This window comes from Erpetoichthys calabaricus, chromosome 7, assembly GCF_900747795.2.
Source record: "Erpetoichthys calabaricus chromosome 7, fErpCal1.3, whole genome shotgun sequence".
Taxonomy (NCBI): Eukaryota; Metazoa; Chordata; class Cladistia; order Polypteriformes; family Polypteridae; genus Erpetoichthys; species Erpetoichthys calabaricus.
Window position 1 is genome coordinate 152,070,999 of NC_041400.2, and position 288,358 is coordinate 152,359,356.

The 288,358-nt window shown below is 38.0% G+C and overlaps 1 protein-coding gene across 1 annotated transcript; it reads right to left on the reverse strand.

The window, feature by feature from the left end:
* Positions 1–35,366: 35,366 nt before the first annotated feature.
* On the reverse strand, positions 35,367–215,843 carry npffr2a (neuropeptide FF receptor 2a). Its single transcript, XM_028805561.2, has 5 exons — positions 215,512–215,843; positions 65,777–65,919; positions 64,767–65,101; positions 37,787–37,886; positions 35,367–36,868 (listed from the first exon to the last, which is right to left on the reverse strand). The coding sequence occupies exons 3-5, from the start codon at positions 65,092–65,094 to the stop codon at positions 36,019–36,021; spliced, it is 1,278 nt and encodes a 425-aa protein (XP_028661394.1). The 5' UTR covers positions 65,095–65,101; positions 65,777–65,919; positions 215,512–215,843; the 3' UTR covers positions 35,367–36,018.
* Between the last annotated feature and the right edge of the window lie 72,515 nt (positions 215,844–288,358).

The window sequence follows — 288,358 nt, forward strand, 5'->3', positions numbered from 1 at the left end:
CCGAGCACTTCTCCTTAGCATGTGTTCAGTCCTCACACAACCCCCCACTCCTTCTCCTTCAGAACACGCAGAGCGACAAACAGAACAGGCATCTTGGCAGAAGCAGCACAAAGCCATTAGCTGATCTGTCCACTTCTGCTTAGCGTGCGTTCAGCTTCCCCCTTCATAAAGTGAGTGGCAGAGATGCGAAGTGGCAAAAAGACAGCTGCTGTACAGGCTTTTAAATGATTGATGCAAAGCGGTAGCAGCTAGCCACCGGCTGAACCAATCACATCTCTTTAGAATGCGTTCAGACCCCCCCTTCACAACACAAGCAGCGTTATAAGTGCCGTGAGAAACTGATTTAACCACGCCCGGGGCAGGAAATAAAGGACAAATATTGTTTTTACAAAAGTTTTAAAGTAAAAATGAAAATAATGCATATGTAACAATTCCCATGAAAATAACAATCTCTTTAAATTGTTTATCCAGTAAACCAAACCCGGGGGTGGGCAAGTGAAGCAAGCAGGGGTCAGAGCCCCCTAGTAATAATAATAGTATTAATAAATCCGTGATGTAGCGGGGGCGCGATAGCTGAACTGCGATATAGCGGGGGATCACTGTATATATATATGTGTATGTGTATACAAACACATATGTAAACCCTACCAGTATATACAGCAGTCAGCCACAACATTAAAAACACAGACAGACAAAGTGAAATACATTATCTCATTACATTGGCACCCATCAAGGCATGGATTATATTAGGCAGCAAGTGAACAGTCAATGCTTGATTATGATATGTTGGAAGCAGAAAAAATGGGCAAGTGTAAAGATCTGAGCAACTTTAACAAGGACCCAATTGTAATGGCTAGACGACTGGGCCAAAGCATCTCAAAAGATAACATTTGGTTAGTACCTACCAAACATTTTCTTTTAGATCATGTGGATTGCTAGGTGCACCTTTTACCTGGGGAAAACATGGCAATAGCTGCGGTGGGTTGGCACCCTGCCCGGGATTGGTTCCTGCCTTGTGCCCTGTGTTGGCTGGGATTGGCTTCAGCAGATCCCCGTGACCCTGTGTTCGGATTCAGCGGGTTAGAAAATGGATGGAAACATGGCAATAGAAAGCACCATGGGAAGAAGGCAAGCCGGTGGAGGCAATGTGGTGGTCTTGCCAATGTTCTGCTTGAAACATTGAGTCCGGGCATTCATGTGAATGTTATTTTGACACTTACCACCTACCTAAAGATTGTCGCAGACCATGCATATCCCTTCATGGTAACAGTATTTTCTGAAAGCAGTGGCGTCTCTCAGCAGGACAATGTACCTTGCCACACTGCAAAAATGTTTGGAATGGTTTGAGCAACATGACAAAGATTTCAGGGTGTTGACTTTGGCCTCCAAATTCCCTAGATCTCAGTCTGGCCAAATCTATGGAATGTTCTTGAAAAACAAGTATAATCCATGGAAGCCCCACTTTGCAACTTATAGAACTTAAAGGATCCGCTGCTAAGCTGTTGGAGCTAGATACCACTGGTCACCTTCAGAAGTCTTTTGGTGTGCATGTCTTGGTAGGTCAGAGCTGCTGAGGCAGAAAGAGGCAGCATCACAAGAGAAACCTATGTAACATTAGGCAAGTGATTTTAATATTGTGACTGATTGGCATGATTGTGTATATATATATATATATATATATGAAAAAGACCCACAAATGAAAAGACATTACATTGTGGATGCAGAAACCTATTTACAAAAAAAGAAGCAATCAAAGCAAACCTGTGAGACTGTTGATGGACAAGAGGTTTTATATCTGAGTGCTGATTGTTGTCCTGCGCTCTCGATTTCATGCAATTGAATGGTAAACCACAGGAAAAAATGTGCGAATGAAATCACCACAATTTAATGGGTGCAACATTATGCAGAGCAGCAACCAATGAAGCACTATAAACACTTACCGCCTGACTCATTTTGCAATACATGTTGGAGATAATAATAAATTAGACTCTTCCTGCTGAAAAATAGATGGCTTTATATGACTTTTAGATTTCTGAAAGTAATATAACGTGTGCATCTGAATTTAGCCACAAACAGAGAAAGTGTGAACAATACTGTTGTGTTATCTGTAACTAAGGATAATAATAAAAAATGCAGTAGAATTCACATGCTTACCCAGAGTGACATCAAAGAGGACAAAACATACCAAAATACTGAATTATTTAAACAAACATATGGCCAGGATGAATAAAGGAGGGTCAGGTATTCCTAGCAACTTTTGTGTCACCTGAGAATATTACATGTTTTTTCCCACTGTTTAGCTTTCTGCTACCCTCTAGGTCCAGAGGTACCCAGTACACAATTATGGTATACCATCCCAGTAATGCCATTTTTTCTGCATCATGCCTGCCAGTGCACATTTCTATTTCTTTCTAAGGGCACTGCTAAACAATACTCCTGCAATGCTGCCACTTTATTCCTATCACATGTAAAATAAATTAGTTTGAGCTTAGTCTTTGTAATAAAAACAATTATTGGTATTTGTTAAGTCTTTTACATTCATATGTTTATAAGAATCTTAAACAATTTGTGAGTGAAAATAAAAGACAATAAATTGCATTAAATCATAGATTTGATATCATTTAAATTAAAAGATGTCAGCTGGGTGCATATAATTTCCAGCGTGCCATCAAATGCTCACAGGAAAAAATGGGCACAGCTACAAATGTGCCCAATAATGTTTAAACATTCAAAGTAAGGAAAACCAGACCTTGGCAAAAATGTTTCCATTACAAATACAGTATACATATAAATAGAATTTCAGTTATGATATGCAAGCATTTTGTGAATCATGATTTTACCACTGAAGAGATGATTTTATTTACTTGAAATATATTATTTTATAAAAATGATAAAAATACAAAAAAACAAAATGTGGCAAAAAAAGTATAACCTGAAGAGAAGCACTATACGAAAATTGAAAGAAAACACATAAATACATAAATAATTACAGTAAATAAAAGGGTAACTATTCTGTGCAATGTACAGCAGTACATTATGTGCAGCCCCTCACAAACAGTCTAAAGCAGCAGCTGTCCATCTGTCAATATTAACTTTTGCGGGCAACAATTGAACAGAACATGTCTTGATTTGGACACCTCTAGCTCTGAAGTGAATGTATCTACAAGCACAAAAGATAATAACATTTTAACATGCAAACAAACCCTTTTGTTAGTGCCTGCTAATTTAAATGTTTGCTCTTTTTTTCCAAAGTGACTATCTGAGGTAGAAAAAGCAACGCATTAGCTGGGTGCCTTTTTCCTGCACACATTTTACCTACACATTTTTCTCATAGTTTACACACACAGCCACAAAAATAAATAAATAAACAAGGGTTTGCTTCATTAATTGCCTCCAAACACTGAGAATTAATGATAAGCACAACAGACCCCAGGATGAAAACAAAAAAATGGCAAAGGACAGCAATTTCTGTGTTATCTACATCTGCCCTTGTTATAAACAGTGGCTTAAATAACTAGAATATTAAAAAGAACAAAATGTATCAAAGCAAAAAAATATTTTTTATGTGTCTAACACACAATTTCTACCTACATTCAGTAAAATCATTTCTATAACAAGCTTGTAATTTCTGGATTGATACCAAAAAAGGGAGAAACTTGGAAATAACCACAAGTTTTGAAACAGTTAAAGAAGCTGTTTAGGAGGAAATCCTGCAGCCACTGGGATCCTCTGGTTTGGAAGACTCACTGTCACGAAAGCACAGGCTGTGTGGAAACCACTCTCTCTTTCTGCTTCTCTGATACTCCTGCACCTGCTTTGTCCACTTGGCCATTCACTAGTTCTGCTCTGCTCCTTGCAAACTAACTCCACTCCATGTAAGTGTTAGGAAGTTGGCGTCCTTGTAAAATAAAACAGTTTAGATACACGAGAGAATTTATAATCAAAGGGAAATTGTCTATGATGATTATCTTTAACAATGGATATACTGTACATAATTTTTCAACGTACTCTTAATAACTAAGGTCGCTGATTAACATATTATTTTTATTTTCTGTTACAAATATTGCAACATTACAAATACTACCTGGATATTGTTAAACAGATATGCTATGAGTTTGTCTGTATTGATATATTTACCTGCTGTTCTGAAGAGACATGCAAGTACAAATTTCATGTTGCTGATTACTTTTATGTGATGATCCTGCTGCAGTTCCTGGTGTTTAATTTGCTAATCTTTACATATAATATGCTACCATGGCTGTTTGTCTGTCTGTCCAGGATTTTAAATCATCTGTAGCTTGCAAAACATTTGACTTATTGTCCTGACATTTAGTACACATATACAACGTGACATCTACTATCCGCTTTCAGGGTGATGATTGACCTCCAAGGTTATTCCTCTTTTTATTTTTATTTTATTGTAGAATCAACTCTTAGCAGCAGCCAGCAGGGTGGCCGTGCAGTGCATGTGTACAGGCGCCGTTCTCATCGCTACCACCTTCTCCGTCACTTCCCCCACCTCTTCATATCTTAAATCATTCTTGTGGCAATTTGAAGACTTAATTGACTTAAGTGAAAAATTAAGGAAAACATACTAAGTAAGTGCAACACAAACACTGACTTAATCAGTTTAACGCGAAAAGATTCCGATGAAAGAAGAGAAGTGGGCCGCCAGGGTGGAGAAAAGAAGAGATGCTCAGGAAAGCAGCAAGAGCATCAACTTCTGAGCAAACGAATGCTAAATGTACAGAGAAAGAGTATGAAAACTATGAATGCTCAAGTCAAGTGTATTCACTGCACATTATTGTGCAGTGCACTGTTACTGGTCTGTTTATAAAGCAATATTTAAAAAACCAGTCCTGTGATTGCATACTAGCTCCTTCTTACAGTTTGTGGCTCAATAGCACAGGTGACACAGCCCAGAAAGAGAGCACACTGGGAGCACAATGGTCAGTCTAACCCTGCAGGTAATGTAAAGTACATCCGTAAAGTAACAATATTTTATTTTTCCTTAGAAGTGATAGAAATCTAATTAAAGAAACTATATCCAATGACTTCTATTTTTAAGTGTGACCTACAGTCAGTCAGGACTTCTGGTGCCGCCTAGGGTAGCCTATTCATAAACCGGCACCTGACTATATGGATTGTTGTTGGGTAATCAGGATTATGCAGTCATCCCTGCAGTCTTAAAACAGATGATGTAGTTAGAGTAGTGTCAGAGTAGGATGGAAGTCCCTAAAAGGGTGCTGGGGGTGACACCCAAATGATTGTCAAAAATGTATGTGTAGTGTTTCTGGCTAAAATCGCCAAGGGGAACCCCTTCTCTCACCCAAACCACTGCTTGATGAAACAATCGAGTTTCCTCAGGCTGAAATCACCATGGGGTACCCTAACACTACTCGATAAAACAATTAAGTGTCCGCAATCAACTGTCTGTTAAGGAGCTCTATTCATCACGTCACGCAGGGGCCCGTCGGGGGGTCTTACTTTGGCCTTCAGTTATTGCATTGAGTGACACAAACAGTAATGACGCAACTCTGTCCAAGTGAACAACAAAGTAAAACTAAACATAATAGTTTAAGGTGAAAAAAATGTATACAAAAAATAAACAGATTTTTTTTCACATTCCTTTTGTAAACTGTATAACTTTATTAAATAATCCAAACATTTTGTACAATCATAGTATTTAATCATTTTGACAATTCACAATATACATTACACTTACATTATATAGTCTATTCCATTTAATGTTTATTTTCAAATATCTCTGCTGTTGGATTTTACATAATATATTAAATTGTTAACATGATTAAATACATTTTTGAATTTGACATGCCATTTTAAGATTCAAATCTCTGAATGGTTTTCTAGTAGATAATTCAATTGTTCTATTGATCAGCCTTTATTTTATTTAGTGTCTTTCAAGGAAAACATTAACAAAGCATCTAAATGAGCTATCTGAAAAGCTTAACAAAGTTTAGGGATCAGAAAATAGTGGCTTGGGTTAGGCTAATTAGATCTTGAGGTGATGGACTGAAGGATAAAAGTAGTCATTAATGCCCTCGATAGCATTTCATATCAACTCAATGTAGCCCAAAAGGTCTGGCTTGGTATGATGCCACATTATTTATATCTGAAGACTTAGAATGTAGTGAACAGGGGAAGCTTTATATTTTGCCAATCCTCTTCTGCACCGCCTCATGTTTGTGTGGAGCGTGAACTCTTTTCTCTGGTAGATGAGGGTGTCTACATAGACAGATAATGGAGCAGACAACATAACCTAAACCATGTCTTCCTGGACTTTTATGTTTAGTATGTGGGAGTACCAGAAGTGGTAGTCCCAAAAACCTTTCAAAAGTAGCAATTTTGGGCAGAATTTTTTAATATGTCTTTATCACAGAAGGATCTATGAAGATCCAACTACTATTATCAAATCTTGTCAGCTGGATCAGAACGGAAATGTAGAAATTTTTTGTGGGGAGTTAGGAAGAGATTTTTAGGCATGAGGAAAATAAAGACTGAAAATGGAGAAAAGTGGAAACCAGATCAATTACTATTAGGATACTAAATCCAAATCAAGGCCACAAAGATCATTCAGGTGCTTTGGTATTTTGTTGTAGCTCATGTGGTAATAAGCACAATATTATTATTATCAGAGCTAAAGTCTCTATGTCTAGGGACTGAACAGGCCTAATAATTGTTCTCATTTAATTACTCTTAAATTATAAACCTTACATTGGCATACAGTATGTTCATGATATGTTTTTTTACCACCATTGATTTGCACACTATTCTAAAGGTAATTGTGCCTTTTATTAAATTTCCAATAAAACGTAAAGGTTCTTTTTATCACATCAAATGCACAGATAATTACTACTTTTCAAACAGGCAATCCACCACGGCTGACATGACTGTACTGGTTGTACTACTGTGTAAGACAGCTGCCACAATTATGTAAATGTAGAAAAACAACTAACTTTGTCATTGACACAATAAATAACTACACATGAATTAAATTAGGATGATTAATGTTAATTTCATGTTAATTTATTGCAAAACATGTTTTTAATAGACACGCTTGTAAAGTATAAATAATAATAAGAATAAAGTCACTAAAAAGTTTACCATTCCCTAATATAAAATGTATTTGCCATTAGAATAAACAATAATAAAATAAAGGAATGCTCTATAGGAAAAAGAAAACTATATATATGTATATATATATATATATATATATATATATATATATATATATATATATATATGTATATATATATATATATATATATATATATATATATATATATATATATATATATATGGTTGAAATAGTTTACTGTCAAAATAAATGCAAGGAGTACGCGACACGTGTTTCGCCCTCATTCTGGGCTCATCAGGCGTACACACTCCACTGCACTCCCTCTCGGGAATCGAACCTCGGACGTCAGCGCCAGAGGCGATGCCCCTAAAAAGGAGAAACCCTCATTTATAAAGGTTTGCTGCAGATGACTTAACTGAAAATAAATTAATAGTTCCTATGTGTATAATACATATTTATCTATTTTACTTATGCCTTTATTCCAGCAACTTGCAACATCTGAGGTACAATTTGTTACATTACATTTTGTTTTTTGCAGCACAGGCAGGTGAAGTGACTTCCTCAGGGTCACACAGTGGTGTCAGTACCAGGATTTGAACTGACAAGCTCCGGGTTTGCTGAAATATTACTGAAGAAAAAAAACGAAAACGGGCAAATAGGGCTATGCATACAAATGTCCATCCATCCATTATCCAACCCGCTATATCCTAAATACAGGAGCCAATCCCTGCCAACACAGGGCACAAGGCAGGAAACAAACCCCGGGCAAGGTGCCAGCCCACCGCAGGGCGCACACACCCACACACCACGGACAATTTAGAATCGCCAATGCACCTAACCTGCATGTCTTTGGACTGTGGGAGGAAACCGGAGTGCCCGGAGGAAACCCAGACAGACACGGGGAGAACATTCAAACTCCATGCAGGGAAGCGAACCCGGGTCTCCTAACTGGCACCTTTCACTGCGCCACCATGCCGCCCGCATACAGACTTAAAAGGTTTAAATAAAACAGAAATATATACCTTTATTTTTACTTCCTTAACTTGTGGAGGGTGTATCCTGTAGCAAAGCCCTAAGTTTTTTCATGAAAGCCCCTTTCAGTCAATAAGCCTTAAAAACAGGTGTAAAGCTAAACTTGCAGCACCGCTATTCAATTACACTTGCCTAACGCCACTCCTAAGGGGAGATACTGTGGGATCTAGGCATCCGTCAAAGCACCAATCACAGGTCCGATTAGAAAGCGGGAAGCTCTGATTTGTCGTCTCCCTCCCATGTAACAATCACAGCCCGTGTTACAACGCACTATGTATATATGTACAGTATATATGAAGAGGATGGATGGATGTATATGTGTGTATATGTATGTGTATATATATATGTTGATATGTGTATATATATATATATATGTATATATATGTGGATGTGTATATGTATATACTGTATATATATATATATATATATGTGTATATATGTATATATATGTATATGTAGATATGTGTATATATGTATATATGTTTATGTATATATATGTTTACATAACCTTTTTAACACACTACTTCTCCGCTGCGAAGCGCGGGTATTTTCCTATATATATATATATGTCAATGTATGTATGTATATATGTATGGCTATGTTTATATATATATATATATATATATATATATATATATATATATATATATATGTGCATATGTATATATATGTGTATATATATGTACATATGTATATATATATATATATGTAGATGTGTAAATTTGTATTTGTATATATATGTATATGTGGATGTGTATATGTATGTATATATATGTATATGTAGATATGTGTATATGTAGATATGTACTGTATATGTATATATATGTTTACATAACCTCTTTAACACACTACTTCTCCGCTGCGAAGCGCGGGTATTTTGCTAGTATATATATATATATATATATATAGAGAGAGAGAGAGAGAGAGAGATAGAGAGAGTGCATATTTTTTAAAATGAGAACTGAATAAAACAAAATATCGTGTATACATTATCATTATTTTCGGGGGAAAAAATCTGAATGGTGGTTTAGTTTCTAAAATGTAAGAATTGGTTTCTTCCTATTCCATTTGACCACAGCTTGTATCAAAAAAAGATCTAATATTAACAATCCTTTCCTTATGTCATGTTCTGAACTCCCAATTTTTGTGTCAGCTTATTATTATTATTAATTCTCTTATATACTGTACTAACATTTCCTACTTCACCAAGGTCCAAAAATGTGTTTGCTGGTTTTTGTTTTAGCCTGGTTGTCACACAGGAAGTAATTCTTTGAGCAATGAACAGTTTTTACATGAAAAGAAGTAAATCATAACCTGTGTGTTGCTAAAATTTAACGAAACAAGCAATTCAAATATGGAAAGTCCAGCGGGAAATGTGATGTTTGATGATCCAGCAAAGTGACCGAGCTGCCAAGTGTGTTTCATTTACATTCATAAACATAACTGATTTTCTCAAATTCTCTGCGTGGATTCTAGTTCTGTTCTGCGCAGATTTATATATCCTTCTTATAGAAAGCTTCTCTCTTCTTCTCTTACATGTATTGCCAAACTTTATTAGCTTGCACTGATGGCTTCTTCTGGGCTATCATGTCTAATCACAATTACCACAAATTAATGTAATTCAGTGTATGATCTACTGTTTGACTCAGTGCAAATAGAGGGAGCAGACACTTAAATAAATGACTGGTGAACTTACATGTAGTAATTTGCAGTTAGATCACATCAATTTATTTCTCAAGAATAGTTTAACAACTTTAACGTAGTTAACAATGTAAGTTAATAGGGAGATAAGGCTTAATTAAACTACTATGTAAGTAGATATTAGGTATTAATATAAGATATTAATATAAGATATTAATACATTTACTGCCATGTAAAATGACTAGCAAATGTAGTCTGCAAAAAAGTTACTTTGTTATCTGTATCAGATTTACAGGTCACAGGGCATTATGTGCAGACCTTGCTGGGACCCTCTTCTTTCTAACACACTTGATAAAGGCACTGTAACCAAACAATATTATATTACATTTTGAATGCAATATGAAGCACATTACTACAGTAAAAAAAAAAGTACCCTAATTTAATGCTTAACTGACTGGCAGCTGGGCTGTCAAACATGAAACAATCAAGTAATGGTCAAAAATAGATAACAGTATGGTTGATATTAGCAAAATTAATTAAGTAAACAATTCAAATTCTATCATTATTATCATTTCAATTAAAGACCAGTACTTGGCTAAGTTGGCTCTTTTGACATAGTTTAGCCATTAAATTTAATTAAATGTAAAACATCAAGAAACAATTTATCAAACTGATCCTTTATGTGTAGACTGCTTCATTAAAATACTGTATAATAATGTGTTTACTATTAAAATATAGTATTTTTTATTATAATACAATAAAAAACTAAATGATTTGGATCAGAAAATTCAGACAAAAATTGGTGCTATATTTTATATGACATACAATATTTTTAGTATTTTAATACAGAATTATTTTGAGTTGATGGCAATGCAACAAGTATCCATAAAGTATTCTTTCTCATTGAAACAGTTTATTTTTTATTGATATCTAAAACACTGCTTAAACTATATATGCATATGCATTTATCTGTTTAAAAAACATTTTTAAATGTGAATCTATGCAACAGTCTTTGTCTGTTACAATATGCACTGAATATGACATACTTTAAGGAGAGTTTTTTACACTGTAATAACCTGTCATTCCTAACACTAGAGAAACTTTTAATTATAAACATAAATTAAAACTAATTTTCATTATGCATTGCTTGTTGTTTTACCAGTCTTAAACTCTGCAATACCCTCAGAGTAATAATAAACAACAGTACATACCAGCTTCATTTCTTTTGCACAAAACTGTCCACTGCTTAGATAAAACCTTAATTTTACAGGGCAGAGTCCTCATTTGTTAGAATCGATGCACTTGATAAATGTTGGTGACCTACAGAGGAGCAGAAGTAGTTTTTGATTATTTTACTGTGCTGAACGACTTTTCACGAGTTCCTTTTGATAACAGTAGTGGGCTGTCTTATGTAAACTGCTCAAAAAAATTAAAGGAACACTTTTTAATCAGAGTATAGCATCATATCAATGAAACTTCTGGGCTATTGATCTGGTCAGTTAAGTGCCAGATGGGGTTGTTAATCAGTTTCAGCTGCTTTGGTGTTAATGAAATTAACAACGGGTGCACTAGAGGGGCAACAATGAGACGACCCCCAAAACAGGAATGGTTTAACAGGTGGAGGCCATTGACATTTTTCAGTTTTTTCACTAGTTTTGCATTTGGCTACAGTCAGTGTCACTACTTGTAGCATAAGACGATACCTGGACCCTACAGAGACTGCACAGGTAGTCCAACTTCTCCAGGTTGGCACATCAATACATACCATTGCCAGAAGGTTTGCTGTGTCTCCCAGCACAGTCTCAAGGGCATGCAGGAGATTCCAGGAGACAGACAGTCACTCTAGGAGAGCTTGACAGGGTCGTAGAAGGTCCTTAACCCATCAGCAGGACCAGTATCTGCTCCTTTGAGCAAAGAAGAACAGAATGAGCACTGCCAGAGCCCTACAAAATGACCTCCAGAAGGCCACTGGTGTGAATGTCTCTGACCAAACAATCAGAAACAGACTTCATGAGGGTGGCCTGCGGGCATGACGTCCTCAAGTGGGCCCTGTGCTCACTGCCTGGCACAGTGGAGCTTGATTGGTATTTGCCATAGAATACCAGAATTGGCAGGTCCACCACTGGTGCCCTGTGCATTTCACAGATGAGAGTAGGTTCACCCTGAGCACATGTGACAGACGTGAAAGGGTCTGGAGAAGCCGTGGAGAATGTTATGCTACCTGTAACATCGTTCAGCATGACCATTTTGGTGGTGGGTCAGTGATGGTCTTGGGAGGCATATCCATGGAGGGATGCACAGACCTCTACAGGCTAGACAACGGCACCTTGACTGCCATTAGGTATTGAGATGAAATCCTTGGACCCATTGTCAGACCCTACAGTATATGCTGGTGCAGTGGATCCTGGGTTCCTCCTGGTGCATGACAATGACCAGTCTCATGTGGCAAGAGTATGCAGGCAGTTCCTGGAGGATGAAGGAATTGATACCATTGACTGGCCCCTACGCTCGCCTGATCTAAATCCAATAGAACACCTCTGTTACATTATGTTTCGGTCCATCAGACGCCGCCAGGTTGCACCTCAGACTGTCCAGGAGCTCAGTGATACCCTGGTGCAGATCTGTGAGGAGATCCCCCAGGACACCAATCGTCATCTCATTAGGAGCATACCTGACGTTGTCAGGCATGCATACAAGCACGTGGGGGCCATACAAACTACTGAGTATGATTTTGAGTTACAGCAAGGAAATTTCAGCAAAATGGACTAGCCTGCCACATCATTTTTTCACTTTGATTTTCCGGTTGTCTTCAGCCCTCTGTAGGTTGATAATTTTCATTTCCATCAAACGATGTGGCATCCTTTCATTCCTAACACATTACCTAGTCCATATCAGTATAGATATCCAGCAGGATTTTTTTCCCATTGAGATCTGATGTGTTTTCAAAGCATTCACTTAATTTTTCTGAGCAGTGTATTTTATATCACCACTACTATAAAGAACATATGCAGCTTTTGTTTCCCTATGTGCTTCTGACACACTGTTTTTTCCCCTATGCACTTAACCTTTACTCTCCTCTATCATTTTGCAGTTTATTCTAATGGATATTATTGTTACACATTCTGCAAAAGGTGTTAATAACATTTGTGAACAACACAAATGCACTGCAGAGAAAACAGTCAGTTCCATTCACATCACAATATATTTGTGTTGCTGAGCCATCGTGAGCTGACCTCACATTTCCCAGGGAAAAATAACTTTCTTCCATTGTGAAACGAAATGACACCAGCACAAGAATTACCAGTCATAATGACAGAAATCTTTAATTTTTTTTCAAAATCACAGATAGTACAGACTTGTCAGTGACTAAAATCTACAAATAGATATTTCATATATTTCATTTAAATTCTTTTTGCTATGGTAGGCTATTATTGGCAGAACTCAGTGTGGTTGGAGAGACTGTTTGTACTAGGAAATGGTCACATAGATTAGTACAATCTCAGATGAAGGGCAAGAAGCATCTTTGAATGTCTATATCAAAACAAGGCAGAGATAAAGTTAACAAATTTAAAGCTTAGTTACAGCTTCACCATGTAGAAAACCAGCAAGATAAAAACCTAAGTTATGTGGAAATTTAATTAGCTGAAGGTTGTCATGCATGCAAGTTGGAGGAGCACCTTCCAGGCTCATCAGAGGTAGGTCATACCACCCTGGATTGTGAGGGGATGCTGTCACTAACTGTATCACTTATCTTTTCCACCACAGCTCCAAGAAGATAATCCATGAGGCCAACTGTCTCTGCTCCTTCTAAACAAAGTGGGATAAAAGCCAGACTACATGGAAGTGTGTCTAGTTTTGCTGAGCTGACTGCTGGACAGAGCTTCCTCCTGATCAAGAAGACCCCCTGAAAGAATGGCTATCATTTGCCTACTTAGGCTATTTTATTTTCTTTTGAACCCTAGTACAGGAATCATGCCATTGCAGTTCTGTGTAATTCATTTAATGATAATCATCTTGGAAATTAAGACATTGGAGATCAGAATGTTAAAACTGTTGGTCATACAGTATATTTGTCTGTGATAAAAAAAGCACTGTTTTATAGGAAAATAAAGTATCCTTAGAGACCTGTCCCACTGGGACAGACTACTGTTGAAACACTAACATATTGTAAAGGTCTATAAACATGTTAAATGAGAACTGTTCAAAGAAGAAAAATGGGGAGCAGAGAGTTTGGTATAAGCCAATTTTAATAAATACACACAATAATATTAATACTAAAGATAAAATCCACTTGGAGATCACTTAATAGCAAAACATACTGTAAGAAATCACATAAATGAAAATAATGAAAAAATTGGTTGTAATATTGGTAGACATGTCAGTAATAAGATAAACTAAATAGACTTATAGAGAGTGGCATATAAATTCAATATTTTTGGAGATGAAAATGAGTATAATATAAACATACACGCAGCAAATAGGAAATGAGTTAGAGATGCAGTAATTTAGCTGAGGAAGGGATCAAACGTGCAGTGTGCAGATTGGTACAGATTTGAGTAAGAAAAGAAAACAAAAACTCAGACAACCCAACATAAATGAAATTTGGAGAGCTTAGCTATTAACTAACCAAATAAGACTGATGGACCATATGATCTTCTCTTGTTTGCCAAATGTTTAATGTTCTGTTAAGTAGAGAAGGCTGTATGTGGACATAAACCAAGTCTAGGAAATTCACAAAGGCATGGAAAAAGCTTATCCATTGGAAATATTTTAGTTAAATAGCAAAATGAATTCTCAAGGAAAGTGATGTACACCAATTGGAAACAGATACAAGGAAGGGATACACACAATTCATACCCAGTGTTGTGCACATCTGGGACAAACTATATAGTTTTAAATGTGACTTTGTCATACATTCATCCATCAAATCACTGAACTTGCCTAATTCAGTGCAATGTAGTGAAAAGGTAGTGCCTAGTCCATATTGGGGGCAAGGTGGAGACCAACTCTGGATGGTGTAATTAAACTGACATTTAATTATTAGACATATGGTGTTAAACCAGAGAGAAAACCACACAGGCACGGTGGCTGAGCCAGGATTTGAACCCAGTTGTCTACAGCTATGACACTGAAGTACTAACCCCTGTTCCACCTTCAAGATTGTAAAACCATTTTTTTTTTAAATTGTCTGATTAAAACTGTTTCTCATGTTTCTCTCTCTTAGAAAAGTTTTAGATACAATTTAAGTAATATGCTCTTAAATTTGTAGACAGATTAGTAGACATTCCTCATTTCACATAAGAATTGAACTGCAAAAAATACATTTGGACAGATGTATGGCAATTAAGTTTAAAAATGAAAGTATTACACCTAGAAAGCAAAAATATGCTACTGTATATACTCACACTTTGGGAGTTAAACCTATGCCAAACCTGTGCTTAATGAGAATGGCTTAGAACGGGGGTTGGCAAACTTTCAGCGGTGTTGTGCCGAACCTATGTTACAATGTTATTCCGCGTGCCGACATTGTACCAATTTTGTTACACATAGTATCAAAATTGGTCCAGTTACTGTATAATGGGCTTTAAAAGTATATATTATTGTATTATATAATTTTGAAGCCCATTATAACCGGATCTTATATTATTGGTCATTCAATATTTTAAAATACATAGGATTATATGTGAAAAGAATGTTTTGTCAATTTTTTTATAACTACATTCGGTGGCTTTGTTTTTGGTTCCAATTATTTAATGTAAATAAGTAGTTTGTTTCTTGAAGCCAGAATCAGCCCTTTTTATAGCTTCACGTTTCTCATCAGAGGTTTTAAACATGGACTGAAGTTTAGTCTGATAATGTCTTTGTACACTTGATGTACGACACACAACACTTTTACAGCTTAACGCACACATTTTAATGTACCACGGTCTGCATTGAACACATAGTTTCCCTTTACACGTGAGTCGCATCTGCAAAACGTAGGTAGGGATGTGGAGTGCGAACGCGTACGCTATAATTAAAATATAATAACAAGAGTTTGTTTTAACGTATCATGGCCTGCACTGAACACATGGTTTCCCTTTACATGTGAGTTGCATGCGCAAAACGTAGGTGGGGACACGGACCGCAAATGCATGCGTTGTTTAATTAAAATATAATTTTTTACTATATTTCATTTCAATCAGAGTGCCATTGAAAATCGTTCTGCATACCACATTTGGCACGCGTACTGTAGGTTGCCGACCCCTGGCTTAGAAGTTTCACTAAACTTATCACTTTTGATACCTGGACAATATACAGAAACATTTAAAAATACAAAATGAATAAAAGATAAAGGTACATTGATTGGTGTACGGAGCGGGGCCAGCTCTACGCTGGGGCAAGAGGGGGCAACGTCCTCTTAAACAAACGTCCTGCCCCCTTAAATCAAACTTTTAGAAGTTGAGAAAGAAAATAATAGATTACCCACAAACTGAATATGGACAAGATTTACTACAGTAGCTGAAAAATCCACTGGAAAAGGCACAAATGAGATAATAGGTTTCAACTCTTGTTCGCTCTTTCCCTCCTTGCTCTGTTTGTGCACAGGCTCACACAGCACTCAGCAGAGATCCCCCACTCACCCTCCCCCCAGCTAAACATCCAATCACTGTTAGTATGCAAATGACCTGGTTTCAGGTTTCTCAGTAGGCAGGGTAGAGCAAAATGAGCTGCGCAACAGCGGGAGGCTTTGAGGAAGCAGCAAATCTCTGTCATGAAAATCATAGCGACTCGTGAGATAATTAACAACAACTAAAAAATACATATATATTTGTACAGTCAATGGGAGACTAGTCCATTGTTCTTCTCACAGTTTCAGTCTGGTAGAGAAGTGTTTCTTTCTCGATCCCACAAGCACCACTGTGAGCCTGTGTGCTGCATAGAGCCTACTGGAGGATCTGTGTCTGTCAGGCCCCGACACAAAGCCCCGCCCCAGCTTTCAACTCTGCACTCAACAGTTTTCTCGTTTCATATACTGATGTAATCACATCAATTTTAGTAAAGCTTATTCACTTTCCACCCCAGCTTCCAGCAGCTCACAAAGGGAAAGTTAATGCTGTGAGATGCATCCTTTTTTCCAAGCTTTTAAAACATGTGGTGCTGTTCCTGCCTGTACCAATAGCAGTAGCAATGATGCTGCTGGTGGTACATCAGAGACAGCAGCTAGCATGTCTACTCCTGTGGCATCAACAGGCACTGCTTCTCCTGTACCTCTGCCAACAATTGCTGCCCCAAAGCAACCCGCTCAGCTACCCAGTGACTTAAATGGCAATACACCATTCCAGCCAATACTGGGTAGTTACCTCAAACATGTATTTGGTGGTAGAACATTAAGATCATTCAATCCTGCCTGGTACTGCACACGACCATGGCTGGAGTACTCTGTTGTGCGGGACGCATGCTTCTCTTTCCCCCTGTTGGAAATATGGCAGCACTGTTAAGGAGAGGGATGTAGTTTTTACCTTAACTGGTTTTAACAACTGGAAAGCAGCACTTGATCGAGACAAGGGGCTACAGAGGCATGTGTCCAGCCACAACCATGTGCATGCTTCAACCATCTGTACTGAGCAGAAAAGCAGAGAGGCCACAGGGTGGACTGTGGATTCAATGTTGGTTGGTAAAACACAACTTGAAAAAAAACATTACTGTGTCAAGAGTATTGGTAGTGCTATAAGGTAGTGCTGTGTAAATGAGTTCTCTGTGGGACTGCAGAAACCTTGAGACATGATGCAACAGGTAAGATGATGACATTGCTTCAGGTATTTTTCTAAAACTGATGGAATATACCTTAGAGAAGGATAAGAAGCTAGCAAGCATTGCTAAGGATATCCCAAAAAATGCAAAATATACATCGTCCTCACAGGTGGCGCAGTGGTAGTGCTGCTGCTTTGCAGTAAGGAGACTGTGGAAGATTGTGGGTTCCCTTCCCGGTTCCTCCCTCTGTGGATAGCGCTTTGAGTACTGAGAAAAGCGCTATATAAATGTAATAAATTATTATTATTATTATCTAAGGATATCCAAAATGAAATTATCCAAAAACTGGCTGACATGGTGCTTGGAGAGGTCAGGAAAAAATATGAAAGTGCTGATTCTGCAGGGTTTTGCCTCAGAAGTGATGGGACCAGGGATAGGTGCAATGTGGAAAATTTGTCTGTGATAATACGATTTGTCAGAAATTCCATGCCAGAGGAGCATCTTATTGGGTTGCCTGACTTGCAACAACTTGATGCAGAGTACATCACCTCTGTGATACTGTTACACCTTTCTGATGCTGGCTACAGTGCTGACAGTATACTTAGCCAGTGTTATGATGGGGCTTCTGTGATGAGTGGGGTTAGAGGTGGTGTACAAGTTCTGCTCCAAAATAGGCTTGGCAGATATGTCCCATACATCCACTGCTACAACCACCAATTGCACTTAGTGGTTGTGCATGCCATGCAGAGTGAGCCGTGTGCAAAAAGATTTTTTAGCCTATCTAGTTCACTCTACAACTTTTTTCACCACCACTATGTGCTCAATAAACATGATGCACCTTGTCTAAAAAGGCTGCTTGAGATCAGATGGACATGCCACTATGAGGTGACAAGGTGCACTGCGGACAATCAAGAACAAATCCTTAGTATCCTATCTGAGATGACAGAGGATGATGATGCTTCAGTTGACCTGTGCACTGAGGCATCAGGCCTGCTATGCCAAATTAAGAGGCATCACTTCTTTGAGATTGGAAAGTTCCTGGTGCGGGTGCTTGGTGTCTTGAAACCAGCAAATGCTATTCTACAGTCTCAGTCAGTTGATCTGTGCAGTGCTTCTGAGGTTGTTAGTGCAGCACTGGACTCCTTAAAAAACATCCATGAGGATGACTGTTGGGGAGTGTCATCTCCTGCTGAGGATGAGTCACATCCAACAAAGAGAAGGAGAACAATGAGCAAACACCTGGGTCAAAGTGTTGTGCTCTCAACTTTGGGCCATACAGACTCTGGTGACCCTACCATTTCCCCCCATCAGTCTCTGAAGAGATCCCTGCTCAACATCCTTGACAGGGCCATTTCAGAAATGGAAACTAGATTTTCACACAAGAATATTGACCAGATGAGAGCCATATCTAGTCTTGCACCCAAATCTAGCGCATTTCTAGATCCCACCCTCTGGCTGTGATGGCTGGCACTGTAGCAAATGTTGTAAGTCTGAAAAATGAAGTTCTTGTGGCAAAACAGATGCTGTTCAAAAAATGTTAAAAGGAAACAGACCTGTCCACTGTGTGTAAACTCTTGCAGGAGTACAAGGAAGCCTTTCCTGAGTTGCATAAATTGTATGTAACAGCTCTGGTAATTGGTGTGTCTTCAGCATTGTGTGAGAGTTCCTTCTCCACTTTGTCACGGGTCCTAACCCTCTATCATCGCACCATGTTACATAAAAGAAAGAGGAATTTGGTGATCTTGGCCCATGAGAAGTCCATAACAAATAACTTTGTTTGGACGAGTTTTGGAAGAGTTTTTGCAAAGGGAAACAGGAGACTGTTGTTGTAGAGTGGATTGAGGAGAAAGGAGAGTGGAGCTGTTCAGTTGCAAACAGAGAGTTCAGTTGCTTGCAAAACAAACAAGCTTAAAACAAGACAAAAAGACAAAAAAAGAAGAAAAAAGTTCAAATGTTCTGTTCTAAATCTGTTGTGTTCTACAAATTAGTTTGAGAATTGTAGGAAAAGACATGGTGAATTGTTGTTGTTGCTTTTTTAATTACTATGCCAACCCTTTTTAGTTTTGTAAATATTGGCTATATTGAGAGGTCTTATTTTATTCTTACTTTATTTTGCAAATTTATTTGAGAATTAGGCCATCCAATTAAGATAAATTTTATGTTGTTGGTTGTAAAGATCTGGATGGATATTTTATTTTATTCTTTATTTCATTTTTTTTTTTTGTTATACTGTTTTTCAGTTTTATTTTTCAAGACTTGGTGAATTGATTTTTTTTTTATAACTTGGCCTACCCTTTTCAGTTTTGTTAATATTGGCAATAGTGAGAAGTGTTATTGTTGGGTTTGAATATATTTGATATAGGCCATCCAATTAAGGTAAATGTCATATTTTTAGTTGTTATAATCTGATGAGGAATATTTTATTTTATTTTTTGTTGTTTTATTTTGTCAGTTTTCCTCCTGAGGGATTGCCACCTTATTGTGGTCAGGGGGTTTGCATGCCTCAGTGACCCTAAGAGCTACACCAGCAGAAGCTTAGCCTTCAGGTGGGACACCCAAGTTGGACAGGTCTTAGGGTAGACGCCTGACAAAGTGCAATCCAATTAAATGACAAAGACAGTTATCCAGAGCCCCCCCCCCCCCCACCACCACCCCACCCCATTTCCGCCTCCGTCACCACCATGTGCCCCCTTCACATTTCCATCTGCCCCCTCATATATGCCTGTCTAGAACAGACCCAGGTATGGAGTCCAAGCCAAGAGATGTTATGCTTAAACCAAAGCTCAAACATGTTTATTCTGCATATTAGAAGGAGCTAAAAAGAACATATCTAGAGAATGGATATAATTAAAGCAAGGAGAGGGAAGATTTACAGTACTAAACTATTACAATTGTTGAGAGTTTTGTTTTATCTTATAACAAAGAAAGCAGGAGTTAAGCAAATAGTAATTAAGATAGGGCATGATAAAAGAATGCCTTCTTTAAACTGTAAAATAACCCCCTTTAAAATATAAAGGTAGTATGGTGTATTCTAACCTTAATATTCAATTCCTGAACAAGATTTGGTTAAGGAGAAAGTTCACAAAAAAATTAGAATAAATTTATGGGCAACAACTTGTCATAAACACTTTTGGAACAGGGACAAATAATCATAGGCTGCACGATAAATAATAATAATTATATTTCACTACTTCAGTTACTCTACCTTTGACAACACTTATTGCTTTAGTTCAGAAATAGGTCATTGAAATAAAAAGATTGAGCAGTAGAGAACTGAAGAAATGTTGTTATTTAAATGAAGCATTAAAACTCAGATGCATTTGAAGAACCTGGTCTTTAAGGCATAATAAAGTAAAGGTTTTGAATATTTGCTGAAAGACATTACATTTGTTTTTTTTTTCATCTTCTGTTTATAAGCAATATTTGTGCTCTTTGAAATAATGAAAGGTCAATATAAATTATTTGTTTGAAATTTCTGTTTGTGGTACTTTATTTTTCATTAAAAACAACAATCACAACAATAATAATAATAATCCTCCATAGGACAGGAGCATAGGAGAGACAAGAGTGGCAAAATGAAAATGAGCATAACTGTAACTCTAGACTTAAAGTCTGATTTAATTAAAAGTCAAAATACGAAAGTCTCCCAAATGAGTGGGTGTTGATATTGCATTCTCTAAATACATTGGTGTCGACACAGTAAACTGGAACCATGGATATTGGTTTAAACTTACATACTTCTTTTTTTTAAGTCTGCAATTATACTGGGTTTGTTTATTTCAGAGATGTAAATTCAGATGTTTATGAGTTATTAGGATTCTTTGGTAAGATTGTGGTTTTGCTGTCACCATCACTGTTGGCCAACTATTAGGCTGAGGGGTTATGCAGAGAGCTGCCATTTTACAGCTACATTGACACTGCAGTTCAACTCAATTTTTTTCACTCATACTGTATGGGACACAGATCATATCTTTTAAGAGGGCTGTGAACTTCAATAAATGCAGAAAATTGCAGTTTTTCAGATCAGATTTAGACCATATTTATATGTGATACTAAATCTGTTACATGCACATGCAACTTGGATGTGACTTACATTTGATTATTTAAGCTGGAATTGTGTGGGCATCTAAACTATCCAACTTAACATCCTGAAGGTTACATTTTTAGGGCAGCCTAAAGTAGTCCAGCATTCCAAAACTGGTCTGCATGCATCACTGTGTTCTTGTTGCAAGCTGATACAACCTAATTGCTATACATTTCCTGATGGAAATGGCAGATTGACATAAGTATTTGAACATTCCACTTGACATTCTGAAGTTGTGGAACCACTGCTTTGTGTTCAAAACTCTTCCCATCTTGTGCTCTAGTCTTGTGTCCACAAGTTTACACATTTAGATATGGCAGTTATGACTGCACTATTAGCAACCCTACAATCTTTCCATTTCTGTTTCTCTTTCTTGGCATCAACAGCAGACAAATTTGCAGTCATCCTTCACTGTAAACAGCATTAAGTAATTTAGCACCCAACCTGCTGTTGGTGTTCATAATGGTTTATTACAGGGGTGGGCAAAGTCAGTCCTGGAGGGCTGCAGGTTTTTGATCCAACCCAGTTGCTCAATTAGAAAACAATCCTTGCCAATAATTACATTTCATGACTTGTTAGTGCTTTAACTATGCCATGTCTGTTCATTCTCATATCCTACATTTTTTTTCCTTTCTAAGGATATCATCCAAATAATTTGAAGTCTAAAATGGAGGAGTAATTCTCAGCCCTTCACTTTTTTCTCTTTACTTTTCTTCCAAGTATTTAATTAAACCAAATAGTGCATGATACATACACGCAGGTGTAAATGGTAACAAGCTAAATGGAGAACTGCTGCTTTCCTTTGTTATTTGCATCTTACTGATAATAAAGAGCCATTAAAAACCGGAAATACAGCTGTTTACGACTAAAATTAGCAATAAGGGTTCAAAATCTTAACAAGTGAGGCAACTAAAATGAAGCAGAAGTGTTACTTGAGCAATAAGAGCTTTTTCTTAGGCCACTGGGTTGGAACAAAAACCTGCAGCCACTGCGTCCCTCCAGGAACGACTTTGCCCACCCCTGGTCTATTAGGTTGCATCTGTCTGGCGAAATGGTTTTTATCACTTTAGCATATGTGACGCACATTCAGATATCTGTTCACATACATATAGGATTTGAATCTCTTGGAACATTAATTTGAATTGTCAAACAAAAAATCAGATATAAGCCAAAAATTGTAATTGAGTATCTTTTAGCTGTTGTCTGAATGTAGATGTAGTAACTGTAGTAACATATAGACTCAAACGTTTTTTCGAATAGGGTTTTCAACTGAATTTTATTACTACAGTTTTTCTCCAGCATTATTCTGAAGTCAAATAATGTATCTGTGAAATATGGAAAGAGGATAGTGATACCCCAATCTATGCTACTGCCTCGCAGCTCTAGTAACCTGCGATCATGTCCCACTCTGTGCAGAAAATGCACACATTTCCCATATCCAAGTGTTTTTTAACAAATATTCTCAAGTCAATGACAAACATGTAAACATTTTTGATATCAACTTTCTATAGTTAAAACCATCTGATGCATTTTACAATTAGAGATACTGTACAGTACAACTATTTTATTTATTTATTTATTACAACTGGTGCACAGGCAGATTAAGTAATTTGTACAAGATCACACAGTGAGTCAGTCATTAGGATTAAATCAACAAAGACTGAGTAAAAAGTGAAGTGTTTAACAAATGAACCACACTGTTTGTATGACATGCAAAGACATAATTGCTCGGGTAATTGTCATCTCTAAACTTGGCTGACAGGAATGAGGGTGAATGTGCACCTGACTGCATTCTGTGATGGAAATAAGTCCTCTGAAGTGATAGTTCCTGCCTTCTGTTATACTCTCGAACTGTGCAAACTAGATAATAAAAATCAGAATTGTAAAGCAGATTGGTAGAATCTGCTTAATACATTTCTGGAGTGCCTACAAGGGCTATGGGATATTTAGAAATTGAAGTTACATATGCAGGCATATTTTGTCTTGCATTTTTATGAATAAACAGACTACAGCTGTAAATGACAAGTTTTCTCCTGAAGGTGAAAAGTACTTAAACTATAGCTGTGCCTTGTAGGAGAACCCCAGGCACCTCTGTTATGATATTAAATTGATCTCCAGAGTTTGAAATTTTATTCATTCACATCACTGAAAACTGACAAATGATGATCACTTGACAGATGATTATGCACTTAAAATACATTGTAAAATGCACCATGCAAACTACTTTGATTGTTTCATTATTTCATGTTTAATGTTTCAATGCATCATTTGAAGCATATGCAAGAAATCCACATTCCACTTCACAAGTGTGACAGACTTGACACTAGCAATTCTTAAACTAAATTTTTATCTTCTTTATAAAGGAGTTGTGTATCTTGAAAAGGAGAACTTAATGAACCACTGCAATGAAAAGAAATAGCAGTAACTTCAGACAAAGGCCTACTGTTTCATTATCTTAACACTTCTGTTTATCACGTATGGGTACAGCTGAAGGTCCATTTAATTCCTGGAGCTAAATTCGGCTCAGTAGGAATTTTCATTCCTTTGGGACTCATTGCTAGTCTCTCTGGTTTCTGGGGTGCTCTTTCTTTACACACATAACCCACTCTGAAAAACAATTTCAAGCCCCCCTGCTGTATATTCTGAGTTTTTATATGTATAATTTTCGTTCAAGAATATTTTTTTAGATTGATGATTCTAAGGTAATGATTTTTTTTTGCAATCAAATTTTTATTAAACATCTTTAATTGATACATAACAAAACATGAAAATATTTTTTTTAAAATCTTAATAACAACAGTGAAAAACAAATACACCAGAAATACCTCCCATCCATCCCAGTCTCCCTTCCAGTCTTGAGAAGTGTTGAATGTTATTTAAAGGAGACAAAAAATATAAAGGACATTAGTACAACAGTTGGCCAGCAAGTAGAGGAGACTGAAGCACAATGAAAAGAATTAGAAAACTACACTATGGGGCAACACCCCCCACCCCAAATCCCAATCACCTGAACCGCAGTAACCCGTCTCTGAATTTTAGATGTGGATGAGTTGTTGATCCACAAAGCTGAAAGTTCCAAGAGGACTAAGTTAAAGAACAATGCCTTCCAGTGAGACGAAGTGACAGAGTCAGGTGATCTCCAGTGGGAGACCAGCAAAAATTTTGTAGATATAGTAGCTAGAAAGATTACTACAGAAAGAGAGGGAATAGAGACATCCAAGAGAAAGACAATCTGAGGTGACAAGTGAACATGCACAGAAAGACATAAGATTTGGCTGCATAGGGTAAAAGAGAAACAGCTCAGATACACTGCCAGAACATTTAGAAGGAAGTGTCAGGAGATGACAAAGTAGATCTGGAGCCAAGCCCATTAAATGGTACTTGTGTGTGGTTACAGATACTCTATATATGACATTGAAATGAGTGTACTGATGATTGGGGTCTTAGGATGAATTTTAAACAAAAAAATGTCAGCAATACAAAATGTCAGCAAACTGTTGCATGAGAAGGAAGATCACAAGACCATACAGTGGAAGGTGATAGGGATTTATAGGAAGCTTTGAGCAGCATGGAATATAAAGAGGCTACAAGATTTTATGATTTTTTTGTTTTGATTTGATTTGAAAAAGTTTGATTTTTTGAACTTCTTTCCAGTATTTATGTGACATTCTGTGTGTTACACTTGTAATGTCACATAATGCAACTATACAAATCACTTCTCTTGCTGGACATACAGTACATAATGAATATCTGAAATCTTTAGCATTAGTTAGTTTTCCATTCAAGTAGGCCCTAGTGTCAGGTTTTTGAACTTCTTTTGTCTCTGAGTTTTTCAGTATTCTTTGGTTTTGGTATCTTTATCGTTTTGTCTTGCAGGTTTCAATTAATGTCCTGTTTTTTTGACCATGAATGGTGCATTTTTCCATGTCCTGTTCTATTTTTAACTCACAATCATTTATTTATTTATTTTTTGTTCCAAAGAACCACGGAACTCACAAGAGGTTTATTTTCTCCAGAAATATTCTTAACTAGAGCTTTTCTTTTTACCTTCTTTGCTTTTGTATAGATATTTCTTTTGTTAGCTAGAACTGTTTTTAGTGTGACTTCCATTACATTTTAAGTAAAGACATCAACAGTGTTTTTAATTATTGAGATATTTGTATTTACTGTTGCTGTATTATTTCTATAAATTTGTGCAAGTCTAACAAATTGTACTTGGTGAAGACTACTAAATATACCACTACACTAAACTGAATGACAAACACGATACTTAATACAATATAGTACATGTAACTTACGGGTTTTTCACTTTCACTTCAATATTCAGTACCTAATCATCTTAAAGAGTGGTAAGATGGCAAAGTGGTAATCACCACTACATCACAACAACACAGTTTTTGGTTTAAATCTCTTCCTCTTCCACTTTGTATGAAGGTTTTTTTTTGCTCTCACTTTATCTGTATAGGTTTTCATTGACACTTCACTTTTCTATTATATTCTAAAGATGTGCAGGACATGTTGATAGTTGACTGCATATTAACGAATGTTAAGCGAGTGATAGAATTTTTAGACAAAGTGGGCATTGCCCTATTTTGCTTTCAGGAGCACAAAAGGCCTGTTAAATGAGCAGACTTAACAGGGCTACAGAAAGCCAGTTACACAAACTCATATTTTCATTTCTAGAGTGAACACTGAAATGAATGTCTATACTACTGCTCTGCTAACATTTGGTCTGCTTGCTTTCTGAGTCTCAACTGATAACAAGATGTGTTAATCAAGGATGAGCTAACACTCCTACAAACCTAAAGGCCATTCATTTAAAGCTAGTATTCACAAGCTGAATTATGGTGTGACTTGCTGAACGAAATAATGGACATGTAAGTGGGCATCTTAATTGGAAAGGAACCTTGATCCAATCAACAGATGCTATATCTATCCTTAAGTGTAGCACCTTGTATGTCTTCTGTGTCTTTGGAGAAGGGAAGTGACTTACTCTCCTGGAAGCAAAAAGGTACCTGTCTTGGGGCTTGGAATCTTCTCTTCATGGAGTATTCAGGGCTGTATGCCCTGCAGTAGCTCTAAGATTCATACCTCCAAGGTTAAGGTCTGTACCAGTGATTGAGCCAAGTTAGAACACACAGAGAAGTAGCATTGCTACAAGGAGGAAGCCAAAGAACTTAAACTGCCATGTCAGAAACAGTCATATCCCTATGAAGGTAAAGCGGACACATCAAAGTGACAGTGAGCTATGAGAGACAACACCAAAACATAGATGAAGGACTATGTGGCAAAGATAAGTGTGCACTCGATGGCAAGCAGAATTCTTTGTTTGAACAAAGAGCATCCTTGACGGCTTATATAGATAAATTTGAACTGCAAGTAGTTAATAAACAGACCTGTTTATCATATATGATTGTCAGTACAACATTATGATTATCTGTCAGCTACAAATCTAGCTTTTACAAGATTTTCAATACATTTCAGACAAAAAGTCATGAATTATGATTCAGTGGGTTAGCTTTTCATCACCAACATTTTTTATGCACCCATCCAAAGCTGGTTCCAACACTGCAACTAATGTTGCCAAGATAGCTTTCAACCCCTGAGATCCTGTATTCGAATCAGTAGGGTTGGAAACCAAATTAATCAATATTTAAGAACAATAAAAGGAAGTGTGGGTGTTTAACAACAAAGTGAAAAACTGCATTGATTGTGGTTACAATATTTTTGAAAAGGTTTACATACAAGTGTGATGCTTCCTTATTGAAAATAACATTTGAAATGACAATGTTATTTAAAATTACTCAGATGTAATTGCCACAATGTATACAGTACACATAAGTTTAATATAATTTAACAGAAAACGGTATATTGACTTCAATGGTATGGAAAACAAGTTTAATTTCTTTTTGGTTTTTTTTATATATGTTACTTAGCAGGAATATGTTAAAACCATGACTACAAAATAGTAAAGCAATGTAATATTTCTGCTATCAAACTTTAAAAAGTGAAGGAATGTCAGAAGAAATGTATAGGAGAGAAAAAAATAAATGTAATTGTGTCTTTTTGGTGTTAGGAAATGTAAACAAATATAACTTCATAAACCTCTATGTATCAACATACTAATGCCTTTTGTACCAGATAATAACAATTTGGTTAAAAGTGCATTTGCATCTTTATTGCAGTCAAACGAAAGCAAGTAGAATTACTTTGGTAGATGTGAATACTCATTCATCCAAAAAGATGGATGGATGTAAAGCAGGAACACACAAGGCATAGCACATGCAAACAAAGTAAACCAGTGACAAATAGTAATTAATAATAGTTAATAATAATATTTTATTTGTAGGGCTCCCTGACTGCTTAAAGTTTCCTGTGGAAAGAAATCAGACTGTTTAGGAGGCCGATCTGAGCATATGTAGAAAAATTTGAATGCCCTAAGGCAGCAGATGTATCCATTGCACCTTTCCAACTTCCATGTTACTTCATGATTTTATTTTGCTGTCAGTAATGTTGCTTGGCCTATTTACTTGATGATTACTTGGTAGGTCCCTGCCATCCCAATGTTCAGTCCACAATATTTTAAAGAGGAGGAGTAGGGGGCAATTTATTTTTACTGCTGTTTTATTCATTTTGAGTTATTATTACTGGCTTTATTTCACAGTAATAGTTTGCATTTTCAGCAGTCAAAAGGCTTTCATGGGAAACGGATGAAGCTTTAAAATCAAATCAAAATTAATCAAGAGATATCCAGCTGCCTAGACATTCAAAAGCCATAAATCTAAAGTGAATTCAGAAAGTATTCAGATCCATTTCACTTTCTGCATGCTTTATTGCTTTGCAGATTTAATTTAAAATGGATAAATGTGCCATTTTTGCTCATCAGTCTACACTCAGTAACCCACCATGACAAAGTGAAAAAATGTTTTCAGAAAGGTTTGCAAATTTGTTTAAAATCAAAAACTGAAACCTCTCATATATACGTATTCAAACCCTCAGTATGGTAGTTTGTAGAAGCCCCTTTGACAGCAATTACAGCTTTGAATGTTCTTTGGTAAGCCTCTTTATTAATTTTGCACACCCGGATTTGTTCAGTTTATCACATTGAACCTGACAGATCCTCTTAAGCTCCATTATGTTGGATGGGAAGCATCTGTAAACTACCATCTTTAGGTCTCTTCATAGAAGTTCCATGAGGTTTAAGTCTGGTTTTTCCCTGGGTCACGTAAGTACAGTCAGAGACTTCTCTCAAAGCTACTCTGGTATTGTTCTGGCTGTATCTTTTATGTCTTTGTCATGTTGAAAGGTTAGTTGTCACCCTAGTGTTATGTTGTGTAGCATTCAGGAGCAGGCTTTTTTAAGTAATCTCTGTTTTTGGCTGCATTCAACCTTCTGTCAATTGTGACCAGTCTTCCTGTCCCTGAGAAGTACTCCATAGAATAATGCTGCCACCCCCATAAGTCACTGTAGGGATAGTATTGGGCAGATGATGAACAGTTCCTGGTCTTTGCCAGACATAGGGTTTGGAGTGCTGTCCAAGGAGTTCAATGAATGTATCAATCGACCAAAGAATCTTTTTCCCAGTGCTCACAATTTTTTAAATGCCATCATATAATTTTTACTCAATGGTGGCTTCTGTCTTTCCTTTATACCATAAACACCTAATTGATGGACTGCTGCTTTAGACAGCCACCCTTCCCAGCACAGGACTTCTGAAACTCTGTGACTATTGGGTTTTTGCTCACCTCCCAGCCTAAGGCACTTCATACTCGTTTACTTGGTCAAACATCTTCCATTTCACATTTATTGAGGCCATTGTGCTCCTGGAAATATTCAAAGCTTTAGAAATGGTGTTATACCCTTGCTCTGATATACTGTATGCCTCACTACAATTTTATGACAGAGGTCTACAGAAACTTCCTTGGACTTCATTGATTGGGTTTTGTTTTGTGGGACCTCATATACACAGGTGTCTCCTTTTCTAAAATAAGTCTTAACAATTCAGATTGCCACAGGTAGACTCAATTTCTAGAGACATCTCAAGGATAATTAAAGCAAATAGAGTGCACCTGACCACAACATAGAGTACAACAGCAAAGGGTCTCAATACTTATATAAATAAAATTGAGTTGTTGATTTTTAATAAATTTGCTAAACTTCCTGTAAACATGTTTTCACTTAGTCAATATGGCTACTGGGTATACCCATTCTTCCATTTAACATCATATCTACAACACAGTTAAGTATGCAGAAAGTGAAGGGGTCTGAAAACTTTCTTAATCTGTTGTAAGCTCAACATACATTGAGTCTGTCAAAATTGACATGCACAAACCCTGATTGAAAAGTTATTGTATCTTTTAAGTTCTTTCCAAAAATATCTATAAAGAATACAAGAATTTGCTTAGTTACAAATGATGCACAATAAGGACTGTGCCATTTCTGTTCAAATTTAGCATATATGACAGAGAATGAGAAAAGGAAATTATTTGAAGGGGACAGTGCTGTTGGGTGGCTTCATATGTAAGATGAATCCATTTGGCAGAGAACAGGCAAAAATCAGTACCAAACAATGCAGGCCTTCTGTAATAGTGTGTTTAGAAAAAAACAATAAAAAAGTAAAAAAAAAAAGTCAGTTTTAATTAGTGAAAGTTTGATTTTGCACCAAATCTACCAAATCTAGTTGTAATTTGTAAATCAAATGTAGTGATTGAGGAATCATTTAGAACTTTACATGATTGCTGATACATTACAAAATATGCACAGTCATGGTTCTAGTTTAACCTATATTATTAGTATTTACACAAGTTAACACAGTTGTACCATTTAGTTTATCTTTAAAACTATAAATTATATACCTTTATTAATATACTGTATCTATTTATATTGTCTAACAATATTTGCCTTGAAATATTCATAGTTTAAAATAGAGGGGATGGGGTATGTTTCAGTTCAAGTATACCAAGGTTCTCAAACTCTGGTCCTTGAGGGCTAAAATGGCTGCAGATTTTCATTCTAACCCTTTTCTTAATTAGTGACCTGTTTTTGCTGCTAATTCTTTTGAATTAATTGTAATTGACTTGTTCTTGAAGACTCAGACCCCTTACTTAATTGTTTCTTTTTCCTTAATTAGCTGCCAAACAATAGTGAGATACAAAATGAGCCAAAACATGACCAGCAAACTGTGTTGATTATACAGTATCTGAAAATAAAGAAAGGTGAAGGTCTCAGGAATGTTGATCTGCTCAGGTCCACAAAACATTTTAACACTGCTCTTAGAAACAGAAAATCAACAATATCAGAAAGATATGCTATTGCACAATGAGAGCAGCAACAAGCCACAGAATTAAAGAACAGGTTTAATTAACAACAACAATTAGAGACTAAAAAGGCAACTGCTTGGAGTGAAATTGGTTGGAGTTTGAGGCCCTGACTTAGTTGGTCTTCTGTTGGCTCACTCACTTTGTATTTCATTTCTGTTTGGGTGTCATGTAAGGAAAGAAATGAAACAATTCAGAAGAATGTTGAAGAAATTCAGGGAAACAAATCCTAAAAAACAAATCAATTAAAATTAATTCAAAAGAAGTTAATTAGCAGCAAAAACAGGTCACTAATTAAGGATTAGAATGAAAATCTGCAGCCACTGCGGCCCTCCAGGACTGGAGTTTGAGAACCCTGGAGTATACAGTATATGGGTTTAAGTTTGTTTCCTGATTTCATAAACCTTCATGTGATTGCTAAAGATATTTCCTTGTATTCCTTGTATTAATCAGATTACAAGGGCAACATTTTTTCACTTAAGAAATATAGCAAAAGTTAGACCTCTTATAACTTTGTAAGATGCTGAGAAATTAGTTCACGCTTTTGTTTTCAGTCGGCTAGATTACTGTAACACACTCCTCTCAGGACTACCCAAAAAATACATCAATCGGTTGCAACTAGTGCAGAATGTAGCTGGTAGAATCTTAACTAGGAAAAGAAAATATGAGCACATCTCTCCAGTTCTGATGTCACTACATTGGTTACCTGTGTCATTCAGAATTGACTTTAAAATACTGCTTATGGTTTACAAAGCTTTAAATAATCTCACTCCATCCTATATTTCAGAATGCCTCTCACCTTACACTCCTAATCGTAACCTTAGATCTTCAAATGAGTGTCTGCTTAGAATTCCAAGAGCTAAAATTAAATGAAGTGGTAAGGCAGCTTTCTGCTGTTATGCACCTAAAATATGGAATAGCTTGCCAATAGGAATTCGGCAGGCTAATACAGTGGAGCACTTAAAAAAACTGCAGAAAACACATTACTTTAACATGGCTTTCTCATAGCTTCATTTTAGCTTAATCCTGATACAATGTATATGCATTTAATTATCATTATCATTCATGGTGGCTCCGAAATCCATACTAACCCCTACTTTCTCTGCTGTTCAATTTCCAGTTTTCTGTGGTGGCGATCTGCGCCACCACCACCTAATCAAATCACCGTGCTATCCCTACATTGATGGATTAAAGGCCAGAAGTCCACATGACCGTCATCATCAAGTTCTTCCATGTGAACCCGTGAATACTATGAGGACTGACTGAGGTCATTTATGTTAGGTAGAATGCCTAGAGGGGGCTGGGTGGTCTCGTGGCCTCGGAATCCCTGCAGATTTTTTTTTTTTCTCCAGCTGTCTGAAGTTTTTGTTTTTTGTGTCCTGCCTGGCCATCGGACCTTAGTTTTATTCTATGTTAATTAATTTTGCCTAATTGTACCTTTTTTTCTCTTTCTTCATCCTGTAAAGCACTTTGAGCTACATCATTTGTATGAAAATGTGATATATAAATAAATATTGTTGTATTCATTGGTGGTGGTTTTGTCTCTTGTGTTTATATGTCCTCCGCAAACATTAATACTTTGGCATTATTTCACACAATACTCTTCTTGCTGCAAGGTTAGGAACTAGCACATACAAAAATAATAAGTGAGAAATTTATGTAACAATGTTTCTAATAATTTTAGTTGCGTTATTTATTTCAATGTATGGTTCTTGCCGAATTTGGGTGTTTGTTGTCCAGATGCCTTTGAGATCAATTTCCCTTTGGCACATTAACATTTCAGATTATTTTTAATGGTGTGTCGTTATTAGCCAATCTGTGTTAGCATTATATTGGCAGACTGTGCTACTGAAATCAGATAGGTAGATGTCAGTGGATTGTGTATGTCTGTGTGTAATTGAAATGGAGAACAGCCGAGACTACAGATTTGATTAGCTTTGAGCACAAAATGGTATTTGGTACCATGGAAAATAAATATCAGGGTGTCACATATGCACGTCAAAGGGTCACCTTCTAGGCTCAACAGAGGTAAGCAATACCATGCCGGGATGAGAGGGGGCACTGTCGTTAACTGTATTGCCTATTTCTGTTCCTGCAGTTCCGTGAAGATGCCCAATGAGGGCAACTGACCGCATCCTTTATAAATCTGAAGCGCTTCTGTATGGTGGCAGCTTATCTGTATGTAGACTCAGCACAGGACAGAGCTCTACCCCATACGTGACCAATTAACATAGGCACTGTAGCCTTTGTTTGTTTTGCACCAACGAGCAGTATTTCTGTTTCGTCAGGCACCATTATTAAACAGGGCAACCCAGTTGGCACCCCAACATTTATTTTGAATCTCATGTCATACCTCACCCCACCACAAGGGATTGTGATCTTGTTCTGATTTTCAGTTGTGGCAGTAACACAGATTACTTCCAAAAATAAATTACCTAATAGTGGTCCTGTAGAGATAAACATATTGTACATGAATAGTGTAAATGGAGGGTTTACAAGGATTCTGTCAACAAAGTAACAGCTTAATGCAATGTTAGTTACAACAAAGTAACAGTTGAAAGTACAACATGTCACACCCTGTCATAAATTAAGACCTAACAAAGTTTCCCTCTTAATGGCTTTAAAAGGAAGTAAGACATTGTGGCTGCTGTAGGATAAAAGACACAAAATGCAAAAACTGTAAGACAAGAAAAGCATGCTTTTGAATGATGGTTACTGTGAGCAAAAATCCTAAGAGTCCATGGACCCATCTTATCAAGTGTTCATGTCATAGGCTGTTGGAAGCAGTGCAAGGATGTGGAATGTGTTGTTAGCACGCACCGAGTCTCATGATACAAAATTTCAGTACCAGTAGGTGTTATACCATTGTTGATCAGGTGCACCCCTTTATGGAAACAGTTTATCAATTGGAGAATGGGCTTCTTCAAAGGAATAATATTCCAATATATAAAGCAAGGAATGTTCTTGCAGCATTCTATGAATATGACATTTAATCTGACTTAATGCTTTGGCTTTTCTAGTCATTGATCGGATCTTAAGGTAATCTATCTTTGATGAAATGAAATGAGCTATTTGGAGTCAACATTAATCAAATGTTATTATTCAAGAACTATCCAACACATTAGAGTTGACACTGGCCACCATGCCATATTTGTTGAATCCATGTTGAAATGGGGGACCATCTCACCATTAGATAGATTTATCTAATATAAGGTTTCAGTAATCTTTTTAAGGCATATGAAAATGAATTAATTATACCACAAAAACAAACATGATTGAGTGTACATTTTACATTAATTAATTTTACACAAATTATTTTATCAATATAATTAATAAATTTACATTAGGAGAATTAATTGCCTTGCTGTATTGGAACACTTGATATGGGTTTACTTGGAGACATGTCATTCTTATAAGTGGAAACATGAAGCACAATTCAAGCTACATTTCAAAACACTGTTTTTCTGTGGAAATGTACTTAATATGAAAATGGTTAATTCAATTATAATGGAGAGCAGAATTCACAAAAGATGTTTTCCATTTCGCATCATTTGTTTTTGGAAATTTAGAAATTGGGTTAGAACAGGCCTATCAGTAAATGTTTGTGAAAGATACAGATGTCTTTATAAGGAGATATTTATTTTTTTAATTTTCTTCAGCTGCTAGTGACAAACATTAAAGATTTACAGATGTGATGAATGGTGGCACTGTAGTATGCTGGTACATTGTCAGTACACTACAGTACAGTAAAGTACAGTACAGGGTTCCTGTTCCTTCCTCACATCCAATGCTGCCATGATATGCTCTTGCCTGTTTGAAAATGCTGTGTTTAAAATTGCTGTTATGTATAAAAAGGTTATGAATATAGATAATGGGAGTTTTAGCAGATGCTGCTATGACTGAAGTTGTGTGGTGATGAAGTTAAAAGAGATGCAATGGACTGCAGAAGATGTCGACTGCAGGTGGAAAAGATTAGCTGGCAGCTTGAAAAGCACCAGCAGTTACACATACCAGTTGTCTTCTGGCAGCATGCACTGTTGGAACTATAGCTTCTAGATAGTCTAGTTTCATACCCAATTTGTCGTCTTTTGTAGCTTACTGTATCTGAAGTTTATTTTTTCAAGCAAAAATGATGTGCTAATTTAATGCAAGCTAGATTAAACTAGAATAACATTCATGTTTCACCTTCCAAATGTCATTAAGAAGACAAATGTTACAAGAATAGAGAGATAGCTTATTCAGGTTTAACTCAACTTTACTTTATACTTTTGTTTATATGAAATAGGCAGTAAGCATAGCCTACTGTTCTTTGTGAAAACTTGTGGTAAAGGTAAAAGGTAAAACATACAAGTCTGAAGTAGCTCAGTGTTACAACATTACTTTTAATATAGCAGAATAATAGTTTCTTAAGGGGAAATTCAAATGCTTAAAATCATTAATGACAAATGGAGAGCTTTTATTTAGATTTTCACATTTTACTCTAAACACAAGTAGAGCTAACTGTTCTTTTAAGGAAACATATTGCATTTTTGCGATCTATTAATTAACTTAGAAAGATTTGCTCTAGATGTCTATAGCATTTCGAGCATTAAATAATTACAAGAATAAATACCTGTATTATTAATTTCAGATCTCATTAGTTTCTGTTTGTATCAAGTGGTAGCTTCTGTATGTTTTGGGATCCGTTGACCTGCTGTGTAACACTGGGAGACCACAACTTATTCAGTTCCAAAACTGAAGATATCTTTTAACTTCATATTATTATTGCACATTACTCAAAAGAACATATGGTGCTTATCATAATTGACTGATAGCAGTATTGTTTGACCATTTGAAAACTATTAACTTTTTGCTGATTTCTTTACATGACTAAAATAAGATGAAAATTCTATTTTAGGCATAGCAACTGAAAGAATTTGTGTTAAGTGAAATTTTGCTGCCATTAGCCTTTACAATACAAACATTATTTATATATATATCAATGATTATGATACAGAGACACTTTTCATATTCTCATAATCGTTCATAATTTCCTCATAAAATAATAACATTTAATGAAATTAACTCCTTTTTTTTTACAATACATTCATGTTTGTGTAATTCAGCTGCATTCAGTAAGATTCTTTCTGAATCCCATTGTTATTGGAAATCTTTTCAAGGTCTTCCATAATCAGATCTTGTTCATTTGCATTACTGTTTGTTTGAGAACAATTTCCTTCAGCTCGATTATGTCGAGATGGCAGTTCTCGGACAACTTGTATCCCTGCTGGTAAAACTGCATTGCCTTGCACCCTGTGAGAATAGGCCTCTCTACGAACCATTTCAGCTGAGCACAACTGGAACTTGAAAGCTGCCTGAAATCCCCTGCGAAAGTTTTCATTAAAATAGCCATAGATGATGGGATTAACACTGCTGTTGAAGAAGGCAAGCCAGTGGGCAAAAGGATATATATAAATATTGATCACCCTGTACTGATGCTCGCTAAGATTGGCATAGTCACTAAGCATCATCAATGTCCACAGGGGAAGCCAGGAAAGAATAAATAACAATGCAACAATCAGCAGCATCTTGATTACTTTTTGCTTTTTCTTTGACACAGTTTGCTGGTTTTCATGGCCGGTTTTTCCACCAATTGGCATGCTTGTTTTAAATAAGGTTATGCCAATTCTAGCATACATAATCACAATAAGTGAAAGAGGAGCAAGATATATATTTGCAAATAAAACAGTGGTGTAGATTTTTCTCATTTCCTGATTTGGCCAATTTTCTCTGCACCAAAAGAATGGATTTGTTTTATTGTCATCTCCCAAAATGACCCTTAGACTTTTCTCTTCAGTTACTTGCAGCATAACTCCAGATGGACACATTATTGAGATTGCCAAAACCCAGATGACCACTATGATCAAGACAGCAGTTGAAATAGTGAGTTTTTGCTTGAAAGGGTACACAATACATCTGAATCTGGAATGAAGAAAATCAAAACATATTAGTTATAATCACAATGTGAAACTAGCAACAAGCCAACCCTAATCAAGTTCAAGAACAAAGAGAGAAGAAAACAAATGAAGCTCTAAACTTTGCACATTAAGTTAGTGTAGCTGAGGCTCAGAGACATGTATTTAGGTGTTTCAGCAAGTGCCTGGGGAGAAACATAAAAGCATTATCTTCTAAAGCCTCTTATCACTAAAGATGTACTTCCTGCTTTTATTTATGAACAGTTTTTTTTTCTCCAAAGTTAGCTTTATTGCTTTGTTTCACTTCAAGAACCATTTTAATCCACCCTTTACATTTAATATATTCATTTTACAAATATAAAGCAATAATTATAATGAATAATTACAGCTAAATATTGAGGTGTGCAAATTTTAGTCACAATTAATGGATTTGAAACTCAGATATATTATTAATGTAAACACATTTATAATTAGGTACTATGTATTACATTTATTCTGCAATTTAATGAAACAAATCCAGTCATACAATCATAGTAGAGTGATATTACATAAAGTAACATTCTCAAAGCTCTTTGATTTTACTTCCTGGTGGGTGTAAAGGCTGTTTAAGCTGAAGTGGGCTCAAGGTAGAAACCAATCTTGAATGGAATGGCAGTCGTTTGCAGTGCCCCCCACATCCACAAGTTCAAAGGGCCAATTTAGCTTAATACCTGTTCTATGTGTGGTTAAGAGAGAGAAAACCCATACGGATATCTACCCAGGCAATAACCAGGCAGAATATTTAACCGCAGGACCCTGGAACAATGAAACAGAAGTACTAATCACACACCACACAAGATCACATTATTACATTGCTATTTACAAAATTACAGACTTTATTTTATGTCAAATTGTTGGATAGAATGAATGTTTACTTAAAAAGTACCTGTCAACGGCAATTGCAACCAGAGTAAATACTGAGGCAGATACTGATATTCCTTGGACCATTCCACTCATTTTGCAAACCATGCTTCCAAATGGCCAGCCTATTGAGAAAATATATATATATTCATATTTAGTTTTGTGGAACTTAAGGTTAAAACTGAAATTAATCAGGGAACTAAAACAATGGAGACTAATTAGGGTAGATCCTACAAAAAATATCCTACAATTAAGTTGAAAGTAAGTATGGTATTTATTTAAAACATTCATTCTTTGGTGCCATTTACACTATAAGTTATAAAGAAATAATCATTTCATGAGTAACTGTAATGCACTGATGAGAAGAAGGACTATGCTCTTGAGTTTGGATTTAAAAATATCCATCGGTCTTATAAGATATGATCCATTATAAACTGTGTAATTATTTTTGCAGTGTTAAATATTATAACAACTGTAGTTGAAAACCTATACAGTTCTACATTTGAAAAACACAATCAAAGTCTCCAGCCATTATAATTTTATGAGTGTTCAAATTAGGAATAGATGTAAATTACATTTTGGATGAAATCCCTATCATCCACATTAGGTGCACAGATATTTATCAACATTATTTTACATTTAATAAATTACCCATCACCATGACACAACACTATTTAGGATCAGATACTAAAAATTAGATTTTTTGTGTATTAAGATTCCCACACCTCTAGTTTTCTGTGTATAGCTGGAGTGAAAAATTTGGCTAATCCAATCTCTTTGCAACTGAAACTGGTCCTAGTATATTAAGTGAGTCTCCTGTAAAAATACTGTCATGGCATTTAGACCTGTTAGGTTAGAAAATACTTTTTTTCTCTTTAGATTAAATCTTAGACGTGTTAGGTGAGAAAATACTTTTTTTCTCTCTAGATTAAATCTAGATAATTACTTCCCAAAGAAAAATAAGGACTTATTACAATGTGCATTATACAGACTAATTTCACTTCTAAATAATGATATTAAGATACTCTCTAAAGTTCTAGATAGAAGGATTGAGAAAATGCTTCCTTCTTTAATATTACAAGACCAAACTGGATTTATTAAAGGCAGACACTTAGCTTCTAATCTTCAGTGTTTGTTTAATGTAATATACTCGCCCACAAAATCTAACACACCAGAGATCTTATTATCTTTGGATGCAAAAAAGCATAGACAAGGTTGCATTGGACTACATATTCACCACATTGTACAAATTTGGCTTTTGCCCAAACATATGTGCATGGCTCAAACTACTCTATATCAGTCCAGAAGCCTCTGTTAGTATTAACAACATTATCTCAAACTACTTCAAACTAGAACATGGTATTCAACAAGGATGCCCCTTATTACCATTGCTCTTTGCAAACTCCATTGAGCCATTGGCTGTTTACTTTTGAAATGCATCAGAGATAAATAATAATAATAATAATAATTCTTTGCATTTATATAGCACTTTTCTCACTACTCAAAGCACTCAGCAATTGCAGGTTAAGGGCCTTGCTCAAGGGCCCAACAGAGCAGAGTTCCTATTGGGATTTATGGGACCTATTGGGATTTATGGGATTCAAACCGGCAACCTTCCAATTGCCAGTGCAGATCCCTAGCCTCAGAACCGCCACTCCGCCTGAAGGGGATTACCAGAGAAGGTCTTGAAGAGAAAATATCACTATATATAAATGAGAAGGTACTGTATATATCAGACCCACAAAGTTCTGTGCCAAACGTCCTCAATGAGCTAGTGGAATTTTAAAAGAAATCTGCACTCAAAATTAATTTGATTAAAAGTATGCTTTTTCAAGTGAACTCTCTAGCACACAATATTAGACTGTACAAATTCCCTATTATTTTAGCAGATCAGTTTAAATATGTAGGGGTAAACATCACAAGTAAATATAAAAACCTTTTTCAACAAAATGTTGCTATCTGCATGGAAAAAATTAAACAAGATCTGAACTGATGGTCTGCCTCCGTCACGCATTAGTATGGAGAATCAATACGGTCAAGATGAACATCCTTCCCAAGCTTCTTTCTCTATTTCAGAGCATCCCCATATATATTAATAAATTATTCTTCATGAAATTAGATTCAATTATAACCTCATTTATTTGAAATTCGAAACATCCATGCATCTACAGTGTGACTCTACAAAGACCTAAAACAGAAATGGGCATGGCACTACTTAATTTTCAATTTTATTACTGGGTAGCAAATATACATGCTATAAAGACCTGGGGCCTCATGTATAAATGGTGCGTATGCACAAAAATGCTGCATACTCCCATTTCCATGCTCAAATCGCGATGTATAAAACCTAAACTTGGTGTAAAGCCACGCACATTTTCACACTAGCGCAATCCTCAAGCTCGGTTTTGCAAACTGGCAGCACCCAGCGTCAAAGCAGTGCTTTTGTTCCAGTGTGGTTTCCCTTTCTTTTTTAGATCCACATCCCTGACGCGGCTTTATCATATACACTGAAATTAACCGCATATTGTTTATTAGTTTAAGGCATCTGATTTTAATTAACCTGTAACAATATAATGGTCCACGGAATGGCCAAACTATTCCAAATACCATAACTGCTTTAGCGTTGTTACTCTCACTGCTCCTTCTTCTTTCAGCTGCTCCCGTTTGGGGTTGCCACAGCGGATCATCTTTTTCCATATTACTTTCACTGCACCACATGGAGTATTTATATCACTGTATCTGAGTGGGGAATCATAGCTCTACAGCAGCTGATTGGAAAGAGAATTATCAGTATACAGCATCAAGCACACGCTGCCTCAGCCATGCTGCCTATTTGAACTGCTCTCATAATGCAAACGCTTCAGAGCCTTTCCTATAAGGACCTCGTGGTTCAGAAACAGTTTCATCCCAAGAACTATAAACGCAATCAATCAGTCCATCAAGTGCTCCTTGTAGAACTGTTTGTATTTATAAGTACAATTACCTCACTGTAAACTTGTGATACAGTTCTAATATTGCACAACCTGTGCCACTTTATAAAGCGTGTATTTACATATGATGATGATATCATTTTTAAGATAAAATACAGCAAAATATGTTTATTACATTATACACATAAAATGTTAACATAATTTAAATAATCTATACTTTTAATAATTAAACATGTAAGGACATGGTGTTGCAGCGCTATCAGGGATTGTTCCTGCCTCGCACTGTATTCTTGCTGTGGCTGGCGCAACACTATAAGGACAGATGGATAGAATCATTAAACATGTACTTTGAAGATATTTCAATGTTCCTTAAAAGTTTTGAAGAATTGGAGTTCTAAGCTTACAGATGGCTTAACGTCTATTACAGAGCTGATTGTGTGGCGATTGGATATTTGGAGAAAGAAAAGAAGGGACAGGAATTGGGAGTTAGTACATTTGAAAGAGACAGTACTGCTACAATAAATTATTTCATCGAAGGTCACGCACGGTGCAGCAAGCATCTTGTGGGAGGCAGGAACAATCTCTGGATGGGATGATATCAAGTATACATCTTAGTATTTAAATTATTCAGAGAACTGTAATATCACAAATGTAATGGATTCTGTGTCGTGTCGGAGGAAGAGAAAGCCCGTTTAAGAAGCACGTAGTGATTCACACACATAGAGCAAAATAAAGTACATGATTAAAGTGGAAATTTCGAGATTAAAATTGACATTTCGAGCTTTTTTCCCCACTGTTTCCCTATTTTTTTTTTCTTTTCTCTGTATCCTAATAAGCTTTCATATGACACTCAGACGGTGGGCTACGACTTGCCTTTTCACAGTGACTTTGATATCTGACAACTTCTTTTTTATTTCGGCACTGTGCGACTTTGTGAACTTGAGCTTTCCAGTTTCTCCGACACTCTATGTCACTCAGTCAACTTCCTTTTGTTGTTTATACCACTGTTAAACCAACAAATAGTATGTTTTTCCTTGCCTCCACTTGTATTTGCTGAAATTCTTCTATTTTCTCCCATGCTTTGGCCATTGCCTTTTCACAGAACGATGAGCTTAAGGGCTATTTATATTGATTTACATATTTAAAGAGGCGTAATTCTGGGAGGAGTTGTGGAGTGGCATTTATTTAGCGGAAGAACATGGAAGTTGGCGTACGAACAGATTTATGCATCTGGATTTTTTTGTGCGTACTAACATTTCTGCTTTTGTCTGTATGCCATGTTTTGGTATGAATTCTACGCATGATGTTATGCATGAGGCCCCTGGACATTGACACATATCGATGAATATACACAAACCTGGTTTGTAATATAAATAAAATTTTGCTGTACTTCTTTATATGCCCTGCTTTTTGCCCCAGTAAATGCAAAGTATCGTCAATGTACTAATAATCCAATTGTCCATCGGTCACTCAGAATATGGAACCAATGCAGGAAGCACTTTAAGTCAGAGAGGTTTTTATCTGTTGCAACTCTACATGATAATCATCTTTTGCTACTCTCTTAAACAAGCAGTGTTTAATGTTTAGAAAATGTCTGTAATTAATCAATTTAGGGAACTGTATATAGATAATGTCTTTGAATCTTATGAACAACCATGCTTCAAATTTAATTTCCCATCAACCCAATTTTTCCACTACTTTCAAATCAGAAACTTTTCAAAAAGGAACCTGCCCAATTTTCCTCACATCTCACTCGTTTCTATTCCAAAGGCAATACTGATCAGTCTTGAAGACACAGACAGCATCTCAATAATATTTTAAAACATTTTAAAGTCTTTTCCTTTCAGGGTATGGCGGGGAAAGGACCTTTCACTTAACATTTCAGAAAATGAGTGGAAGTCAGCTGTGCAAAGAATACACTCCAACTCCATATGCGCAAAGCATACAGTCATTCAACTTAAAATCTTTTATCTAGCATGTTTATCTCATTTTACCTCTGAACATTGCAATCTAGCTCCAGACTCATTAGGCCACACATTTTGGCCATGCTTCAAATTAACATCATTCTGGACAAAAATCTTTGAATGCCTACCAGACAGCCATTGTGTCACAATAACTCCTAACCCATTATCAGCTATGCTTGGTGCACTCCCAGATGCACTTAAACTGGAGAAGGAGAAATTGATAATAATTGCCTTTACCAATTATACTACTAGCACATAGATTTATCTTGCTCATCTGGAAGAATCCCAGACAACCTGTTATACGTCAGTGGGTAACTGATGTTTTGTACTATTTGAAACTGAAAATTAATTCTCACTTACAGGATTTCTTTCAAAACATTTTTTAAAATATGGCAAGATCTAATTAATCAAGCATTTATATAGGAGAAAAGGACATTCTCCTTTCTTTGTTGTTTTTAAAGATTTTCTCATGCTGTTGTCGCCCCTCTCTTTCACTCGGATGGGGGATGAATTCTGGTTTGTTAAGTTTGACTTGATTGTATGGAATGTTGTTTTCTTCAAATAAAACTAATCAAAAATCTATAAGTAATTAAGAGCAGAAAGAAGTGGTATTTTTGTAGCTCAAAGAAGAAAAAAAATAATTTATTGAAAAAGTTACTCTCACTTGATTACATCACAAATAAAAAATCAAACTAAAAATGTGTATAATTTGTAGTGTGCATATCAAGTGGTAACGCACTAAAAATGTTTCAAAATATGAATTGAAATTAATCAGTTATATTCATAAAAGCCTATGATGCTACTCTTTAGTTGCTACTAACAGGTCTATACATCAGAAATATAATATTCAACATTAAATGCAGACACAAAATAAAAATTAACTGAATATGTTTTATTTTTTTTAATTACACCTGCACTGGTTTGAAAAGTAATTAGTTATCCAAAATTCTACTTGAAAGTTAATCACTTCTTAATCTAAAGGCATATATTTTAGTTTTGTTTCCTGTGAAAGAACTCACTGAACACAATAAAAGTAATTTTACTTAATGATGTATGGAAACCTGAATAGCTATGACAGTTTTTTTCCCATCAGTAAATAAGTCAATTTTTTTTAAACTGTGACAGACGTTTGAAACAATTTCCTTTAGTAAAAATCAAAACATGTGAAAAGCACTAAATAACACTGCATTATCCTTTGAGACGAGTCGTGTTCTTCCATAACTGGAATCAATCATTTTCTATAAATCATAATTAACTATTCCTCTTTTATTTTACATTCCTTTTCTCTCTATTTTTGAAGCACTTAAACACTTACAGTGCAAGAAATTGTGAATATACTCTTGGCAGTTTGCTGTAACAGGATAAAAACTAAGGAGCTCAGTACTCTGGAAAGCTCAGAAATGGATCAGCTTGTCATAAGAAGGCTGCTTACAATGTTCCATTCTGAGGTTTAACAGTAAATGTCAAGAGGGATGATACCTAGAATAAATTGAAATGGTCATACTGTCTGCTGCATAAAACTAAATAGTAAATACTCTACAGTACATTAACCTGCTTTTTTCATTTAATATTTTTTTAAATAGTCCTAAAACAACTATCTTAGACACATGTCAAGCTTTTTCTAATGAAGATCTGGTGAATGGGAGGTTCGTGTTAGATACCTGTTATGACCATTTGGCACATGAAAAATAATTATGCTTTACAATGGTCTTTTAAAGGAATACTACACAGATCAAGTCAGTGTGGATTGTCTTCTAAGCCAATTGCGTTATCTGTGTATCTATTGCTGGAACCCCAATGCAAAGTTATTAGACCCTTAATAGTAGTGCCAAGATATTTAAATGTGTTCAGCAAATTTTGGAGAACCAGTTATATGATGCAAAAGTATTTTCTTTCTTGTGTTTTAAAGCTAAGACTGTAAATGTATCACATATAATATTCTTTTGATGAAGAACTGTTTGGGCTGTAGAGTGATCAGTTTTCATATCATAACTGGGATATATGAGTACAATTTGGGACCTGGTATCACAAAAAATCAAAAATCAATGTTGTGACAGTCTGTGGATTTCAGAGAGGACACATTAGCTATCTCTGAACACAGTAATAAACCATTCTTTGCATGGAAGCACATCTAGCCCAATTAGAAGGTACAATACTTTCTGAAATAAAAGTGTTGACTGAAACACTGTTCTCCTGATTTATACACCTTCAGACAGGCAGGGAACGTTGCACTGTACTCTCCAAATAACAGGGAAATATAGCTAGTAATATTTTAGATTTATTAACATTTCCACTATTAACTCAAATTAATATTGATTGTAGAAAAAACTGCTGACATACTTTATATGCGATATGTCAGAATCGTGTAACTTCATGTAAAGTTGTGTAGTTCAATGGTATCAGGTACAAGTATTAGGATTTATAGTAAATAGTCCTACTAGGAACAGTTTCTTCTTATCAACAATTTTACTTAAGAAGGATAACCCAATCCATATCACAAACATTTTTAATGTATTTATTCTAAAAAGTGACATAACAGTACTATACTCATCATTATTCTTTATTTTTCAAGTGCCCATTTGTTGCAGTTTCTTTACACAGTTATAAATATAGCTTCAATTGTGTAGTGACAATTAAGGCAAACGTTCCATGGTAGCGTTCTTAAGAATCATCACAGGGATTCTTTTGCTAGGGGATGCTAATCAAGTACACTTGATTTACTGATAATTACATGCATAAAATTAGAACATACAACAATATGGCCTGGGTGTATTTGGGTTTGTAGTAACACTTTACTAAGGACAAGGGCCATCTACAGAGATCTCAGAGAAGCAATTGTTGTTGGTCATTAGTCTAAGGAGGGTTATAATTAGAAGCCTACCATTCAACAGAGAGGATTATCTACAAATAAAGAATATTCAAAACAGAGGCCAGTCTCAGTAAATTCACTCAAAGATCAGAGTAAATGATATTCCAAAAAAGAGTAGGTGAACATTTACACCTTAACCCAAATTAAATGCTGTGCCAGGTCCTTAAGAGTTCAGTACATAGACAAATGCCCTCAAACATGACCTGAAGCAGGGCTGAGGGAACCATTGGTTCATAGAGAAGAATACATCCTTTACAGTGCAAAACGTGCAGAAAACAAGTACTGTGAATTACTGCAGGTAAAGTTGGTTCTACAAGCTACAGGAATCATAGCGTTTACTTATTTTTCCATCCATGGCTTATACAAGTTCTATCATTTTATTATTTTATAAAAATAACAAATATCTTGGGTTATCATTTTAGATTAGATTTACATACAGTATTTATACAACTTGGTGAAGACTACATGGTTGCTAGTTATGTACTAGTATGTAAAATTATAGAATTGAAAAATAGTACATTTTTTTACCACATAACTGCCCATCGTCAGACGTTTGCTACTGCTTTCGATTCTAGGATTGTCTTAAACTCCCTCGACCAGAGCACAGGATTCTCCTCTGCTGTTAGTTGTAGAGCTTTACTTAATTTCAGCTTCAGTACACAGCATTCTGCCAGTGACTCAAGTGTAGCTCCTCTGTCCATTAACTGTGATGCTGCAGGTGGGGACTTCAAGAACATGACTTTAACTGCTGTTCTACACATTCATTCTGTAAGGCTCTTACCATAGGGAAGGTTCTTCCCAACCTTTCTTTTTAATCTTAGTGCAGTCTGTTCCCAAGTATAATAACTTATGTTTTTCAAAAGGGACTGTTCCTTTTTTTGAAAAAAAAATCTGTAAAGCTATCATCTAAACCTACTGTTAGGAAAAACTCCATCTCTATTTTTGACCTTTTTGTTACATTATTTGACCACTTTGAAAATTTCCCAATTGCACATGTTCTAGCACAATGGGAACTATAATGTTGACTATGTCCTTGTAGGTATGAATTTATGTGACATGATCTGTGGGACTGCATCAATGATGTAAGAAATATATTTAAACCTGGATTTACATGAAGCTAGTGTTCTTTTCTGGGTGAGCACTTCATACATCTTTTGCTTATGGGTATGAAAACAGATGCCCTGTAATCTTCAATGGAATACAAGAGGTTTTATAAAAAAAGCTGGATCTATGAATTACAGCAAATCATAAAAAAATGCTTTCCCTTGACTTTACTGTGATAAGATAAGATGCATTTGAGTCCATGGTGATGCATGATTGTTTAAAAGAAATGCAGAGCCCAGAGGGATACAGGTGCTAAAGGTTGCATGATGGAGCAGCTCTGAGGTGTTGATGAGCATTTGGCTAACCAGGTATTCAAGTGTGAAAATGCATGGCATCCAGCTGCCTTGTTAAGATTCTGGAGTCTGTATTGCTATCAGCTTAAAAGGAGCCTGAGCAGGGAGATCAAAAGGAAGAAAAGAGAAGCATGGAGGTTAAATGGAAAGAAATAAGACAAGACGCATTATGACAGTAGGGCAAGTGCTACAGGATGGAGACAGGCGATTGGGCTTGGCCAAGAGGAGTGTTTGGCCAATGCTTGTGGGGCAGGGTCACACCTGCTGAGCAACTAGGGAGTGGGAGGAACCCATCGCTCCAAGGGACTTCCTGCCTTAAGACTGTGTGGTGGCAGCAGATGGGAGACAGAGCAGGGCTTGTGGGGTCCCAACAGGCAGCAAGAAACATGAGTTACTCAAAGTCAACACAATAACGGAACAAGTTGGCTGTGGTGCACCTGTTGGTGGATGTCTCCTTGGGCTGAGAAGACGTCAGGGCAAGACAGCACCGAGGAAAACAAGGGTTTTAGAGAATGACATATCCTGTGTGTTTCAACCTCATTTTTAAGGATTATTTATGGATTTTTATTGATGACTTTTAACTTTCATATATCACCTTTTTTTTTTATTCAATTTATTTAATACATTGAACTTTAGGAATTTGAACCTCTGTTTGAATTTTAAAAATAAAAGCATTTGCACTGATTTACATCTATCCATGGCATCCGTGCTTTATATTAACTCTAAAACAAAAAAAACAATCGAGGTCCTTTTTTCTGGTGCCTTCCTTATGACATAGGTGCCTAAACAATGCCTGGTAATAATACATTTCAATGACATATCTTAAAACAAAACTGCACATATATATACAGTGGTGTGAAAAACTATTTGCCCCCTTCCTGATTTCTTATTCTTTTGCATGTTTGTCACACAAAATGTTTCTGATCATCAAACACATTTAACCATTAGTCAAATATAACACAAGTAAACACAAAATGCAGTTTGTAAATGGTGGTTTTTATTATTTAGGGAGAAAAAAAAATCCAAACCTACATGGCCCTGTGTGAAAAAGTAATTGCCCCCTGAACCTAATAACTGGTTGGGCCACCCTTAGCAGCAATAACTGCAATCAAGCGTTTGCGATAACTTGCAATGAGTCTTTTACAGCGCTCTGGAGGAAATTTGGCCCACTCATCTTTGCAAAATTGTTGTAATTCAGCTTTATTTGAGGGTTTTCTAGCATGAACCGCCTTTTTAAGGTCATGCCATAGCATCTCAATTGGATTCAGGTCAGGACTTTGACTAGGCCACTCCAAAGTCTTCATTTTGTTTTTCTTCAGCCATTCAGAGGTGGATTTGCTGGTGTGTTTTGGGTCATTGTCCTGTTGCAGCACCCAAGATCGCTTCAGCTTGAGTTGACGAACAGATGGCCGGACATTCTCCTTCAGGATTTTTTGGTAGACAGTAGAATTCATGGTTCCATCTATCACAGCAAGCCTTCCAGGTCCTGAAGCAGCAAAACAACCCCAGACCATCACACTACCACCACCATATTTTACTGTTGGTATGATGTTCTTTTTCTGAAATGCTGTGTTCCTTTTACGCCAGATGTAACGGGACATTTGCCTTCCAAAAAGTTCAACTTTTGACTCATCAGTCCACAAGGTATTTTCCCAAAAGTCTTGGCAATCATTGAGATGTTTCTTAGCAAAATTGAGCCGAGCCCTAATGTTCTTTTTGCTTAACAGTGGTTTGCGTCTTGGAAATCTGCCATGCAGGCCGTTTTTGCCCAGTCTCTTTCTTATGGTGGAGTCGTGAACACTGACCTTAATTGAGGCAAGTGAGGCCTGCAGTTCTTTAGAGGTTGTCCTGGGGTCTTTTGTGACCTCTCGGATGAGTCGCCTCTGCGCTCTTGGGGTAATTTTGGTCGGCCGGCCACTCCTGGGAAGGTTCACCACTGTTCCATGTTTTTGCCATTTGTGGATAATGGCTCTCACTGTGGTTCACTGGAGTCCCAAAGCTTTAGAAATGGCTTTATAACCTTTACCAGACTGATAGATCTCAATTACTTCTGTTCTCATTTGTTCCTGAATTTCTTTGGATCTTGGCATGATGTCTAGCTTTTGAGGTGCTTTTGGTCTACTTCTCTGTGTCAGGCAGCTCCTATTTAAGTGATTTCTTGATTGAAACAGGTGTGGCAGTAATCAGGCCTGGGGGTGGCTACGGAAATTGAACTCAGGTGTGATACACCACAGTTAGGTTATTTTTTAACAAGGGGCAATTACTTTTTCACACAGGGCCATGTAGGTTTGGATTTTTTTTCTCCCTAAATAATAAACACCATCATTTAAAAACTGCATTTTGTGTTTACTTGTGTTATATTTGACTAATGGTTAAATGTGTTTGATGATCAGAAACATTTTGTGTGACAAACATGCAAAAGAATAAGAAATCAGGAAGGGGGCAAATAGTTTTTCACACCACTGTATATTAATATTTTGTTTACACATACAGTGCATCTGGAAAGTATTCACAGTGCATCACTTTTTCCACATTTTGTTATGTTACAGCCTTATTCCAAAATGGATTAAATTAATTTTTTTCCTCAGAATTCTACACACAACACCCCATAATGACAATGTGAAAAAAGTTTACTTGAGATTTTTGCAAATTTATTAAAAATAAAAAAATTGAGAAAGAACATGTACATAAGTATTCACAGCCTTTGCCATGAAGCTCAAAATTAAGCTCAGGTGCATCCTGTTTCCCCTGATCATCCTTGAGATGTTTCTCCAGCTTAATTGGAGTCCACCTGTGGTAAATTCAGTTGATTGGACATGATTTGGAAAGGCACACACCTGTCTATATAAGGTACCACAGTTGACAGTTCATGTCAGAGCACAAATTAGGCATGAAGACAAAGGAATTGTCTCGAGGCACAAATCTGGGGAAGGTTACAGAAAAATTTCTGCTGCTTTGAAGGTCCCAATGAGCACAGTGGCCTCCATCATCCGTAAGTGGAAGAAGTTCGAAACCACCAGGACTCTTCCTAGAGCTGGCCGGCCATCTAAACTGAGCAATCGGGGGAGAAGGGCCTTAGTCAGGGAGGTGACCAAGAACCTGATGGCCACTCTGTCAGAGCTCCAGAGGTCCTTTGTGGAGAGAGGAGAACCTTCCAGAAGGACAACCATTTCTGCAGCAATCCACCAATCAGGCCTGTATGGTAGAGTGGCCAGATGGAAGCCACTCCTTAGTAAAAGGCACATGGCAGCCCGCCTGGAGTTTGCCAAAAGCCACCTGTAGGACTCTCAGACCATGAGAAAGAAAATTCTCTGGTCTGATGAGACAAAGATTGAACTCTTTGGTGTGAATGCCAGGCGTCACGTTTGGAGGAAACCTGGCACCGCTCATCACCAGGCCAATACCATCCCTACAGTGAAGCATGGTGGTGGCAGCATCATGCTGTGGGGATGTTTTTCAGCGGCAGGAACTGGGAGACTAGTCAGGATAAAGGGAAAGATTACCGCAGTAATATACAGAGACATCCTGGATGAAAACCTGCTCCAGAGCACTCTTGACCTCAGACTGGGGCGACGGTTCATCTTTCAGCAGGACAACAACCCTAAACACACAGCCAAAATATCAAAGGAGTGGCTTCAGGACAACTCTGTGAATGTCCTTGAGTGGCCCAGCCAGAGCCCAGACTTGAATCCGATTGAACATCTCTGGAGAGATCTTAAAATGGCTGTGCACCGACGCTTCCCATCCAACCTGATGGAGCTTGAGAGGTGCTGCAAAGAGGAATGGGCAAAACTGTCCAAGGATAGGTGTGCCAAGCTTGTGGCATCATATTCAAAAAGACTTGAGGCTGTAATTGCTGCCAAAGGTGCATCGACAAAGTATTGAGCAAAGGCTGTGAATATTTATGTGCATGTGCTTTCTCAATTTTTTTATTTTTAATAAATTTACAAAAACCTCAAGTAAACTTTTTTCACATTGTCATTATGGGGTGTTTTGTGTAGAATTCTGAGGAAAAAAATGAATTTAATCCATTTTGGAATAAGGCTGTAATGTAACAAAATGTGGAAAAAGTGATGCGCTGTGAATACTTTCCGGATGCACTGTAAATATTACAATGGAGGTGGAAAAAGGACAAACTGCAGGTCTCTTTTGAAATTCTTAGAACTCACTGGAAGTCCTATCAAGAGGCTATGAGATCAGCAAAATCACATTTTTTATCATGTTTAATTGCGAATGCTGCCTTGAGACCTAGCGTGCTGTTTAGCACCATAAACACTCTTTTAAACCCACCTGTCCGCAGCTTCCCTGAGAGTACGCCTGAGACCTGTGAGCTTTTTCTTAATTATTTTATAAATAAAATTCAAGCCATTTGTTCCAGCATTACTCTTCCAAGTGTTGATTATTGTGGGAAGACACCAGTCACTCTAAGGCCAGTGCACAGCCAGTTTTCTTCCTTTCAGCATATTGACTCTTCTCAGCTAGCTGATATAATCCTGCATATGAAACCTTCCAATTATCCGCTAGATATCTTACCTGCACGCCTATTTAAAGATACTTTTAGAGCGTTTAGTCCAATTGTGTTGACTATTATTAACAACTGTCTAAAATCTGGTATAATGCCAGACAACTTTAAACATGCAATTGTTCAGCCTTTGCTGAAGAAGCCCACACTTGATCCTACAGCTCTGTCAAACTTTAGGCCTATTTCTAAGCTCCCATTTCTGTCCAAAATTATGGAGAATGTGGTTTCTTTGCAGTTAATTTCATATCTAAGGATAACAATGTATGTGATGTGTTTCAGTCAGGTTTTAAAAAACTTCATAGTACTGAATCGGCTCTGCTGAAGGTAACAAATGATATTCTATTAACTTTGGACTCTGGCTCTTCTGCAATCTTGGTCTTGCTGGATCTCAGTGCGGCATTTGACAAAGTGGACCATGGAGTTCTGTTAAAATGGTTTGAGGATGAAGTAGGCTTTCAAGGCTGTGCACTGAAATGGTTTGTGTCCTACCTGAAAGGCAGATCTATGTCTGTTAACATAGATGGGAATTTCTCTCAGCCAGCTCTTCTCACACAAGGCGTCCATCAAGGTTCTATCCTGGCTCCTCTTCTATTTTCCCTTTATCTGCTCCCTTTGAGGGCCATCTTTTACAAACATGATGTTGTGTATCATTTTTATGCTGATGATACGCAGCTGTACCTCAAAGTTAGTTCTGACATCACTTCATCTGTAAAAATGCTGTTAAAATGCTTTGAGGTTATTAAATATTGGATGGCACAACATTTCTTGCAATTAAACGAAAATAAAACAGAAGTCATTATTTTTGGTCCTACCACATCTCCAGTTGAAACCAGCAAGCACTTAGGACCTTTGGCAGCAATGATTCATAATGATGTCAGAAACCTAGGTATCATCTTTGAGTCGTCACTAAGTTTTGAAAAACAAATCTCCATGGTAGTAAAGTCCAGTTTTTACCAACTGAGGCAAATTTCTAAACTAAAATCCTTTCTATCACAGAAGGACTTGGAAATAGTCATTCATGCCTTTATTACATCGCGACTAGATTATTATAATTTCTTATATGTAGGTTTGCCAAAATCTGCTCTGTCACGCCTTCAGCTGGTTCAGAACGCGGCAGCTAGATTTTTGATTGGGTCGAGAAAAACAGATCACATCTCCCCCATTTTAGCCACTCTCCACTGGCTGCCGGTGAGGTGTTGCATTAATTTTGAAATCTTGTTGTTTGTTTTTAAAGCCTTGCATGGTCTCGCTCCAAAATATGTCTGTGACCTCCTTCACCCCAATGTGCCACCAAGAGCACTGAGGCCATCTGGACGACTGCTGCTTGTAGTGCCAAAATCTCAGCTGAAGTCTTGGGGAGACCGAGCATTTTCAGTTGTTGCTCCTAGGCTTTGGAATGACTTGCCGCTGCACATCAGGTTTTCGTCCTCGATGGAGGTTTTTAAAAGTCATCTTAAGACCTACTTGTTTTCTTCTGTCTTTCATTGTGTATGATGGGATTGTGGTGGATGTTACAATTGGTTGTTTTATTAATCTGTTTCTGCCTGATTGTTTGTATTGTGTTTATTTGTATGTTCTTTTTTGTACAGCACTTTGGCGCAACCTCTGTTGTTTTAAATGTGCTTTTATAAATAAATAATCTAATATAATCTAATCTACCTTTTGCTTGTTTACATCCTAATTTTCCCTGCTTATCCTGGTCATGTTATTGACAGTTCCAAGTTTAAGTTGTGACAGGCTGCTGAAAAAAACCTGGACTGTCACATTTACCTAAATTATATTTATTTCTTTTGATTTGTGATTTTTGTATTTATCTGCCCATTTTTCCTAGCCTCACTATTAATATTTGGGCAACATAACCTCTGATGAAATCCAGAGTTCCAAGAGAAATAATAATAATATGCAATATTACAACAAAGAGGAGCAGCATTATGTTTTTTCTCCAGACATGCAATGACAATGCTTTACAGTGAAATATTTGGACTACAACTGGAAAAAAAAGATTAATGTGGCCTGTTTAATGAATTAAAAAATATTGTTGCATCCAGGGCCAGCAACGAGGCAATTGTGTCAGGCAGTGCTTTGATCAGGGTGACATTGTTCTGATTTTTTTGTTTTACATTACAAAACAATAATACAAAAAGTTGAACCTTAAGAATTATATACACATCCAGTACTGTATTTATATATTACCTTTAAAATTTCTGAGAAACAGAATTTTAAACTTTCATATTATACGTTTCGCAACGCCTTGCCACATGTCAGTATGAGAAACTAGTATTCAATTCATTGACTTATACATACTGACATAGGTCCAAGGGTGTGGGAGGAAGCAGGGTTTATGGCAGTCCTGGATCAAAACTAAAGAAAAGTAGCAAAAGTTATGCTCTCTCTTATGTTTTTTCATGTCATGTTTCTGTAAGAAAATCTTACCAATGTCATAAGAGCAAAGGTGCAGTTGCAACAGTGTTTTCCAACTGTTTTTCTGTGATGACATACTTTTTGTAACCCAAAACAATTCCAAGGCAAGCCACTATTCTGCCAACTACAAAATCATTAAACCTCTTAGACATGCTTAAATTGTCCGAAGGGGCAGGACTATCAGAGGCACCAATAAAAAAAAAAAAAAAAAAAAAAAAGCAGCTTGGAGGTTGGCATTTTCAGACACAGCACTTAGCACTTCGGACTCATTTTCCCAGGTGCTTTGTCCCTTTGCCCACTAATACAGGTATGGCACACCTGGGTAGCACTCATTGTGCACCAGTTGAAAAAGACCTGTTTAGAGTATAATTATAAAGTCGTTGATGGTGATGAACAATTGAGGATGGCATTTGTGGAGTTTTAACACAAGTTTTAATGTATGCCCATTTAAGAGATGCTTATTTCAGTTAAGTCAGTCTTTAGCAGTTAATTCGAACTCTACAGTTGTTTTGAATGTTTAATTTTACTTTGACATATCTGTATCTCATATTCCATACCTACATATTGCTTTTAGGAAGGCATTCAAATTCAGGTTGTACTTACTCAAGTAGTATTTTGTTAAAAGGTCAGGTTTCAGGTCATTGAATTTCTAACATTCCTTTGTGATGATTCTACATTAATTTTGTGAATCAGAGTATACTGTATTTACTTCATGATTTATGTATTTATTTTATGATTACATGTTTTAATGTTAGATACAATATATATGTTATGTTTGATTAGTGCTTAATGCTGAAAAGAGCTTAAATGAACAGTATTTTTACAAGGTTTCACATTGGTCATCCGAACGTTAATATTACAAACTGTAATGGGGCTTGGTTTAGGATTTGAAAAGTGGTGGGCACAGAAAAGGAAAAGAAAGTAAGCAAATGCCAAAGAGCAAAAAATTGTACATAATACTGTTTTTAAGAGTTATTCAACAATAGATTTATAGAGAAAAAGCTGTGAACACTCCATTAAATAAAACTGCATAGCATTTTTTTATGTTTCTTTAGTTTCTCAGTGATTCCTCCTGGGGTCTTTTAATTAATATGTGTGTTGTGTCCAAATGGAGAAATACAGTTCTCTGTTTCCCAAAACCAACAGATGCCTACTGTCAGTTAAGTGGGATAACTCATAATTGAAATCTTAAAAATACTCCATAGACTATACAATACAAGTATTGTACTGTATATGTTAATGGATTTCAGCATTATATATAAATCTAATGGCTAGAATAACCTTTGTTGTGCTCATCTCTTCTCAGGCTAATACCTGTGTGATTTATTACATCAATATGGCTCTTATTGTATCACAAGCACATCTTAATGCACTTTATAGAAATTAATCTCCACAGTATGACTTAATACTTTGGTAAAATGTTTATTAACATTTAACCTCTATTGTCAAATCTAAACAACATGAAATAAAGAGACCATTGCTATTCCGGAGATGAATATTAAGATGAAAAAAGTCAAATCCTGCTCTCAAATATTTTATAAAATGCAATATTCCAGTTTATGTTACACATTTTAAAGGCTAAAACTCTTTCTGCTTTGGACAACTGTGAAACTAAAGTCATCTATTATTTTAACATTCATAGTACAACCCCAAACCAGAAAAAGTTGAGACGGTCTGAAAAATGCAAATAAAATAACACAGTGATTCTTAAATTTACTTTGATTTTTATTTCATTTTAGGCAATATGAACCCATGATATTTCATATTTTGTCTGGCCTGCTTCATTTCATTTGTTATTATACATTCATTCCTGCATTTCAGGCCTACAACACATTCCAAAAAAAGTTGGGACAGTAAAGCATTCACCAGTTTGTAATGTTGTCATTCCTCCTTGAAACACTCTAAAGACGTTTTGGCACTGAGGATACCAAACAATGAAGTGTTTCAGGTTATATTGTCATTTTGTCCCATTCTTCCTGCATACACGTCTTAAGTTCTTCAACTCTTCAATTCCACTCAGGGGGGTTCAAACGTTAACACTATACAAGATTATTGTCTATTATACCTGCCTTGCACTCTCCCTTGGGGATTAATAAAGTATCTATCTATCTATCTATCTATCTATCTATCTATCTATCTATCTATCTATCTATCTATCTATCTATCTATCTATCTATCTATCTAACAGTTGAGGGTCATTGTCGCATTTTTCATTTCAAATTTCTCCACACATCTTCTATTGGGGGTAGATTAGGACTGCATGCAGCCCAGGCCAGTAACCATAACCTCTTCTTCTGCAGCCATTCCTATGTAATGTGTGAATGATGTAGTTTTGCAATTCTTGTTGAAAAATGCATGTATCTTCCTAGAAAAGATATCGTGTTGAGGGCAGCGTGTGCTTATCTTAAATCTCAATGTACTTTTCTGCATTAATGCTGCCATCAAGATGAAGATCTATGTAAGTGAAGGATGACAAAAAATGTAAGAAATGTTGAACACATACCTAAATGATAAACTTAATATAATGCACACATTTAGAGACTACTATAAATCCTTATATTCTACTCAGTTTAAGGAAGACAAGACACAATCTAATGCATTTCTGGATGCATTACAGATACCACAAATATATACTCTTAGTGCAGAAGAATTGGATAAACCTCTGGCACTATCAAAATCACTAGATGCTATAAACTCGCTTCAGAGTGTGAAATCATACAGACCAATTTCACTTCTAAATACAGTAATGATATTATGATAATCTCCAAAGTCCTAGCTAGAAGGATGGAGAAAGTGCTGCCTTTGGTAATATCACAACATTAAACTGGATTTATTAAAGGCAGACAGTTAGCTTCCAATCTTTGACGCCTGTTTAATGTAATATATTCACCCACAAAGTCAAACACCCCATAGATATTTTTATCGTTGGATGCAGAAAAAGCATTTGATATAGTCAAATGGAACTACCTTTTCACTAAATTGGAGAAATGTGGGTTTGGCCCGAACATTTGTACATGGATCAAACTAATGTATACCAATCCAGAAGCTTCAGTTTGTATGATATGGTACTATATATATCAGATCCACAAAATACTGTGCCTGCAGTCTTAACAGCACTAATAGAATTTCAAAAAATTTCTGGTCTCAGAATCAGTTTGAATAAAAGTGTGCTCTTCCCAGTGAATTCTCAAGCATACAATATTATATTGGACGCCTTCCCTTTTATCTTTGCAGATTAGTTTAAATACCTAGGGGTAAATATCACAAGTAAACATAAAGCTCCTTATCAAAAAAACTTTGCCGTCTGTATGGAAAAAATTAAGCAAGACTTGCATAGATGGTCAACCCTTCATCTCACCTTAGCTGAAAGAATTAACATCTATCTATTATATAAAACAATTTTGGGTAAAGATGTGATCATCTCAGAGAGACACTTTGAAGTCCCGCGAGACTTCTTGTACGTCACGCCCTACTTACAAACATTTTCTCAGAAACACTTTAACTTCCCACGAAACAAGTAAGTGAGACAAAAGGACTGCTGCTGTACAGGCTTTTAAATGATCGTCGCGCAGCGCAACATGCAGATCATGCAGCAAGGCAGCAGCAGCTACTGTACAGGCTTCTAAATGATCGACGCGGAGCGTGACATACATATCATGCAGCTCGGTAGCAGCAGCTGCTGTACAGGCTTCTAAATGATCAATGCGCAGCGCGACATGCAGGTCACGCAGCCCAGTAGCAGCTAGCAGCAAGCCAGCAGCTAATCCGTCTTTAGCGTGTGCTCAGCCCTACCCTTTTCACAATGCAAACGGCAGACACACAGAGTGGCTAGTGTGAAGCGTGCCTCCGGGGGTGGGGGTTGTGAGGTAGGCGAGCGAAGCGATTAGGTGGCACAGCCCCCTAGTTGCTAAGATGAATATCCTTCCTAAGCTTCTCATTTTATTTCAAAACATTCCAATATACATCAATAGATCTTTTTTTAAGAAATTAGATTCAACCATAACCTCATTTATTTGGAATTCAAAACATCCACATATCCAAAGGGCGACCCTACAAAGACTTAAGGCGGAAGTCGGCATGGTTCTACCTAACTTTCAATTTTATTACTGGGCAGCAAATATACACGCTATAAAAACATGGACATGGACACAAATAGATGAACATACACAGGCTTGGTCCGCAATAGAAATAAAATCCTGCAGTACTTCTTTATATTCTTGGCTTTGCACCCTAATAAATACAAGTTATCAGCAATATATTAACAATGTGCTTCACTCACTCAGAATATGGAATCAATGTAGGAAGTATTTTAAGATAGTGAAGCTTTTATCTGTGGCACCTCTGCACAAGAACCACCTTTTTCCACCCTCTGAAAAGTATGCAGTTTTTAATGTCTGGAAATCATTCTGGATGAAATCACTTAGAGATCTGCACATAGACAACATCTTTGCATCCTACAAACAATTACACTCCAAATTTAACTTTCCAGCAACACATTTCTTTCACTACCTTCAAATTAGAAACTTTGTTAAACAAAACCTGCCCAATTTTCTTCACCTTCTACCTACCTCTATGCCAGAAAAAATATTGATCAGTCTCGAGGACTCAGACAGCATTTCCGTAAAAATATAAAACCATTTTATAGTCCCTCCCTTTCAAAGATCCAAGAGTACAGTGGGAAAAGGATCTCTCACTCAACATCTCAGAAATGGAATGGAAAGTAGCAATGCACAGAATTCACTTGAGCTCCATATGAGCAAAGCATACTGTAGAATTATTCAGCTCAAAATTATATATTGAGCGCATCTCTCTTGTTTAAAATTGTCCAAAATGTTTACAGGGCAAGATCCAACCTGTGAATGCTGCAATCAAGTTCCGGCCTCACTGGGCCATATGTTTTGGGCCATAACCAAATTAACATAATTCTAGACCAAAATCTTTAAATGCCTTTCAGACAGCCTTGGTGTCACAATCCCTCCTAATCCACTAACAGCTGTGTTTGGGGTACTCCCAGATGGGCTTAAAGTGGAGAAGGACAAACAAATTGTAATTGCCTTTACTACACTATAGGCACCTAGACTTTTCTTGGTCAACTGGAAGAATCCTAACTCTCCTATTCTAAGTCAGTGGGTAACTGATATTATATACTATTTGAAACTGGAAAAAATCAAATTCGCACTTAGAGGATCTGTACAAAACCTTTTCAAAACCTGGCAGGATCTAATCAATAACATTTTACAATAAGCATTTAAAGTGAGGAAGCAGGTTTTCTCCCCTCTTTTACTCCATTTATCTTTATTTATTTATTAATTTATCTATTTACTTATTTTTACTAGCTTTAAGTTTTACTCTGCTGGCATAGCTGTCTTTCTCAGGGGTGGGGCTGATTTGTTTCAAACCTTTTTTTGTAAAACTTGAGGAGTTATTTTTATGGAATGCTATGTGATTTTAATAAAATCAATAAAATCAAAAAAATAAGACAACCATTTTTTCATGTTTTAGTACTAACGACAACATTTTGATATGAAGTGTATAATGTGTGAAGACTGAGGTCCAAATATCAAATAAGCACTTTCACAAAAGGTACAAAAATAACCGAACAAGTGCGCTTTTATTCAAGACTATACATTTCTTGCATTTCCTGTCATCCTACACTTACATAGATCTTTGTAGACACTGAACACTCATGAAATGCATGTGTTCCAAATAACAATATATTATTTACCCTATGCAACTCAAGGACCTCACTCCCAGATAAACAAGGCTTGAGCTGGGAGAGCTTTTTGCCCTTCCTGCAGTGGTGGGAGGATGGGATAGCAGGCTTCTTGCTGCTTGTGCTTATCAACACATTTACAACACAAAAGACGCTGATGGAGAGGTGTGAACAGATTTAAGGTGGGCCGGGATTATGAGTTTTTTCGTAGGCTTTGGTACTTCTAGTGTTAAATGAGCTATTATCAGTGTCTGAATGTGGCCAACAGCAAGAAGACCATATATGGCCTTTTGTGTTAAGTTATCTTCAAAGACTATAATTTTTGACAGTTTTATGTTTCCAAAGCTCAATATAGCTTCGTCAGTGTGAAAGGGTCAGGTTTATCTTTTCATAAAGTAATAAAAAAACAAACACAATATTATAGAAATAAGGTCCATTTTATATCCAGATGAAAGGTTAAAAATGCTTTACAGATTTTTTACATCCTCCCATCAAAGCCCTCTTAGAGCTCATTAATGAGGTGGGAACACCCATCTGCAGCTCCATATTCCAAGAGCTAATGACAAAATATTAGAATAATGAAATGATTCATTATCGACATAGTAGGCAATTATCATATTTTCCTAATGTGATGAGATGATCATGACGTGAGTGTATAGCTTGACATTTTGAATTGTCAAGCATATTTTTTCATTGGTTTAATTAGTTTCCTTTAGGGTTAATTTTAGAAATTAAACTCTTCATTTTTCTGAACATGAAATTATTTAAAAGAGTACAATTAATATTTTTTGTCATTGACTGGCTCGTTTTGTCTTTAATTTGTAAAATTAATGATGACTAATAATTTCCATCTATTTTTGAAGAATACATTTACAATATTAAAAGTGACTCAAAGAAGTCTGGATGCCTTATTTACCTAGTTAGCTCAAGCCTGTCTTTTATTTATCTACTATATAATAAAACACTAATGTCTGTGTGTGTGCATGTGTGTGTGTTTCTAGTCCCTCAGAGCAATGTGCTTGGTCAGTTTGGCTTTCATGACTCAATCGAAAGAGGAAGCATGAGTGTAAGACACATTAGGAGGAGTAAAGGTGTAGGAGGCACGCTGAGAGTCACAATCAAAGACAGGAAGTATAAAAGTGAACAGGAGGCAAGCAAGGCACCTCAAAATGACACAGTCTGAGCAGCAGGCTTTATGGGAATGTACTGGAGAGAGGGAGCGCCAGGCAAAAGAGGTACATACACACAGGAATACCAAGGAAAGGTACTGAAGATTTACGAAGAGCGAGATTTTTATAAATATGTTTTAATTTATTCTGTTAACTGTGCAGTTTAATATAATTCCGTGTAAAGGAATGAACATAATGTGTAGGAAAATATGATGTGAAAGAAATAAAAAACAGCAGTATTAATGAAACAATTACATTTTTTTCACATTCTTAAAATTTTTCTAAAAGTGTTAGGTACCATAAAGCGAAATCTGGCAGTCTTTCAGAAACATAATATTTAAATGATAACTTGCAAACTTGACCGATAGTGATTAATGTACTTTCATGATAATTATTGGTAAAAGTTCATCAAAAACCTTTTGCACTTTTACTATTGGGTGAATCCAATAACAAATTTATACAGTATTTTCATAGTGATCAAATAACAGAAAAGGCCCATGATGTTGGTATCACTGACCTAAATGCTGACACATTTCTTGGAACCATCTCATGATATAAACTGACACTTTATGCAAGATTTAAAGGAAGTTATTGGCTGATAATTTTCTAAAATGTAAGAGTGTCCAATTAAAAATACATTTCCTTTGAGATTAAATTTAGAATAATCCATGTGTCCCATGGGCTTTTAAGTGAATTTTCTGCAGCAGGAGTTTTAAGTTAATGGTTGTGAACATAATATTTGGCAGCTCTTAGCAATCAGCCCCTCACAATGTTAACATCTGTTTCATTAAGTATTTGTAGTTCATCAAGTAAGCACTTATCCTGACAAGTATCTGAACAATAGTAGATACAGTACACCTGCAGTGCTCAAAAAAGTTTCATTATTTGAATGAACAATATGTACTTTAATAAAGAAAATTCTTTTTTTAGTTTTTCAAGAACCTACCATGCAGCCTTTAAACTAAAATACAGAGGATATCTTAATACATAATTTGCCTGCCTCCTCACTCACTCACTCACTCACGTCCGTCCGAAGCCGAATGCGCAGTTGCTTTCTGCGCAGCTGCCCGAAAAACCTTATGAGACCGACATCCAACCCCAACATCGCGGCAGGCAGCAGATTTACGGCCGCAAAAATTCAAAGAAAAAGGTGACTTCAATTAAAGCTCTAGAGGCCTGAAAGGCGATTTTGACTACAGCTCGAGGCCTAATTACGCATTCTGATTCAATTACGCATTCATTCAATACACCTGTATCAGGTTTGTGGTGCTTATACTTATTACTATTCCATATTGTACTGGAACATTCATCATTCAATAATTATACTATAGGCCCGGAAAATTCATCAACTAACAGTACAAGCCTGTACAGTAATGAGTAAAGCGGACTACAATCATTACAAAACAATTTCTTCGTTTTTTTTCATTTGTTCTTCATACACTGCTGACACAAACTCGTGCCCATTTCATCTTACGTTGTCGAAACGGGCTCTTTGTCTAGTAAGTAAATAATAGCTTCTTTTTGTGTCTGTGTGTGTGTGCATGCTGAACAATGCAAAGACATTTTTTTCTACTGCAAATGGAGCTATATAAATAAAATGTATTATTCCTATTATTATTGTTATTATTAATAGGCCAGAAATAGAACACAGGTTTACACTTGTTCTAGAAAACGGGTTACACTTTTAAAGATGTGGGTAAGTGAAATGATAGGAACGGATAGGGAAGATTTATTGTATTTACTATGTTTGCTACTACTGGTTTTACTGTGATTTAGTAATTTTACTTTATGGTGGTATTGATTTATATTATTTGGTAGGACAAAGGTATAGTATAATGAGCACTTAGTGTGGGTGATTGCCATTTTCAAATGTAGCAGCATGGTAAGCGGACACCTGCTTTGGTGACTTGCACAGGTGTAGCTCAGCTCTAAAGACAACAATTTGGTCTGCTTATTCCTAGCTAGTAAGTCTCTTCGCTTAAAACAGTTGTCCATGAGCACCTCTCCATCAGCATTTTTGTTTTGCAAATGTGTCAATCAGCACAAGCAGCAAGCAGCCTCATATCCTATCACCCACCAACACAGCTGAAGTTCTCCGAGCTCAAGTTTGTTTATCTGGGTGTGAGGTGCCTGGAGTTGTATAGGGTAAATAATATATCGTTATTTGGAATACATACATTTCATTTGTGTTCCGTGTCTACAACGATCTGGGTAAATGTATGATGACAGGAAATGCATGGCAAGAAATGTTGAACACATAACTAAAACAGAAACTTTTTCCATGTTATAGTAAAAATTAATAAAATGTTGACGTGAAATGTATAATATATCACTCCTGTCTTGCAGCAGCTTCACTGGCTTCCAGTTAAGTCAGTCAGCCAGTCATTTTCCAACCCGCTATACACAGGGTCATGGGAGCCAATCCCAGCCAACACAGGGCGCAAGGCAGGAACAAATCCTGGGCAGGGCGCCAGCCCACCGCAGGACACACACACACACACACACTAAGAACACACTAGGGACAATTTAGGATCGCCAATGCACCTAACCTGCATGTCTTTGGACTGTGGGAGGAAACCGGAGCACCCGGAGGAAACCCACGCAGACACGGGGAGAACATGCGAACCCAGGTCTCCTAACTGCAAGGCAGCAGCGCTACCATTGTGGCACCGTGCCGCCCGCTTCCAGTTAAGTTCCGCATTCAATTCAAAATTCTTCTGTTAACTTTTAAGGCTATCCTCAACCTTGCCCCTCCATACAGTATCTGCCTGACCTCCTCCATGTTGCCATTCCCTCCCGCACCCTTAGATCCTCTTCCTCCATGCACTTGACTGTCCCCTTCGTTCGTCTTACCACTAATTGAATGCTCTGCTCCCTAGCTCTGGAACTCACTACCATCTGAGCTTAGAAAGATTGAATCATTCTCACTTTTCAAATCCAAACTTAAAGCTCATCTGTTTAAGACTGCTTTTTCTCTTTGACTACAATTCCTCTGTCTGATTTTAAATTTTGTATTTGTTTATAATGTGTGTCTATTGTTCGGTGTCCTTGAGTGTTTAGAAAGGTGCCTAGGAATAAATAAAATGTATTATTATTATTATAATGTGTGAAGGCTAAAGTTCAAATATCAAATACTTTCACAAAACTTATAACAAAACAAGTGTGCCTTTATTCAAGAATATAACCAAAGAAAAAGAAATTGAAGCCCATTTATTATTTGCATGTGTTAGAGGTAGGAACGCCTGCTTCTAAATCAAGAGGATGCTTGAAATTGACAAAGTTGATGGCCAGTGGGTGCCAATACTTGATGCACTGTTCTATGATGTTTTGTAAGGTGAAGATTTGCTGACTGATGAGTGATGTGGCTAGCATAACTAAATGTTTGATTATCTGAAAATAAAATGTTTTCAACTTTTTTGTAAATCATAACTAGGGCTTGGTTTAAAATTGATACACATGGTAGAGGTGAAAGCAGAGAAACAAAGAGAAAAATTAAATCAAAAATTTAAAAAATCCATAATTTTTAAGTGATCACATACATATCATGTCACCATAGTTGGGTTGCTACCTGATTTATCTGCTCTTACTTTCAAACATTTTTGTACAAGTTTCTCCCAGTACCATTACTCATATCATACAAAGTGGTCAACAACAACAATTTCATTGTTTTTTATACATAGAATATGTAAATTCCTAATTGGCCACATAATGCTGAATTGCAGTTCCAAGTTTTGCAGTTGTAGACTTTCTGGAATTGGTGGAGTCTAAATAAGTAGTTAAAGAACAAAAATGCAAACTTAAACAATTCTGTCTTTAAAGACAGATCCCTTACACACATGGCATCTGTATCTTAAACACTAATATTTATTCAAATGTTTGCCTTAGATTCTTGTTCAAAAATAATGTTTAAACCAACATTTTGTTTCCTTTGTCAAGATGATGAACACTGTTATCAGATGAGAATATTATTTTTATTAAAAAAATGTTAAACATGATTAAAATACAATTAGATCATCTTACCTGTTATTATATTATCCAGTAGCGTGGTTGGCATGCAAAATATGCCAACAAGAAGGTCACTGACAGCAAGGTTCAGGATAAAAAGATTTGTAACTGTGCGCATGTATTTGCTTCTTAGTACAATAAAACACACTACTCCATTTCCAACCATGCACATCAGGAATATGAGAAGGTAAGAGATAATAAAAACAGCTGCCACCGGAGGCTGATGTAGATAAAATCCGACATAACTTATGTTGTACTGGTGGTAAGGATTTTCCTGTGATTGGTTCTGAAACCAGTTAGGTTTGTTGATAGATGTTGAGTTGGAATCCAGATTGGCATCCATTCTGTACCTGACAAATACAAAAATAAAAGACTTTACAGATATGTTCAAAAAATAGAAACAACTATGACATAATTTGTATTTTGTGGCAAAAATAAATGTTTTTAATGTAGATAGTTACTGATTTACACATAATTTCCACATATTGCGTCAAAGAAGTCGAACTGTACCTGATTACATACGTGTATATGCAAAATAAGAAACTACAACACTCTTATCTTAGATGGTACATCTCTCACTCTGTACTATTTTGTTCTTCTTCACTAATGTACCTTTTAGTCCAGAATTACAATTACAATAGAAAGGTCTTGAATCTGCAATTTGTTTTCAAATGTATCCTGATATGCTTTGAAATAGGTCTAATCAGGGTGTATTCTATGAATGGTGCTGAATAAAATAAACATTGATTTACTGATTGATAAGAACATTCTTCTCAACATATTGTAGTATGTGTGAAATTTAGTCTCATATTGTGTCCTTTTGTAATTCTTAACCCTTATTGTTTTTTACACTAATACAATTCAGCTACAGTATGTTACTGCATACTAATAAGCTTTGCACTTCAGTACTGGAATACGTATGTTAGCTGTTCGTACAATACAGTCACTGTGTTAATATGTTAAAATGAATATGTTTTGCACCTTGTTATGTTTGTGCACAGTGACATTACTATGAATCTTCTCACCTGTTGGCCGAAGGATTAGTCTGGAAACTCCAAGACTGCAGGCTTACTCCTCAGTACTGACTCATTGGTTGAGAGAATGCTTTTGATACCAGGCTGCCACTTCTTTCCAGCTTTGTTTGCGTTGCTGTTTTTCTTGTTCTCTTCTGAAACAGAAAAAACAGAATTGTAATTGTTTCACCATTTATGTGCACATTGCCTATTTAGTTGGACTAGTTCAAGTTGTCGCTGTAGTGTAAACTGTCCATTGAACTTTGAATGGACTTTATGAGGAATGGATTTTATTAGATCTGATTGCATTAGGCTGTGCCTGGATCATTGCCAGGTTGCCTTCTAGTTTTAGGCATGCCTCAAGATTGCTATCCTTCATCGACTTTAGTTTCATACAAAACTGATGAGATGATATGTTTTCATTTTCTGCACTATAACTTGTTTTTGGTGTAATTTATCTTCCTGTATATAAAATGCTTAAGAAATCTTTGCCCTATGTACAGTATTCTTGACTGCATAATTATTGGGGACTACTGGTTAGCTCCCAGGGCATTCTTCTTAGGTCATACTAAAGTCATCATGGCCCCTAACAACACAGGACAATTTAATATTACACCACTGGCTGTAATATTAGCTCTAGTGACTCAAATGAATCAAATTCTCATTTGGATTCTCACCTCACCATACAATATTTGGTTAATCTCACTTCCTTTCTCTTGCAAGAGCTGTTTAATGCTGAATTTTTAAAATTACCTTTAAAGTAATTTAGTTTAATGTTTAATCTCTTTATAATGAAGCTTTGCTTATCTGTGAATTCATTAATGAAAAGAACCTTGACAAACTACTGTATATTTGACCTGACTAGGACAGCACTTCAATATGTACTTTTGTGTGTTTTTGTTGGTGTTGTATCACTGTCACTATTCTGTGAAGTAAGAATTTCCACAACTCAGGAGGGTTAATCTGCCCCTGGAACACCAATGCCTACACTCCATTGCAGGGCATCCCCAACTGCTTTACCTTTTCCATCGCACTGTCACAAGCTCCCGATTCTGCTCTCTCCATCTTTTTCTCAATTTTTACCCTCCATTTTCTTTCCACTCGGACTTTTACATAGCCCTGTGAGGTGCTTCCTCAGCGATCCACAGAACGCTAATGAAGGTTGGCCATTCATGCACATAGATAATTATCCAGCCAATTCCCCCATTAAACACTCTGTGGCAACATGTCTCTCCTGCAAACAAGCACACATATGTCTGGGCTGCAATATTTATAAAACAAAATCTTGCATCTGCTCAGTTCCACCATGAACACCTCATACACTGTACCACAGTTTTTATTTACCAACTTGATTGCCATATGAGAAGTAATAAAGAGTTATGAACAATTTCAATCAGGTATTCTGTAAAAAATACTTCTGGGACAGTTTTGGCAAAATTCACAAATGATTTGCTTTGTGCTGTTGAGTTCAAAGTAGCTCTTTGACACCATTTCTCATCCACTACTTTGAGAGCATCTGTCTTGTTTTAAGTATTAACTGCTCATTCATCAATTCAGTTTATTCAACTGAAAAATGGAGCTTTCAATATTTGTTTGTTATCCATGATTTGCCTCAGGGATCATTACAAGGCCTTTACTCTTTACCACTTAGCTTTTCCTTCATGGTTCAATTATGCATTGTTATGGTGTTTGTTGTGATTGATATGATGACCACATTCAGCTTTATAGTTCCTGCCCGCTTTCCTCTCTGACAAGTTATATTATATGTTATTATATATTATATAAGTTACATTAAATTATATTATTATACTAAAATCTGGACAGCAAATCATCTTTTGAATCTCAATAGTAGGAAATGTAAAATTCTTCTATGATTTAATGCCTTCCTTTCAAAATATTGGAACTTAAATATTTGCATTGTTGGTACTTCTGTTTCTAAATATGAAAAGTTTGGTGTTTATTTTGACAACACTCTGTCCTTTGCATGAGATATTATTTGTATAATATTTCAATAGATTGTCCCTCACCTGTTCCACACTAATTCATCAACTTAACAAAACAATACAAAAATAAACTCAACTTGGATTTAGGGGGAGGTAATGCTGTTTCACTAATAAGTTATAATTTAAAAAAGCAAGCAACAAAAGAATTTTGGTAAAAATTTGTACAGATATGATTCATTACATTTTTTCAGTGTGCTTGGTAAGTGCTTGAATCAATGTCTTTACCTGGAATATCAGAATTTTGCTACTTAGCATGCCAGTCTGGAATTATTAATTCATTGTTTTTATTTATATACTTACTCAAAAGAATCAAAAATTAAAAGTGTATGCATCTAAATGACAGCTTCAAAATTTGTACATCTCTCTATACATGACTTATTCACAGATGCGCAAGTTACTCATCCCATGGACACTGTGCCACTGACACACCCCCATACCAAGACAGATGCCGGTAACAGCTTGGATGGTCCTTTTCCTCTTTGACTGTCTTTTAAAAAAACTATTTGAAATGTTGATTCGGTGGACCACAAACAATGATATTCTTCTCAGATGAGACCAAACCCAGAGAAGTCAGTAGCGCTTCAGGACAGTTTTGATGTATGGGTTCTGCTTTGTATAGTAAAGCCTTATCTTGCATCTGTGGATGCAGCAGCAAATGGTGTTGACTGATCAGGGTTTACCAAAGTATTCCTGAACCCATGTCATGACATGCATTACATATGAATGCTTTTTAAGACAGTGACATCTTGAGGGATTGGAGATCACATGCATTCATGGTTTTTGCCCTTGTCCTTTACATAACCGAGAATAGACAGGTTCCCTTGAATCGTTTAAAATATCATGCACTGTAGAAGAGATAATGTCAAAAATTCTGCTGATTTGTATTTGGGAAACGTTGCTCTCAAAGTGCTAGATTATTTGCTGATGCATCTGTTGGCAAATTGTGAGTCTCGACTCATCCTTGCTCTTGAAGAAATAGGCTTTTTTTGGGGGCTCCACATATACCAGAACACGATTGCATCATCTGTTTCACATCACCTTGTTGTTTCAACTTGTCATATTGTTGTTAGTCAAACTACCCCAGTTCAAACTTTTCATGGAACGTGTTGCAGGCATCAATGTCAAAAATAAACATGTATATTCAAAAAACAATGCAGGTAATAAGACAAAACATAAAATATTTTGCTCTTATATTATTTTTGTTTAAATATAAGTCAAAGTAATTTCCATACTGTCCCAACTTTTTTGTAATTAGGTTTGTGTTTGGGGCTTGAGTCTTTAATGACAGCAAAGAAGTAATGTACATTGGCAATTACTGAATAAGTCTTTGTAAATACACTTCAGATCAGACCTTTACATTTGAAGTATGTATGTAATGGATTTTGTAATCATCTCAAGTAGTACAATGGAATGCACTGTTACAAAGAGTATGATGGTGTTTCAGTAGTCTATCATCATAATCTAACACTAAACGAAAGTTGGACTGAACAAGTTTTACTGTACTGTCCTCTACAAAGTATGGCCTGTAGTAGGGAAATGTAAATGTATTTCTTAGTGACTTAATTCCTCAGTATGCAATTTAGAACAATGTCTATCATCTATCCAAATACCAAATTACTTAAAAGAACTTACTTGCTCAGTTTAAGCTCTGAACATAATTAGCATGGTGTGCAAAATAAAAAGTAGTGCAATTAGCTTTCCTTATATTTAAAACTAATTCTAAGTTTATAAATTATTTCTGAACACTATTTACTGCAAGTGTAAATCATAAATGGCCTGATTTATAGTTGGAGCAGACACAATAAAAAATCATTTTACAGGTACATTTGTATATAATGTGCGAAGCACTTATTGTGATAGCCTATGTCTCTCTGTCTGTTTATCTGCATGAAACAACCCGGCCCCTCATTGACTAATTTTGTTGAAATGTGGCACACTTACTTTTTAAGGAAATTTGTCAAGACAGTTTAATTAACGCATTGGCGAATTTGCAAGCTCATCAATCTTAAAACAGGAAAAGAAATGTTCTGCATGGCTTCAACTACAAATTCATTTGTAGTTAATTGATTAATTTTACCTTAACAGCAGTTACACCAACTTGTAAATTTTGTACATTTTACTCCTTTTCACCTCTGATAGCCTCTATTGATGGAAATCAGATCCACAATACAAGTTAATGAAACACCAGCAGACTGCGTGCATGAGTAGGAAGTTGCTGTCACTTGCTGCTTGCGTGTGTGGTGGACAGCAATGCTACTCAGCAAGATGAGATGGCCAAGCATTTGGAAGCCTATACATCAGCAAGCTATTTGTACTTTATCAAGTCTTCCCAGCGGCTTTTAGTGCAAACAGAAGAGAAGTGGTGCATCAGCATCTCACGCCACCGGATGCTTTAAGTCATAACAGGTAAGTTAAATGATTTTCCTAGCCGTAAAAGTATAAAATGCAAGCATAGAAAATGAAGGGTTATCTAGATATGAATTAAGTACCCTGTGGTGTGTAAGCTGCTGTGCACAAAAGAAATACACATTTGCTCAGTATATACCTAACACTAAACCAATCAAAATGCTCCATTGTCTCAATTATTTCAGTGACAGTGTAATTTACTAGGGTGACCAAACGTCCCTGTGACAGTGACAGATTATACATCCCAATAAATAACTGAAGAATATTAAAATGTCCCAGTTTTAACAGCTGCTCACCTAAAAACAAACATTGCGCTGCCGAAACAAGCATCCTCACATTATATTTAGAAGTGCACATATGAAACTTTAAGGGGCACAATACCCTATAACCCCCAACCCCAAATGTAATATACAAATAATAATGCTATCAAAACTCCAATGGAAAAAGCTTGATTAAGAACTTGTGTTGAATTTTAACAGCACCATGAGTGTGACTAAGAAGCAAACAAAAACAGACAACACAGCCATTTATTTGTCTTCACTTCAAGTGTTTTTTTTTCCCTGTGCCTTGATCCCTGTCTGATGATAATGAGATAAAGCAGGCATTAAACAAATGAGGATGAGCTTCATGCAAGGGCATACATGCTATACAAGTGTCCTGGTTTGGACTTTGAAAAAAACAATAAATTACCATCAAAGTGTCACATTCATCTCATATCCGGAGTGGTCACTTGCTGTAATAAAGTTTGCCTTTCACTTTTGTTAGTCCCTAACATTTGTCAAAACTGAATAGCTTTGCATTTCCCATTTTATAAAATTACAACATCCAGACATGCTCAAGCCAGGAAGGAATTAATTATAAAAGGTTTTTTTTTTTTATGTTACTTTAGTCAGTCAGTCAGTCCTTTTCCAACCCGCTATATCCTAACACAGGGTCACGGGAGTCTGCTGGAGCCAATCCCAGCCAACACAGGGCACAAGGCAGGAACAAATCCCAGATAGGACGCCAGCCGACCACAAGGCACGCACACACACACACCAAGCACATTGTTACTTTAGTGCTTATTGCAAATTGTCACTGTGTGTGAATATTGTTGTGCATGGGTGTGTGTGAGTGAATAAGAGTGGTCCTTGTGATGGACTATAGTCCTGCCCAGGCCTGTTTTCATCCTTTTCCCAATCCAGGTGAGACTGCTGAGAAAGTTCTAGAACCGACCTACTGAAATCAGTCCATTGATATCTACAGTGCTTGTACAGCCCTTGAACACACTTTTTAGAACATTAGAAAAATCTAGATGAAAAAGAGGCCATTTAACCCAACAAAGCTTGCCACTCTTATTCACTTTTAATTATTCCAAAATAACATTAAGTCAAGTTTTGAAAGTCCCTAAAGTCCTACAGCACTACTTGGTAGCTTATTCCATGTGCCTACAGTTCTCTGTGCAATGAAAAACTTTCTAATGTTTATGCAGGAGAAAGTAGGGTGAATTGACACTTTTTATTGCTAATGTTTATGCAAAATTTACCCTTAATAGGTTTCCACATGCATCCCTGTGTTCTTGATCAACTCATTTTAAAGTAACAGTCTCTATTCACTGTACTAATTTCCTTCAAAATTTTAAACACTTCAATCATGTATACTCTTAAACTGAAAAGGCTCAACTCTTAATCTTTCTTCATAATTCATCCCCTTTTTTCCTGGAATCAACCTAGTTGCTCTTCTCTTGATTTTTTTTCTAGTGCTGCTATGTCCTTTTTGTAGCCAGGAGACCAAAACTGCACACAGTACTCCATATGAGGACTTACCAGTGCGTTATAAAGCTCAATGCATACCCTTCTTTGGCTCTACACGCTGTGTTATATAATTGAACATTCAATTAGCCTTGTTTAATGGCTTCTAAACACTGTCTGGCAGTTGATAGTATTGAGTCCACTAAGATTCCTAAATCCTTCTTACAAGGTGTACTTTCGATTTTCAGACCTCCAGTTGTGTATTCAAATCTAGCATTTTTACTTTTGTAAGTGTAATACTTTACATTAACAGACATTAAATTTCATCTGCCACAAACTGCCCAAGACTGTATGCTTCAACTCTCTCTGTGATGATTCAACAGATTCTACATTATCTGCCTGTCCACCTATCTTGGTATCATCTGCAAACATAACCAGCTTGTTACTTATAATCCAATCCAGATCATTTATATATATTAAAACTAGCAGCAGCCCTAGCACCATCTCCAAATGTTATGTCGTGTGTGCATTTTCTAACCTGTTCTACTTGCTGGCAATATAATTATATTTAACATAAAAAGAATTGACCTCAGATTTGAGGCTTGAGAGAAATCTTTTTTGTGTAGATAAACTTAGATTTAATATTTTTTAAGACAACATATTGACTTATATCACTAAGATAACCGCAAACCCAGTTATTGGTGTTCTCATCAAGACCAGTGGCTGCCAATCATTCTAACAGACGGTTATAGTCAACTGAATCAAAAGCTTTTTGTTATTCAATAAAAAGAACAAACCATTGTTTTTAATTTCTTATAAAGTAGCCCATGTAACTTATAATCAGACGAGACACTCAGATGTTACTGTAATCAGATATAAATCCTACCTGATGTATTTAAATTAACAATGGCTTTTAAAATATGAATGCAATCAAATATTCAATTGCAGGTATGGACAATGAGTTTTGCATGAAATAAACATGTAATTAAAGACTACAGAGTATTGGGACTATGACTGACTACTTAAAATGTTTATAAGGAGCCTAATATTGTGTTACTAAACAGTCCAAGGACAGCACACCATTTAGCACTGCCGCTTTACCTATCCAGCTTCCTGGGTTTGAATCCTTTGCTTTGTCATTATCTGCGTGGAGTTCTCCCCAAGAGGGCTTTTCTCCAGGTAGTTTTTTCTCATTTCCACAAAGAAATGCTGCTTAGGTTAATTAACAACTCTAATTTGGTTGTGAGTTTGTGCATGAGCGTTGCATGCAATGGACTGGTTCCTTGTCAGGGGTTGGTTCCTTCTTTGCTCTCCTGCAACTCTTAAAATGCATTTACAAATTATTACATGTGAAGTTGTGGTAATGAATTAATTAAAACATAAGGAAAGGGACTGAACTAGGTAACTAAAAAGGTTAACCAAATATGGCTTAAGGCTTGAGCATGTGAGGCTTTTGCTTCATTTTAGAAGAGTCGCCAAAGTAGTTGCCAAGGTTAAAATGAAGTACTGAAGCAGTGATAAGATCAATAGAAAAACCAGTAAGACACTCCTATTAACGAAGTGATGTTTAGAAAAATGGTAGTTGATCAGTTAAAATGATGGAATTCTGCATATTAAGAGTCAGATGACATGATGTATTAGATGAGGTAATGGTAGTGGCAAAGCCTAAAAGCAAATAAATTGCATTATGGATTGCTCACTCCATGGACTGAGATATTCGTGCATATCTGTGTGCAAATAAAGAATTGTTCTGCATTCTCATCTGACTCTATGACTGACTTCTTTGAAAACAGAGAGGTTTTTCCACAACACTGTATGTTCTTAACTCTTGTGTTTTCAATACATTACATATGATTGATAGGCTAGAGTTTGTTAGTCTTGGCAACAGCAGATCCAGCTCAGCGCAAGTCACACAAGGAGTTCCTCAGGGCTGTGTCCTTGGCCCTCTTCTCATCTGTATTTACATGCTTCCCCTTGGCCATATTATACGTAGCTATGGACTGGGTTATCATTTTTATGCAGATGATACTCAGCTCTACTTCAATGTTAAAAGTGGAACTTCATCAGAGCTTTCTCAGCTCACAACCTGCCTTAGTGAAATTAAAACCTGGATGGAGCAGAACTCTTTAAAATTAAATTGCAACAAAACTGAACTCACACAAATTGGAACTAAAATGCAACTTAATAAAATGAGCTCTTTCCCAGTCTATCTTGGCAGTGATCTCATCAGACCTGCGTCTACTGTAAAGAATCTTGGTGTCATTTTTGATTCCTCCCTCTCTTATTCCGCCCACATAAATCACATTAAGAAACTTTCTTACTTTCACCTCCATAACATATCCCGTGTTCGCTCCTTCCTCTCCTTCTCTAATGCTGAGAAACTTGTCCATGCTTTTATCACATCCCGCATCTATTATTGTAATTCCCTACTGGCAGGTGCCCCTTCTAATCTTATATCACAGCTCCAGCTTATTCAAAACTTGGCTGCAAGAGTCCTTACTCGAACCAGCAGCAGCGAACACATCACACCCATCCTGCTCCGTCTTCAATGGCTCCCTGTGTCTTACAGAATCGAATATAAAATCCTACTAATAACCTACAAAGCCTTAAATAACCTTGCGCCAAACTACATCAGTGACCTTAGTTAATTAATTAATTAATTAATTAGTTATTTAATTAATTAATTAGTTAATTAGTGAATTTCCCCTTGGGATTAATAAAGTATCTATCTATCTATCTATCTTCTCCATCACTATGTACCTGTCCGCACACCAAGGTCCTTGGATTCTGGCAATCTTGTTGTACCCCACACTAATCTTCACTCCATGGGTGACAGGGCCTTCAGCTGTATAGCACCCAGACTCTGGACTGACCTACCGAAATTAATCAGGTCAGCTGACTCCATGAATTCTTTTAAAAAACAACTCAAAACTCATCTGTTCAGGAAGGCTTATAGCTCTACTTGACTTTATTACCCTTCTCTCAGTTTACCTCTCTGCCAAGATGCTCATGTAACCTGTATGTGTGTGTGCGAGACCATCAATTATGTTACTGTTAGGTTTTTTTTTTTCTCTCTCTGAATTCACTGTCGTAATCTTCTTTATTTATTTATCTGGTTAGCACAATGCTGTATACTGTATACTCTGCCGTTCTTTCCTATATTCTGTAAGTGCCTTGAGCATGGGAAAGGCGCTATATAAATAAAATGTATTATTATTATTATTATTTTAGCCAGAGAAGGGAATTGAAGAGAGGAAAAAAGTGCAATCTACCTATTTTATAATGTGAGCAATGTGATCTGCTGCTTTGAACTGCTCTATAATTTCAGATTTTTATAGTTTCTTTATTGCGTGATTAACTGTAAAATAAGTGAAAGTATTTTATAGTGAGTTCCTTGCACAGTACACAACAAAGAATAAAAGAAGGAACAGCTTTCTACCCAAATTTATGCACTAAAGCACTGTTTTTACATGCATCAAAAAAAATTTCTTTATTTATCATTTTTTTCTGTACATCCAGTCTCATTTCTATACAATGGTCCATGGGGGTTGGTGGAGTGAAGGCAGTTCATGCTTAACTTTACTATTATATAATTGCTTTCTTTAACATTCCATAATGCACACTGCAAACAAGGTGTTGAAAAAGCTTTGTTGTTTTTAATTTAGACACTGTTTGAACTAAGTATCTCAAATACATAATATCCCTGGTTAAGTATTGGGAATTGGACTTTATCAGATAAGAAGAGGATAAGGAGAGCAGTGGAGAGGATATCTAAAAGTTTTCTCACACCTGTGTATTAGTTATATGCATAGATGTTTTTATAGTAGAAAAAGCATGTAAAGTGCGTGTATATGTATAACGTGCTCATTATGCCGTACTTTTCCCTGCATGTTTATGGGCATCATGCAAAGCACTCCTCTTATGTAAAATGTAAAACTTGTTGCCTTTTGACTATAATTCTGAAAGATAGATAGATAGATAGATAGATACTTTATTAATCCCAAGGGGAAATTCACATACTCCAGCAGCAGCATACTGATACAAAAACAATATTAAATTAAAGATTGATAACAATGCAGGAAAAAACAGACAATAACTTTGTATAATGTTAACGTTTACATTCCCCCCCGGGTGGAATTGAAGAGTAGCATAGTGTAGGGGAGGAACGATCTTCTCAGTCTGTCAGTGGAGCAGGACAGTGACAGCAGTCTGTCGCTGAAGCTGCTCTTCTGTCTGGATGAAGATACAAGTATACAGAGTATAGAGTGTGTATATATATTTATAATGAGGTGCGAAACAGGCAAATACAATGATTTTTTGAATATATAAAGTCAGTGTCGGAATATATAAAGTCAAAACTTGAATATATAAAGTCAGCATTGGAATATATAAAGTTATTCCCAAATATATAAAGTCAAAACTTGAATATATAAAGTCAGCATCAGAATATATAAAGTCTTTCCCAATATATATAGTCTCAGAGTAAGAATATATAAAGTCATTCTCGAATATATAAAGTCAGTGTTGGAATATACTGTATAAAGTCATTCCTGATTATATAAACTCAGCATCAGAATATATAAACTCATTCCTGAATATATAAATTTAAAGTCAGATTATATTGATATTGATTGAAACGACTCAGGCACATTTTTAGTAAACTCAATGAGTTCCTAATACAACGTAATGAAATAAGTTAACAGAAATTTCTTCAGAAAAAAAAAAAAAAAAAAAAAAATATATATATATATATATATAATAAACACTATTCAGTTAATTCATTCAAAATGATGTATGTGCCTGGCATTTTGAACACTACATTATATTTATTCTTTTTGTATGGGCGCATTTTTGGACGAACCTCACAAGCCCAATCAAATGGCTTCTGTCGAAGTTTACCTTTCACTAGTATGAGTGAAATGACAAGCACGGAAATTAGAGAATATTTGATGGAACTAGACCATTTTATTTGTGAATTGTCCTAATTTTATATATTCAGGAATGATTTTATATATTCCAACGCTGACTTTATAGATTCAAAAATGACTTTATATATTCCGACGTTGACTTTATATAATCAGGCTTTGATATTATATATAATCAGGAATGACTTTATATATTCTGACACTGACTTTATATATTCAGAAAATGCCTTTATATATTCCAACGCTGACTTTATATATTCAGGAATGACTTTATATATTCCGACGCTGACTTTATATATTCAGGAATGACTTTATATAAAGTCAGCGTCGGAATATATAATCAGGCTTTGACTTTATATATTCGGGAATGACTTTATATATTCCCCCACTGACTTTATGTAATCAGGCTTTGACATTATATATAATCAGGAATGACTTTATATATTCTGACACTGACTTTATATATTCAAGTTTTGACTTTATATATTCCGATGCTGACTTTATATATTCTGTCGCTGACTTTATATATTCAGGAATGACTTTATATATTCCGACGCTGACTTTATATAATCAGGCTTTGGTGTTATATAGTCAGAACATTGACTTTATATATTCAGAAAATCATTATAGTTGCTTGTTTATTATGGTACCCCATAATATATATATATATATATATATATATATATATATATACTGTATATATATATCTATATATATAATATACCGTATATACTAAGGGGTTCACTCCCTGCTCGCTTCACTTGCCAACCCCCCCCCCCCCCCCCGGCCTGCGCTACGCGCCAGCCATATCGTGTCTAATCGATCTGTCTAATTTGACAGATCCAGGATCATGCCAAATCGTCAACAATTACATCCGGCTAAACGAGTAATCCACGTATGAAAAATACCCCCCAGGTCCGTGGTGATTATTTTCCCTTTTTCGAGTAATAATTTCTGTTTGTTTGCGCTACTGCGATCTTTACTTTCTTTTTTTGACACTTTCTAATTTTCCTGCTTTCATATATTCTTTCTCTGCATTTGTATCGTGCCGTTTTTTTTGAGCCTTTCCAATTCCACTGCTTTCATAATCTCTAACCTGCTCTGTATGTGTATAGCACCAACGTTTTTGAACGTCTTTATCAAGTTCTAGTTTGTCTTTTACTCATTGTCCTTTAATTCTGAGCCCGATTGGACATGCTTTTTTTCAATTCCACTTGTTTTGGGCTGATTATTACTTTCCTTATTTTCTGAATTTGCACCTAGATTATTCTTTTTCTTTTTTGCATTTTTTTCTCTCCAGTGCTTTTTAGTCTCTTTTCTCCGTGCTGCTCTTTCATCTATAACGTATTGTTCTTATACACTTTATATACACTGACAGCCCTGGATCTGTGTGTATTCAAAGCCTTTACACGACTGAGTGTTTTGCTGCCCATTGTCTTATTTGATATTGGTTGTAAGTAGGGCGTGTCTTGCAAGAATCTCATGTTCTATGTCCCCGCAAGACGGTCCTGGGTCAATCTCTTGGCACAAAGTCTCATTTAAAGGTCCCAGTGAGACTCTCTGTGGCCAATCTCTTTCATCTCGTGGGTCTTTTAAGTGTCGTCCGTGATCTTCACGTGAAGATCACGTCTCGTCTCCCTAGACTTTCCCTCCCAGGATTTGTTTTTATAATACAGAGATAGAGTAGATATATTTATTGTAGACACACACACACATAAATTATAAACTATCTATATGTTTAATTCCAATGACCACTCTGGACCTCCTTAAACAAGTCTTGAATACTGTTGATAGGTAAAATTTGCCAAAGTGTTTATTGCAGCAAATATGGAGTGTTCACCGAATATCTTCCTGGAAAAATTGCCTTCTTAGGTGAACATTTTTTTACATTTGCCTCATGATGCTTTCAGAGGCCTCATTGTAGCAGCCATGCGCTGAATTGTCATGCATGCCTACTATAAATTTATTGCCAACTTGGCCATCACTGTGTCACAAGCACACAAGGAAAAACAAATATTGTTTCAGCTACTGAGATGCGCTGAAGCTACCCCATCCCACCCCATCCTCAGAGCAGTGCTGTATAATGTATTTCCCCGTGTCTAAAGGCGCTTGTTTCTTTCACTCATGGTTGTTTCAACCTTCCAGGCTTTTCGATTGCCTTATGCAAATCAGCAGTGAAATTAAAAAGGTAAAAATGTTTCCCAAAGCCACAAAGGTTGAGCAACACTGCCAGATTTCCATTCTGTATGTGTTTAAAAAACAAAACAAAGAACTTCAGTATTAATAGTACTGCTAATAGATATAAAGCACAGATCAGGCTGGCAACACAGCAGCACATGGCTAATTATGAATGCAAATGAGCAATGTGTTCAGCTACAACTTTAAACAAGCCTGAAAGGAGCCCTGTTCCCTCGTGCTCTTCATCAGAAATCAGTCTGTGCTCTAGCTGGGCCACTCAATAGTATTCAGAGAGCTGACTCTAAGCCACTACTCTGTAGGGTCATTGCTGTTGGAAAGTGAACCTTTGGTTCATTCTGAGGTCCAGAGTACTCTGAGACAGCTTTACATTAAGGATATCTGTGTTTTTTTCTTCCATTCAGTTTTTCCTCAACCCTGTCTAGTCCCTGCCTCTGAAAAACAACCTGACGTTTTGATACTTCCATCACCACATTTCACTTTTGGAACAGTATTGCACAGGTGATGTGCAGTGCATGGTGTCCTTCAGATGTGATAAACAGTTCAGTCTTGGTTTCATCAGACCAGAGAATTTTATTTTCTCATAGTCTGAGAATTCTTTAGATGCCTTTTTGAAAACTTGAAGTGGGCTTTCATGTGTTATCTGTTTGAAAGTATTACATTTTTAGTTGTCCTTCTGAAAGTTTCTCTTATCTCCATGGAGGTTCTGTGGTGCTTAGCCAGATTGACCATTAGGTTCTCTGTCACTTTGCCTACTAAAGCCTTTCCCCTGCAATTGCTCAGTTTGGCCAGATGTCCAGGTATAAGATGAGTCATGGTTGTTCTCAAGTTATTGCATTTATGAATTATAGAGGCCAAGATGCTTTTGTCAACCTTCAATGCTGTAGAATTATTTTTGTAGTTTTCCTCAAATCAGTGCCTTGACACAATCCTGTCTTGAAGCACTGTATGAAATTCCTTTGGACTCATGGATTGTTTTTTTTCTCTGATACACATTATAAGCCAAATTTCAAGCATCATAACAAATGATCTGAATACTTGTGACAATATGATTTTTTAGTTTTTTATTTTTGATAAATTTTCAAAAAATTCCTAAAATCCATCCATCCATTTTCCAACCCGCTGAATCCGAACACAGGGTCACGGGGGTCTGCTGGAGCCAATCCCAGCCAACACAGGGCACAAGGCAGGAAACAATCTTGGGCAGGGTGCCAACCCACCGCAGGACACACACACACACACCCACACACCAAGCACACACTAGGGCCAATTTAGAATTGCCAATCCACCTAACCTGCATGTCTTTGGACTGTGGGAGGAAACTGGAGCTCCCGGAGGAAACCCACGCAGACACAGGGAGAACATGCAAACTCCACGCAGGGAGGACCCGGGAAGTGAACCCAGGTCCCCAGATCACCCAACTGCGAGGCAGCAGCGCTACCCTCTGCACCACCGTGCCGCCCTCCTAAAATCCTTATCATGTTATTGTGTTCAGCATTGTTTAATGAGGGAAAAAAATTATTTAAACTATTTTAACATAAGTGGCAGTGCCAGTTTGTGTTTCTGCCTTTCACTCTGTACAAGGCATTCAAAATTATTCTCCTCAAAGCAACTGGAAAAGCATCTTGGTGTCAGTTCAATTTCTGCAAAAATGGGGCTTCAGAATCAGACAGGTCAAATAGTTTTGAGACCATAAAGCAGCTCCTCATGAAGAACTTAAATGTTTAAGCACAGTAATGCTGAAAATTAAAACATGCACACAGGGACCAGCCTTTCTTCAAAACATGTCCCCTAATTTCTGTACAGATCAGTGCTGTTAGTTTTTAATTTCTCTGTTGTGCAGAATATGAACCATAACCATACAGAGATGAACAGTAAGGCATGTGTGTCTTTTCAGCTCCTTGGTAATACAGTACCCCAGCAGCTGGCTACTATGCCTATGTTGTGCCCTGGCAAGAAAAGTAACCTGGAACTACTAATGAACAACTAATCAGAAGCTATAATCAGGATAAGCTAGCCTAAAGTAGTGTCTTCACCCTGGATTTAAAAGCAGACACATCATTGCACAGCTTTGGTTTCCAGTAACTAAAGGCTGAAACTCTCACTGGTATATTATTAATTATTGGAGTGTTTCTTAGGCTTCATCTTCAGATATTAATATACCTTCTGGTTTGTATGTAATCATAAGTTAAAATAGGTAAGCAGGGCCTAGGTAAATTAAAGTTTTCTATATAAAAATGTGGATTTTGAAATTAACCCTTAGATTAACTTAAAGCCAACATAAAGACTTTAGAACAGAATTTTTGTGGTTGTACCTTTTAGTTTTGAATTAACTGAAAAAAACTGCACATAGAAGACTTTTGTTGTCCTATGAATAATGCATTGCAATAGTCAACCCTAGAAGAAATAAGTGCATGCAATGATTTCTCAGTATACTGTAATATTTGGAAAGAATCTTAACTTTCCAGTATTTTTAAGCTGGAAAAAAGGTTTTAGATAGTGTAGTAACTTTTGTTTAAAAAAAACAAAGCCTAGCCTTAAAGATAACACCTAAGTTGTATGACATTTCAGTAAGACTAATGTTGAAGCCTAATAACTTAAAAAGTGACATTATATTCTTGTGGCCTTTGTCATTTCCTTAATTTCTGTTTTTCATTCATAAAATCTTTTAATTCACTGATACAAATAATAAAATACACTACAGGATAAATGTCATTTGGTCTAGAAAAAAGGTTTAATTAAGTATCATCTGCACCCAAATTAAAGTGAGTGTTTTTTTTTCTAGTGATACTGTATTTCCAGGAGGAAGCATGTAAAGTCAAAACAATAAAAGTTGAAGAACTAAGCCCTGCAGGACACCATATTTAACTTCTGAATAGAATGATGGAGTACTATGAACACATTTTTGCAAATACTTAAATCAGTTTGAAAAATAAGGATTAAACCAAGCATGAATCGTACTTGAGAGCCCAAAGTATTTTTCCAGCCTTTGTAACAAAATAGATTGGTTAATTGTGTCAAAGGATGGATGTACTGTTATTTAACATCATAATTACTGTAGCATTTGTTTCATCAAAATATATTAAAATGTCTTTCACAACCTGAGTTATCACTAGAATTCCTGAAGCCCACGAAAAAACTTGTAATCCCAGTCCACCGTAAATCCCTTCACACCTCTACCATCAGCGTCTTTTGTTTTGTAAATGCGTCGATCACCACAAGCAGCAAGCAGCCTGCTGTCCCATCCCCTGCCCTGACAGTGCTCGATCGCAGGCAAAAACTTCTCCCAGCTCAAGCCAAGGCTCCTTATGTGCTTGTGATGTGCCTGGAGTTGTATAGGGTAAATAATACAGTATATCGTTATTTGGAACACATGCATTTCATGTGTGTTCCATGTCTACAAAGATCTGGGTAAGTGTAGGATGAGAGGAAATGCAAGAAATGCTGAACACACATACCTAAAGCAGAAACTTTTTCCATGTTATACTAATAATGACAAGAAGTGTATAATGTGTGAAGACTTTAGTTCAAATATCAAATAAATGTGCGCTTTTATTCAAGAATATAACCAAAGATAAAAAAAGCATTCGATTTACATGTGGGTGTCAATTAGTTAAAAACTCAATCTCAAATGTCAATCGACAGGGAATTTACACGCAGTCTTGAATGGTACAGAAGTAAGAACTGCTGCCTTATAACTCGTAAGTCCCGGGTTCAAATAGCGAGCTGCTGTTATTATTATTACTGTATTTCTGCAATACAATAAAAACATACATTTGATTTGAGTCTGTAACGCCTGGTGAAAATTTTGGCTACTTGTAAAAGTTAGTGCTTGTTTTTTTATTATTCACTTTTATTCTCTCTGTGACGTTCACGTGGTATAACAAACTTGCCTCTTCCTCTTTGAGTTGATGGCATTTATCTCCATTCTTTTCACAAGAGCAGTGCTGTGGCTGATGCCTGCTCATAAATGTTTGTTGTACCGGCAATCAAAGATACAATGTCCTGGGACCGCTATCAGACTGGACAAAGGCAGGACCGTAGCAACAGACAGCTTCTTCACAGCGTTTTCACCTGCTAATAGACTGCTGAGTTTTTTCGTAGGCTTCATGAATTCTAGTGTTAATAGTGTTTCCAGTGTTTGAAATTTTAATTTAAGCTTTCCACCACTTTTTTCTTACTCTCATTGGTACTCTATGAGATGTATTTTCTGCAAAAATGAAAATGAAAATTATAATATGAAAATTCAATCTCTCCTTTTCATTTCATTTTCAAAGTCTTAAAGCAAAAATACTGTAAAAATGAAAATAAAATAACCCCATTTGCAATTTCATTTTCAAAGACTGTGCACAAGAATGCTACAAAAATTAAAATTAAAATGAAATAACCTCATTTGCAATTTCATTTTCAGCCTGAACTGCAATGAAGCTGCAAAAATGAAAAGTAAAAAGCATTTCCACTTTGCATTTTCATATTCAAGTTCTCAACATGCAAACAGCACGGGTCAATGAACGGGACTTTGTACCTCGATTCTTTGTCCTTTGTAGCTGTAGAGCCACTTTGATCAATAGAATACTTCTCACTTCGACTGTATTTAATTCAAGTGGTTTTGATCTTTTCACCTCTATACTGTAAGCTTCACAGCAAAGACATTTCACAAAATTTGAAAACCATGCATAATTATGGCTCTAAAGTAATTAATGTGAAATTTAATTTCAATATTTAACATGACAGAAATTAGCCTTTATTATGTCATAATTTACATTTACTTACACTGTGGAAACGGGACGCTTTGTATTTTTGTAGTATTATAGTGTAGCATCAGCACAGAGTACCGCAATGGCTAGATTCCCTGCTCTTTACATGGCTCTTTGAGATGGCTTGGTATCCTTAAAAGGACTGCTTGCCTTTTGCTGCACTAGTGTGAAAAGCCCATGCGACTGTGTAGAGTTGGCACAAACCTGCAGTTATAAAATGTGGTGACTTCAGCCTTTGGAAGTAATGATTTCAAATTTCTATCAGTTTGTGACAGATTCCACTTGAGGAAATAGCAAGCTGGACATGCTGTATTCAAATATTAAAGACGCCTTTATGTGTATTCTACTGGCTCCTTTAGGCAAATCTGACCACAACCTGATTCATCTTCCAGTTACCACCAGAATAGTGAGGAAATGGAGCTTGAATAACTGCTTTCAAATGACAGACTGTGAAGTAAGGTGTGAGTCACATGGAGACAATATTGAGGGACTCTGTCACTGCAACCCAGATTATATTAACTTCTGTTTCAGAACAGTGATACCCACAAAGAAAGTGCGTTTCTTTCCAAACAACAAGCCATGTGTTGCAAAAGAGCTAAAAGGTAACCTGAATGTGAAAAAGACAGCATTTAAAGCGGGGACAAAGAGGCTCTGAAGGATGTATGTGTTTTAAAGAAAAAACTGAGTGAAGGAAAGGAAGCTTACAAAGCTAAAATAGAAACAGGCTCACTCAGAATAATATCAAGCATGTCTGGAATGGACTGGGTATAATTATTGAATTCAGGCAATCCAGGGCTCAGAAAGTGATGTGGAAAAAATTTTTAATAGATTTTCCCTCCCACTGCCACCTTCTTCCAATGACCAGTCTCTTCACACCATACCTACTGCATCAACCACTCCTACCATATCAACTGAAATGGCCAGTGATAAGTCCACCTCTGACCATCAGTCTGGACTGTCCATAACTGAAGACCAAGTAAGGAGACAACTGAGGAAGCTACACACAGGAAAAGCTGTGGGACCAGATGGAGTCAGTCGTTGAGTTCTTAAGGTCTGTGGTGATCATATTTGTGGTGTCCTCTATCACCTGTTCAGTTTTGAGGCTTCAAAAAGTGCCACTGCTGTGGAAAATATCTTGCATTCTTCCTGTTCCAAAAAAAGACAGGCACTTTTTCAACTAATGAACTACAGACCAGTGGCACTTACATCTCACCACATGAAAACCTTTGAGAGGCTGATCCTGAGCTATATGGGCCCTCCTGTAGTAGACCACCTGGACCCACTGCCTATCAGTCAAAGATTGGAGTGGAGGATGCAATTATCTATCTACTCCACAAGACTTATTCTCACCTGGACAAAGCTGGCAGTACTGTAAGGATTATTATTTTTTTATTTCTCCAGCACCTTCAATACCATCCAGTCATCCCTATTAAACAGTAAGCTCAGAGATATGCGAGTGGATGGCCCTATGATGTCCTGGATAATAATCCACTGAGTACATGCAATTTGTGAGACTCAAGGACTGTGTTTCTGATAAGGATGTGAGCAGCACTGGATCACCACAAGGAACAGTCCTCTCTCCTTTGATCTTTACTCTTTATACCTTGAACTATAAATATAATACCAGGTCATGTTTTTACAGAAATTCTCAGGTAATTCTGCAGTTATGGGATGCATTGATAAAGGGGATAAGGCAGAGTATTGGAGTCAGGCGGAAACATTTGTTTCTTGGTGCAAAGAGAATGGACAAAACCAAGGAAATTGGTTATTGACTTTCACCGCACCAAACAGCCTCTTTGTCCAGTCACTATTCAAGGAGTGGATGTAGAGGCAGTCCACTCCTACAAGTACTTGGGGTCCACATTAATTACAGGTTGAACTGGTCTCAGAAGACAGAGGCGCTATATAAGAAAGGGTAGAGCAAGCTCTTTTTCCTTAGGAGACTGTTCCTTTAATGTGGGAGGGGACATCCTTCACATCTTCTATAACTCTGTGATGGTCAGTGCAATTTGATACGCTGTGGTGTGCTTGGCTGGGCTGGTAACATCACTTCAAGAGAGGCCCACTGAATCGACAGGCTAAATAAAAGGAAAGCTCAGTTATGGACACACTCTGGACCCCCTGGAGGCAGTAGCGAAGGAGAGAATTAAAGCAGACCCAAGTGCCATATTATGAACAATGATGTACATCCTCTCTCTGAAACAGTAACATTGAGTGTTTTCAGCCAACAAATTATTAAGCAGAAGTGTGCCAAGAAACACTACTGGGGCTTCTTTATACCAAAACCAATATGTGTGCATAAAGCCTCACTGTGACTGTGACAGCCAAGTCAGCAATTTTGTTTTCTTCCTTTTTAATTTCCTTGATTTATAGTCATTCTGGGGTGTGTTCAGACCAATGTGTGTGTATATATATTTATTTATTTACTTACTTATCTACCCATTTATTACTTATTTATTTAAAGAACTTCTGTAAAAAGCCAAAATCCCCTGAGGGGACAAATACACATCTATCTATCTATCTATCTATCTATCTATCTATCTATCTATCTCTCTCTCTCTCTCTCTCTCTCTCTCTCTCTCTCTCTCTCTCTCTCTCTCTCTCTCTCTATCTCTCTCTCTCCCCAGAGGGGTATGTCATTCCCTTTCTCTGTTCATCACACGGACACAGAAAATCCTGAAATCCACAATAAAGCAGACAATGCATCTGAGCTTCTACTGTACTTCGTTGGGCCCTTGAGCAAGGCCCTTACCCTGCAATTGCTCCGTTGTGTTGGGACCAAGTCTAATGGATAGGTAGGTTTTATTTCTGTTATGTTAAAATTATTAAGGTTTTGTGCACAAGAAGAGACAGGGTTTGACGCTGTAATATATAGTTTCAAATCTGGGGTCTTATATTATGAATGTCTTTTAAAATAAATTGATACATTTGTACTTCTAATGTTTGTAGGTATTTGCAGTGCAGTTCAGTTTTACCAACTGTTCTATAATAGTACATATTAATTATTTCTATTATCAACTAATAATTTGGTGTAATAATCAGAGTGGGCCAGAAAGAAAAAGTGTCTTTTTATACATTTTAACACTATGTCTTCTTGTAGTTTGGAAGACCTACAACTGTCTTTCTTTCCACCTATGCCGTAGTTCTTGGCATATATAGAATATAGAAAAAGTTCTATATTAAAAACTTGAGTACTCTCAGTTACTACTCTAGTCACTTTTGCTTTGAGGGCGGCTACTATAATATCTAAGGCTTTTTGCTGAGATACGTTGTAAATATATATCTGTTGATATATACTGTTCTCATAATTAAGTCCTCAGAATATCCACATATTTTTATTCAGATGTACAATCTAGATGTTGTACTGTTTATAATTTAATCTGCAATTGTAATTTTAAGGCGAGGAACAAGTCAAATATAACTAAGTAGTAATCAGAGATAATTTAATTTAATGAATCTTAGTTGCACAACTAATAATTGGATTTAATATGAGATTATGACAAGTGTTGGGACAGTAACAATCTGGTAAACTCTTCCCAATTTAGCAGGTGATTAAACAATTACTAAAACTGTCATTGTCTATATTAAAGGTAATATTAAAATTCTGATTCAATACTACATATCATAATTTATAGCTAAGTCAGAGAAAACTATCAAATTCAGTCATAAGCAACAAATGTGGTCCAGGTGGAATTTAAATAGTACTACCATTATGGTCCAGGTCAACTATAAATAGTGTTACAATAGTGCTAAATTCTGTTTAAATACCTAATATGCATACCCCAAAGATGTAAATTCAACTGAATTTTCAGAAGAGATATACAGCTCATCACAAAAAAGAGTGTAAAACCATTTGGTGCTGCTGTAACAATGTGATTATTTGACTCATGTTGTAGCACGGACTTTTTAGTAGGTGGCACTGTTCAAGGGGGATATAGTCTGTTCAGTAAACAGAGAGTTACGAAACATAATGGTAGTGGTCTGAGTTATTTATATACTCACTCTAGAGAATGGACAAGAGTGAAACAGCTGCCTTAAACAAGGAAACAATGTCAGATTTACAAGCCATGTTTCAGTGAGAAGACAGTAAATCAAATTTTGCATCACTATTCTTGGTGAATGTTGCTTGTCCCCAGCTTTCCAGCTACATGATGGCAAAGAAGTCTTGTAGCTTTTTGCCCCACCTACACATTATCATGCACATTACTGTGAGGAAAACTCAATATATGAAAAGCCAATTGCCCCTCCTTTTACTTAAACAACTACCCTTTCCTGTTTCTATGCCATAATTAGCCTAATCATTCTTTTCTGTACATACACATTACTCCAGACGAGCCCTCACTAGTGCATTATGCAGCTTAAGCATAACCTCTCTTGACTTATATTCTACTCCACGTGATAATTAACCTCTATATACTGTTTGTTTTCTAATTGTAACAAAGCATGTAAATAGCTGTACTATGTATCTGTACTTATACAATGCTACTTCAAAGTCAAAGCGAACTTTATTGTCATCTCAACCATATACAAGTATACAAATAGACGAAATTGCGAAGCTTAGGGTGTACAGTATAACAACATGAAGTGCAAATAATTAATAAAAAATAGAATTAAATTTAAAATTTACAATTAAAACACAAACCAGACAAGACATTGTGTAAAGACAAGACAAAGAAGTAGCAGCAATATTGATGTGTAGTAAGCAATATGAACATTGATGCAATGTATGGTATTTGCAATCTAGATACATAAATATAGTCAATAGATATGTAATATAATAAATAAATAATAGATATAGATAATACAGAATTTATCAGTGTATGATAATAGTTGTTTAAGACATGTATAAACAATGACAGGTCAGAATGTTTCACAGCAGAAGGATATCAAGAATGTGAAAATATTTAAAGGTCAGTATGAGATTTTCAGTTCTTTTTTTACATGCACACTCTAGTCTTTACAGGAAAGTGGCTTGCATATATAAAAGTTCTGTTTTTAGAGTTCTGTTTTTGTTGGTTGAGGCAGTGTGGAAGATCCCGGGGGAAGCATGGTGTTAAGGAGTCTGACGGCTTGCAGGTAAAAACTATCCTGCAGCCTGGCAGATCTGGCTCTGATGCTGCAATACTGCAGGCCTTACGGACATTGTATTTGTAAAATATGTCCTGTAGTCAAGGGAGAGGCACCTTAATAATGTTCTCTGCTGTCTTCACTATCCTTTGCAGGCGCTTGCGCTCATATTTGTTGCATTGCCATACCATACAGTGATGCAGCTGGTCAGAACACTCTTAATGGTGCCTCTGTAGAACATGGTGAGGATGGAAGGGGGAATACTTGCTCGCTTCAGCTGCCTCAGGAAGTGTAGTCTCTGCTGAGCTTTCTTGATTAGTGATGAGGTATTATGCATCCACGTAAGTACCTCAGTTATGTGCACACTGAGGAACTTTGTACTCCTAACAGTCTCCACATCTAAACCGTTGATGCTGAGTGGGATGTGGGCAGGATGAGAAGATGTCTTTTATAGAAATGTGTCTTGCACCATTTTGTAATTGCCAGTTAACCTAATGTGCACATTTGAGATGTAAATGTACAATGCACATAAACCCAGGGAGTCTTCATAAAGACATTAGCCAGGCTATGATTTGAATCTAGGTCTATGGAGCTGAAAGGCAGTATCCCTAATCATTACACCACGATACTGCTTTCAAATTTTGGTTACCTCTTACTTTCTCTGTTCATATCTGGTCCAGTCCACCTAATTTTCATGCCAGTAGTTTACAGAAGAAAAGAATATTTCTTATAAGTTTTTATTCTTCAACTCATTTTAAGGGAGAAATGACATCTAAATCCACCAAGGCAAATGGCAGCAGGTCCCTGACCAACACGGGATACCTTTTCTGCACAAAATGTGTTTTTGCTTTTATACAGCTGTTGACATATCTCTAATGACAGTTTCCCTGAGACTTTTGTTCTCACTTCTCTCCCTGCAAAATCCTTGAAAAATCATTTAATTTAGAGTCTGGTTCTGAAAAAGTCTATACAGTTACAGTATTCTGATATTTTTAATGTTTTTATTTGTTCTTTACTTTAGCACTCATGTCCCTTTATTGCTGCCATTTGTAGCATTTTTCTGTCAGCTTGACCTTTTGCTTATGCCATTGGTCTGAGAATGATATTTTTATTTTGAAATATCGAGTGATTCTGTAAGTATACATTCAAAGATCAATGCTTTTATTGTTGTGCCTTCTCCTCTGCTGTACATTTACACTCAATTTTACAGAATCATTGTGTTGAGTTATAAACTCTTTCCACATCCATTATTTCTGTCTAGTACAAGCAAGAGATTAGTCTCTTCTGTTTACTTTTGTATCTGAGATTTTCCTTTGCAGTCCAGTTGCTTTCTGAGGCAGCTGTTCCATCCAATGACCTATAATGTTTCAAAAAAGCAACACAACAGGTCTGCCATCTGACCTATTCAGTCTTTTCTTCATATTTTGTTTTTATGATAAATCTATAACTTTACTGAAACTTGTTTCTTCTTTGAATTCATTTTGCAGCAGAGCTTACCTTTTCATATAATAATTCTTTACTTTATTCCCCCCAAAACCTGTATTACAATAGTTTAAAACCTGCTGCTGAAAAAAGAACATGGGAAGTGAATAAGCTCAAGCTTCCATGAGTATGGCAAGTGTCCATTAGATTGCCTTTTCTGTATTCCACTTCTCCATGACTTTGATTATTGTAATTTGGTAAATATTTGAATATTTGGTGAATTGATTCCACCTGTGATTGTAAACTGATTGAGATATACAGTCACTGTGCAAATTATTATGAACACTTGTGTATCTGCTTATCTATGCAATTACCTAATTAGCCAATCATGTGGATGTAGCACAATGCCTAAAATCAAGCAGATACAGGTCAGAAGCTTTACTTAATCTTCACATCATACACAAGAATTGGAGATAAATTTGAGGTCAGTGACTTTGACTGTGGCATGATTGTTGGAGCCTGAGATTTTTACACACAACAGTTCCTACAGTTTACTCAGAATGGTGTGAAAAACATCTAGTAAGTGGCAAGTCTGTGGACAGAAACATCTTGTTCAATAGTGAGGACAGAGGAGAATGGCCAGAGTGGTATGAGCTTAGACAAAACCAACTGTAACTCAGATAACCAGTCTCTACAACTGTGGTGATCAGAAACGCATCTCAGAATATACAGCATGTGGAATCTTGAGGCGGATTGGCTGCAACAGCAGAAGACCATGTGTTCCATTCCTGTCAGCCAAGAACACAAAACTGGGGCCAAAAATATTTTTTCAGTACCTCAGAAACTATTGAACGAGTAGGAGCAAGAACACCTCTGACGAACCTCAGAATCAACTGGGAAAAACACAGAAGTTCTGCCTCCACTCTGCACAGCACTCACAGTACCTGCATACAGGCCGGCCATGATACCTAGCAACTTTGGGGGGATTACACAAAGGCTCAGGATGTCCCAGAGGTCAGCTTGACCAACTGAGCCGAACACTTTATGAAAATCAACAAAGGCTGCAAAGAAACTGCCGATATTTGCATTTGAGCACGATGAGAACTATCAGTGTCAGAATGTAGTCGATGGTAGACTTCTCCGGTTGCTCGTAGGTGAGCAAGTGATCACAGATCCTATTGAGGATAACCCTAGCAAGGACCTTACCTGTGAGAAGTGTAAGTTGCCGCAATCCAAGTGATCACCCTTCTGTTTCCAGAGAGGGATGACAAGTAATCTTTTCCAGTCAGTTGGGAAGATGCCCGTCTCCCAAATGGAAGCAAAGATTGCTTGCAATGCAAGGAGGACACACTTACCACCAGCTCTGAGAATTTCACCCTGGATACCACAGATCCCTGCAGCCTTCCCTAACCTCAGCTGATTCATTACCTGTGCAATCTCAGTGAGAGTGGATGGCTCACAGCTAATTGGAGGATGAGCCTCAAGAACTTGCATGGACTGGGTGTTAGGCAGGGTCGTACATCCAGCAGCTGTGGGGCATCTGTTGAAGAATGATTCACTGATCTTGACCTTGCCGATGATGCCGGGATCGTCATAGAGTCAATGGAGGCTCTAATCGGGGCTCTTGAGAAACTAAGTGGAGTATGTGTCTGGGCTTGCGAGTGTCCTGGATAAAAATCAAGATCCAGGCCTTTAATGACCTCCTGGGCACAGCTATCAGCAGTTTGTTTGTCTGTGGAGAGAAGGTTGACCTTGTTGAGAGGTTTACTTACCTCTCTCAGCAACATTCATGTCCGTAGCGACTTTTCCCATGAAGTCAGTAGACGGGTTGGGAAGGTTGCTCACAGATTCCTGCAAACAGCAGATTACCTGCTGCGAGGGAGCATCAGTTACAGCACTAGGGCCATGTGGTGTGATTCCCCGAGGGTAATCCAGCTCACAGGATCCTCATTATTGAGGACCCGAGCGGCTGGACCAAGCCGAAGGGATGCCCATTTAACACCTGGCTGTGGCAGATAGATGGTCGTTACCAGAGAATGGGACTTGACCACGTGTCTACCTGGGGGGTTTCCAACCTCTGATCCTGAGCTATTTCGTTGTGTGGTGGGGGCGGCAATGCACTGTACCAGTGCATACTCACCAACCTGACCTCACCTCACCTCAGAAAGTATGAATCTACTACCAAGAAACAGCCTTAATCTCAGGAAGACATTCATTCTGATCTCAAAGAAAGAAATGAACAGTTCTATCTTACATCAATAGATAGTGCTGACAGGAAGAACCATATTAAGAATAAAACCAAAGATTGTGAAATGAACACCATTGTAAGTGTTTTTAATGCTGTGCTAGCTTCCTTGAGCTATTTGCCCCAGCCATGTTTAAACGAGTTGCTTAGCAACATTAATCATGACATAATAACTGGTTAGCAAATGGAATAGAAATGGAGCCCTGGCTGTGATCATTGTACTCTTATTGTGCCTTGTGTTCTTAGTAAAAGCCTTTCTCTTTTATTTCGGTGGCTTTTAAGGTTATTTGGAATTTTGAAATGTTGCCCATCTTTTAAATTTGGCTATGTCTGTAATGTTGCTGAAACATTTATTTTTACTTGCTTACATATTTATCCCTCCTCCTTGATTTTTGATTTCTGTTCAGATAGCAGACATTACCTTCGCATTTATTTCTTAGCAGATGCTTTTATCCAAAGCAACTTACAACATAGGTCATCATTTTCAAGTTTCAAGTATAGCTGGACAGATTAAAAAAGTTGATCACCACAAGAGAAGAGCTTTAAAGCTTGCATAACAAAAAGGTATCAATTAAAAATATGACATATTTCCACAAAAAAAAAAAAAACATTCATTAACAATTTAACAGATATTTGATTTTGGTCTCTCTTTTCCAAACTCTGTTAAGAGCAGTATTATTTTACTTTTTTATACCATCATCCCGAGGTATACTGTATTTACTGAACTCAAATGAATAGCAGAAAAAGGGGCTCAGAAAGAAACAGAGAAGACAGCTAAAACTACAGCCTGCCACAGACTTACCTGGAACAGATAGGTAAAAGAATAGATCTCCCAGGACCTGACGCCGCAGCATTCCCACCAGCTGAGAGCAAAAGTGGGAGTGAAAGTGCAAGTGAGTCAGGCCAGGAGAACTCGTTAATTCCCAAAGGTTCATTGAAACTGAAAATGGCCTTACTATCTGCGCTGTCAACTACCTTCTGCGTGTCAGCAGCACAGACTCCAACAGGGCTTGCTACTCCAGCCACTCAGCTTAAAGACGTTAAGCAAACGTTCACGATACGTATTGAAACAGTTGAACAACTGGCATCTACCGCTGACAAAAAAGCAACGGCTTTTTTACTTCCGAATGCAAAGTTCTTGGACAAAGACTAGCTGCACTGGAAGATGGATATAGAAGGAAAAATTTTAGAATAGAAGGTGTCCCTGAAAACCGTGAAAGTCGAAACCCAGTTAAATTCATAGCTGAACTATTCTCTAAAATAATTGGATAGGAAATCAAATCAGATATCGAGATATCAGCAGCTTACTGCATACGTGGATTGAATACCTCAAAACCTAGAAGTCTCCTTGTACGTTTCGACAAATTGCAAGCTAAATTAAATGTGATGTCACTTCTAAGACTGAAATGAGATTATGTTTGAAAATAACTGAATTCATATTTTCCCTGATTTCTCACCTTCAACAGCTGCTAAACATGCCACATTTTACAGCACTAAATAGTGCTTACAGAAAGCCAAAATCAGATACAGCCTCTTGTAACCTGCTAAATTGAAAGTGGATATTCAATAAGGCAAGTTCTACATTTTTCGTTCTCCAGATGAAGCAGAACAAGAGCTAAGAAAATTGATCCGGTCACTTTTTGAAATATGATCGTGAGTCAAATTGTGTCCTGGCAAGGCAAAGAGTTTACCTGCTATTTGGTTTATTCACAATGATACTTTTGCTACAATTATATATTCTATTTCCTTCTCTGCTATTTTTACATTTTAATTACAATTATATATATATTTTTTTTCTTCCCAAAGGGGAGTGTGGTATAGCGGGTCCATAGCTCCCATCAAAGGCCTGTTTTTAAAATAAATAATCACCGCGCTCGCGGCTTACCGAGGGGACGTGGTGGTTGTGTGGATGAAGTGGTTCTCAGGGCGATTTGCGGTGTGGGCGTTTCTCAGGTGAGAGACCGCCCGCATCCGTGATTGTTCCTGGGGCTGCTAATTTGCTACAGCTGCCATGCTCTCTTGCTATATAGAAGCGCAAGTCGGCTAGGGGGGGGAGGAAAAAAAAAAGGAAGAAAATGAACGGAAAGAGAAAGAAAGACAGAGGTTGCTGGAGAGGAGGAAGCAGGGTGGTGAGAGAACCGGTGTGCGCGAGCGAGAGAGAGAACGAGCGAGCGTGTGCAGGCTCGCAGACAGGCAGCTGGAAGGTGAGCGCCAAGAAGGGTGTTTGGCCAACACTCGGTGGGGGCAGAAGGAAACGGTCGCTCCCGCTAAGCATTGTAGTAAGGAACAGGAGTGACCGGCAGAAGGACGACTGGCCGCATAAGGCCGGGAAGGCAGCGGGAGTTGGGAGGCTTGGTGGGTGAAGTCCTTGACGTGAGCGTCCTGGTCGTCAAGGAAACCAAGTCTCGGTCTGGGATGAGTGCGCGACCGAAGCCAGGAATCGGGAGTCCTCCAGACCCAGTCGAGCAGAGTGCAGGTCAGCTGCTGAGAGAGCGACTCGCCTGCTGCAGGGCCCAGATGGGAGAAGCAGGAGAGATGCCAGGGTACAAGAAGCCCCGGGCTCTGTAAATGTTTTAAAGTACTGTTTCCAGCATTGTGTTTTAACCTCGATTTTTAAAGGATTGTGTTTTTTTTTCTATTTATTGATTTTTACCTTCACGTTTTGTTTAATGGATTATTTATTTAATGAAGACTTTTTGGAAGCACTGCATTTATTTAATTTTGACATTGTTTTGATTGTTTTAATAAAAGCACTTGACACTTATTTAAGCAGGACAATGCGAAGCCACATTCTGCATGTGTTACAACAGCGTGGCTTCGTAGTAAGAGTGCGGGTACTAGACTGGCCTGCCTGCAGTCCAGACCTGTTTCCCATTGAAATGTGTAGCACATTATGAAGCACAAAATACGACAAAGGAGATCCCGGACTGTTGAACAACTGAAGTTGTACATCAAGCAAGAATGGGAAAGAATTCCACCTACACAGCTTCAACATTTAGTGTCCTCAGTTCCCAAACGCTTATTGAGTGTTGTTAAAAGGAAAGGTGATATAACACAGTGGTAAACATGCCGCTGTCCCAGCTTTTTTGGAACGTGTTGCAGGCATCAAATTCAAAATGAGTGAAGATTTTCAAAACAACAATAAAGTTTATCAGTTTGAACATTCGATATCTTGTCTTTGTAGTGTATTCAATTGAATATAGGTTGAAAAGGATTTGCAAATCATTGTATTCTGTTTTTATTTACGTTTTACACAACGTCCCAACTTCATTGGAATTGGGGTTGTATCTTTAGAGCAAAAAAAAGCTGATACATGCCTGTGTCTTTTAGCCTTTTAGATTACTGCAGTGCAATCCTAACATGTTTGCCAAAAACACTTCAATCGATTAGTGTTGGTTCAGAATGAAGCTGCAAAAATCTTCATTAAAAAAAAAGAAATCTGATCACTTGGTATTAGGGTCTTTACACTGGCTCCCCGTGTCTTTCAGAATCTATTTTAAAATCAAATTCAAACGGGCTTTGAATAATCTTGGACCTTCATATATCTTGGAATGTCCTCTTACGTTCCTAATTGTAAGCTCCGATTCTTAAATTTTGCTTTGCTTGCTGCTCTGAGAGTAAAACATGATAGAGGTGATTCAGACTGCTTTTAGTTCCTATGGTCCTAACGTATAGAATAATCTATACTACTTAATAAAAGGCAAAGCCCTCACTGACTCACTGACTGACTCACTCACTCACTCATCACTAATTCTCCAACTTCCCGTGTAGGTGGAAGGCTGAAATTTGGCAGGCTCATTCCTTACAGCTTACTTACAAAAGTTAGGCAGGTTTCATTTCGAAATTCTACGTGTAATGGTCATAACTGGAACCTGTTTTTTGTCCATATACTCTAATGGAGGAGGCGGAGTCACGTATCGCATCATCACGCCTCCTACGTAATCACTTGAACTAAAAACAAGGAAGAGATTTACAACACGAGTCAAACGCGGGAACGAAGGTAAATGACATTAATTTTTGAGTGTCTTTTAATACTGTATAAGCATACATATTAACACATGTGCAATTAAACGTGTGCATTTACGGGGTGATTTCTCAGGCTTAAAAGCTCACCTTTTATTAAAAAGGTAACTGCTAAGTGTTTTCATTCTGAAGGGCACAAACCACGTTGGATTTTGTAATGATAGTTGATTAGTAAGGTCTATTAAGGGATACTTACAGAATGATTAGTAATGCCTGTGAATGCCGATGCAAGTAGGAGAATGGGCGTGAATTAAAGAACGATTAGTAACTTGTACAGTAAATGTCTCTAAAGTCTGTCTATTAAAAAGTTATTATATGAAAGCATCTATGCTTCTACATGTAATTGGCGAAAAGGCGCTAGAGGTGTATAACAATTTTCAGTTTGAAGAAGATGGAGAAAATATGAAATTGAACAAAATAGTTGAAAAATTCGAAACGTATTGCAACCCAAAGCGCAATGTGACGTTTGAGCAGCACAAGTTTTTTTACGTTTCCAGAAAAGCGGAGAAACAATAGACCAGTTTGTGACGGAATTGCGTAATAGGAGCTGTTCTAAGAAGAAACCGTCAAGAAATCAAAGGACCAATAACCTCTAATCAGAACACTAACACCAGCGAAACAAATATTAACGAGAAAACAAGTATAAATCAGGAAAGAACATCTCAACTGCAAACACAATTAACCAGAATATCAAAATGTCAAGTAAAACCACCAGAACGACTCATTGAGACATGTTGAGGATTAAAGGAACATTTTCAATTAAGAAATGCTGAATTCCTTTAACAGTTGTGCTTTTTATACATAGTTTGAATGCTGGATGTATGCCTGAAATGTTCTGGATAGTTCAGTAGTTTGAAGTGATAAAGAATTAAATGTGTGCATTTACGGAGTGATTTCTCAGGCTTAAAAGCTCGCTTTTTATTAAAAAGGTAAATGCAAACTGTTTTCATTCTGAAGGGCACAAACGACGTTAGATTTCAGCCGTTAAACGCGCAAAAATGTCGGTACACCAGATAAATAAGCGCAACATATTATCAGTTGTATTGTATGCTTACAATACATATAGAAATGTGTTAATCGTTAACTAATAGTATCGGATGGTGTTTTTCGACTTGCGCCATGATTTAAACGATGCATGTCTTGGTGGGTTTGCGTAGCTTATTGTCAATATCTTTACAGCTCTTTTTAAGACTTATTGACTGAAACGGGCTTTCATGAAAAAACTTAGGGCTTTGCTACAAGATACACCCTCCACAAGTTAAGGAAGTAAAAATAAAAGGTATATATTTCTGTTTTATTTAAACCTTTTAAGTTCGTATGCATAGCCCCATTTGGCTGTTTTAGGTTTTTTTTTTTCTTCAGTAATATTTAATCTCCTTAAAGAAAAACAACATATGCATTTAACTTTTTTTGTATCTCTTTAGTAATATTTTAGTGTAAAAGGATAACGAGTATTTAAACCTTTTATGTTACTTTATAGTTATTTTACACAATGTTGAAAAATTAATAAGAAAGCTACATATTTTGGCAGCTGCTGCTTTAATTTTCAATGAAATGAAAAAAGCTCTCCAAGAGAAAACCTCAATGAAGAAGAAACAGTTTGCACTATCTAAAAAGGTGAAACCCTCATTTATAAAGGTTTGCTGCAGATGACTTAACTGAAAATAAATGAATAGTTCCTATGTGTATAATACATATTTATCTATTTGACTTATGCCTTTATTCCAGCAACTTGCAACATCTAAGGTACAATTTGTTACATTACTTTGGTTTTTTGCAGCACAGGCAGGTGAAGTGACTTCCTCAGGGTCACACAGTGGTGTCAGTACCAGGATTTGAACTGACAAGCTCCGGGTTTGCTGAAATATTACTGAAGAATGAAAAAAAACGAAAACGGGCAAATGGGGCTATGCATACAAATGTCCATCCATCCATTATCCAACCCGCTATATCCTAAATACATGAGCCAATCCCTGCCAACACAGGGCACAAGGCAGGAAACAAACCCCGGGCAAGGTGCCAGCCCACCGCAGGGCACACACACCCACACACACCCACACACCAGGGACAATTTAGAATCGCCAATGCACCTAACCTGCATGTCTTTGGACTGTGGGAGGAAACCGGAGTACCCGGAGGAAACCCAGACAGACACAGGGAGAACATTCAAACTCCACGCAGGGAAGCGAACCCGGGTCTCCTAACTGGCACCTTTCACTGCACCACCATACTGCTCGCATACAAACTTAAAAGCTTTAAATAAAACAGAAATATATACCTTTATTTTTACTTCCTTAACTTGTGGAGGGTGTATCCTGTAGCAAAGCCCAAAGTTTTTTCATGAAAGCCCCTTTCAGTCAATAAGCATTAAAAACAGGTGTAAAGCTAAACTTGCAGCACCGCTATTCAATTACACTTGCCTAACGCCTCTCCTAAGGGGACATACTGTGGGATCTGGGCATCCGTCAAAGCACCAATCACAGGCCCGATTAGAAAGCGGGAAGCTGTGATTTGTCGTCTCCCTCCCATGTAACAATCACAGCCCGTGTTACAACGCACTATGTATGTATGTATATATGTATATGTGTGTGTTTATGTATGTGTGTATATGTACGTGTATATATATGTTGATATGTGTATATATATATGTATATATATGTGGATGTGTATATGTATATATGTATATGTAGATATGTGTATATGTAGATATGTATATATATGTATATGTATATATAACACACTACTTCTCCGCTGCGAAGCGCAGGTATTTTGCTAGTCATCCTATAAAGTTATGTCAAGTTGGCACGATAGAGTTGTTTAAAAAGTGTCTTAAATTGTACTATTTTAAAAATTCTCTGCCCAAAAGTGATATTTTTTATATATTTTAATTAACCCATGTAGTTTGAACAGATGGATGAGAAAAATTTTAATCTTACATTTTCATGCAAAACAAAAAAAAGCAGCTATGATATTATGTAGTTAAATGGTGACATGTTTCATACAATGGAAATGTGAAAAAGTTCATTGAAGGAAGAAAAAAAATCTAACTTTACTTATGTTGCATAATCCACATGTTTGTTGTCTAGTCACTACCTGAAAACGGTGCACATTATTAAGTTACTTCCTGGAAGTGCAGTTCTCATAGCAAACAGCAAAGATGCATGTCCCATAATTCTGTGCTTTTGAATTGAAGACCCACCCCTCTCCCTCATTCATTGGTTCAGGGTACTATAAGAGTGCTTGTTTTATAAACTTGTAAACTACTATAATAAAAATGTAGTTTAATTGTTTAGTTTAATTGCTGGACTGATAGAAACATTTGTTGAATTTAGTTCTTTGGTGTTGTGGCTTTTGGAGTATTTTTTAATTTTGTATGCATGGAAGTTTATTCATATTATATTTTTAATGTTTTATAATTTCATTATTTTGTTTAGTTTTCGCCATCATTTTGTTCATCACAGCTGCTGCTATCTAGTATATCCTTTTTGATTTTGGCCATCACGTGATACCAGAAAATTGCATGTTATAATGTCACTTTTAGGATGTACACTATATAAGAAGGCTGTGTGCTCCTCTTGGTGTCCTAAAACAAATAACTATTTGTGGTGTTTGGAGTTACTGTAACTATCTAAAAGGGCATTCAGGACAAAAGACTTTTCACATGTTATTTTCTACTTTATTTTTGATTTATGTATTGAGCTTATTTCACTTTTGGTGTTGTTTTGTTATAGATTTGTGATTTTGCCCTCCCCTGTTTCTCTGACTATGATTTTGGCCATAGTATCTCCTGGTCCTTTCTAAAAGAAACCAAAATTCTTTATTGCTTTCCTACTAAGCAGAACATTTGGATATTTTTGCCCTTGTTTCTTCGCTTGTGCCTTCAAACAATAGTTTAGAATTTTACAATTAAAATGTATATAAATATATTTTTGGACATTATGTCATTTAACAGACTGGGCATGACCAGGTGCCAAGCTGCTCTCAGTCTTCAGGAGTTGTTATTCGGTACTATGAACTTTGGGAATTTGTTAATGTCTGTTGTAAAAAAACATTTGGCTGTATTGTCTTTTTTTACTGTATGATATTACTGTATCCATAACTTAAAATATGCTTTAAACTATCTGCCTAGCTTTATTCTAGATTCATGCAGATTAATCTTGCTTAACATATTAATGTGTGCATTTTTACAAACACCGTATATATTAATCAATTAACATTTCTTTTTAAGGTTACTTCATTAAGAAGTATTATTTCTTCAATAGTGCGTGCAGCCAGTGTTTAGTTTCTGTATTTAGGGAAAAAATAATACTGCTGTCTGCTGCTATTGCGTTCTGCTTCAGTTGTTTTTGGCAACGTCTGGGGATGCTGGTTTAATACCAAAATTTATACTAAAGAGACAAAACAGCAATGTCCTTCATACTCTACCAACATTACACGTACATTTTCAAATTTTCATTTGAATATCAGGATATGCAACTGTCACAGGTAAATTTACTTCTTATCTTCTGCAACCAGTGTTGAAGCTTTTGAGTGAGTCCAATTGCATGGATTTAATCCAATGTTAAAATCTTATTCCGTCATTTAAATTGTAACTCTGCATAGGACCTTATCTCTCAATTACAAGTGCAGGATTACTATGCCATGTGTTTATTATAATATGCATACTGTTCTCTTGATTATCATTCCAGAAAAAACATTACAATTTTAGTGCCTTTAATATTTGTGGAGCCAGAGTTCTGGCAATTTAAGAAATCACAAATCCAAGAAGCAAGAAAGATTTTTTTAATTCATTGTTTTGCATACACTGATGTAAATTTACAGGCCACTATTCTTAAAACTCCTCCCTTCCAAGCAATATTCATAAAGGATTAACATTTAAATCTAATCTTACTATCAAGTGGTACATTATTTAAATATAACTCAAAACACAGTTAACAAGTGAGAATGTATTATTTTCAAATATAAGTTAACTGAAGCAGCCCAGAAGGAGAAGTAAAGATACCACATTAAAAGAGCACAGTCTGATTAGCATGTGTTGTTGCTTCTAACATTTTTCTCAGTGTCAGCTGGAAGCATATCAACACTTAGATGGGAGTCAATAACAACAGCTGTTCTCTAGTTTTCAAACGATCTAATCATCTTCCAAGTTTTCCCTTTATGAACAACTGTGAGAAATGGTAAAGTCTGAAATAGTGAAAATCACTACTTTTTTTGTCATGCAGTTATCAGATTTGTAATGTAAAGTCAGCAAGTCTTAATAACAGGGCATGATGTCTTCTGAGTCACTCTTAGGGCCAGAAGCAAACTGTAAAGAAGAGAATTCCAAAATTAGTATATCTCACCAGTCACTACCAAGGAACATTAAAGTATAAAGACTGTTATTGTTAAAACCAAAGCACAATGTCAGTTTTACTTTGGAACTGGCATATTACTGACAGGAATTTGGAATTTGATAACTGAATTATCTGGAATAAATTTCTTAACCCAGCAATACTGTTTCTACCAATCTGCCAAGAATCCCAACAGGACCTTTAACTGGATTCACATTAATGTGCTAACATGAAGCAAAACCTTAACTGGTCAAGCAGATTATCAAAGGTAGTGCTCTCTGCTTTTTAGTTTTTAAGTCTTTTCGGTTTGCATTATTGAAGGTGTAATGTGTCTTCATAACTTGGCAGGCTAAATATTGAATTTTAGACCAGTATTTGCAGGTTTCAGTGAATGTGATGCTATGTTTGTTCAGTTACCTATTCAAAGGATTTATCTGGAGATTTCATTGACATAGCTAAATTAAATACATACTACATGAGAAAGCCTGAGTTCAATGTAATTAAAATCAAACTTTTATATATAGAAATGAAAATATTAACTATACAGTGAAATATATACAAGTAGGAAGCACATCCCCTAAAACCATTTTGCAGCACAAGCAGTCAGTTTCCACAATCGGGCATTATACAGAAGTCCCTAAATATGCAAACATAATGCCACATACCACAAGGCTAGAGAAGCATGCATGCAGTTCCAGGAACATGCCAGTGAATTCTATCTAGTGCAGAAATGGTGAGGACTCCTTTTAAAGATGGCAAGCTACCTACTGTAAAAGAGCCATGTAAAAGGCAAACAATCCATTCTGGCACTCAGTGCTGGCGCTACAATATTGTTCTGTTCATTAATTATTTAGTAGATAAGTTTTTAATACATATTTTTAAAAATAGCAACAACAATAATATATGTACTGTCTCTTTAAATGTCACTGTTCCTTGTGTTTTGTGGGTGAAACTCAAGAGGCAGACCACCCCTTGCATCACTGCTAGGGATGCCCATGAAAAACAAGCTGAGATGTGAGTCCTATGTGGTTCATTGAGTGGTTGGGCAGAGTTTTGTTTCTACTTTCGCTTTTGTTCTTGGATCAATGCTTTTGGATTGTGGGTTAGATCTGGTTACTTCAGGTTGCCTTTTAGGCGCATTATATTTTTTTTACCTTTTAAAATATTTGTTTTTTTTATATCGATTTGTTAAACACTCTCATTTTATTAGGATTTTTGTTGAGGAGTGTTTCTCAGACTAAAGGGTTTTTATGGTTTTCTCCTTTCTTTTGATATTGTGAATTTCCCATTGGGATTAATAAAGTATCTATCTATCTATCTATTATTAAGAAATCTCTTTACATTTTGAACATCTGAAGTCACAACTTTAAGGCTAGTGTAAGCCAAAGCTGGCCAGAAAAGTTTGGACTCAAGCTGCCATGCATGAGGCCTGTTCCAGGCAGGTCAGTGAAGGTCCAGGCATCCTTTTTGGGAGTTTTTGAAGGCCTCACACCATTTTACCATTTTGTGTGCTGGTCCTAAACAATACCTTAAACTAGCAGAGTAACTAAGAATAAAACTAACTTTAAAACAAGTAGCACTACCTTCATTCCTTTACAAATTTCAACTTCCAAATGCCTTTAAGCCTCCATTGCCAGATGTGATCATCCTTAATTTCTGAAAAGTGTAGTAAGAGTGAATTAAAGAGATTTTTCCCTATTGTTGTTTATCTCCCTCATCCTCTTCTCTTTTATACAAAGTTGCTTTTTCATACAATCGTTTAATAGTTTGCTTTTTGTAGCACATGAGAGAGTCATCCCAGAACATAGCATTCATATATCACTTTAAATTAAATTAAAATATAAGCATTACTTTGAGTGGGCGGCACGGTGGCGCAGTGGGTAGCGCTGCTGCCTCGCAGTTGGGTGACCTGGGGACCCGGGTTCGCTTCCCGGGTCCTCCCTGCGTGGAGTTTGCATGTTCTCCCCGTGTCTGCGTGGGTTTCCTCCGGGCGCTCCGGTTTCCTCCCACAGTCCAAAGACATGCAGGTGAGGTGGATTGGCGATTCTAAATTGGCCCTAGTGTGTGCTTGGTGTGTGGGTGTGTTTGTGTGTGTCCTGTGGTGGGTTGGCACCCTGCCCAGGATTGGTTCCTGCCTTGTGCCCTGTGTTGGCTGGGATTGGCTCCAGCAGACCCCCGTGACCCTGTGTTCGGATTCAGCGGGTTGGAAAATGGATGGATGGATGGATTACTTTGATTTTGTTTTTTAATACACAAAATTGTTTTTCATTGTGTTCTCCATGTCTGCAATTAAATTTATGTGCAATAAAACTCATATATTTGAAAAAATTAAAAGAAATATTTCAACTCGCAGTCTTTTCTTGGCCTAAGGGAGTATCCTAGGAGAAGATGTTCAGAAAACAACAAATTAAAATTAATTTTCTGTTATGAATATATATAGTGCCCTCAAAGATGCATCCACTCAATGTTGTAAACCCAGATAAATTAGGTAACATAATAAATTGACATGATAACAATATTTTGAACTTGAACATTGGTTCAAATGTAGCAAGGATATTTTGTGGTAGTTACTGTATGCAGCTTCAGACCAATATTTGATTCTTCATCAGGTCATAGTTTATGTGTAGTAACAATTAACATTGTTTTAGGTGAGCTGACCCCTCTAATTTGGTTAGGTATGGCCGAGTAAGGGAACGTGTGTACTTTTGACATTTTGTGCATTATCCATTTTTTGCCTTGTGTTAGATGCTGCCAAGTTTAAACTGTGTAGCCAAGGAAGTGACCACATCCATGCAGAAGTGTGTAAAGTACAAGAATCAAAATACTATTGAGCTTATTGCTTCACTGCACACTAAAAGCGCATCTCTTATATATTTATATATATAATATAATATATATATAGATATAAAATATACTTTCTCTTCTGGTTCGTCTTGCTTCCTGCTTCCTCTTCAATAGCGGTCCTACCCACACGCAGCCGACACGGCATTTCTCGATTGCTATTCCTGCTCTTCCAAACCCTTCTCCATGCTGCCTGAGGCCTCCCATACACCCCCACGCCGCTTTTCTCGATTCCTATTCCTCCTTCGGACTACCGCATTCCCTGCTCCTCTCTCATGACCCCATTGGTGTTACGTCACCGTCCTATATCTAGCCTGACCGCATGACCTTTCACTTCAGCCATGTGTGCACCTGGGAGTCTTTTCCGTAGCCTGCTACAGGAAGGTACTCTGTCGACCATTGGCATTAGTTTCGCTCATGGCTATTCGTTTCGCTCCTTCCTATTTTCGTTATACTGAGACAGTTGTTTCCTAAGCCTTTGTTATAAAATGAATGGCAGTATCCCTAATTTCCGCCAAATACTGCCTGTTATCTTCCGTGGTTCTCGAGCCCTCACTGTTGCCTCTTCCATCAACAAACACAGGGTGTGGAACGAAATGAAAGTCCTAAAACTTACAAAAAATATGAGAGCTCTCGAAAGTGAAACTCAGTTTGTTCAATGGCTTCTTTAAGTTTGGGAAGGTAAAACTAGAGACACAGCAGAACTACCTTCTTGATGTTTATCACTACAACAAGACCCAGTTGCTCATCTTTATGGTGATATTAATTTTTCGACTGTGCCTCCCCAAGAACTTGCTGCAAGAGCAATACTGAGTGTCACAAACGATGATTCTCTACATATTAACAACAAAGTTCTTGATCTTATACAGGGTGAAAAAGTGACCTTCAAGAGTCTAGATATAGTAGTCAGTGATGATTCTAATGATCAACTAACATACCCACAGGAGTTTTTACAAACCCTCCCACCAACTGGCATGCCTCTCCATATCCTTCATCTGAAGGTGGGAGCTGTAGTTATGCTCTTCCGAAATATTATGCCATCGAAAAGTCTTTGCAACGGAGCAAGACTCATCGTTACCTGAATACATACAAATATTATTGAGTGCAAACTGATCGCTATCCAAAATTCTGAAACAATCTTCATTCCCAGAATCTCTCTCCTTCCTTCCGACACCAATCTCCCTTTTAAATTTAAATGCACACACTTCCCACTCAGACTCGCCTTCTCTGACTATCAACAAGTCCCAAGGACAAACGTTTGCAAAGATTTATGTTAATTTACACTCAGTTGTACATGGCTTTTCCTAGTTTATAATACAGAAACAGTTAGCCTTGGCATGAACAAATGGAAAATGACTCGGATTTTTTTTAATGATCTACTTAGATGTCCCTTTTAAATGTTTTGAGGCTATTGTGCCCTCTGTTTATAGATTTCACATTTCTGTTGTTTGCATTATTCTTCTCTAGAAGTCTAAAGACATGCCATTATCTTTAAGTTATAGAACTGTGTGAGAGAGTGAGTGTGTGTGTGTGTGTGTGTGTGTGTGTGTGTTGGCATGCTGTTCATTGTTCATCCTTACCTTGTGGCACTTGCTACTGATTATGTTGTAGTTTTTAATATTTTTAACTGCTTACTTAAGGATGTATAGAGACATAATTCTCAAATAAAAAAGCAAATGACCAAAAAATCTAAAACCCCTACTCTTTTCCATGAGACAAGAAATAACAGCTTATCAAAATAAGACTGTTAGTGATGCCATTCACCTACAACAGATGTAATGTAAGGACTGTTATCCTGATCCTATTGAACTGGACCTCACGTGTGAAAACTGTTACCCAATAGCAACCATCACTAGAAAGGTTTGTGCACCTGAGATCTTCCTGAGACTGAAGGTGTGACAAACTGATTCAAATTAAGGCAATAGCTACAAAATGCAGACAACACCTCAGACTTACGCTCAAGATGTCAAATGAGGAATTAAAGAAACACAGTATCCCATCAGTAAAAATGATTTTAAAAACAACATCTACTATTAACAAGCTGCACATAATATATCCAGTCCCAATAAATCGACATCTTTATTACTAAAAGTTATTTAATTTCACTTTCTCATTATTTAAATAGCTCTGTGAGAAATATTATATAAATTATGGCTGGGACATTTCTTTCATTACCTTTACCATTAGACTGTAAATGATGTTTATTCTAGTACTACTGTATATATCCATTTAACCAATCTCATTTATCAAGTAGTTCGTGGTCATCATTTCTAAAAAAACATTTACCAAAAAAGGACTAAGTATGGGAAATACTCCATGGATAGATAGATACTTTATTAATCCCAATGGGAAATTCACATTCTTCAGCAGCAGCATACTGATACAATAAATAATATTAAATTAAAGAATGATAATAATGCAGGTGAAAAACAGACAATAACTATGTATAATGTTAAATGTTAACGTTTTGTACACATTTTCTTTGGAGATGGGAAATGTGATAGACAAGGACAGAATCCTGTGATAATCCTGCGCAATGGGGGGGTTCAGGTCTTTCTTTGTATGTACAATATTCACTCATCATCTTATCTTACTTGAAATTAGAACAAGCACATTTTTATTCTGAGGAACAGTCAAAGCTTTTCATAATTTTACAGGAATTTAGTAATGTTGTAAAATAAACAAATTAAGTCCTTTGATGTCTCATCCTATATAGGGGTCTATTACAAATTAAGGTTTATGTTCACATAGCTTAAATTAGGTAGGAGAGCACTGGTTTGATTTGACGAGGTACAGAAATACAACGGAAGTAACTATTGACTGAATGTTCTGTTGTTTTAAGGCTCATCCATTGTAATTAGATTAATAAAATAATAAAATAAAAATGTGATGCTGTTGGCAAAACTGTAGAAAACATCTGATAACACTAGAATTGTCAAACAAACTGTTGTTTACAGAGGACATTTCTTTAATCTAGGAGGTTCAGAACAAATTATAAAAACAGAGCATATGTTATATAGGATATATAGAAGAATGTAATTATATAAACGAAATAAAGAGAAAGAGGGGAGAGACCACCATAGGGGAGGTGCTGTTTGGTCTTATGTCAGGGAGAGGAATAACTGATGCAGTCTTTGCATTGAGACAACTCATTAAGAAGCATTGAGAAAAACAAAGGATTGCATATGTTTATTGATTTGGAGAAGGCCAAAGTACCTCGTCAAGAGGCCTAGAGGTGCATGGGGGAGAAAGGGGTATTGGAGAAATATGAGGATTATCCCGGATATGTATGAGGGAGTGAGGACATGTGTTAAAAGCAGATGTGCACCACGGATCTTCAAGTTCTTACCTATTTGATCAGGTTATGGATGTGTTGAGTCATGGGATAAAAGACCAATTCCTCTGGTGCATGCTATTTGCTGATGTCATTGTGTTGTGTTAGCACCATAAAAGAGGAAGTGGAGAAGAAGTTGGAAGACTGGAGAAGGGCTTTGGAAGACAGAGGAATGACAATAAATAAGAAGACAGAATATATGACCAGGATTCAGAAGTTAGCCTGCAAGGAGAACTACTGAAGAGTAGACAAATTTTAAAAATCTAGGATCAGTGATGTAAAATTATATTGACAGACATCCCATAGAGTGTAGTATGGAAGAAACAATTTTAAGAAGGCATCAAGAGTATTGTGTGATCAAAGAATTAAGGTGAAGGTTAGAGGTAAGGTTTTTAAGACCGTGTTAAGAGCAGCTGTTATGTACGGAGCTGAGCCATGGGCAGTAAAGGGAGTGCAGAAGTTACATGTGGTAGAAATGAGCTTGTTGAGAAGGATGTGTGGAGTTATTAAAAAGGACAAAATAAGAAATTACAGCATCAGATGTAGTCCAACAAAAGTGGGGGGGAGGAGTGGGTGGCTGTTATCTAAAAAAGTACAGGAAAGTAGGCTGAAGTGGTATGGATGTGTGATGAGGAGAGACAATGAATATGTGGACAAAAGAGTGATGGAAATGGAAGTACAGGGGAAGAAAAAGTGAGAGAGATCAAGGCAGAAGTGGGAGAATCCATATTACTAACCGAGAATGCTAAACCGGATGATGGACGCAGGCACATCCGGCCATGGGCCGTAGCTGCAAAAAGACGTACTGCGCCGGCGCAACAAACAGTCCGCGAGAGTCGGCTGAGGACCCGAGAAAGGCGGACAAAAGAGGGCGAGAGAGGCGGATGAGGGTCCGCGAGAGACGCAGGCGCAAAAAGAGTCCAACAAGAGCACAGAAAACAGGAGTGAGCACATACAGAAAGGAGTCACAAAAATGAGGCTCAACAAGCACCAAAATAAGGAAAAAAAACATTACAGAGTACTCAAACGAGGGGAAAGCACGAAACACATTGCACACGAAACTAAACACAACAAAAAAAAAAGAACAGACGAGCGCACAATAGCAAGGCACGACCATACCCCCGCCACCCTACAGGCACGGGACGGGACACACACCAAGAGGGGGATTCAACAAGCCCATGGAAGACCAAAAAAAAGAACACAAAACCACCCCACAGACCCTACAAGCAAGGGACGGGACACACAAAGAGGGGGAGAGAGGCGGATGAGGGGCCGCGAGAGACGCAGGCGCAAAAAGAGTCCGACAAGAGCACAGAAAACAGGAGTGAGCACATACAGAAAGGAGTCACAAAAATGAGGCTCAACAAGCACCAAAATAAGGAAAAGGCACATAAAAGAGTACTCAAACGAGGGGAAAGAGTACTCAAACGAGGGGAAAGCACGAAACACATTGCACACGAAACTAAACACACCAAAAAAAAAAGAACAGACGAGCGCACAATAGCAAGGCACGACCATACCCCCCCCCCCTCCCCCCCTACAGGCACGGGACGGGACGGGACACACACCAAGAGGGGGATTCAACAAGCCCATGGAAGACCAAAAAAAAGAACACAAAACCACCCCACAGACCCTACAAGCAAGGGACGGGACACACACAAAGAGGGGGATTCAAACAAGACACAGGAACACAAAAAGAAACAAAACGCTCGCGCAACAACGATCCCCCCACACATCCATAAGAAAAAATGTCTCGACTCCAAAAACGCAAAGCTCAACTAAAGCTTCTAACTAACGATGTACCTAAAAGTAGAAACTTTATGAACTGCATTAGATCCTACAATAGTTCATTTGCTTTTGCATATACCGGAGTAAATATCAGGCCACCAAAAGGCAATGGACCATACTGCTTTCGCATATGTGCACAAATACTGCATCGCATTGGAACAGTGCACCCTGAAACAAATCAACAACGCAAATATGCACAAATCTACATCCTAGATCCACATTACGCAATCTATCAATCAAAGTGTTGCATCGCAACAGGCACGGATTCAAAACGAAACACCTCCCATCTCAGACATACGTTAATGGCAGCGAAGGCTACAACGGGCTTCTCACACAGCACAGGCAAATCGATTACAGCTCCAAAACAACACGTCCCAAATACTACACATGCGAGAACGCGCCTCTCAAACGGCACAAGGAAAACATACACCAGGAAAATTCATTCGGATTAATGAATGTCATTTGCAATCATTGTCATTCAGTTCACTTCCCTGAAGAAACAACTGGCAATACAAGTTATACATTTACACGTTGTTGTCAAAAGGGTCAAATTAGACTGCCTTCTTTACATTCATATACTGAATATCTACAGAAGCTTATAACTGACGATGTACCTGAAAGTTAAATCTTTATCAACTGCATTAGATCCTACAAATCAGTATCCACTATGAACATTAACGGTGGCACTGCACGTGACATCCGTCTTGAAAAAATGTTGTTTATTGATGAATGTTCAATGACATGAAGTCACTTACTCAACACCATTCATAAACTTCTACAAACGTTTATGAATAATAATATTCGATTTGGAGGAAAGGTACTTTTATGAGGAGGAGATTTTAGACAGTGATTAGCTATTCTTCCAGATGCCATGCACTCAGCTATTGTTCAGTGCACCTTAAAATACGCAGACAATTGGCATTACTTTCAAAAGATACAGTTAGTAAAAAAGATACGATGTCCAGAACCAGATCATAACAATTGCTTATTACAACTGAGAGATGGTACACTCACCAATACAGATGGACTTCAGCCACATATTATTACAATTCCTCAAGCCTTTATCTGCGACGACTTAGTTACAGAGACATTTGGAACAGCAATCTCATTAGACCAAATGCCCCTTTTAACACAACGCACTATATTATGTCCAAAAAATATTAATGTGGAAAACATAAATACCCAAGTCATTCCATTACTTCCTGGAGAGACACAACTCTTTCTAAGCTCTGACAAACTTGACTCTGATCACAACAATAACCATCTTAAATGACCTTACAAGTTCTGAGCTGGAATTACCTTTTACACTTAAACGGCGTGTACAAACAAATTTTCAAATAAACCTTTACACTGTGCCACACACTTTATTGTTTGATTTCTATTTGCATCATCTACACCGTCACACTATTCTATATCTCATTCATACATCACGCTCTTTGTCATTCCCAACACCAGGGGTTGGCGAGCGAAGCCCACCCCACAGACCCTACAAGCAACGGACGGGACACACACAAAGAGGGGGATTCAAACAAGACACAGGAACACAAAAAGAAAGAAGACGCTCGCGCAACAACAATCCTCACCACCCCCCCCCCCCCCCCCCCCCCACACACACACACATCCATAAGAAGTGACACCCAAAGCCACATATTCTAAAGTGAACGTCAACACCTTCACACTAGACAGCATAGGTGTCAGCATAGGTGGATCTCCTTACAATAAAGCACTATTAACCGTTCAACTGCAGAAAAGGAAACATATTAACAGTGACTGCGATCCTCCGGAGTGGCAGCAAATCTGTTAATAAATGGTTGTACATGTCACTCAATATTCAAAATACCGGTCCCAATCACAGAGACATCAGTATCCACTATGAACATTCACAGTAGCAATGCCCGAGACATCCGTCTTGCAAAACTGATAATTATTGATGAATGTACAATGGCATCCAGTCACTTACTCAACACCATTGATAAACTTCTACAAACGTTGATGAATAATAATATTCCCTTTGGAGGAAAAGTTCTTTTATTAGGAGGAGATTTTAGACAATGCTTAGCTATTGTTCCACATGCCATGCGCTCAGCTATTGTTCAGTCCACCTTAAAATACGCAGACAATTGGCATTGCTTTAAAACAATACAGTTGGTACAAAACATGCGATGTCCAGATCCAGAATAAAACAGTTGGCTAATACAACTGGGAAATGGTACACTCACAAATACAGATGGACTTCACCCAGATATTATTTCCATTCCACAATCCTTTATCTCAGACGACTTAGTAAAAGAGATATTTGTAACAGCAATCACATTAGACCAAATACCCCTGTTAACACAACGCACTATATTATGTCCAAAAAATATTAATGTTAATCACATTAATAACCAAGTCATTTCATTACTTCCTGGAGAGACACAGATCCTTCTAAGCTCAGACAAAGTTGACTCTGATGACGACAATGAACATATAAATTTCCCCTTAGAATATTTGAACACTATTAACCCTGCCGGATTACCACAACACGACCTTGCCCTTAAAAATGGAACAATAATCATGCTATTAAGAAACCTTAACACAAAACAGGGTTTATGCAATGGCACACGGTTAGTCGTCAACACCATGACACGCAATGTTATTCAAGCGACAGTTCTTACAGGATCACATGCTAACAATACTGTTCTCATTCCTAGAATTGACCTTACAAGTTCTGAGCTAGAATTACCTTTTACATTGAAACGCCGACAGTTCCCCATTAAACCTGCATTTGCCATGACCATCAACAAATCACAAGGACAAACCATGGACAAGGTTGGCATCTACCTCTCTGAACCCGTTTTTGGACATGGACAACTTTATGTTGCCTTCTCACGTGTTCGCCGTTCATCTGACGTTAAAGTTAAAATTATAAATAATCCATGCCAAGGAAGACTCATTCAAGGACAAGACACCATCTTTACTGCTAATGTTGTATACAAAGAAATATTCCAATAAAACATTAATATATGACAAACACTCTATTTGTTATTTCTATGGGCATCATCCAAAGCTGCACACTATTCTATATCTAATTCATACATCTGACTCTTTCTCATGTCCCAACGCCAGGGGTTGGCGAGCGAAGCGAGCAGGGGGCGGAGCCCCCTAGTAAAGTAAAAGAAGATGTGAAGGGAAAGGGCTTGACTGAGGAAGAGGTGCAAGACCGACCTGTATGGAGAAAGTTGATCAAGCACATCAACCCACATAGAAGTGGAAAAAGATCAAGAGGAAGAAGAACAAAGAGAGAAAACAACATAGGTATAAAGCGGTTATTGACATTTTGTATTTTAAAATAGTGCTATTTAAAATAATGTCCTGGGCCAAATTTAAGTCATCTTTCAACTTTTATAGATGTTTGTATTTTTCCCATCAGTAAAATGGACATCATTAAATTGTGTTAAAAGATTAAAATAAAATGTGATAATAATTCAATAAGATGCTGCAGATGTTCTATCAAACAGTTGTGGCGAGTGCCCTCGTCTACGCAGTGGTGTGCTGGGGAGGCAGCATTAAGAGGAAAGACGCCTCACGTCTGGACAAACTGGTGAGGAAGGCAAGCTCTATTGTTGGCATGGAGCTGGACAGTTTAACATCTGTGGCAGAACGAAGGGCGCTCAGCAGGCTCCTATCAATTATGGAGAATCCACTGCATCCACTTAATAGTATCATCTCCAGACAGAAGAGCAGCTTCAGCAACAGACTGCTGTCACTGTCCTGCTCCACTGACAGATTGAGGAGATCGTTCCTCCCCCAAACTATGCGACTGTTTAATTCCATCCGGGGGGTAAACGTTAACATTTAACATTATACATAGTTATTGTCTGTTTTTCACCTGCATTATTATCATTCTTTAATATTATTTATTGTATCAGTATGCTGCTGCTGAAGAATGTGAATTTCCCATTGGGATTAATAAAGTATCTATCTATCTATCTAATTCTGAATTTATGTCAATCAAGAGCGTAATGTTAAAGGCCATCTGTACAATTATTCTTTAATCTATATTCTTTATCTAGCTGAAAATATAGAAAATAACCTATATATATAATATGTGTATGTATGTATATATATATGTATATATATAATATATATATGTGTGTGTGTATGTACAGTGGAACCTCGGGTCACGACCGTAATTCGTTCCAAAACTCTGGTCGTAACCTGAAGTAATTTCCCCCATAGGATTGTATGTAAATACAATTAATCTGTTCCAGACCGTACGAACTATATGTAAATATATATTTTTTAAAGATTTTTAAGCACAAATATAGTTAAATATATCATAGAATGCACAGCGTAATAGTAAACTAAATGTAAACACATTGAATAACACTGAGAAAACTAACACTGCAAGAATTTGCACTATAGTGCTACGAACCACTCGCTAAAAACACTTTTTTTTAATGAGTTTTAAGCACAGAGAAAAAAATGAACATGTGAAAAATCCGTAATTTAATAAACCACCAAGAAAAGTAACATTGCAACAAATCACGCTATGAACCGATCGCTGTAAACAGAAGTGAAGTGGAGGTTAAAATCCAATAGAAAAAAGTCTTCATTAAATACAACGAGGTTAAAACAATGCTCAAATCTGTCTCTTTAAAAACAAGCCCAGTGCATTCTTTAACTGCCTTCTCGGCCTTATGCGGCCAGTGCTCGCTTGCTCTCTCTCTCTCTCGTGTGTGTTTGTGTGTGTGTGTGTGTGTGTGTGTGTGTCTCTCCTGTGTGTCTGTGTGTGTCGCTCTCTCTCTCTCTGTCTCTCTCGCTCTCTGCACAGGGAGAGACTGAACACGTGCGGAAATCATCGGCGCGCACAAACCGAAAGGGAAACTGGCTTGTTCGTATATTGAGTGTATGGTCGTGAACAGATGCAAAAGTTTGGCGAACTTTTTGGTCATAACCCAATTTGTACGTGTTCAGAGATGTTTGTGAACGGAGGTTCCACTGTATACAGTATATTAAAAAAAAAAAAGATTTCTATTTTGAAATAGCAGCTCATTCTAATTTCCATCAAGGAGGATTTCTGCTGTTGATATAATATACCTGTCATATTAGAAATAGTTTTCAAAGATTAAAAACAACATATCAATTTAGCCACAGTTCCTTCCTTATGTTGTTTGTTATGGATATTTTATATACATTTTTGCGATTAACGTGGTCAGTTTAACATGTTAAATATTGTTGCATCCTTGGCCAGCAATGAGGCATTCACCTGAGGCAGTGCTTTGGTCAGGGTGGTATATTCATGTAATTTATTTATTTTTTTTAACAATATGAAACAGTAATACAAAAAGTTTACTATGTACCTAAACAATTACATACACATGCAGTACCTTATTTATATACATACTACCATTTTGTATTACTCAGTTCACAACAATACACCACATGTCAATACATAGCACTGATGTTCATTTTCTTGATTTATACATACTGACTTGGTTTACGGCAGTCCTGGTGCAATTGCAAGAGAAGTTGCGAAGTTGAAAAAAAAAAAAAAAAGAGAGTAATTTTTATTTCATGTTTCTATAAGATCAAATCAATGTCATATCCCATAAGTATTAAATAAGTTATCTGTGAGTGGCACTAAAACCAAAATAAGTACCTCTGTATTTAACTCGCCTGTCTGCCAGCCAGCTGACAGTGCTGACTAACCCCTATAATAAATTGTCACAGGGGAGATGACATCTAACACTGCAAAGATAATTACACAGTTTGTAAATGACCACAACTTATCAGACCCCTGGAGGTTTCTAAACCAAAACTCAAGAACATATTCTTTCTACTCACCAGTACATCATTGCTACTCAAGAATAGATTATTTCTTTATAGATAATAATTTCTTGCCTATGATTAAATCTTGCAAGTACGATGCTATTGTTATTTCCGACCATGCACCTCTGATCTTGGAGCTAAAGTCACTATGCCCCTCACACTCACCTCGTAGATGGCATCTTAACTCGCTTCTATTAGCAGACGAGAACTGTACAGAATATATATCCAAACAAATTAGTTTCTTCCTAGAGACAAATACATCCTCAGAGGTTTCTGCAGGAATACTCTGGGAAACTCTAAAGGCCTTCTTAAGAGGACAGATTATTTCATATCTTTCCCACAGGAATAAATTAGAAACCAAGAAAGTATCAGAACTAAAAAGCGAAATTACTAGAATAGATGAAGAACATGCCAGGCTTCCAAGTGAGGCTCTACATAGTAAAAAGGCAGGCTCTGCATTCAGAACTCAACCTCTTGACAACTAAAGAAACTGAACAACTAATTTATAAATAAAGACATCATTACTATGAACACGGAGAGAAAGCTAACAAGCTTTTAGCTCAACAAATCCACAAGCAAGAAGTTTGCAATGCAATCCCAGTAATCACCAACACGAACAGAGACGAAATCATTGACCATAAAAATATAATGCACACATTTAGAGACCACTATAAATCCTTATATTCTACTGAGTTTAAAGAAGACAACACACAATCTAATGCATTTCCGGATACATTCTATTTGTGGTAATTGTATACTTTTAGTGCAGAGGAACTGGATAAACCTCTGGTGCTATCAGAATTACTAGATGCTATAAAGTCACTTAAAGGCGGGAAAGCAGCAGGCCCTGATGGCTACCCTGCAGAATTTTTTATAAGAAATTCTCCGCTCAGCTAACTCCCCTCCTATTAGCAACATTTACAGAAACTAGAGAAATTCTACCTCAAACTTTTCGCCAAGCATTAATCACCGTCTTTCCTAAACAAAATAAGGACTTATTACGATGTGAATCATACAGACCAATTTCACTTCTGAATAGTGATGTTAAGATACTCTCAAAAATCACAGTTAGAAGGATGGAGAAAGTGCTGCCTTCCGTAATATCACAAGATCAAACTGGATTTATCAAGGGTCGACACTTATCCTCCAATCTTCGACGCCTGTTTAATGTAATATGCTCACCAACAAAGTCAAACACCCCAGAAATATTAGTATCATTGGATGCAGTAAAAGCATTTGACATGATTGAATGGAAATACCTTTTCACTACATTAGAGAAATTTGGGTTTGGCCTGAACATTTGTGCATGGATCAAACTACTGTATACCAATCCAGAAGCTTCAGTTTGTATTAACAACATTTGCTTGGACTACTTTAAACTAGAACGTGGTACCAGACAAGGATGCCCCTTGTCACCACTGCTATTTGCAATCGCCATTGAACCACTGGTGGTTCACTGTCGAAATGCTGATCAGATAAATGGGATTATCAGAGAACGACTGGAACAGAAAATTTCTCTGTATGCAGATGATATGGTACTGTATATATCAGACCCACAAAATTCTGTGCCTGCAGTCTTAACATCACTTACAGAATTTCAAAAGATCTCTGGCCTCAGAATTAATCTGAATAAAAGTGTACTCTTTCCAGTGAATTCTCAAGCATATAATATTAGATTAGACACCCTAACTTTTATCATTGCAGATCAGTTTAAATACATAGGGGTAAACATCACAAGTAAACACAAGGTTCTTTATCAACAAAATTTTGCCGTCGTGTATGGAAAAAATTAAGCAAGAATTGCATAGATGGTCAACCCTTCATCTCACTCTAGCTGGAAGAATTAACGTTGTTAAGATGAATATTCTTCCTAAGGTTCTTTTTTTATTTCAAAACTTTCCAATATACATCAATAAATCATTTTTTAAGCAATTAGATTCAACAATAATCTAATTTATTTGGAACTCAAAACATCCACGTTTCCAAAGAGTGACCCTACAAAGACCTAAGGCAGAAGGTGGCACGGCTCTACCTAACTTTCAGTTTTATTACTGGGCAGCAAACATACAAGCTATAAACACCTGAACACAAATAGATGAACACACACAGGCCTGGGGCCTCATGTATAAACGGTGCGTACACACAGTAATGTTGCGTACAAACGTTTCCACACTCCAATCGCGATGTATAAAACCTAAACTTGGCATAAAGCCACGCACTTTTCCACGGTACCTCATACCCTGGTGTACGCAATTTTTCCGCTCGGTTTTGCAGACTGGCGGCACCCAGCATCAAAGCAGTGCTACTGTTCCTGTGTGGTTACCCTTTCTTTCTTAGATCCACATTCCTGACGCGGCTTTATAAATACATTGAAACTAACTGCATATTGTTTATTAGTGTAATGCATCTGATTGTAATTAACCTGTAGCAATATAATGGTCCAGGGAATAGCCAAAGTATTCCAAATACCATAACTGCTTTAGCGTTGTTACTCTCAATACATTTTCTTCTTCTTTCAGCTGCTCCCGTTAAGGGTTGCCACAGCAGATCATCTTTTTCAATATTACTCTCACTGCACAACTCGGAGTATTTATATCACTGTATCTGAGTGGGGAATCACAGCAGCAGCTGATCGGAAAGAGAATTATCAGTATACAGTTTCAAGCACACACTACCTCAGCCACGGCAAAACGCGTCAAAGCCTTTCCTCGCGTTTCAGAAACAGTTTCATCCCAAGAACTATAAACGCACTCAATCAAGTGCTCCTTGTAGAACTTTTTGTACTTATAAGTACAATTACCCCACTGTAAACTTGCACTACAGTTATAATATTGCACAACCTGCGCCACTTTATAAAGCGCGTATGATGACGATATCATTTTTAAGATGAAATGCAACAAAATATGTTGCTTCTAGTATACAGATAAAACTTTAACTTCATTTAAATAGTCAGTATTGTTAATAATTAAACAAGTGAGGACACGGTGCCGCAGCGCTAGCTAGTTCATGGATAGCTCCTGCCTTGCACTGTATTATTGCTGGTGCTGACGCGATACTGGAAGGATAGACGGATAGAATAATTAAACATGTACTACGAAAATATTTCAATGTTCCTTAAAAGTTTTGAAGAATCGGCATTCTAAGCTTACAGATGGCTTAACGTCTATTACAGAGCTGATTGTGTGGCGATTGGGTATTTGGAGAAAGAAAAGTAAGGACAGGAATTGGAGGTTAGCACGTTTAAAAGAGACAGTACTTGTGTAATAAATTATTTCATCGAAGGTCATGCATGGCGCAGCAAGCCTCTTGCGTGAGATATGAACAATCACTGCGCCACCGTGTTCCCATGTCTAATAACATGCTTTCATTCCTATCATCAAGAAAAAGATATCACGTATACAGCTCAGTATTTTAATTATTCAGAGAGCTGTAATATCACGAATGTAATGGATTCTGTGTACTGTCGGAGAAAGAGAAAGAACGGAAGCACGTAGTGATTCACACACATAGAGCACATAGAAGATCAAACACAGAACAAAGCATTTAACGTCCTACTTTAGTTACGATGGGATTTGAGAAACTAGTAAAAATAAACAGTTTTAAGATGAAGTTTATGATGTTCTACTTCAATGACAAAATAAACTACGTGATTAAAGTGGACATTTCGTGCTTTTTCCCCACTGTGTGCCTATTTTTTTTTCTCTGTACCCTAATAAGCTTTCATATGACACTCAGACGGTCTGCTACGAGTCGCCTTTTCACGCCGACTTTGATATGTGACAACTTTTTTTTTATTTCAGGCACTGTGCGACTTTGTGAACTTGAGCTTTCGAGTTTCTCCGACACTATGTCACTCGATCAATTTTCTTTTGTTGATTATACCACTGTTTAAACCAACAAATAGTACGTTTTTCCTTGCCTCCACTTGGTATTCGCTGAAATTCTTATATTTTCCCCCGTGCTTTTCCCATTGTCTTTTCACAGAAGGCTATTTATATTGATTTGCATATTCAAAGAGGCATAATTCTGGGAGGAGTTGGGGTGGGACAGAAGGCGCGTGCACATGCGTTACTTTTCACGCTGATCGGGATTTATGTAGCGGAAGAACGTGGAAGTTTGCGTAAGTACAGATTCCTGCATCTGGATTTTTCTGTGCGTATGCACATTCCCGCTTTTGTGCTTACGCCATGTTATAGTGTGAGTTCTACGCACGCCGTTATGCATGAGGCCCTTGGTCCGCAATAGAAGTAAAATCCTGCAGTACTTCTTTATATTCCCTGCTTTGTGCCCAAATAAATGCAAGGTATTGGCAATATACCTCACCTCTGCAAGAGAACCACCTCTTTCAACCCTCGCAAACATATGCAGTTTTTAATATCTGGAAAAAATTTGGGATTAAAATGCTCAGAGATCTTTATATAGACAACATCTTTGCATTCTATGAACAATTACATTACAAATTTAACTTTTCAGCTACACATTTCTTTCACTATCTTCAAATTAGGAACTTTGTTAAAAAGAACCTGCCCAATTTTCCTCATCTTGCACCCTCGTCCATGCTGGAAAAGATATTGCTCAGTTTCAAGGACTTAGACACCATCTCTGCAATATATAAAATTATTTTACAATCCCTCCCTTTCAAAGATCCAAGAGGACAATGGGAAAAAGATCTCTTAGTCAATATATCAGAAAGGGAGTGGAAAGTAGCAATGCAGAGACTTCAACTCAAAGTTATATATTGAGCATATCTGTCTTGCTTAAAATTGTCCAAAATGTTTCCAGGGCAAGATCCAACCTGCGAATGCTGCAATCAAGTCCCAGCCTCACTGGGTCACATGTGTTGGGCCTGCGATAAATTAACATCATTTTGGACCAAAATTTTTAAGTGCCTTTCAGACAGCCTTGGTGTCACAATCCCTCCTAACCCATTAACAGATGTGTTTAAAGTGGAGAAGGGGAGAAGGACAAACAAACTGTGATTGCATTCACTACACTTTTGGCACACAGACTTATTTTGCTAAACTGGAAGAATCCTAACTCTCCTCTTTTAAGTCAGTGGGTAACCGATGTTTTATACTATTTGAAATTGGAAAAAATCAAATATATTCAGTTAAAGGATCTGTACAGAATTTTTTTAAAACCGGGCAGGATATAATCAATAAAATTTTAGAATAAGCTCTTAAAGCACCGAGGAAGCAATTATCTCTGCATTTCATTTTCTTCTCCATTCATCTTTACTGGCCTATTAAACTCATCAATTTAGGTATGTTTACAAGCCTTAAGTTTTACCCCATTGGCCATGCTCTCTCTCTCAGGGGTGGGGGTCGACTTGTTTCTCAATCCTATTTTTTGTAAAAATTGATAGATTTTTGTATGAATGATTACAATACTGCGGTGGGTTGGCACCCTGCCCGGGATTGGTTCCCTGCCTTGTGCCCTGTGTTGGCTGGGATTGGCTCCAGCAGACCCCCGTGACCCTGTGTTCGGATTCAGCGGGTTGGAAAATGGATGGATGGATGGATGGATGATTACAATAACATGAATACAATTATGTACATAAAAAAAAATTCTACGAAATAAAAGTGTAATGATTATCCCTACCCATTATTCCAGTTTGCAGTATCTTCACTAATTTATGCAAAGAATGCAACATAACCCTTCAAGTAATGCACAGTGGCAATGTTTAAGCGAGATAGCTACGGACAGCAGTGTTTTCCAACCATTTTTCTATGGTGGTTTTTGTAACCCAAAAAATCCCAAGGTACACCAAGATTCTACCAACCAGAAAAACATTACATTTTTTTTCAACTTGCCTTTTGGGAATGGATTCAAATTCAGGTCTTATTTGCTCAAGTAGTATTTTGTTAAAAGTTCTGGTTTAAGGTCATTGTTTAAGTTTAAACCGTGCCATTATTTTATTTTAAAATACTAAAATACCTTTGTGTTTATTATATTGTACGTGAGATTTTTGAGACCCCGACAATCCCCCAGCTGCGCTGTGTGCTGACACTGGATTAATGCAGGCAGGGGGATTAGTTGTCCGCAGCTGATGCAACTGCAAGTTCACATACTTCCTGTGTAACATGTCTGTTACCCACTGGTTGATACAGGGGACATTTAAAACTAGCTGTGACCTGGATGTGTTTTCACTTTCTATTTTCTCACTTGTGCTTGAAGCCTGTCACTCTTTGAAGCTGAGAAGGGAGCGACTGCAAGATGACAACAGAGTCACTGTGTGCATGCTGTTGTTTTTTTTGTGAGTAGTAAACATACTACAGGATATTTTGCTTGCAGATAATAGGGCAGAATGTTAGTGTCTGACCTGTACAATTGTCGTGCTGCTTGTCTTATAACAGGCTACTACAGCACAAAGCTTAGTGACTTCCACATTTTCCCTGACACAAACATTGACAGTTGCTGCATTGTGAACAGTGGTCAGGGGGCTAACATCTTGCTTGTCCTTGCCTTGATCGCAGTTATTTTGCCTATTTGTTGCACACTACTGCCACACCCTGGTGAAGTGTCACGCAACCAAATCCACCGTGCAAGTCATGGTAGTTTGGTTGTACACTATGCCATATCATTCATCGGTTTAACTTTCTTTGTTAACATCTGTTGACCAATTCACATCGTCATCACTATCACTCGATTCGAGCAATAGTTCAGTTTTCGTTTGTTCTAAAACTGCCTTTATGGCTTTTTGTTTGCCATTGTATTTTTTGTTGGAGGATCTTTCCCACTCATAAATACTGATTAGTTACCCATAAAGTATCACAAAGCATAGTAATATTTCATGTTTTGTTTTGTGTTTGTTTTTTTTTGCGGCATGATTTTATTTAATCTACTAGATGGCAGCAGAATACTGTCCCAAGAGTATTTGGATTTAACATGATAAAGCGGATCATTGCATGTCACTCCAAGTGTGACTTGGATTTACCACACTTGCACAGAATTCAGAGTTTGATTCATACTCGGGGTTAATGACAAGGAGGTTAAAATAAAAATCATTTCCAAATTTTTTAATTACCGTAATTATACACATATTTACATAAAAATCTTGAAAACAGCCACAGCTAGTTTTACTTTAGCGGAAAAAAATTGAGAAACTGCTTGAGACACCTAAGGCAGATTAGTATTCAAGTGTTCAAGAAGACTTGGCCTTATCTCATTTTACATTTTAATACTGCGCTGCAGATATGCAGATTCTGAGACTCTAGAATGAATTAGTCATCTCTGAAGTTATACAAGCATTGGTCATGATGGTGGCAAAATGTAGGATCCCCTCTGTGTATATAATCTGCAAGAAGAATTCATAAATTTAGTCCCAGAGGATCCCTGAAAACACAGATTTTTGTTCAATTGACATCTGGTTTTAGTTGGACTCCTACACTAATTAAGCAAGCTATTATTTCACAGCTCTTACCTTTCCAGAAATTACAAGGGAATTATACCAAATTACAGGAATTTACCAAGCATTGTATGTTTTACAAGAGCACATTTATTTTACATATATTGCTTTTTAAATGTTGCTCAAGTATTCTTTTTAAATGCTCTAGTAATTTAATCTGTTGCTTCTATTTAGTATTCACTATCATTTTTACCTATTTCTGCTCTATTTTAATTAACAGTATTTTGATGCAAATAATGAAGCAAATTTCACAATAAAGTGAAGGAGTTAAAAAAGAACAATTTTAGTATTTAAATTTCTTATTATTGAAAATCTCACTGTCACTGATTTCTGAATGCTAAATGGGGAAAAAAGACTTACTTAATTAATTAATTATTACTTAAGACCCACTTAATTAATAAGTCAGATTATTAAAAATTAAGGGTTAGGGTTATGGTTAAACATTAAGCGTTAATTCTTGCTAACTACAGGCCTCCCCTAGGACAGAGCTTGATGGCAACTTCTGGACTATTTACCTATTCTATATACACAAATTATCACAAATTAACCTGTAATTCAGAACACATTGATATTCATAAGCAGGGTTGAATGTATATGTTTTGGTCTCTAACTATTCCACAGCAACCTTGAAATAAGTGACATGATTTCAGACCAGTATTTAGTAGTTGGGGGAATTGGCAGCATAGAGTTAGTGAAGTTAAAACAGTGTACAGTATTCATTTTGATAATGGCCAAGTTAGATTGAAAACAATGAGAAAGTTTGGACCAGTTGTTAATGGAGGCTTTCACATCAGCAAAGATATAGCAAGTCAAGTCAAGTTGGGGAGCATGCACTGGTACAGTGCGTTGCCACACCCTCCACACGATGAAACCGCTCGGAATCCCTAACCCCCCAGGCAGACAAATGGTCCAGTCCCACCCTCCGGAAATTACCCTCTATCTGCCGCAGCCAGGTGTTACATGGGCGACCCCTTGGCCTGGTCCAGCCACTCGGGTCTCCAACAATGAGGATCCTATGGGCTGGATCATCCTCGGAGAAATGTGCCACATGGCCGTAGTGCCATAACTGACACTCCCTCACAATGCAGGGACTCCATGAGCAGCCGCTCATTCGACACAAAGTCAAACCAACAGTACCCAAGGATTTTCCGGAGAGACACAGTACCAAAGGAGTCCAGTCTTTGTCTCCGGTCACTGGATAGCGTCCATGTCTCGCAACTATATAGCAAGACAGGAAGCACCAGGACTCTAAATTTGGACCTTCGTCCTTTTGCATAGATATCGGGACTGGCCAGATTTCTCTGTAAGCAGGACATGGGTTGCTAGACCACAAATGGCGTGTCACTTGCTCACAGATTCCTCTAACAAACGCTTCTTTATCTGCCCTCAGGGCCCTTGCAGCCGTCCTTCTCAGTTCCCGGTACAGACCAGAGTTGCCCTTGAGCTGCGTGCTGCGACTCCTCTTGATGATATCCAGGGGGCCCTGTGAGATGAAACACCTCCTTATGAGAACATCGGTAACACCAACACAACCCTCAGCAACTTTCAGGATCTTATTGCGGAAGGTCTTCCATATCACATTATGATCGGCAGTTGCATTTTCATTTTCCTAGTAGGTGGTAACCTACTGAATCTAAGCTGAATCCTAAGAGTAGCAACAACAAGTCTGTGGTCAGAATTCAAAAACTGGGCACCTCTGTAGACCCTGCAGTTTTGCAAGAGCCTCCAGCATCTGCCTACGAGGATGTGATCGATTTCCTTCACTGGACCACCAGTATTGGAGTACCAAGTCCAACGATGCGGCAGCATGGCTGCACTGAAGTCACCCATGACCAGAGGAGTGTCACCCCGTGGGCACCCATCAACCAATTGTGAATAAAATGAATCCCTCACCGAGACATCACTCATACCAAAACAACAGACAAGGCACCCAGGGAGTGCCGTAATCTGAGTCTCATAATATGCTCGTTGAAAGGAGTGACTTTGGACACCATCAGAATAAGCCAATTTGCTACAGCAACAGCTACTCCCTGAGTATGACAGCCATCAGAGTGACCAGACCAATAAAAGGTGTATCCACCTACAGAGATCTGGCCAGTCCCAAGTCTGTGCATCTCAGAGAGTGCCGCCACTGAAATGCAGATTTTCAGTTGAGCTTCTCCGACAGCAGAGGAAGATGATCATCTTGGCGGAGAGACAAGATGTTCCATAAGCCTACCCGGATGGGCCGCCTCAAATTGGGACCCGAGTGCTGCCATGCAGCAGGGGACGCCTCAGCACCACACCAGTTCTGATCCCCAACAAACTTGACCCCATTGTGTCTCCCAACGGTTTTGACTCTTCCCGGGGATGGGGCTCCCAGAGGCTTTCCCCCATCCCCTTCATGATGTGAGCAGCCTTCCTATGGGCAGCTGCAGCAGAGCTACTCTCATGGAGAGCAAAAATGAGTCTTTTCTGTCGTCCCGGAGCTGTGTGAAGTTTTTTTTATAGTGGCTGTGCCAATCCTGCCACCAACCCCCATGACTTCCCTGCAAGTTGGTGGACCGCTTGCAGGGCAGGATGCAGTTTAACGTCATACCCAGGAAGTTATAGCAGTAGTTGTTAAATGATATGTCTGAGATTGAGGCAGTTATATCAACTCCCAAATATTTTAGACTACTACATACAGGAATGACAGATGGTAGGGAGTATCAACAGCACATATCACTAAGTAGCAAGAGAGGAGATTTAGACCTATTAATTTTGTAACCAGACAGGACTTCGAAAGATCTGAACAGTTTTAGCATGGAAGTGATGTCAGTGATACCAGAAGTGGCATTATCTATGTAGAGAAGGATATCATCAACATATAATGATATTATATACCTGGAAGTTGAAACTGTAATCACAGTTAGAAGCTGGGAATTACAGATGGCAATTGCGAGCACAGACCCAATGAGTGTAGGTGTGCAGGAAGAAAGCTGTGCATCCAGAGAGAACTTTATGAGGGGATGTGCTACTTATACTTAATGTGCAATAAGGTGCTTTGCACAGCTGTCTTTCGTTGAGGGTCCATATGTCATTTGATGCACTTTCACTCACTGGTGATAAAAGGGTTATGAGAGCCAGGGATTGGGAAAATGAGAGACTGAGAGCGAAAAAGGAAACTGAAAGAGTGGAGGTAAATCAAGGAAAAGACAAAGTAAGAGAAAAACCATCAGGATTTAGAATGAGCCAGGTGCAGAGAAAAGGAGGCATGGGAAGCCCAGTGCAGAGTGAGAGGAACAGCACTTCAGGGTTGGGTCGCTCTTGCTAAGTATTAGAGAGGAGACTGGCAGTTTGCTCCAATGATTGTTCCTCAGAGAACGAAGAATGGTGATGGCACAAGGGCGCAGGTCTCAGTGGTCCACATGTATGCAGAGGAATTGAGGTGGGGACAAAAGGCAAGCGTCATATCTCCATCTGCGGAGATACCCAAAGGGAAATAAGAGGAGATGGATTTGAGAGAGGGACACACTTGGGATCGAGATCTGTGGGAAGGAAAAAATAGCCAACCCTGACTGTTTTATTTCTTAATTTTAAACTATTTATGGATTTTAACCTCCAAGTAGATGCTGTTTTTATCATGGATTATTTATTTGCTGAAGACTGCACTGCAATTTATTTATTAGACACTACCTGATTGTTATGCATAAACTGCAACTAAGCATTTTTTGCACCATCCTTGTTGTTTTGTGTCCTCATTGCACTAGTCCACCTCAATCTCATGACTATCAGTGTCAAAGGAAGAGGAAGATGTCAAAGCTTTGGGCACCTAGGGTATCACAGAATGCTATTGTGCAATTGAGTGGTGACACAAAATATACACGTGACATAAAAGCTCGACATTAAATCGAGAAGAGGATGCTTGCTGAAAAGTTAAAATGTTATTATAAAGCAGCAATTGGATGGCTATGACAAAGTTTATTTGAGGATGCTCTGTCTGTAGGAGGAGAAGCCCGTTTTTGCAAAGAACCGGTTTCAGAACTATCAAGAAGGTTTCTATTCTGGACAGTCGGTGAGAGAGTGCAGAAGTTGATAGGAGGAACCTGGCAGTTTAAGGGAGCTGGAATTCAGCAGGAGCTGCAGTGGTCTTTCACATACAACATCTCAGTGTGCGTATGTCATGCTCTTCTTGATGCTTGCATGATACAAGGTGTTATGGCTTTTGTTTGAAGAGTGCATTATCACATATGATGCTATTTGTCCGCTTAAGATATGCCGTATCCTAAGTAACAACATTCTGTGTAGCTGAATTATTGTATATTCTATAGCACCAGAGTAACAATTAGGTACTCCATCAACACTGAGCAGATGTGGGACCACCTAATTACTTGTAGTATTTTAATTTCTGTTTGAATTTCGAAATTTTAAGGTATATTAAGGAAAATCATTGGCTATACATTGTATTACTAGAAATATGGTATCCCCTCTTGTGGGAACAAAATGCCACGCCACAGCTGACATTCTGTTATCAGTGCAGATGATATGCTCAGCAGTGTTGTTGTCATTCACACTATTATAAACAGATCACAAATTTCTTCTCTCTTTAAAATATCCAATGCTAAACTTGGCACATAGGACTGGAACCTTCCAATACTTGAATTGTAATTATGTGTTTGCATGTTCTTAACAAGTTTGTTTTAAATATACACCCTCTGACAAAGACACTTTTCTTCACTGGAACTAACAAAATTCAATTTCCTATATTAACTTTAGAGAAAAAACACCTTCCACTATATTTCAGACATGGCTTAATACCAATACAAAATTATACTGTCAAAAAACTGATTAGGGTTAGACCCTAGATATTGGGCTAGAGGTTGGGGCATCTGTGCCCCTAAAACAATAACGCTGTTTCTTATAAACTGCATTTTCCTTGACTTGTCATCATCTGTCCAGGCAGGCAGACATGGAGGCAGAAGCCCAGCCGCTGCAAATGGAAGCGAATGGCCTATCTAGTTTTCTCTCATGGCCAAAGCATCAGTGGCTGCATTTCTTAAAATAATGACCCGTTTAGCCCTCTAAAAGTACACAATGTCCTTGACTGAAGTTTTTAAGTCTAGCAGCTGCAAAGAGAAAAATAATAAAATAAGACAAGCAAGGGCTTTTTATGGTTTAACCCTTACTATGCTAGCGTGCATTAGGATATAATACTTATTTTCATATATGCTTATGATTCTCTTTGAATACATGTAAATCGTCAACTTTAAGAATATTCTTTTCTTCAAGTGCTGCTTTATACTGTATATGGCTTTGATTCTAAAGAAAGAAGAGGAAACAAAGAATGCCAATATAACGGCTAAAGTCAGAAACGTGCAATACAAAAAATAGCATTAAGGTTTAATTGAAGGATATTTTATGAACAGAAAATGAGAGAAATTGTATGAAAATCATAAAAGGAAGCAAAATGCAATTTTATATAACAAATTAATAAAAATGTTGGACTGTAGTGGGCAGCGGTGGCATTTTTGCAATGTAAATTCTGATGGGGCCACAGAGACTTGGTGGTTGTGGGTGAGTGCGTGAGTTGGAGATGATTAAACACTTAAAGAGCAGTACTTACAAGACTCACTTCTCTGCCTAAATTCATTGGCCTGGGTATGTGGTTGCCAGCAAGCCTTGGGAAGGATCTTGGGTTGTATCAGTTTATGGAGTTGGGGTAAGTGAGTGTAGATTACAAGCCCTAATTGAGTGGTGAAAAGTGGAGCTTGTGGCAATGGACATAGCACAAAAAAGATCATTAGAGTGACATGGAGGGATCCAAGGAAGATCTGAGTGAGAGCAATGACAATGGAGCAGATGACCTCCATTAAACATTGCTTGAGGAAGCGAGGAAGAGACACTATGTTTCAACACCAATGATGATAAAATGTCACCCAAATAACACCATAAAAAATCACATTAAATTAAAAACTACTAACATTATAGTATTTTGTGATATAGCACATCCACCATATGACACTATTAAAAGATATTAACACTAAAGGGAAGAATGCAAATTAATATTAATACATTCCAATTTTACTTTTAAATGAGCAAAGTACTAAGTCATGGTGTACATGAGTAATTGATTTGATGGTGATTTCATGATAATGACAACTACTTCAAAATAGCAAGATGTGCCAGTTCACGAACCCTAAAAATTGTGTCACAAACAATAAATCAGTGAGTTATGTTAAAGGGTCTATTCTTCAAGATCAAAGCAAAACTGAAAAGTTCAGGCTGCTCATGCACACATGGGCAAAGGTATGCTCCTACCCCAGGAACCAGAAAATGGTAGCAGCGACAGACCTAAAGAAAATTTTACAAACACCAAAAAGAAATACTTACTGTACCAAATAAGCTCTCCCATCTAACCTTTCACTGTATTTCTCTTCACACTTTGGTCTCTTACTTCCTGATGCCCATTGAAGTCTCACCGTACACAGTATATATCTCCCAACTGCAAACACAATGTCTGATGAGTAGAAAGGACTTGAAGCCCTGCTGAAGTATTACTTACACCCCAGGAGCTACATATGAAATCAGGGGGACATTGTAGAAGCCCTGTGATCACCTTTTGTGGCTTCTGGTGAAGTACAATATTGGGCTCTATAAAGGTGTAGAAGCCCACATAAATTGATGAGGTTAGTATAGCACTAGCTATCAACTTGGGAGACTCCAAACATGCTAATGTGAGTTCCACATCATTTTAATTTATTTAATTCACTGTCTTGAGTCTCACTTCTCACTGTTTCACTTCTTCCTGGTAGTACTCCTTGTTTCTTATAGGTGGTGGCACTGGTTGTGTACCATTCTGATGCCCTGTCTATCGGGCACACTTGCTACCTATTTATTTTTGGCAAAAAGTAAAAAATACATTTACAAAGCCTCTTTAAAAATTGTTTCCAAGAAGCAATGGAAGGGAAAAATGTGAAAGAGAAGAGTAAGAATTAAATGCAGTACCACAAATAATTTGGATGATATCCCATAAAGGGTACAATCTTGCTGGTTTTTGATTTTTATGGAGTACCTTTGAAACATACGTTCGTACTTGCTATGTGTTGTATTGTTATGTGTTGATTCTTAAATAAAAAAGGAAAAAATGTGTAATTTATCATTGATTTGATAAGCTAGAATGAAAAAACTAATAAGCTATAGAATTAAATCTGTTCTTTTATCAGCAAGGACTTGCTTATACTTAAACAATGTAGGCGGAATAAAAACCTGCAGCCATTATGTTCGATCTTTTCCATAATTGTAGTACGACAGTTTTGGTTGTTTAAGACAGTATTGATCTGTTTCAGCATTTAATTCAGAAATTGACTAAGATATGTGCTCAGTGCTTGCTTATCTAGATTCATGTTTTTCTCTTTAGATGTGATACTGTATTAACACAATGGTTAGCACTGCTGCTTCACCAACACCACAGTTCAGGGTTCCAGTTCTGGTCCAGTCACTGTCTATGTGGAGTTTACATGTACTCCTCATGTCTGCATTGATTTCTCTGTGAGTACTCCAGTTTCCTACCAAATTAGGTTGATTGACAATTCTAATCTGATCCTGTGTGAGTGAGTGAGTGTTCTGTTTAGTTTCGGACCAGTTTTCAGGGTTGGTTCTTGCCTTGTGGCTGATGCTCCAGGGACTGATTGTGGTCACCCACAACCTCATACTGTAGTAAGGAAGCTCAAAAAACACTTTTCATTGTGCTTTCACTATTTACATTATCTTCTTTTTTGCCTTCACACAGATCCCAATGACAAATCATCGAAACTGCAGCCTGTAAATGAAGTGGTGCACAGAGGATTCACAACCTGGTCTGTTTATAGAACAAGCGTTCATTGAGCAACACGGTGTGGTTTCAGAACCCTGCCAAGTTTTTTCTTTGCCTTTGCATATCGATCTTGCAGATTTTTCCATTTCTGTCTCCATAAACTTTCACCTTTGCCTAGCGTCTGGGTGATTTCTCTCCATGAATTTGTGCACATTTAGCTATCTCTGTGTGCTTTTATTGTTAGATTGTATATGTGTGGTTAGTGATGAATCATTTCACACAACTGTTCCTTAAATAAGCCCATGTTTTCTTGTCTAGCACATGCATAGTTGACACTAACAGGCACTCAGAGGACTGCGTGGTCACAAAATTCTGCGGTCACCAATGTCAGGGTCCACTTGCCATGGTTTCTGATGAAATTAGTATCACACATACCCTAGCAGACCCTCATGATACACCAAGTATAAATGGGCCTTAACAGCTACAGTATAACAAATCAGTGCTGCTTGGTACATCAGAAGGTTACCTCATGATGCAACACATTTTAAAATATGTATCTTCCTTTATAACACACTTGTTTAGTGTGTTCCATTACACATATGTAAAAATAACCAATGTATCTAACTGTTGTATAAAAGGGTCATTTAAATTATGTGAAATATTTTCCATAAGCACTATTTACATTAAATAAAAATATTGTAATTACAGAATAAAAAACAAAATACTTTTTTGAAAGTTTAGCAGATTTACTGTGGTGTTGTGAGAAACACAATTTGCCGTAATGATTAACCAGTCTCCTTAACAGCTGGCTGTAGATGAGTTAGATCCCCCACCCCCCCAGATCTAATTACTGCTCCAAGAAGCATTTCTCAGTAAGCACCATGGCATTATTGCTAAACATCTGGGGCCTCGGATCCTTGGTTAGATTCCATACGAAAAATGTGAGTATGCTTATGCTAAAAATCTACTTAGGCAAAAAAGGCACAAAAAAAGAGATTTATAAAACCACACATATGTGCCACGTCAAGTTCCTTTACAAATCTCAATTCAATTTAAAACTATGTGTGTGCGCATGCACTTTTAGCCACTCTTTGCCACTCTGCCTGTCAGGAATCATATGTGGTGTAAAAACATCTTTTAGAATATTCACAATCTAGTCACCATATACATTTGCCCATGTTTCTGAGTGACATCATTACTACTACTACTAGGGAGAACAGAGGAAGAATTCAGAAAATGAAACTTACATAAATGTGAACTTGAGGTATTACTCACCGAAGTGAAGAACCATAAAAGAATTTCACTTTGCAGGAGTCACAAATAAAAGAAAAAAAAGAGTGGGAGCAGCTGAGTGGAGAGAGCAATGAGCTAAGACTGCCATACACAGCAGGAAGTGATACAGGCTTTATGAACAGAACTGCAAGATATTTGGTTGGTTGGTTTCGTCCGTTTATAGGAGATGGACGTCTGAAACAGAGCTCCGCTAGCAGCGTCTTTATTTTCCCACGTATTTCATATTATTTAGAGGTATCCTGTATTTAACCCGACCAAGGAACTTCCACTACAATATACAAGCATGAGTAACAAGAAGAAAAGTCAGAAAGAACCGGAAAAGAAACTTAAAGCTGTATCAAAGTCTGGACAGACTTCCGGCCTGAGTGCAAGTGCAAGGTATGGCCTCACGGAGACTGACCTGGAACAGGTAGACGAATACGTAGAATTCCTGGGACCCCGCTCCATTGTATCGTCTCCAGTCGAGAGTGAAAATGGGAGCGAAGGTGCAAGTGATACAGGTCGCGATGGATCGCCGATTTCTGAGGATCATTTGAGACTAGAAAGGGCTCTGCAGGATGTGCTCTCATCTACTCATTGCGAGCCTGCAGCGCCTGCTGTAACAGGAGCTGCATTTCCACTCGCGGAGCACAAAAGCCAAAGCGAACTGTCCGAACTGAAAGAGATGATCGCTACACTGGCCACTGCCATGGTTACGGCCATGAATGAGCTTAAGAAAGATAACACGAATGATCTTAAGAAGGTGACCATTGAGCTCAAGAAGGATAACAAAGATAAGGAAACGCGTCTATTTAAACATTTTGACGTGAACTTTAAAGGCATGTTGGAGAAATTAGTGGAACACATTGAAGAAACTAATTCCAAACTGAAAATGCTTGATGACCATATTAATGACGTTTCAGATCAGCTGGAAGACGTTAAGCAGGGACTCACGGCTCGAGTGGAAACAGCGGAACAACTGGCCGATGAAAAAGCCACAGCTATGAACTCGGAATGCAAAAAACTTGGGAGACAGACTTGCAGCCCTGGAGGATGGGTGCAGAAGAAATAATATAAGAATTGAGGGTATACCTGAGAAACGAGAAAGCTCAAGCCCAGTGAAATTTGCAGTAGAATTACCGTCTAAAATAATTGGAGATGACTTTAAACTCGACATTGAGATAGCCACGGCTTATCGCACAAAGATACCAAGCGCCTTTAAACCTAGCTCTTTTATTGTCCGCTTCGAGCGACTACGATGTAAGCTTGATGTGATGGCACTTCTCAGACGCAAGCAAGAGATTATATTCAAAAATAATCTTATTCGTATTTTTCCCGACTTCTCACCATCAACAGCTGCAAAACACAGATCCTACATCGACATTAAAAAGTTGCTACGGAAAGCCGATATCAAATACAGCCTCTTGTATCCCGCCAAACTGAAAGTGGAAGTTCAAGATCAATATTATATTTTCTTAAGCAAAGAAGAAGCTGAAAAAGAACTAAAGAAGCTGTTTCCGACACTTTTTTGAAAGTTAATAAGGAGCTGTATTCTATCAAGGCACGGGAAGGACCTATGATCTGCTCTCTGGATCCATGTTTAAAGAGACTGGTATTATAATTATACATCCTTTTTTTTTTCCCTTTTCTTTATCTGGACTTTATATGTTTATGTTTTAATCAGAGTTATAGAGTTATAGACGTGAGTGTGAAAATGTGGAAGTAATTAAAGTAGGATTCGTTTTTTTTTTTCTCCTTTTTTTAAATTTTTTTTTTTATTTTACTATACCTTAAAGTAGACTGTTTAACTTCATACCCTTGGTTTATTGCTTTTTCTACTATTTATACTATTACCATTATACTATTACAGTAGGAATTACCAGGTTTATCGTAGACTAGTTTTTAAAATCATTCCCAGGGTTGTTTCTTTTTTTTTTTTTTTTTTTTTTTTAATCTTAATATCTTAACTTAAAAGCGCTGAAGATTATTTCAAGCTTAACTATTGTTAATGAGAACATCTTCGGCAGATAGTATTAAGAATTTAACTGCAAAAGATATCTCTGTTTTAATTCTGTAACGCTGCTGCAGGGTGGGGTTTGTTTTGTTTTGGATGTGCTCTGTCTCTTCGTATGTCAGAGGACTGGAACATCGCGAAGTGGGATCTAGCCTCATGTGGGGAGGCAAAATCTAAAGGGGGGAGAGAAGGAGAGCAGGTTATATCTAATCTATTCCTGTAATTCTTATAATTATAAGTATCAATGCAACAATAGGCTAAAATGCAATAACTCATGGGTAATCTTGAAACTAAGATTAAAACTGCCATATTACCAATTAAAACTATAAATGACATTAAAAAGTCAGAATCAATGTCTCCATGATGGGACAGTTAACTTTGTGAGCTGGAATGTTAAAGGCCTGAATCACGAATTAAAGAGAAAGAAAGTATGCTCTCACCTAACAGGCTTAAACGCTAAAATAGTATTTCTACAGGAGACCCACTTACTAACCAAGGATCAGTTCAGATTACAAAAAGACTGGACTGGCCAAATGTTCCATTCTAGCTTTATAAAGAAAACTAGAGGGGTGGGAATTCTCATACATAGAACAGTTCCATTTGTAGCATCAGATGTAGTGTCGGAACCTGAAGGGAGATATGTGATGGTCATGGGCAACTTATATAACAGTAAAATAATTTTGATAAATGTTTATGCACCCAATGTTGATGATAAGGAATTCATGCAAAATCTATTTGCATCCATTCCCAATGTGAACACTCATAAAATTATAATGGCTGGGGACTTTAATTGTGTTTTAAATCCACTCTTAGATAGGACTCCTGTGACAGGGGGGACGACATCTAATACTGCAAAGATAATTACGCAGTTTTTGAATGATCACAACTTATCAGACCCCTGGAGGTTTCTTAACCCAAACTCAAGAACATATTCGTTCTACTCACCAGTTCATTATAGCTACTCAAGAATTGATTATTTTTTTATAGATAATAATTTCCTGCCTACAATTAAATCATGCAAATATGACACAATTGTTATCTCTGACCATGCCCCTCTAGTCTTGGAGCTAAAATCAATAAGCCCCTCACACTCACCTCGCAGATGGCGTCTTAACCCTCTTTTATTGGCAGACGAGAACGGCACAGAATTTATATCCAAACAAATCAGCTTCTTCCTAGAGACAAACACGTCCACAGAGGTTTCTGCAGGAACACTCTGGGAAACTCTAAAGGCCTTCTTAAGTGGACAGATTATTTCATATCTTTCCCACAGAAATAAATTAGAAACCAAGAAAGTGTCAGAGCTAAGAAATGAAATTACTAGAATAGATGAAGAACAAGCCAGGCGTCCAAATGAAGTTCTCCACAGGAAAAGGCAGGCCCTACATACAGAACTTAACATCTTAACAACTAAAGAAACTGAACAACTTATTTATAAGTCTAGACAGCATTACTATGAACACGGAGAAAAAGCTAATAAGCTTTTAGCTCAACAAATTCATAAACAAGAAGTTCACAATGCAATACCAGTAATCACCAACAAGAATGGAGAAGAAATCATCGACCATAATAAAATAATGCACACATTTAGAGATTACTATAAGTCTTTATATTCCACTGAGCCCAAAGAAGACAACACACAATCTAATGCATTTCTGGATGATTCACAAATAGCACAAATAGATGTTTTAAGTGCTGAGGAACTGGATAAACCTCTAACGCTAACAGAATTACTAGATGCTATAAAGTCACTACAAAGCGGGAAATCATCAGGCCCTGATGGTTACCCCGTAGAATTTTATAAGAAATTCTCCACTAAGCTAGCTCCACTCTTATTGGCAACATTTACAGAAGCTAGAGACAACCAAATACTACCTCAAACATTTCGACAAGCATGAATCACCGTCTTTCCTAAACAAAATAAGGACTTGTTACAATGTGCATCATATAGACCAATTTCACTCCTGAATAATGATGTTAAGATACTCTCAAAAATCCTAGCTAGAAGGATGGAGAAAGTGCTGCTCTCGGTAATATCACAAGATCAAACTGGATTTATTAAAGGCCGACACCTATCTTCAAATCTCCGACGCTTGTTATGTTATATATTCACCAGAAAATCAAACACTCCAGAGATATTACTATCATTAGACGCAGAAAAGGCATTTGACATGATTGAATGGAATTACCTTTTCACTGCATTGGAGAAATTTGGGTTTGGCCCGAATATTTGTGCTTGGATCAAACTACTGTATACCAATCCAGAAGCTTCAGTTTGTATTAATAACATTTGCTCAGACTACTTTAAACTAGAATGTGGTACCAGACAAGGATGTCCCTTGTCGCCACTGTTGTTTGCAATCGCTATTGAACCAATGGCGGTTCACTGCCGAAATTCTTATCAGATAAAGGGGATTGTCAGAGAAGGACTGGAACAGAAAATTTCTCTATATGCAGATGATATGGTCTTATATATATCAGACCCAGAAAACAATGTCCCCGCTGTTTTAACAGCACTAACAGAATTTCAAAAGATATCTGGTCTTAGAATTAATCTGAATAAAAGTATACTCTTTCCAGTGAATTCACAAGCATATAATATTAGATTAGACACCCTACCTTTTACCATAGCAGATCAGTTTAAATACCTAGGGGTAAATATCACAAGTAAACATAAAGCTCTTTATCAACAAAATTTTGGCGTCTGTATGGAAAAAATTAAGCAAGACTTGCATAGATGGTCAACCCTTCATCTCACTCTAGCCGGAAGAATTAACATTGTTAAGATGAATATCCTTCCTAAACTCTTTTTATTTCAAAACATTTCAATATATATCAATAAATCGTTTTTTAAACAGTTAGATTCAATAATAACCTCATTCATTTGGAACTCAAAACCCCCACGTATCCGAAGAGCGACCCTACAAAGACCTCAGGCAGAAGGTGGCATGGCTTTACCTAATTTTCAGTTTTATTACTGGGCAGCAAACATACAAGCCATAAAAACCTGGACACAAATAAATGAACATACACAGGCTTGGTCCGCAATAGAAGTAAAATCCTGTAGTACTTCTTTATATTCCCTGCTCTTCTCTCCAATAAATGCAAGTTATCGCAAATATACTAATAACCCAATTGTGCTTTACTCACTCAGAATATGGAACCAAATTAGAAAGCATTTTAAGATGGAAAATCTTTTATCAGTGGCACCTCTGTAAGAGAACCACCTCTTTCAACCTTCGCAAGTATATCTTTTACTATCTTCAAATTAGAAATTTTGTTAAACAGAAATTGCCCGATTTCCCCCACCTTGCACCCTCCACAATGCTGGAAAAAATACTGCTCAATTTCGAGGAAACAAACACTATTTCCGCAATATATAAAATCTTATTAGAGTCCCTACCTTTCAAAGATCCAAGAGGACATTGGGAAGAAGATCTCTTAATCAATATATCAGAAAAGGAGTGGAAGGTAGCAAAGCAGAGAATTCACTCGAGTTCTATATGTGCAAAGCATAGAATTATTCAACTAAAAATTATATATTGAGCCCATCTGTCTCGCTTAAAACTGTCCAAAATGTTTCCAGGGCAGGATCCAACCTGCGAGCGCTGCAACCAAGCTCCTGCCTCACTGGGTAACATGTTTTGGGCCTGCACTAAACTAACATCATTTTGGACAAAAATTTTTAAGTGCCTCTCAGACAGCCTTGGTATCACAATCCCTCCTAACCCATTCCAGATGGACTTGAATTGGAGAAGGACAAGCAAACTGTGATTGCATTCACTCCACTTTTGGCACGCAGACTTATTTTGTTAAATTGGAAGAATCCTAATTCTCCTCTTATAAGTCAGTGGGAAACCGATGTTTTATATTATTTGAAATTGGAAAAAATCAAATTTTCAGTTAGAGGATCTGTACAACATTTTTTCAAAACATGGCAGGATTTAATCAATATTATTTTAGAATAAGAGAAATAACTATTATTGCATTTAACTCCCTTCTCCATCTCTTATTTACATAGATATTTACTTCTCCCTTTCTTTTGTTTAATGTTGCCTTATTAAAAAGCCTAAAGCAATTTTCCTTTAGCTAAGCTCTCCTTCTCTGGGGTGGGGTTTGATTAGTCTTCAAATTTGTTGGGTTATAAATTGATCTGTTTGTATGGAATGATTACAATGAAAATTAATAAAATAAAAATATTAAGAACTGCAAGATATTAGGAGCATTGTGCTGATGTCCTGAGACAATCCATGTTTCTGCGATATGCTGTGCTGTACTGCACCAGTCATCACAATGCTTGAAACACTATGGGCTGTACAGCACTTTTCTGCAGGAAGAGTCCAAACCCCATCTAAAGTCTACCTTTTAATGAACCAATGGACCGTTCTATCATCAATCATGTGAAGGAGAGCCTTTCATTATATCTCCTCTCTTGTGGTGAAACCACAGTAACCTGAAATAAAGATTATACAAGTTGTCTGTAGTGTACTAAACTTAATGGTAATCCTATTAATTAGGTTTACTTACCCATAAGCCAACCATCACACACATAGCCAACCATCACACAGAGCATGATCCTGAAGTCTGCTTCCTACAACACTATTTGATAAAATAAAGGAATTGTGGGTTGAGACATGCCACAAACATATTTGAGCATCATGTATTAATTGTAAATTAATTGAATGAAAGTGTTTTCTGTTTGCAAAAGCAAATTCATTCTGTGATTGTTCCTTTATAACAGCATGTCTGCAGTCTTCAGTTTGATCCGGGCGGTCTTTTGGACTTGGAACTGCTGCAGAATTTGTTTTTTGTCCAGCCTAACTAGAGTTTTTTTTTTGTTTCCTATTCTACTGTCCATCTGACCTTATTGCTGGACTTATCCTCAGAAACGTATATCATGACACTGTGTATTAGGATGCTAAGATCATTTAGATTAATTTGTTTTCTTTATTACTTATTCTTTCATATTATTGCCTAATCGTGTTTTTCTTTTCTTGTAATTTTCTCTTTGACATCTTCTAAAGCACTTTGAGGTACATTGGTTGTATGAAAATGTGCTACATAAATAAATGTTGTTGTTGTAAATTGTGTTGGCTGCATTAGGAAAATCAGCAGTTGCTGCTAATTACCTTTTGATCTCCGCTTGCTCACCCTGCCCATAAGGATATCACATCTATCTGGGTAGCATCTTAAGTACACCATCCCATACAGATGGCTTGACTCCGGTCAGGAATGACCACAATATTCCTCACCATTTAAACAGTTCATGCTGAAAAACTGCCATCACCAAATATCCTATGACTGTTAAAATTTGTAACAGAGCAGGGACCGTGTGGTTTCTGTGTGATGTTCTCTGTAATGTAGGCCCCAATTCAGAATACAACACCCAGAGGACATCTCTAAGAAGTCTAAATTGGCTAAATTGAGCCAAAATATCATTGCTATCCCTGACAGCCTGCCGTTGATGATATCATCTAAATGGTTTAACACTGCCATTGCCAGTTATGTCCTACAACACACAGCCCACCCTTTATATAGACAAAATCGATAGGCAACAACACACTATAAGCAGTTAACATTAAGCATATGCATTAGATGTTATTACCAAAAAAGACAGCAGCTGTATTGAAAGAGCATGTCAGTTAACTGATATAATTAGCTCAAGAACATCAGAATGGGACCTTGAAATGTGCAACGAAATAAGACTTTGTGTTCACTTCATTGTCCTGCACTGTGGTGTCACAAAAATGGCAACACCGAAAAAGTCTGTGTAAGACTTACAGATGGTCAAAACATGTCATAGCATATAACATGTGCCAAATTAATGTTTGATAACTTCTGATCTTTATGTAAGAAATGTTTCCAAGCATAAACAAGTTATATACATGAGGCCCCTAGACTGTAAAGCAGGTGTAGGTTACTCTGTAACACTGACCCTGTATGTGAGTCAGAACAAGTTGCCTAATATATATTTTGACCCATTGAAGACATGTGAATACTGTGGATAAGTACACCCTGTACATGCATTAATTACAAGCCACTGTTAGCTGGGCAACAAACTGATATAACAAAATTCTGATAACATTATTTGTTAGCACATTTCATTTAAAAAAACGCATCATTTTATGTAATATTAATGCAACCCTAATGACATTTAAAGGAATAATTAGATTTTTTTTTTTCTTTTTTAGTATTGTTTTTTTTGTGATGTTTAATATTTTCCTGTATAATATGTAGCCTCTGCTTTATTGACCACAATAGTTTAGTATTATTGTTTTACTGGTTGTCTAGGGGGTTTGCCCCCTGCTCACTTTGCACATAACCAACCCCCAGCATGCACTACACGCTAGCCACTTCGTGTCTCTGCAGCTTGCGTTGTGAAGGCAGCCCAAGGAGACGCGGTCGCTCCTCCGATACCCCTTCTTAAATTGTGATACAATGGGAAAGAAATACAGTTTTGTTTTTTTTTTTTAACCTCCATTTTGCTCGATCAGCTGCTGGCTTGCTGCTGCTACTGTGCCATGTGATCTGCATCTCACATGGCGCTTCAAACATTTAAAAGCCTGTACAGCAGCTGTCCTACTCTTTGTCTTTTATTTCCAGCCCCGGGTGTGGTTAAATCTCTTGGCACAAAGTCCCATCTCGTGGGACATGAGTTTTTGATATTTTTTAGTTTATAATTTAAAAACGGACTAAGAATCTGAAAATCTAACAACATCACATTAAAGTTTGATAAATACTGAAAAGAATGATACCAAACATACTGTATATATAGGTTTTAAAATAAGCCCAATTTAAACCGTGACAAAAAAGTGACATAAAAACATCAAATAAAATTGTTGCACAAAATCATTGCACTTTTAGGCTTAGGGTTTTATATATATATATATATATATAAATGGATGATACTCTGATCTAATTCAGCTTTAAAAGTGAAAGTTCATCAGAGTTTTATCAGCTCACAACTTGCCTCTGGGAAATTAAAACCTCTTTAAAATTAAACTGCAACAAAACCAAAGTCCTGCTGATTAGCACTCAAGCTCATCTTAAGAAAATGAGCTCTCCTCAATCACTCTTGGTAATAATGTCATCAGACCTTCATCTTCTGTTAGGAAATTGTGGCATAGTATTAAATTCATACTTTTCTAATTCTACCCACATACTGTAAATCACATTAAGAAACTTTGTTACTTCCACCTCTGTATCATATCCTGACCCACCCACACCCCCATAAAATCTGTTATCACAGCACCAGTTGGTTCAGAACTCTACTGCAAGAGTCCTTACACAGACCCGCAACAGTGAGCACCTAACAGTCATCCTGCTCTGCATCCACTGGCCCCCTGTGTCTTACAGGACTAAATATAAAATTCTTCTAATAACCCACGTAGCAATAAATGGCCTTGCACTGGACTGCATCAGTAACCTCCTCTGTCGCTATGTTCTTGTACGCCCACTAAGGACCACTGATTCTGGCAATCTGCCTCAAACTAACCTGTGCTCTATGAGGGACAGAGCCTTAACCTGTATAGCATCCAGACTTTGGAACAACCTCTGTAAATGAATTAGACCAGCTGAGGATTCTTTTAAAAAATCAACTTAAAAGTAATTTTTCAGGAAAGCATTTAACTTACCCAAACATTCTAACCTTTATTTCAACAACAACAACATCTATTTATATAGCACATTTTCATACAAATAATGCAGCTCAAAGTGCTTTACATGATGAAGAAAGAGAAAAAATAAAAATTAGAATAAGGGAACACTAATTAACATAGAAAAAAAAGCAAGGTCCGATGGCCAGTGAACTTGACGACCTTGGGTTGGGGACGACCATCTGCAGATGGATTTTCTCTTTCCTCACAAACAGGTCCCAGGTGGTGAGAGTCGGCAAACACACATCCTCATCACTCATTTTAAACACAGGAGCGCCGCAGGGCTGTGTGCTTAGCCCCCTCTTATATTCCTTGTTCACCCATGAATGTGTTGCAAAACACGGCACAAACACCATCATCAAGTTTGCAGACGACACAACCATCATAGGCCTTATCACTGACAATGATGAGACGGCCTACAGAGAGGAGGTGCTGGCATTGAGTAATTGGTGCCTAGATAACAACTTGTCTCTTAACGTCAGCAAAACCAAGGAGATGATTGTGGACTATCGAAAACAACAAGGCAGAGAACACCAGGCCATCTACATCAGTGGCATAGAAGTTGAAAGGGTCAACAGCTTCAAGTTCCTCGGAGTAAACATCACCAAGGATCTCTCGTGGACCCTTCACATAGACACTGTGGTCAAGAAAGCTCGCCAGCGGCTCTACTTCCTGAGGAGGATGAGGAAGTTTGGCATGAATGCCAACATCACCTCAAACTTCTACAGGAGTGTGGTCGAGAGTCTGCTAACGGGCTGCATTACCGTCTGGTATGGGAGCTGCTCTGCCAGCAGCCGGAAATCACTACAGAGAGTGGTGAAGGCAGCAGAGCACATCACGGGCAAGAGTCTTCCTGCCATTGAAGACATTTACCTCCATCGGTGCTTGCGTAAGACAAGCAGCATCATAAAGGACCACAGCCATCCAGCACGCCAGCTGTTCTCCTTGTTACCGTCCGGCAGACGATACAGGAGTCTGACTGCTCGGACTACAAGACTTAAGAACAGCTTTTACCACCAGGCCATTCGACTCCTCAACAGCAACACCTGAACACTTACACACACTTACATTACATCTACATTGCACTACTCACACACAAACTGTACCTGCACACACTCTGAATACTGACTGGAACATGCATCTGCACTTTATGGAATATGCATCTGCACTTATAAAACATTATCTGTGCAATAACTGTCATTTGTACTTGCTGCTCATTCAACTCATATTGCTCTATAACTTCTTTTAAAACATACACATTTTATTTTATATGACTTGTCTATTTTTAACTTGTAATTTTTTTTTAAGCTTTATTGGATCTAGGCTGAGTGACTTGTTTTTCTCGTCATACACATTTCATTGTATGTTGACCCTGTGTTAACCTATATATGACAAATAAACCTAAACCTAAACCTAACCTAAACCTAAACCTAAGACAGAAAAAACAAATTCAAAACAAAACTCCAGACGGCTGGAGAAAATAATAAATTCAGTTTACCTTCTTTATCCAGACTTTAAGGATCACAGATTATGCTACTTATTAATGGCTTTTCTCATAGTATTTGTATTTCTGTATTTTATTATGGTTCACTGTCTCTTATTATGTTTCATTGCTTTGTATATACTGTGTTTAACTTTATTATGTATGTACTATATATCCTGTTGTTCTGAATTTCTGTAAAGCATTTTAAGCATGGGAAAGTGCTATATAAATACAATGTATTATTATTATTATTATTACTGTTATTATTAGTGTGATAATTAGTGTTAAGTAAATTAGAGATTATCTAGCTCAAGTGAGCTATTGGAGATGAGACACACATTAATGACAGTTGATGAAACGTGAGAATAACAGATATAATTACTTCGATTTAGTTTTTACAAAGACCATATTTCAGAATTGTTCATCCTCCCCATTAAAAGAAAGTCATGTACTGTATGAAAGAAACTGTTGTGTGCACTAATTACAATTTGTGGAATTGTGAATGGTGAGTGAAAGTCCTAACTTGACCTTGGCAATGTGACAGTCAAGGGCAGGAACACTTCCTGATCTCAGAGTCCAGAGGAGACATCAGCAGAGGTATGAGATGGAGTTGGATCAGCATTGTAGAAAATGCACAGAATGATAAAAGGGCTTGCCATTTATTAATACTGGTGGCCGAGTACAGAGTGGGGTTGTCCTTCCATCCTTTTCAACCTTCCTATTGATAGACAGAACGCATTTAAAATTGCAGTCATGTTACATTGTAATTTTGGGGTTGACAGCATTTTTTTGGCTTAAATTTCATTTTAGACACTTTATCACTGCTTATTCTGCTTATGATTTGAACATTTGTATACTCTTTTTAACAGTTCTGTTTTACTAAATGGTAAAGAACATCAAGAGAAGGAGGTTCTATTTGTTAAAGATATACCACTAATCATCTTTTGCGTAAATGTAGACTACTTGTATGTTTCCAGGACCTATGGTCTGTACTGTCCTTATGTTGTTTTTCTACAGTTAGAGGAAAAAAATGGGCAGATGGGCTCCATTTATGTTCCTCAGTTTTGAAATACTTTGTTTTTCTGTCTGTTTAAACAAATCTGTGTTTTAATGTTTAATTGTAACTTATAAAATTTGTATTTGCATGTACATGTGAACTTGTCGCAGTCCTCTGTGCCCGCACTCTGTGTATCATGTTCTACACAAATAAATTGAATTGAATTGAATTAGTTGACTCTGGGGCGGCACGATGGCGCAGTGGGTAGCGCTGCTGCCTCGCAGTTGGGAGACCTGGGGACCTGGGTTCGCTTCCTGGGTCCTCCTTGTGTGGAGTTTGCGTGTTCTCCCCATGTCTGCGTGGGTTTCCTCCAGGTGCTCCAGTTTCCTCCCACAGTCCAAAGACATGCTGGTGAGGTGGATTGGCAATTCTAAATTGGCCCTAGTGTGTGCTTGGTGGGTGGGTGTGTTTGTGTGTGTCCTGCGGTGGGTTGGCACCCTGCCTGGGATTGGTTCCTGCCTTGTGCCCTGTGTTGGCTGGGATTGGCTCCAGCAGACCCCCGTGGCCCTGTGTTTGGATTCAGCAGGTTGGAAAATGGATGGATGGATAGTTGATTCTACATGCCTAATTAAGGTAAATGTTGTATTTGGAGCAGTTTTTTCATTCCCAAGGCTTCTACTGATGGCAAGGCTTATAGTTTTATTTATTGAAGCTTTTGTTATGAACAGTCATTCATTTTGTCATTTGCATCCTTCTATCAGTTTTAAGTGTTTTACCTCATCTATAACAACTCTTTATGAGGACGGCAAGCTACATTATATACCTCCATATTTCCATTTCTCCTTGCAACCAGAGAAGTAAGCAGAATTCTTCATAATACTGTATGTTTTCTATACTATTTTCATTGAACAGCAGACCCATTTATACTTACAGTATTTTGCGCACCATAAGGCGCACTGGATTGAAAGGCGCACTCTCAATTGCGGGGCTTATTTCTGTACTTAAGCCATACATAAGGCGCACCGTATTATTCGGCGCATGCAAAAACAAGGTAACAGAAGCAAAACAATGAGTTTAGTTAAACCTTATTCTACTACGTATTTAAAAATACACTCACATTGTTTTTTGATCAGTTTGTTGTCACAAATCCATCGAAGTCCTCACCTTCTGTATCTGAATTGAACAGATGGGCAAGTTCGCCATCAAACATGCCGGGTTCCCTCTCGTCATTGTCGGAATCAGTCTCGTTGCCGGGTGGCTGTTCAGCAATGATTCCAGCTTTCGCGTAAGCTCGGACAACAGTCGAAGCAGACACCTTAGCCCAGGCATCCACAATCCATTCACATATGGTGGCGTAACTCACCCGGCGCTGCCTTCCAGTCTTAGTAAAGGTGTGTTCGCCGTCTCTCATCCATCGCTCCCATGACGCTCGCATCTTCACTTTGAACGCCCTGTTTACACCGATGTCCAGCGGTTGGAGTTCTTTTGTTAATCCTCCTGGAATGATGGCAAGCTCCGTATTCATTTGCTTCACTTGTTTTTTCACAGTAGCGGTGATATGGGCACGCATGGAGTCGCAGATCAACAAAGACGGTGATGCATGGAAAAACCCACCCGGTCTCTTCACATACACCTCTCTCAGCCACTCTCTCATTTTCTCCTCGTCCATCCAGCCCTTTGGATTGGCCTTAACGATGACTCCGGCTGGAAACTTTTCTTTTGGCAGCGTCTTCCTCTTAAAAATGACCATAGGTGGTAGTTTCTGTCCATTACCGTGGCAACCAAGAACAACAGTGAAAGCCGATTTCTCATGCCCCGTGGTGCGTATGGATACCGTGCTGGTCCCCTTTTTCTCCACAGTATGGTTCACGGGGATGTCAAAAGTGAGAGGGACCTCGTCCATGTTGGTGATGTGGTTGGGCTGGATTTTTTTTGTCGGTAATCTTGTTGCTGCAGTAGGTGCGGAAGATGGTCAGCTTTTCTTTGTAATCCGCTGGCAGTTGCTGCGCCACGGTAGTTCGTGCGCGGATGGCGAGATGGCGCCTTTTCATAAAACGAAAGCACCAAGACGGACCTCCTTGAAAGTGCTCGAGCTTCATGTCTTGTGCTATCGTTATTGCCTTCAGTCGAATGGTGACTGTAGAGACGCTTCTCCCGGCTGCTCTTTGTTCAAGAATCCATTGTTCAAGTTGGTCTTCCAACTCTGGCCACCTCGCCTTGTTCCCGCGGAAACTCTTTTTTGTCTTTTTAACTTGGCGCAATTCATTCTCCTGCTTCCTCCACTTCCGAACCATGGATTCATTGATTTTAAATTCTCTCGCTGCTGCTCTATTCCCATTTACAACCGCGTAACTGATAGCCTGTAGTTTGAATTGTGCATCGTAAGCATGTCTCTTCTCTGATGCCATTTTCAGGGTCCTTAGCCAAACAAATGTGGTTTCGCAGTGCACCAGTAGTACAATATACCTACCTGCCGTAGGCGTGGCGGAGGTAAGTGTACGCGGCTTTACGTAATGTTCTGCAATTGGTTTATCGCTGCCAGCGTTCATAGTGTACGTATTACTACGTCCCTATGTCGGCAGGAAATGGTCTGACAGTCAATCAAGCAGAGCGCTTACTAAAATGCACAACAACATTTTTACAGATTTTGGAACTCAGTGCACACATAAGGCGCACCGAATTTAAAGGCGCACCGTGGATTTTTGAGAAAATTAAAGGCTTTTAAGTGCGCCTTATAGTGCGCAAAATACTGTATTTTCAGATTCTTATTATATTAGTTAGCATGTACTTAAAATATTATAGGCTACCTCATGGCCAGTTGGTCTGGGTCATCAGGACTGATATAATGGATTGTGTACCCCACAGAAGGTTATTTTCTTCGGGAATGCTGTTATTTGTGTTTAGTGCTGTAAAAATCAATTGAACTAAATTAAACAGAACTTGGTAACCCTAAATTCTGAAAAGTATATGAGAAAACCTGCCTTAAGAAAAAAAATATGAAACTGAAGCAGGTCCTAACCCCCAAATTATGAGTGGCACAGACTAGCATAGTCAAACTAAATATCTTTTGAAAATAAACCATAAACAAGAGCCCAAACCCTAAAGTAAAAAATGGTCAAGTGCTATTTTTTATATCATTTTTTTATACTCTCATTTTGCATAAAAAATCCAGAATTTAAACATTACACAGTATATTTAAACTCCTTTATTAATGATGTTCTACTCTAATAATGGAGGTCACAAACTTCTTTTAAAACAGTTTTTCATTATTATTTCAGCCATATATAAGTTCCATAAAGTGTGTAAAAATGCCTCTTCAAATGTCAAAATGTTTCATTATAATAATTAATTGGATTTTTTAGTCCTTAAAAGTGGACTCTAAAGTCATCATTTAAATAAGAAATCGCTGAAATGACTGAATCTAAATGTTAGTTTATTATTTTCTTACACAATAGCTGATGAAAAATACAATTATTGAAAAGCCACACTTTCTTAGAAATATACTTGTTGTATAGGGGTGCATGGACTGTTAAGGTGGCTTTTACTTGATGTTGGAAATTTAAAATTTAAACTGCAAAGGACTTTTTGTTGCTGTTGGCAATTTAAATATAACAGCTGTTAAGTGAATGCCTAGTGCATGCTATTATGTAGATTATTACTTCCCTGATGAATCATAGTAACTAATTACATTGCATGAGCTATATTAAGCATTAATACATCAATAGATGAAGAGTTTGTGTCAATGTGTTCCATTTGATTTAAGGTTATGTCAGTGATGCACAGTGAATCACTTAATATCTATCTTGCCTTGATAAAGGCATATAACTTTGAAAAGGGTCCTGTTTACTCTCCTTTAATGACTTTTCTCATATTTATGCACTGAATAAATGGAGCTTATCTAGAGCTGGTTACAATGCTCAAGTAAACACTGCAATGCTTGCCTGTCATTTACGGGGCGTGCTCATGCACATTCTCCAACTGTCCTGCTATCACATACTGTAAAGCATGCATGCGCAGGATTATTCCCAAATGTTGCCAGAAGGAAACACTAATACAATATTTCAAAATGGATAATTTGAATATTGTGAAATGTAAGAAGAAAATGAGAACACAATGTTGAGCCTACAGAGATCTATCCATGCACTGTAAAAAATTTCACTTTATAGTTTGATGTTAAGAGTTGCCAGTAAGTGTTGTAAATATTACAGTAAGAAACTGTGCATGAAAATAACAGTAGTTTACTGCAATCATTGTACGGTACACTACTGTGCATTTCACTGTAAACACCAGTGTAGTACCACTAATTTACTGCATTTAATTATATTATAATTTAGCACCTTTCCTGCAGTAAAAATGTAAAGCCTACCTATTATATACTGTATGTACATATTGTCACAAATGTGTGCCAGAGCGTCGCCTTCCAGGATCACCCAAAGTAAGTAGTACCACCCCAGGACAAGAGAGGGTGCTGTCGCGAACAGGCTTGTTTCCTTTTTCCCTCACAGCCTTCGAGAAACTGCCCCTTGAGAAAACAAGAAGCAAAACTTTTATTCAACTGTATATACTGCTTAAGCACAGGCCCTACAGAACGTTTTCTCTACATTTTCAGAATGTTCAGATCATATATAACATAGCTGCCATGATGTCATGAGTCATGTGGCAGGTGTATCATGTGCCTGGCAAACGCACAACACCACAGCAAACCGAAAGCCACAGACCCAAAATGTCAGCATCCATTAGAAATAAGCACACAAAACTGCAACAAGTTAGAAATAAAAAATAAAAAAATTTCAACTAAAAAATAATAAAGTGGTCTGACACTAAACAAATGTAATTAACAAATTGCTGTATTAATGTATTACTGACAACAGACTTTCCGGGTGGTGTTTATTTGTGAATGATGGAAATCTTTATGTATTATTTCAGTAGGCAATTAGGGGTCAGAAACTAGGTTGGGGGGCGGCACGGTGGAGCAGTGGGTAGCGCTGCTGCCTCGCAGTTGGGAGATCTGGGGACCTGGGTTCGCTTCCTGGGTCCTCCCTGCGTGGAGTTTGCATGTTCTCCCCGTGTCTGCGTGGGTTTCCTCCCACAGTCCAAAGACATGCAGGTTAGGTGGATTGGCGATTCTAAATTGGCCCTAGTGTGTGCTTGGTGTGTGGGTGTGTTTGTGTGTGTCCTGCGGTGGGTTTGCACCCTGCCCAGGATTGGTTCCTGCCTTGTGCCCTGTGTTGGCTGGGATTAGCTCCAGCAGACCCCCGTGACCCTGTGTTCAGATTCAGGGGGTTGGAAAATGGATGGATGGATGGAAACTAGGTTGGAATCAAAACACAAGAACTAGAAATAGAAGTTCAAGCTGTTATTAATTGGCTGCAGTGATGTCACACACTGGCAGACATATGTGTGAGCCCTCAACAGTGGCCACCACTCCCCAATCAACATTTTCTGGCACTCTTGAAGAGAGATACAGAAAATTAACAGACACAGAAGTCCAAAATGGACTCCAACCAACAATCTCCTTTGTTATCGTTTCAATACAAAGGTTGTGTTTACCCCACCAAGGATATCACAAAAAAGCTAAGTGGCTCTATAGGCAAAATTCCCACTTGCCATGTTTGTTTGGAGTGCAGTATATTTCACCTTTATTGTTAATGGAATGATTTTGATCTGTAATTCTTTTATTAAATCTTAACTAATAACGTTTTCTGCTGCCCCAGGCAATTGTCATGATTGGGACTTTGTTTATGTTGGAGTACGTTAACACTGGTTTGATGCAACAACTGCTATACAGTATATGCAGTTTAGCAGTTACTGTTTATCCCATCACTAGGTGGCAGTGTATTATTGCTGTTGGCTGAAAAAACAAAATGTGATTTGGAATGTTCCCCTGTTTTTTTATCGTTGATCAACCTGCTGTTTGTAATAAACACATGCATGGTAGGCTGCAGCCATATTTAATTAAAATAATTGAGACTCTTTCACTTTGTTTTTTGTACTGTTTCAAGAATTCCCAATAGTTTTACATTTTTACAACCTTTTCCTTGGCCTCCAAAAATAATAGCGATATCATTTAAGGGGTTTTGGAAGAAAAATAATTTAATGGTCAGATCATATTTTTGATTTAGGTCATTTTGAAAATGTAATTTTATAAAATACCTCTTCCCGCACAGCTTTTTTGCTTTTATTATAGGTGCTGCCATTTTTTGATGTTTGCCACATATTGTTGCCAGGCTGTCGCTAGGCAGGGTGACTGGGGTGTGTATGATGCATGACATCATTACCATGAAAGTATAAAGGTCAGTGTCATACACGTCCTGACTGTCCAAGTTTGTAGATAAACCAACAAACAAAATTATTTGCTAAAGAAATCTCTGTTCTTCAGCCCTTATTTAAGTCTTACATTTTAGATTAGGTTATGTGGAACATTTTTGTTATTGACACCCAGGCAATGTTTTGCAATCTACGATTCTGTCTCCCCTTCTATCCTTTGTTTACAAACTTCACCGACTTACTATTAAGACCCATCTTCTGTTGATATCTTTATTTTAAACTGCTGCCCCCCTGCTCAGTCAGTACACTATTGCATGAACTGCATTGCCAGAAATAGTGAATGGGACATTATTACCAAGGATTTCTCTACAACCACCCACCCCACCAACCCTCAAGTAAGGTGAGCATTTTATTCTCCCAGAAGTTTGGACTGTTAGCCACAACATGTACTGAACCTACAAAAATTAAAGCAAAGCTTTTCTTGAACATGCCTGTGATGTTCCTTAGTTTTAACATTTGCTTTGTTCAGTACCATAGGCACTGGAAGTTCATTAGATGTTGAGGGAATGGAAGAAGGAGTAGCTGAACCTTTAAACCATGACCCTTTCCTATCTCCTCTTGTTTAAACTGGTTCCCCTCTTAAAGTTACATTAAGGTCTCTCCTATAATGTGACTACGAAACTCAACCTTGTCCTTAGGAAAGATTTTGTTTCTGAAAAATAAAATGAAAGTCGATTCTTCCCCACCCATACATGCCACAATTGTCTTAAATGAAATAACATAATATGTAATTGACATAATAACTACAAGACCAATTGTCTAAAATTCAATAATCAATTAATGGCAACTTCAGTGAGGTCTAAAACTGTACAGTAATCCCTCCTCCATCGCGGGGGTTGCGTTCCAGAGCCACCCGCGAAATAAGAAAATCCGCGAAGTAGAAACCATATGTTTATATGGTTATTTTTATATTGTCATGCTTGGGTCAGAGATTTGCGCAGAAACACAGGAGGTTGTAGAGAGACAGGAACGTTATTCAAACACTGCAAACAAACATTTGTCTCTTTTTCAAAAGTTTAAACTGTGCTCCATGACAAGACAGAGATTAAAAGAATGCAAACATATCTTCCTCTTCAAAGGAGCAAACAAATCAATAGGGCTGTTTGGCTTAAGTATGCGAAGCACCGCGGCACAAAGCTGTTGAAGGCGTCAGCTCACACCCCCTCCGTCAGGAGCAGAGAGAGAGAGATAGAGAGAGACAGATAAAAAAATCAATACGTGCCCTTCGTGCTTTTAAGTATGCGAAGCACCGTGCAGCATATCGTTTCAGGAAGCAGCTGCACAAAAGATAGCAACAAGATAATCTTTCAGCATTTTTAGACGAGCGTCCGTATCGTCTAGGTGTGTGAACAGCCCCCCTGCTCAATCCCCCTACGTCAGGATAAGAGAAAGTCAGCGCAAGAGACAGAGAAAAGTAAGCCGGGTAGCTTCTCAGCCATCTGCCAATAGCGTCCCTTGTATGAAATCAACTGGGCAAACCAACTGAGGAAGCATGTACCAGAAATTAAAAGACTCATTGTCCGCAGAAACCCGCGAAGCAGCGAAAAATCCGCGATATATATTTAAATATGCTTACATATAAAATCCGCGATGGAGTGAAGCTGCGAAAGGCGAAGCGCGATATAGCGAGGGATTACTGTATTGATATTTTGTAAAAACACTGAAACAGAATAACAGTTCTGATGATTAGAACTGAGTGGAGCCAACACCCATTTAAGTGTCTTATCATCCAGCGCAGATACTGTGTAAACAATTTTTGCCCTTTTAGTGTTGGATGTATGAGGCTGCTAATCAAATACCACGAGGCATTGATTAAGAAAAAGAAAAAAACTCTACATTTTTGTTGATCCCCTGAGAATTGAGGAGGGTGAAAAATGTTTGGCTCTTAAGATGATGAACTGCTATGTTTCTGCCTCAGACTGTTGTTTCAGCCTATTGAACTGTTCAACAAGCTGCTAAAAGACAGAGATTAAATCAACAACTTGTTTCTTTAATTCCATCACCTCTTTAGATAACAACTTCATTTCAGTGTCACTTATTATATCGATCTGAGCTGCTGATCTGTCACAACTGAAGAGAGGTGCAGATAAGATACAGAGGCAGGACCAGGAAATCAACTGGTAAACCAGAGAACAAAGTGGTCGTCAAATCCATGAGTTGATAGTTTTGGGAAAGAGAAAAAAAAGAATCAGAATTAAAAAAAAGAGAGACAGAGCTGTTTGTTTTGACAAGAGGTCACCAAGCGGACAGCATGAATCGATTTTCATGGTACCCACTATCCTAGATAATGAACACTGCACACCGCAGGTTTTATATACCGTTGTGCTGATGATGTAACTTCACAGAACAGCAAAGACACACCCCTAGCAACCCAATACAACTGGTGAATGATAGCAACAAGTTTCTGTTAAGGAAATAATGAGCAATTCCAAACCTCTGATTTTCAGAACTTAAGCAGAACTATAAAAGATCTAAAAATGTAAAAAAAATACAGAATCACGGCCCAGCTGTGACTGCAAAAGGGATTGATGTTGTTATAAGCTAGATATTTAATACTAATAAAAAAAACTATATAACTAAACAATAAGCAGAATGAATAGCCGGACTAAAACACTTCTATATAGTATATGGGTTATGAACAAGTTCCATCTCTGTCAACATTTATAACCCAATTTGGTATGTGTTTTGGATTTTGCAAAGAAAATGTCATTTATGGAAATATTGGCAAAAGTGCATAATGATTTATTACTTATTTTATAAAAACAAATTATTTGAAACTTATTATTAAAATGACAGTGAAGCAATTACTGTACTTTAAATTACAACACACAAATAATAAAAACTAAAATGAACCATGGGTTTGTGTAGAATGTTGACCTTATACTTAAACATTATAGTTTTTGGTAATGGAACAAAACCTTGCATGGTCTGCACACACTGCCAGCAGCATTCAGTAACACATGATGTCTTTGCTGAGGGAGTGTCACATCCCCCTACCTGCAATTATATTCCCTGAAATGGCATGGCTAGTGCATGTGTTTAGAATACTGGGAATTACAAGACATGGGTTCTACTATGTAGCTAAAGAGCCAGCTGCCAAAAACAGGCAGCATACCTGTGACCAAGGTTACTAGGCTTGCTGCCTTTTACGTTTCGTGAAACATACACATGAAAGCATAATGTGATTAAAAATGGTGACAAAGTACATAGTGAGAAATAGTACTCTTCACTGTTTCTTCTGTAAGTTACTGTCACTAAATGAAAATTAATTGAACTTCAGTTGAAAAAAAACTGTAGAACCGTCATAGTCTATGACCACCATAACTCAAAACCATCCTATATCTGCAAAACTTGACATACTTCTCCACCTCAGATGCAGTCCCTGTACATGTTCATCAGGCCTGTATGACTGTTTAAACTGACCTAAAAATTGAACTCAAAACCATAATCCTTTCAGGGCACCAAATATGGCATTAATATGCATATTATGGAAATTCAAATGTTTATTCTGTAGAATGCTAATGAAATTCTCATCTATTTTGTAATTGGCAAGTAAGGATTATTAGCTGAGTGTTTCTTAAATGGTCAGAACTCCTTCAATAAAAACAGTGCCCTTTCTTAACACTTTAAATTCAAGGTACGAGTTAAGTCGTATGTCTTTGAGTATGTCAAGTGATGTGCAAGAGAAGTCGTATCTTAATATAACAGCCACTATAAATGCAGCCAGCTTGCTGGCAAGAGTTGCTGACGCATCTCAGTTACCTACTATAATGCTGCCATCTAGTGAATAGCCATAGAAATTCTTTTTTTTAGATGGCAACAGCTTATGGGAAAATTAGTGTTACAGACAGTCCAAGTTACGTTGTTGTGTAAAAGGTATAAAGTTACTGATGTTCTGAAACAATTAGATTTGTTGCAAAATGAATATTTTGATGATAATGACAGTGACCAAGATAGTGACAATCAATTGGACGATGTGTAACCCGTCGGCTCTGTTACCGATGTGGATAGCTGCCCTGAAGGCATTCCTTCATCACAAAACATCCGACTTGTCACTGACAGTACTCACCAACTACCAGATGTGTTCTGTGCAACAAGCGTGAACAGTGCTGTTAGATTTGCGGTACATGTTCTTTTAAGCCTGTACTCTGCATGGTGCCATGCTTCTAGATCTCTTATTCAAATAGAGACTTTTAGTCTTGTTGCTGGTGAAAACAAAGTAATTCTCCATCCATCCATTATCCAACCCACTATATCCTAACTACAGGGTCACAGGGGTCTGCTGGAGCCAATCCCAGCCAACATAGGGTGCAAGGCAGTCCAAACAAGCCCTGGGCAGGGCGCCAGCCCACCGCAGACAAAGTAATTAACAGTTTCTTTACATTTTTGACAGAGCTATTGTTGATAATAAAACCTTGCTTTCTAATACATTTCTTTACATTTTTTACATATCTTGAAAGATATTCATCATACTGTATATTCATAGACCTCTATATCAGCGTCCTGGTAATAAATGGTCCAGCAGTCAATGTGTTAATACAAGTTCTTCATTTCATAAGACTGAATTGGCATGGCCGGTTCTATTGCCATCCCTGCATCTTCTTTTTTTCTCAATACACATGTTGGGTTAAAAGATCCACCACTAACAGATGACTGATCCCTGCTCTTTCCTTTTTTTCTTTCTACAATTAATGCCAAGCTGTTTACAGCTTTAAGAGAAATGTCCACATCATGACTGGTCGTTTTGTTTTTTTAACTACTAAAATATCTACTGCTAAACAGTGAAGCTAATGTACTGTCATTCCAACTATAATCTATTAGTGTACAAAAAAATCTCCAATACCTGGGCTGCCTTGATAACAACAAGATAACTGTAGCCATCATTTTTCTTTTGGATGCATTGCTCTAAGCTTAACTAAAAAGCTGTCTAGGCTTCCTATACACAGATGACCACCATCAGTTATTGCTTTTGCAAAAAAGGCAGTAATAAATGCAATTTTCACTTTTTTGTTACCAAATGACCTAGTAGTAGTGTACACTGATTCTGAAAATTCCTGAGGTTCTTAAGTAATGACGATTGGTAGGAATAAATACTAAGCACAAAAAATATTCCTATGTATCTTCAAAACCTAAAGGTAGAGTGAGATTTGCAAATAATTTAACACAAAAAAGAATGTAGACAAGAAATAATTCAGTTGTATAAATTAAATTTCTATTAATAAAGGAGTTAGTAAAGCATATGATCTAAAGAAAATTTTCATGATGAAAGTATTTTAATAAATTCATTATCTCTTTCTGGCATTACTAAAAAGCCTTAGAATACAATGGGTACTTACATTAAAAGTTAGGTAGTTTGGGCATGATATCAATTAACCCCATCTATTATTTAGTCTGTTTTGTAAAGCTCACCGCAGAGTCTATTCTGGCACCAGCAGGAAACATATAGCATATTTATTATTATTAATGTACCTCCCACTCTAAAATGACCGTTTAGTGTGACATATTTTTTCCATTCCAGCCAGTAGGAGCAACCCTGAGGCTCATTTTAGTGTTGCACTGACCATAGCAGGACTATAGTAAAGTCAGCCATAGTGGATTTAGTTATTTCCATGCATAACTCTTAAAAAAAAAAAAAACAACAGGGATGCTGATGTTGGCTAATCATTACACTGTCATATTGGATAAATTATGCTTGTAATAATAGATAATACATGTCCATATTAAAATTACTTTGTTATTTAAACAGTGGGGTGATGTTCTTCTAGAGTTTAGTGAGTTTTCAAATGTATTTTTTAGTAATTTTTACCCTTGTGTGCTTTTTGCTGTTTTCCTTAAATGATCTCTTGGTGTTTTAAAAGATCCAACATGGACATGATCTGTTGAAGGAGCACGAAAGTCATTGTTAATATGATCTTGTCTTCCAGTTTTCAGCACAGGCCAATACTCGATACAAATTATTTATTTTTTGCTTGCAAACTGTAGCCTTTTATTATATACAGTATATTTTTGATTTTGCACATTGTGTTATGACACTTTGAATATATCCCCTAATTGTAGAACCACGGCTAGATTGTAGAAAAGGATTCTTTATTTATAAAGGCTTTAAAAAGTTTCAGATCATGGCACAATGGACAGCAGTGTGATACAGTGCTTTCCGTCTCAGTCTTCTGGAATAAGGTGTTGCTCCATAAAAACTTGTAATTAAAAAGTTGGTTAAGAAAAATATATTAGCACAAGGATCCGTTTGTGTAAGTATGTACCTGCTGTTGTTCTGTTACAGTATGTTTATAGTCACTGTGATTAATCCTTAGTGTCTGAATCTTGGAAACAGCTTTTGGACAGTAGCTATAGTTTTGTGAATGTCTCTGCATGGCCACAGCTCTGCTGCTTAAGATGGTCATGTTTGTTGACACTTATGTGACACAGTTGTGTCTTATATTCTGAGTCATCATTTCCCACCTATTTAAAATGGTGTCAGACTGAATTTGGCATCCAAATAATAGCTCAAATTATTATAAACCAACCACAAACACTAGCAGTAGTTGGAGAAACAAGTACAAGTTGGACTGATGACCTTTTGAATTGAATATTCTGCATATGATTTTGTTTTAGAGTTCTGATTTTTGATGCACGGTATCGTTGCTTTTTTTGGTATCTGTTTTCTGACTGCTCATTTTTTCTCCACTTCCTGGTTATTTTCTTAGCCTGTAATAATTATTATTGCGCAATAACTCATGATCATAACTATCATTATCTATGGTTGGGTACTGTTGGGAATGTGAAGATTTATACCTTTAGGAGAAATGGGAGCACTGAGGCAAGAAGTTGCATTTGTTGTTTTGTTTTGTTAGCCAAAAAAAAGAAAACTGTATTGGGTAGAGTTGAAGATGGATGGATAAAATGATCTGTAATATATAGTGATATAATGCATAAATTATGGATGAATTGCCACAGTTCACCGGTAAGAATGTGTTTTTTGTTAAATACTTCTAGTAAACTGTATATAGTTTGTCATGCGTTTTGTATCTACTGCATTTTAAATAGATTTTACTCTATTGTAGTGAAGATGGAAGAGTGAATGGTAGAAATAGTACATTTCATTAAGAATTGATATATACTATTCAATTATGTTATACAAATGCAAAACACTTGAGCTATGCCTTTGAAACTAGCATCAGCAATATAAACATAATGCAGTCATTGTAACTAAAATAGTCCATACTATAATTTACAGTGACTCAAACAATGTATGATGGAAGACTCAAACAAGAGATCCTTTTAATATTTTATTCTACCACTTCTACCATGACAATTAGTTGTGTTCCTGCACTACTATGCAAAATACTTTTTAAATATGCTATCTATTTACACCATTCACAGTATAAGCTGGCTTACCTCATTATTACTGCCTTTGTTTCTGTGCCTAATTCAGACTATTTTTCAATTGGAAGATTGCTGCAAGATAACAGAAATGCCAGGAAATTACATGAATGTGATGCTAGTCCATCCATCACATGTCACCTTCTTGCACATATCTGCAGCTAATTTTTATAGGTAATTTGATGCAATTTTGGATACCAAATTCAGTCTGACACCATCTTAACCAGGTGGGGAATGAGGACTCATGTAACAACTGTGTCACGTAACTGTCAACAGACACGGCCATCTTAAACAGCAGAGCTACAGGCATGCAGAGACATTCACAAAAATGTAGTCACAATCCAATTGGAAGATTGTTGCAAGATAACAGAAATGCCACGTATTAGCATGAATGAGTTGCTAGTCCACCACAGGTTGCTTTCATGCACATGTCTGCAGTAACATCATTTAAATTAGGTTGCAGTGGTATGGACATGTGATGAGGAGGGACAATAACATGTGGGCAAAAGAGAGATGAGAGTGGAAGAACAGGGAACGAGAAAGTGTGGGAGGCCAAAGCAGGAGTGGAAGGATAAAGTAATAGAAGATCTGAAGGAAATGGGGTTTGACTGGCAAGGAGGTACAGGTCTGAGTTATTTGGAGAAGGGTGGTCAAGCACATTTACCCCATACAGAAATGGGAAAAGATGAAGAGGAAGAAGAAGAAGAAGAAGAAGAGAATGAAGGAGTCAGCTAGAGTCTCTAGAAAAAACAAACATAAACATGGTGTGGACATCTGAATTCTACCCAAAAGCACAGGAGTCATAATTGACAACTTCTGAAGTTTATTTGGGATGCTCATTTCATAGACACATGTAATGATATCCATATAATGGGGCCTACCCCTTTCTCTGTTCCCAATTTTAAAACTTTGCTGCAGTAACATGCACTTTGGTGGGCTGCATTTTCTCTTTGTGTTTTCTGCATTATTATTTGGGTCTACCTGAGATGTGGAAGACTATGCTGATGAAAACGCAATTTAGTGACACAGCTGACTAATCCATATTTTTATCTTCTTTGAACTTCATCACAAGCTTGCGTCCCAGTGTTCCATCTACAGGTAGTACAGAGTAGGGGTGACAAATATGAGACACCACACGGTTCAATACGATTATAAAGTCATTCTCGATGCATCTTCATGCATCCCGATTTTTGACTACATGAATAATTTTTTTCTTACTTTGACAACTTGCTGCTTTTCAAGAAAATACAATTTATATTGAAAAATAATATTCTGGATTCAATTCAATTGTTTGTTATCAGTAAATTATAATAACAAATTGAAGTGCAAGCTGGCAAATTCCAGCAGTCAGTATATTTTACCCATTGTGTAGTGTCAACAAGAAAAATAAATGTTTTCCTTTTTTTTGATCTTCAACCGCTTAGCATAACATAAAGCTGCCCCATTACTCATACATTTTACTTCACCTTTAGAAAAGGGTTAGAGCATTTTGGCAGACAAGGTTAATCAAGAAAAAAAGGCATTGTAAAATTGGGGTGATTAAGAGCCTGCTTTGCAAACCTCTACCCTTTTACTCTTGGTACTATCATACATTTTCTATTGCCATTTTATCAGATTGCAATTTAATCAGAATAATTCCATCTCCACATTCAAATGTGCCCCAGAGCCAGCATGACTGGAGAGTGTCTGCATTGACATCTCATTGACGGCCTGAGCTGCACACTGAGATAAGGAGCTTTGATCGTTGGTCCCATTGATTGGCTCAGCCCAGAGCACTGCTGTTCATTTCTCACCACTTCTGTTTTTGGTTTGTTCGACCCGATCACAAGTGAATTTATCTTTTTTTTTTCTTTTTACATGGTCGATTGTTTTTCAGTCGTGAGGGAAGGAGAGGCTCTGAGCCTGAGTCAGGTGCTGGACTGAATTTCATTGACCGAATTGATGGAAGCATGTTATGTGAAATGTTTTTTTGTGTATGCGTTGATTTATTTAGACATTTTACTAATAAATATCTACTTTGTGTGTGTGTGTGTGTGTTTCTATGTTAGATTTTTCTCATTGTTTTATTTCCAGAAAAGTCTATATACATTTAATTTTTGTCAATTGTTCCCTAAGTCCATTACTCCAACGTGTACTGTTATTTGTTCTGTATATCATTTTGTTCCCATTGTACGATTTTGTTTAAATCAGAAATGTTTACTGTGGCCTTGTGGTGGGCTGGCGCCCTGTCTGGGGTTTGTTTCCTGCCTTGCGCCCTGTGTTGGCTGGGATTGGCTCCAGCAGACCCCCATGACCCTGTAGTTAGGATATAGCAGGTTGGATAATGGATGGATGGATGTTTACTGTGGCGCCCTGTCCGGGGTTTGTTTCCTGCCTTGCGCCCTGTGTTGGCTGGGATTGGCTCCAGTAGACCCCCATGACCCTGTAGTTAGGATATAGCGGGTTGGATAATGGATGGATGGATGGATGGATGGATGTTTACTGTGCATGTTTTCTATTTCATTTTTAAGTCCATATTAAAGTTGGTTTGTGTATTGATGAAAAATCGTTCAAGAGAGTAAGTTGTGGTAATCTGATAATTGTTTTATTTTCTTCCTCCATCCATTGTACAGAAGACTGAACGGATGGGTTAACAACATGAATACCAGCAGACAGGTGTTGTCCTTCCCATTAGCCAAGTTAGAAGACTATTTCACCTGGAAAGCAACCAAACATTTTTAAAAGTCAACAACCAATAGAACATAATGAATTTATATAGGCTGCATAGTATTTTTATATTTTTAAGCTAGAAATTTTGGAGGTGCTTGAGTTCAAGGGCACCTAAGGAGCTGGCGCCTATGATTTGAGTTAGGATCCATGCACTGCAAGATTGCACACTAACTCCAGCAATGTGCCATCTGCATTATGTCATGTCGTGTCATTTTCTAACCAGCTAAACCCAAACCAGGGTTGCTTGGGCTGGAGCCTATCCCCGCAAGCATAGTGCGAAAGTTAGGAGCAAACCCACCAACCACACACTACAGCCTATTTAGCATCATCAATTCATCTAACCTGCAAGTCTTTGGACAGTGGAAGGAAACCGGACATGGGGAGAACATACAAACTCCACATAGGGATGCAAACCCTGGTCTCCTTACTGTGAGGCAGCATCGCTACCTCTGCACTGCTGTGTATTTTTGTAACTTTAAATATTTTGAACCACTTTTTTTTGGGGGTAGTTTCTTATTTTTCATTAACTTTTGCAGTTGTTTTTCATTTTTTGTTGCTTTAATAGTTTGGAGCCCGTGTTCTAAAACAATTTCTCATTGTTATTTACCTGACAATCTGATTAAATGTTTGAATTTCTTCATGGGTACATTCTACACTGCTTTATCCATCTTAATTTCAAGCAAGAAGTTCTAAAACAAAAAGGAAACTTTTAAAATAGCAAAACACTTCATAATCAATATTACACATCAGTTTGTAAATTGCTGAAGACAATTTGCAGTGCTGAGGGACAATTTTAAATAAGTAATATTTGTACTAAGGTGATTTTGCTGACATAAATGAGATAATGTATTTGTATGTAAAGTTGATGAATTAAATATGAAGAGTTATTTAGAAACTTGAAAATAAGTTTGACTAGAGGCATTATTCTAAGAGTGAAGTAGTTTATCTAGATGAAAATAAGTAAATAAATTAACATTTTGTTGTTCATCTTAAATAAATATAAATTACTACAAACTATTTTTGTCTATACTGTAAAGGAAAAATGATTTATATATACAGGGTATATATATATATATATATATATAATATATATATATCCATCCATCCATTTTCCAACCCGCTGAATCCGAACACAGGGTCACGGGGGTCTGCTGGAGCCAATCCCAGCCAACACAGGGCACGAGGCAGGGAACCAATCCTGGGCAGGGTGCCAACCCACCGCAGGACACACACAAACACACCCACACACCAAGCACACACTAGGGCCAATTTAGAATCGCCAATCCACCTAACCTGCATGTCTTTGGACTGTGGGAGGAAACCGGAGCGCCCGGAGGAAACCCACGCAGACACGGGGAGAACATGCAAACTCCACGCAGGGAGGACCCGGGAAGCGAACCCAGGTCCCCAGATCTCCCAACTGCGAGGCAGCAGTGCTACCCACTGCGCCACCGTGCCGCCATATATATATATATATACAGTATATATATATAACAGAGTTAGTGCAGTTATATATATATTTTTTACCATTTTAGTGTTTATGATTTGTATATGTAAGAATATGTAATGGTAAGGATGTCAGAATAGTCTTCATTTATATGTTAACATTTTTCAAATATATGGTAAATACTTGTGTAATTTCTTATAGTATGTATGTAGAGCCAAACACAAGGCCCCCTTATACAGATTAGACATGTTTAGAAATGAATGGATGCAATTTATTTATATGTACATACAGTTACCAGTACTCTGCAAAATGAAAAAAAAATAAACATCAATGCATCAGGTGCTCACACAAACAGAGAGCTGTCCCCCTGTAATCACTTACTCCTACTTAATTAACATCATAGCTAATCAAACATTTTAATAACAGTCTAATAATTAGGACTTGTACTTTTGTTTTCTCACAAACATCTTTTTCCCCTTTCATTACTGTACAAGAACAAGTGTACAGGGGGACCAATTCACTGCGGTCAGCACTTCTTGCTGACTAAGGATTACAGGCTTGTTTAAACGTTGTGGGTACTCACTGCTTACTGGGAATAAATGTAACACAAGATGAATATCAATTTATGGTCATAGCTCACTTCTTGTTGTCAAAGAATTAAGCATGTGAAGGCACATTTCTTAAATTAATAACCTGCTTTAGAAAATCCAGAAAGAATTATAAAAGAAGAAGGATATTTTTTATGGGATAGATTACTTTACTGATGAATGGCCACACGCATATACTGGAAATAGGAGGCAGCACATTTTTAATTTCATGTCTGACTTCAACTAACTTTCCTTCAGCATTACTTTGAGTGCACTGTTATTTCATTTAAGCACTGATGTTTGAAAGTCATACTTGATAGGATCCTTCATTTTTTTATAGTTCCATGTATCCAGCCTTCCACTGAGCACTGAATTCATTTACAGTATAATATCACACTGTGGTAGAGTCTAACCCTGCAATATTAGATATAAGGCAGAAATTAACCCTGAGCACATCACTGTGTCAGTTTAGAATCAACCATTAACCTGACGTTGAAGTGTCCATGATATGAGTGGGAAATTGGTGTATTCAAAGAAAAAAACCTGTGCAGCCACAAGTAGAATATGCAAATTCCACATAAACCTGTGCCGTAATTCTGATTCTGGATATGGCAAAGCTAACCCACTCAGACCATACTGTAATTACCACAGTTTTATTTGGTGGCACAGTGGTGGTAGTAATGGTTGTCACTGCTGCCTGTCAGCTTGAGGCTCCTGGATTGGATCTTAATCTTGGCTCTGGCTTTGTTGAATTGACATGTTTTATGTACATCTGCATGTTTTTTGTTTGTTTTTCTTCTGTTGGGTATTCCTTCTTTTTCTCCCACATCTCAAAAGTGTGCACATTAGACTGATTGAGCAGATTTGGCTTTTCTAGGATGAGTGAGTGCAGGTGTTTGTGTGAGTACGCCATGTGATAGAGTGATGCTCTGTCCTGGCTTGGCTCCAGTTTTGCAACCACTGTTGCCAGAATAAGCATTGGTTGCATAAGCAGGTAATTACTTAATTTAAAATTTGAACTTAGGTGTTTTTTTCAGTATTTAAGTGGTCTCTGTGAAATTCATAAAAGGTTTAATTAGCAAGAAATTGCTGCTTTGTTAGAGAAACTGTCAGAAGGGTGAATACACGCTTTTTCATACATAAACACAAACCAATGAGCCAAAACATTATGATCTTTCCCACAGGAAGCAAATAACGTCAACTATTGCATAACAATGGCACGTTTCAAGGTCAGTGATATATTAGATGGTAAGCTGACATTAGGTACTCATAGTCAATGTGTTGAATACAGAAGATATGGGCTACTAAAATCACCTGGGTGACCCAGATAAGATGACTTGGGGGTGTTTTGCAGTCAGTTGTGGTGAGTACATACTGACAGTGGTCCAACGAGGGAAAAACCCACAAACTGCCAACAGTGTGTTGGGTTGCGAAGACTCATTGCCTGGTTTAAAGAATTCCATTTTCTGTTACATTACATTCATGGCCAGGTACATGTGTGTCATTTATCTGGGAAGAGATGGTGCCACGAAGAAGACACTGTGGGAAAACAACAATGCTTTGGACAATAAACCAGAAACCCTGGGTCCTCATTTGGCATTAATTTTTTTTTATTATTATACTTTATTAATCCCGAAGGAAATTACTTGTTTTTTTCGCATACCCCTTGGGATCAGAGCGCAGGGTCAGCCATTGTACAGTGCCCCTGGAGCAATTGAAGGTTAAGGGCCCAGCAGAGTAGCATCTCTTTTGGCAGTGATGGGGATTCGAACCGGCAACCTTTGGGATACCAGCGCAGATTCTTAGCCTTAGAGCAACCAATGAAAGTGTCATCTTACAGCAGGATAATGCACCCTGCTACACTGCATGAATTGTTCGGCAAAGATTTGAAAAACATGATGAAGAGCTGAAGGTGTTGTCCAGGCCTCCAAATCCTCCAAATCTTAATCCAATTCAGAAGTTGTGGAATGTATTGGAACAAGTCCAATCTGTCATGACTCCACCTTGCAACTTACAGGAGTTAGAGGATATACTACTAAAGTCCTGGTGCCAGATGCCACAGGACACCTTCAAAGGTCTTGTAGAGTGCTTGCCCCACCGGGTCAGAGCTGTTTTGGTGGCACACAGTGACAGCATATTAAGCAGGTGGTTGTCATGTTTGGGCTCATTAGTGTTTAAATAAAGGTATATACAGTACTAGCCATCCCCTATGGCTCCGCCCATGTAGTAGTGAAAAAGGACAGTGAGGAGAACCCCGCCCAGCTCCTACTCCTGACGTCACGCTTCCTCCTCCCCTCGGACCACATCCTCTGTCTCGGATAAGCGCGAATATATCGCTTCTGCAAACGAACTATGATTCTTAGCGTGATGAGAGAAGTCATAAAAATCAACCGGAATGTTCAAGCAAATGATAGAAAAAAACCTGATCTAAATCCGCTAGTGAGTTCTCTTGTTCGCTAGCTAAGAGGAGGTAAGGTACATGCACCGAGACTGGTGCGTGACTGAGGAGGACACCGCCCCCCCCTCCCCTCGGCCCACTGCTGTTAGTAGGTAGGCGAAAGCCTAGTGTTTGTAAATGTTGGTGTTTTGCCTCATCTGGCATCAGTTATGCCATGCAGCTATCACGACCAGTGCAGCCACGTCAATTGAAAACGTATTGAAGTTTTAAGTATATATATTATTTTGCATGTGCCAAGGGGTACATATTTAGGGTCACCAGGAGCCAGTTATTCACCACAGGAACACTAGGTGTTAGGCAAGTAGCCGATGAGGTTTAGCAACTGGGAGATGCCTCTCTAGTGTGGTGTCTATGCCACACAGTCCCATCCACACTGCTCAGAGGACTGATTATTATAGTTGGCTTCTCCAGTTATTCCTGACCCCTTAGACAGCTTTCAGGCACCTGAAGAGTGTGTCCATAACAGGTCAGGACCCAGTGGCGCTACAACATTTATAAAACATCAGAAATAATAAAATTTGGCTGTGTTTCTGGTCAGTTTCATGAAGTTGTTATTCACAGCAAATTATTTAAAGCATTGGGGCTAGACAAAGATCATTCCATAACTGACCCTCATGAATTTTCTCATTAAATCAAAGAGAACCTCACCCGAAACACAGAAACTGGAACCCACTTCTGGAGCCAGGCCTGATGGTGGTGTGCTGAGCCTGTATATAGAAAACAAAAACTGTACAGCTGCTGTGTAGGCCCACCACTCCGCAAGGTAAAAGTTGAGGGTCAAGTTAGTGCCAATAGGGCAACAGGCAAGAAACCACGTGAAACTCAGGACATTCAAGTTTCTAACATGTTAAAGGTTAAAGTTACTGTTACCTTTCAATATAAACAGTGTAGTGCAAAAAGAAATTAAATTTAAAACTATTTACTTTATTCATATATGCAGTACTCTAAAAAGAATAATCTAAATTTAAATAACTTCCTTTATTAATGTTGGGTACGTAACAAAGGGCTTACATTACAGCAGCCTCTTTTGAGCTGAAGAAAGAGAAAACAAATATTGCTATGCATACATATTACAACAGATAATCTAATTTATGCTGCTATATTGACATTTTACGTTTATCACAAGCAAGAGTGATCCATGCAGAAGCTGTCAGTTGCACTAAGCTCAGCATTCTATCTTTAATCCTTACATAACAATTTTAATAGTGTTCCATGACACAAATACCCTAACACATAGATAATGGCAAATTACTTTACACTTTAATGTTCAGATTCTTTTATGCTTCGATATATTTTATGTTAATATGCTATACAATGTAATGAATATATTGCTTCTCATTCATATTGTAATGGTACTATCACTGACAACAGCAGTAGGAGCGGCAACAGCAGTGTGTACTTCCCAGCAGGCAAAGATTCATAATGATTTGGGCCAAGAGAACCGTTATGCAAATAGCCGCCTGCTTTCAGTGCAGTCAGAAGAAAGCTATAAAAAACAGGCTCCCACCACACAGTTACTGTTAGTCATCCAGGGTGACTGAGAAAATGGGCCTATTTAGGCCAGCAAACTAATGCCTTGTGCTGGTGCAGCACATCACTATAATGCAAATGAAAATTACAGCAAATAATGAATAAATATACTGAAACAGAAATGTGTTTTAACAGAACTATAAAGCAGAGCTCGTTTGGTTCAGTGTTCTTACTTGGGAGCACAGTCAAAAGGCAGGAATGTTTTCTGGAGAGGATGTCACTGTCAGAATGAGCACAGAAACACAATCAAACTCAGCAGCCGACTTGTAGAGATTAATTCGTGAGTGCAGTTGGATGGGAGTTACCAAACACACTGGTCTGAGCTACCATAATTACATCCCAGAGAAGTGAGCTGTGAGCTGAGAGAGAAATGACATCTCCGAGCTGCAAGGTAGAGCTTCTATCCACAGGAAAAAACATCAACTGACAAAGAATCCTGCAACCAAACATCAACTCGGTTACAGCTTATTAGCACCAGATGACAAAAAAACAAGAAATTGGACATTTTTAACCTTCTAAATCTGCTCATTTTCTGGAGTCAAGAAGCATATGAAAAATTGTAATATATCTTGGACATAACCAGAATTATACAGTACAGTTTTAAACACAGACTTGTAACTTGTAATACACACAGTATGCTTTATCACCTAATGATTCAAGAACAGTGATATGTCTGCTTTTCAGTGATGCCCAGGTGCCTGCTGCCATGGGCACCACCCTCTTTTGGGGAATCAGTCCGTTTTGGTTCATGAACCACCTAAGGCAAGTGAGGAGACAACAGCACATTATAATTACTAAATTGCAAATAGTACATATTTTCTATGCTGTGGCATGGTAGGCTGGTAACATCACTTTAAGAGAGGCCCACCGAATTAACAAGATAAAAGGGCAGGCTCAGTAATGGGATGCACTCAGGACCCCCTGGAAATAGTAGCAAAGGAGAGAATTAAAATAAAACTGAGTGATTCTTTTTTAATAATGCTGCAACTCCTTTCTCTGACACACTAACACTGAGGACTTTCAGCCAACAAATTATTCAGTAGAAGTCAGTCAAGAAACGCTGTGGAGCTTCTTTACACCAACAGCAATATGCCTGCACAAGGCCTCACTGAGAATGTGACAGCCAAGTTAGAAGTTTTCTTGCTTTTTAATTTCCTTGCTTTTTAGTCATTATGTTGCGTCTTCAGACCATAGTGCAGATGTATATATATTTATATTTATTTATTCATCTATCAACCTATGCTGACAACACATAGCTGTATTTATCAATAGTGCCGGATGACCCCAACTCTCTTGGTTCACTGACACAATGTCTTACTTGTGTTTCTGAATGGATGAGTAGTCATTTTCTCAAACTAAATAAAGAGAAAACAGAAATTTTAGTGATTGGCAAAAATAGATATAGTGAGGGTATTAGAAATAAACATGATCCATTAGGATTAAAAGTCAAGACAGAGGTAAAGAATTTAGGGGTAATTATTGACTCTGACCTATATTTTAAATCACATATTAATCAGATTACCAGGACAGCATTTTTTCACTTATGAAATATAGCAAAAGTTAGATCACTTATAACTTTGCAAGATGCTGAGAAATGAGTTCAGGCTTTTGATTTCAGTTGGCTAGATTACTGTAACGCACTCCTCTCAGGACTACCCAAAAAAGACATTAATCAATTGCAACTAGTGCAGAATGCAGCTGCTAGAATCTTAACTAGGAAAAGAAAATCTGAGCACATCTCTCCAGTTCTGAAGTCACTACATTGGTTACCTGTGCCATTTAGAATTGACTTTAAAAAGCTGCTTATGGTTTACAAAGCCTTAAATAATCTCGCTCCATCCTATATTTCAGGATGCCTTTCACCTTAAACTCCAAATCGTAACCTTAGATCTTCAAATGAGTGTCTGCTTATAATTCCAAAAGTTAAACTTAAAAGAAGTGGTGAGACAGCCTTCTGCTGTTATGCACCTAAAATCTGGAATAGTTTACCAATAGGAATTCGCCAGGATAGTACAGTGGAGCACTTTTAAAAAACTGCTAAAATCACATTATTTTAACATAGCTTTCTCATAGCTTCATTTTAGTTTAACCCTGATATTCTGTATATGCATTTAATTATCATTATCATTCATGGTGGCTCCGAGATCCGTACTAACCCCTACTTTCTTTGCTGCTCTTTTTCTGGTGTTCTATGGTGGTGATCTGTGCCAACCCTACCTGATCAAAGAACTGTGATGTCCCTACATTGATGGATTGAAGGCCAGAGGTCCAAATGATCATCATCTTTGTCTAATTCTTCCATGTGAAACCTGAAAACCATGAGGACTGATACAACAACAACAACATTTATTTATATAGCACATTTTCATACAAATAATGTAGCTCAAAGTGCTTTACATGATGAAGAAAATAAAAATAAAAGACAAAGTAAGAATTAAAATTAGACAACACTAATTAACATAGAGTAAGAGTAAGGTCCGATGGCCAGGGGGGACAGAAAAAACAAAAAAAAACTCCACACGGCTGGAGAGAAAAAAATAAAATCTGTAGGGGTTCCAGACCATGAGACCGCCCAGCCCCCTCTGGGCACGATCAGCCAATTTTCCCATCAACACCCTGGAGTCACTCGTCCATGCTACTGCATCCCCCTCCTGAGCACACGGTATTTAAACTAAAACACACATTGCTACAGACTCCTAAATGAGCTTTACCACAAAGGCTGTGTGTGTGTATGAGAGAGAGAGTGTTGTGTGTGAGCGAGCCTTGCAATGAAATGGCATCTCATGCACAGGTTGTTTCTACTTTGTGATGGAAGGACATTAGCTAGTGCGCCACAACCTTGTATTAGTGGGTTTCAAAATGGAAACTTGGTATTTTTTATTTGGTTTGGAGTTGACACCCTGTACCCTGTTATGTTAGATACTTTGAGCTACATCATTTGTATGAAAATGCGCTATATAAATAAATATTGTTGTTGCTATCTAATTATGTATTTATTTTTTATTTTTTAAATTTTATTAATTTTAATAATTCCATACAAATAGATCAGTTTTTACAAAAAATTAGGATTGAAATCAGATGCTTTCCTGCCTTCAAGTGACTTTATAGCATCTAGTAATTCTGATAGCACCAGAGGTTTATCCAGTTCCTCCACACTAAAAGTATCTATAGGTATTTATTTATTTAATGAGCTCCTGTAAAAAGCCAGATTTCCCTGTGGGGATGAATAAAGTTCTAACTATCTATTTATTAGCAACAACATGCCACAATGTCATTGTGCAGTGTAGTTTTATTAAAGGTCTTCAATAAATAGTGTTCAACAAATAAATACTTAAAATTATGCAGTGAGGAAACAAATCCAATAAATAGCTAAAACACCAAGTTAAATCCAGAATTTGCTTTCTCTCAGTTTCGTCCATTCAGTGTCCCACTCTCAACTCTCCTGCTCTCACATTAAGTCTGCCCAACCTTCCTTTCAAGGTCCCTTTATCTCTGGGCTCCAAGTTTAGTAACTTGAGTTTAGGCATTGTGCTAAATGACAGACAACACAGCTAATAAGACATGGCTGTGCTGATCTACATGTGAATAACTAATTAGCCAACTCCTCCTTTAGGTACTCCATGGCCGCATGTTTTCTCTTTGCCTACACTCACAAATTTGAGTAGCTGTATTTTAAAAACTGCTCCCTGTTGTGTTACCCCAGCCCAGTGACATCAGGCATGCTGTCTAAATCTAAAATCCTACTGTATTATTACATCTAATAATTTTAATTTCTATACATAAGTTCTAAATTTATTTACTTCAATCTGGTTTGACCTGCATCCCAGGCTTGATAACTGTCTATGTGTTCACCAGTATCTGAGTGTTTCTTCCTCCAAGTGTTAATGCTTTCCTTACATATTTTCAAAGCTGTATAGTTGTTGGCATAGGGTATATCCCTGCAAGCCAGGAGTGGGTAAACTGGCATGGATACAAGCAGCTTGCAGGCTTCTTGTAGAAACATCTACTACTCAGGCCCTTGTGAGGTGCTCTAAACAAGATAATGGTACAGTTGGCTGGTGTTAATGTATTAAGCTGCACTGCAGTATCATCTAAAAAATATAAACAAATCAGTTATCATAAGTGTGAATGTTTTTAGCTGCTTGCTTGCCTTTGTCTTGCATGTGTGTTTTTAAACATATGGGTTCGCAACTGGCAATTTTATCAGCAATGGTCCTGATTAGTAGTAGCACCCCTGGTGTGACTCTCAATACATCATAGAGAGTGCCATCTACAAATGTGAAAGAATGACATTAGAAACAGAAAGGTTTTCCTGTAGCAGATCGACCAAAATCAGATGATTACTGTATTTCAACCAGTGCTTTTGATGACAAATAAAACCCACTTATGTACAGCAACATCCTAACAGTGCCTTTAGGGAATTTGAGTGTTTTTCAAAAGTTTCACCACCAAGTCAGAACAGGAGGATAGTTAGGTCTCCCCAGGTGATCTCATTTCAGTTTCAGTATAGAGCTGTTGAATTTTCTTTTTCTCTATTCTTCCACCTTTACAATAATCAGAGTGAGTTGCAACCTGTTCATCTTCTAAATTTGAAGGATAATTGTTGAGACAGAAGAGTGTCAGGTAGACAGATTTTACAATATTTTTGTCTAATTTTGCTGTTAATGTGGACTGTGTTCCAGAAGTCTTATAATTGGAAGTGATTAAACTCAGTGCAAACAAGTTTAACAGAGTTTCTTTGCTTGATTTCTACAGACTGCACATTATGCAGGATTTGCTTCTAAGACTGCATGCATGATGTGCACATGGCATCATTATTGTGCAGCATTTACAACTGCAAGCAGGTCTTTTCACAAATTATCTATCTATATCTATATAGTGGAAAGCAGCCCGGACACAGACAGGCAGACAACGATGGTTCACCCAACAAATGTTTATTATACATAATTTACTATTTACAACAGTGCACACAACCCCAAACAACTCCCCCAAAAGTCCAGGCCTCTACCCAATACCTCTTTCTTCAGGCTACCTCCACTCCTCTCCAACAAGACTTGGTCCTCTCCTCAGCCGACTCCAGCCGTCGAATAGAGGGAGGCGGCCCCTTTTATCCCCACCCAGACGTGCTCCAGGTGCCTCCCAATTAGTTTCCGTCGGCACTCCCCAGTGTGGCGGAAGTACCGGCTGCGTACCCGGAAGCACTCTGGGTGTCCCTGGTCTTCTTCCCCCCTGCACTTCCGGGTGTGGCGGAAGTGCTGAGGGCCAGGGCTCCTCAGGCATTCAGGTGCCCCCTGGCGGTGACCACGGGCCCCTATAGGGTTGAGCTTCCAAGCTTAGTTCCCGTGGTCCCCAAAGCCACCAGGGCGGTTGCTCCCTCGTGGACTGGAGGATGCGTAAGCCACTTGCCACTATATATATATATATATATATATATATATATATATATATATATATATATATATAAAATCCAACGTCTGTCTGTCCGTACGCTTTTCACAAGAAAACTACTTAACGTATTAAGATTGGGTTCTTTTCTATAATTTGCTTGAACATTCCGGTTGATTTTGAAACTTCTCTCATCGTGCTAAGTATCATAGTTCGCTTGCAGGAGCGATTTATTTGTGTGAATCCGAGAGAGAGGCTATGGGCCGAGGGTAAGGAGACGGGGCCCTCCTCACTTACACACCAGCCTCCATTTGAGTTGGTCTAACTCTCGTGACATGTTGAAATGTACCTTGCCTCTGCTTAGCTAGTGATACCCGTTTGTTCAACAGACATTATCATCTACAGATTGGTAAGGAGCAATGTTTGATGTTTTTGAGAGAGAAATCAGAGCTATGTGTTTTTTAGAGGGTAGCTACTGATTGCCTGAAATATCACTGCCAGGTGCTTTTCTCCCCCTCGTGGGGGATGCTCTCCCGTTAGAGATGAACACGATCAGATACAGTGCCAATGTTTGACGTTAGAGAGTACCTACCGGCCAGAATTACATTTTTTTAAATTGATTTTTAAAGTTTGTCCTTTTTCACTACGACATGGGTTATTTAGTTATTACTAAACGCAAGTATAGGACCATACTAACAGATTCAAATCTTTAAAATTAATTATCTTTTGTGACATGGGTGGCACGATGGCGCAGTGGTAGCACTGCTGCCTCACAGTAAGGAGACTTGGGTTCACTTCCCGGGTCCTCCCTGCGTGGAGTTTGCATGTTCTCCCCATGTCTGCGTGGGTTTCCTCCGGGCGCTCCGGTTTCCTCCCACAGTCCAAAGACATGTAGGTTAGGTGGATTGGCGATTCTAAATTGGCCCTAGTATGTGCTTGGTGTGTGGGTGTGTTTGTGTGTGTCCTGCGGTGGGTTGGCACCCTGCCCAGGATTGGTTCCCTGCCTTGTGCCCTGTGTTGGCTGGGATTGGCTCCAGCAGACCCCCGTGACCCTGTGTTCGGATTCAGCGGGTTGGAAAATGGATGGATCTTTTGTGACATGGGTGGCACGTTGGCGCAGTGGTAGCACTGTTGCCTCACAGTAAGGAGACTTGGGTTCACTTCCCAGGTCCTCCCTGCATGGAGTTTGCATGTTCTCCCCATGTCTGCATGGGTAATCTCCGGGTGCTCCGGTTTCCTCCCACAGTCCAAAGACATGCAGGTTAGGCGTATTGGCGATCCTAAATTGTCCCTAGTGTGTGCTTGGTGTGTGTGTGTGTGTGTGTCCTGTGGTGGTCTGGCGCCCTGCCCGGGATTTGTTCCTGCCTTGCATCCTGTGTTGGCTGGGATTGGCTCCAGCAGACCCCTGTGACCCCTGTGTTAGGATATAGTGGGTTGGATAATGACTGACTGACTGTTGTGACATCCAGCATATCTGTTCTTATTAAGCAAGCAGTGCCATGTTCATGAATAAAACAATAACGCAGCAAAAATCATTTTGCTTTAAAATTGCTCCCTTATTGGTGTTTGGAAATTGATCTTGATAGTTTTTACTAAAAAAAAACAACAACAACAAATTAAACCATTCTATGAAGCAAGCAGCTTTAAAGTTAATGTGAATCATTATTGTCAATTTAACCAATATCAAAAAATGTTAGCCCACCCTTTTCTAGACCCAATGGGCTCCTTTATCAGATCTCCAAACAGCCACACACAAAACTATGTTAAAATTAACATTTTAAATATTTTTTAATTAAAAATTCCAATACAATACCAGTGCTTGCCATCTAAATAAATTTTCACATGATTCTTCCACCATAGGCTGCATTAATAATAGAAACGAGTCAGAGTACAAGAAGGTTGTAGAGGACTTTTTCTTGTGGTGCATGGACAACAACCTGTAACTCAACATCAGCAAGACAAAAGAACTGATGGGGGACTTCAGATGTGCCAAGAAGCCTGTGAGATCAATCACCATCCAGGGGGAGGTTGTGAGAGTGGTGCAGAGCTACAAGTACCTGGGGGTTCACATAAACAACAAACTGGACTGGTCTGACAACAGAGTGGCTCTGTACAAGAAAGACCAGAGCAGACTGTACTCCTAGGAAGACTCGGGTCTTTTGATGTGTGCAGCAAGCTGCTGTAAATGTTCCATCAGTCCATAGTAGCCACAGTGGTGTTCTATGCTGCAGTCTTTTGGGGAAGTAACTTGAGCTGAAAAGGTGCACAATGCTTGAACAAACTTATCAGGAAAGCCTGTTCCATATCAATACAAACCCTGGACACACTGGAAGTTGTTGTGGAAAAGAGGATGGTGGCAAAATTAGATGCTGTCATGAAAAATCCCCTCCATCCCCTCCAGGAGGCACCTTCTTGTAGCACTTTTACCTACGGGCTCTTTCCACCATGGTGTGCCAAAAAGTGCCTCTTGGAGTCTTTTCTTCCCAAAGCTATCAGGAAATTCAATATTTTCTCCCGACCTACTCTTTAAGTTCATTTTGAAATTTCTGTAAAATATTTATTTATTTACTCATTGATTGCTTGATTAATTGATTTGCTGTATTTTTTGTCCTGTGAGTCTGCATCTTTGTTTTTTATGTTTCTGCTGCTGTTTGCATCTGAATTTGCCCTTGTGACCTATGTTTAAATCATCAGTGGAATATGAAGCTGGTGAAATGGTATGGAACATATCAAGTCAGGTGCTTCTAGCAATGCCATAAGCTTGACAGAAAAATCTTTTTCCTCTTCTTCTCCTTGCCCTCCTTGCCTATGTCTTCCCATTGGAGATGACAATGGACTTATAAATAAAGATGTGCCGAGCAGCCTTCCAGACCCAAAGATAGGGATATATAGTATAGTATAGTATGTAATTACATCTTGCCTGAGGAAGGGGTCTTAACTGCCTTGAAAGCTTGCATATTGTAATCTGTTCAGTTAACCAATAAAGGTGTCATTTTGTTTGACTTCTCACTGTGTTCAATATTAAATGAAGGAAATGGCAAATGATTAGTCTGGACTCTTTAGTACAGTTTGGGTGTAATTAAACATTTTTAAGTTACTTAGTTATTTTTTTGAATATTAAATAAAATTACTAATATTCTATGTGTTGTTTCAGATTGTTATTCCATTTCATGAATGCAATGGCACTGTGAAACCATGACAGCCTGAAGCCCAACTACAATGAGACTTATACTTGTGTTTGATCTTTGAAAACAATATAAGACTACATTGCAGCCAAAGGTTTGAAGTATGCCACTGTGATCTGTGAGGTTTGTTCCTTACACATTATTTTATTTAAAACTGGTAATTGAGGCCATAAATAAGTATAGCTGAAGCTACACAAACCAGCTGACAGGGAAAAACACTACCACGTGGGCAACTTGACAGGGAGATGGGAAGAGATGAGTGGGGACAACTTGGGCAGGCTAATAAAAGTGCTGATGATCAATATATGGCCCAGGACCACTGTCTACTATTTAGAGTGTCCCTGTTAATGAATCCCAAGTTTGTCAAATGCATGTTCTTATTTTGAACCTGAAAAAAACATAAAGCTTGGGTAACTGCTTTGAACATTAGAGCTCACCTACAGACGGATGGAAGACGTCGGTCCTGCCCGTACCTAGGAAACATGCCTCCTCACTTACTCTCTTGAAGCAGGCCTTTACCCTACAGCTGCATCAGGCTTTTTGCCGGTAGCTCTACTTCAAATATTTTACTATTGTGCGTGTCCAGACGATATTAAAAGGAGTTAAGTATATTCTTTCTTTAGTGTTATTTTTTTCTTTCTTCATTGCAGAATCGCAGCTGTACCACTAGGGAAAGATATATTATATATAGGGTGGCACGGTGGCGCAGTAGTAGCACTGCTGCCTCGCAGTTAGCAGACCCGGGTTCACTTCCCGGGTCCTCCCTGCGTGGAGTTTGCATGTTCTCTCCGTGTCTGCATGGGTTTCCTCCAGGCACTCCAGTTTCCTCCCACAGTTCAAAGACATGCAGGTTAGGTGGATTGGCGATTCTAAATTGGCCCTAGTGTGTGCTTGGTGTTTGTGTGTGTCCTGCGGTGGGTTGGCACCCTGCCCGGGATTGGTTCCTGCCTTGTGCCCTGTGTTGGCTGGGATTGGCTCCAGCAGACCCCCGTGACCCTGTGTTCTGATTCAGCAGGTTGGATAATGGATGGATGGGTATATACAGTATAGACTTTTGGTTTAGTAAATCTCTAATAAACTGTAAACTCTAATGAACATATTCCCACGTAGCATGTGCCTGCACCTGGATACATATGTTCACACTGTAACCTAGAAGTGACCTTTTTACAGAAATGTGATTAGCAAAAAACAATATAGAATCAAAAACTTTCAGTCGGGATTAACATTACTTTCATGCTGACTATTTTGTGTCCAAAACCTCCACAAACACACTTTCACCAGTCTTGTCGTGTCTTATATCCACAGGTTTTTACATAATGACTCAGCAGTGATGACTGTGTTCAAACCAACAACTAAGATCTTTCTTTTACTGTTTCTCTTCTTTGCTCTCAGGAGCTGATGAATTGGTAGACAAAGCAACATAGTGCAATCTGCATCTGTTTAATAGCACAAGTGCACATTCATGATATATACAGTATCTGGACTCACTCATACTGTATAATATTTGAATCACTTGCAAATTAATTTAAACGGTTAAAAAAAATTAGATATAAGGTAAAAATTAGAATAGTCTCTTTTGGCTTTAATGTGAATGTAGCTTTAAAAGACTTGCATATGTTCACACATGATTTGTTTTAATGTTCAACTACAGAATTCAAAAAGTACAGTTTGTAAATTGGATGTTACAGTAATTTTTTTTTCTTTTTTTTTTTTTTAAGCAGGGACCCAACCTTTACTATCCCTGGGGGCACACCAATTATTTACTACTTGTGTAGGTAAGGGTAACTGAGCGCTCTAAATTGGACCTGTACAGGATAATGTGGACATATGCATGAATATCCTTATGATGGACCAGAACCCTATCCATGATTGGTTCCCATCTTGCTTTGACGCTGCCAGAATAGGCCCCAGCTTTGTTACCCTAAACTAAAGAGTCTATAGAGCTTCTAATATTCCAACAAATCCAACTAATTTAAAGTTGTCTAGATTTCTCTATTTTGAGTTACATTTCTTTTACATAGATAGTGTAAGCATGAAACTTTTTGTAAGATTTTGTAAAGTTTCTTTTGACTATAGCTGCCTGTTTAACTAAGAGTTTCTGTAACATTTGCACCCAGCACATTACCAGGGAAATGATAAGATAATGAAAATATATGTGTTCTCTATAACAATGTATATGCTAGAAGTCCTTTAAAATGAATAAGCTATTTTCCGAAGATTTTTAATGTGATTAGCTACTTTGGGAACTTCAGATAATTCTAAAATATCGGTGTGTTAAAGTTTATACTATTTATCTGCTTATACTATTTATCTTGGTTATCTTGATTGGAGAAAACTAAATGTTTCTTGACTGTGTTACGTAAATGAACTTACTTAAAATTATTGCTTTGTTACATTTCTCAATCTTTCCTTAACTGATCCATTCTGATTAAATTATGAGGCTTCCATGAGCTTGGTACTATTTGTAATGGAGAGTTCAACTTTTCTTTACTTAAAACTAGCTGAAGTACCCAGCATGGTCCATGTATTTTTGTAGAATAGGTTAAGGAAAGAAAGCAAAGGTTTACATTCTTTTTAAGTGGTGGCTCTGTTGTTATTACTAGCTGTCCCGTCCATCATCCACACTGCCTCCTTATTAATTTCTCAGCTCTCTTCAGTCAAGAATTGTTCTTTTTGGATTTGATTGGATTCCAGAATTGTGGTAACTCTTTGATGGGTTGCAATCATGAACACTGTTATATCTGAATCCTCCTGACTCTGGCCTTTCCTACATAACTTTCAAACCCATGTACATTTGGTAGGTGGCTTATTCGCCTTTCAAATTCCACCAAGCACTTCCTTTGACACTTTCCATATGTGACAAACATTCTTCCTGCTTTCCTTTCTTGTCAATTGCCTCCTACTAGTGAGCTCCAATCACACTAATATACTGGATAGTATTTTGCACCTTATTGAATTGATATTTGGGAATAATGTTGGGACAAATAACTCAATTGATAGTCAACCAGTGTGTCAGGATAGGGAGAGAAAAAGAAACAATGGGAAAGAGTAGGAATATTGTCTTATATCTGACCCGTGTGTATTGTGCTGGAAAAATGATCAAGCTGTGTTGTCAATGGGACAGCAAAGCAAACTGCACAGGGTGGCAAGTGTGTATAGATGCATGTGGATTCCATATTACAGACTGACAATTAGCTAAGTATGTTGACTTTAACATTTATAAGTATTGATTAATTAAAATCAGACAAGTTGTTCAAATAAATGAAACAAAAAATGTATTTATTGTACCCCTCTCTCTATCTAGTGCAAAATCAAGTCATAAGTGGAAAATTGTTTGGGTAAGAATAACGCTCAATTATTAGTGATGTATGAAGCTAGAGTTTTAATTTTTTAAATGAAGGGACTAAACAATCATTCCAAATGTCTCCAGTTTGCCACAAATGCTATTGTAAACTGCTGGCTAAAATGGTATTAATGAGTAGTTTGATTTGATTTGTAGTGAATACACACAATGGGGGTTTATAATGTGAATTTATTAGAACTTTCATACAGTATAAGATAAAATTCTCAACAGAATTTCAACTGAAGTAAATTCAAATTTGCTTCTGTGGAAGGTGTCAAGACATAAATATTGTAATAGAAATCCCTTCTCTTGTCCTTTGTTTAGATTAGAAAGTCATCCTGAATTTACAGATCCAGAGCACATTCTCACCATGGTATTAAATAGTTATGTCATAAAAATCTTTGTCAAGATATTTTCATAAACTCTAATTTTCACAAACCTCTGTCAGTGTTCCATTTTTTAATGAACACAGTCAAAAGCAATTTCCAGAACCACCTGCAGCAAAGCAAATGCATTAAAGTGATTTCTATTGCTCAATGCATGCGACTGATTGACTAAATTGATATCTCAATAGTAAAGCCTTCTCTCAGTAATTTGCAAATATAGAATCATTAAAATATTTGGAAACGTTTGAGCTATGAAGACTTTGCTCACTGATAATGATGGTAAACATTGAGACATCTCAAATTCAATTTATGCTTCTGTTATATCAGTATTAGTTATGTTATAAAATGACATAAGGTGGTTATACTTACTAATCCTTGTGCTTGTGTACGGCAACATGTTGCGTGTTGATGGGTATGTGCAAGTAAGAATTTCACTGTACTCTGTAGACATGTCAATAAAGACTCTATAAACCATTAACCCTATAACAACACACATTATAGCAATGGACAGTCTGTTCCACACACGATAACGTATTATTACCTACATGTCCTGCAAGCAGGTACGCCAACTTGAGGGAAAACAGGATTGGCACTTCAGCCACCATACAAAAAACTCACACTGTTCCAGAGTGGTGATGAGGTGTCACCTGATGCACAGCTGCACTCGGGTCCCAATCTGGGTGGTTTGTTGTGTTTTGGGTCCGGCCACATGCTGTAACAGCACATGCTCCCTCTACATAAAACTTTTCTAACTACTTACTCTAACCACCACCAATGTGCAGCATTCTTCTTAATAATGCAAGGGACGCTATGTCTGTGCCACTATGCTCACCACACATTAACTGTCGAAGGGGTGAAAGAGATAGTTAGCTAATAAGAGACAGGAGATGCTTATGGGGCTAAAAATGACACGGCCATGATGGGCAACTCAGCCAGGACATTGAGGTTATACCATACTCTTTTCAAAAGATGCCCAGAGATCTTCAAATACCACAGAGAGTTGGGACCTCAATTTTACATCTCATCTGTAGGATGGTGCTATTTTTACAGCACAGCGTCCCCATCACTGCACTGGGGCATCGGGATCCACACACAGACCACAGAGTAAGCACCCCCTGATGGCCTCATCAACACCTCTACTCATAGCAGCCCAAAATTTTCCTGGATGGTCTATTGTTGCTGGCCATGATCAACACAGAGAACCAAAACACGAATGAAAGAAATGAAAGGGACAAGAAAAAAAGCAACAATAAACAAAGAAAAGAGAAGAAAAAGTGTGAAAAAAGGCACTCAAACACCCACAGACTGGCATTGCTAAAAGTTTCTATTTTAAAGTTGCTTAAAGTAATAGATTACATAATGTATGGGGGATAAAAAATAATTACTTTAGGATTTATTTTGGTTTTATAGGACAAAATCAAAAAGTTTATATATTGAACTTATGCAGAGGCTACCTTTATGGAGCTGCATCTTCACCTGCAGGCTGTATGGCTGTGATAACATTTATGTCTTTGCATAGATGGCATGCCTGGCATGACATCCCTGCCAGCATGGGCCCTGACTTTTCCATGCAATTGTCAGGAAAAGCCAACAATGTGTGGGGTGTGTCAGCATCCTGTTGTATGGCCAGGAGTACAACATCAGTGAGCAATCAGGGAGGACTCCATACCCTAGATGGTAGCATCCCTGGGACTTGGTAACCAAATGGACACTTGAAGGATATGCTGGGAATTCCAGTGCCATGGAGCAAGCCTTTTGGGTTCCAGGGATTTGTGCTTCCTACTTTCAGGGAGTTCTGCTTGACCCAGAAGTACTTGCAACGAGATGTGCTCTAGCACTGGAAATACTCCCGGGTTTAGATAAAAGGTGTCGCTCTGCCTTACCAGGGCAAGATGGAGTTGAGTGAAAGAAGGACAAAGCTCACTTGGGAGGAGTGGAGAAAGAAGGAAGAAGAGATTGTCTGAAATTATTACACCACAAACAAACCTTTGATAGGGTAAATATTATAATAAACATTTGATTTGAACCTGGGACTTGTGTCTGTGCCATTGTGTCTGGGGTTTGGTGTGCTGCAGCGCCCGCTAATGGTCACAATTTTTAAATCATTTTATTTTCCTATTTCTGTTTTTGCTGCCCACAATAATATGCCTGCAGTTATTATTGGATAAGGAAAAGAAACAATGATTTTCTTTTAATAGCACTGATATAACTGTAACACATTATGTACAGTAAATAATTTACAGTAATTTTAGTTTTGTCTTGTCATAGTATGCAGTATATAGTACTTCTGAAAGCATTGGAGGGTGTGGAAGTGACGGGTGTAATAAACTAAAGCAAAGAATCTGCAGCAAACATGTATTTGTAAGACATCTTAATTCAGGGTCACAAATGTGGCAACAATCACAATGGGATTGTATGGAGGCACCAGTTCATTCTGGGGATATGGGAGAAAAAGCCATGCAAAGATTTTGCCAACTCCATATGGACAACAACCAGGCATAGTATGCAAAATATGTCAAAGTCAAAAGTCAAAGTGAACTTTATTGTCATCTCAACCATATACAAGTATACAGATAGACGAAACTGCGAAACTCAGGGTCCACAGTGTAACAACATGAAGTGAAAATAAAAAATAAAAAAATTAAATTAAATTAGAGTTAAAATTAAAATTAAAACACAAACAAGACAAGACATTGTGCAAATTCAAGACAAAGAAGTAGCAGCAATATTGACGTGTAGTAAGCAAATATGCTGTGTTTCTGTGCTACAGATCAGTTATCTTAAAAATGGAGTACCTAATTCTTATGAAAGTGGTGCCTAGGGGAAGGAAAGGAAGGAAAAGAAAAAAGCCACAGTCATGTTACCAACTTGCATACCATCTGATTCACTTTGTGGTGTATCTGGTGTTCCTGGACAGTGGTGGTGGACCATAATATGTGCTGAATAAAATAAATACTTTAGAGCTTAGTTTGTACTGTGATGATTTCATGTATTTTTATTTTTTATACTGATTTATGTTGCACTATGTTAAGTAATGGGGATTTTTAGGCAAGTGTTTCTCCTTTGCTAAAACTGCACAACTGCTTTTATTTAAAAAACGAAGTCCACTCTTAAAAATAACAGTTCTTTAATGGCACTTTATGGCTCTTTACTTGGTTGTGTGGTTCTTCATAGAACAACTGTGTGACAATGCTAGAAAAAAATGGAATATTTAATGTATGGTAGGGTACCTAGCATGACACTAACAGATTAAGAAGACCTGGTCTTGGCCTGTATTATTGTAAGCAGCGCAATTCATTTTTAAAGCATCGGTATTTCAAAAATCTATCACCATCTGTTCAGTGCAGGATTTACGTATAAGCTACACAAGCTATAGCTTAGGGCCCCCGCCTTCTTGGGGGCCCCCAAAACAAATTGTCCGAGTGAGCAATTGTCATATATACTTAAATATACTACAGCATTATTTGTCCCAATCAGGCCCGGCCTTAGGCATAGGCAAAGTAGGCAACCGCCTAGGGCCCCGGCGTCCAGGGGGCCCCGGATCGATTCCTTGGTCTAATTTTCACGCATTTCACAGAGCTTCCAGGGGGGCCCCTGGACCCCCCTTTCGCCTAGGGCCCCATAATACCTAAGACCGGGCCTGCATCTGTTCATGATTATTAACAGTACAGAGTCTAAATAAATAAAGGTTCTTTCTGGAACCTTCACATGGATAAGTCTTTTGGGAATCAAAAATGGTTCCCCTTTGGCACTGCTCTGAAGAACCACTCTGGCACCTTTAGTTATACAGAGTGTACACACTGTATAAAATAAATCTGCAGTTTTGAAACTGTAAGTTTGAATTAAGTGTAAATGTGGGAACACAACGTTTCTTAATATATCAAAGGACCCAGAAATGGTTGAAATGGTACCTGCAATATTTTGTACATGGAAGCCATGAACCATGGGCTTTTACGAGAGGTCCAAGAAAATTATTTTTATGGTAAAAGTTAAGTGATGACAATTATATTCATCTGGAAATTAAAATAAACAAAGAGCTAAACAATTTTTGAATTGATAGCTGCATATTGTAGCATTTGAAGAAATAATAGAAAAGTAATGTAGTTTCATAGCTGCAATTGAGACTTCTGCAGCACCCTTTATACTATTGTCTGTCTTAGGAAAGAGCTACAATGAAATGTACCACACAAGTTAAAACAACAATGTTCTCTTAACAACACAGTCATATCAATAAAACAAATCTTTTGCTGTTAGCTAAAACAGGATAGTGTGCTGCTTATCTCATTTACAAAAGAAAATAAAATGCTTTTATCAACCTTTAATGATTGTCAGTGTTTCCAATTAAATTGCCAAGCTTTCCTGACACACATTTAATAAGATAAAAATCATTTGAAAGAGAATAAACACAAACCCAATATATTAAACATATAGTCAGAACACTATACACATAATTCTCTTTTTACAGTTTGGATTCCCACAATAAAACTATAGTTACTCCTCCATTTCAAACTGGTTTTCCACTACCTGGCCTGACTTAAATGCTGCATTAGAACACAATAGGAAAAAGTTCCATAGTTAGGTTGAAGCAGCATGAATTTTTAAGTGTAATACAGTATCACCCTTAGGTCTTAATAAGACCGATTAATTAGCCTCCTTCCTATAAATGGGCAAGAAAACAGCAAGGTCAGTGTGTCCCGATGGTGTTGGCCATTGCACATCCAGTCTGACCCTTGGCTGTTTGATTTGAAGTAACTCCTTTGCTTTGTTTTGCTTATGAATTATTGGTCCAGAACTGTTTCAACTAATTTATAGGTGTTTACAGTTTTATGAATAATTGACAATTATGGAGGAATTTGCTATTACTATTGTTCAGTCTTCAGTGGTGTTACATTCATTGTTAATATTAATTTATTTTATAAATTTTCCTTTTCGGGCGGCACGGTGGCTCAGTGGTAGCACTGCTGCCTCACAGTAAGGAGACCCGGGTTCACTTCCTGGGTCCTCCCTGCGTGGAGTTTGGATGTTCTCTCTGTGTCTGCATGGGTTTCCTCCGGGTACTCCGGTTTCCTCCCACAGTCCAAAGACATGCAGGTTAGGTGGATTGGCGATTCTACATTGGCCCTAGTGTGTGCTTGGTGTGTATGTCCTGTGGTGGGTTGGCGCCCTCTCCGGGATTGGTTCTTGCCTTGCGCCCTGTGTTGGCTGGGATTGGCTCCAGCAGACCCATGTGACCCTGTGTTTGGATTCAGCTGGTAAATGGATGGATGGATTTTCCTTTTCTTTCTATTACCGTATATACTCATGTATAAGTCGGGTCTTGAGTTATACGCACATTCAAAAATGCGACACAATTTTTTTTTTTTTTTTACATCTTCTTGCCTCCTCCAATCTTGCATCAGTTTCTCAGACAAATCAAATTTTCTTTCGCTACTTCAACCACGTTTAATTTAAAACCAGCTTCATATTTTCTTCTGATCCGAAAGCTCAATAGTAGATAAGGGATGCTCTTACGATAAAGGTGTATGAGGGTGTAAGATACAAAAAACACAAATCAGTGCAAATGTTGCATTGGAATAGTTCAGGTATTACTGTGTGGTCACGTAGACACATTAGAGAGAGAGAAAGAGAGGTTAGGAGCACACACTGATACAGCACATTGCCGCACCCATATAGAAAAAAGAGGCAGTGTGCTTCATGGTTAGTCTCTCAGGTAGGTGTTAGTATATCATAATCCCTTGTACCAATAGCGTGAGCTTTCAGCATACGACTTATACGACCGACATTATAAAATACCAGAAATTATACTGTAAAATCAAATCCCGACTTATCCGCGGGAGAACTTATCCGCCAGTATATATGATAATTTATTGTTTGTTATCCATTTGTAGAGCCACACTACTTGGCCCTGAAGAAGGAACCGCCAGTCCTAAAATGTGTGTCTTTTCTTTGTGGTTGGTTTCTTCACTGGCTCAAAATGTTTGCCGTCCCTAAGTCATGGTCTTGTCCTTTGAGTTGACTTCTGCTTCCTGCTCCAGATTGACCCCCTTTGGATATTTGGACTTCTCCTATTTCTGCATTTTTTTTATGGAAATGAAAACAAAAGAGGTGGAACTGTTGGGAAATTAAGTTCATTGAACAATATTTTTACTTGTTTATTCAATGTTTTTTATATTTGTGAAAATATTTCTGACATTACTTAGTAATCTTTGTGTTTCACTCTACTATTAGCACTTAAAATTTTTCTTCTGTCTTTTCTATCTTTATATTTTCATGAAAGTTGATTTTTTGAAGAAGGATTGGCAGCTATTTGTTTGCACAATAGCAAAGACCACGTGCTTTCGACAACTTTGCTCATCCTATCAATAATCCTTCCATTTTCAGCAATCATTCCTTTTTAAACAATGCAGACTTGACTCAAAATGTTAGACTTGTTCTTTTTTCTTCTGTTTTTCTTCACCATAAACCAATGAATAACTGAATACATTTTTCTTTTACCCCCTACTTGGTGTTCTGCGCTAATTTCTCTTTGTATAGCCTCCTTCTCTTACTCACACACACCTTTGACTGCACATAATATTCTACTGTTATAATACACCACGCAATTAACAAAGTATATGTAGCATCTCCCTTTTATTTCTTTGCATAAAACTTAGCCATTGATCAGTCATTAATACAATGAATACAATATGTAGTTGAATGTGCTGTCTAACTGATACAAGCACATTGCAGTTCTACTTAAAGCAAATACATACAAGTATGTATTTAACAAAATTCTATTTAAGTATATGACTCATGTGCAGCAGGGCTGCCCAATGTTACAGTAAGTGCTACCCCACAGTTCAAGAGAACTGAATTTGAAATGGTCTTAGTCACTGTTATTGAGGAGTTTACTCATTTTTCCACTACTTTCATGTGAGCATAGTCAGGTTTCTCTTGTATTCAGAAGAAATGCATATCAAATAAGCTGGTGACTGAGTAAGAATGGGTGTTTGGGGAGTATATACTATGTAACCCTTTGCATTTTGTGGTACCGACACCTAAGTTGGTTCCTGCCTTGCGCCTAATGCTGTTGAGATTAGCTCCAGAACCTCAAAGCTATGCACTGTACTGGAATGAGTCACTTTTGACAATGAACAAATGAACTGCCATGAGGTTAGAAAAGAGAATAAAACAGCTTTGGAAAGAGCTTTACTATGAAATCATCCTTTCTATAATTTCAATCTATCACTCTGTATGTTTCCAGTCCTTCTGCCATGTCAAAGTTTGTCTTGTTTCCAGCTTCTGCCCATCTGGCTCCTGCTAACTGTGCTTTAGAGATAATTCCAACTTACTGTAATTACTTTTTCAGTGCATTTTTCAGAGTAATATGAAAATGGCTTTAGTGTTGATAGCCATTAGGTCAAAACCATTTCCTGCCACTTTTACACCTAAATTTGGAGCTTCTTCTGCTCCATTATTAGAGTACAGTGGTCCATTATACTAACCATTTATATTTATAAATATAATGGGTGAAGACCACCTCTTTTGATTTGCTGGTCTTCTTTCTGGAAGAAATAATAATACTGTTTGACAACTGTAACTTGACTTTTTTTATATTTATAATTTTATTAATTTAATTGTAATCATTCATATAAATCAATCAATTTTTACAAAAAATAGGATTGAAAAACAAGTCGACCCCCACCCCTGAGAGAGAGAGCATGGCCAATGGGGTAAAACTTAAGGCTTGTAAACATACCTAAATTGATGAGTTTAATAGGCCAGTAGAGATGAATGGAGAAGAAAAAGAAATGCGGAGAGAATTGCTTCCTTGGTGCTTTAAGAGCTTATTCTAAAATTTTATTGATTATATCCTGCCAGGTTTTAAAAAAATTCTGTACAGATCCTCTAACTGAATATCTGATTTTTTTGAATTTCAAATAGTATAAAACATCGGTTACCCACTGACTTAAAAGAGGAGAATTAGGATTCTTCCAGTTTACCAAAATAAGTCTGCGTGCCAAAAGTGTAGTGAATGCAATCACCGTTTGTTTGTCCTTCTTCACTTTAAACCCATCTGGAAGAACACCAAACACAGCTGTTAATGGGTTAGTTAGGAGGGATTGTGACACCAAGGCTCTCTGAAAGGCACTTAAAAATTTTGGTCCAAAATGATGTTAATTTGGCGCAGGCCCAAAACATGTGACCCAGTGAGGCTGGGACTTGATTGCAGTGTTCACAGGTTGGATCTTGCCCTGGAAACATTTTGGACAGTTTTAAGCGAGACAGATGTGCTCGATATATAATTTTGAGTTGAATAATTGTATGCTTTGCGCATACGGAGGTCGAGTGAAGTCTCTGCATTGCTACTTTCCACTCCCTTTCTGATATATTGATTAAGAGATCTTTTTCCCATTGTCCTCTTGGATCTTTGAAAGGGAGGGACTGTAAAATAATTTTATATATTGCACAGATGGTGTCTAAGTCCTTGAAATTGAGCATATTAAAAACAGCATATGTTTGCGAGGGTTGAAAGAGGTGGTTCTCTTGCAGAGGTGCCACAGATAAACGCTTCTCCATCTTAAAATGGTGAGTGAGTGAAGCACAATTGGGTTATTAGTATATTGCCGATACCTTGCATTTATTGGGGCACAACGCAGGGAATATAAAGAAGTACTGCAGGATTTTACTTCTATTGCGGACCAGGCCTGTGTGTGTTCATCTATTTGTGTTCAGGTTTTTATAGCTTGTATGTTTGCTGCCCAGTAATAAAACCCTAACTTGACTTTTTAATGGGGCAGTCATCTTAAAATACCCCTTTGTTCCTGTGCCTAGAATATTAATTTTTATTCTCTCTTTTTTCTAGTCTTAGGTTCCATAAAACATTCACTGAGCAATGATTTGTTACTGGAAACCCTAAAGCTAGTTTATCACCTCCATTAGAAGATACTATAGTGTGCACCTCAGCAGGAAATCCTAACACTTTGTTTAATTCTTTCATTGCCCTTCTGTCTACCACAGCCTTTTTATATTTCCTATTGAACTGAATGGTAAACTAATGTAGCGTAAAGTGAATGAATTATCAAATGATCAATTCATATCAATGCAATAAAAGGTTTTCAGCGCCAAATAATGGCATATTAACTGTTAATCTTTAAATATCAAAGAACTAGTCTACTTTACAGCAGCATTAGATTTTAATTAAGTACTTAATCAGAAGGTATTATCATTCCAAGAGCAAAAAATTGATTATTTGTAAGATGTTTTAAGCACTGTTGCAAATAATCATTTCCAGCAAAAAGAGAAACTGCATAGGTTGTTATTTGTTCATGCATTTTATTTTAGTAATAATTTCTACTCATTTTCCGTAAATAATAGTTCAGTATTTTCCAAATATTGTGATGAACTCATTCGACAAAGAAAATCAATGAATTCATCTATGCAGTGCCTATACTTAATTTGCGGCAACTGTTTAATGAGTATATTTTGAAGCCAAGATGCATTAGAATCACTAATTTTTTTTAACCTCTTTAAATTTACAGCACATACTAAATCTGTCATAAAGGAGTTTTATGCAAAAACTTCCACTCCCCAAATAATGGTTAACTTTATTGGTTTTCTGTAATACAGTTTAATTATAATTACTTATTGTTCACTGATGTGATTTCATTTTGTGGAAACAAATTTCAAACCAATCGTAAAATCTTTTGTAAATCTTTTGTATATTAAGAGTTTAGTTATTTCAACATTTAAAATAAGTCCACTAAAGAAAAGATGACTGCCTACAGCTATATTAAACATTTTGAAAAATGAAGAAAGATTACTGATATATCCTTATGCTATAACTGATAAACAGATTAGAAACTGAAGGCATGCTTAGACATTTTAATTGTTATGGTGGAACATAAATGATGTTTTTTAATGATGGTCAAAGCTTTTTTATCAATTCAGGAAGTGGTAATAACTCTAAAATGTTTGAGATAGGTTACAGACTCAGTAAGATCACTGACATTTTTCCCTTTCACATTTTCTTATATATATATATATATATATATATATATACAGTATATAATGCCTGTCCCATTCCTTATCTTAACATTATGTGCTCTATGTCATGACATGGAGTCTGGAACATGACAAATATATTTGTTGAGGCCTTCAACATAAGCTACAAAAGCAGTACAAAGCCTTCACTGACCAACCCATCGGAGGTTTACCCAAGCCAACCAGTCCCTTACTACCACCCGCAGGCTTCACCATAAGCACATGCAAAAATGGAGCGTGGGTTTTAAAAGTTCAAATTATTCACTAAAACCTTAACTGTAGCAAAAAATGAGAAACAATGAAAATTCTGGGTTGTAAAGATAACCCTAAACTGCAATCTTTATAAGAGTTTTTCAACCAAAAGGAGACAAAAATACAACAAAACACACAAAAGAACAAAAAGAATATACCTAAAAGGCAATCCAAACTGAACAATTTCAAATTCACTATCCAAAGGCAAAATCCAAGAAAGCACAGCAAGAAATTTAAAAAATACAATAAAAAATGAAAATACAAATAAAAGCTATAATTACAATAAGCTCAGTGTTCCATTACTGTTCTTTTTCTGGCCTACTTATAAACCCAGAAGAATGACCCAGCAGCAGTGAATGGCTTTAAAGTAACAGTACATCTTTGACACATAATAAATAAAACTAACAGAAATAAAATAAAAACACGAATAATAATAGGTCAAACTAAACAAAAACAATAAATAAATACAAACCAGGGGGGTATTTTTCGTACGTGGATTACTCGTTTAGCCAGATGTAATTGTTGATGATTTGGCCTGATCCTGGATCTGTCGGTTTTTAGAAACTATTGCTGGAAGTGTTATCATAGCAACACATCCAAATCCTCAAACCTGCTCGGAGCAGGTTTTTTCTCTGTAAACAAGGATTAGCTCACACACTTAATCAGTGTCCGTGCATGGAATTCATTCAGTCATGACTTCACCGTTCATGAATGAGCAACCAATTGATATCGGTGCGCAAATTATAAGAAGAGAATTTCATATAGAGAGGGGTTTGTGCGATCAGCAAGATCCTTTATTGCTCCCGGAGGAAATTCTTTTCGAAAGATACTGCTTTAGCCAAGGGGGAATATTGTACCTCAAAAATTTATTGCCACCTTATATTCGAAGTCAAACTCAGTCGGGCTCTCATCACCACACAGACAGTATGCATTGCTTTGTGGTTTCTTGCAAGCGGCACTTTTTTATATACTGTAGGCGATGCGGAAAATCTATCTAAAAGTGCAGTTTGCCAGGCAATTCGTAAAGTCTGTTTGGCTCTGAAATATTTCCTTCGGGTTTTCATAGTGTTTCCTGGACACCTACATGTGCAGACAATAAAAGAGGCGTTTCATGCCATTGCAGGTAGGTAATACACAGGTAAAAACACCCACAGTTCCATAAAGAATCTTACAATCAGCCTAACATTCTCATTACCCAGGATCCAAATGTGATTGGAGCACATGGGACTGATCAGAGTGGAGTTTGATCAAACATTATTTGGAAAATGTACCTCTCCTCCTGATGAATAATCAGACACAGTGTCTTCATCAAATATTTGACCTTTGTCAATATCTCGTTGGTCAGACACAAGTTCTAGGGATATGACATTCCCTGCAACTGACCCAACAAAAAAAGAGGGCTATATGGAACATACCTATGGCACACATTGAGGACAAATATACGCAATGACCATCCTTTACCTGAAATGAAGTGACCACTGCATCCTGCCACTGGTTCTGGGGAGGAGCTTCCCCCTGGAATGCCCTCAGAAACAGGGCGATGGGCATTTTGCTGGAGAGCCAACTCTTCTGCAGGGGTTAGGTCTGGACCGCGTGGACCTCCACCTGTTTTTTGCTTGTCTGCCTTCTTATTAGCTTTAAAATTAATGTTTTTTATATCATATATAATTATTTATGTCAACAATTCTTTAAATAGTTATATACCAATATTTACCAGTTTGAAGTATATTCTTGTACTTCGCTTAACCTGTTCCAATGCATGTTCTCCTTGTGCTCACGTTTGATCTGGAATTATGACATATTAAATAATAATTAATCTGGCACATAGGAAATGAAATGCTGCATTCAGTAAGTACAATGTACACTACTTAGCGTTTAATTTGTCGGCCACTTTTTGCCAGCCGTCTTTTCTGGTTTGGGCTGCTTTTGCAGTGTTACCCCTTGTGCATATTAAATCTTGAAATTCTTCATGTCCTTCGAATGAAAGGTCTTGCTCCACTTGTGTGAAAAAAAATGCACCCGTTCTTTTGTCATTTTGTTACAGCCTATCAAAGACTTGCTGATCAGGTTTTCTAGACTCAATATATATGGGCTTTTCAATCAGCGCGGGCGCGCGCTTTCATCTCGGATGATTAGATCCAGCTAGACTAATCTACTACACGGCTGCGTTTGAAAAACTGATTTATCCCGGATAAGTTTCACTGGCATTAACTCATCCAAGATGAGGTGTCTGATCTCGGATGATTTAAGCGACGTACGGAAAATACCCCCCAGGGAAAAAACTCTTGCTGTAACACAACATTCTGTTTGTGAGGGTATTGTCACTTGAAGCAACATGGCAGTATTCTTTCTTTCATAAATGGGACTGAAGAGCAGACGACACAAAGACATACCTTTTCATGGTACTATGTAAGTGAAACCTGGAGGATAAAATGTATTTTTCATCTGGTTATGAACATTCTAGGGCATGCAAAAAAAAGTTCCAGTCAACACTTAACGCAAATTCAACTTCATGCATGTTGGCTGTGGAACATAAAATGAAGAAGAATTAAAACTGACTTTGCACATGGCAGTGCACCTTTATATGACATATAGTAAGTATAGGTCTATGTTCTCTCAGTCTCATTTCCTTTGGTGTATGATGGCACAAAAGAGATGGAGATGGGTAGGCTTACTCTCATACTTCTGAATAACCTACTGAGGTACAAGAAGAAGAAAGATGTAATTCTTCCATACTCCTGCTCTGCTTTGGCCATGGTGGCCCAAGAATAATTAAAACAGGTGCCTGCCTTACTATTGCTCTTTCTCACTAACTACTGCATATGGTGGCACACAAGAACCATATCTCATGTACTCTCACTTGCCTCGGTGTGTGGTGGTGTGAGAAAGAAATAGAAAGATTCAAGCCCTCCGTCTGTACACTCCCTCTCCTACTTCCTAAGGGACTGAGATGCACATCTCCAATACTCTCACCTCATCTCACCCTTGTGAAATGTGAGCTATTCTCCTCATATGTTATCACTTTGTCTGACTCACTGCATGCATCTTTTCATGTGTAGATTTTGCCTGACTGTGACTTTTATAAAACTGCCCTTCATAATAATTCTGTCTTTACTGGAATTCACAGAAGGTTATACGTCTGCCTGTGCTGTAGTCTTATGCAAAGAAGTTCATTCACCCTCAAAACAACATTACTGTAAAAGAGGATGTGGTGTTTAAAGCTGCTGGTTTTCTTTTGGATATGAAACTATTCATGTTTTTACACACTGTACATTTTAATAGGTAGAGGATAACCAAGTTCCCTGCCCTGTCCGGGGCAATGTAAAGAGTTGTCTGGGACATTTCACTACACCAAGTTCACCATATGTGGTCCCTAGAAACTTATCCCTCACATACAATGCTGTTATGCTGCATTTACAACATTCAACAAATGTATCCTTAATTCTTTTTGCACTTAAATAATAATGTGGGGTCTTCCTGCCTGCCTGCTACTTCTTTAACAGAGCAAATGAGTAATTCAGTGATTTGAGATTCTTAGAAAGCAGACATTATGCTTTGGATCAGTGCATCTCAGGTCAATGTAAGACAAGTGAAAGACTGTAATGAAAGTGTTACAATAGTAAGAGATGGGTGACGTTTCCTGAAGGTCTGTGCCTTCTAAAAAGATAGTAGGCATCTGATAGTTATCAGATCTAGCTAAGGACTGAGTTGGACATCATTGCAAGTCATGTCTGGGATGCCACCTAGTTATTTTAGTTAAAAATCAGTATTTAAAGACTGAGCTCGTGCACAGTATATGTCATGCCTTAAGTGCTGCAGGATTATACAGGCAACATGAATGTGCTGTGGCAGTGGTTGTTGTTTTTTCATTTTTCCTGTACAAACATTAAACAGATTTAAAACAATCCTTCTGGTTTTACTTAGGTGAGTATCCCTTTTCTCTGTTACTGCACCTGCTCTTTTACAGATATCCACTTTTATCATTTGGTATTATTTCAATCATTACCTTTTAAACATTCAGAAGATATTACAAACAGCATTCCCATCAAACAGAAAAATTAATAAATCTAACTTGTAACTATACTTTTTTCAAACATTTTAGCATTTTTTTCAAACATTAGCCATGTTTCTCCAACCAAAGCAATATTCCTTTAACCAAGAAAAATCCAATTTCAAGTTAATGAAATATAAGGGCCAAGTCATCCCTTGTAAATCAAGAAAGACAAATCTTAGCTGTGAAGTGTTACAAAATTCATGTCACAGGAAAGGAAACTCTGACTATTTCTGCTATTGCAGGTGGTTTTCTCCTAGCGGAAAGGACAATTTCTACCTGCCAACAACCTCTGACCAGTCCAATGTGGAGGATTTCAAAGCATGCCAAGTATCATCTGTTATGCAGTAGTCAGATCTTTAAAGCTTTAATGATCAAAACAGAAACTAAAGTCACCTGCAATATAAACATAAGAGCTCTTCATTCAACTGTCTTGCTGCATCTTTACTGATATGGAGTGGAATTCTCTTAAAAAAATACCTTAATTGTATGATCTTCTCTGATTTCGATCCAATGGTAAGTCAAATCGGTTGTTTCTAAATACAGATTTCCTGTAGTAAATAAAGAGAAATAAATGTCACTGTAGTGACGATCCTCAATTTGTTCCAACCTGCTATTTCGTTGATTGTATCTTTTTGGTTTGTGTTTTGATGCATAATTTTGAATTAAGAAGTGTATTGGATGACGTGGGCATAGGGAGAATCTTACGGGTCTGTGCTGGGTGAATACAGGAAGAAATTAAGTGTGACATAGCTGTTAACTTTTGTTCCATCTGTCTAGTTAGAGACGAGAAGGAGAAAAACTCAGAAAAGTACTGATGTCATATCGCTACTGGCTGAAACCACTCCCCTCCTGATCAGGGCGGTATATACAACATAATTAAGAGTCCCATAAGAAGCCAGCATTTATTCAAGGACCACCTTTACATAAACATGGAGCTTCAAGTCTCTAAAGTGTTTATCCTCTTTATTTAAAATTACTGTGAAATGACAATTCTTATTCTAGCAATATTTTCCTTTCTTCTTTGTCCCTTGGACACTGAAATTAAATTGGACTTCCTACAGAAGCCAAGCCCTCATTTTCATGTCTTTTGCTTGATTTCACAGTTAAGGAGTTGGCAGGAATGTTGGATGACATGACCAAACCCACGGGTATTGGTACCATCTCATGGAACCTGCTAGAACAGGTATGGCAGCTATAAATTGAAATGGCAAATCATTAGATAAACTTTACTAAGACAGAAAAAAACAGATTGTATGCTTTTAAAAAAAAGCTAGCAACCAAAAGAAGAGGTGAGGTCAAAAAACAAAGACAAGATCAAAAACCTGGAGATCAAAAACGCTGGTAAGCAAAGCCAAAGTTCATAGAGAAAGGTTCAAAAACCAGATACTCAAAAAAGAGTATTTATGCAAAATATCAACATGAGGGTTTTTGGAATTCATTAATTCAGAAATGGAAGCGATTTTGAGGTACACTTTTATCCTGTTGCGTTGTGATTGACAGTTCACGACCTTCGACGACACACCCCTATAGCAACAAGGGTGCTATCCTAACAACGGGAGGCCAAATAAACAAAATGGTAATCAAAATGGGCCAAATAAATATACACACGAAAAAACAACAAAAACAAAACTAGGCCAGCAGGTGAAAAACTGATGTAGTCACCATAATCCTTATAGTAGAATACCCCCAGATATACATGAAAATCAAATCAAATCTATAATGAATAAACAAATACAGAGGCTCCTGGCACCAGACAAGCCAGCCCTATTTTCTTTTCTTTTTGTCATTTAAACATTACATGTCATTCATTTAAACAAGGCTGTTTGCAGAAACTGGCCCCCATTTCTCTATTTTTAACTCACTTCACAGTACAGTATATACTGTTTAGCTGTGAAGTTCCAGCCATGGATATGGTGGAAAATTTGCACGGAGAACTTTGCATTTTGTAGCGATCTTTGAGAAGATCTCACTCATACAGACCTCATTGTGCTTGATCAAATGTTGCAGTTGCTGCCATTTGTTTTCCTGGACTGTAATATCATTAAAGATGGAAGCTAAGATGCTACGTGGCCTGACACAGAAGTTAATTCCATGCTCATTCACTCATAAAGAATTTCAGAGCTTTCATGTTCTCCCGTGTCTGTTTGGATTTCCTACAAATGCTCTAGTTTCCTCCCACTGTCCAAAGACATGCAGGTTAGGTGAATTGGCGATGCTATATTGACCCTTGTGAGCGTTTGTGGGTGTTTGTGTTTACCCTGCAATAGACTGGCACCATGGGCTAGCTGGGATATGCTCAAAATTTCTCTCCATATCCCCCTCTATACACTGGTCTGGATTAAGCAAGTTAGAAAATTATATGATATGACAAAATAATTTGCAAACCAAATTAAAAAAAAAAATCATTCCCATAGACTGAACACCATGCTACCAAGGCTTCCTGTCTTTCCATGTTAGCAATCCTTATTGATCCCTCTGCCTTGAGTACTCCAGTTGTGCCCATAATGACCAGCTACAAATATGCCCCTGTATCAATTATGGGCATATCAGGGCAGTATCTATGGCAATGTCTTGTTGCAGCCATACTCTAACCACAGCTTATTTCATAGATTGTAAATTATTATGGTTACCCAGCATTTACCTGGAATATTCCCCTCTATTTTAATTAGACTGGGTTTCATTTGGTAAAACTTTAGCTTTCCAAATCTCCTTCTTCTATTGTTCATCTTTCTTCTGCAATTTTGGGCTCTTCTGTTCCAATTCTAAAGTCAATTCAGTCATGCTTTTAAATTCTTACATTTAGCAATTCGTATGTCACCAATTTCAGGTTTGGCTGAAAATTCTTTCTTGTGCTGGAATTGCTGTCATTCATGAGTCAACAGTGGGATATGCTTCATCTGACAGTCTTCTAATAACAGTTTCAAATGCTCTGCCCATCCTGTTCTCTCTGTTTTGGAGCCATATCCTGTTCCAATATGTTTGGTAACAAGGTCTCAAGTATCTATACATTCCTTGTTTTCAATTAGTATCATTATTTTGAGAGTTTTGCACTAAATTCCAATATGCTTCATGCAGTCTACTACCTAAATGGAGTGCTATGATTTAATGCATCTTATCATTATTTCACTCATTTATTTCATGCTCATTCCATTCTCTAAAATTTGCATTAAATCTCTCAAGTACATAAAATGGTCAACTCATAATAACTCTGTTGTCTTGTAATTCTGAGGTAATCTTTGTTAAATTACCAAATACCTGTATTTTTTTCTTTTCATTTATCTTCTAACAATAAGAAGACCTCAATTCCTACTGAGTCACAATACCCACGTGAACAAAGGGGTACAAAAGTAAAAATATCTCACACACATTAATTTTAAAACATTACTCCCTACATGTTTAATCAGTGGAGTAGCACTATTCCATAATAAAATTAGCCTCAAAAATGAATACTAGTAAGTAGCATGAAATATACACATCACTAAAAGGTGAGTAATATAAAATAATGGATACGTAAACATACAATAACAGGTGATCAGAGCCAGACTGAAATGTACCTCAGTATAAAGGATGATTATTAAAGGTCTGGACCAATAAAATAAATAGAAAATGCTAAAAAAGGAATGTCCATCTATGAGCTGTAAAACAATTGAATGCTCTTATCTCAGAACAGGAAGAGGGCTTACAAAATAAGTGCAATTATTGCACAGAGCAAGTGCTAATTTGTTTACATTTTCATTAAGACTACATTTTTTATAACTTCTAGGCAGCGTTCCATTTATTTTCAAGCAAATCCTATGTGAATAAACAGCTGTTAAAAGTTTGTGGTTCAGCTAAATCCCACTAATGTAATGCTTTTACACAAATTTGTCAAATAATATACCATCAAATGTTAATACATGTCTAACCATATTTCTATGGTCTCCTCACGTGGGGTGATAGATAGATAGATAGATAGATAGATAGATAGATAGATAGATAGATAGATAGATAGATAGATCTTTATTTTCCCCTAGGAGAAAATTTGGCATTTTACAGAAGCTGTCTAAATAAATAAATACATACATAAATAGGTAGATAAGTAAATAAATAAATATATGCAAACTCTTTGGTCTGAACAAAGAAGAAAATTAAAAAGAAAGAAAAGTTCTGACTTGGCTGACACAGTTCCATTGAGGCATTATACTGTACAGGCATATTGCTGCTGGTATTAAGGAGCCCCAGTAGCCTTTTGACACACTTTTGCTGAATAATTCATTGACTGATAGTTCTCAGAGTTAATGCGTCACAGAGAGGATGTGCTGCATTGTTCATAATGGCACTGAGTTTTGTTTTGATTCTCTCCTTCGCTACTATCTTCAGGGCTTCCAGAGTGAGTCCTATAGCTGAGCTTGCCCTTTAATTTACCTTGTTGATTTGGTGGGTCTCTCCTGATGTGGTGTTACCAGCCCAGCACAGAGTTGTAGAAGAAACACAGTCTCCTAAGGAAAACGAGTCTGCTCTGCACTTTCACTTTCTTAAATAGTTTCTCTGTGTTCCAAGACCAGTCCAACCAGTCATTAATGTGGACCCCCAAGTACATGTAAGAGTGCACCACCTCTAGATCCACTCCTTGAATATTGAACGGACATAGAGGCTCCTTGGTGCAATGAAAGTGAATAACCTGTTCCATGGATTTGTTGATATTAAGATGCAGACAATTCTCTTTGCATTAAGAATCAAACTTCTCTGCCTACTCCTATACTGTTTCCCAATCCTCCTTATCAGTACACCCCATAAATGCACAATCGTCTGATAATAGGAGGTAAAAGCGTGAGCCATTCACTAGAAAGTATTTTCCAATGGCCACTTCAGCAAGAAATTTTCACACTGCATCTCATCTTGGGCTGGAATAATAGCTGAGAACAGCTAACACTCAACAGAAACCAAGAAGTACAGATACAATTCAACAGATTTACATATTAAAAGCAATTTCTCGGGGTTTATTAAAATAATGAAGCAATGGTAGTGTAGTAGCAAGCACTGGTCCATCATTCTAAGGTAATAATAATACATTTTATTTATATAACACCTTTGCTCAAAGCACTTAAATTCAAATCCTGTGCTCAGTAGTTGTCGTGTGAATTTTGCATGTTTTCTGTGGTGTCAGCATGTTTATTTTTTTGTTTTCCTCGGGCATTCCCAAAAACTTGTGTGTTAGAATAGTGACTTTAAATTGGCCCCAGTGTGAGTGTGTGTATGTGTGGACCTCAGCCATAACCTGGCACCCTGTCTAGGTCTGGTTAATGCCTTACAGCAAGTGCTGCCAGGAAATTAACTGACTTCCCCTATTACTTGAAATTCGATTAAGCAAGTTTCAGAATGTTATATTATGCTATTAAAATGAAAACACTCAGTAAGCAACAATTTCAAAACTGGATAATACTCTGCAGGACTGAATAAATAAATCCAGATTCCCCACTGTTCTGTGTACTTTCTGCTTCAGATTAAGTCATCTGGAGACTAAACAGCACTGTTGTAACTTTTATTTTGCTCTAAATAATACAAAACATTATAGCACTCTCGACCTGTATATGGAAAAGGGTGCAGGACATAAAAAACTGAAGATCTAAATGCATTATATTACTACTTCTAAAGCTCCTTGTTCATGGCATATGCCCAAGTTAGTTGCTGAATCATAAAACGAAATCCATTCCCAAGGGAACTTCACACACTAAAACAGCGGTACTATCTTTAACTATAAATGCCAGGACTTGAAAATAGATAGTTAGAAATTAGTTAATTCTCCCTGAAATACTCTTGTGAACAAAAATTGTTTGATACTCTCAAATTCTAAACATTGCATTTTTTGTAGTCAGTTCTTGTACACCCACACACAAACAGAAACTCAAACAAGTATAGTTAAGCCTAAATAAGTACACTTTCAGCTGGGTTGATTTATGTGATTGCAGCTAGTAGCTACAATCTGGTGGTACAAGTAATCCATAATTTAAAAAAAAAAAAAAAAAAAAAAAAAAACTCGTTGCAAGAATTGGTGGCACTCTACTAGCATTCAGGGAAATCTGCACAATTTCAGATAAACTAAACACTATATTTCATTTCTTGCCATACACAAAATGATGTATTCATTTCAGAGTTTGCAGCAGAAGGATGTGTTGCACTATTGCCTTTCTAAACTATACAGATGACTTGCTGAAATTAAATTACTGGGCCCACATTGTCACTTTCAAAACGGTTAGAAATAGGTGATTGCATGTTAAACATTTCTGAGCAGAACTGAAAATCGCATGTGTGTGTCACATTTCACATGTGAATAATCAATGTCTGCTTGCTTCCCTCATTGACAGCAGCAGCTTTTGAAGAAAGCATAGACTAGGTTATTGAGTATAATTCATTTTATGAGAAAGATGATTAAGCAGGTGGCAGTTGGGAGACCTGGGGACCTGGGTTCGCTTCCTGGGTCCTCCCTGCGTGGAGTTTCCATGTTCTCCCCGTGTCTGCGTGGGTTTCCTCCGGGTGCTCCGGTTTCCTCCCGCAGTCCAAAGACATGCAGGTTAGGTGGATTGGCGATTCTAAATTGGCCCTAGTGTGTGCTTGGTGTGTGGGTGTGTTTGTGTGTGTGTCCTGCGGTGGGTTGGCACCCTGCCTGGGATTGGTTCCTGCCTTATGCCCTGTGTTGGCTGGGATTGGCTCCAGCAGACCCCTGTGACCCTGTGTTTGGATTCAGCGGGTTGGAAAATGGATGGATGGATGGATGATTAAGCATATGAAGTGTAGAAATTACTTTTCTTCAGCTCTGAATAAGAATTAATGTCAGGACAGAAACAGTTATTTACAATAATAATACAGGGTGAGTCAAAATTATGCTAACATTTGAATGCCAGAAACAATGTATTCACAAAACATACTTCATATGTGCAAGAAGATTTACAGGAATGTCTCAACCTGTTCGCCATCATGTTCAACACACAAAAACCAACGAGCAACAGTACCATTTAAAGCCCGGACACACATTTTGCGGGGAATAGATGATACCACAGTTCGTATTCTGCCCTTCAGGTCATCGATATCACAAACTTTCCTGCTATACCCGCGCTCCTTCACCATACCCCATATTCAGAAATCACAAGGTGTCAAATTAGGGGAGTGTGGAGGCCATGGCAATGGTCCATCATGACCTATCCATCAACCTGTAAAGGTGTGGTCAAGATAAAGATAATCCATTAGTGTTAACATAATTTTGACTCACCCTGTATCCAAAAGTGTTGTTGCCTCTCTCACAATCAGTTTTTCCAGAGGCTCCTTTTACAATTTCTTGGACCAATAAAACATTTCCTTTATCTTCCTTTATTCTCTTTCTACTGTTTACTCCTCCACTTCTCCCAAAAGATTGTTGCCCTTCTCCGCTCCCAACTCCGACTCCCCAGGATAAGTGGAGGGCTCTCTGTTTTAACTTCCAACCCGGGAGAACTTCTGGATGCTCAATGTATTGCCACCAGGAAGCACTTCCAGGTTAGGCAAGACCACCCTGGTCACTCAGTAGTTAATTCCTGGCAGCCACCACAGAACCTAACAGGGCAGCCATATGGGACCACAACTCCCATGCTGCCCTATGGGCATCCATATTGGGGCCCAGCAGAGGGGATGCTGCCACTAGTGTATGGGGGAACATTCTGCCTATAGCAGGCATTCTCCCACTGTCTTGGATTTCTGGCCTCCTGACTGGGAAAAGGACTGCCACCCAGCCCGGTCAAGTTGATTCCAAAGCCAGCCTATCCATCTGTGGCTGCTAGGACACCCGCTCTGGTGCAACTGCTGCCACAGTGTCCCTCTATGTTTACATCCTGGCACAGAGAGGGAAGATTGCAGCACCCTTTCTGACCATCCCTTATTTTGGCTTCCAGAGAGCAGAGTCCATCTTGGCAAGGACCCCAGCCAGTCCATCACAGTGTATATAAATTATCCTCCAAAAACAAAGATGGATGTAAGACCATAGGCCTACAAGCTACAAATGAACTTAAATTCAGTAAATTAAGGAAATTCTGCATTAACAATTAATACAAAACAGTTCTTTCAGTCTCTTTCTCTCTTTTTTGTATACATACATAGAAAGAGCAACATGTCAGATATAAAGATTATCCATAATGCAACATGCTATGACGAACAAAGGCAGAAAAGAAGAAGCCACGGTAAAGTGAAAATATTGTTTTGGTGCAGTATGAGGTTTTTTTTTTTTTTTTTTTTAGATTTTCTGACCTTTTTAAAAGGTCAGAAAATTAGTCTGAGGAAATTATTGATCCCAAAATTAATGAAAGTATATGTAAGGAAGAAAGGGATGCAGAATAATTTAACCAGATGAACAGTTATTACCCCTTAATGTTCACAGTTATTACCCCTTAATGTTCAGATGTAAATAAAATGTGTGTGATGACAAAGCATATTATTAATATGTATATTAATATTTACATTTTCTCCATTTACTTGTAGATACCTGATAATGTGCACGCTGAAAGATCATATTAAATAAAGAGCGTAATGAATGCACCTAGACATCCATCCATTTTCTGATAATTTTACTCTATTACAGGTTTGGGGGGGTATGGGGCTTAATGTATGAGCATCACGCATAGAGCAGGATCCAACACTGGATGTTACAACAGTCGAGCACACTCATGCACACACATACACCTTATTTGTATGTGAAGAGCCAAAGAGCTGATTTCAAGATGCCTATGATCAAAGCACCAATTTCCAGTCAAAGTCATGATAGTATCTGGCAAACTTGAACTGCCTTAATTTGTGTCTTGGTTGTAAGCAAGAGACTTCTTCTGGCAGCCATTCCAAATAGTCTCTTAGTACTGATTCACAGTCCAGTTGTTCATTCTGAAACTTTTTGACATAAATGCAATGCCTCATTTCCCTAACTTAGACTCTTTTATTCTTTTTTGCTTGTTTATGTGTTTTCCTATCCAAACACGAGATTAAGATGCATTAAATACTGTATGCACATTTCATTCCTATTGTTTCATACATAAAGAACAAGAAGAGAGTGAGGGCAGACCCAAGGATCAAATGGTGGACGTTGAAAAAGGAAGACTCCAAGGTTGAGTTCAGGGAGGAGGTAAGATAGGCACTGGGTGGCATTGAAGAGTTCCCAGGTAGTTGGGCAACTACAGCAGAAGTGGTAAGGGAGACAGTTAAAAGGGTGCTTGGTGTGACATCAGGACAGAGGAAGGAGGACAAAGAAACCTGGTGGTGGAATGAGGAAATACAGGAGAGTATACAGAGGAAGAGGTTGGAAAAGAAGAAGTGGGATAGTCAAAGAGATGAAGAAAGTAGACAGAAGTGCAAGGAGATAAGGCATAATGGCAAAGGCTAAAAGCGCATGATGAGTTGTATGAGAGGTTGGACACTAAGGAGGGAGAAAAGGACCTGTACCAACTAGCTAGACAGAAAGACCGAGTTGGGAAAGATGTGCAGCAGATTAGGGTGATAAAGATGGAAACATACTCACAAGTGAGGAGATTGCATTGAGCAGGTAGAAAGAGTAATTTGAGAGGTGGAGATACGCTCTAGAGAGGACAGGAATGAAGGTCAGTAGGACCAAGACAAAATACACGTGTGTGAATGAGAAGGAGGTCAGTGGAATGGTAAGGATGCAGTTGGTGAAGGTGGATTTGTTTAAATACTTGGGATCAACAGTACAGAGTAATGAGGAGTGTGAAAGAGAGGTAAAGAAGAGAGTGTAGGCAGGGTGGAGTCAGTGGAAAAGAGTGCCAGGAGTGATTTGTGACAGATGGGAACCAGAAAGGGAAGGTCTACAAGACGGTAGTGAGACCAGCTATGTTATATGGGTTGGAGATGGTGGCACTGACAAATAGACAGGAGACAGAGCTGGAAGTGGCAGAGGTAAAGATGTTAAGATTTGCATTGAGTGTGAAGAACACAAACATGATTAGGAACAAGTACATTAGAGGGTCAGCTCAGGTTGAACAGTTTGGAGACAAAGCTAGAGAGGCTAGATTATGTTGGTTTAGACATGTGCAGAGGAGAGATGCTGGGAATACTGGGAGAAGGATGTTTGGGACTGAGCTGCCAGGCAAGAAGAAAAGAGGAAGGCCTAAGAGAAGGTTTATGGATGTGGTGAGATAAGACATGAAGGTGGTAGGTGTGACAAAGCATGATGTAGAGGACAAGAAGATATGGAAAATGATGATCTGCTGTGGTGATGCCTAATTGGAGCAGCTGAAAGAAGAAGGCATAAAGGACAACTACAATTTGTCTTGTTTGACTAATCAATTCTTTGCCCTTCTGTGATCAGTGACCTGAAAAAAGTCTTCTTATCTCTTACATTTACCGCCCCGATCCAACTGAAAATTCCAAAAATGTTATAATTAATTACATTTCTATAAGTAGAATTTCATTTTAAATTTCAGTTAGTTTCATTTTCTTAGAAAAACATAAGGGTTTAATAATTTCCATGGCTATATTGCTCAGAAATACAACATTACTAATTTTGAAATACCTTTGAAAAAAAAATACGCCGGCACTTTTAATGTTTCTGAGAAGGAATAATATATTATGTGCACTGTTTATGCAGCTAGGCTGCAAGTTATATTTGACTTCACCATATTACACATAAACACAAGGATCAAAAGAATTTTTTTAATATGTTTCCCTAGTTTTCACCAGATTCTCCAGTATTTTAGTACTCTCAGAAAAAAACATTTCCAATATTCATTAACAGACACATACTGTATAATAGTGATAACCAGTGTAGAGGCTGCTTATAGACTTCAATATTCCTTTTATTAGCAGTTGTTCTTATAGTCTTGGATGAAATTTAGTCTCTTGTCCATCTACAGCTCGCAAATAGAAAAAAAATATATAAGTCACATATCTTTGTTAATATACAATAGAAGGAAGAGAACAAATTAAGTTATGGGAAGCAGCAGTGGGTAGATCTACTGCCTCACAGAGCCAATGTCTTTGTTTCAAATCCTGCACTCGTTTACTATCAGAGTGCACATTTCCATGATGTCTGCATGGCTACTCTGATTTACCTCCTCATCCACAAATTTTTTCATGTTAACTGGCAATTCTAAACTGGTCCACATGTGTGTTAGCCTGAACTCTTAAAAATATTGCTTCTTAAATGGCTCTTTACTGGGTTGTGTGGTTCCTTGTAGAACAATTCATTGACAAAGAGTCATTCCATTTAATAAATGGTTCTTGCATATGAAATTAGTTCATTGGACTTTGAAAAGGTTCCTGGTATGTGGAGTAAACACAAGTCTTTAATATATAGCAGGCTACTTAACAGGATGCTGACAGGTCAAGAAAACCTGAGCTTTGCCTGTGTTATTGTTTGCAGCCAGAGTCCTTTTAAAACATGAACCCATTGAATTTTACAAATCTATTACCATATATTTATAGTACTTTTTGAAATTGGATGCATCTATAAGAATCTTTTAAATAAAGGTTCTTTGTGGAACCATCATATGAATTGTTCTACAGAGAACTAAAAACTGCTGATGAGCTGGTGTTTTACCTGAAGACGGTTCCACCTCGCACCTGACAGTAGTGGAACGGCCTTGAGCCACCAATAAACTGCAAATTGGATTAAGCATTTGGATTGAGATTACCATACCTACTGAAATATTTTACTGCTTTGGTATATATACTGCTCAAAAAAGGAACACTTTTTAATCAGAGTATAGCATCAAGTCAATGAAACTTCTGGGATGTTGATCTGGTCAGTTAAGTAGCAGAGGGGGTTGTTAATTAGTTTCAGCTGCTTTGGTGTTAATGAAATTAACAACAGGTGCACTAGAGGGGCAACAATGAGATGACCCACAAAACAGGAATGGTTTACCAGGTGGAGGCCTCCTCATCTTTTCTGACTGTTTTTTCACTAATTTTGCATTTGGCTATCGTCATTGTCACTACTGGTAGCATGAGGTGATACCTGGACCCTACAGTGACTGCACAGGTAGTCCAACTTCTCCAGGATGGCACATCAATACATGCCATTCCCAGAAGGTTTTCTGTGTCCCCCAGCACAGTTTCAAGGGCATGGAGTAGATTCCAGGAGACAGATAGTTACTCTAGGAGAGCTGGACAGGGCTGTAGAAGGTCCTTGATCCATAAGCACGACTGGTATCTGCTCTTTTGGGTAAGGAGGAACAGGATGAGCACTGCCAGAGCCCTACAAAATGACCTCCAGCAGGTCACTGGTGTGAATGTCTCTGACCAAACAATCAGAAACAGACTTCATGAGGGTGGCCTGAGGGCCCGACGTCCTCTAGTGGGCCCTGTGCTCACTGCTTGGCACTGTGGAGCTCAATTAGCATTTGCCATAGAATACCAGAATTGGCAGGTCCACCACTGGTGCCCGGTGCTTTTCACAGATGAGAGCATGTTCACCCTGAACACATGTGACAGATGTGAAAGGGTCTGGAGAAGCCGTGGAGAACGTTATGCTGCATGTAATATTGTTCAGCATGACCAGTTTGGTGGTGGGTCAGTGATGGTCTGGGGAGGCATATCCATGGAGGGACGCACAGACCTCTACAGGTTAGACAATGGCACTTTGACTGCCATTAGGTATCGGGATGAAATTCTTCATCCCATTGTCAGATCCTATGCTGGTGCAGTGGGTTCTGAGTTCCTACTGGTGCACAACAATGCCCGGCCTCATGTGGCGAGAGTATGCAGGCAGTTCCTGGAGAATGAAGGAAATGATACCATTGTCTGGCCCCCATGCTCAGCTGATCTAATCCAATAGAACACCTCTGGGACATTATGTTTTGGTCCATTCGATACCAATAGGTTTGCACCTCAGACTGTCCAGGAGCTCAGTGATGCCCTGGTCCAGATCTAGGAGGAGATCCCCCAGGACACCATCTGTCTTCTCATTAGAAGCATGCCCCAACGTTGTCAGGCATGCATACAAGCATGTGGGGGCCATACAAACTACTGAGTATGATTCTGAGTTGCTGCAATGACATTTTGGCAAAATGGACAAGCCGGCCACATCATTTTTTCACTTTGATTTTTGGCGTGTCTTTGAATTTAGCACTTTGCAGGTTGATAATTTTCATTTCCATCAAACGATGTGGCATTCTTTCATTCCTAACACATTACCCAGTCCATATCAGTATAGATATCCAGCTGGACTTTTTTTCATTGAGATCTGATGTTTTTTCAATGTGTTCCTTAAATTTTTTTGAGCAGTTTATATTAATTGAGATGCATGATTCTGACATTTCTTCTACAATTGAGCAGGTGATTTCATTGATTTTTTCTATAAGCCGAAAAAACATGACAAATCATATCAAACATCAAGACAACGATGATTGATTTTTATTAACAACAGACTTGTTAATAAAGAGTTTCAAAGTGAACAGACTGTTAATCAGCAATATTACACTAAACTGCTGAGGCATTCGTGGGAAAACACAAGAAAAAACATCTGTAGCAGCAGCGCATGCAAAACTGTATTTTCAACCGTGATAGCATACCTGCATATAACATATTAACAGTCAAAGAGTTTTTAACCAAAAACAATGTCATTGTTACTTTGCATGCCCCAAAGATCTCTTTCCATGTGACCTTTTTTGTTCCCAAACTTAAAATTGAGACCGAAAGACAGACAATTTGCTACCATGTTAGAAATCCAGGAAAAAAAATCTCAGGAGGCGCTAGACACGGTAACAAAAGATGAGTACAGGAAATGGATCCAGGAATTGAAGAAATACTGGAACAAAGGTATTGCATGTCAAGGGGTGTATTTTGATGGTAGCTAAAATGGAATTGCTTTAAGTTGTACAATACACTTTTAACAATTCTGTTAATTTTTGGGCCTTCCCCTTGTATATATATTGTCACTCGTGCTCACCTGAGATATGCAGTACCACTGCAGAACAAGAGGTGGTGCTGTCAGTCATGGTCTTGTCAATCTTTGTCCCTCACAGTGCCGAGAAGAAATCCAATAAGGGCAACTGAGCAAGAGAAGTCCAACCCCATTTTGATCCTCTGTATAAAAGTGAATGTCCCCGGTAGGTGGTGTTGCATTTTGGACCAGAGCTGCTAAAAGACGGGAGCACTCCCAAAGCCTGATCTATTTCATTTTAAGACATTATAGAAAGGCAAATCCCAAGGTGATTGCCTATCATTTGTGTTGTAGTGATATTGTGTGCCTATTTGTTTATTTTTGCTGCCTGCCTTAAATGGGGAGGCCTGGTATTCACACACCAACTTATTTTAAAACTCATTCTGATTTTGTCCCTCGAATCTGTTTACTTAAAAAACTGAAATTTGGAAGGATGGTACATACAGGGCAGTGGGTGTCCACTAGTAAAGGACATTCAGGTATACCAATATTGATGGGTAAACCTTACTGCCACAATAGAAAGTCTAAATACCCAAAAATACTTAAAAACACTTTGACTGACCTGATTGAAGGTTGGTGACTTTTTCTTTGTGATATTTGTTGGTAATAATGTTGTAATGAGTGGGTCTATTCTTAGGCAGCATGTCCTTTTTTTCGCCTCAGTACTGATTGCACAAAGCAATGGGCTTGCAGTTCATGCAAATAATGGTACAAGCAGAAGCATTCCACTGACCAAGCTGAGACTGTAATGACACAGAGGAATAAGAAATAGGGTGGGCATGAGACATGACGTGGAAGAAGGAAAGTAAGGTAAAGCACGAAGATGACATGGTTTGCAAGTAGTTTCCTTAGGTACACTCAGCACTCCCGATTCTGTTGTTTTCTAACTCCTTATGATGCACTATAAAATGCATAACATTCAAGCCAGACTGGATTGTCAAGTATGCTTAAATACATATACAGTACTTCAAAAATGGAGGTTGGGACAAGTGCCATTACAGTCCAGTTTGCAAAGTAGAAACAGGGAAACCAGAAGTGATGCCATGCCTTGTTCAATAATGCTTACGGAGCTAACTAACAGGGTCCCCCATGGACAGAGCTTTGAGGAGTTGGACATTATACACAGTTCACAATATCATTTCTTTTCACCTTTTCTTTTCTGTACAGTGCTTATAATGTTCAATTCATTGTACTGGCCACGTAAATGTGTAGTGTATAAATACGTTAATGAAAACCACAATTCAGTGTATATTACTTTTGATCTAATTCCTCCAAAACTTTGCAAAGGTACAAGATCAAAGCATTAAGTTAAAATCTAATTGAAGTTATCGTTTTTACAGGATATACTTCACGGTGAAATTATATTTATACCTGAAATTCCCATTATTTATTCTTACTAATTACCTGGTTGAATTAAAAAGAAAATCTATGTTTTGCAGCAACCATCAGCACAAAAGTCACTAGGAAAACCAAGAATTGATCTACAGTACAAATAGGCAATTGTTTGTAGCATATTCAAGAGTAAGAAGCTCTTGAGAACTAAGAGTATTAGGCCTTTTTGTGGGGACAACAAATATTTTATACAGAAAAGTACTCCTTTAGTTACATAGAACTTCTGTTATGTGCAATTAACCGATGGCACTATAACTGAGGCCCATTGTCTTAGAAAATTTCTCAGGCACAGCTGCTAGAATAGTAATCTGTGCATACAGTTAACTCCAGACTCAGTGTTGGTGAAATCATCAGTCTTCTCAAAGCCAGACATCAATATGGTACATTTATGTGAATCTGGATTTACAGAAGGCAGCACACATTGAGTATTTTGACACTGAGACAATTCATACTAAAGTGCACAGTGTATACTAATGTTTTGTCTCTCCTTCTGGTTTTGAGTAATAAGGTGAAATATGAAGGCTGTGAGTATTGCTCACGAGACAGTTTGTGTTTTTGTGCCTCAGTCACCATTCCCATTCAACTAATGATAGTGTAAGCACTAGTCTGGTATGAAAACTTAAATAAATTATATTTTTAACTACTGCATAATATACAAGTTATTGTAAAAATACACAGACACATGCACTTATCTGTCAATAGTTTACTTTTTTCTAATACGTCTCCCATTTTGCATTCATTCTTGCTCTTAATTACATTTTCTTTTCAATAATCATCCATCCATCCATCCATTTTCCAACCCGCTGAATCTGAACACAGGGTCACGGGGGTCTGCTGGAGCCAATCCCAGCCAACACAGGGCACAAGGCAGGGAACCAATCCCGGGCAGGGTGCCAACCCACCGTAGTTCAATAATCATATATTTCTTTTTTATAATACACCAATCTGTACTTGATTAAATGTTTGGATATCACAACAGAACAATATAGTGTTTTTCCAAGGTTCTTGAATGTAAAAGCTGTCTCTTATAACTGTTGACAAAAGAACTGAACATGAGCTAATGATTAGTATCAAAACACTCCTTTCTTCATAATTGCATATTGGCAAACACTATTTTCACCCCTACAGCTGTATTTTACATTTACTTTACCCAGTAGTGGAGCTTTAATTTGACAGAGGTTATGCCGCTACTTACCTCAGACAGAATGCCACTGCATCTCAGGGAAATAGATAGATAGATAGATAGATAGATACTTTATTAATCCCAATGGGAAATTCACAAAAAAAAAAAAAATTTTTTTTTGATGTCACTCGCTGACTCCACGTCTGCCCGAGGAGGAATGTATACAATAACAACAATGACGTGTCCAAACTCTCTGGGCAAATAGTAGGGACGTAAACTTATGGCCAACAGTTCGATATCCCTGCAGCAAGTGGAGATTTTGACGTTAACATGTCCAGAGTGACACCACCGTGTATTAACATAGAGAGCGAGTCCTCCTCCTTTGTGCTTACCACAGGTACTTGCATCTCTGTCCGCTCTAACTGTGCTAAACCCGGGTAGCTCCACGTTGGCATCTGGGATGGTGTTATTTAGCCACGTTTCGCAGAAACACAACAAACTGCATTCTCTGTAGGTCCTTACATTTTTCACCAGCGCAGCCAGTTCGTCGATCTTATTTGAGATTGAGTTTACATTCCCCAGAATCACAGAAGGCACCGAAGGCTTGAAACGCCACTTTCTCGCAAGCCGCTTCTTTTTTTAGCTTAGTGCCGGCTCTGCTGCCACGATATCGCCTTCTTACCTCGTCGGGTAAATATGGAACCACACCGGCACTGGCATTTGTTCTCAGCGCCCGAAGTTGAGTACTTGAATAGGCGAGTCTCGGCGTGTTAAAATCCATGCCCACGTTGTAAAAGTAAGTGTGTCCAGGGAAGGAATCCACATAAAATAAAGTGGTAGGAGTGATCAATAAATAAAAATAGAAAAATAAAAGTAGAAAAGTACACATACATATACAGTCATACACGGAGCTGCTGAAAAGGCTGCCACTCACGGCGGCGCCGGATTTAAAATATTTAAATAACTTAAAACCAAGAAAAAATGTACTTACCATCTAAGCCCTCACTTTCTATTCTTCTTAGGTGTTTATCCTAGCAAAATTTCAGCTCAGGCAGTTTGCTGCTGTATGTGCATTTTCAGTACAACCTAAGAATTCATCCTGAACACCAAATTCTGTCAATGGCTTCCTTTATTTTCAGTAAATCAGCATTTGCACTTATTAGTTTATTCACATGCCTTTCCTACTGCTAAAACAGATATCTCCAGAGTTTAAATGCCTTCTTTACCAGTCAGTTAAATGCAACTCTTTTCTCTTAACATTATTTGCTCAATAATATATCCAAGTTGTGAATGGAACAAATTAATACTACCAGAGCCCTTAATTGCATAAAGGACTGTTGACATTTTTCACTTCAGCGGTGTCAACAACATTTCCAGCCTGCCCACTGCAGAAACGTTTTCAATATTATCCTTATAAAGTTCAAACAATAGAAGTAAACCATCCAGATACTTTGATGGTTGTATATTTTTGTGCAAGCTGTAATCTGCTAAATGGTGTCTGTTGAATATTCTAAAAGGCTTGACTAACTTATTCTAAGTGAAGATGCCAAATCTTTGATACTTTGTTTCAAAATCCTTTCATGCTGATCCTTTATTTAAACCTTTTATGGTAGTACTCACAGTTGGCACAAATGTCTTTCTGGTTCTTTCAGTAAAATAATACTATCATTCTCAGTCTATTAAACTGACATTTCATTTTCGGATTCTCAATCCTTCTTGTCTGAATGCATTTCCACCCTGTTCTGCTTGCAGTTTCTCTTTGAAATTGGAACACAATATATTTGTTCTGTGACTGACAGATTTGTGCTAAACAGGTGTGATTTGACACGTGAACGTGAACTGCTCACACATTTGTATGACTGAATGCATCATGAGTACACAAGACAATGAATAAACACAATAAAGACAGACAGTCACTCTAGGAATACTCAGGACCAATAGGTTTTGCAAATCTCTTTTTCTCTACCTCTTGATATATATTTTGATCTAATCCCTCAGACAGCACATTTCTTTATAGGGTTTATTCTATTTTCTAAGTTGTATGTTCCAAGTCCCTCAAGTCTGCACAACCCTGCACTGCCACTGTCTACCTTTGGACTAAAGGAGTCGAACCCACAAATCATTTAGGGTTTTCCTGCAAATATTTAGGGATGTCTTTTGGGTTTTTTTTGTACATTTCTCTGAGTTTCCCAACTACATTTAAGTTATATCATCCATGTTCTGAGGACAGTGCATCTCTTACTGAGCTGAATTCACTGAATTTCAGGAATGGATGTTCCAAGAATAATAGATACAGCGGTGCTGCTTCATCATGAAGAATTATTGGCATCTCAGTTGGGTGTACCTTCTGCTTGGAATTTTTGTACTTCACTCATGTTTACAAGTACATTTTCTCTGTATTTGTTACAACTAACAAAAAAAGTGCAAATTAAGTGGTCTGAGACAACTAAATGAATCTCCAGACACCTTTTCAGCTTTTAAGCTTAACTGCAAAAAAGTTTTGAACTAGGGATCTCCATGATTTCGAGCAGTGTTCGTTTCACATTTCTACTGCCAACACACATACAAATGGTAGCAAAAAACTTAAAGTGGTACGAATGTTCAGAATGGGAACAACTCAATGGCAGATGACCAATGTCGGCAATATGATCACATCATGCTTGCCATCGGAAGCCTAAAAAGAGACAGGAAGAGCTGTGATATTATGTACACTGTGATTAGACTCACCAAGTCAGAATAGGCATGTGACTAGGCACGATATTAAAACTGATATTTGTCCCGACATATACCCCGACAGGTTATAAAAATGAATAAAATAATATATTCTGAGAAAAACCAAAAGTGTAATTTACCAAGGAAAATGTTATATTTATCCTAGTGAAACATGACAAAATAAAATCTACCCTAAACCCTACAGATTAAAGACAGTCCCTTTCCCATACTCATCAGAAATCCCCATTCTCTGTCCGTTTTACTCAAGCTAGTCCCGGGGGTAGGAGAAGCCCACTTTTCCTAAAGTTTAGCCATACAACACAGGAAATAGCAAACTAAGAGACTGCTTCTACGTGCAACATTTCTATAATGGATAAAGGCTTTTCTTGTGGGTGTTTGTATCACACTGGAATACAAAGTCTCCATGCTTTTGTTGTTTTGTAGTTTTCTATCACATGTCTAATTCTAAGAGATTCCCCACCATTACACCAGAAGCAGTTCCAAATGTTGGTTTATAATGCTGTAGGGTTTTCCTTATTGCTAATATTTCTCAATAAGAGCCTTGTCAAAGACACTTTAAGATCTAAAAAATATAGAAACTGCCTGAATCATTAAGTCTAGATAAACACTTCATAATTATTCTGCAATAATTACACTTAAAAAGCATGACTTCCTTGATAACAAATTTACTGAGACATTCATTCATTCATTCATTCATTCTTTCGTTTTCCACCGTTTATCTAAAGACCAGTCACAGGGCAACAGTCTTAGCAGTGAGGCACAAATGTCTTTTTCCCCAGCCACACTTACCCAGCCACATAGCACTATCCTCCCAGTGAGCCCTGGGTCTTCTCCAGGGTCTCCTCCCAGCTGGTTGTGCCTATAAAACCTCCACAGGGGGGTGTCCAGGGGGCATCTGCATCAGATGCCAGAACCACCTCAACTGGCTCCTCCCGATGTGGAGAGTCAGCAGCTCTCCTCTGAGCCTCTCCTGGATGTCTGCCTTTCTCACCCGATCTCTAAGGGACAGCCCAGCCACTCTGTGGAGAAAGCTCATTTCTCAAGCCCCTTGTACCCGTGATCTAATTCTTTCAGTCATTACCCAAAGTTCATGACCATAGGTGAAGGTAGGGACGTAGATTGACTGCTAAATCAAGAGCTTGGACTGGAATACAACACACAACTTTAACAATGGAGGGAAATTTACACAGACATAGGGAGTCTATGCACACTCCAGACAAGCTGTGACCTCATATTGAACCCAGATTTCTTGAACGGCTTTCATACTGATGATTATTCTAAAGCGATTGACACGGGAACAGAAACTGAACAGATCTTTTTTAGTTCACGAGAACAACACTGTAAAAGTGGCTTCTGTGTGCATGCACAGTACTTGATTGTATTGCTTTGGTTTTTCAAGCCCAGATTCTATGTGCACTAAGCGAAATTGTGCTTTAATTATACCAACTTCACTGAATCAACCTAGTAGACTTAGATTAATAATTTAAATTCAAATGAATCAATAGTTATATTAGTAATATTTTTACAAACTAACGAACAGCACCTACTGTGGTGCGTCTAATAATTTACTCTTTATCCACAGGTGTCGCCTGTTTTCTAGAGTTTTGCAATGCTGAATTTGTTTTAATAAAGTGCAGGTATAAGTAACTGATTTGCAGTATTTGTCAAGATACAATATCATTATGAAATTATCATAGCTTAAAGTGGCTATAAATGTTCTATCATTCACATTTATGTTAATTATTTATTTATAATTCTTAATTTTACTATGGAATTGTACTGGCCAATTGCCACCCGAGTGCAACATGTAAGTTGGCTTATAATACATCTCATACTCATATTAGTCTTTGTTTCGTGGCTGCTTTGGTTTTATAAACATTTTATAAAGAAAGTAAAAAAGATAAATATGCTGTTTTGATCACAAAAAATAAAGATGCACTTTTCACTTTAGCGTTGCATTACAAATAAAATGTTTTGATATTTCTTGATCATTTTCCACCACTTCTGAGACATTAAAGAAAGTTAAAACATTCTGTTAACAAGTTCCAAGTAAAGCAAAGACTATATTTGTTAAAAGCGACATTTTAAACAGAGTATTTATATATTTTAACATGTTAAAAACGTTTAAAGGCAAACCAATTCAATGAGATAAACAGTTTATTTACCCAACAGAAGTAAGCAGTAATATTTGTGTGTCATGTACAGCAGTTTAATTTTTTTGGATACCAATCAGCCAAACATTAGTTCACATATTGTCTTTCACAATGATCATCTCTAAGTAATCAAGAATATTATGCAATACAACAAAAAGGTAAATTGTCGGACACTTAAAACTTAAAACTTGAGAAAATATTGGCACAGTATACTTCAATACTTATATGTACTGCATCCACCTACTTTAATGCAAATTGCATCAAAAGAGATAAATAATTATATTAAGGAAGAAACGGACAATGTCTCACTTTAACCTCATTGTAATTACAATGACTATGTCGTAAAAAAAATCAACAACAACGACAATGGGCTGTTCCTACCACGTTTCTAATGCTTGATTTAACTTGTTGAGAGCATTGCAGAATTATATCTCACGTTATGTTACTGCCCAAACGAGACGAAGAGCCGAGGAGCAAACAGATGTGATTGATAAAGGAAACATTGCATTCGCTCGTCTTTTCCATTAACAGCATTAAGCCAAACGAAAAAAGAGAGGTAATCGTACGAATTTTAAAAAGTAATTGAAATATATAATACTTTTAAGTTCTTACTACCGATGTATGAGCAAATACCTATTATAAAAAATGGGACTAATTGTGTTACACATTTAAGAAAGTTGTTTACTTTAGACACTAAATATTCCAATTTTCTTAATATAATTTAAATGTTCAGTTACCCATCCATTCACATGAATACACGCGCGGAGTCGGGGCGAGCGAGAAGGAATAGATTAACAGTATCAATTAACGTTTTAGGGCAATCCCTCTAAATATAACAAATGAAGGATCTTTTTTAACAAGTACCTCTTTCACTTAAAATAAACGCAAAACTAAATTAGACTTACCTTGGAGAAGCTGTCGGTTCACCTGTCTTCGCAGGTTATTTTGTCTGTCTGGTATTTTTTTGTGATGCAAAATACAGTAACTGTTGTTTAAGGGCAGCGCAAAAATTCGATTGGGAGCAATGATGGCTATAAGACAGTGTTAACTATAGTTAGTACTTGCAGTTAAAGGAAAAGTGCTACAGTGCCTGGGAAAGAAAGGCACCGATTTCTTAAAATGATGATGCGCACGTAACGTCACAAGAAAGGGCTGAGCATCCATGGCGAAGAAAACGGCATAACCAACGTTCAAATATAATTTTAAAGAGGGAGAGCGATGTCTGCCTTTGGGTGAATATTGGTAATGATTAGCGTCTTAATTATAAATATACGTCATCGGTTCGAAGATTATTAGCAATTATCCCTTACAGAGTAGCTGCTTAGGTTTCCAAACGAAGACCTAAATCTTATTTTTAAAACAGAGATAATACACAATAGAATCGATTTTCAAATATTCACTTTTACATCGTGTACAATTTTGAGTTTTTATTTCATTAAAGTGTAGCCCATAACTACTGAAAACGCAAACTGTAAAGCAGAGGAATGAAAAGACAAATTACAAATGTGTTCATTCATAGCATAAACTGTAGATGTCGCGTACAAATGGTAAAATCTGTCTCTGTGCAACTGGCCATGGCAGTTTTGCACTGAGCCATGCTAACTGGAAAACACAGAAGATATTTTTTCCTATTGCCTACACTCACTTTGATATAGTACTGTACTACGATGTAACTAGGATGTGCCGAGTGTAATTCATTTTTCGCTCTGCAAGAGGCACTGTTTTACCATGAATAGCCCTGGCGCCGATGTAGTAATTTTGGGTGTGTGCGATACTGTGCTGTTTGTGTGGGTGAGCTGTAATTCAAATAGTACATTTTTATTTTATTTTATTTTACAATGTTCAATATTTACTTGTTTTATTGAGATTTTGCCATTACTTAAACACAAAATTCACACAGATCCTTCAACAACAACAAAATATATTTCTACAGACGTGCATCTCACAGTGCTTTAAAAAATGTAAAGAAAAAACTGAAGGGAAATGATCAATAATACATTATAAATAAATAAATAAATAAAATACCAAAAATAATAAATAAGAATAAATCAATACACCCATAATGCAGATAAACAAGTACCAGATAAAGTTCTTAATGACAGACTAAATGGCTACATTTAATTCTCTAAAAATACTGGAGAAAATAGATCTGCCGGAGTTCATGTGCTAAATGAATGCCCATCCCCCAATGGGCATTACTAAACATACATATGCTAAAGTAGTTACTTACTGTTTTTATGCTTCATCCTGGAAGATTTGATGCAGTGGGTCTCATTGTCTGCTGGAGCGGCCACATTCTGTCCAGCATCACAAGTGGCTGCAGGTTACTTTGATCAAAAGTGATAGTGTCAAATTCCACCACAGAAAACAGAGAATAGGGAAGAAAACAGTAATAATAAAGGATGATGGATCATTTTCATCAAGTAAGCAACATGCAGAAGTAATTACAAGGCAAATAAAATGCTGGTTTATATCATAAAACTGTTAAAAACTCTTAAATATAAATCAAGGAACGTTATACTGAGGCTGTCTAATGCACCAGTGAGATCTCATGTAAATAGATAGATAGATAGATAGATAGATAGATAGATAGATAGATAGATAGATAGATAGATAGATAGATAGATAGATAGATAGATAGATAGATAGATAGATTCTCACACTGTTGTCTGAAAACACAATAGAATGACTAAAAACAAGTAATTGATTATTAAAAAGAAAGAAAACTTCTGACTTGGCTGTCACAGTCAGGCATTATACAGACATATTGCTGTTGGTATAATGGAGTTCCAGTGGGGTTTCTTCACACACTTCTGCTTAATAACTTGTTGGCTGACAGTCCTCGGTGTTAGTGTGCCAGAGAGAGGATGTGCAACATTGTTCATAATGACACTCAGTTTTGTTTTAATTCTCTTCTTCGTATCTTCCTCCAGGGGTCCAGAGTGTGTCCCATGACTGAACCTGCCCTTCAAATTAGTTTACTGATTTTGTGGGCTTCTTTTGAAGATGATGTTTCCAGCCCAACACACCACAACATAAAAAATCTCACTGGCCATCACAGAGTTATAGAAGTTGTAAAGGATGTCACTACCCATGTTAAAGGAACGCAGTCTCCTAAGGAAAAAGAGCCTGCTCTGCTCTTTCTTATATAATTTATCTGTGTGGTAAGACCAATCCAACCAGTCATTGATGTGGACCCCAAGTACTTGTAGAAGTGGACCACTTCTACATCCACTACTTGCATAATGTCCTTACATAGAGGCTTATTATGCAGCAAAAGCCAAAGACCAGCTGCTTGGTTTTGCTGATGCTGAAATTTTAGACAATTTTCTGTGCCAAGAAACAAAATTCTCTACTTGATTCCTCTCCTCTGTCTCATCCCCCTTATCAATACACCCCATAAGTGCAGAGTCATCTGTTAATTTCTGCAAGTGACATGACCTAGTATTATATTTATAGTCTGAGGTGTACAAAGTGAAGAAAAAAAGAGACAGGACTGTTTCTTGTGGAGCTCCAGTGTTACTCACATCTATGTCAGAAACACAGTCCTTGAGTCTCACAAACTGCGGTCTGACTGACAGATAGTCCATTATCCAGGACACCACAGGCTCATGCACCTGCATATCTCTGAGTTTAGACTTTAACAGGATGGTTGTTTGGCACTGATGGCAATGGAGGAATCAGAAGACATCATTGTCACTGTGCTGCCAACTTTGTCCAGGTGAGAACAAGTCTTGTGGATTAGACAGATAATTGCATCCTCCACTCAAATAGGTAAATTGCAGTTGGTCCATATAGTCCAGGACCAGCCTTTCAAAGAGCTTCATGATGTGAGATGTAAGAGACACTGGTCTGTAGTCTTTAGAAGAAGAGGTGCCTGCCTTTTTTGGAACAGGAACAATACAGGATGTTTTTCACAGCAGTGGCACTTTCTGCAGCGTTAGGGACAGACTGAACAGGTGACAGAGGACACCACAAAGTTGGTCTGCACAGGTTTTAAGAACTGAAGGACTGTCTCCATCTGGTCCTGTGGCTTTTTCTGTGTGTAGCTTCCTTGCTCATCTTCTTACTTGGCCTTCAGTTATGGACAACCTACAGTGATGGTCAGAGATGGACTTACCACTGGCCATTCCAGTTGAAGTGGCAGCAGATGTTGATGTACTAGGGATGGTTTGAGGAGACTGGTCATTGGAAGAAGGAGGGAGTGGAAGGGAACATCTATTAAAATTGGTCCAGGGCATTAGCTTTGACCACATCCACTTCTAGCACTTGAGCCCTGGAACTCCTGAGTCCAGTAAATAAAAACGTATTTTATTTATCCAGTGTCGTCCCCTATCAGAGAGTTGACAGACATGACTCTCCAGCCTTTTCACATGGCCATAATTCCTCAATTTTGACCATTTCATCATGTCTTTCATCCAGGTTCTTCTTGGTCTTCCTCTGCTTTCATTCATTCTTCTCTCTAGAACCTTCACCAGCAGTTTTCCTCCTGACCCACACATTGCATTGCCCTGTGTACTTCATCTTGGCTATTGCTATTTCCTTAAGGAGATGTTTCATTTTCCTTATCCATTTGATTAAATATTCTGGCACCACACTGGTAGAGAATATCATACTCATAAGTTTTGTCATGACCCGTCTTCCTTTGTTTCCAAGTTACTGTTAAAACTCCTGATATTCTATCAATCCCTTCTGCCTTTTTCTTTGGTAATTGTTTTATGAAATTTGATATCTCTTCCTCAGTTATGATGTTTTCTCTTAAGTGTGATGTCTGGCTCCTCTTCAATATTTTCTCTGCAATCTCATATAAACTCTCTACTCATTCTGCCCATCTATTTACTATTTTTTTCATTTAATAGCTTCCCTGCAGAGTCTTTAATTTCTTGACATTTGTTCTTTTTCACTTTGTGAATTCCTTCAGTTTCTTGTAAAACAGAGGTTTTGTATCATTCAATACAGAGTACTTTGCATTTTTTGTTATTATTATTACAATAATATTCAGAAGTCAGTTCCAAAAGACATACAGTAGATAACCAATATAACGATGCAGTAATAGTTATATATTTTGGTAAAGGCTATCATTTCAGTGCAGAGAAGGTACACATTGATACAGCTTTAGAAAAACATGATGGCAGGTGGAGGGTAAATGGCCAGTGTCAGCATTACTATTTTATTCTTATTTGTCTGACTAAGTTGTGTGCTGTTATAATGTTTCCACATAAAAGGAATTAAATTATAAAAATAAAAAGGTAAACAGGATGGAACTATTAACATTTATTACTTTGCTCACTCCTTCTGCAATTTAGGACGCAAGTGTTCATCCTTTAACTAAGCATTGCTTATGAACAATGTCTTTTTTTATTTGATGTCAGTTGGATATTGCCATTGCAATGATGTACTGTAATGATCAATACTGAATTGTCTGCAATGGTGACTATGTGCTATAGCAAAGATAACTGGTCTGTAACACAGACTGATGTAACTACTGATGGATGGAGAAATCAGCTGGGAAAAGGCATTTCCAGTGCTGATATATTTGACAGTCTTGTGAATAATTAATTAACTGAATCTGGAATCCATGCAATTATCTGTTATTGAACCCTTTTAATTCAATTTAGTGTTACACAATGCTGAAGATTATCTTGGTTACCAGCATTTGTTAGACTATTAATACACTGCAACACACACTCACTCATACAGGGTCAGTTTGGAGTGAATAAGATAATTGTGATCTGAATGGAGTGACAAGACCAGGATTTGAACCCAGGAACTGGTAGTACTAACCAGTATGCCTCCATACCAATCTAAATTTGGAGATTTTTTTGACAGTGTTTTCAGCCTTCCATTTTACATTTTAGCTGTAGTCACAATTTCATATTTGCACTAAATGCACACACATGATTAAATATTTTGTGAACTTTATGGAATTAGTACAAACTGTTTTCTCAATGGTTTTCTGCATGAAACATAGATGGATCACTTCAAACTTGTGCCTCTATGCTTCTTAACTGGAATAATCTGAATTACTGGTGAACTATTTGATTGGACAGAGACAGACCTTTGGTATTGTGTCTCTTTGGAGAATACTTGGGTACCATTGGTTTGACTTTGTGTAGAATGAGCGGTTGCTCATGGAGTCCCAAATGAGGCACATTACCTACATTGTGAGGGAGTGTCAGTTACAGCACTATGGCCATATGGCGTGATTCCCCAAAGGTGATCCGACCCATAAGATCCTCATTGTTGATTACCCAAGTGGCTGGACCAGGCCAAGAGGATGCCCATGCAACACCTGGCTGTGGCAGATAAATGGTAATTTCCAGAGGGTGGGACTTGAGCACGTGCCTGCCTGGGGGTTGCCCGTCAGGATCCTGAGCTGTTTCATCATGTGGTGTGTGTGGCAATGCACTGTACCAGTGCATGTTCCCCAACCTGACCTGACCTGATCTGTTTGACTGGATCAGGTAGATAACATTCCTTTGTGTTTTAGAATTGTAATAAATATCCCTAAAGTTCTCAGGTTGAACCCAGCCACAGGGGATACACAAACCAGTTTGTTTCTTCATGCTGGTCCCAAGCCCGGATAAATGGGGAGGGTTATGTCAGGAAGGGAATCCAGTGCAAAATTTTGCCAAATCAATATGCGGACAACAATACAAATTTCTTGAGCCCTGAGTTAACAATGACCGCCACCAGTACTGTTAGCCAACAGGGTGCTGGCGGAAATTGGGCTACTGTTGGCCGAAGAAGAAGGAGGAGAAAAAGAGGGGGGAGACGTGTCTGGAGGTAGGAGGAGAAGAGGAAGGTAAAGAGAGTGGAACTGAGGGTAGGAACTTTGAATGTTGGCAGTATGACTGGTAAGGGGAGAGAGTTAGCAGATATGATGGAGAGAAAGAAGGTTGATATATTGTGCATGCAAGAGACTAAATGGAAGGGGAGTAAGGCCAGGTGGATCGGAGGTGGATTCAAATTGTTCTATCATGGTGTGGATAGGAGGAGAAATGGAGTAGGGGTTATTCTGAAGGAACAGTTTGTCAAGAGTGTTTTGGAGGTGAAAAGAGTGTCAGACAGAGTAATGATTATGAAGCTGGAAATTGGAGGTGTGATGATGAATGTTGTTAGTGCATATGCACCGCAAGTTGGGTCTGCATTGGATGAGAAAGAAGATTTTTGGAGTGAGTTGGATGAAGTGATGAACAGTGTACCCAAGGGACAGAAAGTGGTGATTGGAGAGGATTTCAATGGACATGTTGGTGAAGGGAACAGAGGAGATGAGGAGGTGATGGGTAGGTATGGTGTCAAGGAGAGGAATGAAGAAGATCAGAGGATAGTGGATTTTGCCAAAAGGATGGACATGGCTGTGGTGAATACGTATTTTAAGAAGAAGGAGGAACATAGGGTTACGTACAAGAGTGGAGAAAGATGCACACAGGTAACTTACATACAATGCAGAAAAATCAATCTGAAGGAGATTGAAGACTGCAAAGTGATGGCAGGGGAAAGTATAATTAAGCAGCATAGGATGGTGGTCTGTAGGATGACGTTGGAGATCAAAAAGAGGAGGAGGGTGAGGGCAGAGCCAAGGATCAAATGGTGGAAGTTGAAAAAGGAAGACTTCAAGGTTGAGTTTAGGGAGAAGGTGAGACAGGCACTGGGTGGTAGTGAAGAATTACCAGACAGTTTGGAAACTACAGCAGATGTAGTAAGGGTGACAGCAAGAAGGGTGCTTGGCGTGACATCTGGACAGAGGAAGGAGTAAAAGGAAACCTGGTGGTGGAATGGGGAAGTACAGGAGAGTATACAGAGGAAGAGGATGGCAAAGAAGAAGTGGGATAGTCAGAGAGATGCAGAAAGTAGACAAGAGTACAAGGAGATAAGGCACAAGGTGAAGAGAGAGGTGGCGAAGGCTAAAGAAAAGGCGTGTGATGAGTTGTATGAGAGGCTGGACACTAAGGAGGTAGAAAAGGACCTGTACCGATTGGCTAGACAGAGGGACTGAGCTGGGAAAGATGTGCTGCAGGTTAGGGTAATAAAGGATAAAGATGGAAACATACTCACAAGCGAGAAGAGTATGTTGAGCAGATGGAAAGAGTACTTTGAGAGGCTGATGAATGAAGAGAACGAGAGAAGAGGTTGGATGATGTGGAGATAGTGAACCAGGAAGTGCAACGGATTAGCAAGGAGGAAGTAAGCACAGCTTGGTCCAGATGACATACCTGTGGAAGCATGGAGGTTTTTAGGAGAGATGGCCGTGGAATTTTTTACCAGACTGTTTAATGGAATCTTGGAAAGTGAGAGGATGCCTGAGGAGTGGCAAAGAAGTGTACTGGTGCTGATATTTAAGAATAAGAGGGATGTGCAGGCCCCGCCGAGAGTGGCAGCCTTTTCAGCAGCTCCGTATACGACTTTATTTTTCTACTTTTATTTTTCTCTTTTTTATTGATCACTCCTATCACTTTATTTTATTGTGGATTCGTTTCCTGGACGCACTTACTTTTACAACGTGGGCATGGATTTTTACACACCGAGACTCGTCTATTCAAGTACTCAACTTCGAGCGCCGAGAACAAATGCCAGTGCCGGTGTGGTTCCCTATTTACCCGACGAGGTAAGAAGGCGGTATCATGGCAGCAGAGCCGGCACTAAGCTAAAAATGAAGCGGCTTGCGAGAAAGTGGCGTTTTAAGCCTTCGGTGCCTTCTGTGATCCTGGGAAATGTGAACTCAATATCAAATAAGATCGACGAACTGGCTGCGCTGGTGAAAAATGTCAGAACCTACAGAGAATGCAGTTTGTTGTGCTTTTGCGAAACGTGGCTAACTACCACCATCCCAGATGCTAACATGGAGCTACCCGGGTTTAGCACAGAGCGAACAGAGATGCAAGTACATGCGGGAAGCACAAAGGTGGAGGTCTACCTCTCTATATCAATACACGGTGGTGCAACTCTGGACATGTTAACGTCAAAGTCTCCACTTGCTGCAGGGACATCGAACTGTTGGCCGTAAGTTTGGGTCCCTATTACTTGCCCAGATAGTTTGGACACGTCATTGTTGTCATCGTGTATATTCCTCCTCGGGCGGAAGTGGAGACAGCGAGTGACATCATCCATTCTGCTGTTGCTAAGTTACAAACGCAGCACCCTGAGGTGCTTGTACTAATCGCTGGAGATTTTAACCATGTGACGCTGGACAAAACATTACCTGCCTTCTCCCAGTATGTGGACTGTAACACACGGGGAAATAAGACTATTGACTTACTGTATGCAAACGTTAAAGACGCATACAGCGCCACCCCGCTGCCTGCGCTTGGGAAAGCAGATCATAACCTGGTTCTGCTTCAGCCTCACTACAAACCAAGAGTGAGGGTCCTACCTACAACCGCACGCTCATTCAGGAAGTGGTCCCCTGAGGCAGAGAAGGCTCTGAGAGAATGCTTTGAAATTACAGACTGGGAAATCCTGCAGGGATCACATAGTGAGAACATTGAGGAGGTTGTTGACTGCGCTACTGACTACATCAACTTCTGTATGGACATTGTAGTTCCAGTAAGAACTGTACGCTGCAATGCTAACAACAAGCCATGGATTACAAATGACATCAAGGGCCTTTTGAACCAAAAGAAAAGGGCTTTTAAAGGCGATGATCAGCATGAGCTCAAGCGCGTGCAGAAGGAACTTACAGTCCAGCTCAGGGCAGCGAAGGAGCAGTACAGGAGAAAGCTGGAGCAGAAGTTGCAGAATAACAGCATGAAGGAGGTGTGGGATGGGATGAAGATCATCACTGGCTGCAGCTTGAAGTGGGGTGCTACCATCGAGAGAGACGTGAAGAGAGCAAACCAAATGAACAACTTCTTTAACAGGTTTGACCACCCTAACCCACTCTCACTCTCAAGCCTCGGAGTACTGCACCCTCCACCCATCCTTCTGCTGATACCAGCATAGGAGAGACATCCCCACCCACAATTACAACAGCGCAGGTGAGCAGAGAGCTGAGGAGACTTCATGCCAGCAAAGCAGCGGGTCCAGATGGAGTATCGCCATGACTGCTGAAGGTCTGTGCATCGGAGCTGGGGGGTCCACTACAGCGCATCTTCAACCTGAGCCTGGAACAGGGGAGAGTCCCGAGGCTTTGGAAAACATCTTGCATCACCCCAGTCCCAAAGGTATCATGTCCTAGTGAGCTGAATGACTTCTGGCCTGTTGCTCTGACGTCACATGTGATGAAGACCATGGAGAGGCTGCTGCTTCACCACCTGAGGCCATAGGTTCAACACGCCCTCGACCCTCTGCAGTTCGCATATCAGGAGAAGGTGGGAGCGGAGGATGCCATCATCTATATGCTACACCGATCCCTCTCCCACTTGGACAGAGGCAGTGGTGCTGTAAGAATTATGTTTCTAGACTTCTCTAGCACCTTCAACACAATCCAACCTCTGCTCCTTAGCAACGAGCTGACAGAGATGGGAGTAGATTCATACCTGGTGGCATGGATCGTGGACTATCTTAAAGACAGACCTCAGTATGTGTGTCTCGGGAACTGCATGTCTGACATTGTGGCCAGCAACACAGGAGCGCCACAGGGGACTGTACTTTCTCCGGTCCTGTTCAGCCTATATACATCGGACTTCCAATACAACTCGGAGTCCTGCCACGTGCAAAAGTTCGCTGACGACACTGCTATTGTGGGCTGCATCAGGAGTGGGCAGGAGGAGGAGTATAGGGACCTAATCAAGGACTTTGTTAAATGGTGCCACTCAAACCACCTACACCTGAACACCAGCAAAACCAAGGAGCTGGTGGTGGATTTTAGGAGACCCAGACCACTCATGGACCCTGTGATCATCAGAGGTGACTGTGTGTAGAGGGTGCAGACCTATAAATACCTGGGAGTGCTAATACTGATGCTCTGTGTAAGAAAGGTCAGAGCCGGTTATACTTCCTTAGAAGGCTGGCGTCCTTCAACATCTGCAATAAGATGCTGCAGATGTTCGATCAAACAGAAGGCAGGCTCTATTGTTGGCATGGAGCTGGACAGCTTGACATCTGTGGCAGAGCGACGGACACTCAGCAGGCTCCTATCAATTATGGAGAATCCAATGCATCCACTAAACAGTGTCATCTCCAGACAGAAGAGCAGCTTCAGCGACAGACTGCTGTCACTGTCCTGCTCCACTGACAGACTGAGAAGATCGTTCCTCCCCTAAACTATGCGACTCTTCAATTCCACCCGGGGGGGTAAATGTTAACATTATTCAAAGTTATTGTCTGTTTTTACCTGCATTTTTATTACTCTTTAATTTAATATTGTTTTTTGTATCAGTTTTCTGCTACTGGAGTATGTGAGTTTCCCCTTGGGATTAATAAAGTATCTATCTATCTATCTATCTATCTATCTATCTATCTATCTATCTATCTATCTATCTATCTATCTATCTATAGTAACTACAGGGGGATAAAATTGATGAGCCACAGCATGAAGTTATGGAAAAGAGTAGTGGAAGCTAGGTTAAGAAGTGAGGTGATGATTATTGAGCATCAGTATGGTTTCATGCCAAGAAAGAGCCCCACAGATGCGATGTTTGCTTTGAGGGTGTTGATGGAGAAGTATAGAGAAGGCCAGAAGGAGTTGCATTGCATCTTTGTGGACCTGGAGAAAGCATATGACAGGGTGCCTCGAGAGGAGTTGTGGTATTGTATGAGGAAGTCGGGGGTGGCAGAGAAGTATGTAAGAGTTGTACAGGAAATGTACGAGGGAAGTGTGACCGTAGTGAGGTCTGCAGTAGGAGTGATGGATGCATTTAAGGTGGAGGTGGGATTACATCAGGGATCGGCTCTGAGCCCTTTCTTATTTGCAATGGTGATGGACAGGTTGGCAGACGAGATTTGACAGGACTCCCCGTGGACTATGATGTTTGCTGATGACATTGTGATCTGTAGCGATAGTAGGGAGCTGGTTGAGGAGACCCTGGAGAGGTGGAGACATGCTCTAGAGAGGAGAGGAATGAAGGTCAGTAGGAACAAGACAGAATACATGTGTGTAAATGTGAGGGATGCAAGGAGTAGAGTTAGCGAAGTAGGATGAGTTTAAATACTTGGTATCAACAGTACAGTGTAATGAGGAGTGTGGAAGAGAAGTGAAGAAGAGAGTGCAGGAAGGGTGGAATGGGTGGAGAAGAGTGTCAGGAGTGATTTGTGACAGACAGATATCAGCAAGAGTGAAACGGAATGTCTACAGGATGGTAGTGAGATCAGATATGTTATATGGGTTGGAGACAGTGGCACTGACCAGAAAGCAGCAGACAGAGCTGGAGGTAGCAGCGTTAAAGATAGTAAGATTTGCATTGGGTGTGACAAGGATGGATAGGATTAGAAATGAGTACATTAGAGGGCCAGCTCAAGTTGGACGGTTGTGAGACAAAGTCAGAGAGGCAAGATTGCGCTGGTTTGGACATGTGCAGAGGAGAGATGCTGAGTATATTGCGAGAAGGATGCTAATGATAGAGCTGCCAGGCAAGAGAAAAAGAGGAAGGCCTAAGAGACGGTTCATGGATATGGTGAGAGATGACATGTAGGTGATGGGTGTAGCAGAACAAGATACAGAGGACAGAAACATATAAAAGAAGATGATCCACTATGGTGACCCCTAATGGAAGCAGCTGAAAGAAGAAGAAGATCCCTAAAGTTCTCAGGTTAGAGTCTTCAGAAAGCCTCTTGTTACTGCTGCTAACAGTATATAAATACGTGAGGCAAACTTGAAATGTCTTGATGGTCACTGGATTTATAACTACAAACATACTTGTGGCCTTGAGGTAATCATTAATGTGTCTTTGCTCCAGGTGTAAAAATATATAGAATTAATTAACAACAAAGCTGTGTGTTCATAAAGCTCCTTTTCTTGGTGGTTACTAAACAATGGTCCACCCATTTTCTGAATTCACTTTTTTCATTCCATAATTTGTATTTTTCATATACTGTATATTTCACATTTTCTGCCTAGTATCTAGTTCTGACAGTATAGACTCCGGCCCCCTATGGCTCTTATCAAGTGAGTTTGACAATGGTTAGTTGTTGGATCATGGATCATGGAGAAAGCTGGATGGACTTCTCTCTTCCCAAATGATGGCAGCCCACTTCTAATTCTCAAGGACTTGAACATCCACCTAGACAGCCCTCCTGCTGCTGACTTCCTCACTCTTCTTTCCTTATTCAGCATCACACAGCTCCACACCCCACCCACTCACAAGGCTGGCAATCTGCTTGACCTTGTTCTGTCATGCAACTTTACACCCACAAATGCAACTGTCACTTCTCTACACACATCTGACCACTTTTTCATTCAGTTCTATCTGATTCTCTGCAGCTTCCCTCTTCTCGCTCCTCTCCTCCCCCCACTGTATCCTTCCTCTGATATCAGTACACTCTGTCCTGCCTCCACCCATTTGTCTTCTACAGTCTCCTCTGCTCTCCATCCACCTGACCACCTCTCCTCTCTTGACACCAACACTGACATAGACACCCTATTCTAGACTCTGTCTTCCAGTCTTGACAATATTCACCCTCTCTCCTACAGTCCTGCATGTGAAAGACCCTCCTGTACCTGGCTTTCCAAAACACTCCGCAGTCAACGGGCCAAGCTCAGGACAGCCAAAAGGAAATAGCCACCATCAATGCTATGGTAAGGCTCTACCAGATTAGAATTAAAAACACCACTGACGCATGCTCTCTTTTCTCTGCCTTCATGTCCCTTCTTAACCCTCCTCCACCTTCTCCCCCTACCTACTTGTCTGGTGATGACTTTGCCACTTTTTTCAGGATAGGGTGGCTGTCATTAGCAGTCAGTTTTCACCCTCACTGCCATCCATTATGCCTCCTTCCAAGCAACACCCAATGTTCTCTACATTCATTGTCTGCCACTGATGTTTCCAACCTCCTCTCCAATCACCTCACTACCTGTCCACTTGATCTTTTTCCCTCACATCTCATTCAGGCCATGTGCACCTCACTGAATCCTGCAATGGCACACATCCTTAACACCCCACCCAGCTCAGGAATATTCCCTAAGATCTTCAAACACACTCTGATGACCCCACTTACTGTAAAAAGGCAACCCTCAATCCATCCCAAGTTAACAACTACAGGCCTGTCTCTCTACTTTCCTTTCTTTCCAAAACAATTGAATGTGCTGTTTCTAACCAGATCTCTTCCTTCCTTGAACAGAATGAATTGCTCGTACCAAGCAGGCTGGCCTCAAGAGGAACTGTTCAACTGAGACAGCTCTACTGACTGTGGTCATCCAGCTACGCCATGCTAGAGCTACCAACATGTCATCAGTCCTGTTTCTGCTAGATCTCCCTTCTGCCTTTGACACAGTCAACCACAACATCATTCTTTCCACCCTCTCTGACCTTGACATCACTTGGACTGCTCTCAGATGGTTTGAGTCCTACATGTCTGGCAAATCCTACAGTGTGTCCTGGTAAGGGGAGTTGTCAAAGGTACATCAGACATGCACTGGTGTACCTCAAAGTTTGGTGCTGGGTCCTCTACTCTTCTTTCTATGCTTCTATATTTCTACTGTTTCTCATTCATGCAGGTTCATGATGTATAACATCTGGAAGATCAGACCTTATCTGACAGAGCATGCAGCACAACTTCTGGTCCAGGCTTTGGTCTTGTTGTGTCTGGACTACTGCAACTCGCTTCTGGCAGGAGTACCCGCATGTGCCATCAAACCGCTGCATATGATCCAGAATGCAGCAGTTTGTCTTGTATTTAATCAGCCAGAGACAGGCACATGTGGCTCCTCTCATTGGGTCACTACATTGGCTCCCTGGAGCAGCATGCAATCCCTGATGCTTGCCTATAGATAGTCAATGGGTCAGCACTTGAGTATATGGAGACACTGGTTTTGTCTTATACTGCTTCTCGATCACACAGGTCTTCCATGGAACAGCGTCTGGTGATGCTACCTCTACGTGGCATCAAGTCTCAATCCAGACTGTTTTCCTGTTGTTCCTAGTTGTCAGAATGGGTTGCCCACCTCCATCCACAGTGCTAACTCCCTCAATGTATTGAAGAAGCGATTGAAGACCCAACTGTTCTATGAATATTTGAACTGATGAAAAAAAGAACTTTTCTCTGAGATACTTTATATTCTTGGTTAATTTGTTTAAGTTTAATTGCTGTATTGTTTGTAATTTATGATTGTAAATGTATGAGTTGTTACAATCAACTTTTGTTACCCATATTATTACACTTGCTGAACAAACAGGCCCCAGCCTAATGTCATTCAATTGTTTACCTTTTCATAAGTCACTTTAGATAAAAGCGTCTGCTAAGCAAATAAATGTAAATATAAATGATTGAATTTCAGGGCTTCCTAATACTGGGGACTATATAAAGATTAGTTATCTAAAGTATTATAGACATGAAGGTTCACATTACAGTATGAATTGTTTTTATGAAATCTCTTATTCTATTTTTTGGGTCTCAGGGGATTTGTGCATAACATGCACACATTGGTTAAGTGTGCAAATTTAACAAACACAGTGGTTCAGCCTGGATTTCAAACAGCAGCGAAGGAGTTTGGGGTCATGGAGCTCCTATATATAAAAAAGCCTGGTTTGTTTTGTTGTTCTTCTAAGTATGAAGAGCTCATTATACAAATTTAGGAAATGCTTTTTGTTTTTTTAGTAGATTTATGTCAGCGAAGCTACTAAAATGCTAGAGCACAGTTGAGGCTAAAAACAATTATTTATTCATTATACTTAAAAACAACTACTAGTTTATATCTACTGTAAAAAAATGTTGTTTTCCGTTGTTCAAGATTAGAATGAAATTCTGTACGTTAACTGGTGAGACAGACTGCTGTGTATAGAACAGGAAAAATGTTCATTCTCCTAACAAATATTTGACAAAGATCTGGAATTCCCGACTGCTTTTTGTAGTGGGAGAGATTTTAGCATGCCCATATCTGAGAATAAATGATATAGAAGGGCAAACGTTACTGAAGGCCATTATTTTTTTACCATTACTGGTAAACCACTTTATCTCTTGAGTAATTCATTTATCACTCCTTAATTTGACCTTTTAGCACATTTATTTCGTGTGATTTTTAAAGGAGGATGTCTCTCTGGCTATCCTCTAAAAGGAACAACAGCTTCACAGGTTTTGTCACATAATAGACTGCAGTCAAATGCAGGAACTAATTAGCTTTATCTGGTTTTCTGTCCATTATACCAAACACAAGTGGCCCTGTTCCATTTGGCATGTTCATTTTAATCCAAGCGTTACTCACTCATTTCATGAGTTTATTTGTAATTTTAATGATGATCCCAGAAATAAAACAAGAATGACTGAATCCTTCTTCCTTTAAAAAAAATAATTTGCCAAAAATGTTTGAATAACTAGTCACTGCTTTAACGACAATTAGACAACAACAACAACAACATTTATTTATATAGCACATTTTCATACAAAAAGTAGCTCAAAGTGCTTTACATAATGAAGAGAAGAAAAATAAAAGACAAAATAAGAAATTAAAATAAGACAACATTAATTAACATAGAAAGGAGTAAGGTCCGATGGCCAGGGTGGACAGAAAAAAACAAAAAAAAACTCCAGAAGGCTGGAGAAAAAAATAAAATCTGTAGGGGTTCCAGGCCACGAGACCGCCCAGTCCCCTTTGGGCATTCTACCTAACATAAATGAAATAGTCCTCTTTGTAGTTCGGGTTTTTCACGGAGTCACTTGATGCTGATGGTCATACAGACTTCTGGCTTTTAATCCATCCATCATTGTTGGGACATCATGGTGCTTTGGGTAGATGGTGGTGGTGCACGCCACCACCAACAGGACATCGGAAAAGGAAACAGAAGAGAGAGTAGGGGTTAGTACAGATTTTGAATGAATAGTTATTATAATGAATTAGATATACAGAGTATCAGGATTAAATTACAGTGAAGTTATGAGAAGGCCATGTTAAAATAATGTGTTTTCAGTAGTTTTTTAAAGTGCTTCACTGTATTAGCCTGGCGAATTCCTACTGGCAGGCTATTCCAGATTTTAGGTTCATAACAGCAGAAGGCCGCCTCACCACTTCTTTTAAGTTCTTTTAAGACAGTATTAGTGTTCACTCTACTAGATGATTTTTAAGATGGATGAAGCTTATTTTTAATTAACCTTCTCTTGATGACTGTGTTTCTCATTGACAATATCAACAGATCAGTGTAACATTTTCAAATTAATATTCCTTATTGTTTCTAAACAGTGAAGTGTTCCTGCTTACTACTATGGTGGTTTTTAAGCACTGTATATTTTAACGGTGATAGCAGTAGGGTGTTGTATCATGTTAGCTACAGTATTATGGATCTAATTAAAAGTCAAGCAAAATGGCATATTTATTGGCTAACTCAAAAGACTACAATATGCAAGCTTTCGAGGCAGCTCAGGCCCTTTCTTCACATCTTACCTGAAGAAGGGACCTTAGCTGCCTCAAAACTTTGCACATTGCAATCTTTTTAGTTAGCCAATAAAAGGTGTTGTTTTGCTTGAGTTCTCATTGCATTTATAATGGTGATATACTTACTCGATGATGATTTCTTTTGAATAATTCATTTCTTCTATACACAGAATCACATTTATTGGTCCAGTTGGGCTTGTAGTAATGTCTTATATAGGTGACCATTTTGTAGCTAGTCATTCCCCCATTGCTTGGCATTGTATTCTTTTTTTTTAGCTTCTAACAGGGAATTTTCAGTTCCACAAACCACCAACCGATGTCATATTATTTCCCATGAAAACCAGACCAGACCTCAGTTCTTTGAAGAAATTGAGAAATTGGGCTACAGCACACCATAAGCTGTGTCTCTTTTTAATTTACTTTTAGAATTGATGTCACTTTTGGTATGGAGTCTGCATAGGTTTTTCTCTGAACGCTGAACACCTGCATGTTGTTTTTTTGTCTATAATGTACATATATTATGGTATTCTCTTTCTGTTATGGTACTGTGTAATGCTTCACTATTAAATGATATAAATATTTTGTTTAGTATTATAGTGATTTTCTTAGATGTTTGTATCTCTGCACCCTATACTAAAGAAATTAAAGCATTTTGTAGCTCATGATCAGATCTGCAACAACTTTCTGCTTGTTCTATGATCCAAACCTTTGGTTGTTCAGTAACCAGTTTAAAGTGGCAATGCAACAACACGTTAAGGGTGCAATTTGTGCCTATATATTTTGGTATGATATCAGGGATAACTCTATGCTGATTTTAATAAAGGTCTTAGCTTTTAATCTTATTCATGCCACACTGTCAACCTGTATTTCCTAGTCAACGGTGATACTTGGATTAATTAAAAAACTGTTATCTTCATATTGAAGTGTAAATGTGTTTCTTGTGTGTAAGTGTGTGTTTATAATGTTAAGCAGAATGTAATTTTTGTAGGAGTATGATAATGCACAGCTGGTACATTTTAACAGTGTACTAAAGTACTAAAGTAAAAGTGGAAATGGTTTCAGGGCAGAGAATAACCTAATAGCTGTATTTGATGAAAACACACACAAAAAAAAATAAACAAAATATATCCTTATTTTGCTTAAGTATTAAATTATATATTTGTCATTGAGGAGTGGCTGCACACTGTTTAGGATGGCTGCTTTATGGATTCACTGTCCTGGGTTTAAAACCTGTGACCAAATAGTGTCTGATAAAAACTTGTGACCCTTCTATGCACATCTCAAAAATGTCTGTTTTAGGTTATATGGATACTCTAAATTTACCCAGTGTGAGTGTAGCTGTGTGCATGATTAGGCCCTGTAACAGTCTGGTGCTCCTAATGGTGCAAGGATAGGCTCTAAATGCACACAAAACTAGAACTTGATAAGGCATGTTTAAGTATGTTAGGTAACAGTTGTTTAAATGTACTGCATATATGAGATGTGATAATTTAGTTCCCAGAACAACTGTGTAGTGTCACTCGTGCTACAAAGTGCTACTGAAACATTGGAGTCTTGAAGTCATTGGCATATGGTGAGAAGGCAATGCAAAAGTCAAGTGTTTCTGAGTGGCATACAACATTCAAGGAGGGGAGCGAAGATGTGAACGATGACACCAGTAGTGGATCATCCATCATGTCAGTGCTACAAGCCATGATGAGCTCAGTGTTTATGACTTCCTGGCTAAGAAATCAATTACCAAATTGGATCATCCACCCTATTCACCTGACTTAGCCCATGAATGGATTCTGAGATACTTCTGAAATCTAGCATAATGTGACAGAGGAACTCAAGGGTACTCCAGGAACAGAGCTCCAGGTATTTTTCTAGCAATGGGAATGTTGTCAAACTAAATGGATAGCCATGGAAGGAGATTACTTCAAAAGTGACAGTAATCACTAGTTCACAAATACACAGGCATTTTTTTTCTCCAGGTTCATTCCAGCAATTAAATAGTCACACCTTGTATAAGTTTTGTAAAAGTTTATTTTGAGAAGTACAAAAAATGTGGAGTATGGTAAGGAAGCATAACTTTTCATCTATGGTATGGGACATGCACATATCAATTATATCATTTTTATATAGTTTTTACTGTAAGTTCAGCAATGGTCAGCAGGTTAATGGGATCATTACCATTAATGCACAAGTAAAGCACACAATGATAAGAGGACACTTGATCAATAAGTGTTCATGCATAGGAGAGTGCAGCCGAGCCCTTCTGCATGAGGATGTGAATCAATACTGTGAAGGACTGGAGGAGGAAGGTAATTTAATAATAACTCTAAAAGAATTCAGCATTTTAAAATTAATTAGTATCGTTAATGTGTTTTGACTATCAGCTGTGTCTTTGTGCAGCCTTTGTAGTCTTGTCTAAGTCAATATTTAATTATTTTAAACAAAAGATACAGATGGCACTCCACCAAGTCTTAGTTTCACTGCTATTAATTATTCTAAGTTGAGTTAATAGTCAGCTATGTGGTTTAAATTTTTGCAGTCTGTCAAGTCCAATTACACACTGGCATTCAACAATATAAAGTTCTACTCTCATTGTCTGATTGCATGGTGCATGCAGCAGAAATCACAGAAATAAACATATACAGTATAAGCAGATATTCCCCATTAAATTACATTAATCTCATTATACAATATCAAAACACAAATGGATTAAATTATATTGATGAATTATCATTAAAATGTGCAGTACTGGATGTATTTCAATCTGTATTTTTGTATCGAAATACATTTTATAAAAATCTACATTAAGCAAATAGAAATGAGCAAAGTAAAGAGTGAAAAAACAGCTGTAACACTTTATGAATTAATTCATTTATGTATGTACAACAGTTTCACATTTGCTATGTTCCTGAATTATTGCAACTACAGCCCTTGTCAGTTAGAAAAAAATACCAAATATTTGAAGAATAATAAGACTACAAGTCCAACTTGGGCGTTCTCATTAGTTTGTCCTCACTTTTTAAGAGAGTGTTCATTACTCATTTACTTCATTTTAACCTTAGTAATTACTTTGGTGGTTCCTCTAAATGAGGCAACCCTCATGTGTTCAAGCTTTAAGCCAGTTTAGTTAACCCTTTAGTTACCATCAGTTCTTTTCCCTATGCTTCTAACAATTCAATGTTACAACTTCATTTAAATATATATTTGTATTAAATTGTAAAAATTTGCATGTTATTGATTAAAATATTGGATTAAAATCCTACATATTTTCCCCCCTTTGGGACTTCTTAAAGTCCCACTAAAACTGCAAAGTCTAGTCTCCTACTTTAACTCTATTTGTGATCTGTATAGAACATGTGTGTATACTAAATATGCCCCCCCCCCCCCCCTCTTTGGGACTAAAAGGAAATATAAGATCCGTGGCTAGCTAAATTTGGGGAGTAACAGAAAACACTGTAATCAATAAAATCAAAAACAGTGATAATGGAAATTTAAAGTCAAACAGTAACATGTATCAAAGTCCTTTTTCTTCATCTGACTATGTTGACATTACATGCTGTCCTTTATAAATCTCAGACTTGTGTCCCATATTCTCATAACTTCTAAACATGATGATATAATATTGTCAACAACTGTTTGATCAAATTGATATTGTTCCTGTGTTAAGCAACTATTCCATTTCCTTCCTATCCAATAAACATTAGCTATGCTAGTTAATAAAAATTACCTAACCTTGTATTTTCATTTATGATCAGATCATTTAATAGTATCGTTTGTGTATTGACTTTAAAAACTTTGAAAATCTTCAAAGATTACTATCTCATGTTACTAATGATGTGTATAATCAGTGATCAAAGATAAAGTCCTTATACACACAACAATGCTCGCAGTTCTATGCTCACATCCACAAAGTTGTCCCTATTTACATCCAGTGGTCTTAAATTAGTGATCAACTTTGCTGCATAAAACAAACAGTTATCTTTCTGAAAGTAGGTTTCAGTCTTCCTTTTGGAAAACGTCAGCACTTCTCTGATTAATGCAAGCCAATGGCTCATGCCAAGGTCAAATTTAAAATGCAAGGGTTGTAAGTTTCTTATTGATGTTAAAGTTTTCTGCCACCAGCTGGGATCCTTAGTTAACATCTGGGCTTCCCAGTTTCACAAACTGCACACTCACCACTCCATGCATAAGACATTCCATCCCTGTGGTACTGAAGAATTACTTTGTTTTGCTATCTTCTATATTACTTAGGCCCAAGAAGCCATAGTTTGAATTATTTGTCCTGTATCGCCACCAACTGTTTCTGTCTATGTGGCCCCAAGTACCCCAATTCATAAAAATTCTGTTAGCACTATCCCACAAACTTCATTTCACTTATACTTTGTTTCATTAATTTTAAAAGGTTTGTACCATCTAATTTGCATGTTTAATCCTAAAACCCAGTATCATATAATATGTGTCCTAATGTTATATCTAATCCTAATGGAAAATTCCTAATATTAATATTGACAATTGTTCCATCCTTCTGTATCAATTACTGTTACACACATAAAATTAACATCCATCATGAAAAACAATAGTTATTTAAGCAAATGGTACATTTTGTTTGTTTCAAGAGTCTTCTAGTTTAAACTATACCTTCACCTTATATTAATAGATTTAAACATTTTACTCTTAATGCTCATGTTCCCAAAATACTTATTTTCCATCCCTTAAATTTATGCTCATTCTTCTCAGTTAACAAATTTTCTTTTATGTTAAACTCTATATTATTCATTCCATTATTAAATCAATAACCAAGAAAGCTTAAATTAAGCTGACTTTTAACTGGTAGTACTGCAAGTGCTAAATAATAATTACTAAAATAACGCTATAAGTCCCCCGTGACCCTGTAGTTAGGATACAGAGGGTTGGATGGATGGACGTTATAAATGCCAGGAATCATGTGTTAAACCCTTATTAATAGTCCAAATTAAATACAAATTTACTTTAAAATCACCAAAAGTACTTTCTTCCATTTGAGTAAACCTTTTATTGGGCATAATCATATTTATTTAAGTTTGAATTCTAAACACATATTTATGCACACCTCATAATCTATTGCCTCATGTTATTAAAAATATTTGATTATTTTGATTAGTCCTTCTTAGGACTAGTGAGCTACAATCGCTAATTCGTACCTCCCTTCTCTGAGAAGTCTGCCCCTTTAATAGATTTGACAAAGGTACAGGCTTCTAATTCAGTGACAAGGGATGAAAAAGCAGAAGCCACATTTAGTGATCTAAAGAGGCCATTATTCAGCTCTAATCTTAATAACTTCAGACTTTTCTCTCCCTTTTGCTTTGCAGGCCGATGCTTTGGACACAATTTGGGTGCCGTGTTGAGCCAAAACATTGATGGTGTTGAACACTCCATTATGTATCTGAATTGGAAACTGCTGGATCGGGAAACAAGGTATGCAGAGAGGGGAATAGAGGCCCTTGGAATTAAATGGGCTATTAACCGACTCAGGTACTAATATCTGGGATGCAAATTCACCCTGGTGACAGACCATGTCCCTTTACAATGGATAGCCTTGCACAGGGACTTGAATCTGTGTGACCAGATGGTTTCTGGACATACAGCTTTTCTGGTTCAAAGTCCCACATTGCCGAGGTACTCTCCATGCCAATGCCAATGCGTTGTCTCTTGTCCATGGCCTCATGGCTCGGGTTGCCCGATCCAATGGATCTGGTCTCAGAGGAGAGTAATGTAACACGTGTGTGCTTCGGGAATAGCTTAAGGGCTTATATTATTGTAATTCCCCTCCAAGACATGAGGTGGTGTTATACTGTACAATAACATCCTCTTTTCCCCATTCCCTACTGCAGAAAGGAAGATAGCCTCAATGTCTCCTGTGACATCACTTCAGTGGTCAGTCCACCTCTTCTTTCCAGAATGCCTCAAAACAGGAAATGATACCATTGTGGACAGTCTGAATAAGAAATTACAATGACTCAGCATCTTGCGCTTTAGTTACGTGACAGACATACATACAATTGGAAAGTGTTCACTGGAGATAAACTCAAGGCAAAGAATGTAAAAATATACATACAAAGTGCGAGCTACTGCAAGAAATACTGAAATAAATAAATACTGAAACTATTCATTGTATCCTGTTCTTGCCATGTTTGTTTGTTGACTCAACAACACTAATGGATACATTTAGAACAGACTTGATGATTACTGATACTGTGACAGACTGAACTCCCTCAGCTGCCGCAGGAAGTATATCTGCAACTGTGCCTTTTTATGGTGGAACCTATGTTGGTCTTCCATGTTGGTCAAGTCCCAGGTGATTATACATCCAGAAACATGAAGGTTTCCACAACTGACACATTGTTGTTAAGTATGGAGAAGGGAGATAATACCATCTAGCCTTCCATGTTAAGGGGTAAACTCAGAGACACTATATGCAGGTGGATGAGCCTATGGCTATCTGTTGGGCAGACCACAGTTTGTGAGACTCAAGACTGTGTTTTTGATACTGATGTAAGAAACATTGGAGCACCACAAGGAACAGTTCTGTCTCCTTTTCTCTTCGCTTTGAACACTTCCAACTACAAATGTAACACAAGGTAATGTCACTTGCAGAAATTCTTAGATGATTCTGCACTTATGGAATGCATTCATAAAGGGGATGAGACAGAGTATAGGAATCAGTTGGTGAACTTTGTTTCGTGGTGCAAAGAGAATTTATCTGAATCTTAACATCAAGCAAAACCAAAGAACTGGTCAATGACTTTTGCCTCCAGCCTCTATGTCTGGTCGCTATTCGAAGAGTGGATGCAGAGATGGTCCTAAAAGTGCTTGGGGGTCCACATTAATGACAGGTTGGACTGGTCTCAGAACACAGAGGAGCTATATAAGAAAGGGTAGAGCTGACTCTTTTTCCTTAGGAGTCTGCATTCCTTTAATGTGCGAAGTGACATCCTTCACATCTTCTATAACTCTATGATGGCCAGTGTGACTTTCTACGCTGTGGAGTGCTTGGCTGGTAACATCACTTAAAGAGAGGTCCATCAAATCAACAAGCTAATTAAAAGGGCAGACTCATTTATGGGACGCACTCTGGACGTCCAGCAAAACAAAACAGTGCCATTATGAACAATGCTGCACATTCTCTCTCTTTGACACACTACCACAGAGTTCTTTCCGCCAACAAATTATTCAGCAGAAGTGTGTCAAGAAACGCTACTGGGGCTCCTTTTTACCAATAGCAATACGTCTACAAAATGGCTGACTGTGTCTGTGACAGCCAAGTCAGAACTTTTTTTTCTTTTTAATTTTCTTGCTTTACAGTCATTCCAGAGTGTTTTCAGACCAAAAGTTTGCGTATATTTATTTATTTACTTACTTATCTACCTATTTATGTATGTATTTATTTAAAGAGCTTTTGTAAAAAGCCAAATTTCCCCTTGGGGACAAATGAAGATCAACAACAACAACAACAACATTTATTTATATAGCACATTTTCATACAAAAAGTAGCTCAAAGTGCTTTACATAATGAAGAGAAGAAAAATAAAAGACAAAATAAGAAATTAAAATAAGACAACATTAATTAACATAGAAAGGAGTAAGGTCCGATGGCCAGGGTGGACAGAAAAAACAAAAAAAAACTCCAGAAGGCTGGAGAAAAAAATAAAATCTGTAGGGGTTCCAGGCCACGAGACTGCCCAGTCCCCTCTGGGCATTCTACCTAACATAAATGAAATAGTCCTCTTTGTAGTTCGGGTTTTTCACGGAGTCACTTGATGCTGATGGTCATACAGACTTCTGGCTTTTAATCCATCCATCATTGTTGGGACATCATGGTGCTTTGGGTAGATGGTGGTGGCGCACGCCACCACCAACAGGACACCGGAAAAGGAAACAGAAGAGAGAGTAGGGGTTAGTACAGTTTTTGAATGAATAGTTATTATAATGAATTGGATATACAGAGTATCAGGATTAAATTACAGTGAAGTTATGAGAAGGCCATGTTAAAATAATGTGTTTTCAGTAGTTTTTTAAAGTGCTTCACTGTATTAGCCTGGCGAATTCCTACTGGCAGGCTATTCCAGATTTTAGGTGCATAACAGCAGAAGGTCGCCTCACCACTTCTTTTAAGTTTTGCTCTTGGAATTCTAAGGAGACACTCAGTTGAGGATCTGAGGTTACGATTTGGAATATAAGGTGTCAGATATTCCGATCTATCTATCTATCTATCTATCTATCTATCTATCTATCTATCTATCTATCTATCTATCTATCTATCTATCTATCTATCTATCTATCTATCTATCTATCTATCTATCTATAAGCCGGGGCGAGATTATTTAAAGCTTTATAAACCATAAGCAGAATTTTAAAGTCAATTCTGAATGACACAGGTAACCAGTGTAGTGACATCAAAACTGGAGAAATGTGTTCGGATTTTCTTTTCCTGGTAAGGATTCTAGCAGCTGCATTCTGCACTAGTTGCAAACGATTTATGTCTTTTTTGGGTAGTCCTGAGAGGAGTGCGTTACAGTAATCTAGCCGACTGAAAACAAACGCATGAACTAATTTCTCTGCATCTTTCGATGATATAAGAGGTCTAACTTTTGCTATGTTTCTTAGGTGAAAAAATGCTGTCCTAGTGATCTGATTAATATGCGATTTAAAATTCAGATTACAATCAATGGTTACCCCTAAGCTTTTTACCTCCGATTTGACTTTTAATCCTAATGCATCCAGTTTATTTCTAATAGCCTCATTGTATCCATTATTGCCAATCACTAAGATTTCGGTTTTTTCTTTATTTAATTTGAGAAAGTTACTATTCATCCATTCTGAGATACAAGTTAGACATTGTGTTAGCAAATCAAGAGATTTGGGGTCATCAGGTGCTATTGATAAATACAGCTGTGTGTCATCAGCATAGCTGTGGTAGCTCACGTTGTGCCCTGAGATAATCTGACCTAATGGAAGCATGTAGATTGAGAAGAGCAGTGGACCCAGGATAGAGCCTTGTGGAACACCATATAGAATATCATGTGTCTTTGAGTTATAATTACCACAACTAACAAAGAATTTTCTCCCTGCCAGGTAGGATTCAAACCAATTTAAGACACTGCCAGAGAGGCCCACCCATTGACTAAGGCGATTCTTAAGAATATTATGATCAATGGTGTCAAATGCGGCACTCAGATCTAAGAGGATGAGAACAGATAAATGGCCTCTGTCTGCATTTACCCACAATTCCTTTACTACTTTAACGAGTGCAGTTTCTGTGCTGTGATTTGTTCTAAAACCTGACTGAAATTTATCAAGAATAGCATGTTTATTGAGGTGCTCATTTAACTGTATAATGACTGCTTTCTCTAGAATTTTACTTAAGAAAGGCAGGTTAGAGATGGGTCTATAATTTTCAAGAGCAGAGGGATCGAGATTATTTTTCTTAAGTAGGGGTTTAACTACTGCAGTCTTAAGACAGTCAGTATTTATCTATCTACTGGTGGGACACTCTTGACGTCTATTGTCATCTCCACAGTTCTGAGCATGTTTAGCTCCAGATTGTTCTGACCACAGCACAGTGCCAGCTGCTAAACCTCCCATCTGTACGCAGACTCGTAACCATCTCATATTACTCTAGTGAAAAGGGAATTTAAGAAACCTTATGGAAATGAATGGAGAAATCATTGAAAATGAGACAGAAATAGCAAATAACATGAACAAATATTTAATCCAAGTATTTATAAAGAAAGAAACAAGTAAAATGCCTCATAAAGAAGTAAAAACAAACTCTAAATTAATAGATTTTAAAATAGAAGATCAAATGTGATTCAGGCCCTCAATACATTGAAGGTCAATAAATCCCCTGCACCAAAAGGCATCTTACCAATTATATTGAAATGAATTAAAGACATCATCTATAAAACCCTATTACGCATATTTCAGCAGTCACTTCAAAAAGGAGAAGTACCTTTGGACTGGAAAGTTGCAAATGTAGCGCCAGTCTTCAAGAAGGGAGACATAATGGATCCTAGTAATTATAGTTCAAATGTTCTTCTGTGCAAACTATAATCAGAAATAAAATTGAAAATCACCTAAACAAAAAGCATGGGCTTATGAGAGGAAGGTCCTGCCAAAACAATCTTTTAGATTTTTTTGAAGAAGCAAACAGAACACTTGACATAAACAAAGCATATGATAAAATTTACTTAGAATTTCAAAAAGCATTTGATACAGTCCCAAACCAACAATCAATTCTGAAACTAGAAACTGTAGGCATCAGGACCTATAGTTGATTAACCAGTAGGAGTCAAAGAGTACAAGATAACAGAAGAATGCTCCAAATGGGGCAAGCTCATCAATGGAGTCTCTCAGGGGTCTGTCCTTGGACCATTATTTTTATTCTGTTTTATAGTAATGACATTGACTATGGTATAGTTAGTAAATTTATCAAATTCACAGATAACACTAAAATTGGAGGGATGGCAGACACCAAGGGGGTAGCAAAAATAATTCAAAAAGACCTGGACAACCTTCAGAACTGGGCGAACTCCTGGAAAAAGCAGTTTAATTTAGAAAAGCGTGAAGTGCTGCACATGAGCAAAGGGGACATTAATTTTAAATACAAAATGGCAAACACTGTCATACAAGAAGCAACCTCTGAAAAAGATTTAGGCGTATATGTTGATGCAACATTTTCATCAACTAAGCAATGCACAGAAACAATTTAAAGGAAAATAAAATATTAGTTTATATCATAAAATGCTGCGTGGGGACCTAATCCAGATATTTAAAATCCTCAAAGGCATTGATTGATAAAATAGATCCAACAGCATTCTTTTGGATTAAGGTTGAATCATGTACTCAAGGACACTGGTGGAAATTAGGGGAAAGTGCATTTAAAACTGAAGCTAGGAAGCACTTCTTTACATTAAGACTTGTGAGACTCTGGAACAAACTGTTGAGACATGTAGTTGAAGCAGAAACTTTAAGAAGAATGCCGATGAGATATTGGGCAGCTTAGAGATTAGCTAAACAAATGGGCTTGATGGACTGAATAGTCTCCTGTCATGTGTCAAATTTCTTATATTCTTATGTTCTATGTTCTGATCTATCCAGTGATGGTTGTGTTGTTGGCATATTTGAGGAGTTTGACAGCGAGGTTCTTAGAGGTGCAATCATTAGTATATCGGTAGAAGAATAGTGGGGAAAGCACACATCCATGGAGGGCACCAGCACTGATTATACAGGAGCTAAAGTTTAGTTTCCTTATTTTTACCTGATGTTTCCTATTTTCAGGAAATTTGTAATCCACTGACAGTGGAAGACAGGTACAGAAAACTGGTTGAGTTTAGAGTGGAACAGAAATTGTGTTAAATGCTGAGCTGAAGTCCATAAACAGAATCCTTGCATAGGACCTTCAGTTGTCAAGATGTTGCAGGATGTAGTGTAGACCCATATTGACTTCATCATCTACTGACCTGTTTGCTTTGTAGGCAAACTGAAGGGGGTCCAACAGGGGACTTTTGATGTATTTCAAGTGAGCTAACATCAGTTTCTTAAAGGTTATAGCATGACCACAAATGTAGTCTGTAGTCATTTAGTCCTGTTATGTTAGATTTTTTTGGATTGGGATAATTGTGGCTAATTTGAAGCATAAGTGAAACAGCACAATTTTATGTTAAAAATCTGCATTAAGACAGGGGCCATTTGATAAGCACAGATTTTCAAGAAAGGGAAAGGGATACCATCTGGACCTCCTGCTTTCTTGGTGTGTTGTCTCTTGAAGAGCCAGTACACAACCTCTTCTCAGATATTTAGTGCAGGTATTGCAGGCCAAATGGTAGAACAGTAAACATTCACCCCTACCAAACAGCTTTTCCTGTGTGGATCCTGACATACCTGCACCCCTGAGCATTAGGATACCTTAAATTGCAACATCTTGGCACCCCATTATATGTCCTCTTAAATGTGCAATCCACTGTGTGCCCACCTTTCAGAATAAATAATAAATATATATATATATATATATATATATATATATATATATATATATATATATATATATTCATTGCATTATTATTATTCATAGTCTGAGTCTCGACGAACTGAATTGTGTGGGTGGTTACCTACCAGGTAATGCTTGCGGTTGGTCTACCATTTGGCAAACATCGGCCACGGTGCCCTCTTCAGTTGTGAGAAGCAGATCATGGAATGTTGCATAGTTTATTGCCAAATAATGCAAAGAGTACACAACACGCATTTCGCCCTTATTTGGGACCTACAGGCTGTCAAATAAACAAACCACACGCAATGGCGCAGCGTAAAGGGGCTTCGTCGCTGACGTCCGAGGTTCGATCCCCGAGAGGGGAGCAGTAGAATGTGTACGCCTGATGAGCCCAAATGAGGGCGGAACACGTGTTGCATTCTCTTTGCATTATTTGACAGTAAACTATGCAATATATATATATATATATATATATATATATATATATTTATATTACTGTAACATGTCTTTTACTGTGAATATTTTTTTATGAAATATGAAGATTGCTTACATTAATAACAGGCTAAATTGCATGCATTTTGAGAGCCATAATCTAAAATCACAGATAGATATACAGTTTGGTTCAATATCAGGAGTCTAGATCAGCAGATTCCATTCCTTTCTTAGCTGTTATATACACTGAATGCCTTAATTGTAACCTGGATCATCTGGATGTTCTTTTACTTAATGGCAATTACTTTTTCATTAACAACCTATGTTGATTTTGTAAGTGGATGTATGAAACCTAAGATTAATGTGTCAGATCGTATCATGTCGGCCTCATTGTTTGTTCAGGTAAAAACTCTTTTGACTAAAAGCATAGTAATTAACACTGCTAAACAAAGCGTTTTTTAAACAACCTAGACATGCAGTAATTAGCCAGGATCCCACTTGTTCTGGGTTTATTGATCATGGCACAGTATTCCTTACATTAGCCATTGCTATTGATCAGAGGGTTTTTCTTACTGAACCAATGTTCTTTGTATAAACGTATTTAAAAATGTGTAGGTTTCCAAGATGTTTTCAATAAAGATGACATTTCCTTTGCACTCCATGGTTGCATAGCTTTACTATATGTACACCGAAAGGAATTTAAGTCTTTTGCTCAGACATCAAAACACAATTAAGGAAATGGTTTTAGCATGCTTTATTTTTGACTTCAAAATTTTAAATGAAAAATTAGCTTCTGCTCTTAATTATTCTTATTTGGCAGATTGGGGTAAAAAATTGATCCCAGATACAATAATTTATTTGGCATCAACAAGATAAGTGAAACAAATGTTTTATATGGTCAAGGAGTTGTTTATTAGATTAGTTTAGATTAGGTTAGGGTTAGATTAAATTTGATTAGATTAAACTTTATTGTCATTGTACAGGTACAACAAAATGCAGTTTAGCATCTAACCACAAAGTGCAAATATTAGAGTAATTTGCAATAGACAGTGGGTGCAAATAGTATATTAAAGTGCAATAGAAAGTAAGGTGCAATAAGGCAACATACAAATGAGAATATATATATGATATTTGAATTTACAGGTAGTGGTATATGCAAAGAAGTGTATATAGATATGAATAACGTAAGTACAGATATATATTACGAATAAAAATAGATATAGAAAATATTTTTATGTACAGAACAGATATATGTAAACAGGTGAAAATATACAGAGTACAATCTGCAGTTATTGATATTTAGAAAGGTCAGATATTGAGTGGTAAGGGTTGAGAGTTCAGAATGGTGATTGTGTTATGAAAGAAACTGTTCCTGCGCCTGCTGGTGCAAGACTGAAGGCTCCTGTAACACCTCCCTGATGGAAGGAGAGTAAACAGTTCATTGTAGAGGTGAGAAGCATCCTTGATGATGCTGCAACCATATCATAGACAGCATTTATGCTGCAGGTCAGCAATAGTTGACAGTGGGATGCTGATGATGTGCTGGGAAGTTTTCATCACTCATTGCAGGGTCTTCCTTTCAGCTGTGGAGCAGTAGCCTTATCACACCATAATAATAATACCATAATAATCCTCACAGGTGGTGCAGTGGTAGTGCTGCTGCTTTGCAGTAAGGAGACTGTGGAAGATTGTGGGTTCCCTTCCCGGTTCCTCCCTGTGTGGATATAGCGCTTTGAGTAATGAGAAAAGCACTATATAAATGTAATGAATTATTATTATTATTATTAATAAAGTTAGTCAATGTGCTCTTGACAGTGCAGCGGTAAATGTTCAGCAGAATCTGAGGAAATGGACAGGCTTTATTTAGGCTCTGCAGAAGGTAAAGTTGCTATTGCACTTTTTTAACAAGACTGGAAGTGTTTATTGTCCAAGTATGGTCCTCAGATATATGTGGATGCCCATGAATTTGAAGCTACATACACATTCCACCTCAACCCTATTTATATGGATGGGTGCATGTCTGCTGCCTTTAGTTTTCCTGTAATCTACCATGAGCTCCTTGGTCTTTTTGGTGTTGATGGAGAAGCTATTGTCAGCATACCATGTTGCTAGGTGCTGAACCTTCTCTCTGTGGGCTGACTTTGCATATGACTGGAAACACTTTAATTTCTTATGATTTTAAAAAACACTGCTTTACTTTTGACAAGTCCTGCTTGCTTGCCTCGCTTGCCCTGGTCTATCCCAGTCATGAATAACAATGGATAAACCATGGATAAAAGAAGACCTTAGCTGCATGTCTGGAACATCACAGGGACATTATGGTATATGGATAGCCAAATAATTTAACTGACTCCAGTCATTTGCTAATGAATATTTTTCGTGGGCCACCCTGTATAACAGAACCATACAAAAATCAACTCCATGAGTAAGATTTAGAAATATCCTCCTCAGTTCTGTGTTTCTACTTCCCCCTTGTAAAACCCAAAGCTTAAATGAAGTTATTAAGGGTGAGAGTACCCAATAAACTCATGATTAAATAACAGAACCGGAGATCATATGTGCATCTCCCAGCATGCATGAGAGCATATATTATGGGATGTTAGCAGAGAAGAAAAATATATGTGTGTTTGTTATTTCCTTAAGTAGTTATAAGAATTGCAGTAGCTAAGAGTTTCTAATATACTGAATCAGTCACGAAGTGTGCATTGATGGCCAGAGGTGGGTTCATTTATGTTTGACTTGCATTGTATGTTTGTTATACGTTAAGAAGTAAAGTTGTTTAAAGTGTACTGTTTAGTGTTTATGTGTTAGGAATGTGCTTTAGTGTTATTTACATGCAGCAATATTTTTTCAATAATAGTTTATGTTGCTACATTAATGAACTTTACTATAAGTTTGTTGATACTGTTTATTGATACGCTTTACTGATTTGGATTTCGTTCTACTAATAAGCTAGTACCTAATTTGAGTAATACTGACATCTAGTGGATGTCTGTGTAATTTACTAAGAAAAATAAGTTTTATGTTTCCTTTTTTTTATTGAAGACCACATACTCATGCTTATTCAATTACAGGTATATATCCTCAAATAAATCATTAATAATTTCATACTGAACTGCTGGAATACTCTGTATCATTTACCATTGTCCTTATACCAACACTCTGGAGTGAACACTACAAATCCTGAACTCATCACAAATGCAGTCCTCCTTTGCTACAAAAATTGGTCCTTCAAGACAGATAGTGTGTTTACAATGGAAGAAGGATGTCAGAGTATCAGTCACACAGCAACCATCCTCGACGCTTGATCCGTCTGCCAGACTATTTTAAAGAATTTGAAGTTCAGTATCCTGGTCAAGTTCCTTTCATGCCTGTGGTCCATACAGCACACCCATCAGCAGAACAGGAAATATATCAATGCCATGCATTAAATGCTACATCCCAATGAAATCAACAAGAAACCCTACAGCCTCATATCCTACCAGTCAGTACAGTTCCTATGGAAGAGAGGATAGATTGCACACCACAGTGGATCTGTGGGATGTACAAGATATGAAAACACCTTTACATATATCAGAAAACACTTATTTCTTACCACTGAGATACAAATTAGTTATTCATGACCTTGAAGTTGAGAATCAACAGTTAAGACAGTCCACTCAGTCCATGAGAGATGAGATTAGATGCTTGTGGAAGATGCATGCAGGCATTCAAGGGCAATTAAAAGGAAATTTGCAACTGCCTTCAACCTACAGGGGACTGAGCCAAGATCAAGTTCCCCCAGTGCCTGCATCCAGAACTAACATTTAATAATCAGAGAAGATTGGCCTTAACCTTGATCCGAATACCCCTGCAGTACCCACTCAACGGCACAGACAGGAACGTGCCCCTCTATTCATCTTACCTTCATCATGGCCAGATCTAGAGTTGTACCAAAGCATCGACAAATCATACCAAGACTAGAGCTGCTGTATATGCCACCTTAAGTGGAGCACAGGTAGCTAAACTCCTAGAAAATTAGCTTACTTTATCAACCAAGTGGTTCTGTGTTCTGATTTCACAACTGTGTTATCCTGGCTACAGTCTGAATCCTGCCACTTTAAAGTATTTGTGGGAACCAAGATAGCTGAAATTCAAGAATTAAGAGATCGCCATTCTTGGAGGTATGTGGACTCCAACAGGAACCCAGCAGATGATATCACATGGGGTCGAACACTAGATGAACTGTCTGTACCACACAGATGGAATCAAGGCCCATTATTACTTTATAAACCAGAGTCACAATGGCCAGTAATGCCAACCGTTATTGTTCCAGAAATTGAAGCTGAACAATGGAAGAGTGTCTTCTGTGGCATCACGGAGTCATCTCCTCTTATTCCTATCCCTAGAGAATACCATACATGGAGGGAGCTAGTAGAAGCTGTAGTTCAAAATAGAAGAGATGACAAGACCAGTCCTACTACTGCTGAAGACTCAAATGTCAGAATTTCTTATATTTCAAAGTTCCCAGTTGGACAGTTTTCCTGAGGAATGCATGTTGGTAGAGAATGGAAAGCCTGTTCCAGCCGCCTTCTTACTTTAGCACCAGAGTTTGACACATCATATCAGCTTATCCGAGTTGGAGGTTGATTGCACAGTATTGAAGGGATTGAGCTGTCATCAATTAATTATATTGTTTTAGGCTCTTTACCATCCAGTAACTAAATTAGTTATTCAAGAATATGATGCTAAACTTCATCATCCAGGTCCCTGAGAGAGTGTTTGCCAAATTAAGAGAAATGTCTGGATCCTAAGAGGCAGGGAAGCTTTCGAAAATTCCAACACACTTGCACCAACTGCCATAAACTGAAGGCAAAGCCCCTTGTCCCTAAAATGGCAGACGTACCCCCTGCAAGATTGGTTCTTCACAAACCTGCCTTTTTCAGCACCTGCATGAACTGCTTTCGACCGTTTCAGGTTAGGTAGGTGTTGTGAAAAGAGATGAGGCATTTGTGACAATGCGGGTTCTCTTCACGCTCCCAACGTCCTTATGGGAGCCCTGAACCCAACACCGTCGATAATGTCACCAAGATGAGCTGACAAATGGGGACAAATCTCACATAAAGCCAGGGGATATATCCAAAAAAGTGCTAAAGTGCTTTTATTAAAACAATTATCAAAACAAAAAGTGCAGTGCATCAAGTTCAGTAAATAAATCCTTAAAAACAAGTGGCCAGTGGGGACAGAAACCATCAAATAAATAAATCCTTTAAAACTTGAGGTTAAAATACAGAAGTTAACAATGCAGTCTCTCACTCCCTTTACTCTCCGGCCCACCTCCGTCTCTTTCTCCTTCCCTGGCTCACCCATTACTCACAGCCAGTGGAGACCAACAGCCACGAGCTCCTTCAGCTAACGTCTGTCTTGGCCTCCTTCCGGACGTCACTGCCAGACCGTCGAGGTCAGCTCTCCTCCCTTGATCTTTCGCGCACCCACAGACGCTCCTCAGATCCCACAGGAGGACACCTCTCTGCTCACCCCACTCGCTTGTTTTCAGTGGGGCAAACTAGTCCCTAGAGCGCAACTGACTAACGCTCCTGCGCGGGGCCCCAGCTCGTGGTTTCTCTACTTTCCAGTTGGCCAGATCCTCCTGCTAAGACTGCTCTCTCACTTTCTTTAACCTCCTTTTCCTTTCTCCTCGATCAATCTTTCTATTCATATCTCTTTCCATTCATCTCTCTCTCCCCTTTCTCTGGTTCAACCCGTACATATACACCCCCGCGGGTGCCTCCATCGACGCAGTGCCTTTATCACACACTGCAGGAAGCCAATGAGGCAATCGTAAATGACCGCACCCACACGTGCAGGTGCGACTCACTCCAATTACCTCACTAACTCCCCGCGGTCGTGCGATTGTGCCCACAGAGAACGACACGGCTATACTGATTTAAATCCCGACCCTTTTTTCTTGAAGCCGCGGACCCGCTATACCACAGCATTATCTTCAAGTGTCTCACTACCTGATGTGTCCATTTGGATGTTCTTACTAGTATCGACACAGATTCCTTCATAATGGTGCTCAGAAGGTTCATAGCTCGAAGGGCACACCCTATGAGCTACTACCTGACCAAGGTACAAATGTCCTTGGTAGAGAGATGGAATTAAGAGAAACATTTTCCACCCTTAGTTCAGAGCTTCAGAAACAGCTTGCAAAGTAAAAAATCATTTTCTGTTTCATCCCACTAGGAGTGCCACATTTTGGTGGTGCATGGGAGAGAGAAATTAGGTCCATGAAGCAGGACCTTTATACCGCAATAGGTACACAGTCAGTGTCTGAAGAATTACTTAAAACAATCCTCATCGGAATTGACGGAATCCTGAACATAGCCTCTAGGGTATATGTCATCTAACATTGCTGATTTGGGCCCAGTTACACCTAATTTCTTGCTGATGGGGTGGCCTGATAGTTCTCTATCACAGGTTGTCTATGCCATAAATAAGCTGATGGGGCAGCAGAAATGGAAACAGAGTCAAGTGCTTACTGACCGATTCTGGTCAAGTTTTGTCAAGTACTATCTATCCAGCCCAGCAGCGTCTTTACTTCCTGCGACGACTGAAGAAGGTGCACCTCCCTAAACCCATACTTACCACCTTCTACAGAGGCACCATAGAGAGCGTCCTGACCAGCTGTATTACAGTCTGGTATGGAAACTGCCATGCCTCCGACCGCAAAGCCCTTCAGAGGATTGTGCGGACTGCTGAGTGCATCATTGGCAGCTCTCTACCCAGTCTGCAGGAGATCTACACCTCACGCTGCCTTCATAAAGCCACTAGCATCATGGCTGACCCCCACCACCCCTCCTACCAACTGTTTACTCCTCTTCCATCTGGAAGATGACTCTGCAGCATCAGGAGCAGGTCTGCGAGATTGTGCAATAGTTTCTTTCCCCAAGCAGTCCGGCTCCTGAACACCATGCTGCCCTCCTCCACACTGGACTCTTTACTCCACACACTCTCTGGAATAAATAATACTACGTAATACTGTATATGTTTTTAGTTTTATATATATATATATATATATATATATATATATATATATCTTGTGTACTGCACCTTTTGACTCTGGAGGACGATATTTCGTCCCACTGTGTACTGTAAGTATATTGTTAGGATGACAATAAAGCTGTACTACTTCTACTACTACTACTACTACTACAGTTTAAGGGCCAGACAGAAGTGGCATAAAGAGCCTGAAGACCTCTTAGTAGGAACGGTTGTCATGCTCATTGATCCTTAGCTTCCTCAAGCACTTTGGTTAATATGCCGAATTGTTTGAACCTCCCCTAACCCAGATGGCCATCTAATAGCTGTGGAAGTGAAAGTGAAGGATAGACTCTACACTAGGCCTGTTGCTTTTCTTATTGCTCTTCTGGAAATTCAACTTCAGGACTCTTATAGTAATAAACCATAAGTTTAATATTTCTGATATCTAAAGTGAATAGCAAATATGCATAGCATATTTGAGGGCAGCAATGTTAGAGAGGGGTGGCACGGTGGCGCAGTGGGTAGCGCTGCTGCCTCGCAGTTGGGAGATCTGGGGACCTGGGTTCGCTTCCCGGGTCCTCCCTGCGTGGAGTTTGCATGTTCTCCCCGTGTCTGCGTGGGTTTCCTCCGGGCGCTCCGGTTTCCTCCCACAGTCCAAAGACATGCCGGTTAGGTGGATTGGCGATTCTAAATTGGCCCTAGTGTGTGCTTGGTGTGTGGGTGTGTTTGTGTGTGTCCTGCGGTGGGTTGGCACCCTGCCCAGGATTGGTTCCCTGCCTTGTGCCCTGTGTTGGCTGGGATTGGCTCCAGCAGGCCCCCGTGACCCTGTGTTCGGATTCAGCGGGTTGGAAAATGGATGGATGGATGGATGTTAGAGAGACGGCAATAATTGAGAGTCACAGTTCATATTTCAGGGTGCACCTCCCAGCATGCACGAGAGCATGTATTATGGGATGTTAATGGAGAAGAAAGATACATGTGTGTTTGTTATGTCCTTGTTGTCATTTCCTCAAGTAGTTATAATAATTGCAATAGCCAAAAGTTCCTAATATACTGAATCAGTCACGAAGTGTGCGTTGATGACCAGAGGTAGGTTCATTTGTGTTTGACATGCATTGCATGCTTGTTATACGTTAAGACGTAAAGTTGTTTGAAGTATACTGCATTGGGAAGATGCCTTAGTGTTATATTCATGCAGTAATATTCTTTCAATAATAGTTTATGTTGTTATATTAATGTACTTTACTATAAGTTTGTTGATACTGTTTATTGATATACTTTATTGATTTGGATTTCATACTGCTGATAAGCTAGTACCTAATTTGAGTAATACTGACATCTAGTGGACTCCTGTGTAATTTACTAGTACGTTTTATGTATCCATCCATCCATCCATTGTCTCCCGCTTATCCGAGGTCAGGTCGCGGGGGCAGCAGCTTGAGCAGAGATGCCCAGACTTCCCTCTCCCCGGCCACTTCTTCTAGCTCTTCCGGGAGAATCCCAAGGCGTTCCCAGGCCAGTCGAGAGACATAGTCCCTCCAGCGTGTCCTGGGTCTTCCCTGGGGCCTCCTCCCGGTTGGACGTGCCCGGAACACCTCACCAGGGAGGCGTCCAGGAGGCATCCTGATCAGATGCCCGAGCCACCTCATCTGACTCCTCTCGATGCGGAGGAGCAGCGGCTCTACTCTGAGCCCCTCCCGGATGACTGAGCTTCTCACCCTATCTTTAAGGGAAAGCCCAGACACCCTGCGGAGGAAACTCATTTCAGCCGCTTGTATTCGCGATCTCGTTCTTTCGGTCACTACCCATAGCTCATGACCATAGGTGAGGGTAGGAACATAGATCGACTGGTAAATTGAGAGCTTCGCCTTGCAGCTCAGCTCCTTTTTCACCACGACAGACCGATGCAATGCCCGCATTACTGCGGATGACGCACCGATCCGCCTGTCGATCTCACGCTCCATTCTTCCCTCACTCGTGAACAAGACCCTGAGATACTTGAACTCCTCCACTTGGGGCAGGATCTCGTTACCAACCCTGAGAGGGCACTCCACCCTTTTCCGGCTGAGGAGCATGGTCTCAGATTTGGAGGTGCTGATTCTCATCCCAGCCGCTTCACACTTGGCTGCGAACCGATCCAGAGAGAGCTGAAGATCACGGCCTGATGAAGCAAACAGGACAACATCATCTGCAAAAAGCAGTGACCCAATCCTGAGCCCACCAAACTGGACCCTCTCAACACCCTGGCTGCGCCTAGAAATTCTGTCCATAAAAGATATGAACAGAATCGGTGACAAAGGGCAGCCCTGGCGGAGTCCAACTCTCACTGGAAACGGGTTCGACTTACTGCCGGCAATGCGGACCAAGCTCTGGCACCGATCGTACAGGGACTGAACAGCCCTTATCAGGGGGGCCGGTACCCCATACTCTCGGAGTACCCCCCACAGGATTCCCCGAGGGACACGGTCGAATGCCTTTTCTAAGTCCACAAAACACATGTAGACTGGTTGGGCAAACTCCCATGCATCCTCCAGGACCCTGCTAAGGGTATAGAGCTGGTCCACTGTTCCGCGACCAGGACGAAAACCACACTGTTCCTCCTGAATCCGAGGCTCGACTATCCGACGGACCCTCCTCTCCAGGACCCCTGAATAGACTTTTCCAGGGAGGCTGAGGAGTGTGATCCCTCTGTAGTTGGAACACACCCTCCGATCCCCCTTCTTAAAGAGGGGGGACCACCACCCCGGTCTGCCAATCCAGAGGCACTGTCCCTGATGTCCATGCGATGTTGCAGAGGCGTGTCAGCCAAGACAGTCCTACAACATCCAGAGCCTTGAGGAACTCCGGGCGTATCTCATCCACCCCCGGGGCCCTACCACCAAGGAGTTTTTTGACCACCTCGGTGACCTCAGTCCCAGAGATGGGGGAGCCCACCTCTGAGTCCCCAGGCTCTGCTTCCTCATTGGAAGGCATGTTAATGGGATTGAGGAGGTCTTCGAAGTATTCCCCCCACCGACCCACAACATCCCAAGTCGAGGTCAGCAGCGCACCATCCCCACCATATACAGTGTTGACACTGCACTGCTTCCCCTTCCTGAGACGCCGGATGGTGGACCAGAATCTCCTCGAAGCCGTCCGAAAGTCATTCTCCATGGCCTCCCCAAACTCCTCCCACGCCCGAGTTTTTGCCTCAGCAACCACCAAAGCCGCATTCCGCTTGGCTTGCCGGTACCTATCAGCTGCATCCGGGGTCCCACAGGACAAAAGGGTCCTGTAGAACTCCTTCTTCAGCTTGACGGCATCCTTCACCGCCGGTGTCCACCAGCGGGTTCGGGGATTGCCGCCACGACAGGTACCGACCACCTTACGGCCACAGCTCCGGTCAGCTGCCTCAACAATAGAGGCACGGAACATGGCCCATTCGGACTCAATGTCCCCCACCTCCCTCGGGATGTGGTCGAAGTTCTGCCGGAGGTGGGAGTTGAAGCTACTTCTGACAGGGGGCTCTGCCAGACGTTCCCAGCAGACCCTCACAACACGTTTGGGCCTACCACGCCTGACCGGCATCCTCCCCCACCATCGAAGCCAACTCACCACCAGGTGGTGATCAGTTGACAGCTCCGCCCCTCTCTTCACCCGAGTGTCCAAGACATGTGGCCGCAAGTCCGACGACACGACCACAAAGTCGATCATCGAACTGAGGCCTAGGGTGTCCTGGTGCCAAGTGCACATATGAACACCCCTATGCTTGAACATGGTGTTCGTTATGGACAATCCGTGACGAGCACAGAAGTCCAATAACAAAACACCGCTCGGGTTCAGATCAGGGGGGCCATTCCTCCCAATCACGCCCTTCCAGGTCTCACTGTCATTGCCCACGTGAGCATTGAAGTCTCCCAGCAGAACGAGGGAGTCCCCAGAAGGTATGCCCTCTAGCACCCCCCTCCAGGGACTCCAAAAAGGGTGGGTACTCCGAACTGCTGTTCGGTGCATACGCACAAACAACAGTTAGGACCCGTCCCCCCACCCGAAGGCGAAGGGAGGCTACCCTCTCGTCCACCGGGGTAAACCCCAATGTACAGGCTCCAAGTTGGGGGGCAATAAGTATACCCACACCTGCTCGGCGCCTCTCACCGGGGGCAACTCCAGAGTGGTAGAGAGTCCAGCCCCTCTCAAGGAGATTGGTTCCAGAGTCCAAGCTGTGCGTCGAGGTGAGTCCAACTATATCTAGCCGGAACCTCTCAATTTCGCGCACTAGCTCAGGCTCCTTCCCCTTCAGAGAGGTGACATTCCACGTCCCAAGAGCCAGTTTCTGTAGCCGAGGATCGGACCGCCAAGGTCCCCGCCTTCGGCCACCACCCAACTCACACTGCACCCGACCTCCTTGGCCCCTCCCATAGGTGGTGAGCCCATGGGAAGGGGGACCCACGTTGCCTCTTCGGGCTGTGCCCGGCTGAGCCCCATGGGTGCAGGCCCGGCCACCAGGCGCTCGCCATCGAGCCCCACCTCCAGGCCTGGCTCCAGAGTGGGGCCCCGGTGACCCGCGTCCGGGCAAGGGAAAACGCCGTCCAAAATTGTTTTTCTTCATAGGAGGTTTGTTTAAACCGCTCTTTGTCTCATCCCTCACCTAGGACCAGTTTGCCTTGGGTGGCCCTACCAGGGGCCGTTTTTTTATTGCGGACCACACACCTATGCTTATTCAAATACAGGTATATATGCTCAAATAAATCAGTAACAATTTCATACTGAACTGCTGTGTGGAATTTTCTGCATCATCTACCAGTGTTCTGACCGAAACTCTGGAGCAAATACTACAAGTCCTGAACTCATCACAGACAGTCCTCCTTTGCTACAGATGTTTTTGTACCATTGTCATAAATAAAGGACATTTGTTTCACATAAATCACTCCAGAAATTTCTAATTTTCTTGTGTAATACGTATTTTTAACAATTAATACCCAAGATAATAAAAATTCTAGGAGTGTAGAGTATTTTGTTTGCATCATGTTACTTTTACCTGTTATTTTAGGTAAAAATATACTATCAAGATGCCAGAAGTAGTTAAAAAAGAATTTTTGAAATGATATATTTTAAAATGCCTGTCTTGCCTATGGTTATGTTTATTTCTGTATGAAATGTTATGTTTTCTCATGTAAATATGATTAAATAAAAAACTTAATTTTTACGTTCTATTTATTTACTATTTTATATGAATTGATTTTTCTTTGACTTTTGCATGTTCTGTTTTGATATATTTATGGACTAATTTAATGTCTTTCACAGCACATTGCTGTTATGGTATGGTATATGACTTAAGCAGGTACTTTTGTCAATAAAGTAGAGCCAGCTGAGTGAAGCAAGCCATTTCGGGCTTTTCAGCTAAAGACCTCTGTCTCTGATCTTTTTGTTAGGAAAGTTTTGGGCTGTTAGTATTCTCAATAAGGCAAGTTAGTCACATGATCGTAAAATTGTCTCTTTCACTGCTCCTGAGTTATGCCAGGGAGACAGACAAAATCTTATATCTCAAAGTATCAAGAATCAAGCAACCAGGCAACACAACTCAAGGTGGGTACTGGGTATAAATACCTATGTTTATGGTACATTACTATGTCATTTAACAACTGCCTTTTCTAGATAAGAATATTGAAGAAATAAGACAGCTTCCTATCATTTATGAAATAGCAAAGTTCACATGTGTATGTATGTTTTTCAACCAAAGAAGAGTACTGAAATGCTTTAATCAGAGTCTTTTTAAATCATTCTATTTCTAATTTGTAGTTAACTGCATATGCTGATTATCACTAGAACCATGAAGTATACTTATGTAATGTCCATTTTTAAATCTCTACATTGCATTCCAGTTGATTTTGGAGCGATTTCAAAATCATCCTTCAAACATATAAATCTTTAAATAGCTTTGACTAGATTTCCTTAAAAGAATAAGTTGATGAATACAGTACAAAGTGTACATTACTACTGAAATATATTCACTTGGCCATTGTTTTCTTATTAGCCATGTTGCATGACCATGACGCCACTCAGTTTGCGAAGGACCTGCAGCCAAATCAGGTTGTGGAGGAAGGCCATTCTGGACAATTCTGTGGTCCTGTTGTATATGACTGACACTTACAATGAAAATGAGATTTGCTGGCCTGTACAATGTGCAGAGCTTGCCATTGTTCTTTTCTTGTCAGCAAGTTCAAGATTCAAGGCCAAGGGTGCACAAGTTTTTGCATGACTGACAGAGAATCCTTAAGATTTTATATATATAGATGGGTAGACTGATAGATAACTTGTACAAATATAATGACTCTGATATCCTTGGGCTGCAGTTGTTGCTAAAACTACTTTGAAGTTTTTGTTCCAGAGCTGTCATTCATATTTAGTCAATCAGCTTTAAATTTAGTCTTGACATGAAGTAGGACCTCCATACTAGATGAAATATGATTTTACATAATAATGGATTTAAAAAAAACGGTTTTGTTAAGAATTGAACTGATGGAAGATATTTTTTGTCCATGATTACAGGATTTTTCAGATGTTTTTGCAAATGCCAAAAAATGGACTTTTTCCTAGAAATGGGTAATTTTGCAATTTTCATGCACTTTCTGGCTTATGGTGTCATTAGCTGAGTTTCAAACTGATTGGTTGATGGTGTATACTTTTCCTTGTACAACAATTTTGATATTGTTACAGGACAAACAGAAACCAAACTATATACGGTGACCCACTTGATATTGTATGACGTTCCATAATTTTGGTAAACTGCTTAGATTTTTTTTCTAATCTTAATCTATATGTACCATTTGAACCTCCAATTACAAGAACAAGGCCAAATAATTTTGCATTTGTAGGTGCACTTGGATTTCCAATGAAAAAAAAATTGTGTAATAGGATCAATTTTTAATTTGCAAGAGACTTTCAAACTTTCCATGCTGGTGTTGTTTTTCCCTTCATTGCCTACAAACATTTTATAGTAAAGCAGCACAGTGCTTTGTGTGTGGGTTGTGTTTCAAAAAATAGTGTTAATTTATGTGTTGCTGACTTTTCTAAAATCAAACCATTGTGGTGCCACACAAAGACTCCATAAATGCATTCAATGAAAAAAATTTAAGACAGGCACCCACACTTTGCTTATATCATCAATAAGGTATGGAATATCCTATAAGAAATTGGTATGTGAATCAAAGAAATTATATTTGCATCACTTTGTGTATATTTTTACTAATAAGAACTACTTTTATGTAATGAGTGTGCACCTGATTAATGTCTGCCCTGACTCAAATGGACAGCCATACAGTTTTAAATCTGCTTTTAAAAATAATTAATTTCAGAATTTCTATGACATGATTACATCTTGCCTAAAGAAGGGGCCTGAGTTGCCTCGAAAGCTTGCATATTGTAATCTTTTTTTAGTTAGCTAATAAAAGGTGTCATTTTACTTGACTTGTCACTACATTCGTATTGACTAACACGGTACAACACCCTAGTACTACTATGACATGTGACATTTTATATATTTGGTCTAAAACTGATAATGTTTTTGTCAGATGAGTATGCTACTGGTATAACATTCTCAAAAGTCTTTCTAAAAATGTGCATATTAATGAAGCAGACCCTAGGTTTAAGGCCACACTGTAGATTGTGTGTTTGTTTCCTTTTCATTTCCCTATGTATTTCTTGGCACTGCATCAAGCGTATGTCAACATTTTGATGTTTATGGGGCAATCTTTGTTCAATTGGATGAGTTATGATGATTGTCACTTAAATATTATTTTTTAGGTTCTCATATTTTATAAAAAGGACATGTTTCAATGTACAGAGGGAACACTAGTAACCTTGTCTTCCAGAACACACTTATATGTTTCTAGTTTTTTTAATCATACAAATTATTTTCATAATGCATTCTTTGATACTGCATATAATATTGAGTTTGCAAAGTTAATTATTGTAAGGAAGAAAGTAATTTAGAAAGTAATCATTAACAGTTAAGCTTTAGATTTAGCACCTAGCCTCAATGGCTACATTTTAATGCACATACTAAGAAAAACGTGCTTAACCTCTGGGGTTCTATATGAAATGTAATACATGCTAAGTTAGCTACTTAGACTATGAGGTTTTATTTTAAAATACCTACAACTTAGTGCTGGGAGGTATACCGGTTCATACCGAAAACCGTTTATTATTTTTGTTATGATATGGATTTTTTTTATACCGCAACACCAGTTTTAATAGCCCAAACAACGTTGGGAAAAGCGGCACAGTGGGAAACTGTTTAAGGGGGGACCTTTTTCACTACTATACCACTAAACACACATGCAATGGAGTACATGCGTTAGTGGAGGTATTGCGCAGGGGATTTTTTTCACTGCTATACTTCTAAACACGCATGAAACGGAGTACAAGCATTAATGGAGGTATTGTGCTGTGAAAATGGATGGAGAACATTCCGAAACAGAAGGTGTAGCAAACGATAAAGTTGAACATGATGACACAGATGAACTTTTGCAGAAAAAAGGAGTCACGTCTATTGTCTGGAGATACTTTGGTTTTAAAAGGTGGGATGTGGACCATTATTATTTTCAAATGTGTGAATACTGTTTCTATAGTACTAGATAATACTGCAAGCCAAGTAGCACTTGTTTTATTTTTTTTTTTCAACGCAAATCTCACTGAAGCCAGGGGATGGTGGAAATTGCTCAAGTGCTTTTTAAAAACAGCTAAAAGTAAAACTAAAAGTGTCCATTGTGCAGTATTAAAAAAAAACAGTTCCCAAGTAGCAAATCCATAAAACCACTGAAACGTGGGGATAAAATCCATAATAAATAAATCTGTTAAAATAGAGGTTAAAATGCAGTCTCTCTCCTCAACTGATCGCAGCCCAACACCTTCTGTCTCCCGGCTCACCCATCACTGGTTTTGCCGGCACAGCCTCTGCAGCACGAACTCCTTTCTTCCGACCCCCATCTTGGCTGCCACCTCACTGAGCAACCAGACCGTCTGAGGTCGGCACCCCTCCCGTCTTGCTTCGCGCTCACTCAGTCGATCTATTGTGAGGTCTTACATCTCGCTCGCCACGCTTAGTCAGTGGGGTGAACCAGCCCCTAGAGCACCTCAGCCTGCACTCCCTCATGAAGCCCCAGCTCATGCTGCCTTCTCCTTCCTGGTGTCTGGATCTATCCCATGACAGCCTTTTCCCTTCTTTAACCTCCTTCTGTTCTAACTTTTCTTTTTTCCTTCCCATTATCCTGTCGGCCCATAAATATACATCTCTGTGGGCACAGCGCCTTAATCACACGCCACAGAATGCTGATGAAGCAATTGAGAATGATCGTACCTGCTCCAATTACCTCATCAACTCCCTGCAGTGGTGCAATTGTGCCCATGAAGACAGACACGGCTAACTGGAGTTAAAAACATATTTCTTCATGAAGCCGCGGACCCGCTATACCACAAATAGCATTATAAATGCAAGTTACAGTTTTATTATTTATGCATATAGCTTAGCTTGAAGCAAGGTCCATATTAATGCATTTTGCAATATGATGGTTCAGTTGGTAAAGATGTCATCACCAAGTTGCACTTGTTTTATTTTATTTTTATTTGGTGAATAATGTGTAATGGGCGGCACGGTGGCACAGTGGTAGCGCTGCTGCCTCGCAGTTAGGAGACCCGGGTTCGCTTCCCGGGTCCTCCCCACGTGGAGTTTGCATGTTCTCCCCCTGTCTGCGTTGGTTTCCTCCCACAGCCCAAAGACATGCAGGTTAGGTGAATTGGCGATTCTAAATTGGCCCGTGTTTGTGTGTGTCCTGCGGTGGGTTGGCACCCTGCCCAGGATTGGTTCCTGCCCTGTGTTGGCTGGGATTGGCTCCAGCAGACCCCCGTGACCCTGTGTTCGGATTCAGCGGGTTGGACAATGGATGGATGGATACTGTGTAATGTACCTGGGCTTGAAGTTTTGAATTATAATAGTATTAGTACTGGAAGTTGCACTATTATTTATTTTATTGTTGTTATTTATTAGTTTAAATATTATGCAGTTTAATGATGGTAAAGTTGTTTAAAAAGTCACTTTAACGTGTCAGTGGACAGAGATTGTTAACATTAACAGAAAGTGTAGCTGGTTTACAAAAAATATTTACTATTTATTCCTTTTCTAAGACATGTTCAGTGCAATACAATGTTTGACAAGCACCTCTAGATATTTTACTAAGTCTAAATGCCTCTTTGGATGGTTGAAAATATGCTGTCAAAATTATAGTTTAAGTTGTTTGCAGAATTTGTTCAATAAAAAGGCTCTATATTTTGACTGCAACTGTCATGCAATGTGATTCTTTTTCTTCATTAGTGCCACCCCCTTGAAAACTATTACTTTATGGGGCCATGTAAACCTGTATTAATACTTGTGAGCACATTAAAATGTTTTTTTTTGTACAATGTACAATTCTCATGACAGTGGAATGGGTTATTCTTAGCCAGTCTACTGCAGTGGAAAATGTGGCTAACATCCACTCATGCATGGGAAAAACATGCCGTTGAATACCGTGAAGCCGGCATAATTTTGAAAAATACTGTGATATAGAAATTTGGTCATACCGCCCAGCACTACTACAACTTAAATAGTACTTAAGTTGTAGTTAGATTGTTTTCTACAGTTTATAACCTTTAGTATTTATGAACTCTAGTAAGTCAAGCTAAATCATATACAAGCTGAGTATCCCTAATTCAGAATGCCTGGAACCAGAAGTATTTCGGAAATTTTCAATTTTAGAATACAGTGGTGTCGATTACATCCAATTATTGTATATTATTATCTATTATTATTATTATTATCTACTATTATTATTATCATACACTGATAATTTCTGTATTATCTATACCTATTACTTATTTATTATATTACATATCTTACACATCAATATTGCTGCTACTTCTTTGTCTTGTCTTTGCACAATGTCTTGTCTTGTTTGTGTTTTAATTTTAAATTTAAATTTGCACATCATGTTGTTACACTGTGGACCCTGAGCTTCGCAATTTCGTCTATCTGTATACTTATATATGGTTGAGATGACAATAAAGTTCACTTTGACTTTGATATTAAGGGGGGCGAGAGCATGCCTCTGTGTCTGATGTCATTTTTGCCGTGCTGACTTTGGATACAAGGCGCCAAGTCTGCATTACAGCATTCCATGCATAGAGTGGCAAAATCCTAGCCCCACACTTGCAGCACAAAGAGATGTACCTCTTTGTCATTTTATTTACTGCATCTCAATGGAAGTTCTGTCACTAAAGCATGATGCTATTAGCTGGGACATTGTTAACCAAGTCGCGACTGTATTTTCATAAACATATTGAGATATCTTGGTGACACCAGTGACTCACGCGTATAATTATTCCTATCACCGAGGTGTTAGTATAATGTACGTTAATGTGACAAATCTTTTAAACCTCGAAAGTGATGAAATGACATACAGACTCTATTTTAAGAGGGCCAATGCTGAATATTTGAACTGAAGAACCAGAAAAGATGTATGCAACTTTCCGCTAAACTTTCAGTTTTATAAATCTGAATTTGGAATTTTCCACTTGTGGCATCCTTTTTTTTTAACATGGATGACACAAGTGGACACATGTACATTTAAACTGCAACTTCTCTCCCGTATTATGGAGCTTTAAGGAGATCCCCACCATGATTATTCAGATGGAAGCTACCACTTTAATACACAGCAAAAAAGCAGTTTTGGGGCCATGTTAGTGGCCGGGTTAGACTGTTCCCCACATTAACCATCGGCGAGGCTGCGAACCAGTAGTTGTGTCGGTGATGGACAAGTAATCCCTGCATGCATTGATAACGTTTTGGCACACCACACAGCTGGGGGAGTTATAGGGTCTCAAAAATCTTGAAACATAAAGCAAATTTCTTTATTAACATACATGTGTATTTCAAAACAGATTATTTGCCATAACTGTCTGGCATAAAAATAGTGTCACTTGTTTTTATGCAGTATGAAGGAGATTAAGTTGAAAAAAACACCATGTGGCCAAAATATATAATAATCCCAAACATTGGTTTCAATGTAAGGTAAATGTAGCCCAGCCCTAGGCGTAGCAAAGACCACCATTGGACAAGACAAATAAGTTCTTTTAAACATGGCTATTTACAAAGAATGCAAAAAATACAATTGAAGGGATGTCCAAACAAGTAACAAGGAGCTGTATACTATAAAATGTCTGTAAAAGTTTGGGATAATATGGACCACCATTTAATCTTTGCATGGTTACTGTCTGTGTGTTTGTTTCAATTTCCACTAGATTCCAGAGTAATGCTGTTGAACTAGCTGGAAACTACATATTTTCTGAAAACAGTTCAGTGTTCAACTACATGATAAATAAGAGAAAAAAAAATTTAAAAGCTGGATTTCCACCAGTTTTCTGTTTTTCCAGTGTATGGTCAAGGGAGTTTTAGCTGATTCTAGCAGCACAGACATACAGTGATATATTGTTTCCGATAGGGAGAATGCCTGTGTAAATTATTGATTAGTGCTGCTGCAGCTGGAGAAAATAAACCTCTGGATGGTCCACAGTCAATTGTTAAACAAAATCAGACACTGTCATGGGCCTGGAGACCTCTCCCAACTAGCCCCCCACCCCATCCTGAGCTTTCCATACTGTAGCACAGTCTGTCCTGGGTCATCCATCTGACAATTCCAAGGCTACAAGTATCAGAGATAACTTTTCCATGTGCAGAAAAACATCTTGGCAGTAGAGCAGCAGCACCAAGTGCCACATCAAGATACAAAGAAAAGAAAAACATAATAGGAGGAGGGTTAGTAACTTTTTATAAATATTGTATTACTTATGTTTTTGTGCAAATGACTAAAAAAAACATAGCTGCATTAAGCTTATGTTTTTGTCCAAATGACTAATCAACAGAGATGCATTATGCACAGCAAATAAGTAGCTCTAATCAGGGAATGATATACCAAAGTAGTGAGTCTTCAGTCTTGAAGCTGAGACTGAAGAGTCATCTCTTATTATAACAGGCAGATCATTCCACAGCTTCAGGTCCCTGTAACTAAAAGCTCGACCTCACACTGTTATTTTATTAATCCTTGAAATCTTAAGTAGGTCTGCAACTTGATATCAATGTGTGCTCTTGCTTGTAAGTAATGATAGGTTCAGATAAGTAAGCAGGACCTGAGCCATTATATGTTAAAAAGAGGATTTTGAAATCAGCCCAAAGCTTAAATGGGAGCCAGTGTAAGGGCTTGAGAACTAGAGTTATGTGTTGGTACTTTCTGGTTCTAGTAATAACTCTTGCGGCAGCATTTTGAATCAACTGAAGGCTGCATAAAGAACAATTAGAACAGCCAGTGAATAACACATTATAGAAGTCATACATTACATGTATTACGTAGGTCTGACCATAGCATGACTTTGATGAAGAATTTAGGTTGCTGCCCTTGCAAGTGACTTTTTGAAGAATGTACTGTGATGGCTGACCAAAATATTTATCTTTCAACTAGGTACTTAAAATTTGCTACTCACAATTAAATAAGCAATCTAACAAACTTTATTTTATTTTATTATATTACTATGGCAATAACTAGAAAAACAATTTGATTATGGCTTATTGAAGTAATAAGATGTGAGCCACATCCCTAACATCTTTCTATTCTGAGAATCAGAATAGGCACTTGCAAATAAACATACTGGTTCTAGCCAACACTGACCCAATGGATTATTCCGTAATTTATTACTTTGTTAGGTATCTTGCTGTCCTTAGAAGGGCTGCTCGCTTTTTGCCACACTAAGATTGTGCCAGGCCTTGTTAGAGGTCCCCTGCAGCTGGCACAGAAGCTGCCCATTTGAATAATGGAATTCCAGCTTATACTGCAACCTGTTGTTGACTCAGCACTAGTGTCATCGCCTGCTAATGCAAAAGTCAATGCTGTTAAAATATTTATATAAATTATATGCCCTGCTTCACTCTCAATTTATTACTTATTCTTCTTGATTTTATTTATTAATAGCGAAACTGAGATATTTAAATTTTTTAATTTATATGATTATAATAGAATTTACTTAAGCAGCAGTAGAAACAAATTATGGGTACCTTATGATAATTTATCTTGCTTCCCCTTTCTTGTTTTTCTTGACCTAAAACTAAAAGCTGAATGATGTTTACTCTGACTTGAAAATTTAAAATATAAAGATTGTTACAAAACTTTAATGCATATGACTGTCTAAATTTCACCTTAAAATATAGTAATATTCTCACAGAATTAAGATGAGAACAGGTGATTCAGCCCAACAAAGCTTGCCAGTCATATCCACTTAATTTTTCTTAAAAAACATCAAGTCTAGCTTTAAAGTCTCTAGAGTTGTACTGTCTACCTAGATGTAGACTCTACCACACCACTTAGTTGCTTATTCCAAGTGTCTGTTTCTTTGTGTAAAGAAAAACTTCCTGTTTGTGCCAAATTTACCCTTAACAAATATCCAACTGTGTCCCTGTGCTCTTGATGAACTCATTTTAAATTAAGTCTCAATCAACTGTACTAATTCCGTTCATAATTTTAAACACTTCAATCAACTTATTTTAATCTTCCTTTGCTTAAAATGAAAAGGCTCAGCTCAAATAATTTTTCCTCATAATTCATCCCCTGTAATCCTGGAATCAGCCTAGTCACTCTTCTCTGGACTTTTTCCAGTGCTGTTATGTACTTTGTTTAGCCTGGAGACCAAAACTGTACCCAGGATGCAAGATGAGGCCTCACCAGTATGTTATAAAGATTGAACATAACCTCTGTGGACTTGTAATCATGCTATACAGGAGGACATTCTATCAGCCTTCTTAATTGCTTCTGAACACTGTCTGGAAGTGGTTAGTGTAAAGTCCAGTACGACTCCTAAATCCTTCTCATGATGTGTACTTTCAATTTTCAGACCTCTCATTGTGTATTCAAACCTAATATTTTTACTTCCTACATGGTATACTTTATATATACTAACATAAAATTTCATCTGCCATAAATCTGCCTAAGCCTGTAGGCTGTCCAAGTCCCTCTGTAATGATTTACAGTAATCCCTCCTCGATCACGGGGTTGCGTTCCAGAACCCCCCGAGAAAGGTGAAAATCCGCGAAGTAGAAACCATATGTTTATATGGTTATTTTTATATTGTCATGCTTGGGTCACAGATTTGCGCAGAAACACAGGAGGTTGTAGAGAGACAGAAACTTTATTCAAACACTGCAAACAAACATTTTTCTCTTTTTCAAAAGTTTAAACTGTGCTCCATGACAAGACAGAGATGACAGTTCCGTCTCACAATTAAAAGAATGCAAACATATCTTCCTTTTCAAAGGAGTGTGCATCAGGAGCAGAGAATGTCAGAGAGAGAAAAAAACAAACAATCAAAAATCAATAGGGCTGTTTGGCTTTTAAGTATGCGAAGCACCGCTGGACAAAGCAGCTGCAAGGAAGGGAGCAATGTGAAGGTAGTCTTTCAGCATTTTTTAGAGGAGCGTCCGTATCCTCTAGGCCAGTGTGCGAACAGCCCCTCTGCTCACACCCCCTCCGTCAGGAGCAGAGAATGTCAGAGAGAGTGAGAGAGACAGAGAAAAACAAACAATCAAAAATCAATACGTGCCGTTCGAGCTTTTAAGTATGCGAAGCACCGTGTGGGAAGCATGTCGCTTGACAAAGCAGCTGCACAGAAGGGAGCAATGTGAAGATAAACTTTCAGCGTTTTTTGAGGAGCGGCCGTATCCTCTAGGGGTGCGAACAGCCCCCCTGCTCACACCCACTCCGTCAGGAGCAGAGAATGTCAGAGCAAGAGAGAGAGAAAAGCAAACAATCAAAAATCAATAGGGCTGTTTGAGCTTTTAAGTATGTGAAGCACCGTGCGGGAAGCATATCACTTGACAAAGCAGCCACATGTAAGCCCAGCAAGGAAGGGAGCAATGTGAAGGTAATCTTTCAGCATTTTTTGAGGGGTGCGAACAGCCCCCATGCTCACAATATATTTGAGGAGTTTTATTTAATACGTAATACGCGCTCTGGTTGGGTAGCTTTTCAGCCATCTGCCAATAGTGTCCCTTGCAAGGTTATTATAGTTAACGAAAACTAAAATCAAAACTGAAACTATTATTAAAAAAACATTTTCGTAAACTGAAATAAAATAATTAACAAAACCGAAATGAAAAACTAAAACTAAACGAAACTATTAAAGTAGCTGGAAAGACTAACTGAAATAAAATAATAATTTACTAAAATATTTTTAGTTTTCGTTTTTGAATTAATATTTTTGCCGTTAGTCTTTAACCCTTGTAAGTTTTAACTCTAAAACAGAAAGTCATCCACCACGTGCCGCCCGCATATATTCATCCAGTAAACGGCAGCTGGTGACAGAGGGTGGCTGTTCACACAGCATTTGCGGTGACAGAGCAAGCTGAGTGCGGGTGCGTAAAGCGTGAGAAATAGAAAGCGATTTCCATGCCGCCTTTCTTTGTGCTTGTTGTATCATCAAGATGTAATTCAAACAGCTGAAATCAGAATGTGCTGGTCAACAAAACGTTTACCATATGGACAGAAAAATCACGAGTGAGTAATGTTTCAGTTTATTTCTCAGGTGTCTGCTTTTTGTTAACAGCAATTCACCTGCCACTTTGCACAGGAGAAATCATTTTTACTTTCTCATATACGAAGTATAGTAATCATGAAAAAATTCGACCTCGATATTTTGATGAGTCTTGATGTTATAGACTAACCAGTGTCCAACAATACTGTTTTTTGGAATTGTGTGTGTACGCGCGCACATGTATGTCTGTGTCTGCCTGTGTGTATAAACACGATAACTCAAAAACGCAACTAGATAGATGGATGAAATTCGGAATGTGGTTGTTACACCACAATTATAGATCTGTATTAACTTTTGGGCCAAATCCATCACCCGGAAGTGGTACTTTACCTGAACACAGACTCTGCAGCTGTATAAATAAAAAAAAATTGAGTATGATTTTTTTTCAACTTTACTTTTATAATAATTGTTCAATATATAATTAATTTGATTTGTTGTTGATGGTTCCTTAATGTACATAATACAAAAAATAATCATTATCTTGCGGTTTACTCCTCAAATATCCATCCCCATATCTGAGTATACACAAAAGTCGAGGGGAGTCCACTCCTGGTTTTTGAAAATAAAACGACACTGATCGAGAGACTGACTATGTCATCATACAAGATCAGCATATTGTTGCTGACCAATTACTTTTGCTTTAAAAACATTGTTTAACAACGAAGCGATACAAACAAAGGTAGAGAGTCTGATAAGTGATGAAAAACTAAACATACTAATGGGTTTTTGTATTTATTCCATATTTATTAATTTATCTTTTTTAGTTCATATTCACAACTCAAAATACCTGATATTGTGAATGTAATCCATTAGCAGAATTATATTTTAAAATATTTGTCTCCCTTTTTTTCAATGTTTTTCTCTCTCAAAATAGATAGTTGAAATATCATATTCTTTTTGTTCTTAACATCAGCCTTATCATACATATTGCATACCAGGGATTTATCCTGCCTTCAATCCAAACCTGCTGCGGTAGGCTTCAGATTTCCTGCAATCCTAAACAGGTTTAGGTAATGTATATGTTGTTCTTAATCTCAGATGCTGTCTCTGTTGTTTTATGCCTGCCTGTACTCCTATTACCTGCTCTTACCCTGCTCATTATCGGTTTACTGTCCTTTATGGTGGTCTGTTCAAGACTCGCTGCCCCTAACCTTGACACTACATGCTTGTTGTTCGTTGTTTCCCTCAATACAGCTAGGTGGGGTTTGCACACTCATTCAAGTCTAAGAGCCCTGTTCTTCCTAAGCCCCTGTGATTTTCATGAGAAAATATTTTAAAAATTATAAAATTGTGTAAAATTTTTCATATTCAGTGTCTAGTTTTGATTATGCTTGTTTTTATCAGACAAAAACAAAACCAGATAGTAAACCAGGCAGTTTAGTAAGCTTCCACTAGCATTAAACTCATATCCAAATCTGTTAAGTGTACAGTTCTGTCTGATTGTGACACAAAACTAACTCCGTAGGCGCTCCATGCCATAATTACTAAAACTAAAACTGAAACTAATATATATAACAATAAAATAGAAATGTCTTTGTGAAATAAAAACTAAACTAAAACTAAAAATAAACGACAAAGGAAAACTAAAACTAAACTGAATTTCCAAGTAAGGTCAGAAAAAATATAGAAATAAAAACTAATATAAAAAGGCAAAACTATAATAACCTATAATAACCTTGGTCCCTTGTATGAAATCAACTGGGCAAACCAACTGAGGAAGCATGTACCAGAAATTAAAAGACCCATTGTCCGCGAACCAGCAAAAAATCCGCGATATATATTTAAATATGCTTACATATAAAATCCGTGATAGAGTGAAGCAGCAAAAGTCGAAGCGCGATATAGCGAGGGATTACTGTAATGGATTCCAGATTATCAGCCAATCACTTGTCTTGGTATCATTTGCAGCCTTCACTAGCTCATTACTTATATTCCTATCCAAATTATTTATGTATATATTAAAAAATAGCAGCAGCCCTAGCACTGACCCTTGTGTAACACCATTCTTAACATTAGCCAATTCTGATGAGGTTCCTCACACCATAACCCTCTGCTTCCTGTATCTGAGCCAATTTTGCACCCATCTACACACCATGCCCTGAACATCCACTTCTTTTAGTTTGATGCCCAACTTCTCATGTGTCACCTTATCAAAAGGTTTGTGAACGGTAAGATAAATAATATCATATGCCACACTCTGGTCAAATCCTTTTGTTGCTTCCTCATAGAATTCCTGCATGTTCATAAAACATGACCTCCCTCTTCTGAACCCATGCTGACTGTTCAGTAAAACTCCTGTTCTTGGTAAATGTTACTCAATTTTATCGTTAATAATTCCTTCCATTAATTTTCCTGTGATGCACGTTAAGCTTACTGGCATAGAGTTGATTGGATCTGCCCAGTCACCCTTCTTGTATAACAGGATATTATTTGCCATAAACATGTTTACTTTTATTCAAGAATAGAACCAAAGAAAAAGAAATCATTCACTTTACATGTTGGCTTGGGTTTTTACTCATTGACAGTAACTTGTAAATTGAATGATTTCTTTTTCTTTGGTTCTATTCTTGAATAAAAGCACACTTGTTTTGTTATACCTTTTGTGAAAGTGTTTATTTGATATTTGGACTGAAGTCTTCACACCTTATACACTTCATGTCAGTATTTTGTCATTATTATTAAAACATTGAAAAAGTTTCTGTTTTAGTTATGTATTCAATATTTCTTGCCTCGCATTTCCTGTCATCCAACATTTATCAAGATCGTTGTAGACACAGAACAGACATGAAATATATGTATTCCAAATAATAATATGTTATTTACCCTATATAATTCCAGACACCTCACACCCAGATAAAGAAGCTTGAGCTGGGAGAACTTCAGCTGTGTCTGTGGGGGATGGGATAGCAGGCCTCTTGCTGCTTGTGCTGACTGATATATTTGCAAAACAAAGAACCTGATTAAGAGGTGTGAAAGAATTTAAGATAGGCAGGCATTATGATTTTTTTCGTAGGCTTCAAGGTTTGTAGTGTTAATGGTTGCCCTCATGATCTCATATGCCCTACAATTCACATTGGAGTTATTACTCTTATATGCCTTATGCAGGTGTTTTTTCCTTTGCAGCTTCTTTTTTAACTTTTTTTTAACCAACTGAAGAGTTTTTTTTAATATCCTACTATTTCCAAATTTAGGTATGTACCTGTCCTGCATTACATGTAAAACATTTTTAAACCTGTTCCACTGCTCCTCAACTTTCTCCAGGCTTAAAAGCTTATCCCAGTCTATTCTCCCTAGAATTTGCTGCATCTGCTCAAAATCTGCCCTACCAAAGACTAAACTAACAGTTTTAATCTTTGCATCCTCACTCTTTCAAAATGCTGAGAATTGTGTTACATTATGGTCACTTGAACCTAGTAGTTCAATCACCTCTACACACTCAATGCTATCCTGCTTATTTTAAAGTACTAAATCTAGATGGTGTTTTAACATACTGTGTTAAAAAACATTTACTGATTACTTCTAAAAACTCCTGCTGTTGTGCTCTGCTATTTGCAAGGTTATCCGAGTTAATATTCAGGTATTTAAAATCCCCCACAGCTGTAATATCCCCCTGTAAACTTGTGACATTTTTAATATTACTAAAAAGATGTGCATTGAAATTGCTGTCTGCGTTGGGCGGTCTATAACTCATAAGATCATTTTCCCTAATGCTTTCCAGGTAAAGCCACATGTCCTCACGAAGATGGGGCTCATCGTACAAGTGAATAGGACTTGCATTTAAATTCTGTTTTACATAAACAGCAACTCCCCTCTTTTTCTGTTTGCCTATCCTTCCTAAACATAAGTATCCCTCTATGTTACACTATATTACTATGTTATGTCATCCCTGTGTTTGTTATTTAGCTAGGTTTCTGTTATTGCTATAACACCACAATTACGTATGTCCCGCTACATACAACTCCAGCTCGCTTGTTTTATTTTTTATACTTCTAGCATTAAGGCAAGCTATTTTAGTGTGTTATTCGTTTTACTTTTACATTTAAATTACTATGCATTTTTATTTTTACACTATTGTTTGTTCCTCCATGTACGGTTCTAAAACTAGTCTGTCCTAAACATCCTGGCCCACCATATCCTAGTTTAAACAATTTTTGACATCTCCCCAATACATTAGTGCCCCTCCCGTTCAGATTCATTGCATTGCATCGGAACAGGTCATATCTTTTCCAAAAGGACTCCCAATGTCCTATAAACCTATACCCTTCTTTCCCCCACCAAGATCTGAGCCATGTGTTAAGCCGTCTAATCTCCTGTCTTACCTGGACTGGTATGTGGCACAGGTAGAACTTCGGAGAAGACTACCTTGTCAATTCTCTTCTTCAGCCTGGCACCTAACTCTTTAAATTTGGATCATAGAAATGACAGACTACCCTTATGTATGTCATTTGTTCCAACATGGACAATGATATGATGTTTGATGTTTTGATGATGACAATGATGTTTTCTTGGAAGAAATAAGTGGATAGTACTGGCGAGCTTTGTTGGGCTGAATAGCCTGTTCTCGTCTAGAGTGTTCTAATAACTGGATCCACCCTCGATCTTGCTAAGAGCCTATTCACTCTTAAAGGGAGGTCTCCCAACTGTGCACCTGGAAGGCAACACACCATGTGAGACTCTGTCTCTCTTTCTCCCTAATGATTAAGTCACTACCTCTGTCTTTCTGGTGTTGAGGTGGTCTGTTGGGGTGCCTCATGCCTTTCTACCACTTCAGAATCTTTAGAGACACTGTTCAGCTTCACAAGGACCTGAAAACAGTTTGACGCTTCCAATTCTGTGGTTGATGCGCCCATTCAGCGTATACCCTTAACCTTGCACCTTATGACATTGACCCACCTATCTCTACCTGTCTGGTCTGCAATCTCCCCTGCGTTACCTTAGGGGTGCACACTATCTCTCTAAAGGATACCTGGGCCAGGTTCACCAATTTCCTACTGCAACGCAGGCCAGCCAGCTTGTCCTCCAGAGCTCAAAGTGCTGGATCAGCTGGCATCTCCTGCAGATGTAGCCTTCATAGAATACTGGCTCCTCCAAACTGTCCTCTAAAAAGTCCAACATCCAACAGGACTTGCCTTCACTGGCCTCATTATTAAAATTTGAGTTAGGATTACTGAAACTGCCTTAACTGTTTTTTTTTACTTTGTGAAAATTCAATTTTTTAACTTAAACAGTAAAACAAAAAAAAATTAAGCCAAAGAAATTAGATTAAATAACTGCTACAGTTATTTTATACCTTCTGGCCCCTTAAGCTCCTGTAATATTCTCCTCTATTGCCTGCTGTTTTTTCTTTCTATGAGGTTAACTTTACTTTTCTTTATCTGCACTCCTATCTTTGCGCTCCTGTTATTCCTTACTTAAAATCTCTCAACTAGCACTCGTCCTCTACTTTCCTGACCTCTAAGAACTGTTCAACCCGGAAAGTCTTGCTTAGTGAATATGCGCTGCTCATTATTGTCTTACTGTCTTGTCTGCTTCTACAGCCACTTGTGCCTGATTAGTGTCTTAACACTGGCCACTAGCCTAAGTACCACTGAGCCCTTGTCCTTTTCTTTACCGCTTTAAAGTCAGCTACTGGTGCTTACTGCCAGGCCTCGTTGATGCTAGTCTGAATTCAAATAAAAAGTACAAGTACAAGTACAAGTAACAAGTAACTTTTCCAAATGCACCCCCAGACACCCAGCTGCATTTGCTCCTGTATGGGCTCAAAAAGCGAAAAACCCTTCTAAAGGGAATAAAAACTTTCCAAATTCATGCATGGCTCCTTAGCAGCAACCAAAACACAAATTTTTAGGAGCAAAATGTATTTTTTTATTAACTCTTACACCACATAAAACAATAACTCTCAGCTGTTTTCCTCTTGTTCATAAAGATGACATCAGCACATCTCACTATGTGGCACCAACAGCCTTTCGTTCACCATGGATCTCCAAATGTATTGATGTCCCCACCTTCATTAAATGAAACTATTGGCTATATTAAAAGACCTTTCTTTTTTTTTTTTGCAGCCCCCAGATGTCATACTGGGAGTTAGTAGACACATCAAAATACTACTCTTCTGCAAGTACCCTTTAAAATGAGAATTTATTAGGAATTACATAATCTTATTAAATGACATATTTTAAAAATAGCATGATAACTCTTAAGTTCAGTGAAAACAAGTGTATAGTATAAAAGTACTAGGGGGCTCCGCTTGCCCACCCCTGGGTTTGGTTAACCAGATGTACAATTTAAAGAGATTGTTATTTTCATGGGAATTGTTACATACTCTTTCGATTCTATGTTGCATTGCTTCTCGGTGATCATAAATATACACCTGACCAAATTGTGGATTCTTTAAAATTAAACTTGTCGTAGCTTTAAATGTTGCATTACCACAGATTCTCATAGCGTATGGTCCATTATTGTCTAAATCTATGTTTTAAGCATTGAATGATGCGATTGTGAAAAATTTATTGTAGACTCGAATATTTTGCTTGTAGTGTTTGTGGATTTCACTTTCACCAAACAACAAATCTTTTAATTCTCGTGGATACACCTCTTCATTGGGAAGGCAACACTATTTTTCCTTGATGACAACATGAATTTGATGAATTACAAGTCTCTGACTTAAACTTTAAACCCTTACAATATCTATATACTTCTGACATATCGCCTATGTCCATATATTCAATCTCTTTTTGCTGTTCTGTTATTTCACCGAGTAACAATTTCCGTTTGTTTGTGCTAATGCAATCTTTACTTTCTTTTTTTTTTGATACTTTCGAATTTTACTACTTTCATATTCTTTAACTTGCTCTGCATGTGTATCGTGCCAACGTTTTTGAACGTCTTTATGAAGTCTTTTATTTCTGACCCTGACTGGACCTACGAGGTTTTCAATCCCACTAGGTCTGATTATTATTTTCCTTATTTTCTGAATTTGCACATAGATTATTATTGTTCTTTTGTGCATTCTTTTTTGTCTTCTTTTCTCTCCAACGCTTTTGTGTCACTTTTCAATGTGTTGCTCTTTCTTCTTCGCTTAGTTGTTGGCATGCCTTCTAGTACGTATACAATTTTTAAGAGCTGGGAGCACATGAAGTGTGTCTGCCAAAAACATTCCAACAACTGAGAGGTTAGACGTTTGTGATCTTGTTTTAAATTGTTTGTAAGTATTGCGTGACATGCAAAAGTCACTGTCTCACGGGTCTTGTTTCCAAAGGTTGTAAAGTCTAGAATCGCATGACATCAAAGTGTCTTTACGAGAAGATCACGTCTTTACCCAAGATTTTTTTATTATAATAGAGAGATAATGGCAGTCTTCCAAACTTTAGCAATAGCATAGAAGAACAGAGAAAGTGTTCAAACACATTTACTGCAAAAATTACAAATTTTGTTCAGCAAGAGAAAGAAAATGTCACTTTGGAGCCTAATCAAATCAAATTGTATTTGTCACATACAATTATACTCAGTACAGTATGTACTGAAATGCTTAGTTGCTAAACTCCAAGACTGTACATCAAAAGAAGAATATAAAAAGATGTGATGACCAACTCTATACATATCAATAAATATCAATATATACAGTGCCAGCAGTAGTGTGCTACAGTAATATTGTAAAAATAAAGAAATACAAACACATGCCATATGAGATTTGACATTAGGGCATCTTTCAGCTCTAGGCATTGTCGGCGTTTAGGATGAGAATGGACGGTGGAAAGACACTCCAACTCAATGTCTCCTAACTGGTCTTCAGGCAGCAGTAGTGTTTCATTTACCTAACCACAGAGTTAAGTGGCAATTGTTGTGATGGCCGGTATCTCTGATAATTTACTTTGACCTAGTCCTAGATCACCTAGTATAGATATTTTTGAAGTTAGATAGTGCATACAAAGTGATGCATTTAGCTGATCACACCACTCTCTTGCGATCCTGCTGCATGCTTTTTCCAAACCAGGTGGTAACAGTTCCTGTCTGGATACTGTCGATGGTTGATATGTAGAAATTATTCAGTAGGTGGGAGGACAGCCTAAAATCTCTAAATTCCCTAAATTGTCTCAGGTATTAAACATGTTGTCATGCCTTCTTTATCAATGTGTCAATGTGTTTGAACTAGATCAAGTCCTCTGTGATTTGTACACTGGACAACGAGGTATCGGAAGCTCTCCACCCTCTTTACCTGAGTGCTGTTAATGCTGAGGAGATGATAGTGCCTCTGCAGTTTTCTCACAAAGCCCAAAATCAGCTCCTTTGTCTTGCTACTATTCAGGAGAAGCCTGTAGTCCTGACACCAGTGTGACAGATTCACAACTTCATCCAGGCTGCTCATTGTTGTTAGAGATCAGGCTTACCAAATCAGGAAAACTGACAATGATGTTTGAGTAATATGCAACTTTGCAGTCATATACACTGTATAGAGGGAGTATACCAGAAGGTAGGGAGAAGGATGATGAAGTTTGGCTTCCCAATTGTGTCTGCCTGTCAAGAAGTTAAAACCCCAGCTGCACAGTGAAGTGTTCAGATGTAGGTCCATGAGCTTGGTGATGAGCTTAGAGGAATTATTGTGTTAAATGCTGAATTATAGTCTTTAAATAGCATTTGCACATTATTCCTTCTACCATTTTCCAGTTGGGCAAGTTCAGTATGTAGGATCAAGATAATGGCATCATCCGTGGATCTACTGGAGTGTTATGCAAACTGTAATGGATCTAGTTCTTTGGCCAGTGAAGAACATATGTTATTCTAGAACAACCTCTGAAAACACTTAATTGGTATAGGTGTTAGTGCAACAAGATGGTAGTTATTCAGGCGGGTTGAATGAGATTTCTTAGACACAGGCACAATGGTTAATCCTTTAAGGCACTTTGATATGACAGGCTGGGTCAAATAGACACTAAATATTACTGTGAACACTGGTGCAAGCTGATCAACACAGATCTTAAAAGCCCATCATGGAAAGCCATCTAGACCTGCTGCCATCATGAAGTTCACCTTTTTTACTTCCAAATTGATTTTAATAGCCCATGGTTTATCTTCATGAAATTTTTGAGGAATAAAATTGCAGAAAATTGTAGAAGAAACTGACAAAAGCTTGTCATTGCCATTACACTTAATTCTTGTGAACAAGTAAAGCACCAGCTTCAAAAAATATAATTGGTGGCAGGTAACATACAAGTGAAGAAGACTGGAATGAAAAATTCATTGCTTTACATAGCATAACATTCTTAAACCTGCAGTAATCCAATTCAGGGTCACACGAGTCCAGAGGCTATTCCAGCAGCACTGGGAGAAAGGCAGGGTCCAGCCCTGGATGGGGTTAGAATTAAAAATCTCCTGTTCAGCTGGGGCGGCACGGTGGTGCAGTGGTAGCACTGCTGCCTCGCAATAAGGATACCTGCTTCCCGGGTCCTTCCTGCGTGGAATTTGCATGTTCTCCCCGTGTCTGTGCGGGTTTCCTCCGGGTGCTCTGGTTTACTCCCACAGTCCAAAGACATGCAGGTTAGGTGCATTGGCGATCCTAAATTGTCCCTAGTGTGGGCTTGGTGTGTGTGTGTGTGTGTGTGTGTGTGTGCCCTGCGGTGGGCTGGTGCCCTGCCCGGGATTTGTTCCTGCCTTGCTCCCTGTGTTGGCTGGGATTGGTTCCAGCAGACCCCCGTGACCCTGTGTTAGGATATAGCAGGTTGGAAAATGATTGACTGATTGACTATTCAGCTGGTGTTATTAATGTTATATTAGAACATATTTTAATTGACTATCCTACCAAAATATAATTATAATTTGTTGCTCCTTTTGGCATGATAATATTGGATAAACACATTTTAAGCATATAGAGGTACTTAATTTTCAGAATATATATTTCTAAATGAATGAGATTGAAACTATGTGTTTGAATGTATAAAGATTTCATTATCTGTAGGAGATTTTTAATCTAGATGCCAACATTAAATAAAGATAGTGAACAATGAAAAAAAATGAAACAAATAAAACATGAAAAATACTGATAATAAAAGTGCAGAACAGGCATAGCTTAGAAATGAAAATTGCAATGTATAAAACAGATGTACTCTATGTACTGTATATAGTTCACTGTACATTAAAACAACACAAAAGACATTTTTTTAAATCACTTTGATCTACAGTATATATATTTTGGACCCAAGTAAAAGCAAAATTCTGAACATTCCAGACACTGCCACTAAGAAACATTATATTTAAGTTGAAAGTATTCTAAAGCTCTACATAACAGCTAGATGTGCTCACTGCATGCCATGAATAAAGGCTGTAAAAGGACTTTGGTCTGTGTTTACAGCATTTATCCTTTGAAAGAATAATTTCATTGAAATACAAGTTTTATCAAGACAAAATGTTTCAAGTAACACATGAAAGTTTATGTGAAGTTATGTGAAGTAAGCAGTAATGACAATGATGATTTTTGTATGGGAGTTTAAATGCCTATACAGTAGGTGGGTTACCTATCATCATGGTGGGTGTGTGTCAAGACAATTGAACTTGCACATTATGAGTGCTGGCTGAAGAGTCTATTAAAATTTAGTGAAAATATCATTTACTATGCAGCATATTACAACCCATGGGTTTAATGCTGGTTTAATTTTGATACAGAAGATCCACATTATCATTGTCATAAGAACAGTAACCTTTGGTTACATAGGCAAGTTTCTAATCATTCTTATGTTGTGTTTGACATTTTCCAGTAATTAAATACTTTTATATTTGCATGTAAGTATAAGCCAACTCTCTAAGTAAATGTTTAAATATTCTAATAAACAGAGTAGATTGTAGACTGTCTGCAAAGCCATTTACAACACAAATCACAGTGACATACTGACTCCTGATTATTGATTATATTTGTGTTTATTACAAGAGTACTGCAGATACTTTGCTATATAAAAAAGAGGAGAGGTATTGATACATAAAGCTTTTTATTGGCCTCATCATAAGTGATTTCTTCCCCAGGGTGGTCATTATGTTTTAGAAGTAGAGACTAGTATTTTGAACAACGTTTTTGTAAATATTTTCTCGTATGAAACTAACAAATAAGAAAATGTGTGCATGGGGTAACATTTTGGTGTGCTCAGAGACTTTAAATGCTTTGTAAAGTTGGAATGCTATTAATTTTTCTTTATATATTTTGTCAAAGAGTTAATTATCACATTTATGTTTAAATAATATTGTTGTAACAAATAGAATTATTCAGAAATAGTAGTGTAGCAAAATATTATTAAATGAGTTAGTGGAGTACATAATACACAATATCATAATTAAAAATGAAGATGCTTTTGGTGGCTTATATATCTTTTATTAAGTAAATTCCAATTCAAATGATGTTAAAATTGCATTAATTAATGTACTATTCTTAGTTATTAGTTGTGGGAGGTCTATAACTCATTGTAATTCATATTTGTTTCTAAAACACGAACCCTTTGACAAAGTCTTGAAACCAAACTTTTGCCTGCAGTGGACCATGATGGATGGTCATTGTAGCACTTTGTTGATCTTATAAATAGATAGATTAATTGAATTTTTCAATTTTAATATCTCTCATTTCTTGAGTCCATGTGGCCATTGATGCTTCTCCTATATCTCTGCTGTCAGTTGTGGCACCCGGCTGGGGTTCCTACCCGGACGGGATGCCCAGGAGGACCGGAGGAGGGCTCATGCCTCCTCCAGAACATGAGGGGGCGTCCGCCCTGGTTGCTTTGGGGGCCACGGGTACAGAGCATGGAAGCTCAACCCTGTAGGCGCCCGTGGTCACCGCTAGGGGGCGCCCCGATGCCTTGGGAGCCCTGGACCTCAGTACTTCCGCCACACCCGGAAGTACTGGGGGGAAGAGGATTGTGGACACTCGGAGGACTTCCGGATGTACCGTCAGAGCTTCCGCCACACAGGGGTGTGGCTATGGAGCCCCTTAGGATACACCTGGAGCCCTTCCGGGGTGAATAAAAGGGGCCGCCTCCCTCCAATCAGGGGCAAAAGTCGGGTGGAAGAGGACGAAGCTTGGTGGAGAGGAGTGGAGGCGGGCCAGAGACTGTGAAAGGCATTGTGTTGTGGCCAGGACTTAAAGGGGTGATTGGTGCTTCGGCACTGGGTTGGGTGCACTATTGTGTTGTACACATTGTAAATAAACGTGTGTTGGGTGAAACTATGACATCTACCTGTCTGTGTCCGGGCTGTTCCCCACACAGTCTACTTTCCATAACTCTGTCTTCAAGAGTCAAGAGGTTTTTTATCACTGACTGAAATCTGAGAATTTGAAACAAACACCCAGAAATGTTGTACTTGAATGTTATTATTTTTCATAATAAGTATATTTAGTAAAATAAATATGGTAAATGTAACACAGAATTTACACTAAGAAGTAAATATTGACTATAGGTGCTTTGCTATAGTTTTGACTTCAGCAACATGGTCCTTATTCTGAAACACAGGAAACCACTGGCCTGAGAATGAACATTACAATTTAAGCTTGTCAAACAATGAATGGAAATGTTATAATATGGGTTTATGAACTCCCAGAGTATTGATTACATCTTGCCTGAAGAAGGGGCCTGAGCTGCCTCGAAAGCTTGCATATTGTAATGATTTTAGTTAGCCAATAAAAGATGTCATTTTGCCTGACTTCTCACTACATTCTTAATGGTTAACATGATACAATACCTTAGTACTACAGACATACAAGACACTGAAATGTACTGCTACTACATGGAATTGAAGACCTGGTGGAAGAAACTGGCACACATGGACAGCGACATCTTCTTCTTAACAAAATTCAAAAAGGAAAATCTTATCCTGGAAGGGATCATGATAAGGAATGATTACATCTTGCCTGAAGAGGGGGGCCTGAGTGGCCTCGAAAGCTTGCATATTGTAATCTTTTTAGTTAGCCAATAAAAGGTGTCATTTTACTTGACTTCTCACTGATCTCTCAGAACAATTCTTTTGCAATTTGGTTTTTGAAGGTTATTAAATATTTGTTATTCTGTTTGTAAGATTTTGCTTCTTGTTGTGGTACAGCCACAATATATTTTGTCGATCATTTACCTTTTGCTGGGCAAGTGATGTGAAAGTCATGTGGAATATTACATCTATATAAGATGCCTCTGCCATCAGAGTATTGGATTTGCTACAAGACACAAACGACTTCATTGTTACATAGTTAGTGGTAACTAAAACAATTAAAACTTACTTGCCTTTTCCACAACAACTCTTGCTGTTGCATTCTGTACCTGACAAGCAATATTTAGACATCTCCCAGTATTCAGAACCTAAACCTGTCCCTGACTTCGCCTCTGCCTTCTTACATCAGTGTATTTATCTACTCATTGGTTAATTATATCTTTGCATGTGGTTACCCTATCTAAAATCATAAAAGGAAGTCAGTCATGTATAAAATACATTTTCATAATTTATACATACAATTTGTACATTATACAGTCCTCGCCTCCCTCGGCTGCATGTTCTTCTTATACTGTCTTCTTAAAACATTGCAGGCAATTGTGCTCCTTGTCAAGCAGCAGCACAGTCATTGCAAATCCTAATTCTTTAATATTTTTATTAAGATTAATGCCAGACAGAGCACCATTACTTCATAAATGCTTCATTGTGATAATCTTTGCAATGCTACTGCCTCATTGCATCATTCTAGCCAGTTAGAGAAATTCCATCTTATTGTACAATGGAAAATTTTGTCCTGTATTGCATAAAATTAAATTCACTCTATGAGATATAAAGTATATTTATTGACTATTTTAAAACCCTGCCTTTATTTTCTACCTTTTTTTTGCAATAACGGAAGCAGGAAAGAAGATATAATTAGTGTTTAATGCAGTGCCAATTGATATTCGATTACTTTGTTTACTGAAAACATTAAGATAAAAATTGTGCAATTTGGTTACTCAGATGCTATTTATCTATGAAAGATGGTATGTGAAGACCTGAAAACATTCACTGTCAATAATATGCAATAGTACAAGAACTCAGTAAGTTCGGTGGCATTCTGTGAAGTTTTTTCTGAACATTTATTTTAATTTTTGACATTTTCATCACATTTATAGCAACAAGATTGGGCTGGATTGCTGCTATCTCATCATCTCATCATTTTGGGTATACATAAATTGAGTTGCTTTGAATAATGAGCTAATTAACATGGCCCAGAGAATTTTTGTGCTAATGCAATGAAAATGCAAAGTACTATTATTAATTTTAAAAAGACAAAAAATATATATGGGCTCAAAATCAGATGGTATTTGCCTGCTGGCCATATCTTCTTTTAGCACAATATTTCTAATACTTTTAAAATTAATTACTTGCATGATGTTTGTTAAGTTTTTCCTTGAGAAGTCTTTAAAAGGAACATTTTCATCCATTATTTTACATTTAAAAATATTCAGCTATTTGTATAAATTCTGCATGGTTTGTTTATTGCATAACTGCTTCACACTTACAAACCTTTGACAGGAGGGCATTTCATATGTTAGTTAAGTGTACATATAGAATATCAATATCTATAAATCTATAAATATATATAAAATATATGTGTGTGTCTTTGTGAAGTCTATTCATCTCACTATTTCCTACAGTTAGTTGAATATCTTACTAGCTAGATTTGGAGAGGGTGAGAGCTTTCATCAGCATTAAAAAGATGCGAGACAGTAATTGAGTCTGGATGGAGCATTAATTCTATGAAAGGAAAAGATATATATATATATATATATATATATATATATATATCTACTCTATATATATATAAAATCCTAAGCCTAAAAGTACAACGCTTTTGTGCAACGATTTTATGTCACGTTTTTATGTCACGTTTTTTGTCACGCTTTAAATAGGGCTTATTTTAAAACCTACATACTGTATATATGTTTGGTATCATTCTTTTCAGATTTTATCGAACGTTCATGTGATGTTGTTAGATTATCAGATTCTTATTCCGTATTTAAATTATAAACTAAAAAATATCAAGAACTCACGTCCTGCAAGACAAGACTTTGTGCCAAGAAATTTAACCACACCCAGGGCCGGAAATAAAAGACAAAGAGTAGAACAGCTGCTGTACAGGCTTTTAAATGTTCGAAGTGCTGTGCGAGATGCAGATCACGCAGCACGGCAGCAGAAGCAAACCAGCAGCTGATCGAGCAAAGAGGAGTACAAAAAAAATTGTATTTGTTTCCCATTGTATCACCGTTTAAGAGGGGATTTCGGAGAAGTGACCGCGTCTCCTTGGGGTGCGTTAAGCCCCTCTCTTAACAGTGCGAGTGGCAGAGATGCGAAGTGGCTGGCACGTAACACAGGCCGGGGGGGTTGGCGAGCGAAGTGAGCAGGGGGCGAATACCCCTATATATATATATATATATATATATATATATATATATATATATATATATATATATATTGTGGCGGACAGGACACCCCTTTGGCACTGAAAACCACGGGAACAGCCATGGGCTGTACACTACGTCCCCTGGAACGCTTGGTGGCAGCCCCCTTGGGTTGCATTGGGGCCACAATCGGCTCCAGAGTCAGGAGGAGGATGACAAAGCTGCTTGGGAGGAGTGGAGGAAGAAGAGTGTGCTTTGATGTTTTCTTTTTGTGTGTTTTGGGGACTGCGTAGGGCCTGTGGGACATGGGGAAGATGTGCCCCACAGCTGAAGAAAAAAATAAATCTTTTGTTTAATTTTCACGTGCCTCCAGTGTCAGTCTGTGTCGGGTTGGAGCTGATATAGCGCCTTATTCCACAATATATATACACTAAAGCTCTTATGCTTTATGCTAATGTATTCATCAGTGTACCTAATAGAATGTCATCAGTGTCAGATAAAAAAAATCCCTGCAACAAATTCACAAACGGTAAGCTGGGTCTAAATAGTGTGAGGCAGCAAATTATGTTTAACAAAGAAGAATAGTACAGGACAATTATGTTACTAGTTGATTATGCACTCAGATAGATTGATAGAAGTTTATTTGTCTGCAAGTGCGAAATGCAGCTTTTTACAGAAGTTCTTTAAATAAATAAAAATTAAATAGGTCCAAACACACAAAAGAATAATTAAAAAGAAGGAAACTTATGACATTGCAGTCCCAGTCACAGTGAAGCATTATGCAGGCGTATTGCCATTAGTTATAAAAGAGTGTTTCTTTACACACCTTTGCTGAATATTTCTTGGCTGCAAGTCCTCAGTGTTAGTGCGTCAGAGTGAGGATGTGCAGCATTGTTCATGACGGCTCTTAGTTTTGTTTTCATTCTCTCCTTCGCTACTTCTAGAAGATCAAGTGTGCTCCTCATAACTGAGCCTGCTTTTTAAAATTAGTTTGTTATTACTTCCCAGCATGTTTACGTTTTGGACAATAATTCAGAATAAAACTTAGCATGTCCAAATCTTAATAACTGAAAAGGATATGGTGGATAAGAGAAGAGGCTTTCTTTGCAGAATGCAGAAATAACCTTTTAGCTATGCAGTTCCTCAGCAGAATAAAAAGATAAATTAGGAAGCATTTAGTCTTATTTGGGAAACTGCCAGCTATGCTCAGTGTATATTGATATAACAGTGTGAAGTCATATCATCATTTACAAAGTAAAAATACTCCAGTCAACTAAGAAAATTCTCCTTAGTTAAAATTAAGAAATCCTCTGTATTTTTACAGGTACAGTATTCTCCCTTGGCATTTTTATGTTGTTTTTGTGCCATTTAAAAGGAAGGCCTCAGTCTGGAGTGCAGTAAAAAGCATACCATACATGAAATTACATTCTACAAAAGTAAGGAGACTATTTTCCAATTTTTGGCAACCTGCACAAGTCATTTGAGGGTCTGGCCATTAAGGAAGCTCTGCTTAGAGATGATGTGTCATTTTGGCCCATAGTAGTTTAGGTACAGATACATACAACATTTTGAATTTTTGAGTTACTCATTACATTAAAGGGAGAGCAGTTGTGTATTGTAAACAGGATAAAGCCTTTGTGAGATCCTGTAAACTACACAATATCACAATATCGTTATAATAATCAAAACATGATTACATTCATACATCTAATATGAACTCAATGGTGTGTATTATTATTCTTGGGACTTTTTATAACTAATTTATTTACTTGCTTTAATGTTTAGCAAGTGATCTTCCTTTATATTTCGAGGTCTATCATGCTGTGACAGCAGCCTTTTTCCTCTGTCATTTTAGATTCTGCTTAGAAATCCATCATACAAACATATTTTCTTTCAACTCCTTTGATTTTTGGTTTTGGTTTTGAATGCCACCAGATTTTATTTATTTATTTTTTTTATAAATTTTGTGTCATCTGAGTTCTGATAAATGAGTTGACCATCACAATAAAATACACAAGGACTATTCACATTTATAATTAAACGGTAATGGCTCATATGAAATTTTAGATCAGTGGTCTCAGAGGGTGTTCATATATCATGAGCCATTTAATTTATAATTGGGGAAAGGGCTGAAGCTCCATTTCATTTCTCACAGGGTTCATTAACATTAGATTCAATGAATGCCTTCTCCAGAAGCTTTTGTGGTTATCTATTGAGTTACTGCATTTGTTTCACATAATAAAGCCTACATTATGTAATCAACAATTTGTAAAGTGGTCATTGCATTTTACCTGTGAATATGTTACAACACTCAGCAAAGAGTTCTACACAACAATACACTAACTGAATTGAATTGAATATTGTAAATAAATACTTGATTTTCAACCTCGTTAACAGGCAAAACATTCAATTGAAGTACAGAAATTTTGAATAGCCATCATTCTTTTACAAAATTATGAATGAGGTAGAATGGGTTTTATGTATTCTTAAATGAAAAATTATAACAAATGAAACATAGTGGATTTTAAAACTCCTGAGATTTCTTGTAATGAAGCTGCTTGAATTTGTACTTTAAGAAAGAGGTTTCCAAGAATAACTCTCTTAAATGGGTCATTTAAATAGTTTCCAGATTGTAGATTCAAAATTTCAAAAGTTATGACACTAGAAACATCATTGGGTCAGGGTTACCTAGTGTCCCTCTGCCAAAATCTATAGAAGACACATCCTTAAAAAGCTAAAAATATGAAAATTATTGTCTGAAAAACCTAATAACTACTCTTAAATTGTGTCATGATTTAGAGTATGGAAAGGAATGATGACATGATAAGCAGGCAACTGCAAGCAAATTGAAACTAAAAGGGTTTTTACATGACCAAAAAATATGTCAGATTAAAAAAAAAATTACTTTGAAAATATTGTTCTCAGTAGTCAGAGCCTGGTTTCATTAATTGGAGAACATTTTATTGTTGAGAGAGTATTTCTGTATTAGCATTGTCCTTGTTGTTACATTTTCAAACCACAAAGCTGCAAAATCTGCTATTCAAAAACTGGAGTAGAAGATCCCAGGTAGAAAGGTAGAGAACTCCACACATAGCTGTCCAAGAGGGTAATAATTTTTCACGCCTCTACTGACATTCAGCCACTCATCATTGGCAGGGCCTGTGTGGAGAGGGTCTGGGTGTTCAGGTTTCTGGGCATTGAGCTGGAGGATGACCTGACCTGGAGCGCCAACACCAAGGAGCTGATGAAGAAGGCGCAGCAGAGACTGTATTTTCTGAGAATCCTCAGAAAGAACCATCTCCCCAAAAATCTGCTCCTTGCCTTTTATCACTGTTCCATCGAGAGTGTGCTCATGTACGGACTGTGTGTGTGGTATGGCAGCTGCACTTCCTCAGAAAGGAAAACGCTCCACGGGGTCATCAGGACAGCAGAGAGAACACTTGGTTGTACCCCCCCAATCCCCCTCCCCCACTCTGAAACAAATCTATACCTCCCCATGCGACAAAAAAAGCAACAGACATTTCACAGGATTCATCACATCCCGGTCACATCCCCTTCCAGCTTTTGCCATCGGGCAACAGATACAGAGCAATGAAAACCAGGACAAACTGCCTTAAAAACACCTTTTATCCAAAAGCAATCATGGCCCTGAACTCAGAGTAAAACTGCTCCATATCATTCTTCCAATGTGCAATATAGACCTTAAGTCAACCAGTGCAATTTGTACATTTAACCAGTGCAATTTGTATATATAACAAGTGCAATTTGTATATTTTGTAAAGTACTTTTATTACTATTCGGTTTGTTATTTTCTCTCTTCTTGTCTTTTTAACTCTTATGCCTCACACTGAGTCGACTGCACCTTCAATTTCGTTTTTCCTTTGTAAAAGTGACAATGACAATAAAGATCTATCTATCTATCTATCTATCTATCTATCTATCTATCTATCTATCTATCTATCTATCTATCTATCTATCTATCTATCTATCTATCTATCTATCTATAACCCATTAAGCATGGTCTGATTTGCTGAAAAGCACCATTCTTGTTTTTTCATGAAAATGATGTTACTGAAATGGTCAAATGGTATAGCCTTGATAATCTGGAATTAAAAGACAATAAATGAGAAGAACTGATTTTTTACTTCACGTAAGACATAATCAAGAAAAAGACCTTTTTTCATCATTGAGTCCCTATTTTTTTTCCTCTGTAGCTCAAATACGCTTCCATACATTCTGATGCTGTTGTGAAGTTTGTGAAGGTGCAAAAAATAATTTGGCACAGAAGACGGTATGTGAGACCTTTAAATTGTATCTTGTGATTATGAGGGGGAATATGCAACACTTGTATTACCTTTTCGAAAAGTAGATGAAGAAAACCACACCGAATTTGTATGTTACCATTTAGGTTTGATGATTTGCTTTACTGCATCAGACCATTCATCAAATGCACGCACATTCATCCTGTAGGATCTGCAAAGCAGCTTGCTGTCACATGTTGATAATAAACAGAGACTCTGACGTTACGTTCCAACTTGAACACACTGCGCCCCCCAATTTTTTACTGGTACTGCAACTCGCGAATGCGTCGTATTCATTTTTGAGGATGTGCTCAGAGGACGCATCAAATGAATGCTCTGAATGCGTGGCAGCCATGATGCATGTGCTTTCAGAGCGTGAAGTATAAACCATCCCTAACATGAGAAGTGATCATTTCCTTTATTGTCTAGAAACTTCACCAAAGGCTGTACTTTCTGAGACCATTAGTGAAGTTTCAAGTATCACAGTAAGCACTG

Excerpts from the sequence above, each read along its gene's own strand:
- npffr2a (XM_028805561.2), bottom strand. The coding sequence starts at position 65,094 with ATGGATGCCAATCTGGATTCCAACTCAACATCTATCAACAAACCTAAC. Across the intron at positions 37,887-64,766 it reads ACTGGATAATATAATAACAG|GCTGGCCATTTGGAAGCATG; the intron begins GTAAGATGATCT and ends TTTTCTCAATAG. Across the intron at positions 36,869-37,786 it reads GTTGCAATTGCCGTTGACAG|ATTCAGATGTATTGTGTACC; the intron begins GTACTTTTTAAG and ends TCTTCATTCCAG.